Source organism: Myodes glareolus, chromosome 17 (assembly GCF_982192425.1).
Source record: "Myodes glareolus chromosome 17, mMyoGla1.1, whole genome shotgun sequence".
NCBI lineage: Eukaryota > Metazoa > Chordata > Mammalia > Rodentia > Cricetidae > Myodes > Myodes glareolus.
In genome coordinates this window covers 42,196,671-42,485,028 of record NC_142042.1, presented here as the reverse complement: position 1 = coordinate 42,485,028, position 288,358 = coordinate 42,196,671, and the positions used below count along the sequence as shown (strand labels likewise).

Genomic DNA, 288,358 nt, shown 5'->3' with positions numbered 1-288,358 from the left:
CTGCCCGGCAATTTTGTCAACTTCCAATATCCAGAAGGATAACTATGTGTTTTCTTTAGGTTCTCCTTCTTATTTAGCTTCTCTAGGATCACGAATTATAGGCTCAATGTCCTTTATTTATGGCTAGGAGAAAACAAGATATTCCAGAACAAAAACAAATTTAAACAATACTTTGTCACAAGCCCAACCTTACAGAAAATACTAGTAGGAAAATCACAAACCAAGGAAGCTAACAACACCCATAATAACACAAGCATCTGACAACCCTCCACCAGCACAGCTCAAAGAAGGGAAACACACAAACTCTACCACCAGAAAAATAACCGGAGTTAACAACTACTGGTCATTAATATCACTTAATATCAATAGACTCAATTCACCTATAAAAAAGCACAGATTAAGAGAATGAGTACGAAATCAGAATCCAACATTCTGCTGTCTACAAGAAACACACCGTAAACTCAAAGACAGACACTACCTCAGAGTAAAGGGTTGGGAAAAGGTTTGCCAATCAAATGGACCAAGGAAGTAAGCGGGTGTGGCTATACTAATATCTAACAAAATTGATTTCAAACTAAAATCAATCAGAAGAGATGGAGATGGCCACTTTATACTCAAAACAGGAACAATTCATCAGGAGGAAGTCTCTTTCCTGAATTTCTATGCCCCTAATATAAAAGTGCCCACTTATGTAAAAGAAACATTACTAGAACTCAAAGCATACATCAAACCACACACTCTAATAGTAGGAGATTTCAACACTCCACTCTCACCAATGGGTAGTTCAACCAGACAGAAACTTAACAGAGAAATAAGAGAATTATCTGATGTAATGAAGCAAATGAAACTAACAGACATCTATAGAACATTGCACACAAACAGAAAAGAATATACCTTCTTCTCAGCATCGCATGGAACTTTCTCAAAGATTGATCACATAATTGGTAACAAAGCAAACATCCATAGATACAAAAAAATTGTAGTAACCACCTGTGTCTTATCGGATCACCATGGAATAAAGCTAAAATTCAACAACAATTCTAACTAACCCCAGAAAGCCTACAAACTCATGGAAACTGAACAGTCAACTACTGAACCACCCCTGGGTCAAGGAAGAAATAAAGAAAGAAATTAAAGTCTTCCTTGAATTCAATGAAAACAAAAACACATCATACCCAAACCTATGGGACACTATAAAAGCAGTGATAAGAGGAAAGTTCGTAGCACTAAGTGCCCACATAAAGAAAACGGATTAAGCACACATTAGAGACTTAACAGCTCACCTGAAAGCTCTAGTAAAAAAGAAGCAGATTTACCCAGGAGGAGTAGAAGACTGGAAATAATCAAACTGATAGCTGAAATCAACAAAATAATTTTTTTTACAGTTTAAATTCACTTATTTTTTTACATTGCTTTTAATTAACATTGAAGATTCAAGTAAACCATTTAAAGAAGGATACATATGTTATAACACACACACACAATATTCAAAGACAAGATTTTGCAATGAGCATGCTTATTGTGAAGGGAAATCTTGGAACTTTCTACATGGTATGAGTCAATAATAAAAAAAACATTTAAGGTAGTAATATTATCAGAGAATAATAATTTCACTAAATTTGTTTGATGTAATTGCATGAATGCAGAAAGCACAGTTGTATCTTGAATAGGCTCCAAGTTTGAATTCAAGGTCAAACCGCTCATGGTTCTTTCTTGAACTTATGTAGAGCCTTTAAGGATATAGAGCCTGGGTGGCTCCAGTAGGGCAGGAGGAATGAGACTTTGAGAGTACAGTGCCCAGAGCTTCACTGTAACTGTCTCTGCTTGCTCTCTGCCGCCATGGGAAAAAATCCCTGCCATAAAATCCTGCCTTCAGGCCTTCTCTGCCATGGTGAAATGAATTAAGAGTTTAAATAGACACCCCCTCCTTTTACTGGTTTGTATGGTTTTTTGATGCATAACATTAATAAATTAACTAAAACAATGGTTGTAGTTGACAGAAGGACAAATGAAGAAAAACTTCATCTCAAATATATGTAGGAGATGACACCAAACGAGACAAGCATCTGAGACATAATCCATGCACAGAACCTATTATTGACACAAGGAACAAAGGGAGTTAAGAAATGGTCCATACAGGAAAAGTAAGTATGACTATACACAGATGTGTGCGTGGGCATGTTACACAAATTCTAAATAGAAGCGTGAAAACAATATTTGACTATTTCAAGAATATAATATATATTATATTTTAACACTTTTATTAAAAGTGTATAAACTTTTAACAAAAAAAGTTTGACAGCTTTTAGGGGAATCAATTTTTTTTAAGCTATTGATTTTACAAAAGATATTTTGAAAAGTAAAAGAGCCTTTGGAGATGGCAGCTAGATAAAACAGCAGGGTTTAGAATAAAGTACACAATTTCTCAGGGAATCTACAAACATCTATGGAGGAAATAAAATCAAAGGGGACTAACTGAATTTTTTTCCTAAGTGAAAAACTATGACTGACTTTTTAATCTTTAAATTTTGTTTTGGTTTTTATTTGTTTGCATTTTAGAGGGAGAAATGTCCTAGTTTTCTAGAGACTGAGGAGCTAAGGCTTGCAAATATGGATGCAAATAAGGAGCTAAGGGATGAAAATAGCACCCTCCCTCAAAAGGAAGTCCTCTGTTGAGTTCAAATGAAATGTGTAGAAATTATATCCTCTCTCTCATTCTTTTTTCCTGCTCTTCTTCCTAGTCCTACGCTTTTTATTCCTCTGTCTTCCCTCTCTTTTCTCTTCCCTGTGTTTCTCTTCTCTATCATTTTTCTGTTGGTGTGAATTCATGATGAGTGCTGTTGGGGTTATGTAAAGCCATTTTCAAAGAACAATATGAAATCAGTTCTTCATATTCCCCATCAACCCACTACACTTTCCCCCTTTCTTTAAATAGTTCCTTGTTTTATCTGGACAGTTTCTCTTCCCATTTTATAGGCAATGTAATTTCTGATTCCATTACATAAAATCCTACATAATTTTATATGTTTATATAAAATCCAGAAACCAAATATCCAACGAATTATTTAATACTGTCTTTCTAAAACTCACAATTTGCTTAATGATTATCTCACCTCTACTTCTTTGCAAACTACATAATTCTACTATTCTTTATGGCAGAGAAAAATCCATGGTGTACATATTGCACATATTTTTCATTAATTCCTCTATTCATGGATACCAAGATTGCTTCTATATCTTATCTATTCTGAACATTGTGATATAATAAAGATTTATGTGCCAGGGTCTCTGAAAAATGTTGACCTAGAGCTATTATATACATAATATATATATATATATATATATATATATGGGTGGTGTGTTCGAGGCATGTGGTAGATCTATTGTTTAGCTTTCAAATGAATTCCCTTGTTAATGTGGATGGCCTTGTTTACTTTCTATTTATGCTACATAAAGATTTCATTAGGATACATCCATGTTAATTGTCATTTTTTCTTTCTTCCTTCTTTTTGAATCCATAATTCTTACTATATACTCTTCTTATAAAAGACACCTAGAATGATTAACTATAAAATATTATATGGCATATTTAGCAATGACAAAAAGCACATTTTATTGGTATCCCTGGTTGCGATAAACTACTAAAATCTTTAGAAGCTTACTCAGCCTTTCCGCGCTCATTTATTTCTTAAACAAACAAACAAAAAGAAATGACAAGTCCTATATTTTTTTAATTATCAAAATAAGTAATCTAACAGTTATTGAACACCAAGAACTTTAAGGGAACATCTTTAAAATTAAACACATATGTGTATAAGCACACAATGTGATGTTGCCTGGAATTTCCAAATAAATAATAATCTTACAAGATCAGTTTTTTAGGTGCCTCATAACAACTCTCAAGAAGTGAAAATAAACACCAGAACGTCCAAAGCCAAGTGTCAGTACAGGACATCAACATGCGAAGTCATGAGACATTGGGACTCCAAGATGGAATTTACAAATCAATCTCTTTATATAGAAAGGAGTGTGTCCTGATAAGAGCAGAGCATCTCTCTCTCTCTCGTGAGACACATGAATCTCACTGTTGCTGTGGTTATACTTTTGTGGTCACACTTTCTGATAATTTAGAAATTCAAACTTATCTTCATAGTTTATAACTCGAGTAAAATTTGAAGACAGAGTTTACTTGCCTATAACAATCTTACTTTACTTTAAAGATACAGAAAATCTGCACATATGGAAGAAAAGCGATTCTCATAATAAAAACACCCCCAAAGTCCTATTCCACCTTCTGAATTGCCTTGCCCAGCCATGAGTTGAGGATTTGTGCCTAGTCTCATTGTGTTTTGTTATGCCAAATTTAATTGAGAACCCTGGGAAGTCTGCTCTTTTCTGAAGGGAACTGGAGAAGAAGTGGATCTGTGGGAAAGAGGAGTGTGGGGGTGTGTGTGAATGATTGCTTGGAGGAGTGAAGAAAGGAGAAACTGCAATCAGGATGTACTGAAAGCATAGATAGATAGATAGATAGATAGATAGATAGATAGATAGATAGATAGATAGATAAAAATTTAATTTTTTTTCCAAAAGTCAGCATTTCTATCCAGGTTCCTCATTGAGAATTTGTTGTATTATGTCGTTTTTTTGTGAATTTACAGGATTAACATCAATTATTTCTGGAAATACTATATTTGCACAAACTGCTTCCTTGATTGGTAAACACTGATAATTCATTACTTTCTGTAAAGAGGGATAAAGGAGTATGCCTTAAACTGAATATTTTGCTCTGTCATGATGTGGGTTCTCATAACACATAGTTCCTTTCAGCCTCGTGGTAAAACCTTACATCAGGCCTCCTGATAAGTCTTCTATTGATTCTCCAGGAAACCACAATCACAGGTAAACACCGGAAGGCACTGCTTTCATTTTCACACTACAGATAGAAACTCCATGATTGTGCAGTTCAACTCCAAATTGGAGAAGCTCTTCAAAAAATTCAGTCTGTTCTTTGACTCAATTTCTCTGTATCCATATGATTTGTTGAATGCACAACCTTAAGAAGTTCTCCAAGTAGCATTCTTTATAATCTGTTGTATAATAAGTTCAGTGATAGGTTTAAAAGTTCCTTCAAGTTTTACCCAATGTTCTCTTTCCTGCCACTCTTAAGCACAAACTAATTTAAGTTCTCCATAGTTGTTATTTTCATATCTTAGCTCTTTTATACCATCGAACTCAATTTCAAAGTCAGAGCCATCGCTGGATCCTTAAAACATTCTAAGATTTATGGAAGAGATGGTATATACAATTCATCAACTTGCTTCTCTAGATTCACAGACACCTTAATGTGCACCTGGGCCACTTTCAAGTTCAAAGACCCTAAGGAGAGTTCAACATTGTAGAGGTAAAGCCTAGGGGCCACACTAACCGGGCAGTGCTGTGAATACCATTGGTTAATAAAGGAACTGCTTTGGGCCCATAACAGAGCTATAAGGAAACAGAGCTAGGTGGGGAAAACTAAACTGAATGCTTGGAGATAGGAGGCAGAGGCAGAGTAAAGCCATGTACCTCCGCCAGAGCCAGACAGAATTTTAGCTGGTAAGCCACAGCAACGTGGCAATACACAGATTAATAGAAATGGGTTAAATTAATATGCAAGGGTTAATTAATAAAAATTTGGAGTTAATGGACCAAACAGTGTTTTATATAATATAGTTTCTGTATGATTATTAAACGGCTAAACAGCTGGGAACTAAATGGTGGCCTCAATACAACACTTGGATATGAAAACAAACAAACAAACAAACATTTTCTTTAAAAGACTTTCAGTGAGCAGGCTATCTACAGTGACATGCCATCTTTCTCTATTGCTCAGAACCATGTACTGCCATCTGTATCATGCTGCTTTTTTGTTTGAGTTCATTTTCCTTTTAGATTATTTTTCTTGTTTCTAGAATATGAACCTGAGAAAGCCAGTACTTTCCCAAATTTTGTTCAGTGTTTCAGCAGTAATTTCTAGCAGAATACCTTTCAAAAATTTTGTCTCATGTTGGAAGTGTTGCTCTCTGGTAGAAAACTTGAGTAGCATACATTGTACATTGTGTTCTAAATCATTAACAAGGTAGCTGAAATTATTATTTAATGTCTTGCAGAATATTTAAAGCCTTGCTTTTCCAAAGTATATTCTTAATAATTATCACCTTTGAGAATGCATCTTAGAGATCTAGATATTTCCTTCTACAAACAGATGTAGAATAATTTAAGCTTACTGAAAACTTTCTATAAGCATTATCGTAATTAATTTAACTATGAAAGAATTTATCACTAAATAAAATTTCACACGCATTTAAATTATGTATTTTATACAGAGATTAAATTTTAAGTAATATATGATACACACAAATTTATATGTGACTCATTTTTCTTCTATATTTAATCATTGCCTTTAATATTTATGTTATTACTGAATTTTACATTTTACTTATATATGATGTCTACTTTGAAAATGAACCTATATTAGCCATGTAGAAGGTAGTAGAAACGAGTTTACTTTATTTATGTGTTCTCCTCCATGGCTTATGACCTTTCATCCATGGGTTCTTCATCAGCTTTATAGCACCGGGCATGAGTTCCCTCCAATGCAGTGGGCTTTAGATCAAATTCGACAGTTGTTTGCCACAAGATACCAGGGCTACCACTGAACGTTGGAAAGATCTCGACACGCCTGTCATTGTTGTGGTTCTCATGATTTATAGCAGTGTAGGACGGCTGATATTTTCCTCCCATTTAGGCTTGCGCTATGAGAGCTAGTCCTTTGGCAGGAAACATCCAGGTCAATACAAACTTAATTTCTTCAAGTTCTGTGACCCACATATGTATTCTTTAAAAATAGAGTCTTATACAATGTCCTGTGAGGCAACCAAGAGCAGCAACAGTACTCTCTGGTGTTTATGTGGTCTTTCTGACTCTCTAACAACCTGAAGATTCCTCCCATCTTTATTCACTAGAAAAATTCAGCACTAACACCTTTCAAAAAAGCTTCATTTTATATACCAGTGGAAATGTTTACAGCTGCTCAGAATGAGGAGAATGAGTGGCAGTGCCTAGCCCCTAATAAGACAACACCTTATTGTAACACTGGAACACACACCTCATGGAATATCACAAAAGAAGTGAAGAAGACTGTAAGAGATCGAGGACCAGGGCAACTGCTACTTGATGGTTTCTTTTCTTTATTATTATTATTATTTTTTATTTGTTTGTTTATAAAAATTTCCACTTCCTCCCCTCCTCCCCATACCCTCCCATTCCCCCCACTCCCTCTCCTCCCCCACACTCCCTCTCCTCCTCACTCTCCAGTCCAAAGAGCAGTCAGGGTTTTCTGCCCTGTGGGAAGTTCAAGTTCCTCCCCCCCTCCCTCCAGGTCTAGGAAGGTGAGCATCCAAACAGACTAGGATCCTGAACAGCCAGTACATGCAGACTAAACAAGACCCAGTGCCATTGTCAATGGCTTCTCAGTCAGCCCCCATGTCAGCCACATTCAGAGACTCCGGTTTGATCACAAGCTCGTTCAGCCCCAGTCCAGCTGGCCTTGGTGAGCTCTCATTAGATCAGTCCCCTTGTATCAGTGGGTGATCGCACCCCTCGCGGTCCTGATTTCCTTTTTCATGTTCTCCCTTCTTCTGCTCCTCATTTGGACCTTGGGGGGCTCAGTCCGGTGCTCCAATGTGGGTCTCTGTCTGTATCGCCTTCCATACTTGATGGTTTCTTCTGGAAATTATAGGGATGTTTCTCCCATGATATCTCAACAGTTATGTCTACCTGGACAAGACCTAAAATGACCACAGAAGAAAAAAATATTTTTTTCTTGGTTTTTTGAGACAGGGTTTCTCTGTGTTGCTCTGGCTGTCTTGGAGCTTGTTTTGTAAACCAGGCTGGGCTTGAACTCACAGAGGTCTGCCTGCCTCTGCCTCCTGAGATTAAATGAATGTACTACAACTACCCAGCAAAAGCAAACTTTTAAGAGGTAATGAATTCAGCAGAAGATGGGAAAGGTACATGGAAGGAATTGAAGGGTAAATGGAAGGCAAATGATTCAAATAAAGTTTGCCAAACTATGAAATCTTCAAGTAAAAAATACCAAGGGCTAGAGCCTTCCCTCCTTTCTTATCTCTCTCCTTCTTTTCTTCCTTGCTTTCTTTCTCCTTTCCCTCCTTCTTTTCTCCCTCCCCTCATTCCTTCTTTCATTCCTCGTTTCCCTTCCTTCTTTCTCTCCTTCTATTCTCCCTTCCTTGCTTGCTTCCTTCTTTTTTCCTTCCTTTACTCCTTCGTTCTTCCTTCCTTTCCTTCCTGTCATTTCTTCTTTCAAATAAGACAGTTTCTTTCTGTGTAGCCTAAGCTGTTCTCAATATCACAGTGATCCTCTTATTTTAGCCTCTCAAGGGCTAGCATCACAAGTGTGAGCCACAAAGTCTGACTTAATGTTAACATTTGGTGGATGATTTTTTAGGTCTCTTTTTAGAGAGTACTAATCCTTTTGAGTTTATCCCTTTCTACTAGTTAGTTACTAATTTTCAGTATATTGATAAGGAAGTATTGTTGGCATATATTTATTAAATTGTTTGTCTATTAAGTCAGTTTGTTGTGAGACTGTGTCTCCTAAAAATGTCAGAAGATATACCCATGAGTTTTCATCAACAGGACTGCTTAAACATGAGATTATCAATGACTACAGCAACAGACGTGCAAAAATTCATGGGGAAAGGTGTTTGCTTCCTACAAAAGGAACTACAAGCAACTACAGTATTCTGAAAGTGGGAGAAACCTTTTTCCACAGGGAAGAACACATTAATTGGTTATCCAATACAAAATTGTCAGTACTGAAAAATGCATACAAGTGATATACATCTGAATATATCGGAATATATCTGAATATATCTGAATATAGACTGAAGCTTGTAGAAGCTCACATGCGCGCGTGCATACACACACACACACACACACACACACACACACACCAACACACACATTCACACACACACAAACAAATTTGAATCATTTAGAATGAAAAGAATGTAATTTTTAAATTAATAATTCTTTTAGCATTTTAAATGACTAGGAAAATAAGTATAGTGACCATATTTCTTACTCGATTTGCCTCTAATTGAATTATGTTTTTTAAAAAAGGAAAAATGCTTTCTGCATGGTAATGGTTCTGCTTTGTGCAAACTGAATTTTCATGAAATGGGCATGGGAAGCTCCAAATAACAGGGTTTCTATCACCTTTGGTTTGTTTGAAAGTAGTGTTAGGTAGAAATTTTCAGAACCGCTCTTTGGAATAATAGAGCAAACCAGTAAAAGAAACTTCTGTTTTCTTTTAACAATAGAAAAATGCCCATTTCAAAATTAATTCTGTGGCTTTTGTTCTTGTGAGCATTATTGGTCTATCACCCATTTGGACTGGTACTTTAAGTAGTGTTTTGCAATTCCAAATCATCTCTCTTTTAGAATACATCAGGCTTTCCTTTATTGTACTACACTGAAGTCAAGTAAGTGTGACAAAATGTTAGAAATCAGACAAAACCAATTGTGTATTTCCTTGCTTGACACAATGCCTTCCTGTGTTTTATCTGAAGCTTTCCTCAAGCACGTAATCATCACACTGAGACTGTAGACGAAGCCGCATTAGAGATGTCTGCCATGATGTCCCACTAATATTATAAGCTGATGCTATTGATTGAATTCTTCATGTGATATAATTTAAATTATGAATATTTGTCATTTTCATTCCTCAGTTAAACATTAAATATCCACCATGTTGTCTGAAATTTGCCTCCTAGCCCAATACTTTTAAAAACAACAAATGATTATTTTAAATTGTTTTTGAATCTAGAAATTCTTTGCCTGGCAGAATGTCCATTTAAAAATATCATTTTAATTTATTTTTTAATTTTGAGATTGCAATTGAAATACAAGATTTCTCCCTTCCCTTTTCTCCCTCAACTGTTCATATCACCATCCCCACTCTCCTTAAAATATATAGTCTTTTTCACTCATTGTTATTACATACACATATGCTCACTCTGGTTAGTGAAACATGGATGTGTGTTTCCAAGGCTGAAGGTTTGACACTGACAACAAACATATGTGTTCTAAGAATTCTTAAAATGTAAAGCTGCAAAGAATAATATGAGAAAAAAACAATTTATAGAATTTATTTTGAAAGTGCTAGTATCTGAAGATCCTGATGTTCTCACTTCTGTCTAATCGTTTACTTTACCTTTCCAAAGAGCAAACACGGAATCAAGTCTGTTTGAAAAACAACTGTATAGAAGGTTATATGTATAATTTTTATCTTGATAATCTGTATTTCACATTCTTACAAAGTCTTTTATGATTTTACCTTATTTTCCTTTGTTCTTACTTTCAGGATTAAATTCCTGCTTTATCATTCAAAATAATATGCATATTAAAATTTGGTATTGTGATTCAGTCAAATTAAATTCAAATAATGTATTCAGAACATTAAATAATCAGGTAACTAAGATATTCTAACAGGTTTAAATAATTTAAGAAGCCAGAATATTCATATGTAATAGAAAGAAATATGTTGTAATAAAATATCTGAGTTCTACATAAACATGGTGAATGCTCACAGGTTGTAAATATCTATGAAAATTATAATATATAAACATTAGAGAAACATGTGCATCTCTTCTGCTAGAAATGTAGAAGTTAGCAAATAACTCTACTGTTTACATATAGAGATTCTTCGATCAATAGTTTCTAAAGATGAATTTACTACCATATGACTCGAAATTATATATAGCTTTTGCTTTCATTCTATATTGTATGTCTACTTTCTTGTTTAGTTGTGTCTGGATAAGCCTAACGAAATTTTGTTCCAGCCCACAGAAAGGTCTCGACATTTGCAAACTGTATTTCTAATCTAAGACGTTAGTTCAAACTTTTTTCTTTTTATTAGTGCTGTCCTAGCTCAACAGAGCCAGTTTTGCAACTCTTTATAATTTCCTCTTCCCTTTACTTTGGGAAGCTATCATAATTTTTCTTTATTTCGTGAAAAGGAGATTCATGGTAATATGATTACCTAATTAGTAATAATTCAATGTGCTGGATTAACAGGGCAATGAAGGGAGACTGGATGAGTGGTTACCTGGCAATTGGTCAAAGTGTTTTATCTTTTAAGACAATGCTCACATAAAAATAGCTTATAAATCAGAAAGGTCGATTAGCAGTGGTGGGAAGATTTTTACAAAAGAAAATTGAATTAATGAGAAGGAGGTTTTTAATGACAGGGAGTCACGCCATTACTGATATTTTCCTCTTAGGACAGCTGCTATAATGTGTGTCACATGGGCATTTCAGTGAGTACCTTCAAAGAGAGTAATAATGACTCTCCCTGGAATATCTTTATAACATTTTATGAGTAAAGTACTCTAGTAGAGAGGCAAGAAATATACACCAAAATTAAATACTAAAGTATCTTCACGTATTTTGAAATAGTAAGATTTTAGTGTCTATATTTATACACCCATATATCCATATGCACACATTTATAAAAGCGTGTATACATTTAATTATATAAATTTAATGTATATTTAATATAAATAATTAAACATATACTTATATATAAGCATATATAATTCTAGGTAATAATATATAATATGATATAATATAATATAATGTAATGTAATATAATATAAATTAGTACCAAAACACACACACAGCACAGCTCTATATTGGCTACTTTTCGTCATTTGGACATAAATTAATTGATTTATCATTAATGCAGTGATTTCATTCTATGCTTTTCTATGACCTCTGTGACAGTAGGGAGATGCCCAATAACTAGATCTATGTTTAACATTTTTTTATAATAAAGGGTACTGTTAATGTAAAGTCATAAATGTAATATGCATATAAAATTTGACCTGTAAGAATGACCCTACAACTCTCCCATGTTCCAATCTCCTTTGATGTTTGGGAAATATCTTTCCTTTGAACTAAAAGGGAAGAAACACTGGGAATACTTTGCATGGAGAGAACAAGATAAAATCACCTTTTTAGTAGCAGGTGTTTAGAACCAACACTCTTGAAAAGGACACTTTAAGGACCATTAGTGGCCTTGATCAATAGACCTAGGTATTTTTATGGTACTGGCCTGAAAATAAGAAATAATAAATCATGTCTTTTTATACATAAATAACTTTTACCCAATAAAAATGATTTAGAGGCTTGATATTAGAAATGGAGACATTTCTTTCCATTTTTATATGGCTTAAATCTGTAATTATAGCATGAAGAAGCTGACACTGAATGTGATTTCAAAGACAGTTGTCCCAGCAATAGCCATGACTTATATCTCCAAAGTAAAGTTCTGCATCATTACAATATTGGGAACAGTGAGCATAAACTCATAAATCAAATCTAAAATTCAATGATTCTGAAATGTCTCTTCTTGACAGAGTAAGAAAGTATAATAGGTACTTTTTATGTAGATATATAGCAATTTTATATTGAATAATATCACTTTTGATGGAGTTGTCAATATTTCTTTACAAAATAACTTCTTGTAATAATGAATATAATTAATATCATTATCAGAATTCAAGACAGTACATAAAAAGAAAATGGGAATAAAACACAAATTATAAATTATAATTGTAGTCTCAGCAAACTTAATGTAGAACATTTACTTCTAAGGTTGGCCATTTTTAGAAAATTTCTAAAAGAAAAAATACTTTCATTAAGATCATTTTGTGTTTGTAGCAATCGAAATAATAAAACTGGAATGGAAAATTAATCTATAATGGTATGTATTTTAAAATAAATACCTTTATTAAGAGAGTATTCCATGCTTTGTATTCTGATCACATTTACCTCCAACTCATTTGGAAGAAAACTATTGAAATTTTCAACAAGGGAAGTATTTCCAAAATGTATTTAATAAACTATCTTTTTTGTACTTATCTTCACTTTTAATGTAGTTTAATCATCCAGGAAACTTAATGAATTAAAAGCAAAAACTTCTGGAGCAAAGAAAAGTCAGTCTCTATGTAGGCACTCTATGTAAGAAAGTCAAGCAAATCATAGTCTTTAAGTACAGGACATTTTTTTGAACTACCTGCTCCTTAGTTATTCTCTATTGTCTTATAATATACCAAGAGCAAACCGGGAAAAAGCACAGGGTTATTGTCAGAGCAATACAGTCAAGAGCTTTTAGCTTTTTGTTTAGAAGTATTACATTTTTTTGTTTCTCCTCTCTGTATACTAATTTCAGTTTTGATTGCCTAAAAGGTATCCTCCACAACCAATCTAGCTAATTGCATTTATAGAACATGCTTCTTTTAAAGTTATTTTTTGTGTATTTTACTTCTTTCAAAGAGAGTTACAAAATGGATAATGTTGGAATAGACACAGTTGCAGACCTTACTAGATACCAAGTTCAGTCTTGACAGTGGCAGAAATGAGCAAAAGGCTTTCTTTCTATTAAGCTGATAGTGTTTTGAGAGTAAAAGACGGATTAAATAAGACATGAATTGAAAATTTTATATGATTTAATTTTCTATTGATTTTTTTGAGCTCTGCTTTTTCTCTCCTCCCCTTCCTGCCTCTCCTCACCCCTTTCAACCCTCCACCAAAGTACTCATGCTCCCAATTTACTCAAGATATCTTGTCTTTTTCTACTTCCTATGTAGATTAGATCTTGGAAGAATTGCTATGGTTTTTAGGAAATTCCACATCAATGGGAAAATATAATAGCAGAGATTCCGTTATTTTGGTCTGTTATTTCTATACTGTTTCCAAATAGAACTTGTATTAGTCCAAACAATAGATTTGGACTGACATGAGCACTGCACAACCAACCTCCTAAGATCCTTCACCAAAATCAAAATATTAATTTGCCATCTTTTCTCAAATGTTAGTGAGGGTGAACCTCAGACACAAATGGATATGAGTCTCCAGGTGTTTATTTTATTTTTTGAAGAAAATTAGTAATGGACTCAGATGTGATTTTGTTGTATTGTACTCATAATTATTAAAATATAACTTATTTCTATGTAACAAAATGATTTTATGTAACAGAATGTTCTATACATTTATAGAGACTAATTTTAATTTTAAGCAGTTGGAGGAAATAAATACATAATCCTTCTTTTGAAACAAAGAAAAATATATTCCAAAAATCATTATTCCACTGGTTTCTTCCATCAGCTCTCTTGATGTAGATAAGAATATATGTCCTCATTGGGTTTACTTTAAACACCACATAAAATATTTAAAATGAAAAATGCCCCTCTAATTTTCCATAGTGCTTGAACATTTTCAGACCTATGTTTCATTTTGTATTGTAAAATGATCAATTTTCAGTGAAGTCAAAGCTTAAATTTATGGAGGTATAGAAAATAAAATTGATTGATATATTTATTTGTCAATGTTAGAATTAAGCTTAGGGTTTCACATGTTTCTAGGAGTAAGTTCTACCACGGAGCAACACTTGAGTCTGACATTTACTTCTACTGCTAAGACTGAAGGAAAACCATATTTAAAGGGAAAAAAAAATGGCACAGGACCCACATTGTTTCCCAGCTGAAAATAAGGACATATTAGGAAGAATTCAAGAGTGTGAGATGTGAACAGCAAGCTGATAGCAGCTCATAGGACTGAGATAAGTAGATGCTCACTACAATAATTAGCTTTTGCAATGCATTTTAGGTGATAGTTGATCAGACAGGAAATCTTGAAAAGAGACTGACATTTAATTAGTGAACTTTTGACAACACAGAAATTGTTTCCTGCAGTATAGATATTGCCATTTGGAATTTGCTTGTGCTAACCTGTGACTAAGATTTGTAATCATCAGAAAACACATTGGTGAACTGAGTTCCCACAGCCTTGAAGACACGTTTCTGAAATGCTCTGTGGCAAAGTTCATTGCTGTTCCCAGCAAGTGTCTGTATCTGTTCCCACTTGTTATGGCAGTAGAGAGCTTTCTCATGTTGGCTGGAGTCTGTGAATATTTATACTAAATATTGGATTCTTATTATGAAATAAAACAACAGAAAAATGCTAAATAATAATGAGGTAAAAAAGTAAAACTTCTTTAATGAATTTCATGATTGCTCATTTCTAAACTCTAGACAGACATTTACTGATTCTGGATGAAAAATAAAAGTGAGTCAATAAAGACATTTTAACCAGATGCCTTGTCTATCTATTCCATAGCATGTGTGTGTGTGTGTGTGTGTATGTGTGTGTGTGTGTGTGTGTGTGATTTTGAATATTACATAAAAAACAGTCACTAATATTGAAGGCATAGCATCAATGTGTCTTACTGCAGTTGATTGGAATAGTTAAAGAAAATGTCAACAAACCAGTAAATAGGTCTTTAGGCTACTACTCCATCAGAAGTAGAGCAGGCTGCAAAGCTGTAGAGGAAGAGTATCTTGGGGCAAGCTGTTGGTACATTGTATAGTTGTTACTTGTCTACAAATGGATCTTTTATGGCAATTTAATACCATTCTCTTTATAAAGTGAATAAATACTCATCTTTTACAATGTATGTATTATTGTAAAGTATTGCCCTTAATAAATATTCCCGGATTCCAGAATGCTGATAATTTTATTACACCATGAATGAGTGTGACAGAGGTTTAAAAAAATCAAGTTAATGCTGCAAGTTTCTCTTTTTCTGACATTATGATTCAAGTTCTACCAACACGATCTTTAAAGTTCTCACACATTCAGCCCATGGTCAATGTCTGCTTTAGCTGTAAATTCTATGAGCTTTCCTTTCCTGCTTCTCTCTCAAGAACGCTTTACTTGGCATTTCTTATAACCTTTAGATAAAATTTTAATATATCATTGACTTCACATTTGCCTATTTTAAGGTTCACCCAAATCTATTTCATTAGTGGATGTCCAGTTTAAGTAAGAAAAGAACCAATTACAACTCTCACTTACAATATGCTACATTTTAAAAAGTTATTTAATATCTATTATCATGTATAATATTAATTAAAAGGGATCTATTATCTCAAACATATCATAGGTTAAAAAGTTACTATAAAAACCATCAAAAAGCAAAGGACACCAGCATTCTAAAAAGGTAACAGGCTACAAAAGAGTAAAAGATTTTTGATAATTACACATCTAATCAAATATAATATCTAAAAAGTATGAAATACACATGCCAAAAGCAGACATCAAAAACAAACAATTCAATTAAAAATGTGGTGTGGGACATATTTAAGCAAAAAGTTCTTAAAAGATGAAATACAAGAGGCTAAATAGCACTTAAGGAAATGTTCAATTTTTTTGTCATCAGGAAAATGTGAATTAAAACTATTTTGAGAACTTTTTTTATACTAGTCACAATAGCCAAGTGTTGCAAGAGAATTATCTGTATTCTGTCAATCATATTTTAATAAAACGCTGATTGGCCAGGCAGGCAATATAGGCAGGAAAGCCAGACAGGAAGTAGAGGTGGAGCAAAGAGACTGGGAGTATTCTAGGAAGCTCCTTCTGCCACTCCTGCGCAGACAACCGAAGAGGCAGCATGTAACTTGCCCAACTGAGAAAGGTACAGAGTCGTGTGCTAACGTAGATAAGGATAATGGGGTAACATAAGTTATAAGAGTTAACAAGAGGGATGACCTAATGGGCCAATCAGTTTATAACCTTATGGAGTCCTGTGTGTGATTTCTCTTTGGGATTTGCTGGCTGTGGGGTACCGGGTAGGACAGAAACCCTTACAAGCTGGCCCCTCACTACATATGGCGCCCAGAAGTGTATATTGACTATATGTAAATAAAGAGCTAAAATGAAGAAAAATATCTGAGTGTGTCTCACTATCATAAAAGATATACAGTATGTTAGTGACAAAGATCTTAGACAACATTCATCTAATGGACATAATTGGTGTGTTTGAATATAGTCTTGATATAATTAGCTCACAAAATTAACATAAATTTCAAAATGATGTACATAAAGAAATAAATAATTTAAAGGAGAAAATTAACATGATTATTATTTTAAAACCATTCCTACAATAATATTGTTGTTGAAATATATATATATAATATTATTCACCACTCTCCAGTGAAGAAAATGAAGTTGAAACAAGTTAAGTGAAAAATTCAAGGCAAATCATGAGGGAAAGAACTGGTGTTTAAAAACACATGCCCAAGTCAGTTATTTTACTCTCTGAAATGATGACCCTATGATTTAAGAAAACAAGCTTGGGAAAGTGAGGTGAGTGTCAGTCCAAACCTCAGATTGAACCACAGCTTCTTGCATTATTTTCTATAGACACAGATTAATAAAAAATGGAACTGAGAAATATGGAGTTAGTGGCCTCTTTTATTTTGGATATAAAAGTCATTTACAATTATTTCCAAAGTGAGTCAATTTCAGTCACTAACAAATAAAAATTAGCATCTTCAAAAGGCACATTATCCTGATGAATGAATGGCCCAGGGATTGGAAAAAGCATGGGGGATTGGGATTGGGGCGGGGGGGGGGGGAGGAAGGATGGATATGGGAGCAGAGAAGTATATATCTCAACTAAGGGAGCCATTTTAGGGTTTACAAGAGACTTGATTCTAGAGGGGTTCCCAGGTCCAAGGAGAGATCCCCAGATTGTTCCCTGGACAGCAGAGGAGAGGGTGCCTGAACTGGCCTTGGCCCATAACCATACTGATGAATATTTTGCATATCACCATAGAACCTTCATCTGGCGATGGATGGAGATAGAGACAGAGACCCACATTGGAACATTGGACTTAACTCCCTAGGTCCAAATGAGAATCAGAAGGAGGGAGAACGTGAGCAAGGAAGGCAAGATCAGAGGAAACCTTCATCCGATGATGTATTGTGATTGAGACAGAGACCCACACTGGAGCAATGAACTGAGCGGCCAAGTTCCAAATGAGGAGCAGAAGGAGGGAGAACATGAACAAGGAAGGCAGGACCGTGAGGAGTGCGTTCACCCACTCCTCAAGGAGTGGGACAAGGGGACTGATCTAATGAGAGTTCACCAAGGCCAGCTGGACTGGGACTGAACGAGCACGTGATCAAACCGGATTCTCTGAATGTGGCCGGATTCTCTGAATGTGGCTGGCACAGGGACTATCTGAGAAGCCATTGATAATGGCACTGGGACTTGTTTCCTCTGCATGTACTGGATTTTTGGGATCCAGTCTGTTTGGATGCTCACCTTCCTAGACCTGGAGGGAGGGGGGAGGAACTTGAACTTCCCACAGGGCAGGAAACCCTGACTGCTCTTAGGGCTGGAGAGGGAGGAGGAGATGGAGGGTTTTGGGAGAAGGGGCGGAAATGGTAACTTTTATAAATTAAAAAAAAACCTCAGAAAGAGCACAAATAAATGATTTAATGATGAAAAAAAGAACTTTAGGCTTATCAGGTCTTCAGTCAGGTAACCACACTGATTCATCAACAGGAAAAAATAATGCTTCACACTTTCTAAATTAGTATATAGACTATACATTTTAATGAAAGACAATACCTTAATGAACTATGGATCATTTCATAAAGAGGAGAATCTCCATGGGATCTGCATCATCAAATTTATTGATATGAGGAGAATTGCAAGAACTCAATCCATTTGCTTGTAAGTAGGACGTTGGAGGTTTACAGTTTGCTTTCTTCTCTAAATTCATTTACATACTGGGTTCCCAATGATTTCTAAGGGAACACTACATAGATCAGAATAGAAATCCTAGAAAGGAAAACCAGTCTAGCTCTATCTGTAGAGATATATGACCACAAAAGTCTTCATTTTGGGGCTGATGATCTTGTGACTTTAGAGATTCCACAGAATAATTTTAGGGAAAGTTGAGATAAGAATTCACAGAAGAAAGCTGAATATGTAAATTACTATGAAATATGTTTGACAAGCATCTGTTCTGTCATAGAGAATATGGCATACATTAACAAACTATTGCATGACCAGGATGTGCACATGATATCTTTTCATTAATATGTGATATTTTAATGAATTCAAACATGACCACGAATAATGAAAACTTTTGAGTTAATTTCAATGTGCCATTAAAGAAATGTAGATAAAACAATAAAGGAATTTAGGAGTGGGTCTCTTTCCAACTGTTCAGAGAACAGGCTGCATTCCTCAAAGATAATGAGTTGATATCCGGTGACTGAAAGTGAATTTAGTAATTAAGTAAAATATAAAGTAAGATCTTGGCAGTGCAAAATCCTTCTTTAATGACTCACCCGAGACTCTGGTGGGGGGGGGGTAAAATCATGATAAAGCCCATTGTACATTTCCTTACTGAAAGGAAGTCTAAATGAACTTTTCTTAAAGTGAGTTCAGATAACACGAAATAGCTTTTATATTATGATTCAGTTTCTTCCCTAATTTGTCATTTATTCTTGTGTCTTCTAATGGAACATATATAATATTTAGTTTGAATAGGATCCACATGGAATTGACGTTTGTTCATTAACATAATAACTAATGCTGTTTTTTTAAAAAAAACTGTACGGTCATTTTTAGCACATATTTCTTGAAAGTATTAACAGAAATCTGTATAATGACATACATTCTTTAGGAATTTTAGAGTTATTTTACCATAATATGTGTCGGTTTCTCCATGCAAGTGCTTAATGTTACAAACAAGAGCTGAAGACAACCCTCTCCAAATAGTATTCTTTATTCAGAGTCCATCAAATTAACACAACATACCACAGAAAATAACTCCTTCTTGTCAGTCTGCACTTGTCATCATTGGTCACTTAAAACGTTCTTAGCCGTGAGAATGAAGAAGTGATTATCTTCATTTCTTTGAGAAATTTTAGTGAATTTTCTTAGGAGCAATATGATCCAAAATCTCAGTCCTATCATAAAGGAACATCTCTATAGATCTGATATTAGCTTTCTTAGTATGTTGTATACTGTGATAACAAAGTACACTAGACTGGCTAATTTATAAAACTCGTAACTGTGAAGGTTTTAGAGGTTGGCAATTCCAAGAGTAAAGTGTTGTTGAGTTGTCTTATGAGGGCTGGTTTGCTTTGACTCTGCATCTTCTAGAGCAGCGGTTCTTGGAGCCGGTTGGTTGTAACCACTTTGATAATCAAATATCCCTATCACAGGGTCTGTGTATCAAATATCCTACATTTCTGGTATTTACATTATGATTTCTCACAGTGTCAAAATTACATTTCTGAAGTAGTAACAAAATTATTTCATTGTGGGGGGGGGTCACCACACATGAAGAACCACATTAAACGATACAGTATTAGAGATGTGGAGACTCACTGCTGTAGAGAGAGAAATGTACATCCTCATGTGACGTAAGTGGAAGGACAAGACCACCTAATGCTGCCTGAACTCCAGAATATAACTGGTGGCCACTGATCCCATAAAGAGAACACACGATGCAAAGATGCAATAGCTGAGTCTCTTCTCAAGTGTCCCACTTCTGGATGTAATGGCAATTGGCAACACTGAAATTTCAGAGTAGGCATTCAACACAGAGCACTAGGAAATAATATTTAGGTTTTTTCATATTTTTACTCCTAAGTTTACAAATAAAATTGTGAAATGTGTAAGGTTTTCCTTCATGTACAGGTACAAACATTTATTTGTCCCTTCATGCACCAATACTTTTCAAAGATAAAGTCCCCTTATCAATTACATCTCATTTCTCTAAATATACTCAATAGTACCCCTAAAATGGACAAAATGTGATCATTAAATTTTTTATCCATTTTTATTAAGGATTAATCAAATGTATAGAATCCCTTTATACACTCATACACAACACACACACACACAATGCTGAGCAACTAGACCCTATAGCAATACTAAAATATTATATCATTGTCTCACTGCATTAAGGAGAAGCATCAGATTTAATATATCCTGTGTATTTTAGAAAGTGTTAGATGCTTCATTTCTCTCTCAAAATCTCCACCAGAATAATTGCTTATACCTAATCCTAAGAAACATCATGTGGCTAAAATGGTATAAGAAAACTTAAGACTATCTTCTTTATCTTAGCCTAACATTAGCCTGATAGACATAGAAAATTGCCACAAAAAGCATAGGGGAACTTAAGGCACAAGTTTAACTCTGATATTTAAAGCATTTTAAAAGCAAGATCTACTGCCCAACCAGGAGACAAATCCAAAAATAATCCCAGGCAGGTTTAAAATTGCCCAATCCAGTCTCTCAGTTCAAAAGTTAAAATTGTATGCCACCACAATCAGCAGTGTATACATACAAAGATGTAAAATTCTCTATGGCCTTATTAGCTATCGTTTTGGTATACCTATCAAATTATATTTTATACCAAGGGTTCATTTTTTCTGTAAATATTAAATGCCAAACAAATAATTGATTTGGAACCCTTTCTTTGGTCTTTTCCATTCATTCAAAACATTATTCATGCATCTTACCACTCTTAAACTATTCTTAATTCAAGGTACTATCAAATAGAGCAAAGGCACATGACAGCATTTTGTAGACCATAAGTCTTAAATCATACAATATTTTAACTTAAAATTATGCCCATTATTATTATGGCTATTATTATTATTTGCCTCTATTTTTTTTTTTGTTTTTAGATAGGCTCTCTGGCTGTCATGAAACCCTCTCTATAGACCAGAATGACCTTGTACTCAGAGATCAATCTTCCTCTGCCTCCGAAGTGCAGGAATTAAAGGCGTGCGCCACCACTGTCTGATTTTATACCATTTTCAAAGGAAGTTCTATGCAAGGAGATATTTGCTGATAATATTGTAGATTTGAAAATAAACTTGAAAGGATCTTGAATCACCCAGGCGACACACCCATTGGCATGTCTATGAGGATGGTTCTGAACTGGGAAAATTGAGGTGGCGAGACTCGCCTTAACTGCTGGGTCTGAGTGAGTACAAAGGAAGAAGAGCTGAACACCAACATCTAACTCTCTCCACTTCCTGACTGTGGGCACATTTCTACTGCTATGACTTCCCCACCTTGATAGACTGTGCCCTCAAACCATGAGCCAAAATAAGCCACTCGGTGGTGGTTTAAATAAAAAGAAATCAATTTCCTAACTTTCTGCATCTATGAAACCCAAATCATTCCTTCACTACTCAAATAAATGTCTTTATTCCTAGGAAAATATATAATTAAAGCTTTTGTTAGACTTTTGTCAGATTCAACCAAACTAGTGTCAACTATGAAAAGGGAAACCACTTTTGAGGAAATCACATCCAGCCATAAGTAAGCTTGTGGAGCATTTCTGATTAACGACAGATGTGGAAGGATCCAACCCACGATGGAAGGAGACATTCCTGAGCAAGTGGTCCTGAGATATGCAAGACTGTGGCTGGCCCGGGGTCTTTCTGAAAAGCCATTGACTATGACACTGGGACCTGTTTCCTCTGCATATGCTGGATTTTGGGGATCCAGTCTGTTTGGACGCTCGCCTTCCTGGACCTGGAGGGAGGGGGAGGGAGCTGGAGCTTCCCACAGGGCAGGAAACCCTGACTGCCCTGGGGGACGGAGGGGAAGGAGGGGGGGAGTGGGGGGAGTGGGAGGGTTTTGGGAGGGGGGGCGGAAATGGAAACTTTTATAATTTAATAAAATTTACTAAAAAAATAAAAAAATAAAAAAAATAAAACTTTGCCTCCCTAGGTGTCATTGGTCAGGATTTTATCACAGCCATGAAAAATCAAATTAGGATAATAAGCTACATCTCTAACTCCTAAAGGATTGTGAACATAGCTCAAATAATGCCTTGCAACTTTTTCATTTCTGTGCATGGGTTCTTTTTCCCAATACAAGTTCCTTGAAATCATCACTGGCCAGTTCTGCGTTCCGATTCCTCAACAGTCAGGACAATCCCTGACACCATGGAGGTCTCATTAGTAGCAATGTGACTTGGAACCACATTTGTGTCACTTTCAAAGTTGCAACCAAAGCAGAAGCAGTAAAATCATGGAATAGAAAAGTGTAAACAGGAGTGTTGGGAAGGAGAATGTTTACTACACTACTAAAGTCCTGTCCACAGGAGTATTGTGGAGTTTTGATGGCAGGTCCTTTATTTTGTGGAAGTGACAAACAAATCACAATTATTATCCTGGTGCACTTGTAAAACAGAGTGAAGCAGTTCACAAGAAAGCTTGTACTTTCTCATACAGACTTCAAACCAATTTACATCGGACGTTCCGAATGATTGATAGGATGGACAGTTCCATCCATAATTTTATAGCTAATGATGTAGTGAGTTATATATAGAGAAACAATTAAGGAGGATAAAACGTTCAGATAGAATTCGATGCCTTGAGTGATCTTCTGATTCAGAATGATTTTCTTACCTAGACACTTCAGAGTATTCAGGCAATTTCAGACATTGCCCTCCTGAGCACTGCCTGCTTTTGAGTTTAATATGTGAATTTAAAAAAAAAGAAAGATGTAGAACTACAGTCTTCTATGAAGGAGAAAAGAATGAACCTTGCTTAAGAACATGGTCCTTTCTTACCCTTCCCAAAGTAACAGTAACAAAAAACATGGACTTTATCCATCAGATGAATCTGATAATTATTTCTATGGGAGGCTTGAAAAAAAATGTAGAGAAAGCTGACTAAAATTGCTGCCTCAAATTTATTGCCTCAATGTTGGGCAGTGCTGGTGCATGCCTTTAATCCAGCAATCGAGGGACAGAGGCAGGTAGAATTCTTTAGATCTTTGAGGACAACCTGGTCTACAAAGAGAGTTCAAGGACAGCCAGAGAAACTGGTACACAGAGAAACTCTGTCTTGAGAAAACACAAACAAAAAGCAAAAATTATTGCTTCAGTGCTGAATGCCATGAAAAGGATTTTTGAACAATGTATGGGGACAGAAAAATAAGTGTCCACCAGCTTATGTAGCCTCTAGAAACAATTCTAAAACAATTCCAAAATTCTACAGTGCAGGGAGCCAAACGGATGGAAGAAAACCTGCATAGTAAACTCTTTGTGTGTAAGAAATGTTCTCTAAGTACCATCTGCCTTCAGATGGCATGTGGATATAAACTGTGGACAAGCCAGTTTCAGGCATGTTTTGTGAAAGCAAAGAAACCTAGGATTCCATGACAGTTCCCACTCCACACTTAACACTGAAGAACTCTGAAATGAACGACATGTGCATGACACTAGTAACTGATGGCTATGTCTTTTACTGTCTGTCTCTACACATACTCTTTTTTTTCCTGTTAGCACAACATTGACTCATGGTTTGCAGGAGTTTCTTTTAAATGGGGATGCTAATGGAGCCCGCACAATGGCTGAAACTGATCCGATGAATTTCGAGTGCTGCCAATGTCACTCTCCCCAAGCATTCTGGTCTGTGAATATAATGGATGGAGCTTTTCATACACCATTGCATGGCTTCATCGTTCCTTTTATGTGGCCACCAGATCCACTCCATGTAAAGAAACCTTTTCTCGTTAAACTCAAGTTTCTCTAGGGTGATTGATGCTCTATTCTTTAGAGGTTCCCTTGGGGTCTAAAATTCTTTCAAGATTAATTTTTGATAGCTGAGATTTAAATCTATATGATTCACATTACATTTGTGATAGTCAAATTTCACAGTAACTTTGTTAACCCACTTTTTTCTTAGGCTTCCCCTAACTATGTCCCTGTGTGAAATTCCTGCATCAATCTGGGTCACCTGGTATGTATTAAGAGGGTCTGGAGAACAGCCTTCCCAAGGGCCTTTTTAACCAGGTTTTCTCTCAGAGGTGTTTTTGCAACCCTTTCTGTCTGTGCAATTCAGATTAATGTTCTAAAATGAGGTCCCTGGGACATTCCATCTTGGAGGCTTCCATGATCAGAAACAGACTGCCTCTCCATTCTGACCCACAGTCAATGGCATGAGCCATAGAAATGGCCCTTCGAAATAGCATGAGATTAGAGACGCTTAGTCTCTATGTCAGAAAACTCTGATTAATTAATACTTTTCCCCTTAATGCCCAGTTCTATCTTGAGCTTCTAAAGACTTGTTATCTTTCTTTTTTAAAGATACAGTCACACTAAGTTGGCAAGACAGACCTTAAAAAATATGGTGATCCTCGTGACTCTGCTTGCTGTATTCTGAGACAAGACATTCTTCCATGTTAGAAAAATGGAAGATTTATTTCCTTTACCCACAAAAATTCAGATATTTACTGTAGCCCTACCTCAAAGAGATGAAAGAATAGATAGATAGATGGATAGATAGATAGATAGATAGATAGATAGATAGATAGATAGATAGATAGATAGATGATAGATAGACAGATATGTTTTGAACATAGAATCGGGTGTTAAGAGACATATAGAAACAGGACTATTCTACTCATTTTCAGACTTTTATTTTTCTGCATCTAGTAGTAGACATTTGTTTTGCCATTTTTACTTTGTTCATCTTTATGCTTGATTTGAAAATATTATAATTGCTGTATCAAAAATTTGCTTACTCTTCTGATGTATCTAATGTGTTTCAACCCCACCTGTAATAGTGTTTTATTTTTATTTTATAAATAAGCCTTGCCTGAAAACCAGAAGGTAACATTAAGCAACTAGAGCCAGGCAGTGGTGGTCCACATCTTTAATCCCAGGATTTGGGAGATAGAGGCAGATGGATCTCTGTAAGTTCAAGGCCACCCTGGACTACACAAGATCAATTCAGAAACAGATTCAGGGGGTGGTGACTCGTTACATACCTCGAATCCCAGTCCTAGAAAGGAATATAATGTGGGATGAGACAGGAACAAGTTTTCTTTCAGTCTGAGGATTTCTTAGAGGAAAGAGCTCTCTAGTGGCTTGGCTGTTTTGCCTTTCTGATCTTCAGGTTGAACCCCAATATCTGTCTCTGGGTTGTGGTTATCCCATCATATATTTTATTTCAAGTACTGTGTTTGTTCATCTCCCAAAACTCAATTTCCATCTTTATCTTTCTGAAATTTTCTCCTTTTATCCAGTTGTTTAATTTCTAAGCATATGAAATTCACGATATTTGTTCTACTTCTCCACTGCTATGAGTATAGTTTTCTTTCATCATACCCATTTCTGTATCTGTTTCTACTGATTGCAATTAATCCTACATGTGATTCTTCCCCTGTCGGGATTTGTCACAAGCTGTAAATTTAGCAATTCTTAATAGTTCATTTCTTTGAATATTTCTGGGTTTTCCAATATATCACAGATTGCTCATAATCAACTTGAGTCCATTTTAGGCTTTTGTTCCCCCCAACTTCAGCAGAGCAATTTCAGGCTTGCTCTGCATATAGGTCACGTGTATTGGTCTCTAAATTTGCAGATAATCTGAATGTGTAAGGAGCTGTATCATGAGGTGCTCATAGTGTAGCTATTAAGAAGAGCTCCACTGGTTTTATAAATATCTGAGAAATGTGTCGTACCAGACTCCTAGGAAACCCTGCTATAGACTGTGGAATACTTTCTTCTACAACTTCTTTCAGCTTGGAGCTCAGCTCAACAAATTTATCCCCTTCCATCCTGACACTGCCTGCTTCACTTGAGCCTTCAAGGCTTGCGTTCTCCATCCCTACAATGTTAAATACACACTGCTTCTAAGAAGGAAGTTTAACCTCTTATTTATTTGTCAATCTTTGATAGAACAGTCTAAGTTGACACATACTCAATGTCCAGGAAATAAAATTTCCGAAAACAGGTGTGTAGCATGGTTAATAAAACCCAGAGACAAATATTGGGGTTCTACCTGAAGATCAGAAAAGCAAAACAACCAGCCACTGACTCTAAGCCTGAAATGGAGATCCTGCCTCCAGGAATCTCAGAATGAGACTAAGAGCTGTCTCTTTCTGTTTTATAATCCTCTCTAGGGCTGAGATTAAAGGTGTACACCACTACTACCCAGTTTCTATGAAAACTAGAGCAGCTTCTGGGATTAAAGGTGTGTGTCACTACTGCCTGGTCTGTAAGGCTGGCCAGTGGGGCTCTTTCATGTTCTGATCTTTAGGAAAGAATTATTTATTAAAATACAAATAAAATATTACTACATGGGTGGGTCAATAGGCATTCATTTCTCAACATGACATAAAGCATGAATTCTGCTCATAGCCTTTTATGCAAAGCAATTCTGTGAAACACTAGTGATGTTACACTGGTTAAATTTTTGAAGAGTCTTTGTCTATATACTATGATTCTCTATGTTCTGGCTTAGATTTCTTGTGGGGAATTATTGTAAGAACACATGAAAGGAAATCTGGACGAGGAAACAGGCAGAGGGAGAGGAAAGAGGCGTATGAGTGTAGAAACAAACAGCCTGAAGATACCCATTAGCATTCATTTACCTGTTTTTAAAATGTCAACATGTTCTCCACATCTCACCACATGCTTAAGGAGAGAAGAAAAATGAACAGAAAGAAGAAGTCTGGCATAAAAGAGGTAAGAAAAAAGAACATTTAAAGTCAGTTTTCTTTCTTTTGTCAGAGAATAGTATTTAAAAAATGCATGTGTTATGTTTTGAGAATTTCAAACCTTAATATGCAAAAGGTTTTAGCCTGTCAAATGCGTGGTTTACAGAGTAAATCCAGTGGTGCTATTGACCATGCTCCCCTTCTAGTTTATAATTTATGAGCTATTCTTTCCTCGGGATGACAGTTTCTAACTTGTCAAGTCCTGATCACAACTCTATTTCGTCTCCAAACCTCAAACATCAAAGGCAGAAGTAAATCATAGTGAATAAAAGAGATTTAGAAATATATCCAGAATGCCACAAACTGCCATACTAAATTTACAAAATGACATGTATCTTTATTAAATATAGTTCCATTTTGAAATATATTAGAACAATAAGACAATGAGTTTACATGTTTTAAAACAGCTACACAATTAAAAGATTTTTGTATTTAGTAATTTTAATATTTATTCAATAATGATAATTATAAAAAATGATTAAAATATATCATACAAATTAACAGATCGTGCAGAAATAACTTAAAATATACACCTGTATATACAAATTGGTATATTAATTATTCTATCAGAATATTGAATTTATTACTTTATATAAATTTCAAGCAATTGCAGAACCTTTTATAAAGATGTACTAAATCACAGACAGCCAACATATTAGCCCAACTATCACAATTTATTGATCATTCAATATTCTTTCTTTAATAAGATGCATGGAGTAAGGAAAGAATGAAGTTGACATCTGCACAGAGAGACAATGTAAAGTATTTTGGTAAAAAGCTTTATGTTTACATGTCAAGTCTTTTCAGTCATTCATAAACTAAATTTCAAAAGAATTTTTTGAGTCTCTTCACAGTACTGTGTGTTGATTTTCAGGCTTACCAATAAATTTGCAGCTTTTATTTAAAGCATACTCCTTGAGGTATTCCTTTAAATCTATATGGGAAATAAAGAATTATGGGTACTACTTTGTCTACTGATTGCATTCAATTTAGTTCAATATAGATTTTAATTTAGTACTTACCAGCTGCTTTAATATATGTTCTTAGGAATACCATACCTAAAATTAAGAACTATAATTTAAAAATAAAGAAGGCACAACCACTTTGAAAATCAGTATGGTGATTTCCCAGAAATTTGAAACTACTAGAAACTAGAAATAAACCTACCTCAGGATCCAGCAATACCACTCTTGCACATATACCCAAAAGATGCTCAATTATACTACAAAGACATTTGTTCAACTATGTTCATAGCAGCATTATTTGTAAAAGTCAGAACCTGGAAACAACCCATAGGCCCCTCAATCAGAGAATGGATAAAGACAATGTGACAATTTAACATTAGAGTACTACTCAGTGGTTTAAAAAAATGACATCTTGAATTTTGCATGCAAATGGATGGAATTATAAAACACTATTCTGAGTGAGGTAACCCCAGACCCAAAAAGAAAATATGGTATGTACTTACTCATAATAAGTGGATACTAACTATAAACAAAGAATATTGAGCCTATCACAGTGCATGATCCTAGAGAAGGTACGTAATAAAATGAACCCTAAGAAATCATTTATAGATACAAGTGGAAACAGACAAGATCACCTGATAAAATTGGGAGCATAGGGGTGGGGGAAAAAGTGAGGGTGGAAGGGGAAGAGAAGATGAGAAGAGGGGAGATGAGGAGAACTTGAGGAAATGGGATAGTCGAGGAGAAAGAATGGAGATGAGAGCAAGAAAGAGATATCTTGATTGAGGGAGTCTTTATAGGGTTAGCAAGAAACCTGGCTCTAGAGAAATTCCCAGGAATCCACATGGGTGATTCCACCTAAGATCCTAAGCAATAGAGGAGAAGGGCCCCGATCTTTACTTGTTCTGTAGTAAGACTGATGTTCACCATAGAGCCTTCATGCAGCAACTGATGGAAACATAGGCAGAGTCCCACATTGGAGCACTAGGCTTAGCTTCCAAAGTACAGTTGGAGAGTGGGAGGAATAAAAATATGAGCAAAGAGTTCAAGACCATGATGGGTACACCCACTGAAATAGTCTACCTGAGCTAATGGGAGTTCACCAAATCCAGCCAGTCTGGGAAGGAACAAGCATAGGACCAAACTAGTCCCTCTGAATGTGGTTGACAGTTGCATGGCTGGGGCAGATTGAGGGGCCAATGGCAGTGGCACCAGAATTTATCTCTACTGCATGTTTTGACTTTTTGGGATCCTATTCTCTTTAGATGATACCTTGCTCAGCCTAGATTCAGTAGGGAAGGCTTTGAACCATCCCCAAAGCAACGTGCCTTACCCTCTCTGAGGATTGGATGTGGTTGGGGTGGGAAGGTAAGTGGAGGGAATAGGAGATAGGGAGGATGTGGGAACTTGGATTGGTGTGTGAAAAAAGATAGTTTGTTATTTTTTAAAAAAAATATAGAAAAAAGAAAAAGAAAAAACAAAAGCAAAAAGAAAGAAAGGAAGAAAGAAAGAAAGAGAAAGACTCTACTCTTCCCGAAGAAAAAAATGTTTTCTATGCATTATGGTAATGATCTGTCCAATATCCAAGTTTTATTGGGCCTCAATATCAATTAAAATTAATTACTCTTTGATTTTAATATATCAGCTAGTTTAAATAATACACATAGCTAAAACTATTCAAAATAATTGTTTCCTGCATAATCATGTGGATGTAACAATGAACCTAAATACTACTTAGAGAACTACTAACAGAGGCCATAAGGAAATTTAAAATGCTAACCTTCCATATTCACATATTTTTTACTTAATATATTCTGATATAAGATCTCCTGTAATTAATATTGCTCTTGAACTTAAGCAGTCCTCCTATCTCAGCCTCCCTGGTACTAGAAATCCACCCAGCTTTGGTTTTACAAAGACAAACTGCATAAACAGCAGGAACGACGGGGAAGGAAAAGCATGTATAATCTAGTAATGGTAACACAGACACAACAGTAGACAATACACTGGGAAAGAGCACAGTTCTCACTTGTATAAAGCAAATGATGAGCAAGTGAAAGTTTTCTCTAAATTGACAAAATATTTCCAAAACAAAGTTAGATGCATATACTTTAAGTTATAAAAATTTACATGTAAGAAATATATATATAAATGATTCCAAGAAAGGAGATATATGATAGAAAAGATTATTGGTTTTCTTTCTTTTTTAAGCATTTGTTAGTTTCATTATTGTATTTTTATGGTTATCTTCTGCTATCATTCAACCCACCATTTAACAGAAATTTGTCTTTGTAAAAATATTTTTACTTTGCAAACTCCTAACAATTAAATTTTGGGACTGGAGAGATGGTTAAATGATTAAGGGTGCTGTTTGTATTTCCAGAGGAGCTTGATTGATTCCTAGCACCAGCCTAGAAGCTAACAATCCTCTATAACTCAAGTTCCTGGTGATTCATACATATATATATATGGCACAAACAAGCAAACAAGATTAAATCTAGAAGGGAATTGTGTGTGTGTGTGTGTGTATGTGAGAGAGAGAGAGAGAGAGAGAGAGAGAGAGAGAGAGAGAGAGAGAGAGAGAGAGAGAGAGAGTTTATTTAAGGATTCCATTCCTGGTGTGGAAGGTATTTCCGTCTATGTGTTGCTTTTATTGGTTAATGGATAAAGAACTGCTTTGAGCCTATGGAAAAGGCAGAACAGAACTAGGCGGGAAAAGCTACGGTGAATGCTGTGAAAAAGAGACAGACATGCTGACGCTTTCGCCAGTAAGTCACAGCCTTGTGGTGATATACAGATTAATAGAAATGGATGAAATTAATATGTAAAAGTTAGCTAATCAAAAGCTAGCAATATGGACCAAGCAGAGATTTAATTAATACAGTTTCTATAGAGTTATTTTGATTCTGTGCTGCCAGGACAAATAAACAGCTCACCCCAAAACATTCCCACTGTGTATTGCTAGGTTTGGGCCTCTTTTCAGTAACTCTATGTCTTGATACTCTGTTTCTAGACGTTTGTTGTATCTAGAGTCCACCAGTGTTCCAATAAGAGTATCATTAGATGATAAACATGTTTTCTTCTTTTAATTTATTTATTCATTTATTAAAAATTTCCACCTCCTCCCCGCCTCCCTTTTCCCTCCCTCTTCCCACCTCAACCTTCCGTTTCTAGTACTAAGAGCAGTCAAGTTTTCATGTCTCGTGGGAAGTCCAAGGTCTTCCCCCGTCCATCCAGATCTATAAAGGTACGCATCTCAACAAACCAGGTTCCCACAAAGTCAATCCATGCAGTAGAATTGAAACCCAGTGCCATTGACCTTGGCTTCTCAGTCAGCCTTCATTGACAGCCACATTCAGAGTGTCCAGTTTGATCACATGCTCCATCACTCCCAGTCCAGCTGGCCTTAGTGAGCTCCCATTAGATCCATTCCAGGGTCTCAGTGGGTGGACAAACCACTCGTGGTCCTGACTTCCTTGCTCATGTTTTCCCTCCTTCTGCTCCTCATTTGGACCTTGGGATCTAAGTCCAGTGCTCCAATGTGGGTCTCTGTCTCTATCTCCATCCATCGCCAGATGAAGGTTCTGTGATGATATGCAAGATATTCATCAGTGTGGTTATGGGCCAAGGCCAGTTCAGGCACCCTCTCCTCTGCTGCCCAAGGAACAATCTGGGGACCTCTCCTTGGATCTGGGAACCCCTCTAGAATCAAGTCTCTTGTAAACCCTAAAATGGCTTTCTTAATTAAGATATTTACTTCCCTGCTCCAATATCCACCCATGATTTTCTTCAGGTTCACTTTCTTATTTAGCTTCTCTGGGATCATGAATTATAGGCTCGAAGTCTTTTAATTGTGGCTAGAATCCACTTATGAGTGAGTACATACCATTTTCCTCTTTTTGGGTCTGGGTTACCTCACTCAGTAAAGCGTTTTCTATTTCCATCTATTTGCATGCAAAATTCAAGATGTCATTGTTTTTTACCGCTGAGTAAAACTCTAATGTGTATATGTTCTACACCTTCTTTAACCATTCTTTCATTGAGGGACACCTAGGTTGTTTCCAGGTTCTGGCTATTACAAATAGTGCTGCTATGAAAATAGCTGAACAAATGCTTTTGCAGTATGATAGGGCATCTCTTGGGTATATTCCAGAGAGAGGAATTGCTGGGTCCTGAGGTAGGTTGACTCCCAGTTTCCTGAGAAACCACCACACTGATTTCCAAAGTGGCTGCACAAGTTTGCATTCCCACCAACAATGGATACAAGGGATACAAGGGTCATACCTAAATATAATAAAAGCTATTTACAGCAAGCCAGCAGCTAACATCAAATTAAATGGAGAGAAACTCAAAGCCATTCCACTAAAATCAGGAACACGACAAGGCTGTCTACTCTCTCCACACCTCTTCAATATAGTGCTTGAAGTTCTAGCAATAGCAATAAAACAACATAAGGGGATTAAGGGGGTTCGAATTGGAAAGGAAGAAGTTAAACTTTCGTTATTTGCAGATGATATGATAGTGTACATAAGCGACCCCAAAACTCTACCAAAAAACTCCTACAGCTGATAAACACCTTTAGTAATGTGGCAGGATACAAGATCAACTCCAAAAAATCATTTGCCCTCCTGTACACAAATTATAAAGAAGCAGAGAGGGAAATCAGAGAAGCATCACCTTTCACGATAGCCACAAATAGCATAAAATATCCTGGGGTAACTCTAACCAAGGAAGTGAAACATCTATTTGACAAGAACTTTAAGTCTTTGAAGAAAGAAATTGAAGAGGATACCAGAAAAATGGAAGGATCTCCCTTGCTCTTGGATTGGGAGGATCAACATAGTAAAAATGGTAATTCTACAAAAAGCAATCTATAGATTCAATACAATTCCCATCAAAATCCCACCAAAATTCTTCACAGACTTTGATAGAACAATAATCAACTTTATATGAAAAAACAAAAAAAAACCCAGGATAGCCAAAACAATCTTATACAATAAAGGAACTTCAGGAGGCATTACCATCCCTGACTTCAAACTCTATTACAGAGCTACAGTATTGAAAACAGCTTGGTACTGGCATAAGAACAGAGAAGTTGACCTATGGAATCGAATAGAAGACCCAGATATTAACCCACAAACCTATGAACACCTGATTTTCAACAAGGGAGCTAAAAATATATAATGAAAGAAAGAAAGCATCTTTAACAAATGGTGCTGGCGTAACTGGATGTCAACCTGTAGAAGAATGAAAGTAGATCCATATCTATCACTATGCACAAAACTCAAGTCCAAATGGATTAAAGACCTCAATATTAATCTGACCACATTGAACCTGATAGAAGAGAAAGTGGGAAGTAGTCTACAAGACATGGACACAGGAGACCACTTCCTAGTAGCACAGAAAATAAGAGAAACAATGAATAAATGGGATAAACATGTTTTCATGTGAGGTGGAATGACACCTGTGCCATTCTCAGCCAAAACCTCTAGCAGCTATTCCATGTTTGTTTAATTACAACAAACATCTCAAAATAGATCACAATGTATTCTTAATACAAGTTTGTATTTTTAAAACTCTCTTAATGTCTATATCGGGCTGAGAGTGTACCTCAATGGTAGGATGCAAGTGCAGAATATACATGGTCCTGAGTTTCATCTCTAGTACTGAACAATAGAAGAGTAAAAGTTAATCTTTTTCAACCTTAAATACTAAGTAAAAGATTTTATAATAAAAATATTTCTATATAAACTGAAATTTAATTTTTATAGCTATAAAGTGTGTGCTGAGTCTTTGTAGCATGTATCTGACTGAAACCATAGTGATTAAGGCAAACTGAGTTTTCATGACAAAATAGAATAGATTTTCTTTTCTGTAACTCTTCAATCACCTTAAGAGAGTAGGGATCAGGGTAAACAGTATTGGGGGAGACAAAGTTGTCAATTTGCTTTTAAATCTCATCATTCAAGGGCCACCAAATATTCAGGTTGGTTTGCTTCAGCTCAAGCAATTCTTCACTATTGATGAAACCTGAGTTACCATGGTGCTGTACCTGATTACGGCTTTACACCATCACTACTTTGAGAATAATCTGGTATATGTTTCCATAGTATGTCAGATGCAGTCAAACACAAAGACAATAACACTTCATTGGTGATTATTAGCCCTTGTTCATCTCACAGTGCACATCAAAAAGTAATGAGTATTTTGAGATCAGAAAGAATGAACATGACTCTGTATCTTCTACAAATCAGTTTATTTTTCCAAAAGACTTTATCATTTAGTTTATATTCATCACAGAGAAAATATTCCTCCCCAGTGCTTTGCTTGCCCTTTCTTTTCTAAAGGCAAATGAAAACTAATGACACAGGGGAAAAGGGCTTCTTGCTGCAGAGGACAAAATTCAGTACCACTGGCAAACAACATGTCTGAAGAACTTGAAAATATGTGAATAAATTTCAGTGCATCCAATCCACTTTTATTTATTCTAAAATATAATGCAAAATGCTAATATCCATTTTGACTAGTATTAGTTTGGCATATTATTTAAAATTGTAGCAAATGAAAAATGGCTTAATAGTGAATAATAAATGTGTGTCTAGGCAAAACATATTGTAAAGGCATTAGCACATTTCATGCAAAATATATAATGCATCACATTTTAGAATTTATTTGAATGGTAGATAATGGAATGTTATTTAGAAAGTATGTCACACTCTCTGGATCAGAACTTTAATCTCAATTATTAGTACTTAGCATGGTGATATTGAATGGATACATTGTTTAGTTTCCCTGTATCTTATATTTATTGTCTATAAAATAATGGGGAAAATCTAGTCTCCATTTCCACAGTGTGTCAGAAACACAGTCAACAATTAAATCTATGACTTTTCATTGGTCATTATTAGTCCTATTGCCTAACATACCATTTTCTTATGTTACCAAATGTGGAAAAATCTTGCGGGTGCCCTCCTATGTATTTCACCATTACTGAGTAGCATCCATGGTTCTGGAAGTTACCTAACATTACCAGAAGAAAATAGTCATTATTATTATCATCTAGCTACAAACTCTGCCACCTTCAGCAGTGACTTGTTTATAAGATACATTGGAAATAGCAGTAGCACACGTGTTTTTCAAGAAACCACCACGTGGTTGGATTCTAGGCCACTCCTTTAGGTAGAACCCATACCTAAAGTCCCATCCCTAACCAAGAAACTTGCTGCAATTGATACTTGCTGGGAAACGGAAAATCAGTTTTCTCCTAGTGAGTTTCACTAAGTATACCAACTATCTATTAAGGTAGATTCCATGTAGGAGTAGTTGACAAACACAAAATATACTTCTTGTTTTGTTTTCTTCTTTTGTGTGTGCATGTGTGTGTGAGTGTGTGTGTTCTTTCTGCTTGTTTGCTCCTTCTTGATTGCTTTGTTTTAAGAGAAAGAGAAGAGCATAAAATTGGAGAGAAGATTAAATATAATCAAATCATATTTTATGAAAAATTGAAAATTAAGACAAATTATACCTATGTCTCCATGAAAGATAAATACGCTAACTACAAATGGTACATTAGTATAGCTAAACTTCATAAATCGTAATCACTATGAGTAACAAATGTGTCAAATTATACAAACATTGAGAGATTCCTAATACATTGTTGTTACTTGAAAAATAGCAAAGTGCTTGAGAAAAATAAAACATGAACCCAAAATTTAGAATTCTGGTAATACTGAAATAGAGAAGAACAAGATGTAATAAAAGAAGCACTGACCACAGTGTTCTAACTTAATGTGTCTGTGGTGGGATTTTTTATTTTTATTTAAATATATATTATTTATTAGTTTGTGTTAAATATTCTATGACACTAAATACATTAAAAAACAAAAATAAGTAGGAAAAGCAAAATTCTGCTGCACAGGTAGCGAGAATTAGAGTGATAATATGAGAGGCTGAATTGCTGTGTGTGTGTGTGTGTGTTGACTCTGAAGCAATAGTATATATTAGGAGACTTTTAATTTTTCTACCAGCCCTCAGGTTAGCTTTTTTCTTTCTCCCAAGAAACTTCTTCTGTGTTTAGAAGAACACCCCTATTATACGTGTGTGGTTTTTTTATCCTGAGGGTAATTATCCAGCCCCTTTGCTCAGTCAGCAAGACTGTGTAAGAAGAATAGGAAGCAGGCTGTTCTACACAGATCATTAATTAATCCCCGTGTCTTCACCCACTACAGGATTAAGAAGAGGAAGAACTCCCTCAGCGAAAATGAGAAAATTTATGGTTTCCTCTTCCAGCCTGTGGACCATTCTCCATTCTCTCCACTCTTCATCCCTTTAAACATTTTTGCACCTCTTATCTTGCATTGTTCTACTGACTCCTTTTCTTTAGAACCTGTGTCCCTTACACTATTTTAAAAAGACCACCAAACTCTGTATACTTAAAGAAGCAATAGAGGGGCAAGCGGTAAATAAATATGTTCATTCTGCTATGTTGACCCAGGTGCCATAATCATTCTCTAGTGAAAAAAACAAATATACAAATAAAACTCTCTCTCTCTCTCTCTCTCACTCTCTCTCTCTCTCTCTCTCTCACACACACACACACACACACACACACACACACACAGAGAGAGAGAGAGAGAGAGAGAGAGAGAGAGAGAGAGAGAGAGAGAGAGAGAGAGGGAGATGGAAAGACATACTTTGCGGTAGAGACAGAGAGACACATAAAAACATACAAACATGCACACCTAAATACATACAGTCAGAAAGCAGACAGAGAAAGAGTCAAATCTGATTGAATTTGATTTTACTCTTTGTTAAACTGCTTTTTGTCTTGTTCGAGTGCTGGAGAATGGATCATGTACAATAGCAATTTGCTCATGATTAGAGAAAAATAATGCCATTTGGGGGATGACTTTGAGGTCAAGAGCATTCACTGATTTTTCAAAGGACACAAAATTTTTGGTTTTGTTTCTTTTCAATGCCTATTTCCTATAGTTGCAGCTTCAGGAATTCCCACTGCCTTTCCTGGTCTCCTGGTTTCCATGGCTGCTGCACTCACAGGCACAAACCCACACAGAGACAACAGGACCACCATTGGCATCATCAGCGCTGCCATCCTGGCCACTGCCACTGCATCAGCAACAATAATAAAAGAGTTAAAAGAAAGATAATGAGAAAAGTTTGTTCTCATTTCTTAAATCAGTCACTCAAACAGCATCTTTCTTGGTTTTATCTAAAGAGAATCACTATAAAGACAACATATAATGAATACCTGAGCATTCATAAATGCCAAAGAATGGGAAAAAGTTCAAACCAAGTTTACCCAGGACCTTAGATCACTGAATGATCAGAACTGGTTACAACTGAAAGGTTAAATCGGGATTAATTTTCAAGGAAGTAGTTCTATTTCAGAAGAATAACTTTGCATCGGAGCGTCGGGATATCTTACAGATAAACTACGCTAGGTAAGAATTGAATGAGATTCATGCCCTTAAAAACATAAAATATCAGACAGTGGAATGACATTAATATAGGATATGGTTATGCTTATCTTCTAAATTAATTGAAAACTCTTCTTTTGTAATTAATTCATCCTGATGACTGTTACCCCCATTCCCTCCATCCCATTGCCCCTCTGCTCCCCTCCCCCAATCCACTCTTCCTCATTTTCTGTTCAGAAAAAGGGAGGCTTTCCATGTGTATCAACAAAACATGGCATATCCAATGAGGTAGGAAAAAGCATCTCCCCTTGTATTAGGGCTGGGAAGGCCATCAACTATAAAGGCTAGGTTCTCAAAAGCCAGCCAGATATGGCCCTGCTCCCACTATTAGAAATCTCACAAAATAGACTAAGCTACAAATATTCAGAGGGCTTAGGTGAATCCCATGCATGCTGCCTGTTTGTTGGTCTCATGCATACTTCCTGGTTGTCAATTTAGACTCTGTGAGATCCTATAAGCCTATGTTAGTTGATTCTGTAAATTTTCTTCTTGTAATGTCCTTGACCTGTGTGACTCCTATAATCCTTCCTCCCTCTTCAGCAAGATTCTCTGAACTCCACCTAATGTTTGGCTGTAGATCTCTGAATCTGTTTCAGTCAATTACTGGATAAAGTCTCTCTGATGACAACTGGGGTAGGCACCAGTTTATGAGTATAGCAGAATACCATTAGATATCATTACACTGACTTTCTTTATCTCCAGTAATGTTTGGTTCTATCTTAGGTCTCTGAATCATCAAGTCTCCAAGTCCTGGTACTCCAGGCAGTGCCAGAGGTGGACCCAATCTCCTGGCATGGATCTAAGACTGGACCAGTCATTGGTGAACCACTTCCACAATATCTATGGCGCCCTTAGCTGGGATCATCCTTATAGATTCCTGGGAGTTTCCCTTGTACCAGTTTGATCCCTACTGATGCCAAAATGATCCACATTTCCAGTCATTTCTTTCAACACTCTCCCCTTCCTTCCACTCCTCAACCTGATCACAAATGTTTTCATTCTGACCCAACACTATCCACCTACAAAATCTATTCTATTTCACTTCCCAGAGGGAATCACACATCCTCCCTTGGAGCCTCCTTGTTTCCTGTAATCTCTGGGCCTTTGGATTTTTAGCATAGTTATTTACTTTACAGTTAATATACACTTATAAGTGAGTATATACTATGTTTGTCTTCAGAAATAGAGTTTTACTGTGTAGTTATAGTGTATAAGCAAGGAAATGTCAATAGACTGTGTGGGTTGGAAATCTCTGTGGCCTCAATGAACAGTAATTTAGAGAAGGCTATCCAATATATTATACTGGGAGTTGCATTTAGTAAATCATATCTTCTGAGCACAATGTTTTCCTACAAAGATCTAAATCACTTTCTTTTATAGCTGAGTTTTATTACATTCTGTATTTGAACTTTTTCTCATGCATGCACCTGTTGATGGACATCTGAGTTGATTTCTTTCTCACGCTAATGTGAATGTAGCAATGAATGTGGATACACAAGTTTTCTCTGTAGTAGAATAAAAAATCCTTATACACAGGAGAGGTATACTTGGATTATATGAAAATTCTATTCCTAGTTATTTAAGAAACCTTCATACTAATTTCTAAATTGGTTGAACGAATCTATACTCTCGCCAATAGTGTATCCAAGTTCTCTTTTACCACATTTACAAAAGAATTTGTTGCCATTTGCATTGATGATGAATATTCTGACCCAGGTGAGATGGAAACTTAAAATAGCTTTAATTTGCATTTCCCTGATGGTTAAAGATGCTGAACACTTTGCAAAGTGTTTCTTGGCCATCTACATTTCTTCATTTGGGGATTTTTTATTTGCTTCAATAACCCATTTTAAAAATTATATTGTTTAGTAATAAAAAAGCTGCTTTGGCCTATGGCAGGGCAGAATATACTAGGTGGAAAAACTAAACTGAATACAGGAATAAAGAAGGTAGAATCAGCCAGACACTATGTAGCTGCCAAAGGACATATATGCCAGAATATTACCAGTAAACCACAGCCTCATAATGATTCATAGATTAATAGAAATGGGATAATTTAAAGTGTAAGAGCTAACTAGAAACATACCTGAGCTATTGGCCAAACTATGTTGGAATTTATGCAGTTTCTGTGTGACTGTTCAAGTCTGGGTACCCAGGAAATGAAAGGACAGTCTCTGTTTACAGCCAAGCATTTATAATTTAATTAATTTGTCTATTCGCTCTTTTGAGTTAATTTATCTAAGGCTTTATCAATCTTACTTATCTTTACAAAGAACCAAATTATTTGTTTTATTTATTCTCATTTATTTATTGTTTTATTTTTATTGTGTTTCTTCCTTCCCATCTACTGATTATGGTTTGAATTTTTTTTCTGAAGTGTTTGAGTGTATCACTGTTACTTTGAGAACTCTCAAACTTTTTGAGGCAAAGTCTTAGTGACATAATTCTTCCTAATATGACATCCTTCAGAATGCTCCATAGATTTTATTAAGTATTATTTTCACTCTTACTCAGTTCTAGGAAGTTTTTATTTTCTTTTTGACTTCTTCAGTGACCCAGTTTTTATTCACTAGTGCATTGTTTATTCTCTAGGATATTATATACTTTCTGTAGTATTTTTTGGAGCTGATACCTAATTTTTTGACATAGAATGCATTTTCACAAGTATTGTGACTTGCTTTTTGTCATAATATGTGATCAGTTTTGGAAACTGTCTCATGTGTTGATGAAAAGAAAATTTATTTCTCAGTATCTGAGTGTAATATTCTGTAATATATCTTGTGGTCATTTGATTTTTTTAGTGTCATTTAACTTAGTGTTTCAAATACTAAAGTGTTTGTAGTATAAATATTTAAGTGTTCCTTATACTAAAGGAATGATAAATGGGGCTCCATTTGCGTTGCTACAGGGAGAACCATCCTGAAGTCTTTAAGGTTGCTTATGCGTTTACATTCCATACTTTCTAAAAGTCTAAATCACGTTATTGTTGGCCTCAGATTGCTGTCATTGTCATATTTAGAGAGTATATGCTTTCCATGCCCCACTTTAACTTCAATGTAAATAACAGTGGAATAAGTCTTTTTATACCTGGTCCCTCTAGCCTTGCTAAAGTCTCCCAAGATCTAGATAACCAGCAGAGGCCAAAATCCCCAGCAGTGATTGATAATTACAAGCAAATTCATGTGAAGCAAGTGTCTACATTTTTTAAAAAAGCATCTCAATTTCTTAACTGTCTGCACTAATAATTTTAGTTTGTCTGTTTATCGTTCATGTTTCAAAACTCCCCATTCACTCTTCTTGCATTAAAGTGTTTCTGACTTTACATTTTATTCATATAACTTTTTGGTCAGAAGTTGCTTTTATATCTACTCTAAAATGTTTAATTACTTGCAATTGTTGAAAAATATAGACTAGTCTTTCAAAGGTTATTTGGATCCTCTTACTATTTCTATAATTTGTGGGTAAAATTTCAGGGAATTAATAGGCAATGTCATAATAAGTTAATATAGTATTAACTCTGAGTTTTTTAACATATCATTCTCAATTTCCAATCTGTGATCTTGCTCTTTCCTGTCTCAATACTATGCTACTTTCACATCTCCCCCCTCTCTCTCTGAAAAGAAAGGTTGTTTGTTTATTGTATCAAACATACCTTTAAAAATGCTTGGTAGTTTTTCTACATATTTGGGTTTTATTTCTTACCTCATCACCATGAAATATATGTCTTCAATCTTTTTAACCAAACAATTATATAAAATTCCCATTTTCCATCAAGAACACAGGTTTTATCCCATTTGATTTGATAAAAAACATTTATGCTTATCACTCACTTGACAAATACATATTATGTTTCATTGTTTCATCTGAGTCTTTTACAAAAGCATCCTTTTAGCTTTTCATATGCAGTTGGATTTTCTACTCAAAAATAAAATTATTGTTGGCTTACATATTGAACAAAGCCATTATAATTTAATTGAAATTACAGTTATATTGAATTTTATCATACACTTCATATTGAATCAAATTGGAATAGGAAATGGATAATTCTCTATTGTTTTTTGATGTTTTAAAAAAATCATCAGTTTCCAGGGTAATTATGACAAAGGCACCCTAAGGTGATGATAATCAATTATTTATAATATTTGGATAAATGAATACATGGTATATTCTGGAACTTATTCATATAGCAACATGGTGAAAATTTAAAAACTCATCTGAGGGATAAAATGTATTTTATGCAATATACTGGAGATATTATAAAAACTTTTAAATTTACTAAGCATCAGAATAATGAAATAACTGAAGCATTTTTCACTTTGAAAAGGCTTTTTCCTCAACTATATTGATATGACATATATGTCTTCCTTATATGCTAATATCCTGTTTCTCCTAATGACACACTTAGTCATCCATCTCATATAAGAATAACACACATTGAAATATTATCCAGATGTTAAGAAAAATAGAAGTATGATTCTCACAATTAAATATTTCAACCTGGAAACAATAATTCTGAGTGAGGTAGCCCAAGCTCATGAAGACAAAGACCATGTTTTCTCTCGTGTGTGAATATTAGTATTGGGTCTTCAGTTAGATGCATACCATATGTAATACCCACCTAGGTGAGGAAATTCATAAGTGCTCATGAGTGAAGGATTTTAAGATAGTGAAAATTGAAAATAATCATAGACAGAGGTAAAGAAGAATAAAGGAAAAGAAAGGGTTAAAGGACAATGGATAAGATGGCAGAATAGAGAATACAGAGATGGATACCTAACACTAACGACATTTTGAAAAAGCCCTATAGAATTCTAATATAACAGAAGCTTCCCAAGCATACATATACACTTAAATTAAAAGAGTTTCAATAGAGTTAATCAACAAGGCTCCTATTAGACACCAGAGATCAATGAGTAGCAAGATGATTAATAGTAATGAGTTTTATTTTTTGGAGCGATTGGTCAGTAGGTCCTATAGACAGCCCTAAACATTACAGACTATTCCCAATGATCTTTGTTTCTATCAAGAACTTGACAATAAGACTCCATTGCTTAAGTCATCCCATACTTGAGTCAAAGAATATAGAGAAATAAAACTGGTAGGCACTTGGGACTGTAGTGCCTGATGGCAAGCTTTTGTAGTACTGGAAGGTGCTAAGCTACAAGAGGAGAAAAATAATCACCAATGTTACCCAGCGGTGAACCCTGCAAGTTACCACAACTATCTGCCTGACAAGATAGTCCCACTAGTGAAGTAGTGACACAAACATTCTGGGAGTAATCAACAGCTTTCATATTGAATTTAATTCCAGTTTCACTATTTGTAATTGTTATCTTACATCAATATGAGCCAGTTATATGTGGCTGCATGAGTCATAGACCTAGGAAAGAAAATATTATTTTTAGTCCGATAAATAAATTTGTCAATAAAATTCTGATTGTTAATCATTATTGATTATCTCTCAGTTATTTCAAGAGAAGCTCATATTTGGAAAATATGTTGATTAACATGGAGAACCACTAGTCAAACAGCAAGGAATATGGAACTTTAGAAAATCTATCCTTAAACAGGACATCTAATCATACTCTCCCTTATCAAGGCTCATTTGCAGATAGGGAGTAGGAATATTGTAAGAGTGCCAATTTTTAGATCGTTTAAAAGAAGTAGTATTTGCTAGACATGTCAGGGAAGTTGCACATATTACTTCACAGCAATTGACCTAGCAGCTGTAGAATTTCTAGGTAGATTATGTCCAAGCATGAAAAGGAGTGGTGGGTATGAAGTCCCATCACTAGCAGAGGAGCGACTGGCAATTGATAGCTGCTGAGATATGAAGCCTTACTTTGATTTAAATGTGTGGCCCCTGATGGGTTCACTATACTCCACAGTGGTTCTCAACTTTGGGTCATGACCCCTTTGGTACTCACATTTCAGATATCCTACAATTCAGACATTTACATTACAATTCATAATAGTAACAAAATTAAAGTTATGAAGTAGCAAAGAAATAATTTTATGGTTGGGGCTCACCAGAACATGAGCAATTGTATTAAAGTATCACAGATTTAGAAAGGTTGAAAACCACTGCTCCACTGGGTAGCTACAAGTATGGACAACATCAAATACACTTGACTGGTTTGGAAAGAAATTCACAAAGCAAGGGATAACCTGGGAGGAGATGGATAAGGAAATCAATATGACCAAAACACTGCATGAAATTCTAAAAGAAAAATTTAAAAATGGGAAAAAATTGACATAGAATATTCACACATATTACTAATAACTATTATTTTTAAACAATGTTTGCAAATCCATACCAGTTCCTTCTCCCTCCCCTCTCCCCCCACTTTCTCCCCATCTCACTCCCCATCCATTCCTCAGAGTGGGGGAGACCTCCCATATTCTAAATTTTATGGTTTTGCTTCATCTATCCAAGTACTTTTTGTCATTTAAACATATCTTTATGCAAAATATTTTAGTGTAATTACTCAGTAATACAAATGTGTCCTTTTTACAGCAATGAGTGATTCTGTTATGTGATAACATGGTGGGATAAGTCAGGACCCATAAGATGTTTAATGATGAGACAGACTAATGAAATCAAGAGAAAATGAGATGAATGAATTTTTATATGATAGTGTTTGAAGAGTTGGGGCATCCCTGAATTTATGAAGTCCTGAGTGTGTGTTGACACAAGACAGCCTATCAAGGATCAAAACCTTAGGAACATGAAAAATTGACAAAGTGCTCCCTCCCAAGGTGAGGCTCAGAGGAATGGTAAGATTTCCCTTTAGTCTGTGTGGGGATGGCCACAGTGTGTGCAGAAATTACCTTCTCTCGTTTTTTTACCCTGAATCTTTACAACTTAAGGACACTGCTTTCCTATGGTGACTGCTCCACCGATTTAACTAAACCTAACTCCTTTGCTCAGCTGTGTGCAATAACACCGTCTCCCTGTTCAACTGTATATAATAAACCTGATCTGCTGAGGGGCTGCAACTTCCCCATCGTAGAGCCCAACAGACAGATCTCAGCTCTCCTGTGTCCCTGTGTTTGTCTTTTTTCTCATTCTCTCACCAATCCTGTCTGGCCAATCCCTGGAGCCATACAAGGATCCAGCAGTAGAGAACATGGCCAGATTGCTACACTTGTTTACCTGAAATATGTGCATTTGTTTCCCCCAAATTAACCTGTTAGGCATCTCTATAATTCATGTGTAAAATTTAAAACGTGAGTAGCCAACAAAATGGAAAAGTTTCTGTACTCATAAGGTGTATCACAATCATTATTCAGCAAATAAATTGAAATTTTTAAAAGGTATGCATTGCATAGCTTAGCATTCCTAGAGCTACATGGAAACATTTTGATAAATGTTACTTTCCAACAAGGCTAATCAGTCATAAAAATCAACACTTTTAAAATCAAAGGAAATACTAAACTATCTACTTGATTGAAAATATTCAAAGAAATACAAGGAAATATTTATTACTGTCAAACTGATAATTCTATTAAAATATTGACACATTTTAGTAAATACAGTTAGCACTTGGTGGTTTTATATTCATATTTATTACATTTTATCAATTAGATATATGGTGAGTTTGCCAGAGGATAGCAGTTGACACCAATAATGTAGATGTACTATCATATGAGGGATTAATTAATGCATGAATATTAAACATTTCATTTTAAACTCCCTAACATACAAAATATTAAAACTAAATGTACTCTTAAAAATGCTCTGGTTTTATATGGGAAAATAAAATATCAAGAATATTTTAATTCTTCCAAAAATTTTAGGAACATTATTTGATAAATATATTTTTTAATTTTCCTTTTGCCATTCATTTTTATTCATGTAGCTTCCTGAATAAATTATTTACTTACTCAGAACTTTTACATAACCATAGTAATTATTTAAATCCTTTTACATATTCTCAGTTTGGCCAATAACACTGTATTGTTAGCCTCTAGTAACATTTAGAGACAGCATTATTACTTTTTTAAACTTTTCTGCTTTTTTTCTGAGGATATTCTGAACCCATTTTCTACCTTTTGAAAGACTTCTAGAATTCATAGTTATTCAACTGAACCTAAATTTGTAAAAGCATGTATATATGCACATAAATGTACGTATGTGTTATTATGACTATAATTTTGCATATCCAAATATATGTTTGTATATGATGGGTTAGTTATTTTTCAAAAAAATACATTTTTTGCATTGCTGTGCCTAATTTCAGTATGAGTAAAAGAACAGAGTCCTTATCAGTCAGAGGCTCCCTACAGAACTCTAAAGGATGATTAAATTACAAAAATAAGAATCCAAAATTTATCTGACTAAATATAATATAGATAAAAAATAGCAGGTTATTTGTAAGAAAGTTAAAAGTTAGAAGAATTAAAGTCTGAAAAGAGGACAGAAGACATGTAGAGAAGAAGACAGGAACCTAAACACAGGAAGCCTGACTGAGAGAGTGCAGTGCAGTGCCATGGCCAGACAGAGCCTGCATTCAGAATAGACTTTCCTTATTTTGAAAATACCATAAAGATCTGAGATTCCACTCAGGTGAAGATACATCTTGGGGGTAAGCAAGTACCCTGAAAATAAAAGAAGCTCTGCCATTTGGGAAAACTGATTATTTAGACAACGAAGTATTTGAACCTCCTTAGCAGATAGAAACTGGTATGCAAATTAATCAGTTCATTACCTGAAAAAAAGCACCAACCTTTCAAAAATCCATAAAGTGTACACTAAACATCACATTTAAAATGCTCACATCCCATGTATGTAAGGAGATAGGAAAATGTACCTTTTGCCTTGAGAAAACTCGCAAACGCAAACAGACTAATGTATGAATGGAATAGAGTTACCAGAGCTCTGTTCACATCGCTCAATAGGAAGGCTTGTAACCACATAAAACTTGATCTCTAGGTGATCAGACAAACTCTTCTGATCGCCACAGGCATCTACATGAACACTCATACACACACGTACACACACACCACATACACATAAAAATAAAAGCTTTTGAAGTAGCATAGATAAAATATTCACTTCAGATATATTTCCGTGTTTTTTTTCTTTCTTTCTTACCCATTTAGGACTCCACATACATCAGAAACATAAACACACTGTGTACTTGACGGTAACCCACACATCTTAGCAAAATCACCTGTTTTTAAATTTCATTCATTTATCTACATGCTGTACACATTTCCCCAATAGTTTACATGAAATAATCATCCTTCAGGTAATCTAAGTAGATAAATTACTGAACTGTTTGCATTTTAGTCGAGAGAATAAACTGAGTTGACTCTAGACTGCAGCTTCCCTACAAATAGCAACAGAACTGCTTTTTTTTCATCCTTTCTAGTCCCTTATCTTTTCAGTGGTAATCAGTAGGTATCTGAAACTCAATATATCATTGCCTCTTGAGTACCATTTGACTGTGTGGAAAAAAATAAATTCTTTCTGTGACCATTCAGTCTATCTGATTGTCCTGCGACATTATTGATAATCAGAATTTGTTCAGATACTTAACATGGGAAATCAACTGTTTTCTACTCTACTGAAATCCATTTTGTTATCCAACCTCTGCTGATTTCTTCTCTCTGCTAAAATTTTAGCCTAGCCCATTCCTGGCTCCCACAATGAGCGAACAGGTTCAAATAGAGTTGTATGCTACCTATGAGATTTTAAATTCCCTTATCAGGATTAAATAGTTATTTCTCCTCTTAGAAGAAACAGGTTCTTTGCTCATACAATATATCCTGATTACACTCTAATTCTCCCCAGATCCCATCTCATCCACCTCCACCACCTTTCTGTTTCTGCTTGGTAAAGAACAGGCTTCTAAGAAATTACAACAACGCATGATGAAATAAAGTACAACAAGCTAAAACAGGCACCATCACATCGAATTTGGACAAGGAAAATAAACCAAAGGAATAGAACCCGTACAGAAGGCATAGGAACCAGAGACCCCTATGTTTACACACTAAGGAGTCCCGTGAAAATAATAACTTGAAAGTTATAACATATATGCAGAAAACCTGGTACAGATCTGTGTCAGCCCTGGTTTGATGCTTCAGTCTCTGTGAGTCCACATGACAGTTGCTCAGTTCATTTACAAGGCCTTGTTCTCTTCTTGTCCTCCATTCCCTCTGGCTCTTACATACTTCCCACCTCTATTACTCAGAGGTCCCTGATATCTGAGAGTTGGAATTTAATGGAGACATCCCATTAAGATGTTCCAATGTTTCTCTATGTAATGTCTGGCTGGGGAAATCTCTGTATTTGTTGTAATATGCTTCAGGAAGAAACTTCTATGGCTGAATAAAGTATATACTAATTTAGGAGTAGAGAAGAATATCATTAGGAGTCAACCTACTCTTACTTTTTTTTTATAGCAGTGCTATTTGGTTTTATCTCTAGGCTATCTAGTCTCTGGTTCTTGGCCATGCAAGCATTGTTAGATATGAGCTCCATTACAGAGAATGGGTCTTAAGTTTAATCAGACATTCTGGTGGGTTACCCTCAAAAGCATTGAGTCACAATTGCCCATGCATATTTTGCTTACAGGAACAAAGACTTTTGTGACTGAGGTGATGTTTATGTTCCTCTGTTGGTAGCATGCACAGTACGTTCCCATACCAAAGGTGCAAGAATGTAGGGGTGCAGATTCTATGTAGGCACCAGCTTGACAACTCCATGTTCAATGAGTTATTCGGTTGTTTTCTTCCACAATTGGGCAGTACTGTAAGTGTGTGGAGAGCACCCTATTCTCTTGAAAACAGCATAGATTGTTTGGGGATTTTCTCAGGACCTCGGTTGCCAATAACTCAATTGTATGTTAGCCAGTTCCTGTACTGTACATTTCACCTGGTGAAAAAATATGGCAAACTGGGGCTCCATATCCCTCATTATTTGGAGAATTTGTTAGGATCAATTTCATATGTTTTAGTAAATTTCCACTACTCTATGTTTTTATACCACCCATCAAATGCCTTTCCTCTGTTTCTTCTGTCATTCCCCCCATCAACCTCGCCTCCTCTCTCTCTCTTTCCATGATCCTCCTGTTTCTGTTGCCCATTCTCCAACCCATGCATAAAATTAATACTATTCCCCCTTCAAGGGAGATCTATGTGTACTCCTCTAGTCCCTTCCTCTATACCTAAAATAATAGTCTGTCCTGTCCCTTTAAGAGACAAGCCCCACCCATTCCCCCTTTCAGCAGAGACTAGCAGATCTTCCTCAGCTTCTACCCTGCTATCTCTCTGCCTGCCTTTCTCTTCAGAAGAAGTGATTGTGGTCTCCTCTACTGTCCCCACATCTCTCTCCTTTTCTATCTGTTTCTCTCTCGTGCCCCCTCCCTCGTTTCTCTCTCTCTCTCTCTCTCTCTCTCTCTCTCTCTCTCTCTCTCTCTTTCTCCCTCCCTCTTTGCCCTTTCCCTTACTTCCATAACCCACTAAATAAATACTCAGTCTGCAGGGTGTGCCTGTCAGTCTCTGTCTCTCACCGGATATGGCTCTTCATGGGACTGATTGCCTCACCGACCCACTGAGGTCTCTCACCAGCCACCTCTCACCAGCCTGGGAGCCACAGAGACCTCAGGTAGTGGGTTCCACTGTCCCTCATGGCCAGCTGCCGCCCTTCTGGGAACTGAGCTGCAGTGTTTTATCTAAGCCATTTCTCCTACGCATTCTGGGTCTTCAAATTGTAGCTTTATTTCCATCTATTTAGAGGCATCATTAAATTTAGAGGCTCTATGTTATGGTCTAACTCTGTCTCTCATTAGCCATGCCTACCTAAATTGAGAGAGAGAGAGAGAGAGAGAGAGAGAGAGAGAGAGAGAGAGAGAGAGAGAGAGTTTTTAATCTTTCTTCAAATATATAAGATTTAAGTTCCCTTGTATCACAAATTGTTATGATATATAAATATAATTATCATTCAACCATTAATCTTTTAGTTAGTGACATCTTTGGGTAGCATGGTGATGGTTGTAAGAAGAGATGTAAAATATACATTTCTTAATATTCAAGTATTCCAGAGCTAGTGAGTAAAATGGGGATTAAGGGCCATGATTGCCATGAACAGTGGTAAATGCTGCAGGAAACGGAGGAATTATATGTCAGAGACAAGGCTGTGTTAAAAACCTGGAAAGAGATTGGGAGTGAATTGAAATGTGAAGTCATATAAAGACAATAAGAAAAGAAATTGAAAGAAGAAAGTGTTGTTTATAGAGATGCTGTGGAAAAGATACACGGTATTTGGGAAGAGTTACAAGTAAGTCAGTAGAGCTGGAATATTTTCATCTAACAATTAGTGAGCTGATTCCAGGGAGACCTGAGTCCACACACATAATCTGTGTTTTGTGCTAAGGGACGTACATTTTTGCCATTGAGTCAATGAGGAGCCACTAAAGGATTCAGAAGGATCAGATTTGCATTTTGAAAGAATCTCTGCATTCTTATTAAACACTCAGCTGTGATTATATAAATGATCATCTCTTTGCTGAACCTGAATTCATGGATTTGCAAAGATTAAAGTTAATTAGAAAAGACCCATAGCATAGTATCATTAGCTTAAAAACTTACCAGTCACATTTCTACCTTCTGACTAAATACTAAAGAACTGGACATTAAACTCTATGAACCATTAGAAGTCACTGCAATTTCCTGCTGTCACTCCGTCAGGCCCTGTGGTCTGCAGCAAAGTTCAGCACACTTCATCATTTGCTAGTGCAATGTCATGCTGTGAATTTCTCCAAAATAATCTTTATCAAGAGAATATTGTAGGGTGGAAAGGAACATGATTGCTGGGAAGATCAGAGTGATAGATAAAAAAGTAAGTTTGTAGTGGGGCCATAAATTCATTTTTGTTTGATCTTGTTTTACTAATTTGTTAAATAACTGGCATTGTTTTCATAGCCCAATTAAAAAATCATTGTCAAATTTCACTTGCTTTAATTAGTATGCCATCCTGATATAAAATAAAATAATATTAGGTTTACCGTGTCTGCTTTGCATTAATTTCCACTGATTGTTACCTAGTATCTACAGTCATAAAGTTTTGTCTAAGCTAACAGATGGTTTGTTCCAGTAGTGTTGAAAGAGCTCTGTTAAAAATGACAATTGTGTAACCCCAAATGTTTTATGAGCTCCTTTGAACAAACTATAAATCATCAACCTGCTTTGTCTTTTCCTTGTCTGGTAGTAATTCTAATAATTTCCAATGAGTACTTAAATGTAATTACAAAAGTATTTTGAAAGAGAAGGTATATATACTGCTTATGGGAATGTAACTTAATATAGATACTGTGAAAACAGAATGGAAGTTCTTCAAAACACTAAAAATAGTCCCTCCCTATGGCCCAGTTAAACCCCTGCCGAGCATTTACCCAAAGGGCACTAGGTCATTGTAGTCCAGAAATATTTGCGTAACAACATTTACTGCAACTGTTCAGAATAGCTGAGTCAGGACCCAAACTAGGTATCTATAAACAGAGAAATAAATAAAGACTTGACACATTTACACAATGGATTTTTTCATCCATGAACTGAATTAAATTATGTCATTTTGATGGAAAATGGTCATAGCTTGATATTATCATAAGAATCGAATAAAGTCAGCCCCAGAAATACAAATTTTGCATGTTTTCTCTTATTTGTTGATCTTTCATTTTGTACAGACACATAAAATCATGTAAAATATGACATGAAACTGTCAGAAACAAAAGAGATGAAAGGATGAGGAGAGTAAGAAAGAGTAAATCTGAAATTTTGGGGGCGTGTGTTCAAACCATATTTTCTAGCAACAACAGCATGCTTATGACTCTCTACCATATACTGTGGAAATAAGCCAATATCTTTGGAAAGGAATTTAATGACCTTAACATAAATGATTTAGGATTTCCATTAGTGAAAATGTTTGTGCTGTTTACAAGAGGACATTATGAAGAACAAATGCCTTGTGCCTGGTGAAATGACTCAGAGTGCAAAAGTTCTACTCATACAAACCTGAATACCCGAATTCAAGCAGAGGATCCCATATTAGAAGAGAAAATTTACCTCACAGAGTTGAGTTGTGCTCTGACCTCCACAAATACACCCAAACTTACACAAACACAATATAATCATCCCTACACACACACACACACACACACACACACACACACACACACACCATAATTAAAATAAAGTAAAAAGGAAAGAAAATCAATTCTTATAATAACAGACTGGCTGAAATTTGGATACTGAGACAAGTCTGATTTGGTTTCATTAATTGAGTATTTAAAGAGAAAACATTAATATCTTCGTTCTTGAATAATCATTTTTTTTTTACCTCTAATGGTGTTGAAAACCAATCCTAGGGCCTTGAATATGCTGAGGAGGCTATATCACTGGGCCATATGCCAAGCTTAGGACCTTGACTTCCTCTCTAACTGCTACCCTCTCCCTCAGGTTATCTTTTCCTTGTGTTTTAAAGGCACTATTTTAATTTTTCAACTTTTATAAAATATTTGCAAGACTAATTAATAGATTATATAAAAACAAGAATTCAACAACAAAATGATTAAATACATCATTTTCATTTGATGTTGCTAACTTGATATGTCATTTCTATCTTCTTTGACTTCCAGGCCTCTCTACAATAGGGAAAATCATGTCTGAAATTCATACACTAGAGATACAATGTTGGCTTGAAATACTGATTTTGAGGTGCCTAGAGAAAAGTAATCAGTGAAATCTAGCAAACATTTCATATATAAATACTGTATATTAAGTAATTGGAAAATTGTCTCATTCATTTATTTAATCTCCAAACATTGTTGATTAAGTGACAACCAAATGCAAGACATTCCTCCAGAAGCTTGAACTCAAAAGATTCTTCCCAGAATATAATTTAATAAATAAATAAGCCATATAACATATAGTAGATATAACAGCAATAAATTATTAGGTAATTATCAGATTCTTAATTTAGAACAGTTACAATCTGTGGAGGATTAGATAGAAATAGTTTAAAATAAACAATGAAAACATTTATCTAAAGGAGAGACTAGAAGAGCAGAAAGAGAAATAAGAAAAAATGTGGTAGAATATTAGGAATTAAGACAACAACAATTTTCATTCATATAATGAATGTAAAAGAGAAATGTTGATGGATTTATCCTACCTTTCAATAATTCTCATTTTTATTTAAGAATAATGAAGTCTCTTAATGTTAAGAAATAAATGAAACCAAAACAGTTTGGGATATTCTTTAGTACACTAAGACATATCTGAAATACTAAGAAACCATTAAAAAATATGAAAGAGATATACCATAGCCTCTCATTCAGACAATACTGAAATATTTAAAATGGTTATTTAATGAATTCCATAAATACTGACTTCCTTTATAATATCAAGTACACTTTCAATTATTCCTAGTATTACATATGCATACAACTTTATTTTTGAAACTAACACTTTTAGTGCTACTAAGTAAAGTTATGGTAATGCTGTATAAATCTCAAAATAAATTATGCCTATTTTCAGCATAACAGGTCAATATTCTGAGATATTTACTAGTATATAATACATTGGAGAAGGCTGTTGTTCATTTCCAGGCTTCCCAGACGCCCAAAATAATCACATAGAAACTATATTATATAAATCACTGCTTGGTCTATCACTTTAGAGTATTGCTAGCTAGATCTTATATCTTTTATTTATTTATTTATTTATTTACTTATTAAAAATTTCCACCTCTTCCCCGCCTCCATTTTCCCTCCCCCTCCCTACCTCCCCTCCCTCTTCCCTCAGAGTTTCCTGCTCTGTGGGAAGTCCAAGGTCCTCCCCCATCCATACAGGTCTTTAAAGGTGAGCATTCAAACAAACCAGGCTCCCACAAAGTTAGTCCATGCAGTCGAATTAAGTCCCAAGGCCATTATCCTTGGCTTCTCAGTCAGCCTTCATTGCCAGCCACGTTCAGAGTGTCCATTTTGATCACATGCTCCATCACTCCCAGTCCAGCTAGCCTTGGTGAGCTCCCTTTAGATCAGTTCTACTGTCTCAGTGGGTGGACACACCCCTCGTGATCCTGACTTCCTCGCTCACGTTCTCCCTCCTCTGCTCCTCATTTGGACCTAGGGAGCTCAGTCCAGTGCTCCAATGCGGAACTCTGTCTTTATCTCCATCCATCACCAGACGAAGGTTCTATGGTAATATGCAAAATATTCATCAGTATGACTATGGGACGAGGCCAGTTCATGCACCATCTCCTCTGCTGCTCAGGGAACAATCTGGGGATCTTTCTTTGGATCTGGGAACCCCTCTAAAATCAAGTCTCTTACAAACCCTAAAATGGCTCCCTTAGTGATGGAGAAGGGTTATCAGTCTATTGTGTTATTTTCATTGGTCAATAAAGAGACTGCCTTGGCCCCTTGATAGGACAGAAAATTAGGTAGGCGGAGTAAACAGAACAAAATGCTGGGAAGAGGGCTATGAGCCAGACGCCATGGAGCCAGCCACCAGGTCAGACATGCTGAATCTCTCCCGGTAAGCCACCACCTCGTGGTGATATACAGATTAATAGAAATGGGTTAACCAAGATGTGAGAGTTAGTCAGTAACTAACTCTCTAGAGATAATGGGCCAGGCAGTGCTTAAATGAATACAATTTGTGTGTTGTTATTTCTGGGACTAAGCTAGCCATGCAGGAGCCGGGCGGGATGAAAAGCCGGCCTGCCCGCAGCCCCTCACTACAGATGGCGCCAACGTGGATAACTGAATCCACAGAAAGCTTGAGAAAGTTTGGGAAAGAATAGAGTGAAGCATGTTTTCTTGGTGGCAGCAATTTCTCAGGTCTGCTCTGCTTGCTAGAGGCAAGCAATGCTCTCATTTAAGAGAGGCTTCCTGACTCAGCTTTAGCTGCAAAACTTTGTAGCTCTTTTAAGAGGTCCTGCCATGAAACACTTAAACGTTGATGAAAAGCTGAATGCACGCTTTTTGGTTTTCAGCCATAACAGGAAAAAAGCTGTGCTGTTTTAAAATGCCGGCTTTCTGGGCCGTCCTGCCAGGGCAAACTCTGACTCTTTCAGGCCGGCAGTCTGACTGAGAGTGGTCTGTGAGCAGAATGCTGCAGCTTGCTTGCTGACAAGGACCATAAAACGCCATAGAGTTGTGGCAGTGAACACAGCTCTGGCTGGTACCTCTACCATGAGTCTGGAAAGCTAAGAAATGGACTGGGTCTAGCCATCAAAGCCACGGTTTTAGACTCATGTGGTCAGAAAAAGAGATATACAGTAAAAAAAGAGTCAAAGAGGAAGGAAAACCTCTAAATGGTTTACTATGAGTTAAAAATATATGTAGGCTAAAGGTTAAAGTTCTTAGGGTAAAAAAGGAAGAAAGAGAGTAGTTGGGTGTGGTGGTATACACCTTTAATCCCAACACAAGGGAGGCAGAGGTAGACTGACCTCTGTGACCTCAAGGTGTGGTAGTACACACCTTTAATCCAGTGCCTGGGAGGCAGAGACAGACAGTCTCTGTGAGTTCAAGGTGTGGTAGCATACACCTTTGAGCCCAACACTTGGGAGGCAGAGACAAGTGGATCTCTGTGAGTTCAAGGACAGCCTGGTCTACAGAGTTATTCCAGGACAAAGATGTACAGAGAACCTGTGTCAAAAAGTAAAAGTAAAAATAAAAGAAATAGAGGTTAAAAATAAAGCTGCATAAAGATGGAAAATGCACAGAGAATCTTGATACTGTATGCTATTATGCTCTCTTTTAATTGTTTGAATGCTGAGGAAGGAGCAACAGTCGCCAAAAGACATTTGCTTATAAATGCTGCAGAATTAATCCAAGATAGATATTTTGAAAATACCTTGACTTCAGAATTTGGGTCTAAGAATATGATGCTTTGGAAAGGAGGTCCTTCTTTTGTTTTCACAGAGGATGAGACCCTGTGGATTGCTTCTATCCCAATATGGTATGATAGACCACGTCCTCCTGAAAGGTTGCTGTGAATACCCTCAAGAAATTACTTCACTCAACTGCCAACTGAGATGAACCTGGCAGACAGGTTTTACCATGAAAGACCTGATTAACAGCGCCCCTATACAGCAGGAAGAAGTTTGGAGAGAAATAACTACGTCCATATTCCCAGATATTGTTTATAAATGTTCTTTTACATTTAAAGGGGGATATGATATAGATATTAATAATTTCATTGGTATGGATTTTAAGGTCAATTTTGTTATATGTATATATATTTCTGATCTTGACTGATGTATTGTGATTGTATAGTTCATTTTAAAAATGTAATGTATAATTAGAAAATATAGGTTGTTAATGGATAATCATCGATAATAGTCAAGCTTGTAGTAATGTTAGTCTGATTTTCTAGAAGTGCACAGATATATTTCAGATAGACATTCATATCTTTCAAAGACTACAGAGCATGGCATTTAGTGTTTTAATTACTTAGGACTTTTCATGACAATGAGACACGTCTGCTCCTGGCAGCACCAATCTACTTCAAGAGGAAGATGGGCATCGAAGAGGCTCCTTATGGAGTTGGTTAGCCATTTGGGCAAGAAACTGCTCTTGCCTGGACTGTTGTATAAACTGGACACAAAGAACCCACAGAGAGAGGACTGCTGAACTTGCCTAAAGGTGAGATGATCTTTCGGGGTTCCTGATTCATGAAAGAGTCTGCGAGACATTCTGCAGGACACAGCAGATAGTGACTGAATTGCCTTTGAAATTTCCTGCTTCATGGAAATGTCTCTGGATATTATGGGCCTGAAGGCTGAAGATGGATGCCCCAACGATACAGAGGAACTTTGGGTGACTGTCCAGGCAGCGAGATTTCTCTGTCATTTCTAGAGTTTTGGAAGTTGCTTACTTCTTGTTTACTTAGGTAATATATCCTTCTGGAGTCTTTGATGGAGTTAAAGAATGAATAGTCGTAGTTATAGTTTTCCATTATTATGATAAAGATATAGTTATAAATATTGTGACTGTAATTCTTGCTTGATAACTGTTTTGTTATGTATAATTTTACTATGTTAAAATGAAAGACTTTCTTTTTTGTTTAAACAGAAAAAGGGGAAATGATGGAGGAGGGTTATCTGTCTATTGTGTTATTTTCATTGGTCAATAAAGAGACTGCCTTGGCCCCTTGATAGGACAGAAAATTAGGTAGGCGGAGTAAACAGAACAAAATGCTGGGAAGAGGGCTATGAGCCAGACGCCATGGAGCCAGCCACCAGGTCAGACATGCTGAATCTCTCCCGGTAAGCCACCACCTCGTGGTGATATACAGATTAATAGAAATGGGTTAACCAAGATGTGAGAGTTAGTCAGTAACTAACTCTCTAGAGATAATGGGCCAGGCAGTGCTTAAATGAATACAATTTGTGTGTTGTTATTTCTGGGACTAAGCTAGCCATGCAGGAGCCGGGCGGGATGAAAAGCCGGCCTGCCCGCAGCCCCTCACTACACCTTAGTTGAAATATTTACTTTCCTGCTCCCATATTCATCCTTCCTCCATCCCACCCATCCCATTCCCCCAAACTATCCCGAATCCTCCCCTTCTCCCTTCTCTCTACCCATCTCCCCTTACATCCACCTCCTCCCCCGCCCCCGTGCACCCAAGTTTGCCTGGCAATCTTGTCTACTTTCAATATCCAGGAGGATAACTATATGATTTTCTTCAGGTTCACCTTCTTATTCAGCTTCTCTAGGATCACGAATTATAGACTCGGACCTTTAACTATGGCTAGAAACCACTTATGAGTGAGTACATACCATATTCTCTTTTGGGTCCGTTTACCTCACTCAGTAAAGCGTTTCCTATTTTCATCCATTTGCATGCAAAATTCAAGATGTCATTGTTTTTTACTGCTGAGTAAAACTCTAATGCGTATATGTTCCACACCTTTTTTAACCATTCTTCTATTGAGGGTCACCTAGTTTGTTTCCAGGTTCTGGCTATTACAAATAATGCAGCTATGAACATAGTTGAACAAATACTTTTGTAGTATGATAGGGCATCTCTTGGGTATATTCCCAAGAGTGGATTGCTGTGTCCTGAGGGAGGTTGACTCCCAGTTTCCTGAGAAACCGCCACACTGATTTCCACAGTGGCTGCACAAGTTTGCATTCCCACCAACAATGGATGAGTGTTTCCCTCACTCCACATCTTCTCCAGCATAGGCTATCATTGGAGGGATGGCTCAGCCATTAAAGGCTAGGCTCACAACCAAAAATGATCTTATATCTTAAATTAACCCATTTTTTGTTATTTTCTACTTGCAAGTTTCCAGCTGGCAGCTCATGTCTTTCTTCTCTGGCTGCTCAATGGCTTCTCCCTGACTTCACCTACTCTCTCCCTAATATATATCTTCCAGCCTGGCTAATTTCTGTTAAGTCATTGGCTGAAGAAAGTAACTTCTTTATTAACCAATAAAAAGCAACATATATACAGAAGGACTTGCCACACCACTAATATTGTTATGCATCCACTTAAAATTTAAGTTTTATGAACATTAATATTTACACATTTTGTTAATATTTTGGAATATGCTTTAAGTTGACAATAGTTACCAATCTGTAACCACAAGACAAAATAAAGTAGACACTTCTTTCCTATAATTGAATGACCCTTTGAATGAACTAAGGTAAGAAAAAACACAAAGCACTTCATGGACATTTCCCCCTTACACAAGAAATACTCCTTGGATGGCTATGTACAGGTGCATTGCACAGTATGACCTCAATGTCATTAAACTAATTGTATAGAAATGTGATAGAGATTTGCCACAAAACAAATGACTAAGTCAAAGGCATAAAAGTCTACTTGGACAAATTAAACCATTGTGCTGTTTTATTTTAGCAGGGAGCCAGAGGGAGGTAGGGAGCTTGTGAATTTCTGCTGCTTTGTTCAGAGCTCTGTTGTACCGTGGCAGGTTTAGTACAGCTTTGATTTATTACTGAATTTGATTGTTCTCTACAAATGACTGAGTTTCTCTTGAAGAAGTGTGCCGTAAGGATGCTCTGATCATCTGTTTTCATTTGTAATATAATTACCACGCAATACTTAGTTTAGAGCCCAAGACATCATCATCCCTTCCTATCAGTTCTATCTGGCAAGCTTTCCTGCACTTCCTCTTATAAAGCCTGTGTTACAAATGCTACCCCAGTACTGAAAAATGAAAAAAAAAAATAGAGTTAAAGGGGCAAATATCCACACAGAACGCTTAACCTAATTACTAATATTGTGAACCTTAACTCAATGTATTTTATTTCTACAAAAATAAATGTTGCTACAAGAATACCTGTTGATCTTAAAATTTACAATGTATAATGATGTTTTCTATTTCTATTTTATGATATTTTAGGATGGGAAAATTTATCTTAATACAAGCAGTACAATTATTATTATCTAATCATTATTACATGTACTTACAGACTACATAAAAAACAATAAACATTCTGACAACCATCACATCTTGATAAGTTAAGTTTTGCATCTCCAGTCTCGCAGAGGAGTTCACATTGCTAAATTCTAACTCTTATGTATGAATTTCTAAAAAAGAACTTTTTATTATACCATGTTAATAATAGAATGAAAATAAGTTTTTTTAAAGATGTAAATTAAAAAATAGCTGTAAGGATGATCTAGAAAGTTATCCCAAAGTGTGTGGGCACAACTTCAGTTTCAAGATAAATACTTTCAATTTTTCATGCAAACATTAACAGTAAATTATAAATGTGACTTTGATTGTTGGGTTATAATTAATTAAGTAAGTAATTACTAAGTAATTTACCCTTTTTCTATCATTCTATGGTCACTTTAAATGCACAATTCATTCCTTCATAACGAAATTTTGAGATGTAGTTAGCTTTCTGTTATCTACATTCTGTAAAAAAAAAAGGAAAGAATAAAAATAGTTAATATACAAGTGCAGAATGAATAATATCTCGATGAAAGAGACAGTATGATAAGAAACTTTTATAATTATAGTTGTCTAAACATTTAAATCCTGTTATGTTTACATTGAAAATAATGGAGTTGTTTAAGTGAAAATTTGGAGGCAAATTTTGTACACAATATGTATCTGATGATAGCTCAACCAAGTTCTCTGCCTAATGTAAAAGTACACATAAGCAAAGGCATAGCTCTGGTTTGCATACCATACTTCTTAGGAAATATTACCTCTTATAAAAAAAAATAAAAGCCTCAATATGCTGATTTCATGAAAATGTTTTTTGTGGTGGATGTTAAATTCTTTCCACCTGTTTATCTCATTGAGGACATTTACTTTCTTTGAGTTTCAGACAAATAATGTCTGAGTGTGGTCATGTTTTAGTGTGAGAGAAGACTCTTTGCTCTTCCTTGCTGACTACCCACCCCCCACTCCCAACCCAGAACTCAGTTCTGGAAAACAAAAACCTTTGATTAGTTCATAACTTAAAATTCACTTATTCTGTTATCCCATTGTGTACCCTTAATGAAATTTTCTTCAGATACAAGCGCACATCAAGTAGACCAGGAGACTACATTTCAGGGTATTAATGGACATATAAGGAGAGATCATTTGAGGAAACTAATGGAGTCTATCTGTACAAAAAGAAACTCCAAAGGCACTTCATTTATTTCTGCAATGTATTTTCAGACTTACAGAATTCTCCCAAATAAGTGTACACCGCCTTACCCAAAACATTTTCCAATTAAGTGTCCATAAGTGTCCATGCATGTCTCTGAATAGCCAAGTGGGTCTATAAAACGTGTGCCTTGAATAGAAGAAAACGAAACAAAACAAAACCAAAAAGAACATCGTCAGTCTAGTTGCAAACTTCATCTAAAGCACCAATTTGAAATCGAGTCCTCTGTCAATGACAGAAGGTTCCAGCGTGGTGCCTGTTTCATAATACTGTGTACAGCTGACTCTCTGCAGCTGAAGTTGCCAGCAAGCCTGAACTGGAGCGTGAGAGTCCTTTGGTTAACAAATTCCCGCAAAATACTCCCCCACCTACAAAACCCCAGGAGCTGTAGTGATGTCATATCCGTTGCTCAGGTCTCCACACCTCTCAGCAGTTACTCCCTTTATCTTCTTGGGTCAAAACTTTTGAGGTGGGCTGGATAGCAAGCAGAAGGGGAGAGGGTAGACCGGGGCGCACCAGGTGGAGGCGCTTCAGCACCTCGGCCAGCGCCCGCTGCAGCGGGTCCCAGCCTTCTGAGCTCCCCGACTCCCGACTCCCCACTCTGAGATGCCTGCGGAATGATCGCCCCCCAGGGCGGCTGCTGCTGCTGCCTCTGCTGCTTCTGCCGTCCCCTTCTCTGCCTCTACTCTGCTCTGACTGGAAGGCAGAAAGTGCAACTGACGTGGGAAAGGTCTCCGCAGTGAGTGGAGTGGCTACATAAAACAGAGTAAAGAGAGGCAAAAACCCACATCAGAATGCAGGCGAGGTCCAGCCTTCTCAACCTCCTTCTTCTGTCTTTACTTGCCGGATTAGATCCTTCCAAGGTAGGGGCAATATTTGGACTCGTTTGAAATAAATGTGCAAAATGTAATGACTTGATGGAGATGGGGGTAAAATGTCCAAAACGGCATGGGGGACTGTTCTTTCGGCTACCCTGTGGTGCCTGGTGCATCCACAGTGCTCGGAAGATAACAAGGTGAACTACCAGAGGGCTAGCTAGCTTCTTAAGGTAGAGTCCTGCTGTGAGGGGGGGGGAGGGACCAGAGGAGATAATGTATATGTGTAACGGGCAATGCGGTTCTCCGGGGAATTTAGCTTATTCGCTGTCCAGCTGCTCAATGCTCTCTTCTGAAGTAGGACGGGCCATCCAAGGGAGTTTGCAGTAGAAACAATGCAGTTTATACGCCTATGTTAGATGGTGAGCGGTCTCTTTGTTGAAAGCAGGGAAGCGTTTCCAGCTGATGCTGGTCAGTAATACTCCCATCGCAGATGTGCTGCGGTTTGTGTCCAAAACATTGGGGAGGTTGCTTGTAACCCACGGCAGAGCAGCAAAGCTACACTATCTGCATGGCTAACAGACATTGCTGCGAGAGGGACTTTGTGTTCCCTTCCTTTTACTGAGGAAAACTGGGGAACCCCAAGGAAGTTCTGGTGATCTTTGTTGAGACAGGAAGTGAGAAGCCTCTTAAACTAAGGAGGGTAATAGAAAGGATGAGTTACGATATAGCTGTGGAACTCTGTAAATTATCCAGCAATGAAAGTGAACGCTCAGCTCATCTGGTACAAAGCGGAGACGGATGGAATTATATTTTCAGCGATGTTTGAGGAAAACCTTAAGGATAAAGGGTGGTCATTTCTGAGAGGGAAGCATTCTAAGAAATGCATAGTTCTCTAGAGTAAGAGAAAAGGCAGCTGATAAAGTAAGGGATGGAAAGCATTTTTCTTTCCATACTTAGCTGGTGGACAGCACTGTGACATGATTGGGAAAATTATGCCATATTATAAATGCATTCAGTGCTGTGTTTTGAGTCTTGTAAAGTTATTTTATTGGCTGGCATTGTCTGTTTAATTAAGGAAGACAATGGGCTATAACTAAGATATAACCAACTACAATCTATCACTGTGACCATGACATTTCAAAGCCTAACCTAGTATATGGTGTAAAATTATAGTGGTATAATAATACTGCAGGGTTTTCATAGTTAGAGAGATCTTGGGAAAATAAAACAATTTCATTCTCATCCTATAGTTTTCCTGATGCTGACATTCTGAAAGCTTCAAACAACATGTGAGAGCCATCTTAATAAGTCTAATGGCATATTGTGTTTACTAAGGTATAGCTGTAAAACATTTTACACCTGATAAAAAAACATCATCACCTTGTTTATGCATTTACTTTTTATTTTTCCCTTTATCTCCTGCACCTATAGTGACATATTCTATTCTGACTTTCAAGTTATACTGGCTAAAACTTGTGACTACATGTTCTCATCTATTTAATTTTCAATGCCTTGCAAAAGTATACTTTTAAAAACACAAATAATAAATTAGTACTGAATAAGTTCCTGAACATAACATAGGCTATGGCTTTCTTTGAGAATTTGGAAGGGCAAGTTCTTATTGACTGCTATCTGGTTGACTGGATATGTCTAGTATCTTTAATGTATGAACACCATCTTTGTCAGCAGTTAGTTCTTAATATTATACTAAATAAAGAGATTACTTCCACAAATAAACACCTGTTTTGTTAATTTGATCTTTGTTATTTTTATGAAATTTCTGATCATACAGGGTTTAAAACTTCTAATTAAGTCACTGGCCAACACTGAATGCCATAGAGTTGAGAAACTCATTCACTTTTCGAACTGTTCTCAGCATCCAGATGTTTCCAGACAGCATTCAAAGATGTCTTCATGATATTCTACTCTATATTTACATGAAATAACAGAGAATATTAAAAACTCTGTACTAAGTAATTTAATACATGAATGTTTTGGATTTGTAGACAAAATATTACTTTTATGGGAGTGAATAGAGCCTAATTTCATGTTTATAAAGTGTATTTGCTTACCAAGCTTTATCAAACAGAACATTTCAAGAAGTAGCAATGTGCCCTCAAAATAACTGTCAATCAGCCCATAGAGTAAACAGTTTCTCAATGGTAGTTCAGCTCTATTCACTTAAACTTAGAGTTTTCAAGATCAGAATTGTGAAAAGTTGTCTTTGATGTTTGGGAACACACAAGCATTTCTTAAGAAATATAATTGAAAGAGAAAATCTAATCAGCTTCTGTTCATATGACTGGAACACTAGAGCAACATAAATTTCAAGAATGAATTTTCTTTCTTTGATCATCAACCGTCTTATATTATGGTTTTATTGTAAATATAAATATAACCATGTATGGGTACAGAGAAATGCAAAGGAGACGATCTCTTAAAATTCGAAAGTACTTTAAGGTATATGATTCTATCAACATCAGATATCACCATTCTAAATCTCTGTCTGTTTTCTTATTGAATTATTAAGAAGACAAAACCTGCTATTGCTACTACCAAATTTCATCTTATGAAAGACTATATAATGTTTGCATCTATGGATTCCCCTTCCCCTGCTGCAATTGGGGTTTATCTGTCTTAATTATAGTCTATAAAGTGCCTAGATATTCCCATATTATAGTAAATTACTTGGAAACAAATTTTATTACAATTTAAAATGTTTAAACATCTATATTCACTCCACTTTCAGCATGTACTTCACTTTCAACATGTACTCAATTTCTTTCTTCTCATTTAATGCATTACAAAATTGGAAAGATTAGTAGTTCCTTGCCAAAGGAAGGCAATTCACCACTAATTAATTATTTGTATTATAATACAGAAATATTGATTTTTTTCTCAGAAAATTTACTTGAATTATGTGTTCTTAATTACAGTCTAATTAACAAGCTCCAAGATCTTTAGAAAAAAATGGAAACTAAAACCATATGACATTGTTTATTTTAAGAGATGTCAATCAATCTGTTGTGATGAAAAATCTGAATTATAGGCAATATGCCACACTGTCAAAAAATTAGTACAGTGTTAAAACTGAGCCATGTACAAATTGACTTAATTTTCAGTTTCTTCGAAACAGCAGCATATCTGGGTAGGAAATTCCTGACAGTGGCTGCTAGGTGGCATCTCTGTGCTTTTAAAATGAAGGCATCGAGTTCAGTAATGACCTTGATAGGAGAGTGGGCTTCTTTATTCTTTTACAAGAAAAAAAAATTCAACAGATCATCATTTGAACATTATAGTAAAACACAATCCCCATGAATCAGAGCGCAGGGTGATCTCCTCTGCAATGCTGAGCCATGAAGATAGGACAAAGTAAATATTTCAGGGTAGGTTTCAAACAGGGTGTTTATCCAAAAGTCCCACTTGAGGAACAGCTCAAGAAAGGTCAAATGGACATATCTACACAGTGCTGAGACTGCTCTATTTTAAGGGCATGATAGTTATAGTATAAATATTTTTGCAAAATGTCTTGTTAAGAGAACACTGCTTGAATTGAGGGAGTAATCTTCCCAACTTAAAAAAGTATGCTCTGAACTTAGCTCCGTAAAGCTAGTTCGCATCGCAGGCACAAACTATTAACTATGAGTCAGCACTAATCCCAGCACCAAACTGTTTTGTTCCAGTCAAGACAGCACAGACATAATTCCTGGCCTAAGTAAGAAAAGTGCAAGAAAGCAATGTGAGCGTAATGAAAATGAAGGGAATTTCAATAGTTATATTTCTAAATGTCTCAAAATGCCCATTCAAATGATCACCCTAAATAAGAACAGTACAAAGATCAAAGGTATTTGGCAAGACGATATAGATACACACCAGTACCCCTGTTATAATAAATACCTAGAGTTCAAGGTAACCCATCTGTATTTGAAAGAGAAAAAATAACTCTCCACTCTCACTTTGTCTAAATCGTCTGTAACCTAATTGAACTTTTACTTTGGAAAAGTAAATATTATTTCCCATTCTTCTTTCAGGAAAGTTGAAAAGGTTACAATGGCACTGATTTCCTTCATTTTCTCTAAAAAGTGTGTTGCCTGCATCTTTGCAACTGATTCTGGTGTGATTACTGTTCACTAACAGAAGAAAACTCTTGGGTTCATTATTTTCTGTTTCTGGATTTTCTCTTGATATGTATCGCTTCTCATGATATTGTGAGAAAGCATGCTATCAGGGCCCCTATTATGAAATCATTAGACAATCTTATGTGTGTGCATGTGTATGTTGCATGTGTATGTGTACATTCATGTTCATATAAATATGGACAGATACACATGATGTATGCAGACATATGTGTGATTGAGCCTGTGTGGAGATCTTAATGTAGAGTTTTTCCTCAACCTTGTTTCACTTTTTTTACTTAAAGGGGGGGTTTTCTTTCTGTAATCCAAGCTTGCTGATTTGACTTTTCTAGCTAGCCAGCGTTTCCAAAAGATTTCCTGTCTCTACATCCAGAATTTTCTGAGATTATTGGCACTCAGGGTGCCCAACACATAACGATCAGGACACTGAGTCTGACTCTTACAGGGTCAATTCTTTATGAACTTAGCCATCTTCCTACCTTCATAATCTCAAAACCTTTTTGTTACACTATACAATAACTCTCTCCTTCTCCAATATATTTGATACTTCACCAAAATTTGATCAGTTTCTTCATGGGTTATGCTTAGTGAGATCAAAACAATAGAAGACCTGAGGATAAACCTCTAAAATAATAGCATGCTGTTTCTACACTTGTAATTGGAATTCAGAAACTCCAATTGGTTGATCTTTACTTCACAGTCTGTACTCCTATCTCCTGATATGTGAAACATGGTTTATGACTTCTTTCTAGTCACCTATCCATCAAACCTGACAGGATCATTTACCTGTCTACTGATGCTGAAGGCCAACATTTCCTACTTCAAGAAAGAAATGTGTTATTTATTGAAACATTCTCTTTAAAAAACAAAGTGAAAACTTATTTCCTCTCTAAAAAGATTTCTTCTCACTGAAGAGAGGTGGGAGACATGTGAGAGGGCTCCACACCAAAGTGCATAGTCTGTAGCAGATTCTCCCAAGCTAGAACATGTCCAAAAATTTTCTAAAGTCTGGAAAATTTTAGAAAAACTCAATTTTTGTAATAAAAAAATTTGTCAGGAAACTGGATAAAATTGCACACGGTATAATAAGGCATTCCACCTGACTTACTTAAGTGTTAATTAACCAAAATTTTACCTAAAGGCAATCAAAACTTAATTGGTAGTAGTGAAGCTAAGAGAAGAGATTTGAAATCAAACTGCTGTCTTGATAGTTGAGGTAATGTCACATTGGGTCATTGAGATGCTCTGTTAATTTGCATATATGAATAATCATTTCCCGTTGGTCTTAAAGTGTTCCAGTAAGAGCAAAGGGTCTTTAAACACCACCCTTGTTTAAATTAAAAAGCATGGTTGAGATATGGTCCCTGAGCATTTTGTCAACTAGTGTATGACACTTCTCAGTCAAAACCTTAGAGATTGTTTTTAGATACAAAGTTAACACTATGGTTGTAATATTTATTTAAAATTTTATTTGCTGCTTGCAGTACAGTACATGGAAGTTAAAACATTTATAAAATAACTTTAAAATGCAATTTTTAGGAACTGGAGAGGTGACTCGGTGACGAAGAACACTTACTGTGCTAATGTGAGGACCTGATTTGAAACGTCAGAACCCATATCAAATCCAACATAGCTGAACATGCCTGGACCCTCAGCTCTAGATCGAGACAGTCAGAGCCAATGTGGCCATGCCAACTCGAGCAGCATATCCAAGAAAAGGCAAACTTTGGGTTCATTGTGATGACCTGTCTCAAAGTAATTAATCAGAAAGCATTAGCCTGGATTCTACATGGGCACATGTGGCCAAAGATACACACACACACACACACACACACACAGAGAGAGAGAGAGAGAGAGAGAGAGAGAGAGAGAGAGAGAGAGAGAGAGAGACTTACTGCATAGACACATAATATGTAGTTTTAATATAAATTTATCTAGCATGAAATCAGAGAAATAACGTGAAATCATAAGAATTGTTATTTAATTCTTTAGCACTAAACTTGCCCATGATCAATTAACTGGGCTATAGCTTATTCCTATAACTAATACCATGGCAATGGAACTTCCAGAATAAATAATAACATTAAAATATATGAAGATATCTTTAAACTGTAATATTACATGCAAATATTATAATTCTGCCAATGGTCCTTTAATTCAACCTAAAACTCTTTTGCCTCATACATTAACGACTTGGAATCATACAGAGTACCTTCCATGCCCCTCTTCCCTTGCTGTTACCCTTTCTCAACTATCAGGAATGTTAAATTTGCAAATTGTTCCTCAAAACCAGCCTACACTTTTTGTGAAAATTCCCATTAAAACCCATCGTACAGATTTACATTATTCTTATTCCCAACAGGTTTTTAGAAGAAAAGCAAAATACAAATGGTTCCTTAATTTCAAAACTAATTCAAAGTATTTAGGCTAATTGTGGACAAATCACAGATGAACTGGATATACTAACTCAACTCTAACCTATAGGTGACATTGCTTTGTGCCCAGTGTACAAATTATAGGTTTGTGTGACTATACACACAGCATGATACCAATAAAGTAATTAAAATTCTGTGACAGTCCAATGCAACATTTAAAAAAGGAGATGAGGAAAGGAATTTTTCTTATTTACTGTATCTTAAAATGTTCAAAGCAAGAAGGAAATGGAGAAAGGATCACATTTACATGGAGAATTGCTTTGTAGACTTTTTTACTCTTTCTCTTCCTTCAATTGTATTTTTATTTGTGGATTCTTTTATAAGATTTCTACAAAGTTCTTGGCATCATCTTGCCTCTTGGTTTTTGTAATAGCATGTATGTGGGTATTGTTCATGAAACAATAAATTCATCAGAGGAATTTATGACTCTATTTCTTCTAACCCAACTTACATAAATTATATGAAGAACAACAAATACATGAAAGCAATTAAGTAATATTGCTGATAGAATTTGCTCATTGGTGTAGGAGATCCTTCTGTTTATGTGTTGATTTCATTGGTTAATGAATAAAGAAACTGCCATGCCCTGTTGATAAGGCAGAACTTAGGTAGGTGGGGAAAACTAAATGGCATGCTGGGAGAAAGGAGGCAGAGTTAGAGAGATGTCATGGATCTTCCTGAGACAGACGTTGGGAATTTTACCCAGTAAGCCGCTGTGACGTGGCAATACATAGACTAATGGAAATGGGTTAAATTAAGATGTAAGAATTAGTCAATAAGAAACTAGAGTTAATGGGCCAAGCAGTGATTTAACTAATACAGCTTCTGTGTCATTATATCAGGGCTAAATATCAGGGCGGTTGGGGCAAAGAAGCAGCTCTCTCTTTGTAACAGTTCATGAACAAGGAGTATTAAAAAGAAAATATTAGTTTAAATTGTTTGCACATTGTGCAATAATGATGTTTACATGACCTCAACTACTTGTGATAGAATGTGACAGGCATAAAACTAGGATAAATTGAGCTCTCTATAAAGCATCATGCAATTTTCATGTCTTTAACAATGGCTTCCAAACACTGTTGTTGAAATATTTTTAAGAAATTTTGCTGTCAAGCATGGTGGAACATGTATGTAAATCCCAACACTCAGGGTGATGGAAAGCAAGCATCTTGAATTGTACACTAGCCTGTTATTGTGTAGCCAGGTCCTGTCTCAAACAACCTCAACTCACTTGGCACAACAATAAAATTAAAATGTTTCCTAAGTACATTTATCTCTTTTTTTTTTCTTCCAAAACAAGGTGCTGCGGTGTGTTCAAGCCAGACCTTCTGTCACTATCAAACCAAAACCTCCAGGAGAATAAAAATAAGTTTAGTAAGGAAATTGCAAATGCTGTAAGACTCATGGTTTTCCCCTCCTCAGAAGAACTTTCCTTTTTGCCCTTATGTCAAGATTTTACATAAGTTTAATAAGCAGCTCAAATATCACATTTTCCATAAAGTCTTGTGTGGTATTTCTTCCACTTAAAAACGTACTAGTCCCAATAAAGTAACATTAAAAAGAGTGCTTTATCGCTCTCTGTGTCTATAGCCATGGACACTATGTCTATAATAAAATAGAGATAGGAGAATAAGAATTAGAATAGACCTCTTTCCTCTCCCAAAATTTACATAACAATTTCCAATGAGTCTTTAAAAATATTTATGCAGGATTTATTGCCATTTTCTCTTACAATAGTATCTCTTTTGTTATGTAATAAGATGTTTATTATATTATGTATCTTTAACCGTGTGTGTGTGTGTGTGTGTGTGTGTGTGTGTGTGTGGTATGGGCATGGTGTGTATGTAAAGAGGTGATATGTGTGTGGTGTGGTATGTGTGGATGTGTGTGGTGTGTGGGGTGTGATGTGTATATGGAGGGTGATGTGTGTGTTTGGTGTGGTGTGTATGTGAAGGGTGGTGTGTGTGTGTGTGTGTGCGCGCGCACGCTTGCGCGCATGTTTGCGCACAAACCAGAGACCTTGGTGTATTCTTTTTTTTATTTATTTTTTTATTAATTAATTTATTTGTTTATAAAAATTTCCACTTCCTCCCCTCCTCCCCATACCCTCCCATTCTCCCCACTCCCTCTCCTCCTCCCACCCACTCCCACCCCTCCTTCCTCTCCAGACCTAAGAGCAGTCAGGGGTTCCTGCCCTGTGGGAAGTTCAAGTTCCTCCCCTCTCCCTCCAGGTCTAGGAAGGTGAGCATCCAAACAGACTAGGATCCCAGAAAGCTAGTGCATGCAGACAAAACAAGACCCAGTGCCATTGACAATGGCTTCTCAGTCAGCCCCCATGTCAGTCACATTTAGAGACTCCGGTTTGATCACATGCTCATTCAGTCCCAGTCCAGCTGGCCTTGGTGAGCACTCATTCGATCAGTCCCCTTGTATCTGAGGGTGAACGCAACCCACACGGTTCTGATTTCCTTTTTCATGATCTCTCTCCTTCTGCTCCTCATTTGGAACTTGGGGGTATGTACTCACTCATAAGTGGATTCTAGCCATAGTTAAAGGTCTTTGAGCCTTTAATTCGTGATCCTAGAGAAGCTAAATAAGAAGGTGAACATGAAGAAAATCTTATAGTTATCCTCTTGGATATTGGAAGTAGAAATGATTGCCAGACAAGATTGCCAGGCAAACTTGGGTGCAGGGGGCGGTGGGGTGGGAGAGTGGAAGTAAGGGGAGATGGTTAGAGAGAAGGGAGAGGGGGAGGATTGGGGATGGCTTGGGGGAATGGGAGGGGGGAGGAAGGATGGATATGGGACTAGGGAAGTATATATCTCAACTAAGGGAGCCATTTTAGTGTTTGCAAGAGTCTTGATTCTGGAGGGGTTCCCAGGTCCAAGGAGAGGTCCCCAGATTGTTCCCTGGGCAGCAGAGAAGAGTGTACCTGAACTGACCTTGGTGTATTCTTCAATCACTATCCACCTTATTTTTATTGAGACAGATGTCTCATAGTAACTGTATCTCACTCATTTGACTTGACTAGATCAGTTGACAGACATACTCGAGGGAACCTCCTGGTTCTGTCTCCTGTGAACTTTCATTCCCTGCATTTTAGTGTGAGTTCTGGTGATGTAACTCAGATCCTTCAACTTCCATGGCAAACCCATCATGGACTAAACAAAAACCATCGTCTGAATTTTTCCCATCCAAATCCTAAAGGCAGCTTCTGTGCTCTATGTGTTCACCACTCTTTTGTCTTTTACTACCTAATAACTATCTCAGCCCATTATCCATATATTAAGTACTTATTTAATGAATAAATAAATACATAAAATGATAAACTCAGTACATGATCCAAGAATGGAGTAATGTGAGGAGAATTCTTAGTGCTTATGAGAAAATGGTAAGAAAAGAGGACAAGCGTCTTTTAACCTCAGTTTCTCAAAAAAAACCAAAAAACAAAAAACAAAAAATGGAATTGTTCTCAGAATGTGTTTTTGTGCCACTGCCTGGTGTAGTAGAAAGACGTGAGTATACTTCAGTTGTTCATTACCGCTGGCTATTGTTATATTTTTATATGCCTTTATAGAAAAGCATGGTTTCGTCATGTGCAGTTTACCCTTGTGAGAGTACACTCTACTCATGTGACTCCTCTTAGCCCTCAGAGTTTAAATTGTCTGATTCTCTGAATAAAGTTGGCTATTAAATGATACTTTAATCCTCCTCATTTATGGGATCTATTCTTCCAGGTCCCACCACCTCTCGAGTAGCAAGCAAGGGAATAGCTAAATTCTTTAAAATTCTGTTTGAAATGTAGCTATTTTAATAAATTCTCCCACTAGATAAGATACTAAGGATGGAGTAAGACTGACTTTAGAACTTTTATTTTAAAGTCTTTAAAGTTTTGTATAAGCTTATTTTGACTAATGCTGAAAAACATCTCTGTAATTTTTTTTTTTATTAATCTTCACTCTTAGCTCAACATCTTAGTACAGGCTCTCTGGGATGAGGCATACTGTGTGTTCTCATGACTTGGTGCTCTCTGTTTCATGTGCCTTAATGTCAAGGTTCACATATCTACTTATTCCTTGTTTGGTTTTCTTGTTTCAAAATGTCCATTTTTTTACCTATGTTTATAAATTGAAATATTTTATATCTAAACAAATGTGTGTGCATCCACATGTGTGTGTGTGTGTGTGTGTGTGTATGTGTGTGGTGTGTTTCTCAGAGGTATTCTTTGGTTATATAATATCTTAGCTTTGTTTGATAATCCAGCACATTTCTTATTGTTTCAAAAGTCTAGTCTTTAGAAATGCTTCTCAAGATCTATGATCGTAAGGACGTACATGGCATTAGTTAATGTAAGACAAGGCTTCTCTAATATTACTATTTGAGGTTAGCACTACTATAAGGCATAATAGCTAATTATTAAAGAAATAGGTATAGTAATGTGTATCTGTATTATAACGCACTAATATCAGATAAAGCAAGTTTTCTCATTAATTCTGTAGGTTAAAATGCCCTGAAAAGATATGCCAGTAATAAAGCTGTTTAAACATCACAAAAAAGCCAGTTATCTAGATAACCCCAAGGGGGGCATGAATTGAACAGGCAACCCTTTTAATTTTTCCAACTAAGTTGAAGATGACTAAGAAACATTGTCCCAGGATGATTTAAATAGTAATACTAGAGGGAGTAATTCCAGATGTCAGGAATTCTTCAAATAGAGAGTCCGCATTCAAAGTGTTGATGCACTGATAACAAAATGCCACTGGTGAAATATTACCTCACAGAACATGCCATCACTTCTGGGAATGATCTACCTCTACTGATATGTAGGGAATTGGATATCTGAAACTAGCAGCAGAGGTTAATATTTTCACACCTAATGTGTTCCGAGACATAGTCTAGATCTTAGTAATATGACTGTCATTCAAAACAAACTGAAACTTTATCTGGCTTAAAACTCACTAAAGTTTAATTATAATACAGGCAGTGTTGCAGACATATTCTACTCTTTAGAATTGAATGATAGACAAGGGTAGAATAAAGTGACTCCTGTTTGGTTATCAAATATACTATAGCATTCAATGATAAGTATGAAGAAATATACATAGTTGCAAAGCTCGTCCCAAATATAGGGTTCTTAATATACTGAGACAAAACTGGAGAGAAGATAGCTAAAGAAAAAGAACTGAGTCAATAAAAGGAGACAGTTATTTATTCATAGTGTCTTCTTTTAGTGAAAACCCATCACAAATTTCTTGTCAGTCAAAGCAAGAAAAGATCATAGGTCTAAGTATCTGATCTAAAGTGAAAACAAAAACTTTAAGAAATAATGTAATTATAAATCAGTATGGCAAAGAAATAAAAATAATCAGGATTAAATACAAATGAAATAGGAGGTGCCTGTGGTAATATTTGAAGCCCATAATCCCAGCACTGGGAGCATTGCAACAGGATGACTGAGAAGAGATTAAGGCCTGCCTGGGTTACCAAGTGACTTCCACCCAGGTCAACAGTGGAGATAGGTTAAAAGAAGTTAAAAAGAAGAGGGAAAGATGATTTTAGGGAAAGTGTTTGTTTATACTTAGTGATGGCTTGAAGCTTGAAACCCTTAGAAGTGTACATAGGTACAAACTCCTCAATGATATCTACTTCCTTTACCAACACTGTGCATTCACATATTATAGCCATTAATCTGAGACATGACTGTTTCTCACTTCCTGTCAATATTCACCTTTGTAGTAAAGTTTTCATAGTTCAACTAACCCATAATATTTCCTAGTAAGAAGAATAGAAGACAGAAGAATTATTCATTACTCATTATTAAGGACATTTACTCTTCCTTATTTGCATGTTGATTTGCCAAGAATGAAGTTCTAACCACTGAATTACATCCTGTCCATTTGTACATAATCTTATTGATAAAGACACATTTTTCCTCTCTCAAGAGGTTCAACCAAATTATTATTAATTTAGCATATAAAGTGGAGATAATGGAAGAGAGCAACCATATTATAGCAGAGAATTGCATATATTGACAGAAAACAGGAAAGTTTATGTGGAATGAAACAATGTAAAATTAGTAGTATGGAAAGCTGGGGCCTGAAACTACCTCTGGAACACTCTAAGAATCTTGTTTGAGAAATCTCTGAAAGGTTTACTGGTTCAGTTTCCTAGACTACTAAATGTGGACATTGAATAGCAAAATACCATTCTTAATAAACTAAAAAGCATTACTTCTCAGTATTCAGTTCATTATTCTATTTTCCTTTTGCTTCAGTCTTACAAATTATTTTAATAAAAACTAAAAATAAAGACTTTCTTATATTTGCAAAAACATAATCTATTACAAAATCTTTATAGATTTACTATATATGAATAATTATAAACACATAAATATTAACAAATGAGACATCAAGCTATGTTGTCTGTTTGACTTTTAATTCTATGTCTTTCTCTTTCATCACCCCTTGAAAATTCAGTTGGAAGATGAATGAATAAGTGTCATAATGTTTCTACTGTCTTCATATACAAAAGTCAAAACAAAATGATTCATCGATGAGGAAACAGGGAGAGCCCATATACTTCAGTTCAGTATTCAAAAAGGGCTCTGATAAAGGATTTTGACACATATTTCTCAATACCTGAGTTTGAAACCCAAGTACTCAAAGTAGAAGAGAAGAATCAACTCCTGAAAGCTTTCCACTGATTGCCACATGTGTGTGCACTCTTTCACACAGGCAGAGGCTCACAAAAAATAAACAATAATATAAATACCAGAATCCTCTCATGTCAAATATTCACCCTCTTTCTGTCTATGTTTCACATATAAGGAAATGAGACATTATCCTAGATACCAAATTTGCTTCTAGTCAGATATAATTAGAAAATCCTTATTATTTGTGCTACTGATATTAGCATAATTATAGGGTCATCCACTGGAACACGATCAATCTACCAAGAAACACATCTTCAAAGAAAACTAACTCTTCCTCCCCAAAAGTCATCAACTATCAATCACTCCTCTGCCATGGGTGGGAAGTTTAAGGAGATCCTCTCTCCCCTCCCATAGTATAATGTTGACTGGCTTGATCTGCCTTGGGCAGACAATCACAAATTTTATGTATTCACCAAGGCAGCAGCTCTATCAAGTCCTTAGCACATTTTGACCTGATACTTCCTAATTTGTGGCTCTTACAATCTTTGATGTTCCAGTAAATTTGTAGTAATTTGTTAGACCCTCATGGCAAAAAAAACACAAGAATGCTTGCATGTTCGTAATAATTAGTGACAATATTAGCAATGAGTTCAGTCAGATTTTTGTTATGGTTTGAAATTATTCCCAAGATAATAAATTGGTGCAGAGGTATGATTTGTATGGAGTCACAGTCTTGACAACTGCCATCTGTGCTTCTTCCCACTGCTCTTGGACTTGCGTCAAGTCAGAATATCATGGCAAAGGGCCTCTGGTAGGCCAAAGGTGCTCACCTGATTCATGAGGCATGACAAAGAAATAGGAATCACACAACTTCTTTTGCAAACATCCTATAGCCTAAAGTCTTTCACCAGGTTTCATTTCTTTAAGGTTCTACCACCTCCTCATAGTATTACACTACAAAAAAAGTCTTGAATACCTATACATTTATAGACTTTCCCTATGCAAATACAGAAAAAAAGTAAATCATAAAAAATCATAACAGCAAAGTAACTCTATGGGCTGGATTTAATATCAAAATTTGAGAAACCATAGAAGCTACAATAGCCTAAAACTTTTAAGTCAGATAAATAATACAGATATGAAACAAATGCTTCTTAACAAACCCATTAATAATAATACACATAAAACTAATTAGATTTTATTATGAGTTATTTTTAACTGATATTTTTGACCTACTAAGTGTGCATTTTTGCTGTTATATCTGTCTAAGGTGTTTCTGAGTAATTATCAGCCAAAAAGATGTCCCAAATGATAAACATCTTTGACATCAAGCCTGTCAACCTGAGTTGTTGCTCAGGTGCTAAGACAGGGCACGAAATGACTGACCTAAATACCGACCTCTGGCTTACACATACTCATGACATGGTATGTGTTTCCGTAAACACACACACACACACACACACACACACACACACACACACACACACATACACACAACCTACCTCAGGACTCAGCAATAACACTCCTGGGCATATACCCAAAGGATGTTCAATCATACAATAAGGACATTTGTTCATCTATGTTCATGGCAGCATTATTTGTAAAAGCCAGAAATGGGAAACAACCTAGATGCCCCTCATCCGAAGAATGGATAAAGTGGTACATTTACACAATAGAGTACTACTCAGCAGTTAAAAACAATGAATCTTAAAACTTGTATGCAAATGAATGGAACTGGAAAAAAACATCCTGAGTGAGGTAACCCAGACCCAGAAAGATGAACATGGTTTGCACTCACTCATAAGTGGATACTAGCAGTAAGGCAAAGGATAATGAGCCTTTAGTTCATGACCCTAAAGAAGCTAAGTAAAAAGGTGAACTCTAAGAAAAATATATATAGATCCACCTGGAATGGGGAGATAGACAGGATCGCCTGACAAATTGGGAGCATGGGAATAGGACTAGAAGAGGGGGGCGGAAGGGGAAGAGGAAGGAAAAGGAGAGGAAGGAAAAAAACTTGAGGGAACAGGATAGTCAAGAGGGAGGAAGGACAGAGATGAGAGCAAAGAAAGAGATATTTTGGTTGAGGGAGCCATTATGGGGCTAACAAGAAATATGACACTAGAGAAAGTCTCAGGAATTCACTGAATGACCCAAGTTAAGACCCTAAGCAACAGGGTTTCCCAAACTGGACTTGCTCGGTAGTCAAATTGATGAATATCTTAAATGTCACCATAGAAACTTCATCCAGCAACCTGAAAAAACAGTGGCAGAAACTCACAGTGGAGCACCGGGCTGAGCTCCCAAAGTTCAGTTGAAGAGTGAGAATATGAGCAAAGAGGTCAAGACCATGATGGGTACACCCTCTGAAACAGTCTACCTGAGCTAATGAGAATTCAGCAATTCTTGCCGGACAGGGAAGGAATCAGCATAGGACAAAACTTGATGCTCAAAATGTGGGTGACAGTTGTATGGCTGGGGCAGACTGCAGGGTCACTGGCAGTGGCACCAGGATTTATCTCTACTGCTTGTACTGACTTTTTGGGAACCCTTTCTCTTTGGATGGATATCTTGCTCAGCCTAGATATAGTAGGGAAGGCCTTGGACCTTCCCCAAAATAATGTGCCTTATCCTTTCAGAGGAGTGGATGAGGGATTGAATGGGGAGAAAAGTGGAGAAAATGGGAGGAAGGGAGGGAGTGGGAACTGAGATTGGTATGTAAAGTAAAAAATACAGTTTCTTTTCTTTCTTAAAAAATCAAATTAAAAAGATAAAAAGCAAACAAAAAATAAATATAATTTTAAAAAAGAACTGAGTGATTTACATTTAATTTTTTGTTGATAAAGAACTTTTCAAAGCATTTGATGATAAGCACTGTATTTCAGATTTCTCACCTATTTTTAAAAGATGTGAAAGAGAAGAGGCCACTTATGACTCAGTACTAGAATGACTATGACTTCTTCATCTTCCACATATGAGTCAAAATATGATGAACAAAAGCAATGGTAGGCCTTGAAAGTCATTTGTTTGGGGGGGAAAAGTATGTTTTAGATAGACCAGACACAAGCAGTTTTGGGGAACTTAGTCACATTCCAGAAGTGTGAACAGGCTTCTCTCTTTATTATCATCAAAGAAAACATTTTTTTGGCTTAGTTTATTTAATCTTAAATCTTTTGTTTTAATTTAACTTTAAAAGTATTTTAGTTGCTGCTAGAGATGACTAAGATGTAAAGAGGACTTGCCTCTTCTTCAGAGGACTTTCATGGTGACTGTCAAACATTTTATACTATAACTCCACTTCCACAGGACTCTTATGACTTCCATGGGATTGTATGCATGTTATGTATGTACATACATGGAGGCAAAACATGCATGCATATAAAATTAAAATAAATACATCTTTAAAAATGTAAAGCAAAGAAAGCCATCACTCTATAATCAGTGATGCAAAATGATTTCACTTAAAACAAGGTATAGAAAATTTTCACCCTGAAATAATTTTTAAACAAACACTCATGAAGACCTCTGTTTTAGGAATTAGAAAAGTGTTTCAAAGGTTTTATAATTATTAACTCTTACATCCCATCTCATTTTCTACTGTAGGACTATCATAAGTTTCTGTGTACTTGAACTGGATAATGCATTTTATGACAGAGTATTGTATAGAACACAAGGAGAGTACAGGATCATGGATGATTTCCTATGGGAAGAGATACCTAAAGAACAAAACATAGACAATGAAGATAGGAAAATCTAATGCATCAAAAGGAAACTGCATGTAGAAAGTCATAGCAGACTAAAATTCCATATGAAGGAATGAAGGCCTTTTCTATGTGAATAGAGTTCTGCTATTCTTATGTCAGATACAGACGTTGATGCAGATGGAAAGGAAGAGAACTCGTAGAGGCAATAAATGGCAGAGAAGTGATTATCTAAAGTATTCATGACAAGATCTACATCGTATAAAAACATCTTTGGGAAGTTTAATTATCTTAACTTCAAACAAAATTGGAAATCAAATAAACGGGACACAATTTAGTTATGTTATTTGGAGTACTCAGAAAAAAACAAAACTAAAGTATAAATGACATACATATGCATGGAAGAGACAGAGAGACAGAGAAAATGTAAGACAGAAGATACAATGACAGAGGCAGATTTACTCTAAGGAATTTGCTTATTGGATTATGGAGGCCCAACATTCCCTGTTGGCAAAAATGAAGACACTGGCAAGGTACCAGTGTAGTCCTCAGCCAAAACGTTAGATTCCAGATATGGGGAGAGACGGAGTTTCAGTTTTATTTGAAGGTAGAAAGAGCTGAAGATCAGCTCAAAGTAGTCTAGAAGTTACAATTATCACTTGGCACAATTGTTCTAATATACCTTCAACACATCAAGTGTGATCAATCCACATTTAGGAGGACAAGGTTTAAGATCAGATCTATTACTCAAAATGATACTCTTACCTAGAAGCAGCCACACAGACTCGTTTAAGATAATGTCTCACAAAATATCTGCAATCTACTGCTAAGTATAGTATATAAAGTAACTATGAGACTAATATGTGAAACTTTATCCCTACACTTATATAACCAAGTGTGCCTATAATAGCTACTTCCTGCATTCCTAATGAGCTAGTTTTGCAATCTACCTCTTTTGACCTTCAAAAATTTGTTTCTCTTACCTTAGTACATCTGTTAGCATTTTGAGATTGTTACTGTCTGCCCTATCCAAATCCTGCAAGTTGGGTTTTCATGACATTCCTAGCTGGAGTGTAGGACTGTATTCTGCGTCTTTACAACAAAATGTAACACAGTTGTTTGAAGTGTTACTCAGAGCAGAATAAATTGTTCAATGATTAAAATCACATACTGTTTTTGGAAAGGACCACAGTTTTCCTCACAGTGATGTACACATATAAATATAATTCATATATAGACAGACAGTCAGATAGATAAATCTGTATATGTAAAATATTATCAAATTCTTAAAGGTATCATATATCCCATTGTGACAAATAAAGAATTTACTCTACTTCTATCAAGTTACAAAATAACTCTATTAAATCAGTCTTAAGTTTGTTTTCACCTAAAGTTTGGATCTGGTGGCAGGTTGATTTTATATTACTGGTTTATCTTTAACTAAAAAAATTATTTATTTTGACTTTTGCTCAATTCTCATACGCATTAACTTTAAAAGTTCTTCTATATCTTAAAAATGACAAAATATTCTATTGTAACATCAAAATTAATTTTCAGTACTTCAAGCCACACAAAATAAACCGGTGTGTTATAGGAGAAAATAACAATGAGGGGAGCAAGCTTGCTATAAAATTTTGTCACCTATCTCCAGTTTCACAACTGTTCAACCAGGTCCCAGAAATCAATGGTTTGGTGTTATTTTAGGTTGCCTGGTATATGTCTGGTATCACTAATATCTAAGAACATAGCATTAATCAACAAAACACAAATGTTGTCTCTGTCAAAACGATTGAAGTAGTTAAAAATCAATCTGAGAGAGCATATGTATATGAGATATTAGTGCCTTGTGTGGTGGACAAACAAAAGTATAAAAAGCAAAGACATTTTACAGTAGGAACAAATGATCAGAATGGACTTCATAGTGAATTTGATACTTTAGCAGAGGAAGAGAAAGATTTACAAAGATGAGTATGAAACAAATTTTCAGGACAGAAAAAATATTTAAGTACAAATTCAGTGAAGCACAAGTGCCTGTGGCATCTTTAAGGAGAGACAAGAAATCTTGAAAACATCAACTGAATGTGCAAAGAGGGCTTTCAAGAATAGAGAAGAAAGATTCAACTGCTCAACAAGGTGGATGCCTGAAGGTGTCTTTAAGGATTTTGAACTAAATTGGAGGATATCCAGAGGGGTTTAAGCTTGAATGTTGCATGGTATAATGAACATGTCAAAAGAAGCTTCTTACTCGCTGTGAATATGATTTAATTTGCATAACGAGGAAGGAGGGAGAAATACAATGACTACATAAATATGGAAACTAGCAACGAAATCTGTCAATCAACTCTGACTTTTATGACTTGGATAATAAGAAAGAAATATGTTTCTTGAGTTTGGAAATGTTGGTAGGGGAGCTAATTGTTCCAGTTGTAGACATGTAGGTCTGAAAAAGACTTTAAAACTCAATAGAAGCCCTTATCTCAATAATTGATACTTAACATATTTCTCCTGAGGACAGGAACAATTGGAAAAATAGACATAAAAATATAAACCATCCTGATAGGTCTTCTGTGCAGAGAAAAAGAAATAGAGTATATCTAAAGACTATTCTAGCAATAAGATTGTTGATTTTGTTTGAATTCTTAAAAGTAAAAAAATAATATCATGCTAAAAGGATGGCTGAAATGAGTGTTTATTTTTCTCTGGGAACATAGAGGCTTCCTTCATGGGAACAGGTAGGGAAAGCATGAAATATAAATTAGGCTGAAAGCTTAGTAGAGGGCATGTGAACACAAATAAATGATCCTGTAACTCTTCATTTTCTCAGAGAAATAAGCAGCTCATTCAGTAGCCATAGATATGAATGAGTTATCATTATGGAAAAGAAAGAATGACCTGAAAACTGAAATTCACTTCGAGAACAGCTTTTCCTCTACAAGCTCGGAATGGGGCAAAGAGGCCTTTAGGAAAGATGTGTGCTCAGGGGGAGGATCTGGTATCATTGAGTGTCCAGAGGTGAACTTATTTCAGAGAAACTGTAGAACATTAGAGAATGCCACTGCTAACGGCTTATGAGTTTCTCACATGCTTCTACCTGCACAAAATCAACACTGAAGCATCCAAGTGTATGGAAAGACAAGCTTGAATTTTCTCCCCTATCTAGCTGGTTTTCTCACTATCATCATGCAGAGGAGCTTGTAGCCAAGTTCTCTCTTGATGTGGAAAATGAACAGAACCACTAACTGGACAAAATTCAGCACCATTTTTAAAAAATGGAAGGTGAATCATTCTTCTGTCCTTTGCTTTGAGCCAAATATATCCTAGATGGCCAGGGACATTACACTGAAAGAATGGCCCCTCTGTGAGGTCTTGGAAGTAGACAATAGTATAGAAGAAAGGCATTGTTGACAATGAGTAGGCTATGTGTTTTAAACATATTGTCAAAATATTAGGCAAAAAAAATATTTTATGAGGGACATTTTTAAGCCAATAGAAGAAAACTGCATTGTCAACTGTTGTGGCCTGCAACAATCTAACAGCCAAGATAACTCTCTACCTCCAAGCCTGCACAAGAGTTCACTTTTTCTTCTTTCATAAATCTCATGGCAAAAATTAAAATCTAATTTTACCTTATTATATTAATGGAAATAAATTTGAGGTTCGTTATAATTAATGATTTATCTCTGATCTAGCATATGCCTAAGGAAACGTGACTTACATATGGCTCTGAATCTATTATATGATGTCTTTCTAATTAGATACCAAATACAAAGGAAGAAAAATGTTAAGCTTAGTTTTAAAGGACTATAGCTCACTGGGAGATGGCTTTGTAAAGGAATAAGAGGAATATATAAGATAATAAAATTAGTCAAGAATCAAAAACAGAAAAATTAAATTTTTTATCTCTCAGTAGCACAAATAAATATTTAGTGTTAAAGAACAAAAGACTATGGAATGCTTGGCCCTAAATAGGACATCTACATCATGCAACTTCTCAAGAAATGTGAAGAGGGGGTAAGAATACTGTTGTAAGAACGGAGGCAGAGGATGATTACATGAAAGCAGTGCTTTCCAGACACAGTACAATAGTTGCACATGTGAACTCATGGAGGTGATTAAAGTATGCACAAGACTCAGGCAGGCTCAATCAGGACAAAATGCCAGCAAAGGAAGGGATGATAGGCAAAAAGATTCAACTTTCGCTTAAGAGTTACTTAAGAGTTAAAAGATAGGCATATCGAGAGAGTCAGTTTTCTTCAATGGAATGGTCCCTGGGAGGGAAATCACAATGCTATGGAAGGCCTAAATCTAAGAGTATATGGGCCAAGCAAATTAGAGTTGGTGGGTTATAAACAAAAGGATACAGGTTGCATGGGTAGGGAAATTAAACATTGGGTGAGTTAAAGTAGGTGGGTGAACATGCACCAAATATATTTAACTAACAAAATTTATAAATAAGTAAAAAAGTTAGTATTTGAAGTTAATAACAAGTAAAAAAAACTTTCAGCAGCCAAAATGACATTGAGTAAAGTTAATAAAGAGTATGAATTGCAGAAATATATAGACACAGCTTGGTTATCTCCTATTACGCTAATTCCAAAAATCTTATTATATAATAAAACACAAAAATTTATTAGAATTAATACATATCTTTAGAATATTTTATAAAGTATATGTAATTACCAAATCATCAAACTAATGAAGTAAGCATGGATAATTTAAAATACTTTTCCCAAGTGATTTAACTTCCTGTGGCAATCTTGTTAACATCAGTGAAGTCCACACCCTTCTTTTCTTGTTTCCTTTTTCTGTTTTATGACAAGAAAATATAATTTTTAACCTCTGTCACAGATATTATATGGCCCACAAGATAGGAAATTGTGATAAATAAAATTGCTTGTTTGAAGCCTCAATAAATTACATGTCTCATTTGAAGTCTCCTACTTTTCTCAAAATAACACATTTTAACTGAAAAAGAATGCAGCCTTCATGGGGTCACGAGGTAGTTAACTGATGTTTTATTTATTTATTTTTATTTTTTTAACCAATCTTTTTTTTTTATTTGACATATCAATTCCAGATGCCTGTCCCTCCCCTCGTCCAGCTCTCCCCACCTTCCCCCGACCCTACCACCACTACTCCTCAAATAGGCAGAGGCTGGGATCAAGGAACTCAGCTCAGAGATTAGCTATAGATCTCAGCATCTGACTCCATCAGTTACTGGATGAAGATTCTATGATGACAATTAAGGTATTCGTCTATCTGATTAGAAGAAAAGGGCAATTAAGGCACCCTCTCCACTGGTGCTTAGATTCTTAGCTGGGGTCATCCTTGTGGATTCCTGGAAATGTCCCTAGTGAGGCTTCTCACCAACCCCATAATGACTCCCTCTACCAAGATATCTCTTTCCTTGCTCTCCCTCTCTGACCTTTCTCCAGCTTGATTTTCCTGCTCCTTCATGTTCTCTGTCCTCCTCCCCTGCTTCTCTCCCCACTCCCCTTTTACTCTCAGCCCTTACTCCAAGCTCCCAGTTTACTCCAGAAATCTTCTTTATTTCCCCTTTCCAGAGAGAATCCATGTATGTCTCTCTTAGGGTCCTCCTTGTTTCCTGGTTTCTCTGAGGTGGTGGGCTGGTTATACTTTTCTTTATGTATAATATCCACTTACAAGCTGGCGGGAGTGCAAACTTGTACAGGCACTTTGGAAACCAGTACGGCAATTTCTCAGAAAATTGGGAATCAACCTATTTCAAGACCCAGCAATACCACTCTGGAGCTTATACCAAAAGTATGCACATTCATACAAGGAGGACATTTGCTCAACTATGTTCATAATAGCAGTATTCATAATAGCCAAAACTGAAAACAACCTAAATGCCCCTCAACTGAAGAATGGCTAAAAAATAATGTAGTATATTTAGACAATGGAGTAAAACTCAGCAGTAAAAAACAATGGCATCTTGAAATTTGCAGGCAAATAGATGCAGCTAGAAAAAAAGTTTCCATCCACCTGTGCAAGCAACCACTTGCTTTTTCAGTAAATTAACATTATACATGTGGCTTATATAGTATATTCTACTCTTTAATTGACACTCTAAGTTTATAACTGATAATTTTTCAAGTAATATTTAATCGAATTTTTGAGATCGTCTTGTATGAGTACTGCAGTTAGATCATTCTCTCCTTATCTATTCCTTGATTTTCCTATGTTATCCCTCCCACTCCTCATATTTATGACTTTTAATTTTTTGATATCAGAAATTCCATAAATAATTTTACTTAAAAACATTATAGATCTAAAAATCATGTATTAAACACCAATGTCTTCCAATGACCTATCTGGTAGATGTTCTTTATAATTTATAATAAGTAAGCAGGGTTTGAGAAATGGGGAAAAAATAACACACAGATTAGAATCTTTCACATATTTTTGTTTGAATCAAAATCAGCATCAGTGAGTTAACAAAGAATTGGTACTTTTTTAAAGTCTCAGTGGAGCAAACAGCACCAGGCATACACTCCCATTTTATAAACTACTAATAGTGATCAAAGACAAGCAAGTAATTTTGAGAAGTTGACATTAAGCAGGTAAAGACTGTATTTTCCCATGCAGGCAAGTCTCAGAGGTGGATCTAACCCTTGTCCATGACTCTGACAAAGGACCATTTCCTGACAGTAGGGAGAGCAAGACAAGTCAGTTCTGGGAGTAAGATTGTGGAGATAATAGCTCAGGCAACTGCAGCTGCTGTGGAGGGCATTCTGGGCCTCTGAGCAATGGTGGGCTCAGAGTCACATAGGAGAGACAAGCCTGTGGCTGAGCGATGAGCTCTGTGTCGGCAAGCTCATAACAATCTGAAAGCAACAGAAGCTAGCAACTTGAGGGCACTGAGCTCAAATTAGAAAAGCCAGAGAGGTGTTAAGTGAGCTAGGCAAAAACCTACTGGGAAAGTCTTTGCTCCTGACCTGCCAAACTGAACCCATATTAACATTTCCCCAAATCGCTAACACCTGCTCTACTAGGAACCCTGACTCAGAGGAACCTCTACACCTGATACTCCATGCAAACTCTAAAACTAAACTGTGCAAAATCCACAAGAAAGATGAGTTGGTGGGCTGAGTCACATCTCGGACCTATGAAACAATGAAATGAACCCTATACAAGCTCTCGTTGGAAGCTGAACTGCCTACTAAATCAAGATCCTACACAGAATCCATAGTATGCAAGATACATACTATTCAGCACAGCAACCCTCAAAAGACAGATAGAATTGTTTAAGAATAAACAGGAATTCAAAATGAAAATGACAAAAGCCATCAATAATATAGAACTGAGAATTCCATGTTGACCTTTGTAGAACTGGATATTAAAACATTTCATAAACTTTGTGGTCTCCAGATAGTACATTTATATAACTTGTGGGGCTGGGGCTGTTATATGGGGCTTAATATGATTTTATTGCTGTTAATATCTCTTTCTATCTACATGAATTATTTAATATTTATCCTATACATCATTTTGTGAATCCTCTAATTACATTTACTGAAAAGAGTCATCATTTCACCAAAACTTCTGAGGATATTTTCTCTAGTAGTGGCATTTTTTTTCTTGTAGCTCTTTGAAGAAATTATCACACAGTTCTTAATTCTTCATTGCTTCTGACAAGAAAAAACAGTGAATCATTTTAAGCTTTTCTTCTATATTCACCATTTTTCTAATATTGAACAAATTATATTAATCCATATTCACGTTCAATAAGCTACTTTGCTATACATGACATTCTCAGTTCATAAAGAAAATTTTCTTAAATTTGTGCTTTTTTTGTAACTTCCACTTAGTTATTTTCATTAGAGTCATCTTTTTTCTCATGATGTTTTATATTTATACACCATGGAAGCCATAACTTTTTCCTTTTTGTAACTGTTATATATCTTTATGTGTGTATATATTCACATTTATAAGCAAAACCTGTTGAGATCATTTATTGTTTCTTATTTATATTTAGGGCTGACCTTTTAGGATTGACTAGCCTATCAGGGGCCACAACCCCGAGGAAGACTAATTCTTCTTCACTGAATAACTGTTAATTGCCTCCAATTTTCCTCAAGGAGTAGAGTCTTGAGAAAATCCCCTGTCTACATTAGCATGTCAACCAGTGCTATCAGTTTTAGGTCTTGTATAGGCAATGATGCTGTTTCCATTTCCCGGATGTAGTTTCCCTATCATACATAGAAGACTGTCTGACAGGAAATGTCTCATACTGGTCCTCTTGGTCTTACATTCTTTTTAGCCTCCTCTTCTGCAATATCCTCTAAGTCTTAGTATAAGGATTGTGTTGTAGAGATAGCAGTGGTCTGAGTATTCCACAGTGAGTTGTTCTCCACAATTTGAACAGTTGTGGCTTTTTGTGATGATTTCTGTCTGCTGAAGAAAAGAAGTTTCTTTGGTGCGGGGTGAGAGATGCTCTTATCTGTAAGTATGGATACGTATTAAGAATGGAGCTAGAACTTACACTGGTTTAGTTAAGTAGCAGTAATAGTTTTTCTACTAGGGCCTATGACCTCACCATAGGTGTGAGCTCGGTTTTCAGTATCAGGCATTAATTCCCTCCTACTACGCAGGATTTATTCAGCTAATCTTATGCATCATTCATTACCTAAGTCCCAGCTGTGTTGAGAGAAAGGACAATTTCCTTTTGTACCTTTTCTCTGCATCTAGCCCCTCCTCATAATGTTTAATGTACCTAGCCTATCTTTTAAAATGGGGTTGTTCAAAGTGGTTCCTGGTGTGGACAAAAAGAGAAAACACAAAGATAGCTTTAAGCAGGATATAGGGTTTACTTCACAATATAATAACTAAAAAGACAACAAGATAACTTGTGGTTTTCCTTAAGTGTTGACAAACGAATAGTGAAAGGAGACCATTATAAATCTTGTCTTTACTCATGGATTATCTCCTATCTCTTGAACATCACTTCCGGTTTATATAAAGTAGAGAAAAGGTGGGTAGCAAGTGATCTCTGAAGTCTCCCAGTACAAAGTGTATCTAGGTTCACCATCATCTTTGCTGAGGGTACATTGAGCTCAGTTCTCTTACATAGTGTGATTTTGATTTGTTTAGATCCGCTGTATTGTTCCTGAGCTAATGGCCCTTTTGTATTTAATCAGATTCATAGTCACATTCAGGGAAAACACGCTTTCAGACAGATCTAAATTTCAGTTCCTTTTGGTCAAAGAACGCAGAGGTTAATTTTAAGTGATTGGAATAATGTGATCAGTTAGTTACTATGTCTGAGAATTTCTCTGTTACATTTATGTCTTTAGCCTCAGCAAATGGTTTGATTGTGTCTCACAAGTGAATCTTTTTGATGAGAATTTTTTTAATTCTGCCATTTTAATAGAGAATGTTTATTTTACCTCTAGTACATTGCTAAAACACATAGTTACAAACTACAGTTCAAATTCTCAGAGGGTGTAATATCAGTTTTGTTATTTGCTATATTTACTGAAAGCATTCCTAGTAGTGAATTACTCAGTACATGTTACTGTTTGTTTTGTGTTTGATGTTAGCATTTACTTTTTATAATTATTTTTATAAATTTAATTATAATGTAATTATCTCACTGACTCTTCTTCTTTCCTTTCTCCATTCCTTTCCATATTCCTTCTCTCCAACTTCTTCCAAGCCTCCTTTTCAGAGAAAGTTTAAAAAGTGTATGTCAAAAAGGATTGCACAAGAACTTGGGGATCTAAATTACAATGTTCTATCTTCCATCTTCTATATTCTTAATACATTATTCTTTTGTCAATAAGTTACTTAATATATTTTCTTTAAAATATACATTTTTGTTCTTTACATTTTAAAAATTAAAACATAATTATGTCTCCCCAAATCTTCACCTTCCAAACCTTCCATGATACCCTCTTTCTTCCTTTCAAATTCATGGCCCTATTCTTCTATTAAAGAAACAGTGTTATGATTACATAACATGCATAAAAATAAATATATAAACACAACCTGATGCATTTTTTAGTATTCCTTATTTATTTTTTACTCTCATAACAAATCTATCAGTGAAATTTACGTGTCTCAGGAAGTAATTAAAAGTAAAAGAGCTTTTCTTTTCTGGAATAGGACACATGGTGAAGGTCACAGTTTTCAAATTTAGAGTCTATAGAATATGTAAAATATAACCCACATTTAAAAATCTATCATATGAAGCTTTAATTTTTTTTAGTTAGCTTTAGAATCTTCAGAAGTTACTAACCCTTTGAGCCTTTGATAGTTATATACAAATCAGAGAAGCAGAAAACCTGTGGAAGGTATATGGGACAGAATTTTCTGGCAGCTGCTGGAACACTGCATGACAAAGATAACCAAAAGGACTAATAGCAATGTTAGCTGGTGTGGCAATTCTAAATTTGGCATTAGGGTTTGTACCTGAGTCTAGCCATTCAATTCTAGGTTGTCATTTCCATAAGCCCTCTCCACTGGGTAGTAAAGCGTGGGTGCAGCTAAATATCAGTAACGTCTGTCTTGTCCTGGGCTTCTATCCAGTGGCCAGATGGTCACTGCAGTCCACCTGCTTACATGGGGTGCTTTGGCAGACAGAGTCCGATCAGGGTTCCTTAAGTGGACTTTAGACACAAAAGAGAACCATTTATAATTATCTAATTATGTCTTAGGTAAATTTATCTTAAAATATCAATGAGACTGTAACCAAACACAAATAACTGTTATTTATTAATACTAATTGAATACTGTATTTTAACACTGGGAGCTTTTTTCATTCATTTGCTTGTTTGGTTTGGTTTAGTTTTGTTTTGTTTTTGGGATCTTAAGTTTGTTTTCCAACCCCTTTTAATCATTTTCAAAGCACTTGAAAGTTTCCATTGGGGTTTAATAATGACTACGTAACTGCAGCTGTTCTTTTGTTGACTTACAGCAGACTTTTTAAATCTTCCCTTTCCATCCTTTCCCTTTGCTTCTTTGCTTTTACGCTTTAAAAAAAAAATCTTTCTGTGCCTGTGTACTGCAGGTGCCTTCTCCTTGCCTTTCTTATGTATTCTTCCAGATATATTATCCTCGTTCATAGAGCTAAACTGCTGGACCAAGTTCTTCCATCTCCTTCAGGTAGCTAAGACCCGTACGGCAATCCCAATTCCTTTGGAAATCTCCAATTATCTTATTGTGTTGCAGGCAACACCCATGAAATGTTCACATCTCCTAATGGCAGTGGTCACTCGCATTTCTAAGTGGCATTTTCTTTGCGAAAATTAGACTAATTTTATCCTTAGTAAACCATTGATATTTTGAGTCGAACACAAGGCTGCCTTTGAGTCAGAAAGTCACTGAAAAACCTGCTCACTAGCCACAAAGTAAATCATTTCATACATCCTGAAAACTCCTTTACCAACAACAGTGAGGGGGAAAAAGAGCATATATATTTTATATTCTTGAACTTTTTATTTTGTTTTTTAACATTTGTACATAATTTTTCATGTCTGGAAGTTATATTTCTATAATGTTGAACAATTGCATCCAATTGTATTTTGAAACCCAAAGTCATGTTTGTTGTTAGCTCGATAATTATGTACCATTCACATGACTATGTAGGACTATCACTCTGTCACTTCCAATATTAACCTAAATATTATCTGACAATCTCCGCATCACGGTGTCCAAACAGCAACTGCCTGCACAGGAGAAACCTGGATAGGGAGTTAATTTCAGTTAATGAAATGCTTTGTTTCCCATTGAGCAGGGGGAATTACTTGACTGGTTTCTATCTGTAAAGCAAGTCCTTTCACAGAGTAGGTGTTGATGGCCCCATATTGGCTTCCTGTTGGATGAGTCAAAGTCATAATCAACAAGAAAACAAGGGCCCTGATGTTGCCATTGAGAAACTACCTTCCTGACGTTGTCCACAGGGAAATCAGTACCATAAATAGTAACAAAAGATACTGAAAAGCAGAAGGTGTTTTCAGGCTCATTTTTTTAAATTTAATTTTCTCTTCTTATAGAGAATTTGGTTCAATATTACAGAATGAGCAGGTCTGTCTCAAGAGAATTCAAATATACTTCTGACATCAGAACAAATTAAAGATAGATGATAGATAGATAGATAGATAGATAATAGGTGAAATCTATTAATGTGAAAGACAGACATGGATAGACAGCAAAACAGCATAACATTTGCAAATTATCAAGAGACTTCAGAGCATATGATGGATTAAATTGTGCAACATTATATACAGTAAACCATAAGAATTGGGTTAAAGCAGAGGTTCTCAACCTATGGATCATGATCTCCTTTCACGGGGGTCACCTTAAACCACTGAAAAACACATATGTTTACATTATGATCCCTAACAATATCAAAATTACAGTTATGAAGAAACAACAAAAATCGTTATATGGTTGGGGGTCAGCACAACTTGAGTAACTGAATTAAATGTTCACAGCATTAGGAAGTCTGAGAACCACTGAACTGAAGGAATGCCTTTTATGAAGAAACCTAATGAAAGCAGAATATATTAATAGGACATAATTAGTGTCTTTTATACTTAAAAAGCTTTGGTAACAGCTCACAGTGGTACATAATTATTAAAGTGAAACAATATTCCAACATCCTTTAATAAGAAGTGAAAGTATGATGGTGTGATTGTGTTAGTAACCAAAGCTCTATCAAGCTGGGGGAGGATGCCAAAATATTTACAGTCTAGTTATCACTTTTGCAAATAATTATCTCTTAGCAGGTTGACTCTAGACAATATACTATGTACAAAACAATCAAAACTGTAGCAAATCTTTCCACCCACTTATTAATCAGTGCACTTGGGAGCTACCTACACATGTGGAAATGCAAATAGTAGGCAAATAAACATGAAATAGAATCTTAGCAGTGGGTTAAAATGTTTGACAATTATGGAATATTTTGACAAATCGTTCTGTGTTTCTATCCTGTGTTAGTCACTAAATTAAAAAGATACCTTTGAGATTAGCAATGAGAAAAACCAACTATTAAAGAGTCAAAAATATCAAATATATTACTTGAAACTGATTGGAACAGAATTAAGCAATAATCAAAGAAAACCTGTGATCTTGTAAAAGTAGATAGAGACTGATTTCAAAATCCCTGAGAAAATAAAAGGTAAATTAAGACTGTTTCCCATCTGCTCATGATTTATACCCTTGTGTAATAAAATTATTTTCAGAATATGTCCAGAAATTCATTTGATCCTTTACAATACAATTCTCTCATCATAGAATTGCTTTATAGTTCTTGTAGTGATAGCAAAAGATATGCTAGTGCCAAACATTCTGTTACTTTTTGAACAATGCCTTTTAAACTTCTGAGGCTCCTGTGAGGAGTAGCTTCCCGTGTCAATCTCACTAAGCTAAAGGGATGCCCAGGTTGCTGGTGAAGCATTTCTGGGTGTGTCTGTGAGGGTGCTTCCAGAAGTTATTGACATTTGTGTTGTATACTGAGACAAGAAGATCTAGTCTTACCAGTGCGTGTTGACTTCAAACTCATTCAACCTGAGTAGAAGGAAACAATAAAGAAAATATATCTTCTCTCTCCCTCTCAATTGCCCCAAGTGCTCTCTAAGTTGCTGCTCCATCTTCTCAGTTCCCAAGTGTTAGATCCAAAGATCTGGAAGAAATCAACCACTTGGTTCTTAACCCTTCAACATCAGAGTAAATTAATCCAACAGTTTCCATGTGGTTCCATTTTGAAGATGGCATAGAAATATCGTCTGGACCTCTATAATCATATCAGACAATGCATGATAAATTCTCTCTGTGTGTGTCTCTCTCTGTTTCTCTCTTTCTGTGTGTGTCTCTCTCTGCCTCTCTCTCTCTCTCTGTATCTCTGTCTCTGTCTCTCTCACACACACGTATGCACACACACACACACTAGTGATTCTGTATTCTTATTTCTCTGGAGAATCATGACTAATACAGATCCACACATTTTTTTATTTTTAAAAGAAAAACATTTTGCTAGAATGTGACCCAGCTATTCCATTTCTGGGTATATACCCAGGGGAACTACATAACCAACCATACAGATATTTGTGCATCTATGTTTATGTTTATTGTTTTTCTATATACTAAAGCAAGAAATTGGAAACAACATATGAGTAGGTAATAATATATATATAGCACATTTATTAAATAGAATATTATTCAGCTTTAAAAATGAAATCACAGTTTTTAAAGAAAATTCATAGATAAAGAATGTATAATAGTAAGCAACACCATCCAAACACACATACAAGAAAAGAAAGAAAATACAATGCATGTTCTCTCTACAACTCAGATTACACACACACACACACACAAAACAATAAGAGGAAAAGTGGTTATGGATTAGAGAGGCAGAGAGAGAAAGAGATTACATGAGGGGTTTAAAGAGAAAGAGGGAAATAATGTAATTATAACTTAATATTATAAAAGAGTAATAAGATAGTTACTATATAAAACCCTTAGTGAACTTCCTGGCTTCAGAATGACCTTTCTAACTTCGTAGAAATTCATAGGAATGTAGAAGGTTTGGAACTAAACAAGTGTTTGAATGCTTGCCTTGATCTAGTTGTGTGATATTTACATGAGTTCAGTTTTATTTTTGCTCAAATATTTAAACAGCATTACTTTCAGTTATATCTACATGTATGTGATTCACTTGCAAAACTCTCAAAACCAGAAATTGTATCCTGTTTGTTTGTTTTCATCTTCCTTACAAGAAGCATTTGGTATTTCTGAAGTGGTTGTTGAATGATTTGAGATCTATAGATTTAGAAACTCTCGTTTTAGACAAACCTGTCTAAAGGCAATATAGCATGTAACTTCCTACACAAATGAAAAGGTATAAGCTTTTAAACACAGAGATATATGGCTTCAGAAAATAGGCTTAGCTGATACAATGTATATATTACAATAAAAATTAAATACAGCATGATTTTTATAATTATAAATTTTCACTATTAAGATCCAAACTTGGGAATATCCCAGAAAGGGCTCCAGAATGCTGGAATTCTAGCCATGACCCATCACATTACTTAACACAGTAATCCTTTCTGCATTATGTGGATTTCATCTGAAGATTAAGGAGCTGGACTCACGGTTCCAAAAACATTTACACAGTAGTGCCCTAATGTCTAATCTGAAGAATTACCAGAGGGAGATGGCAGGCATTTCACCCACACAAAATAATCTGCTAGAGAATGCTATTGATCACACAGCAGGATAGGAGCATCTTTGACTGAGTAATCAATGCACTTAAGATTTTTCCTCTGAAATCTATGAAGCTAGCAGCATTATCATCAGGACATTTCGTCTTCAAATGGCATAGGATTCAACATGAGGTCACCCTTTAATACCCTTCTAGAAATAACAAAAGGCAGTTTTCCATTGGAAGGAAACAACTGCCCAAAAAACAGCAGGTACCACGTTGTCATTATATTCTCAACAGTGTAAGAAAATTGTAAAATTAAATGTTGGTGATTTGAAACAAATTTCACATCGAATGTTAAAAAGTACTTGTTATGGGCCTGTGGGAAAAAAGTGAAATGCTGTGGTTAGGTTTTACAATGTGAGTTTAATCCCCGCCACCACATGGTAGAAGGAAAGAATCCTTAGTTTGCCCTCTGATGTCCGGAAGCATACAATTCTACATGCATTACATTCACACACACACACACACACACACACACACACACACACACACACACACAAAGTAAAAAATAAAAGAAATATTTGTTGAAAGTATTAGGATACAGGTGTAGATCTGAAAAGGAAAGACTAAACTTAAATAAGCACTCACAAAGACTGGAGACTGATGAGAGAGCTGAGTAGTTATGAACTATTATTGTTAGTTGTAGATTATCTGATTTAGGTCCCAGCTCCTTGAAGAAGAGAGGCAGCTAACAGTCACCTCTAACTCTAGCACAGGGTGTCTCTCCTCCATTTCTTGTCAGTTCAGACACTGCACTCACGTGTGCCAACATACACACAGACTCACACAGATGCACATAGTTACAAGTACAAACTTATCACTATAGACTTCAATGTTAATGCTTAAAAGAGTACTTCAGAGTTAATTTTATATTTATATTTTTGCATGAATATATTAATTAAGCAAAGTGTGTTTGTGTGTAAACCAAATGTGTAAGTTTTAAAATGCTTAAAGCAGAAGTATATTAAATAATGATTCTGTTGGCAAATCAAGTATTTAAAAATAAGATATCTATGAATTTATATTTAGAATCCTCCACTCATGCACAACAAGTTGTCGGAGAGTTGCAATAAATATTAAAATAGTTAAATGTAGTATGAGCAAATAGATTTTTCTGTCTGCTGTAGTTCCTTAAACACTTTCATGTCTTGCTAAAATTTTATCTGATCAGACTTCCAAAGAGCTTTAGTACTGAGAAAACTATATACATTCCAGTTGAATCACTTAACATTTCATTTTGGGTTTTCTGAACATCGCTTGGTTATTAAAAATGTAGTCTAGTTATAAAGTGTATGTGAATAATAATGCTTCTCTCTCTTTTGAAGATAAGATTTTTTTGCCAGACATTTGTACATTAAGATCTAACATTCTAAAATCTTTACAAATATTCACTTTCACATTAGGTTAAAAAAAAGCCAAAATGAAATGTAGTGATATTTGGTAAGTATTTTAATAAATAAAACTTGCCTGAAGATCAGAGGGTGAAATAGCCAAGTTACTATAAGAGTCTTATCTCTGCCAAGGCTTGGCAACTGCAGATTGGGCTCTTAGCCTCATTTTCCTCCTGTCCTATATTCCTCTCTAGTGCTGGGATTAAAAGTGTGCACTACCTCCCTGCCTCTGTGCCTAACTTCTGTGACTACTAGGATTAAAGGTGTGTGCCACAACTGCATGACCTGTGTGGGTGACCAATGTGACTGTTTTCCTCTCTGATCTTCAGGCAAACTTTAATTATTAAAATACAAATGAGAAATCAATACAATGAAACCCTTATGGCCATCTTAAATCTTCATGCAAAAGATATCTTAAATTCTTCCCTTATCTTAAAAACCACATCCAAGTAATCACTAGTTTACCCATTTGCACTGTTAATATGAAATAATCCTGTCTCTCCCATGAAATCTTGTTTTACTGCTTTGGCTCAGAACCCCATGTGCACAGCCCAGAACAATTGATGCCTCCTGTCTCCTCTGCTGTATTTTCAGAGCACCATGAGGTTCTGATTTACAGTAGTTCACCTCAAGATCCTTAGACTTTATGATGGTGCAAAAGCATTATGCATTCTGCGAAAACCCTGCTGGGAATTAGAATTTAGTCTTATCCCAGAAGTAACAAAATGGTACTTTCTGACAAAGATGGGCTGTGAAGCAATAGTTCTCAGCTAGCAATGTGACCACAGTTCATACATCTTGTGCAGAAGACACTTTGACTAAGCCCTGGTGTGGGGCAGGTTGGGTGCCCTCAATGTACTATTTATGATATTTACAAGATACAATTGGTTGACACAATGTGAGTAACATCCTCACTAAGTCAAGTAGCCCCTACATTGTCATCACTGCTGTCAGCATAATCCTCCTAACCATTGCTGAAAACGCAATTATCTCAGAATCAAAGGCTCCAGAATATTTCGCTGCCTCACGAGACTGAAACTTCTACATAGAGTGTATAAAGCCTTTTATAAACTGTTTGTGCTTTCCTCACTATGCATCACGCTGCTGCCTCATGACTTAAACCCAGCAGCGCAGTGATTTAAAGTTCAGAATGTGATCCTTCCATCCTGCCACTTTATATTCCTTGCATTGCTCTTCTTGATAATGGGACTACACCTCCGCTCTGTATTTCTTCCCTGAACACCCCCACTGTGTTTCAGCTCTATCTGTTCATTTTGCATGAAATTTAATCCAGTAGTAAATGGAGCAGGGGGATCTTTTCTTTGGGAAAGGAAATCACTGTAATGTTATTTTTAAAATTATTTTTTTACTTATGCTTATAATTCTTTTGCAATTAGAATGTGTCTATCTTTAAGATATGAAACAGACCTCTGACTTCATTATTTTGCTCTCCAGAATCTGGCAGAAATCCCAAAAGGAAGCAAGCACTTAGTAAGGATTCATTATGTGTCAGAAAAGGAAGAATAGAAGGAACAGAGACAAAGAAGAAGTAGAAGAGAGGGAATAATAAAAAAAATGATTCTATTGGAGTAGTGTTAGGTAAGCCATTTGTCTTAATTTTCTCCCTCCTCTAATCCTAACCCTAATATTTCTCAAAGCTATCTTCAAAACACCAAGTACAGTCTTGAAATTGATAAGAAAAGGAATCTCCCCATAAAATGACAATATATTGTTTTAGAGTGTAAGAGAAGATAGAGAGGGAAGCGACTTCTTGTTGGAATAATAAGTCCTTGTTCACATTTAAATACTGCTATGATGTGGAATTTCTTTTTCTGAACCTTCTGCCCTGAAAGTGTCTTTCATTCTGACTATCATACTCCCTTTAGTGTCCCTTTTCCCAATGAACACACAGACATTTCTTAGATATGGTACCAAGGGGAAAGAGGAAACCAACCAACCAAAACACAAAGGCATATGCGGAAAAGATCAGTCATAAAAACATCTTGCAGATTGATATCCATATATATAAAGAAGTAGAAAACTCAATCTATCATGTTAGAACTAGATACTTATTATTTGACTCCGAACAAGAAAGGAAAGAGATGGCTGACTTAAATGAAATATAAAGCAGTGAGAAAATTGTTATCCTTAAAAAACTAAGTTAGTCTTTGACAGTATCAAGAAACTTTTGTTTTTTTTTCTTTCTTTTTCTTTTTCTTTTTTTTTTTTGGTTCACACAAAGGTGGAGTTTATTCAATCACGTGACATCTTTCTTACTAGGAAATTTAAATTACTTCTCAATGAAATCACTTAGTCTGAAATCATTTCTTGGATTCACAGTTAACTTTGGTGTTAAAAGGAAGGATCTCACAAGGGAATGGAAGAGTGTAAGACGTGGGCAGGCATGACTTTTACTTTTTTAATTTTGGCTTTTCCTCTCAGCAATCTTAAACTAGGAGGAGTTGGAAGTGCTTTAGATGATGATATGGGAGTTTCTGCCTGCTAGCTTTCTGTCAAGTTGGCATCAGCCAGAGTCATTTGAAGAGAGGGAACCTCTATTGAAAAAAAGAATGCCTCTACCAGATTGGACTATAGGCAAGTCAGTATAGCATTTTCTTGATGGATTGATCAGGAAGGGCCCAATTCACCTTGGGCAGTGCCATCCCTGGGGAGGTGGTTCTGGCTTCCGTAAGAAAGCGAGTGAGCAAGGCATGAAAAGCAATCCTGAAAGCAGGGTTTGGCTTTAATTTCTGCCTCCAGGTTCCTGCTCTAACTTTTTTCAGTGATGGATTGTCACTTAGAAGTGTAAGATAAAAAAAATCCTTTCTTCCTCAAGTTGTTACTGGTTTACCGCATCAATAAAGAAGTAAAGTAATATCAAGTTCTAAAATAATTTCTTTTTTGTTTTCTTCAATAAAAAGAAAGGAAATCCCTTTTCTCCAGTAATAGTGGCTTTATTCGGTGACATCCTATTTCTGAGATCCACAGTTAAAATTATACCTACACATTAGGTCTGCTATTGATTGACTATAATTCTCTGGATTAATTACATTATTTCTATGAAATTATGTTCTTTGAGTTCCAAGCAACTGTTGGGGAAATGTCCTAAAACATAATTCTTTATGATATGAAGTTTTTCCCAGTATGATTAAAGTAATTGAAAGAAAGGAGGGAAGATCATTTAAAGCTTTGCCAAATGTATAGTGGAACTATGAGCTCATAGTAATAAAGGCTTCAAGATTGCTTGAAATTGTTATATTCTGTCACTTCCAATATCAGGGCCCATGATAACTAAAACAGATACCATGTTGTTTTTTCTTTGCCTTACTGAAACCAAGATATCATGGAACAACTGCTAAATGAACAAATTGGGGAATAAGAATTTAGCTCAACAGAAGAACAGATTCTTATCACGAGGGAAGTAATTTTTGAATTCATTCACCCATTACCAACAACTACAAAAAGAAACAAACAAACAAACAAAATAATGAGGTGCTTTTTTGGTTTCCACATACTTGAGGCACATAAAAAGAAAGATAAGGAGCACTCAATATGCTCCATCCAAATCAGCAGCAGCCAATCTTTAAAGCAAAGAATTTCTTGTTTAAAGTGGGGAAGAACAATGTTCTTGAGACTTTTTTTTCTTTTACCTGCTCTTGAGACTTTTTTTCCTATATTATCTAGCATCAATTTCACTTTTGTCTTGTTGTATCGTGTTTTGTCCTGTCTCACTCTCATTTCTTGGAGGTCTGTTGTTTTCTGAAGAGAAAATGGAGCTAAAGAGGATCTCGGGGAGAGGAGATGCGCAGTAAGAGCTGGGAGGAGTGGAAGGGGCAAACTGTGGTTGGTATGTGTGATATGAGAGAAGGATATATTTTCAAAAGGAAAGAATGAGAGCAGCTGCACCAAGCTAAAGAATACTGCTCCAAAGAATGACGCATGGACTATCCTCCCAGATTCTTTGAGGGGAAGGTAATCAGACCTACTGAGTCCTATATCTTCAAAGATGCCAGAATGAAGAAACATTACACTGGCTGGGAAGGCGCGTGACCCAATATGAGTCTCACAATTACAAACCAGTTCCCAGTCTACTTGCTTCCTGTCGACACGTTATCTCATTTCCATGGCGTGTCCTTGAGATGGGTATGCATACTTCTCACTTCCATTTATTCCCTGTCCAGAACAGAAGTGTTAAAACACTGTGTTGGGAGCCAGTGGGTCCAAAGGCGGAAACTGTATGTGACGAAAAGAGACAGACCTCTCTGTCAGAAGCTGTGGATGACTGATTTTTTTTCTTTGCTATTACATAATGGAAAAATAAACTCTACCTTCCTTAAACCATTATCATTCTCTTACTTATTTATTCTCTTTTTTTATTCAACAGCTCAAATTGCAATCTATTAAAAGAGAATAGGTAAAAAATATGATCAGTTTATGGAAGCCATCGTTTGAGGGGATTGTCAAAATTAAAAGTAATATTGCCAGAATATTAAATAGATAATCTCTTATCACATATGCTTCATAATAAGCGGATCATATACGTTTTAGTTAGAGCAAACCTAGTAATCACTATCTTGGAAAAACAAAAATACAAAAATTCAAAGACATTTAATGGACAAAGTATTTACTCAAATATGAAACTGTCATGAAAGAGCATCAAGAAAGGGAATAATTGTTTGTGGCATAAGGAAGCAGCTAAACTCCAAGGTTGCAGAAAGGAATTAACACTACCTACCTAGAAAGAGAGGTCCCACTGAGATATGCTCATCACTGAGACTTTTGGTAAAGACCAAAAGTGAAATATGTAATACACATACTTTGCTGCTCTTTAGTCATACCCTGTCCTACCACTACCTCTCAGTGGGCAAATCCAATGCAAAGTTGATGGCCGGCCTCATTCCTCTCAATGACATTGCATGGGATGAAGACTTGATCATAGTGGAGTGAATGTTATCAATAAAAATATGTCATTTGAACTAATGATAATATAAATTAAATTGATCCAATGGACAATGTTGTAACTTCTCTCCAGAATTAGATGTCTGTGGTGCTCGGTTTGATACCCAATGACTCTAAACTCCACATAAAGACTCAGGACATCTGGGCTTCCACATGTGTGCCAGATGGTGTGGGATGCTCAAAGATCTGGATAGCTAATTTTATAGAGTAGCTACATCTAATAGGAGTTTTATATTGAAATCTTTGACATTCTGTGCAAAGCAGTTGTATTGGTAATTCTGCTTATAATAAATGCATGATTTAATAGCTAATTCTCCAGAAATTTATGTTTTGAATATCTTCCTTCAAAATACTTGCTTTATTCTGCAGCTCATAATTGTTCAGCCTTCACTCCTTTAAAACATAGCTCTCCCTTAGAAGTAATTCGGATTACTCTAGGTACTTAAATACCATAGTGTTCATTCAAGGCATTTGAAGATTTTTTCCCCAAAAAACACTCTTTGCCAAATTGCAAGGACATTCTCTTTGCTGTTCTAGCCCAGAGACCACCCCTTAGTCTTTTGGAAGTTTGCCTCCCCAATCAGTTTTCTCTGCTTTTAAACTACATCATGATTCATCGAGGTATTTCAGTATTTTCCCCCCTTTAGTCAGATACAGATATGAGTTTCTTTTACTAATTTGTTGTCGTTGAAACGTTTATTTGTACTTTACCCACGTTAGCAACAACCTCATGCAAAAAAAAAAAAATGGGTTCTGAAATTCTGCCTCTTGTCAGGTTTGCCTTTCATCTGATTCAGTTTCTACTTTCTGCCCTTGGTTGCTTCTGACTTCTGTAAAACTGAGATGCATTTTATCTCAGTATGCTGGCACACTGATGCTTCTGTACTGCCTTTTACTTGATTTCATACAGAGTTAAACCAGCACCTAAGGAAAAAAGATTCACCTCCAGTGGAGGGCAAATATAAATGGAGGTGGAGCTTTGTGTCCAGACCACACGATCTCAAATAATCACACAGAATCTTAATATTAATTACAAATTGTTTGACCTATTTCTCAAGCTTATTGCTAACTAGCTCCTACTTTTAAATTAACCCATTTCTATTAATCCATGTATTGCCACATGATTCATGGTCTAGTACATCTTGCTTCCTGTCAGGTACCAGGCATCTCCTTGTATCCACTCCTCTTCCTCTGAGTCCTCAGTTTGATTGGTCCTCCTAATAGTATCCTGCCTTGTCATTGGCCAAAAGAGCTTTATTATCAACCAAGGGAGAAACACAGATTCACAGGGGAGAGAAGGACTTTTCCACAACAGACAAAGATTCCAGGTTCCTCCCTTCCTCAGACAGAGGAACAACATCTTAGTTAGAAGCAAGCTTAAGCAACCATTTCAATTTTTTTTCAATATTGGTGAATGTACATTCAATAGTTAATATATCTTACCAGTGAAATGTGAGGATTTCCCGATGAATATTTAAAAACATATTGCATTTACAATGAGTGAATTTTCTCTTTTGTTTTCACTTATAAATTCATGAAAAATGTACCCTATTCTCAACCTGTTTTCTACTTAGAAGTCATCAAACAAGTATTAAGCTAACCATCAATTACAGATTCTCAATGTAGCATACAAACATTTTATGATAATGTTTTGATTCTTGCCTTTCCCATGCACCATAAACCACCGAAACTCTCAAGGTTTTTTTTTTTGTTGTTGTTGTTGTTTTTTTTAAACATTCCATTCCTTGCATCTTCATGTTTTGGTAATAGCTGTCTCCTGGAAATTCTTGCCACAAAATTTCCTCATGAACATTTATAACCATTATAAATATCTTTGATCTGCTTCAAGAATCAGGTAGACTCTTTCCTAAATACTTGGCAACTGCCAGCTAGATGGAAAATAAAAATGAATCAAAGACCAGACTTTAGGTTGTGAAAGTTAAAAATCAACCATGGACCTAATTTGATAATCTGTCTTGACTGTTATTGAACAACCAGTTGTTACTGCATCCTCATATTCTGGTCACTGTCCTACTAACTGGCAAGGTAAGATAAACAGGACAGTTCTGTGGTTTCTAGAACACAGCATCCTGGGTGGAATGGACACATTTCCACATCAATTTACAATAAGTTTAGTAGCTGTACAATGGTAGTTATTTGAGTTTTAATAATATTTAGGAAATATTATTCATAAAAGTGAACAGGAAAGTTGATGGGAAAAATTGTAGCCATTCTAGGTTTGGGTTTTTTTTTTTTGCTTGTTTGTTTGTTTTGTTTTAAAACAAAACAAAACAAAAACTATAAAGGGTATCCCAGTGGTTAGATGTGCTTCCTGCTATTGTAAAGGATCTGTGTTTGGGTCCCAGCACCCAGTCAGGCAGTTCACAGCAACTTGTAACTCCAGGGGATCCAATGCCCTTATCCCTATCTGACTTCCCCAGGTAACTGAGTCTTATGGCACACCAACACATAGATATACACTCACATATGTGAATGCCAAATTTAAATATTTTTTAAAAGAAAAAAAATTAAATAAGGCTATACAGACAAGAAACTGACCTCAGCATTTCAAATCTAACACCTCTGAAATTGTACACTCTATCTTTTGTTATGTTTTGGTTTTTGTGTTTTATTTTTTGTGGTTAGGTTATATATTATTTTACTTTTTAAAAATATCTCTTAATATTGACTTTCTGGTGAACTTCATGCCCAGTATCTTAGATCATTTCCTAAGTTATAGATTTTAGTCATAGAAATAGCTTGGTTATTTTGAAGCCTATCAAGAGAGTATACTTTTTTGATGACTTTATAAAACATGATGGGAGAGAAGGGAAAGGGAATTTGAATTTTTGGGAAGTCCTGCTTTCAGGGAATCTAGTTTATCTAATTTAGATTTAAATCTCAAAATTGTTGTATACTTAGGAGGTGGAGGGTAGGGAGGAGAAACTGTGGTTGGAAAGTAAGATTAGTAAAAAATTTAAAAAACTCATTCTCTGGTATTATTGAAGAGGAAATCAGAAAATCAGCATTAGCTGTGAAATTATATGTACTGTAGCCTTTGATGCTACCATTAGAGAATTCAGAGCACCTCTGAAAATTGCATTTCAATAGCAAATCTAAGAACAAAGAAGTGGAGAAATGGAGAACCATGGCTCCAAATACAAGATTTACGGAGTAGCACAGTGTACAATATATATTTTCTTGAATGTATAGTGTGAGTCTTATGATCAATGTAGTTGACATACCCATCATCCTACATTCACATTTGTTCCCTAGTGGCTATATTTGAAATGTACAGTCATACCTTTCTGAAGTATATTATTTTTTAAAAAATATTTTTCAATTGAAATAGAATTACATCACTTCCTCAGCTTAGCCTCAACTATACAGTGTAGTGTTCTAGAACGTACGAAACAGCAAAGACTTTGTAATAACTGTGTGAATAGGGCAAAGCATCAGACATTGTTGACTTGTTTCTCAAGTGAAACAAGACCAATGACATCAGCTGTCTCTACCACTTTACTGTGACAGAAATAACCACAAACATACTTGAAAAAAACAGGTGTATTACACTTCAAAAATTCTCCATATCACTGTAATGTAGTAGGGGGTCACTTAGTCCCAAAATAATCACACAGAAACTGTATTAATTAAATCACTGTTTGTCCCATTAGCTCTAACTTCTTATTGGCTAACTCTTATATCTTAATTTAACCCATCTCTAATAATCTATGCATTATCATGAGGTCAGGGCCTATCAGCCAAGATTTACTGCATCTGTCTCCAGGAAGGGCTCCATGCCTTCCCTCTGATTCTGCTTCCTTTCTCCCAGCATGCAATTTAGTTTTCCCCACCTACCTAAGTTCTGCCCTGCTACAGGTCCAAAGCAGTTTCATTATTTATTAATGGTAATCACAGCACACAGAGAGAAATCCCACATCACTGTGAAGTGTCAATTATTTTCTAAATCAAATTAAAATTCCCATACTAAAAACATTGCATACATAATCAACATGTAGTGAGATCAATCTTTACGAAGTAAAGTAAATCGGTTTTGTTTTAAATATTCCAGCAAACTTTTAGAAGAGTTCCTGAAAATAGGGTGACATACTACCATCTCAAAATTAGAGGAAGAAATCAACTTCTAAAATTCTCACCAGTGCCTTTCTCTGAATGTGACTCCAAGGGTTCATTCATTTAGACATATAAATCATCACACACTCCATAGTCACTGCTTCCCTTCCTGCTGTGGGCTGGCATTTTCCTCTGGTTGTCATTTAAATGCATGCATTATGCTGCCACCTACTCTTTCTCCTGGGGGTATTTCCTGAATTAAATACACTGAGGGAGTAAGGAATGTCTATGGTTTCTCTAATTCCCATTCTCGCTTCCTTAACATTCCCTTATATATGATACTCAGAGATGGTTATTTATCAATTTTAATAGTCTCTAACCTTCTAAGAGCCACAGTGCAATACCATCACTCCCTCATTATTCAGTTTCGTCCCACGGAGGCCAATTCATGTAACATTTCATCTTTTTAATTCTCTTAACTTTCAAGGAAGAAAGGGAGCGTACGTGTGACTCATTAGCTTATCTTTGATTTCAGTGGCTGTTGCTTGGAACCTTAACTAACTGCATGTATTATAATTTTAAGCATAATAACAATATAATTATTAAAAACTAGATTTAGAACTGGGTTACTATTATTATCAGATGACGTAGCTGATTGTTGTGCTCAGACAGCAATTAGTACTAGGGCCGTCCTTTAAATGCCTGCATGTATAAATATATAATCAGTAATTCAGAGATTGCCTACTGAGAATAATGAACCATTCTAAGAAGATCCCCAAAATGCTAGATTGAAATGTTTATAAGATGCACTTGGGCATCCAAAGCCACAGAATATTTTCACAGACTGTGTCAATAATAGATCACATAATTGAGTCTAGCTGTTTGTTAACATAGTTTTGTTATCATCAGAGAGTAGGTCAACTCATGACCTGTAGGATTATCAGAAACTGAAGGAAGGGGTAGAATTTTCTTCTCAGATCTGAGAAACACAGGGAAACTTTACTCTCCTGGCTTTATTCCTCTTATAAGCGACCATTGGCTAAACTCAAGTGCTCTGTGAAGTTTAATACCTCTGATTATTTACATATGCTGTTCAATTAGGAACAATATTGCTCAATATACTTGAAAGAAGAAGCTACAGTCTTATGATATCTGTTACATTTTTCTATTCATGAACTTTAGAATCACCCATTCAGTGAACTGCTTTCTTCCACATAGTCTCATGGCATTTTTTTCAGACTTCCACTCTGTCTGTCTGTCTGGATAACTATTAACTCTTGGAAAGGTGGTCATTTTAGCCATCTTTGTTGCTAGCTCTAACCCCAGTAAGTATTATCAAATGACAACAGTAATCATTAACAAATATTTAATCCAAATATAGTAATGTTCTTTTTAAGTAGCTAACTAGCTGATTAATTAATTAGATGTGTTTATTGGTCTTAATCTGAGCTATAAGCCAACATTCATAAAAGCTACTTTGCATATCCCCTGAATAACTTAAATTTAATATGCTCAAATAAAATTTCATGGATATCTAGTTTGTACTATTAACATAAACTTTTGATATTTTATGTTCTAGTGAATATTTGCATTCTTTCAGTTGTTCAAAACAGAAACATTAAAATCAGCTGACTTCAGGTCATTTACTGTCTCTCATAAAATTTTATTTAAGTATTTTATTTTACTTCCTGAATGTTCTTAATATTTTCATTACCCCCTTTGCCTCACCATCTTAGTATAAAATACCAGAATCATTGGTGAGTTTACAAATACAAGTTAAAGAAGTAAAGTAGAAAGCAAGGGAAAAATGAATGGGATTATAAGATTTTAATTAATAAGGTATAACGAAATAGGGCAAGATGTTAAAAAGTCACAGGATCTCCACTCAATTAGGACAAGATGTGAAATTTTGAGAGTTGATTGGACATTGTGGTACATGCCTAGACTTGCATGTACTCAAGAGTCCAGTCAAGAAGGAAGGATCTAGGCCAGCCTAGGAAATATAGTAAGATCCTATGTCAAGATATTAAACAAAGTAAAAGGTTTGGGTACTCTCAGTGACTATATGCTTGTATAAAATATGTTTCTAGTCTCAGTTCCTCATGCACAGATGAAAGAGGAGGAAGTAGAATGAGAAATAAACTTGGAATCTAAAATTACATCCATCATAGACACCCCAAATACAGCATTAAATTGAAAACTGGAAGTGCTTTAAGTTGTTCCGTCTGTCTGTGAACTCTGAGCACCATTGTGAGACAAACTGCTGTTGGAAGACAAAGAGAGACTCTTGTGTGTTGTGACAGAGCAAAAAAACCACTGCTGGGTACTTTCTCAGTTGAGTTTTCCTGTAAGGATTTGCCTTCAATATTGACAAGCCCTGTCATCAGCAATGTGAAAGAAAGATTTCTCTTTGCCCGTTAGCGGTCTAAACATAGATAATCTCCAATGAGGATCATCTTTTCCAATGGGGAAGAGAGAGAGAGGTAAAGCATGAAATACTTTACTGTCTGTAAGGATCAGATACATGAGCACAACATTGTGATAGCCAAAGAGATGAGGAAAATGTTCTCTCTCCTTCTGGTATTAGTTCCTGTAGGTTAGGTCTGGGGAAATATTTCCAAGAGCAATTGCATTATTACCTTTGCTAAATGATCAAAATAGACATTTGAAGAACCGTGAAGGTCCATGTGAAGCACCTGAACTCCATATTGACATTAGTTAAGCTTCGTGCCTAAAGACTCCAATATTTCAAAGGCAGTTTTGTGTGTGTGTGTTTGTGTGTGTGTGTGTGTGTGTGTGTGTGTGTGTGTGTGTGTGTGTACTAACACAGGGAATATAGTTTCCTGGAAAAAGTACTGAGAAAAAAACACAATAATTACATATTAAAAGGAAAATATACATTCCATAAGAAAAAAATTTGAGATTAGTATTTCAAGCCCCAAAATAGAATGTGAAATAGTTAATGTTTTGAAGGTCAAGAGAAAAAAGTAATATAGTTGACACCAAAAAGCTGATGCAACCAAGCATTAGAATGAATGTGAGTTAGGAAACTGACCAGCATAGAATGCAGATGCAAATGCAAAAAGACTGGATATGGTACATTCGAATTTAAATTCCATTTTTAGAGCTAATGAAAAGTTTAAATATATTTCATTTTAAGTAAGATCACTATGGCAACACCATGAAGTATAAGACTAGTAACAGAAAAGAAAAAAATATAAAAAATGGTAATTTTTAACAAGTGGAATTATGATGAAAAGAGAGATGACAGAAAGTAAAAAGAATCAAAAAGCAAAATTACCAGTTTGTTGACTAGTAATGTGTGAACTTAAAACATAGGACAAGTATCTTTGCAATAAAGAATAAAAGAAAAAGAATAGATTAGAAGTGTGCTGGTAAAGATACAACATAAGGTTTAATTTGGTACCTACATTTATGTGAGCCACCTGATGTATGTGCTGTGAACTGTACTCCAGGACTCTGTAGGAGCAGTACATGATTTTAACTGTTGAGCCACCTAAGTGTTTTAAGAACCTGGAGCATGTTCAAGAAACAGTTAAATGTATTATACTGAGTTTGAAACTTAAAATGATGACCTGACAGATATCAACATATTGAAGGTGGTTGAAAACGTTTAATAAATGAGGAAATATAAATACATATATGTAGAAATTAAAAAATAAAAATAAAATCCCAACCCTGTTACTACTGATGAACAGATGAGTAGAAGATTTCAGCAAATGTAACTGAGCACCAGGAATCACAAAGATAAAGGTCAGTCAGAATACACTCTTAAACAGTATTAGTAAAGAAAAACAACAAGAAGGTTCAGAGCCTTAGCAATGGTCTCATGACTACAGTCAGGTAGTGTTTGAAAAGCAAAACCAGCTATTAAACACTGTGATCAAAGTTATTAGAAACTTTAGTGTTCCCATTGTACAGCAATGACAAGTTAAAAAAAAAAAGCATAAGTGTCTTCTAGAACATTGAAATCTTTCTTGTTTTTTTTTGGGGGGGGGTTGTTGTTTGTTTGTTTTTTGGTTTTTTTTGTTTTTTGTTTTTTCTAGACATGGTTTCTCTGTAACTTTGGAACCTGTCCTGGAATTTAGCTCTTGTAGACCAGGCTGGCCGCAGACTCATAGACATCTGCTTGCTAAAGTCTCCTGAGAGCTGGGATTAAAGACGTGGGCCACCAACACCTGGCAAAATCTTGCTTATACAAAGAACTATAAATACATTATTATTATTATTTGAGTTACAAATGACCAGATTAATAGTACTTTCTATAAGAGACATTACATGTTCTGAATAGGTTAATCTTATCTTTTTATTTATTGTTCAACAACAAGAGATCTCTGACTCCTATTGCAATTTAACCATTATTTTTCTCTTTTGTGAACTCAGTAGAAATTAGGTGTCATCACAGAAAAACAATCTGATATTTTTATTTTGCAACCTGAGGTTTAAGCATAAATGTTTGCAGGTCAAAATAAATCGGGTAGATTTTATAAAGTCCCAATCTTTCGAAATGGTCTCTAAAATACATAGAACTGGTTCGATCTCAGTCATCTCCAGCATTAAAATATAGGTTTATATTTTAAAAAAGAACACCATATTACCCAGATCACAGTATTCTGACCCCAAGCATGTTGTTAGAAAGGAAATTCCCATAAGGGGTCAGTTTTCATTATAGACATATGCAGCTTCCTGAAAGTGCTCCAAACTCTACCCATTAACTCACAGCCGATAAAACGCTTTCAGTTTGTAATGACCTCCACCATCATTCCTCCATGTCTAAAACAAAACGGGAAGATAAATGTGCTCACTGTGAAAAGGAACACAGAATCAGTCTTTGGAGACAATCCCGCTTGTCTTTTCTTTTAGGCAATCCTCACATATGTGGTATTCATGAAGTTTAAAGTACAGTTGCTTTTATTCAGAGCTATTATCGATAGTTAGGGTGAGATCTTTTAGGGAAATCTACAAAATTCTCAAGAAATACTATAAATCTAAATTAAAGAATTATGGTACATGTTTATCGCAAATAAGAAACAATATGTCCTATAACTAAAATGAAACAAAATTAGCTGATCAACAAAATACTAATTATTTTGAAATTATTTATACATACATTTATTTTCTGTACTATGAAATTTTACACTTTTTATTTCTATTTTTTCCTAAAGTAAATATTTCTTATAATACAAATTATACCTCGCTTTACTAAATTTGAAGAAAATCTTACAATAAAAATTGACAGTGTAATACATTTAATTCCATAACACTTACTAATAAAGGAGCCATCTTTTGATAATAATTCTATTTAAATGAATGAACAATTCAGTCAGTTATTAATTATAAAAGAAATAGTCATGTGTTTAAAACAAATTATAATTGGAAAACCTAATGATCACCTAAAATTTATATTGAAATACATGTTTTAATACTAGCAATCAAATATTAACATGTATCCTAGGAATAAATTCTGAATTGGAAGTATATTATTAACACTGTAATTCATGCAAATCAAAGCAGAAAAAAATCCAGAAAACTAAACCATTCCATTTCTTTCTTGTCTAAGAAGCTCTCCTTCTTCTCCCTCAAGGCTTTCTCTAAAGCCTCTCTCTGTAACTCAGCATCTGAGTAGGTTGTTCTGTCACATATTTGTGACACTTTCATTTATTTTTTATATTTATGTTAAATCTTCTTTATGTGATACTAAACTGTAAACGTCATATATACTGACAAGTTATCATGCATAATGGACTATGACCATCATATAACTTTCAAATCAGGTTAAACATATCTATGTCCTCAATGATTATCAAGTATTTATGGTGAAAATAATTACACCCCTGCTTCCACTTTTAAAACACAAAGAACATTATTGTACTCTTCAGTCACTCTATGGTGAAATATAGTACATAAGCATTTATAACCCTCATCTGACTGTAGCTTATTATTCACTGAACAATCTTTCTTCTCCAGAAATCTCTGACTTATGTTTGGTTCCATGGAACTGAAATGGGGCTACATGTGTGGTTCCTATAACATTCTGGACCACTCCGATGGCTCACAAAATGGAGAGGAATAAAATCCTAGGTCAGTATCTATTGCTCAGGAGTATCTATTGGGCTTAACTGAGGATCTTCTCTATAAATCAGATCAAATGGCCTGCCACCCCCCCACACAAAAAAGTTCTGAAAGTAGGATGAATCATGTTTGTTGGATAAATGCAAAGATCTATTTTCTTCTAAACTTTAACAAATTCATTGTAAATTAGTAGTGCAGATGTCCAAAGAAAGCCAAAATATTATAGAAGTCTAGAGTAGCAGACTGCAGACTTTCTGCTAAGGACCACATAGATACTGAAGGTCTTAGGATTTGTAACTATAGACCATCGCTCACTATTTCTGATTTCCACTGCTGGAGCAGAAGAGCAGAACAAACACACAGGTAACAGCTAAGCACGACTTTGTTCTAACATATTTCATTTCAAAACCTGGAAGATGGCTGAGTCTGAGCCACAAACCACAGTCGGTCAATTTCTGTCCCAGAAAATTAATGTCCAATATTTATAAAGCAAAAGAATCCAATGTGATATACCATTTTCGAACAGCACATTACAAACTTCAAATAAACATTTTTAGCACTGTGTTGCGTTATGCTGCTGGACAATGGCTTTACCCTGTAAAGATTTGTTTCTTATACTTGTTAAATAAAATGCTGATTGGTCAGTAGCCAGGCAGGAATTATAGGCTGGATGACCAAGGAGGAAGTAGAAGTGGGGCAACGAGAACAGGAGAATTCTGGGAGAGGAAGGAGACAGCCTACAGTTGTCATCCAGACACAGAAGAAGCAAGGTATGACTGCCCCACCTAAAAAGGTACCAAGTCACATGGCTAAACAGACAAGAATAATGTATTAATGTAAGAGGTAAGAATTAGTTAATAAGAAACCTGACCTAAGAGACCAATCAGTTTATAATTAATGTAGACCTCTGTGTGTTTCTTTGGGGACTGAACAGCTGCAGGACTGGGTGGGACAAAAATCTCCATCAATAGTGTTATCTCACTGTGCCCTGCAGGCCATCATCTCGGTGTGCTACTTATGAAAACATTATTGCAATGCACAACACTTGCTTTAAAAACTGAAATTTAACATAAATGTCCTTGATATTTGCTAATGCCTAAAGTCATGTTGGTGTCCATAGCTCAGGCTATGCAGGAGACCATATTGGTGTTCTTGTCCTATCTTGCCACTGATGGTTATGATGGTGTCCAAGGCACTTACTGTGACAGTGGGTTACGTTGTTGTCTGTGGTTTGTACTGCTAGGGAGACCATGCTAAGGTCCACTTGGATTTTGACCATACTCCAGAGGGGTGTCATGAGGGTAGGGGGCAGACATGAGAGGACTGGGAAGTGAATGTGTTTGCGGTTTATAATGTGAAATTATCAAATAATCAATAAAATATTATGTAATAAAAAGAAAAAAAAGAAGGCTAAAGAGGTGACTCAGTGGTTAAAAACCATTACTGCTCTTCCAAGGGGCACAGGAATGATATCCAGTATCTACACGGCTGCTCATAATCTTCTGAAGTTCCAGTTCCATGGAATCTGAACACTCTCTGACCTTTGAGGGCACCAGCCATGCACATGGTATACAGTCATACATGCAGACAAAACACTTATGCACACTAAGTAAACAAACAAATAAACAAACAAATAACTGTCTTAAGGAATTGTTCATATTTAACATTTATAGTACCCTTCAGTTATGAATATACATTAGCCAGGAGCTAACATTCCACTATTGACTGGAGACTATCACATTGAATTCTGAAGCTAGATTATGAAATAGATTATGAGAGTAGCCAATTTCTTATGTCCCTAGGGCCTAGAGTTTTTTTTTTTCAGTTCCATAATTTTCCAAAAGACATCCTCAAATATAATGCTGACAGCCCCTTCTCGCAGAAAGTTTTAACCAAATCTGTGAGGTAATAAATCAATGTGTGACTAGAGATGAATGCTAACTGGTAATTGGATAGATCATCCCTCACTGTCTATTTTATTCAGGTTCATGTTTTTGTTATTTTCTACAAAGATTTGAAAGAAAAAATGATTGGTTGTATATGTTCATCATTCTACAGTTCTCCTGCATACCTTTTCTTATTATTCCCACACACTTACTCAAAAAATATTATTGATCAGCCCTCAATGTAAATATAGTCGTTATGTTTACCATCTATTCATGAAAATGTTTGAGTTCCTTTTAAATAAATCTTCAAAATGTGAAAGTCAGTATATTATCATCTATTCACAAACTGTCTCGGGTGGCTCTAATATAAATTTTTGACTCTAACACAGAACTTTCAAATATCAGGAAACTTAAAACTTGAAATGATTGTGTAAATTAGTCAAGAAAAATGACACACAAATAAGTTAGTCATGAAAAAGAGGAGGAAGCCACTCCTCTTGCTGTCTTTGGAGAAGCTGTCTTTCTGAATCCTAGTCCCCAAAACTGCTGTTTCTGGGAAAATTAAGGGAACTGTTTGGATAGGAACTACTAATCAAAGTGTTAGTAGAAAATTAAACAGATCAAGTAAAAAAGGGAAAACACAAAGAGAAGGGAAAAACACATCTAGGAATGAGAATTTTATTTAAAATATTTTTATTTTTCAGATTCCTTGAAAAACTTTAAATATTTGAACATTTTAGTTTTGCTTAAAAATTGTTACCCTAGTCTACTATCCTTTTCTTCAGTTTACAAACTGCCTCTTCCTTAAGGACAGAATAAGAAACTATCGTCCCGACCAAACTTCTATAGTGTCAGTCAAGGCTGTCTTGACTGTATGGGGAAACTAAAACTGAATTTTGATAATTTTGCTGACTCAGTTTCTGACTGTGTCCTTGTTTTAAAAGTAGAAGATGATGTAATTTATGATTTGGAAAGAAACCTTTTTATTGATGCAGAATATTTCAAGATTTATCAAGAATAGAGTGTGTTTGCAGAGGAAATGACACCTTTGAAATCTTGAATATGGCTGACCTTTCAGATTTTTTTTGACGTCTTTGAGATAAATGGCTACAGAGTGACTAAGTGTTGAAGAGGGGGGAAAACTGAATCGAAGTTGTTAGAATTCTGAAGCACTTACAGACAGTAGATCATCCTATTTTACTTTTGGAACCCTTGGCAATGTCAGATCAATATGATGATTACTTTAAACTAATCATGAATGATTCAATAAGTCAGTCTAGTATCTTATGAGATCTAAATGGCATACAGCCAGAGTATCAAAAGTAGAAACATACATTGTATTTCTTTATGTATATTTGCTGAAGTGTAGGTTAAAACCTCCCTTTCCCTTATAGAATACTATTGCATTAAAAGCTTATAAAAAGCCATAAATACATAGCATCCAAACTTACTCTTTTAGAATTTATTCTTTTTCTCAACTGATGCACTGTAGTGACAATTATCCATGTAGCATGTTCCACTGTCTCATTTTAAGTAGATGCTGCAAGGTAGATTTCCTTTTGTAATTTGAATACAGAGAGTTTAAATAACTTGTTCAAGTGTGCGCTAAGTTGAAGACCTAGAATTCAATTCTTTCTCAATCAATAAACACTTATTGGCTTCATTTCCTGACCTTTCCACTTTTCTAAGCAGTCAACAAAATGGGCAATGTTCATATTCCTCTGGGAGATTCAAGTAGGCAGTTAAAAAAATATATTTATTCCTAGCAAAATGGATATGGGGCGGACAAGTCATCTTTAAAGGTGAAAATTGTAGTTAGTGTGTGATTTTATTCCCTAAGGTTGTGACTGGTTTCTGTGAAAATGACATTTGAGTGGAAATGTGAAGGAATCAAGACATGTGTTCTAAGGGGAAGAAAAGCAAAAATTTTAGATGAATTTGTTTTCGTGTTTTGAGAACAAGAAAAGACAGCAAGCTTGAAGGAGCTATGAGGATGTTCTGGGCTAGGAGGTTCTCTAGGGCAGAACTCCAGACAACCTTGAAAGCTGTAAGACTTAAGATTAAATCAGTGTAAATCGCAAGCATCCAGTTTTTGTGACAGAGAAGTGATGTTAGTAATCCAAATTTCAGTTATACAAATATTACCCCCATTTCCTTGTAAGCCATAAAAAGTAGATAAAACATGGGGTAGGGGCAAAAAAGTCAGAAGCAAGGACTGAAGAAATGGCTCAGCGTTTGCTATTCCTGCAGAGGAACTGAGTTCCGTTCCCAGAATCTACGTGGTAGTTAAGAACCAACTGTAATTCTAGTTGCAAGAAATTAGACACCATCTTTTGTCTTTTATAAGATAAAAGGTAAACAAGTAGAGTACAGATATATATGCAGGCAAACATACATATGTAATAAATAAATATTTTTTTTAAAGTAAAGATATATATTGATGCAGGAATTTCTGGTCCGGCATTAGTCACTGTGTGTAAGAGTTTGTAATTTGCTCTCATTCGATCAGTCCCCTTGTATCAGTGGGTGAACGCACCCCTCGCGGTCCTGATTTCCTTTTTCATGTTCTCCCTCCTTCTGCTCCTCATTTGGACCTTGGGGAGCTCAGTCCGGTGCTCCAATGTGGGTCTCCGTCTGTATCGCCATCCATCGTCGGATGAAGGTTCCCTCTGGTCCTGCCTATCTTGCTCACGTTTTCCCTCCTTCTGCTTCTCATTTGGATCTAGGGAGTTAAGTCCAGTGTTCCAGTGTGTGTCTCTGTCTTCATCTCCATCCATCGCCAGATAAAGTTCTATGGTGATATGCAAAATATTCATCAGTATGGTTATGGGCCAAGGCCAGTTCAGGCACCCTCTCCTCTGCTGCCCAGGGAAGAATCTGGGGACCTCTCCTTGGGCCTGGGAACCCCTCCAGAAACAAGTCTCTAGCAAACCCTAAAATGGCTCCCTTAGTTGAGGTATATACTTGCCTGCTCCCATATCCATCCTTCCTCCCCCATCTCATTCTCCCACACCATATCCATCATTCCTCCCCCATCTCATTCTCCCACACCATCCCCAATCCTCCCCCTCTCCCTTCTCTCTAACCATCTCTCCTTACTTCCATCCCCCACCCCACCCACCATGCACCCAAGTTTGCCTTGCAATGAGAGCTCACCAAGGCCAGCTGGACTGGGACTGAACTCGCATGTGATCAAACCAGAATCTCTGAATGTGGCTGACATATCTTTGCAAAGATATTTATTTAACACAAACTAAGAATTCATAAAGCAAAATCTCCAAATCTGTTATAACTCAAGTCCTAATGATGGGGATGAAAATTAAAAGAACGAACATTCAAGAATGTTCCTATAGTCTCTTGAAATATTTTTAAAATATTTATTTATTTTACATGTATGAGAGTTTTATCTGCTCCATGTGAATGCCTGGTGCCAATAGATTTCAGAAGAGGGTTAGATAGAGGTGAGCCATTATGTGGGTGCTGGGAATCCAATGTGGTTCCTAACAAGTGCTCTTAACCTCTGATTCATCTCTCCAGTACCCTAACTCAAGTATAAAGAAGAATAAAAGAAAACAGACCTATTGTATTAGCTAGTCTTTAATTTCTTTAGAAAGAAAAGAATAAATAGATAACAAAGTGAATTTATTTAAAAAAATCATATATTATGTCCATCTGACCAACACTATGTAGTATTGAAGGTAAATAAAATAAAATAATTCTAAAAGAATTTTAAACTAAGTATCTTCCGTTACATGAGAAATGAGACAATGAGAAACAGAAATGATAAGTTCTATCTATGTTGGATTCTATGTTCTTAGTCTTTGTTGCAATTTGTGTGTCTCTGTTGAAAGTTTCAATACTTTAAAATTTTGCATGCTCCATATTTTAGTACTCTTGTTTGTCATTTTCAAACATCCATTATTATTTGGTTTTCATATGACTCTGTAGATCTGTTGCAAAAATTCCACAAGGATCCAGATAAACATGCACAATACCTACAGAAAAAAAATGGAATTATTTAAATCATCAACTTTAATTTCTCCTGATGACATTCATATCATATAATACAAAAATATTTTAAGCAGATAGAACTTTCTAGTCATTAAAATGAATGATTCAAGCATTCTTAAGGTGATTCATAAGACGTAAAAGTCTCCATCTTTGAGAATATACTTAAAAATAAGACTTTAATATCTTAAGAAAGTCTACCAAAATATTAGTATGTTGACAACAAATGAGACCATGGGAATGTGTGGTTCTGAGATATATACTAAGCTGAGAATTCTGCATATAAAAGTAAGATCTCTTGTATAATTAAGGTAGAACAAATACATTTTAATTAATATATCAGAACAGCTAGATTTTAAATATAACTATAGCCAATACACCTGTTTTGTATAATCATCATAAATATACTTTCTGCTTTATCATTATTTTTAGTTGTACAAAATAATAGGCGTCATCATAACATTTCAGACCTGTATATATTAAACATTGATCATCTTCAATCATCTAATATCATATCCTGAACCCTCTGTCACTGTTGGTTAGCCTATCTCTACTTTCATGCAATGTTACTCTTGTATTAAATTCTATCTTACTATTCCAAAATTCAGTACATGATGTGTTTGGATCATGTTAAAGCATGTAGGGATTTGTCCTTCATCTCTGCAATATGAGGTTTTAATAACAATACTGAAAGTATGCATTACTAAATATTAAATACAGTAATAAATAAATATTCAAATGACTGAATACCTAGAAATGTATTGATTGACTAAAAGAACACCACTTTTTAATTTTTGTAACTTTTCCACTCAAATTTTGTCAACTCTTGAAAACACATTGCCAAATAAATCTCTCTCTTAAAAAAGGCTTTTAGAAAACTTATTAACTTTTAATTTAGTTTATTTAAAGATATAAGACCAATAAGCTTCTTTTATTATCAGTTTTCTTAACAAGTTGTTTTATAAGAACTACATTCTTTTGTCACTGGAGTTTTCAAAAGAACAACCATAATGGTTCACCTACACATTTTAAAGCTTACTAAGTATCATCTATGCAATGAATATAATTTTCATGCAATGATAAGATCTATAATGGTAGTAGTCAGGGATAATTTAAAATTATTATATATGACTTTTTAAAGTTATTATATACTTACATTTTTTAACTTACATTATTGAGGCAGGGCAATAGGGAAAGCACAAGCAAGGGCATGCAAACTCCCAATAATAAGCCAATTGGCTAAAACAACCTGTCAGTCAACGAAAAGCACAGTAACTAATTATGTGCCCTTCTAGCCAATCACAACATGCCAACAGTGACTGCCAGTTTCAAAAGGACCAACCAGAAACATTTCTCCAACAGCTTAATTTCCCTAAGCCCATAAAAACCCACAACCTGATTTCAATAAAGAGATTCTGTAACAGAATCTCCCTAAGTCTATGTCATTGCTTCTGCGTCTTCTCACTCCTTGCCCCATGGGAAATGGCTACCGCACAATAGACAGCAGCAACAAGCTCACAAAACTACATAATATATTTAAATTTATTGCACATTATATATGAAAAATATAACTGTTTTCTTATTAATATGAACAAGATCTTTTAAATAATGTTGTTTTATAATTACTTTCCCATGCATTATTAAGAGATGATGAAAGAAACAATGACTTTTATCTCAGTCTGAAACTAATAGTATAAGATAAATGCATTATATATATATGTGAAGTTTCATTAAAGTTAACCAGATAGTATATTATTAAATGTACTACTACTAATAATAATAGTAGTAGTAATTCTCTTTTTCATACTCTAGTACAAATATATTTTGAAGGTTCTTAGACGAAGATAAAAATTTAAAATAAGTGCAGTTCGTAGGGATGCATACAAAGATACGTACATGTATACATTCTTGTTTCAGTTAATAAAATGTTACAGGTACACGGGATAAATATCACATTTGCATGTTACAATAATAGACAACAATACATCTAGAATAACATCTTTTTAGCTCAGAACAGTTTAATATTTTAGAATCATAACAATACTTTCTTACTCAGGAACAATCCTTATGATGTAATGTTCTCTGAGGAATAAAATGTTACACAAGAACTTATTTCTCTGCTTCAATTGTTATTTACTTGTTTTCTTGCATCAGGAAGTGTTAATTACAGACAATAAGAGGCCTATCAGACTTCTTTAAAAGAACTGTTTTGAAGCAAACAATCAGGAGGGAAGAGACTGAAACCCAGGAAAGGAGAAAGATGATAGATGCAGGAGAGTCTCAGCCAATTAATATGAACTTATCAAAATTATTGAATAATTTGTCTTACTTACACCAAGTGATTATGAAGTTTTATCAAATCTTCAAACTATCATCCCAGCACCTAAATCTACAATTGAGTGAATCCATGTTTGTTTGACCGGTAGTGCATTTCAGTGCCACAGTGTACAGTTAAGGTGTATGCCACTAGAACACAGAAGGGACTTAACAGCTTTGTATGTTGCTAAGCTCCGGCATTTACAGATCATTTCACTATAAAGTCCTATACAAACAGTGAGAGTGGTAAATAATTGTCCACAGTAGTTACTGTTTTTAACCAAAGAGGAGGCTGTAATCTAATTGCTGAAAGGCTGAAAGGTCATTCTTGATTTTCTCTTTGTTCTTACAAGAACAAAGCAAGGATAGCAGTATAGCTTCTGCTATTGCAATCCTATTATGCAAAGATCACTCTCCAGTAATTTATTCATTAACTCTGGGAGAAAAATAATTTGAATGTCCTCATACTGTATAGCATGCATCAAAGAACAGTTCAGCCTAGAACTACCAATCACGACAGCCAATTGTCTAGTTATAATTGAAAATATACTAAAAAGTTCATAAAATAATAGAACTGTAAAACACTGTTTTAAATAGCAGTGAGATAGATACATCAGTAAGACTAGAAAAACAGGAATTGTATTTTAGTGGCAAATACAAAAAAATACAAAATACAAAAAGGAAGCAATTGTATAGAAAACACTGCTCTACAGTAAAATGAAATATTTTTTACTAACAGCAAAGAATTCTAGATGTGATAGCATAATCAAAAATTAAAAATCTTAAGATGTTTCATTTGAACATAAATGTACAGTTAATAAGCATAATTGTTGTATTCCCTCAGTATGCTACTCACCGACTGTGAGACTTGAGACATACAGAATATACCTGAATATTCTAGATATGTTTCTAAATGAATAATGCATTTGTATATTTGTGCTTATTTATATTGTCTTCTAAAGAACGATTAACACTTGCTTTAGATTCTCTAATATACACCACCCAAACATCATTAAGATAAAGTAAATTATCCAGTCATAACTAAGTAGAACCCAAATATTTGACTAATAGTCCCTGTAATCTCATTTCTTTCAACTCTCTAAACTCTAAAACTCTTCTAAACCAAATTAGAATACAAATCTTACACACATTTAATCACTGCTCTCAGGAGACAGGGACAGGTAGATCTCTGAGTTTAAGGCCAGGCTGGTCTAAAGAGTGAGTTCCAGGACAGCCAGGACTACACAGAGAAGCCCTGTATGTAAAACCAAAAAAGAACAAGCAAATAGAAATTAGTAGTAAATTAGATAATGACTATGAATATGGTCTATAGATTAGAAATATCTGGCCAATGTTAATTTTATCTCTATATTCTTCAGAGTGAAGTAGAATATCGTTGGTCTATCCTTTGAGAAATGTCTCCATGAGTTCAGAAATCTGGGGTAGCTGATGTCAGAGCCTTAAGACTTCTTCTTAACAACGGTTGCATAATATTCCAGTGTAGGAGACCCTTAACTTCATGTTACATGTTCTGAAAAGGGAAGAAATTTTACCACATTTTTGTTTTTTCACCATTTCTGAACTTTCATCTTTTTAATACTTCATGAGTAGGTTCTTGTATAAATCAGTCTAATAACAGATTGCTTAGAATTGATCTTCTATGTTTCTTTCATAAACATCAGTGAGGCCTGCATGAAGTTGCTAATGTCAAAAAAGCAATTATCTCCCAGTTCTAACATACATTCTTTTTCTTGTAGCAAATAAAAGGAGACACCAGTGAGATGCTAACACTTACTAATATCACCTGGAAAAATAACATGTCTACTATGCCTTCGATGAACTGGATGAACACATCCAGACTACTTTACAACTCTCCTCCCTCCTCTACTCACCCCTGCTTTTTCCTCCTCTGTAACATGAGCTTGTTTGGGTTTTCTGTCCTGCCCGGTTCCCACAGCTATTTAGTCCCAAAGAAAATTACACAGAGGTCTCTATAAGTTATAAAACTGATTGACCCATTAGCTCAGACTTCTTATTAACTCTTATGACTTATATTAACCCATTATTCTGATCTAGTTTTGCCATTGGCTCAGTACCTTTTTCAGCTGGCAGATCATATCCTGCTTCCTCAGTGATCTGTGCGGTACTGGGAGGAATCAACTTCCTCCTCCCCAGAAGTCTACTGTTCTCATTGCATCATTTCTACTTCTTGCCTGGTTTTCCTGCCTACACTTTCTGCCTGGCTAATCAGCATTTACGTAAAACATGATTGGCAGAATACAGACAATTCTCCCGCACCACTCTTCCACTTCAGTTCTTTTCTGAAGAAAAGAACCTCTCCTCTGCTTTTCTCTTCTTTTTCTTCTCTTTCTCTGTCTCTCTGTCTGTCCCTGCCTCTGTCTCTCTGTCTCTATCTCTCTCCCTTTTCTTTTTCTCTCTCTCTGCTTCACATTCAGTTCCTTCTCACATTTATTTAGTGGTATAAAAACCTTTCTGAGTCATGATTTTTAAATAATTGTAACTGTATACAAATATCAGTTTATTTCTTCTTTTAATTTCCTTCTATGTATCTTCCTGTTCATCCATCTAACTACATGTCTATCATCTGTCTATTTATGTGCAGCAGCAACTCACAAGGGAGAGTACAGAAAAGGAATGAAGAAAAGAGGAGAGGAAAGGAAAGGGGAAAAGAGAGATTTCTGCTATAAAACTAATCCATATACCACTAGCCCAATACTAGTATGGCTCTATAAAGTTCTGAAAAATAAGTAACAGACTAAAAATGAAAGTTCTGTTTTTTATATGTCGTAAACTCACTTATTGCTAAGTCTCATGATTTCTGTCTAGATAGAAATGACTTTGTACAAGTTATTTCAAAACTTCAGGGAGTAACATCATACACATACATTCACTCTTTCTGACTTTATTCCTTTGGACCAGTAAATTCCTGACCCATGAATAGAAGCTTTGAGAGTTAATCAAATTTTTACTTTGTCCATTATTTGATTCATAGTGTGTTAGGAATTTATTTTTGTGACTGCTTATAAGCTAAATAAAAATTATATTTTAGAAATAATGCAGGATGTATAAAAAGGAGAAATGAAATACTATGTTAACATAAAACAACTTAGCACCAATACATAACAAAACAGTGCCTTCAAGATTTCTGTCTCAATTTGCCTGAAGACCTACCTCTGGGAGCTCTCTACTGCTTAAGGAAATTCATTTTTCATCAGTCTACTGTTGTGGAATATTCCTTTACACTGTGTGAGAATGTGTTACTGTGATTGGTTCAACAAAAAACTAACCAGCCAATAGCTAGGCAGGAGGTATAGGTGGGACTTCTGAACAGAGAGAACTCCAGGAAGAAGAAAAGCAGAGTCTCCAAATGAACACAGAGGGAGAAAGATATACAGGAGGAGAAGTAAAATCCATGAGCACCATGGCAACATGTCGATGAATAGAAATGGGTTAACAAATTATTAGAGCTAAAGGGACAAACCTAAGCTATAGGTCAGGTATTTATACTTAATAAGTCTCTTTGTTGTTTTTTGTGAGTTGGCAGCCCAAAGAAAAATCCATCTACAGTCTATTTGATGGTTCTTCTGTTTGATAGTCTCAGGGTTGCTTCTCTCTGAGTTTCCCTTCTGAAATAACAGGTACTGAGCCTCCTGTCATGTTATGCGGCAGCCTTTCACCATGACAACAGATTCTCTGTGACTACTGAATTTTCCATCTATTTGTCATCCTATTTATTCATAAAGGACATTCAGGTATGTTAAGAAGTTTTCCAAAATATATAATTTGGATTTAAAAAGTGCAATATATTTTATCACATTTTTTTTGAAGAACACTTGAATGGATAAGCATTTTCAACCTCTGAAAAAACTATGCATGTTATTTGCTTCCCTGTATGCAGTTTTCATTTGTAGTGAATGACAAAAAAATAAATAAATAATAAGCAACATGAAATTAACTTCTTTGTCACAAAACTCACCAAAGATTTAATATCTAAATTAAAGAAGTTCTCTTTACCAGGATAGAGTTATAAATGCTATTAGAAATACCTTGTTTTCTAAAGAATTTTTTAAGCATTGCTAGGATTTTACAAAATGAGGCCAACTTTGGCATTAGAAGAGGCAGTGAAATTAGGACTGCGGAACAAAAGAGAACCACCCCCACCACCCCTCTCTCCACAAAAACTCCAGGTGGGCAGGAAATTCATCCCAGATAGAGAAATGAGCCATCTGGGGTTTTTCCTAGTCCATGTGTGGATTCTCAGCATGGGAGCATGCTTTGGGTGAATACTTGATAGAGATACTCCAATTCCTTTGAGTCTCAGGGGAACTTGTTACCCATGCCTCAACAAAGCAACATCAAAATCTAACAGGGTGGGACTAGTAAGAGGGACTAGCAATTATGCACTGGGGAGAAACTTCCAAAGCAGAGGGGAAGAACAACAAGAATGCCAAGAATCCCAGTAATCTTTAGCCTTAGATGGCCAGAGCTCCATTCTTTAACACAAACAGCAAGTCTGGTTGCACAACATAAAGAACACTTGTGTTGAGGATAATTTTGGAAACAAGAACAGGCAAGTCATCATCTAGTGTCCGAAAAAAAAGTCTGAGTGACAAGCAAGACCTTCAGAAGACATATTGAAGGCAAGTAAAAGCAGTTCAAGGGAAGGAATATCAGTGGTCACTCAAGGATTCACTTGCTTCCGGGAAATATGAGAGCTAATGGGTTCCCAGTGATAACTTACTTAGAAATAGAGACATGAAGAAGTTTTAAAAGGCTGTGAGGTGACTTGATAGTCAAAGGCACTTGCAGCCAAGTCTGAGCATCAAGATTCAATCCCTGGAATCTGCCTGTAAGGTGACCTCCAAACTCCATGGATGCACTGTGTATGCATACATATACAAATACATACAATGAATACATACAAATGTAAATAAATTTAAAGCGTTCTTTTGCTTTTTTGGCTACATTTAAATATAGATTTTGCCAGAAATATCTTACTAGCAAGGTTTATGTAAATAGCAATCAATGTAATGGATTCAGTGAAATTAAAAACCAAATACCATTTTTTATTGAGAATTATAGCAATGATAAAGAAGACTGTAAATATTAGGATGCACAATACACTGAGGAGTGTTGGATTGATTTGTTAAAATAGTAATGAAAGAAAACTTGCATTTATTACTTCATCTCATGAGGGAAATCAAAGAAAATATTTATATTTATTTGTGAAATATTTAGTTAGTAATTACTAAGAGAGATCAAGAAGGTCAGGGACCATCAAGAAATAGGTCTCCCCCTTCAAGACTTACCATAATAGTAGGGAGAAACAGACAACAAAGAAGTAAGCAAGCAAAGTGTATGATATGTACTATGAGTACCACTTTGCAGAAAGATAATATAATGAAGAAAGACCAGATATTGTTTAGCTGTTGAGAATTCAAGATATACCCATAATAAGAAAATATTTAAAATGTTAATAAGAAAATGTGAAGTCTTCATTTATCTGAGATGTAGCCTTCCTAGTAGATCCTAGGGAAGAAAAAGTCACCACAAGTGGTGTTCTTTCTGTTTTAGGAACAGTGAAATCATGTTAACTATAATGGCTAGGTTAGGGATACAGAGGTAAGAAATGATTCCTGGAAATCCGTGGGTGGATGAAAGTATGTAGTCCCTGTAGGACCTGAACAGTGATTTGAGGTTACTCTGGGAGGGACGTTTCCACTGAAAACAAACAAACACTTAAATTCCATGATAGAGGTGTGACCAGGGAGGAGGAACAGAGACAAAGATTAAGTATTTTTTCTTAAATGACCAATCTCTCCGCCGATGCAATAATCAGACCAAATTAGACCGAATTAGAAAATGCTCATGTTTAATGGCTGCCAGCACTCCCAGGTGGCCCCTCAGAAAACATGGAGAGGAAGACAGAGAACCAAAAGACTACAGGAAACCGGGAGACCTTGTGTTCATTCTCGAGGGGGGGGGGGGACAGTTTAAATAGCCTATGGGAGTGGCCTTGCCCTTCCCTTTGGAAGGGTTACCATTTGACAGGCTTTCTTAAAGGTAGAGTTTGAACTGAGGCGACTCCCAGGGGAGGGAGCTTGGAATGGAGTTTTCCCCCAACATTCCAAAACTGGATGCCAGTGGCTGAGGTGAAGCTCTCTAACTAAATAACAAGTACTTCTTATAGATGAAAATATAGGAAATATTTGAAAGTATTTAAAACTATAAATATGGTTTGGTGAAAAGTGTTGTGAAATGTTTGTAAAGTCCAGGAAAAAATGATAACATTGGTAACTTTGAAATTATAAAATAAGCTATATATACAATTTCTTAAAAACATCTTTTGAATGTATGAGTGTCTTACCTGCATGTATATATGTATATTACATATTTGGTGCTTACAGAGGCTAGACTATTTCAAACTGAAGGGAAATTGAGTTCCAGATAATTGTGGCATGACATGTGGGTACTGGGAACTGAACCAAGATTCTACAAGCGCAGCAGGTGCTCTTGACCACTGGGCCATCTCTCCAAACTCAACATGTATTTGTTATTAAAATTGTTCTGTTAAAAAGAGTCTTGAAATAAAATATAAGAAGACAGTTATGTTTAGTACAACAAGAATAAAGCAAATTTTGGTAATAATTTACAAATATTATGATTTACTAGTTAAGAATAAAAGAAAATATACAGAGTTCCAGCAGAAAGGAGTACCATAAGTTAACATGAAATAGTAATAAGAATTGAGTTAAAAACACATTAGGAATCTTCTTGTGTTTTCTAGGGATTAGAAATAAAAGGACAAAGAAAGATCTTGTTCTGAAAAGGTCACTGCATCATGACCTTGATATTTCAGTTCAGAAGATGTTTTCATTATATCAACTGCATACCATGCATTATATTAGATGATAAGGGCACATCTAAGTGAAAAAGGGAAGTCATGTGCAAACTACTAATTGTCAATGATATATATTGTGTTTCTTTAATTAAGCTTTTCAAATGTCCTTTATCACACAACAGTTTAACATTTAATAAATAGTTATGCCGACTTTTATACTGAAAAAGCATGGGACGTATTTGTGAATAAAGGTTTAAAACATATATATGAAATTATAAATATTCCATTCTCAGGAAAGCTCATTTAATAGCTTATGCTACTTACTAGCTAATGCTGAATAAAAGTTGCCTCTTTGTGCTTTATGTGTTCCGTGTTCCTATGATTAATGTAGAATAATAACAGCATCTAGTATTTTACTAATAGTGATATATAATTCCATACATAGAATTTGTATTGAGTGGACATTTCACAAACACTACTCAATATCAACGTCATTATCATAATACAATTTTAAACCACCCAAATCTTTTCATGACCAATAAGCTGAATAAAAATTCTAAAGCAATTTACTAATATTATATGCAACATAAAGAGTCCTCTTATCCATTTTTCATCTACTCATTCAGCTTTGTATTTGAATAGTTATTATATTCCCATCACTGTGAATATATCCTGTTTCCTTCAGATCTAAGAAATAAGATTTTTTTCCTCTTCAACCCTCACATTCTTCTAGAACAGCACATCATTTTATATATAATTAAAGGTTAAAATAAATACAGAATCTTTAGCATAAAAGATATGGAAAATTGTATATTGTCTTCTGACTCCTGGCGTCAGGAGAAAGAAGGGTTTGAGAAAATACAGCGTGCACGAGCAGGATAAAGTGGCCTAAAAAGTGACATCAAAATGAAACAAAAATAGCACAAAAACAACAGATTCTCCAAAGGAAGAAAACTGGGAAGAAATTAAATTTTGGATGATAAAACTGATTACACAATATTATTTCATTTCTTTTATTATGCTATACACAAACATGTTCCATAACATTTCTTCACATGAATCAACCCTTACTTCCCAGTGTGATTTAAAGAAAGTCAATAATAATAATAATAATAATAGAATCTTAGCTCCAATGTGCTCAATTATGAAGGAAAAAAGAAAAATTCCAGGAAATGTACTCAAATAACTGATGACATATAGAATACTTTTGTAATATAAATAGAAATAAAAACTCAAACAAACAAACAAACAAGAATAAACAAAACAAAACAGAAAAGATGATAAACTTACAGTTAGGAATAAAGTGAACAAAGACTCAGAAATTTGTTAACAGTAAAAAAGATTTAATATAAGCAGCCAATTGTCATTGTACAAATCATACTTGTTTGAAAATTATAGTACAAGTTTAAAATTGAAATTTTTTTAAAAAAATTATAAAGCCTCATATTTTCTGGAGATATGAGCTTTTTTATAAAATACAATTAAATATAGGATTTATATATATATATACTATATTTTATATATACAATTGTATATACATATACACACACAATATATCTCCTATATTATGTTCTTGATAAATTGAAACACTTTACGTAGTTTCTGTTTTATTATACTCAATGGCTTCCATTAAGAAATAGCTTTAAAATATGAAATCCCTACTCCTGCACTTAACTAATAATCACATTTTTTTAGATTTGAGTGTAAAGCAATTATAAAGCAGCTCACTTATATCTTAGTAATATAAAATATAGATTTCATAAGGAAAGATTTTTAGGTAATTTCTGGTTCTTCATCATGAAATAAAAACAAAAGAAAACTTCAGTTAATAGCAAAGTAAATGCCAGGTGGTGGTGGTGCAAGCCTTCAATCCCAGCACTTGGGGGGCAGATGCAAGTGGATCTCTGATTTCTTTTGAGGCCAGCCTGGTCTACAGAGCGAGCACCAGGACAGGCTCCAAAGGTACACAGCGAACCTGTCTCAGGGGAAAAATAAAAAAAGAAAGGAAGGAAGGAAGGAAGGAAGGAAGAAAGGAAGAAAGGAAGGGAAGGGAAGGAAAAGAAAAAACAAAAATGAACAAGAACAAAGTAAAGGATAAAGAGCAATTGCTAGTCAGCTAGTCACCTTCATCACTCTAAATACCTCCACTCACTGACTGCTCATCACTGAGGACTTCTATTTTCATTTGCTTATGAAACAGAACTCTAAGGTCAAAGCACAAATCTTTTGATTTATAATTGTTTAATTTGCTCAGTAAATATTTATTAAGTGTTGTTTTTTCCTCATGCACAGTGCAAAGCAATAGAGATATCAGATTTATCAAACTTCTTCAGATTTACTGTTGAAGCTCCCTGATGAAAAGGCTACCTGGTAGGGTGCCTATGGTTTGACTCCGGTGTAATGTCAAAAGCTAATAAAGTTAATCTTCAGCTAAAAGTCAGGGTAAATCCTGTGCTGTAAGGGCATGAGCAATATGGTGAGTGAGTCAAGCTTAAGAGGGATTTCATGAGAAACAACAGCTGATTCTTTTTGTTTTTGTTTGTGGTATGTGAACTCAGAGTGGTTGATTGTGACTGCATCCTTGTTGTGATATCTGGTGGGGGAGGGGTTGGGAGGGCTTGTATCTTAATAGGACAGAACACCATTACAATCAATCTAACCCAGAATAACAAATTATAATAAGACTAGATCCCTCCCCTTATATCAAGGCTGGAAGAGGCAACAAGTGGAAAGAAAAGGGTCTGAAGAGCAGGCAAAAGAGTCAGAGATTCTCCTTCTCCCACTGTTACGGTTACCGCAAGAACACCAACCTACAGAACCATAATATATATGCAGAGAACCTAGCTCAGATTTACACAGGCTCTGTGATTGTCATGTCAGTCTCCGTGAGCCCCTACAAGCACTTCTTAGTTGATTTTGTAAGCTGTGTTCTCCAGGTCTTCTTTACCAATCTGGCTCTTACTATGCTTCCTCCCTCTCTTTGACAGGATTCTCTAAGCCCTACCTAATGGTTGACTGTGGATCTCTGCATCTGCTCCCAATAGTTTCCGGATGAAGTTTCTCTAATAATGACTGTTGGGCTAAGCTCCAGTCTATGAGTATAGTAGAATATCAATAGAAATCATTTCATTGAGTTTTTTTGTTTTGGGCCAGTTATGTTTGTTTCTATCCTGAATCTCTGGGTTATCCAGCCCCTGGTTATTGGGCATCCAGGCAGTATCAGTCATGAACTATTTCTTGAGACATGGGTCTCAAGTTGGATCAGTCATTGATTGGTCTCTCCCAAAATTTCTATTCCACCGTTATCCCAGCTTATCTTTCAGGGAGGACAAATTGTAGGCTGAAGGTTTTCTGACTGGATTTATGTTCCAGTTCTACCACAAGAATCTTCCCAACCAATATAAACCCAGGGTCAGATGGTTTTAGTGCAGAGTTCTACCAGACTTTCAAAGAAGAGCTAACATATTATTCTTCAAATTATTCTACAAAATAGAAACAAAAGGAACATTGCCAAATTCATTTTATGAGGCCATAGTCACCCTGTTGTACAAACCACACAAATATCCAATAAAGAAAGAGAATTATAGATCAATTTCCTTCATGAAAATTGATGCAAAAATATTCAATAAAATACTTTCTAACTAAATCCAAGAACATATCAAAAAGACAATCCACCATAATCAAGTAGGCTTCATTCCAGAAGCGCAGAGATAGTTCAACATATAAAAATTTTTAATGTAATCCACCATATAACAAATTGAAAGAAAAACCCCACATAATCATCTCATTAAATGATGAAAAAGTTTCTGTCAAAATCCAACACCCCTTCATGATAAAATGTTTTGGAGAAATCAGGGATACAAAGAACATACTTAAATATAATAAAGGCAATTTACAGAAAGCTTATAGTCAAATTAAATGGAGAGAAATTTAAAGTAATTCCACTAAAATCAGGAAAAAGACAAGACTGTGCATTTTCTCCATATCTATTCAATATGAATAGTTCTTGAAGTTCTAGCTAGAAGGAGATCAACAGGATACAAATTGAAAAGTAAGAAATAAAAGTATCGCTATTCACAAAAGATATGGTATTGGTATAATATATGCTATATGGTATCATACTGCTTATGTTACAATACACAATCCTAAAAACTCTACCAGGGAACTCTTACAGCCGATAAACACCTTCAGTGAAATCGGTGGATGAAAGATTAACGTAAAAAAAAAATCAGTATCCCTCCTATATACAAATGACAAATGGGCTGAGAAAGGATAGTCACAATAATACAACATATCTGAGGGTAACTTTAGCCAAGCAAATGATAGTAAATGTTTTAAAAGATTTATCAAATGCAAAATAAAAATTCCAGTCTTAGAGACTGATTAACTGGTTTTGGATCACAATTTACTAAGTATAATATTTTCAAAGAAGTAATAACAACCTGATATGGTTGTTCCATCACCTGTATAATGGAATAGCAGTAGTACAAAAATCAGGGAGTAGTTATAAAAAAGATAAAGAATATTTATGCAAAGCTCTTAAGCACACAGCATGCCCAGCAAATGCTTACCATCTCATTTGATGTTCTCTGAAATGGTTAGCAATCTGAGAGTCAAACTTAAAATTTTTGTCTCAAGATCGTGTTTAAAATGTATACGACTGGAAAAACTGGTTTTGCACTTTTGAAGTCCTTGACTAGAAAAGCAAAACAAAAGTTTATTACAGGAAAACATCTGATACTTTTGAGTTTGACAGTGAAAACTACCTGAGGGCAGTGAAGGCAGCTCCCCTGATCTCCAAATTAGGGAGGATTCCAGGAGAAATCACAAGAACTGAACACTAGAAAAAAAAATATAATGTACACAAAGGAAAAATTTAGCATCAGTTTTTAATTATGGAAGCTTTTAAGTCAATAAAAACAAACATCAGCAAAAAAAATTCATTCTTCTTTCACATATATCACATACAAAATAATTTGAACCACACATATTTTCTGTTCTCCACAGAAGAGGGTAATCTTATTGGGCCATGTGAGAAAAAACAATGAACTTGTTTCCAATTGATAACTTATACTTTTAAGAAGGAGAAATTTCTGTATTCTGGTTCTATTTATTTTACTATCCATTAAGCTTTTAAAAAGATTCTTGAGCCTATTTCCTAGACACTCTGAGCAGATTGGAAATTTTCATTAGAAGGTCTTGCAGAGTCTTTTTTATACAAGGTCTACTGGGACACAAATCAAACCTAGGTGGATTTTGCAAAACAGGCACAATCTTCCATGTTTTCCCATTTTTCACTAAAATCTGGGAATGTGCTCAATGTGGCTCTCAGTGCCTTTTCCTCATTTTCTCTGTGAAGTCTCACTGTGTCTATCATGTGTATTCTGTCTGTAGGTGATAATGCAGAAATGAATGAACTGTTATTACATTCGTGATGGAGACAAAGGAAAAGGGAGAGAAGCACTAGATCCTACTTAATGAAGACAAACCTTCCCAGTAGCTCTGCCATAGTCTAGGAGAAAGAGCTAGGTTCCTATGAGCTGGAGTTATAGGTGGTTATGAGCTATCAAATATAGGGGCCATGTACTGAATGGAAGTGCCACACAAGAGCAGTACATACTATTAATCCACAAAGCTAAACTTTCAGCCTATAACATTCTAAAAATGAAATAGAAATAGAATATTTTATTTTCATTGAGGTAATTTGATGACATAAATTCATGAAAGTGGTCTGGAATCAAATGAATTCTTAATGCAACTCCTTATAAAAAATATACTTTGCATTGCAGCTTTTTGAGTTTGTATATATCACAATTAATACAAAGTATAATTACAAAACAAACACCACTGTGTATGCAAACCCATGAGATGCTGCAATATGCATCTTCCCACTGGTGTAAATGATTCCTTTAGGTCCTATTATTGTGATAATTCCTTTCAAAGCTAACACAGAATTGATGGCCTCATATAAAAATGCTGGAACCTGGCACAACCACTTTCATCATTGGGACAATTATTCAAATGCTACTAAGTTTTTTCATTTTCTCAACTGTAAAGTAAGAAGTGCAGTGACAACCTCCTCCAAGAGAATCATCTAGAGCCTCATTAAGATGTATTGATTCCTATTTAAGGCTCAGGTCTAACCTACAAGCTCTTTCAATCTTTATACATGCCATGCTTCCTGCTCCCTCCCTACTCCTCATGCTGCATAAATGAACAGATGGGTAAACATCGAACAGTAAACATCTACCAGATCAGAACTGGTGAGCTTCTCTGTGAAGAACTCATGCACAAAACAACACAGCAGCAGATTCTCTTACCATTGCTCTGTAGATGCGAAGGCTTAAACACCAAAAGGTCAAATACTAGAAAGTGGCTGGCCAGGATTAAAAACCTCAGCTGTATATGCTCAGTCATGCAGACTTCCTCTTGATGTCAGTTCCCTTTAGAAAACTCTTGGAACATTTTATACATTGCCTGTGGCCAGGATGGTAGTTCCTCCTTTTAGTGTGAGATGTCAGTAATTGCCTTATTCATGGACTCTGATGAAGATTCACTGACGACAAACTCACACACTACTGACCTTTGTGTGTGAATGCATACTGTCTAGTTGAATAAACATATGTAAAAGTGAGAATTGTATCTTTCTAAGGATGTGGCAATTGTCCAAGAGTTAGTTTAAATGTAGCTCCATTTCTGACAAAGAACAAAATTAAATGGTCCAAGCATGAAGACTATGTATGTCCCTTCAATAGAAAATTCAGTGTTACTTCATTCACTTATTTTTAAATAGCCTCTGTACAAATGTCATTTTTCTTTCTTGTATACAAGTTTCCACAAAATTATTGTAAATTATAGAACAACTTCAAAAACTTTATCATACAAAAATATATCCTTTACATATTTTTGTGGTTTAAAAATACATTTAATATAAGACCTTAAAACCTTTGGAATAAACTAAGCAAGGAAATATTATAAGAACAATTATGTAAAATATAACGTGGAGAATTCTACTTCCTCTTACTTTCTGATAATTTGGGGTGTTTCAAACAAATTTCATTTATTTTATCTGACAGAATGTTTAAAATGAACCATTCTGACCTCCGCACATAGTGTTTCCAATTTGATTTTATAGAGCCCTAAATGGTTTCCTAAGTTATTTTTAATTCATGTGAATTACCTGAATTGGAGGTCCATTAACTTTCATTACACTGTCTAGGGAGCCTGCTAGGTGGCAGGTTTCCAAACTCCTGGAGCCTGAGGGGTTCAGACAGATGAGGGACTGTCAGTGACTGGAGAGAAAAGAGAAAAGCATTCCTCCACCACTCTCTACATTCAGATGAACCCAGCCGCAGGTCCCTAACCCTTTAACACTGGAGAATCAGAATTAAGAAAAACAAGTAACACAAAAGGAGATTTTTTTGGTTGTATGTATGTATGTTTATTTGCTTGCTTGCTTTGCAAAACGTCTCTGTCTAGAGTGCGTCATTTGGTGGGGTTTGCCATTGCTTTAATGCCTCCTGATTTCCCCTGTCCAAATGTAGCAAAGTAATGAAAAGATAGTTACGCTGGGAGTGCTCATGACATTTTACAGTGCCACAATGATTGAATACCTGCTTAGTTAAGAAGTTTTGCCTGCTCGGTTGCTACTACTAGGAATCCATCACTAATGAGTTCAGGCCCATATATCATAGCAAGAGAGCATGCGACAGTTTGAGTACAACCTGAGGCCTAGCATTTCAGTATTTTATTCTAATTTCCATAGAATTTCCCAGGGTGTGAAGCCTCTTGTATAGAAGGAAATACCAGCAAGTGAAGCCACTGAAACAATGGGTAGTGTGTAATAAGTTTATAAAATAAAACATCCCCAATAGAAATGTGCTTGGATCTGAACCAACCAGAATCTGAATCTTAGGCCAGTCATTTCCATCGTAAGCTTATAACAGACACTATAAAATCTCTGAATCTCAATAAAAAAGAAGTTACCCTGTGTCTTGCCCTGCGTAGTTGCCCTTTAGATGAATTAAATTTTTAAATGTATATAGTAGAGCTAATCATTTGGTATTAGATAATCAATTGTGCTCCTCGCTGGGGAAGATTATTTCTCACAATCTCCTTGATTACATTTATATACAATTAACATAAAGAACAAGCATGTTGTATTTATTATATGAACACATACCCATGTATGGACATATGAGATAATTCAAGGAGGCTGTGAATTTCATCGAGAGCAAGGGGATACATGAGAGGAATTTGAGGGACCAAAGGGAAGAGGAGAAATGAAGCCATTTTATTGTAATCCCAATAAAGTAGAAACTATTATTTCAAAAATTGTACATATGGGCTAGAAAATGAGATCATGAAGACTAGAGTTAGGGTCCCAGTACCCATGCAATAAACCAAGCACCGCATGCATGCCTGTAATCCTATCTCCAGGTGTAGCATGCAAATGAAGGTTGCTGTAACTTGCTGTCTTCCAGGCTACTAGAGAAAATATGAGCACCACTTTCAGGGAGAGATCCTGCCTCAGAGGAATAGATGGAGTATGATAGAGAATTACACACAATACCCTCTTCTTCCCTTGCTTTACATGAACAGAGCAATGAGTACTCACGCGTGTATATTCATACATATAGACAAAACCACATAAATAAAATTTAAAATATATATAAGTGCCAGCCACATAGCTTATCTCCATAACGTAATAGTTGTTAGTGACTTTAAAACACATCGTTCTCTTAGAATTCTTCTGCCTGTAGACACCAAAACTGATGACCCTAAAATTCTAGGTATCAGTGGCTTTCACAAGATCCTCTGTGCTGTGGAGGGAAAAGTGATTATGAATTTAAGCAAAAGAAAATATATCTTCGGGAGCATTCCTGAATAGATTTCCCAGTACAACTTGCTTCCAATGGAAGGCAAGTGATCGGATGAGTGAGTCTCTTTTCCTCTTACTCTGAAGATGCAGATAAAATATGTTCTCATGAACAGCAAATGCCTAGAATCCTGCAAAAAGAACTAGGCTAGCAAACTCAATAAACATGCTTCTTTTCATGGTATCCCACAGATCCCCAAAGGAGTACACTTGTTGGTGATAGTATACATGCCTTTTCTTCTGTGACAATGGCCAAAAAGGCTAGCAATGCAGATATTCCCACACTGAGTGAAGACCTTACATACCCTCTAAAAATAGTCTTTAAATTTGTTGTCACTGACTCCTTACTATTTTTATTTAATCCTAAAAGTTATCAAATATTTTCTCTGATGGAAGCTTTGGGAGACATGACTACAAACAATGTAGAAACAGAGCCTGTGTTAGTAGAGTTTCTACTTCATTACCCTAGTCTATGTTGACATACTACTAATACTTAGCTTAATTTTTGCATTTTTATTGTGTGTAGATCATGAAGCATACATAGAAAACAGGACATTTTGCAGAACTTGTCTCTCTTTCTCCTTCTACTATGTGTGTCTCAGGGTTCAACTCAGGTCTTCAAACTTGGTGTCAAGCTATCTCACTCATTATTACCCCTAATTTTAAATGGCTTCTCTAAAGATGTTTACGGTTTTATATAAAACGCAAAAATATAAAATAGAAAGAACATAATCTCATGATATTTTCTGCAATTTACCACCATAAATTAGCCATTTTTACAAATAAATCAATAATTTTTCAATATGTATCTATAAATAAATATATGTGTGTGTTCTCTTGAAAAACATAATTGTTCTAGTGTTTAGCATAATGATTAATAGTAATATAGGTCCTGAACTAAGTAGAATTTAAAATGAAGGTTACTCATCATGTACCAAGTTATAGTCAGGAAAGAGTAGTAAATTTGCTTGGTAGAGTGATAATACTGAGCAATAACACACTGCATACTTCACACGTGCTAAAAGAACGTTTTAAGTGATTTTTTTTCTCCAAAAGAATAAAAATATTTAAGAATATATATGCTTATCTTAATTTTAGCATTATGCAATGTATACATCTACAAAATTGCAAATTGCATTCTATAACTACGTATAAGTTTTATGTGTCAGTTGAAAGGAGGAAATTAAAAATAAAATGAAGGGGATTAAGTGCAAATTTAAGGCTTTAGAAAAGCCAAGTAGCCAGCCCTCAGAGACTCATGAAAGAGAAATTTTCACAGCACTGCCAGCTTTAACCTGATTATCCTCTTACCAAATACCCGCTATTCTTCACATCTTAAAAGGTGGGCTGACTTCATCAGTCATGGCTTCATAGGGAAACTTTTGAGTGGCATGAAAAGTCTTCCTCCATACTGGAAGATGGCTTTGGCTGGATTATTTTTGAAAGAAGGATCAAGAAATGTTATAGATTAATGGGAAGGTGCTTCTTTTTTATCTCATTCAAAAATATGAAAGACAAGTGAAAATCATTTCAGGGGAAAATGCTGCTTTATATCAATCCATTCCAGGCAGCCATTACTTCTTGTCTCACAATCCCTTTCTAGGTCGTCAGCATTGGGTATAGAACTTTGCCATTCACAATCCCTTCTACTTCCATAGGATGGGAAAGTGGCTATCTGGAAAAAATAATTTCCATTCTTTCTTAGAAATAAAAATAATTTCCAAAAAAGAAAGAAGAATCTCAAGCTACATTTCTCTGTGGTGCTCTTCGAGCCTAAGCAATACTGAGTCTTTCCTTTCAGCAGGCAAAAGTGGTTGGATTTTTCCCCGGATCCTTTATTACTGGCACAATTTTTAGCAATTTGATACTATTATCAAAGAACTTCCTTCCAGAAATAATTCTGAAATCTTAGAAATAGTCATTCCATTCTTGTATTTTTAATGTTCTGTATTTGTATTATTTGAGACATAATTGTCTCCCATACATGAAGCAAACAACTGTTTATAATCTACCATTTTAACATTGTGTACTTATGAATACATCAGTAAAAAGTCATCACAACTCAGCCTTCTGCTTTAATAAGTAATGAAACTCAAAAACTGATTAGAAAGAAACTCAAGCCAGTTACCTGTGAAGGTGTTTAGTATACTCCTGTTGCGGGAGAATTGTCTGTATTCTGTCAAGCATGTTTTAAATAAACGCTGATTGACCAGGCAGGAGGTGTAGGTGGGAAACCCAGACAGGAAGTGGAAATGATGCAAGGAGAGCAGGAGGAATTCTAGGGAGGAGGAAGCTGATTCCTCCACTCCTGCCCAGATCACCAAAGCAGCAGGATGTGAGCTGTCCCACTGAAAAAGGTACCGAGCCACATGGCTAACATAGATCAGAAAAATGGGTTAATCAAGATGTGAGAGTTAGCCAGTAAGAAGCCTGACCTAACGGGCCAATCAGCTTTATAACTTATAGAGATCTCATGTGTGATTTTTCTCTAGGGCTAAACAGCTGGGGGGCCCGGCAGGACAGAAAACACAAACAAGTGGCCTGGCCCTCTCATGTTACATACTCCATTCAGATCCACTGATCAAATTGAAATCTTTAGCATTAATTCAGAGCTACAATAATTTTTTTTCCAAATTCACAAGGCAGATTAATTTTTACATCTGCAGAAGAGTTTTATGTTAATGAAGGGATCTTCTTACTACACCAATCACACCTGTGGGTGTGAATGTGTCAAGAACTTCAATAGATACAGTGATAACTGAAATAAATAGAAATGGCTTAGGTTAATGAACTATATTGTAAAAGCTAAGAACTTTAAGATATAATCAGTATGGTAACATCATTGAGATAGACTACCGTATCAGATACACGTTAAATAATAGATACAGATCGTCACTGAATCAGTCCCATCTGTGTTGCTACAGAAAGAGAATGAATGGGCAAGTAGCTCAGAGGCATTAAAGTGTCATAAGGCTTTCATCAATAAGCTACTCCTTAATAGCACACTACAATATATTCATGAAATTCTTCAAACATCCCCTAGATACCACTCCATTCCCTGCTATTTTCTATGATAAGTCTCTGACTCATACCTCTGAAAACACTGGGATGTAATTAGTATAATCATGAATGGTTTCCCAAGCATCTTCCATAGTGTGGGTCACAGCTAGGAACTAATGCAGACCAAAGAATTATTATTGTTTATTATGATATTCTTTACTATTACCATTGTGTTACTACATATTGCTCTGTAATATGACAGGATGGGAAAAGGTACCTGCTGAGATAAAAACATGATGAGACTTTCTAAAGGAAGCTACATATAGCTCTCAACACATTGGTTTAATATAGATTAATTTCCTTATAATTTGTAGTATGAGGGCTGGCTTGTTGGGGTTTCTGTCCCTCCCAGTACCCCAACAAGCCGGCAAGTCCCAAAGAGAAATCACACACAGGACTCCATAAGATTATAAACTGATTGGCTCATTAGGTCAGGCTACTTATTAGCTCTTATGACACATATTACCCCATTATCCTTATCTACTTTAGCACATGGCTCCGTACCTTTCTCAGCTGGGCAAGTTACATGCTGCCTCTTCAGTGATCTGCGCAGGAGTGGCTGAGAGAGCTTCTGCTTCCAGAATACTCCCAGTCTCTTTGCTCCACCCCTACTTCCTGTCTGGCTTTCCCGCCTATACTGCCTGCCTGGCCAATCAGCGTTTTATTAAAATATGATTGACAGAATACAGATAATTCTCCCGCACCAATAATTTTATATGATAAATGTGTGTTTCTATGTATTTGTGTGTGATAAGAATAAGTATCCCACAGTATAACTGCATTCACCAACCTATTTTTACAGTATTTGTTTGTTTTATTAGATTATAATTACATAATTTCTTCCTTTCCTCCTTCCAAATTTTCTGGTATAACCCTCCTTGTTCTCATTCAGATTTGGAGTGTCTTTTCATTAATTGTTGTTATATACATATATTCATATAAGCATATATTTCTAAATACAGCCTACTTAGTCTGTAAAATGCAACTTGTATGTACATGGTTACATGACTGAGCACTTTTGTCTCTTAGGGATGTCCGAAGCTACACCAATAAAGTTTCACCAATATGACTGCCTTAGCATGAGATAAGCAAATATGATACCATTGGACATACTAATGCAGATAGAGGAAAGCTCATGAGGTCTCAATCCTATACAAAAAAAAAATGGAAACCAAGGGATGCTATGTTATACTGTTTGACCAATGACTCTGGTGTATTCTTTGCTAGCTCTTACATCTTAAATTAACCCATTTCTATTAATCTGTATATCATCACAAAGCCGTGACTTACTAGTAATGTTCTGCATCATTTTCCTTCGGCAGTTACATGCTCTCTGCCTGACTCGACCTTCTTTCTCTCTGCATTCAGTTTAGCTTTCACATTTACCTATATTCTGACCTGCCATAGGTCAGTTTCTTTATTAACCAATGGTAATCAAACATATTCACAGCATGCAGAGGAGAATCCAACATGAAAGAGTGGGAGAAATAGTCTTCCCCAGGGAAGACCTTGTCAATTAGGTTATCCAATATTGATCTACTTTTATCTACCACCACTTGCGTCCTATGCCACACACCCACAGGATTATTCTGTCCTTTCGCCAAACAGTTCATTCTTTATGATAACCCATAATGCAGCCTTATTTCCTGCATCCCCCATTCTTCATCCAAAACAAGTACTCATCGACTGCAGCACAGATTGATCATCATGACCTACTTTGTGTCCCTCAAACTTTCACAGTCGTAAGATATTTTATCCATTTTCCTATGGTCTACACCATTCCACACACATCCATATCATGCTTTTCCTTTTATTGTCATATGTAAATTGACTTCTGAGTTCTTGGGTATCTTATATTCCCTTATCACTTTATTTGATCCACATCAGAATAGATAAATACCTCTTGAATTTAGAGGAAGTCTTATTTGTTTTGAACTTTGATGTGATTGAAAATGTTACATTTTAGAAATACAGTGTTGAATAAAACAGACAGGAATTTAAAAATAACCCACCATGTAAATTTACTTTACAGGCCTAAGAAGTAAACTTTTGAATGTAGATGGAAAAGTATAACTACATCTCTGAATTTACTTTGAAAAACGTATTGCCTGAACTTAAAAGAAAGCAAATGAAAACTGTTAATAAACCCAACTCTATCCCACAAAGATATATAACGTTGATCACACAAATGGAGATCTGATAAAATGCAGTTAATTATACTAAATGAAAACTTCAGTAATGGTATTTTGAGTATTGTTACACAATGCAGCTACATATTAGCCTCTAAGACACTCTTGTCTTGATATTTCTTTGCTAATATTATTTTAATAATGAAAAGAAATGATCTGCTTGTTCTCAAATGACAAAAAGTAGAAAAATAAAAACTTTAGGAATTGCTGATTCCTCTCTGTGTTGCATATGGTATTATGCAAAGGCTTCAAAAAACCATTTTAACAATTGCTTCAAAATTAATAATAATCAAGTACTTTTCAGTTTAAGTACAGCAAGATTTATTAGCTTTCTAAGTTCAAGATAATTAACAATTATGTATCAAATATCCTGGATAGGAGGTATATGATTTCTCTATTGTAGGTAATAGAAATAGTTTTTGCTTCTATACAACTGTTTACTATACTTTGGTTCTGTGTAGGCCTTATGGGTAGTGTGAACATTACAAAAACCATGTGGGAAGCTGTGATCCTTAGCAATTATTACTCAGTCACTATCTTTTCAGTCATTACTTTTCAATGTTTGTATTATTGCATTTGCATTTTTGAGTGAATTAAAGGAAAGGATAGCTTTAAATATGTATAAATATGTTGAACTAAAATATTTCAGAATAAAGCCACCAGGATAACACAATTGCAGGCCACATGTGAAAGAGTGCAGAGACAAGTATGTGATAGGATTTGGACAGAGGATAGAGAAGGGCAAAATGTTATAATCAAAACACCATTCACAAAATAAAATAAATAATGGAATCACGTAGGAGACACAATCTCAAAGCAAACTCATTGAGTATCTGCTTTTACACACTTTCCACTACCTCTCCCTGATTTGTTCTCTGAGCTTTAGCTGCAGGAGATGCTTTGATGATGTATTTGTTGGGACTGGGCTCTACAACTCAGAATTTTGATGGAGTTTACTGTGAGACTGTCTATTCAAGCAATGTCAGCAGCTAATATTAAGTCTCCCCAATATGACTACCTAAATATGAGCTGAACAAAGACAACAATAGACATGATAAATAGGCTTGGCAAAGACCACCAAGCCACAATGTTATGCAAAGAACCACAGGCAACTAAAAAATTTTGAGGGTGGGAGAAATAACCTTTCCCAGAGAAATGGCAATATCAAATGACCAGACCAGGTTATATTTAGGAATGCATTCATGCATGTGTGTTTGTGTTGTGTGTGTGTATACATATATATTCCTGTAACAATAATTAATTTAAAAACAGGGCATGTACTTGAAAGAGACCAATGAGAGGTATTGAGGGCTTAGAATGAAGAAAAGGAAAGGAGAAATGCAATTATATCTCAAAAGATAAAAGAAATAATAAAATAAACCTGTAACTGTATCTGCTTAAATGCGGTATGTCTGTTTGTAAATTCCATTAGGAAATCACAGAAACTAAATGTGTTCAAGCTGATGTAATCCAGATCAGTAAAATGTTTCAGAGATTTTGATCTTTTGGACAATTGACTCAATTTTTCTCTTTATTTTTGTGCATATGTAAGAATATATCTCATTTTTGAGATTTACATAGACCATTTTCCTTGGCTTACTAATTACATGAACCTTTAAACAGATTTTATTCACTTTAATTACCCCACTAGTAAAGTAAGGCTAAGAATACACTTGTGACATCATTGTTTCCAGCATGCACAGAATTTAGCAAAGCAAAAGTGTTTTCAAATCCCCATTGTACAAAAATTCAAGGTAAAAATAAGTAACTGGTTTGAGATTATAAATACACAGGTTTAAAAAGATGTGACATTGGAGAATCTTAAAATATTTATATATTCTACCAGATCTTCACATATGATATTCAGGAGCAAATATTCCAAAGCAAAAGAGTACTCTCACTGGAAGTAGATTCTTCGGTAAATTTTAAAATTACCATTCTTTGGGGCAATCAGGTTCAAGTCAGTCATCTTAAAGAAACAAGCCTATGAAATAAAAAGCATTACTAGCTATTTCCTCTTCTCCAGAATATGCTTATACAGAATCCACTAGGCTTCCTGCCTAAACCACAAGGCATTTAGTCAGATGACATAGATATTAACTAAATTTGGGCTACATGAACTCTACTAATTTAGCTACTTTCTATCCGTGACATCTGTTTAAGGCAGCTTCTCTTATATTACTCTCTAAATATAGTAACTATAGTTCTTATTTAGTTTTACAGCATTGATTAAGAGCACTTGTATTAGATCCATGATTATGTGTGATATAGCACTGTAAAGAATATTCCAGCAAATAATACATTGTCAGGGGGTGATGAGGTACTATAGGCATTTTAATAACTCTTATTCCATGGAAGGTTCTTTTTTAAAATAAGAAAACACTGAATGGAATTCAGAAGAATAGTTGATTATAAGTAGATTCTTACAAAGAAAGAACACAAAAATGAATTTGTCAAGACAATGAAGGATAATTATAATGGGGGACAAACATGACCCGCCTGCTTCAATCTCAGCCAGCTTTGATAGGCAGAGTCATGAGAGAATGTTCCTGATTGTCAGTCTTATGACACAGTTGTTTTATACTGACAGTGAAATCAGCTGATGACTGAACACATGCTCTGAAAAGACTGGCTTTTGATGAGTATATATATATATATATATATATATATATATATATATATATATATATATAAAATCCATATGTTTTACTTATTAAGCACAGCAAAAACCAAGCAGTTTCCCTGGACCAATTCACTTTATAGTGAAGGACTGAGGCAAAGCATCATTGCATGTTTTATAAGGAGCACAAATGACAGTAAATGGATTCTGTGTTCCCCTCCAGGAACTCTTACTTTAAGATCATGTCCTTCCCTTGTATTAGGAATTTAGTGAATTCTCCATAATTCGGAATTTTCATTTGATTTGCAATTCTCATAGAATTTTGTAGAGATGAAATCCAATAACTTCTTTAATGTATTTACTGTGGTCAACAAGTACTATCTGAAATGCTTCTCAATCAAGAATTCATTTAACTGTGGCTGATAGATTTTTAAAGAGTGTTTGTTGCATCACAGATCTCAAATGGAAATGCATATTGCTATTGCCTGCCCTCCGAGCATCTCTGAGAGCTCCAAAACTGTCCTACTCAAAGCAAGCTAGAGTAAGGTTCCTTCAAAGATGTCACGATTTATTGAAAATAGACTCCTCTCTCCCATCCCAAACACAGTTTCTCCTCCCTCCACTCTAAACCCAGCCTGCTTCCCTCAAGATCCACTAATCTCTGTTTCCCTTCAGAAAAGAAAAGGCATCAAAGAATCATCAACAAAATGAGATACAATAAGAAAAGGAAAAAGCTCTCATATCAGGGCTGGACAAGGCAACTCAATAGGAGGAACCGAGTCCCAAAAGCAGGTCAAAAAGTCAGAGAAATAACCACTCCCACTGTTAGTAGTCCAGCAAAACACCTAGCTAGCAGGTATAACATATGAAGAAGGCATAGTGCAGTTGCATTCAGGACCCATGATTGCCTTTTCATTAATAGGTTGGAGAGATGACTCAGCCATTGAAGGCTAGGTTTACAACCAAAACTATAAAAGATGCTACTTTTAACTACACTTTCTTCCTATGATATCTCTATCCATTGCCCAGTAAAAATTCATATATGAAGGAGAGGCAAATACTTGCAGGATCCTCTGATCTTCCAATTAATTCCCTTGGTATATGACCATTGATTTTATTTGTCCAAATCAAATATTTTACCTTTACATTTTCTTAAATCTAAAAATCTTTCTATATATAAAAGAATTATGGCTACCCATCTTAAAAGAGGCTAATGGCATTTAAGTTATATAAAAATATGTGTATATATATGTATGTATGTACATATTAATAAAGATAAAATTGAACTTGCTAAATCATGTTACTAATAATGTATGACTTATTCACATAATATAAAATATATGCAGACATTTAATTATTATATATTTCATTCTACTTGAAGCATCTTTGATCACAAAAAGAAAGGCAGTAAGGATATTTGCATATGGATAATGCACATGTGGAAAATTCCGATGAACAAAAGAGAAGGTGAGTTGTTGAACAACTAATTTTCACAGAGTACTATGCAATAGATATACTACAGATACAAGAAAGTAAACTTTTGAGAAAAACAAAGAAATTGAATGATTGAGTATGTTTAGGAATTTAAATGACCTTATAAAACCAATAGGTTGGTATCAAATAGAATCCACCTATTAGATGTTGGCAGAAGTTGGACTGTCAACAAGGAATGGTCTAGTAAATGGTCCCTGATGTTTACAGAAACACAGGAGCAACTTGGTTTTGGCTGTTGGAAAAGTTCATTCATGGATAGAAATGTACCTGAGGTTAGCTGCTAAATGAACAGAAATGCACCTGATTTCATATCTCTAACACACATCATAATAATCGCTACTGGAAAACGATTATTATCCATTAGGCCACTAGCTACCTGCTATTAACAAAGTCTGTAAATCTCCATGGACCCTGTTGATGATCAAGAACAGAAAAATAAACTGACTCTTTGTTTTCACTATATTTTCTAAGACGAAGAGTGAGTTATGGCTATAATTTACTTCATAGTAAGTTCCAGGTTAGATAAGCTCAACCATTGCATAAACCCTGAGAAGCATATGGGAAGCCAAATGATTGTTACAGAACAACTTAAAGTTTATTGAACGATGTAATGGTTGAAATTTCTTTAAAATTTATTATCTCATTGCTGTAACATCTAGTTACAGTTCTATCATACTTGACTTGGCCTCCTGAAAGCAGGACTTTTCAAATAAAACAAAAGTAAATTTAAATAATTGGCATATGTCAATAATCTGAAAATATGCATGTGCTTCAGTTAACATGCTCAGTCCATTATCAATGAATTTGTTTCCTTGTTTTGAAACTTAACATGGAAATAATCTTCTTGCTTGTATTACTTAATATGTTAAGCTTTGAACTTCATAATTTTCCAGAAAATATTTAAACTATTTTTAATATGAATAGATTAAGAAGAGAGCTGTAGAGATGACTCAGTGGTTACATGTTACCCTTTTGGCCTCCATAGACATATCAGACACACATGAAGTGCACATAAATACATGCAGGCAAACACTCATGCATATAAAATAAAAACAAATAAATATAGAAAGTAGAAATTAGGATACAAATATCTTTCAAAATAGTAGTGATTAAAGCCAGGAGGCAGTCTCACACACCTTTAATTCCAGCTCTCAGGAGGCAGGGGCAGGTGGATCTCTGTGAGTTTAAGGCCAGGCTGGACTAAAGAGTGAGTTCCAGGAAAGCCAGGACTACACAGAGAAGCCCTATATATAAAACCAAAAACAAACAAATAGAAATTAGTAGTAAATTAGATGGTGACTCTGAATCTGGTCTGTAGATTAGAAATATCTGGCCAATGTTAATTTTATCTCCATATTCCTCACAGTGAAGTAGAATTTTATTGCTTTGTTCATTTAACAGAATCATAGTAACAGACTTTCCTCTGTGCCTGTGACTTAGAACCTCAGGTTCTTAGCCAATTTATCACTGTCATGTGTGGGTTCCACATCATGGAGTGAGCCTGAAAGAAAAAGGAAAAAGGTGGGCTTGGTTATTGAAACTGCAGTTCTTTTCAGCCTTGTCTCTCTATTTCTTGCAGATTCCCAGAGTAACCATATCAGTGGTAGTTGCTCAATGAGCAATTGTTGAATTTCTTTGGAAAAATAATTAATATTTAAACAGAGTGCCAAAACCAGAATACTAATTATTTTAGAAGTCTGTGCAGAAGGAATCCTTAAAAAGAAGAACAGTGAAATGTGATATTTTCCATCAGCATTCTTCCCAGAATAAATGAGTTTATGAGCATAAACAAAATCATTGTGGGTAATTATAAATTATGCCATCATTCTTACCCAAAACAATATTCTTTATACTGTCTCAACATCAGAAGAATTTTATTATTTGATTTCTGCAAGTTTTATGCATGTGCTATAAAATTGTATACTTTCAATAATGAGAGCAGTAATTCAGTAATTTATTGTTTCCTTAAAATTTCATAAATGGTGGCTACTATTTGTAAACAATAGTATTGTTTATTATTTTATTTTTTGGATGAAATATCAAAGAGAAAGGGGAAATGATAGTTTATTAAAATACATTTATATGCTGAAATAGCTTCCCTTATCATATTCCACATTTGTGGCTTGCTGTTATTTCAGCTTTTTAGTGCAATATGGGCGCTACAGTAGATAAACTTGCAATTAGGGATTCAATTTTAAAAATCATTGAGTTCTTATCATTTGAACTCTGATATTCTCATTAAACACACTCTTGGTACATAACAGGAAATAATAACCTATAAGTGAAATCATAATTGTCATAAATAGCTTAACAGAAAAATATCCAACTTTTGTTTTGTTTTGTTTTTGAGATAGGAACTCACTTTGTAGCTCTGGTTGTTTTGGAACTCGCTCTGTAGACTGGACTTGTCTCAACTTTACAGAAATCCACCTGCCTCTGCCTCCAGAGTGCTGGGATTAAATATATGCATCACTACCCCTGACCCCATTTTTTGAATTTCACAAGGAATATGAATCTTTTTGTTGAGCTTAGCAAACCAGTGAGTTATTGGGGTTAATTATAGGAGAATGGGGAGGAGCTACTTACGGGGGCAGAAATGACTCAACTTCAACTTTATCATGAAATGCAGACCCAGCATTGATGACAACCCAGGGTGCACTGCACACTCTGCAGGCAGGTAAACAGGTTGGCGAGTATCCATTCCAGGTAGCTCAGTTGTTGAGATTCTTACCGGTAGCTTGACTTCTCTGATTCTTCCAGGAAGCTTGGCTGGTCTACCTTTTTTCGGTAGTGCAGCTGATCGCAGAGTGTTCTAGGTATTTCTGCTTGTCTAAGAGTGTCTCTCAGCAGTTCTTACTGCTCACACATGCTTTCGGAGGAACTGTCTAGTGAATATTATGAGTTTCAGGGACTTCTTGAAGCCTTGAGTTGTTTATTTTCTAAGCTTCAATGTGAATTTTTCAAATGATGTTCTGGTTTGTGGTTTCTGCAGCCCTAAACTTCAATATAAATTTGTTTTTACTTCAGTGGGGATTTCTGTCATAGCAATATTAAAAATGAATGGCCTCCCTTGATGATTTACAGAATAGCTTAATGGATCCATGATTATAACAATATAATTTATGAACTGTTTTACCTTAAGCCTTTCTCCTTTACATAAGTAAGCTCAATATGTTGCTTAGTAACTGGCTTAGAATAAGAACATAATAATAGGCCAATTACTCAGAATCTCAAATAATTATATAAGTTATTCAATATTAAGTGTTTGGTTATAAAAAGATATTTGTTTAGTTATGACAGTCAATTAATAAAAAAACAAGCCTTTTTCTTTTCCATATAGCCCCCCAATATCCCATAAAATAAAAACAGAATAATGGTACTTTGAAATTGAAAGAACTTTCAGTCAAGCCTCCAATTGTATTTCATCCACTCATTCTTCTAAGATAGAAAGTTTACTTGTGTTTTTGAAAAGTACTGTTAATGGCAACAAAATTAAATGTTCATCTAACCAGAATGCTAAGCATGCAGCCCATCTCTCTTGGCAATATTACTTTTCTGAGGTTGTATTCAAAGCTATAAAAATGAGTAGAATTTTACTTACTTTGTGGAGAAGGTATAAAGATTAAATGAAGTGGTGTTTAAAGGGAAGAGTTTGGTCTTGGGAACAAAACAGATATAAGGTAAAAGTGAATTTCTTCACTGTTGCGGACTTTGTGTCTTCACCTGAAAAAGGTAGAGGACAAAAAGAAGTCTTTTTTTTTTTAATTTACTTATTTATTTATTTATAAAAATTTCCACTTCCTCCCCTCCTCCCAATACCCTCCCACTCCCCCCACTCTCTCTCCTCCTCCCTCTCCAGTCCTAAGAGCAGTCAGGGTTTCCTGCCCTGTGGGAAGTTCAAGTTCCTCCTCACTCCCTCCAGGTCTAGAAAGGTGAGCATCCAGACAGACTAGGATCCCAAAAAGCCAGTACATGCAGACGAAACAAGGCCCAGTGCCATTGTCAATGGCTTCTCAGTCAGCCCCCATGTCAACCACATTCAGAGAATCTGGTTGGATCACGTTCTCGTTCAGTCCCAGTCCAGCTGGCCTTGGTGAGCTCTCATTCTATCAGTTCCTTTGTATCAGTGGGTGAACGCACCCCTCGCGGTCCTGACTTCCTTGTTCATGTTCTCCCTCCTTCTGCTCCTCATTTGGACCTTGGGGGCTCAGTCCAGTGCTCCAATCTGGGTCTCTGTCTCTATCTCCATTCATCATGCACTCTTTCTCTTATCTTCTGTACAATCCACCATATCACCCACTCACAAATTTTGGACTCCTTAGAGGTAAGCAAGACAAATTAAATAACACAATACACATGCAGAGAGCTCAGAAATGTACTAGGAATGGGAATTACAAATGTCAGCAATCTGAAAGAAATGTTTTGTATCTGCTTTAGTACCTTTTGAATTGGAAACATTCAGGCTGTGAAAACTCCAGTCCTCAGTTGTTTTACTGACTCAGTCACTTCTGTCTATATGAGTCAGTTTCTCCGCAGACATAAAGACGATAGTGCAAGTCTGTCTCTGAGTTGCTGAAAGAATTAAATGAGACAATACAAACGCAAGCTCTTTGAAAGCTACAAAGTGGGTTATTAATAGCTGTGCTAACACTCTTAATAATTTTTAAAACTAAAAATAAATCTGGCATTAATTCAGTAGTGACTCTTCCTACTGAGGACATTATAATGATCTATTTTGGGGGATAGAAAGTTCCCAATGATTTGGCAAATGGCTCGATATGAACTTCTGAAAGGATGCCAAGACTGGAATGTCCTTAGCATGGTGTGGTTTCCAGCTCTGTTCTACCTTGTGAGGAGAATCATTTCTTTATTTTAACATTCATCCATTTCTCGATGTTTTGAACATTTGCCAGTTTATTTCTTCGACGGGATTTTAACTCCCTTAGATCCAACAGGGGGGTTATTTATTGTGCTCTCGCTCCATTAAATAATTATCATTGTCTTGAAGCTGGCAAGTACCGGTTTTTAAAATAATTATGAATTTTGGGATAATGTTCTTCATTATTTCATTTACTCCTCTTTACTTTGAAATAACAGAACTGTCATGTGGTTTCTACTGTTTGTTTTTTAAAAAATTACAGATCAATTGCTAAGTACATTGCAAAGTAGAAATGACCCACAATAGTTTTAAAAACTAAGCATTTCATATTATTTTTTATGTAATAACACAAGCTTAAATGAAGAACATATGAAAAAAATCAAATGATTTTCATCTTGAGAGCATAATGCTGCTAATGCACATAAAATATTGATATTTTCTTAGATACATTGACACATCAGATTGACCTTCTTGTATGCAACATTGCTTTCTAACAGATGGTATGATATCATTCCCAATACATATGAGGAACAATTAATACACATGGGGGTGTATATCACGAGCTCAGTTCTTTTTGGCATATCTTATTGTAGATCTTTGAATTGTTAATTGTGTAACTTTTCTTGAAATATAGTAACCCGAGTGTGGTGTGAAATTGAGATGAAATAGAAATACACTCAAAATCCCAAGTGATTAATAATGCAAACATCAGCTAAGATGTCACAGATTTGCTGCTATTATAAAATGAAACTCTCACACACTCAAAGAACACTGCAGAAGAAGGGACACAAGATTTTAAGAGCCAGAGAATTAGGAAGTTTTATGTTTGTTTATATTTCCTAGTAATATTAAAAGCTATCGGTGAGACCCATAAAGTCATGACCACATGACTGCTTAACCCTGAACTGAACAAGGACAGTAAAAATAGACATGCCTAAGGAGATGACAAAAGCCATGAGGTCTCATCCTTACCCAAGAACAACAGGGTATAAGACATTCTGAGAGTGCAAAAAATAGTGTTCTCCTGGGAACAACACACCAATTGTCTGTTAGAAACAAATGATCTGCTCTGGAAACATACCTACAAGAAACATTTTAAACATTGAGTAAATTATAGTTAGAAATGAATATGTATAAGCATACACATATATGCATGTCACAGTAATTGATGAAAATAGTCAATCAATTTTGTACATAGCAAGGAGGAGCATATGAAAAAATTTGGAGGAAGAAAAGGGAAGCATATATAGTGTAATTGTATTATAGTCTCAAAAATAAAGAAAAATAATTAAAAATCTCTTGTTTCTGTCACATATGTTTTTAATAGCTGAGATCTATGTATAAGTGTGTATGTAACTTGAATAAAGACTAGAGTGGAGTTAACCCAAATTAAGGATGTATGAATAAATTTTACAAAACTCTCTATTTCATAATCTAATTAAAGAACATTTTTAAAAAGCAGTTTAAATAGAGGAAACCCTTATGAGAGAACTATACTGCTCCCAGGAAGCATGTGTTATGAAATGAAAAATCTTATGGTGAGGCACAAGTACAAGTTGGTGATTAAGGAGGCCCCAGGTGAGCCTAAAACATGTTACTGTTGTTGTTCTCCTTGGACCCCAGATGCTAGGACCCTAGTGCTGAAGACACCAAATACTTTAGCCCATAGCACCTAGAAAAAATCAGCCTGAGATTGACCAATAAACTCTTTCTTTTGGCTAGTTATCATGTTTTCAGAGTGCTTTCTGTATATTTGTGTTCATATCCATGGACGAGCTCCTGTCAGTCTTAGTCAGGAAAGCCCCTTATTGCAGTGTAGTGGTTGCTACAGAGACTTGATCCTGTTCACAAGGCTGAGAATAAGTGGCTGTGAGTGCCCAGGTGCTGTAGACAAAGCACCTCCCCACCTGTAAAAAAAAGAACGACTTGGGATTTGACATGGCGGTCACACAAAGCAGCTATTGGCAACTAATGTCATCAGCACAAAACTTCCACCTGGTCAAGAATATAAAATTCCAGCATGAAAGAGGAAAAAGGTTTCAGATGCTTAAACACTAGCTGAAGAGCTAAGGACATTTGTGTCTACAGAGACAGGAGAAGTATCTTTTTCTTAAGACTCAGAAACTGTTGGTGCTCATGCCATGGTAGATGATTCCATATCAGTTTCTATAGGGAAAGCATTTATTGGACTTAATAGAAAATAAAAACATAAAATAGTGAGAGAGGTAAGATATGTTAGTAGAGTGTGGTGTGGCCAATGACGGATGGAGAGGATGAAGATACCCTATATACATGCATTAAATTAAAGAAATTATTATTTTTAATGTTAAAACTGATTAAAGGGCTGAAGGAGTCTCAAGCAGGCTTTTCACCTTTTACTTATAAAATCTATAACAGTAAAGCCTTCCAAGTGATCCATAGTTCTTATTTTCCCTCTGAACAATTTCTGACATCATAGTGGTAGGAGAAAGGAGAGCCATACGGGCATAAATCACTGATATACTCAACTATCATTGCTCAGCAATGAGATAACATAATTCTGACCATAAGCTATTAAAACTGAGTAATTGGAGCTGGAGATGGCTCAGGAGTTAAAAGGCTGACTTAGAGGAGCAGAGCTGGGTTCTCAGCACCTTTGTCAGACAGTTACAGCTGCCTCTAACTCAACCTTCAGGGTTCTGATCCTTTCTTGTGGCCTCTGTAGGTAACTTTACTGATACACACACACACACACACACACACACACAGAGAGAGAGAGACAGAGACAGAGACAGAGAGACACAGAGAGAGACAGTGAGAGACAGAGACAGAATGAGACAGAGAGAATGGGAGATAAAATCTTAGTAAACAACAGCTGACTAATCAAAGGCAGAGAATATGTCCCATTAAATTCTGAATTTGTGGCTGAATCACACCGCTGGGCTTAACCATGTTAGATGACAGTCATTACTATCTGTGACGTCAGTGTGCTACCAAGCTGTATACAAAAAGGTCAGTTATATTCTGGTTCTATTTTAAAAGACTAGTGTTTATTTTATTTCTTTTTTATTTTTCAAACATAACAAATAATGCAATGAGTTACATTATAGAATTTTTAGTCATTTTTTTCTTCTTATTGATTCTTCTTCTTGCAGCTCCCCTTCATCTCCTTTTTAGCCCAGTTCTCCTTTCATGTCACAGGTTTACTATTATTCATTTATTGTTACTCCTATAATATCTCTTCCTTCACTACCATCATATGTATTCTAGGTTCAACACATGCACCCACATGTGCACACATGTACATGCGTGCACGTGCACACACACATGCACACAAACATGTTCCACTTTTTAGCTAATGTGAAATGTCAGCTTCCACACAGATGTTCAAGTATCTCTACGGTAGGATACAACTACTTCTATATATATTCTCGATTGTTACAGCTGGGTCATGTGATAGTTCTGTTTGACTTTTTATTTTTTAGAAATATCCAACATTTTATTTTAGCTGTTGCAGTTTACACCCCAAATAGCTGCATTCTTCTTTCTCATATCACTGCATGTATGTATTGGTTGTTTCTCTTGATGGTAGTCACTCCTGTTGGGATGGGATGTAGCCTGAAACTATTTAATACACATTTCTGAGATGGATATAGAATTAAATATTTTTAAAATACTTATAGAAAATTTCTGTTTCTTCGTTTGAGAAGAGAATACTCAGTTTTTTGATCCGCTTATTTATTAGATAATTTGGTTATTTGGTATTTAGTTGATACAGTTCTTTATACTCTCTATATATTAATCTCCATCATAGTTGGAAAGGATTCTTTCTGGTTTTGCGGGATGCTTCATTATTCCGTGATTGCTTCCTTTGCTTTGGAAAACTCTTCTCATTTAACTTGGTCCTAGTTGTCGATTTTAGAGCTATTGAGTCCTTCTCGGAAAGCCCAAGCCTATGTCTCAGTCTTGAAAATTTTGCCTTGTTTTTTCTTTCACTTCTCATATTAAGATCTCTGTTCTATTTTGAACTGATTTTTCCCACAGGATGGAAGATATGGGTTTAATTTCTTTCTCACGTATGTGGATATGCCTTTTTCCCAGAACCATTTGTTGAAGAGGCTGCTTTTTTTTTCTCTAATTATACTTTGTCAGAATTAGATGACTGTAACTATGCAAGTTTTTTTCAGAGTCCTGTGCTCTACGCCTTTGATTTCCTTGTCTTTCAATGTGCCAGTACCATGTTGTCTCTCTCCTTGTGATTCTATCATATTATTTGTGGTCAAGTATTGTGATAACTCCAACATTGTTATTTCTTGTTTGTATTATTTTTGCTATTCACTGCTTACTTATGATTCCATGTGAATTTTTAGCTTTGTTTCTATGTCTGGAAACAATGTCATTAGAATTTTTATGGGTATTGTGCTGAGACTGTAGACTTCATTCAACAATATAGCTATTCTAACAGTATAGTTTTTCCAAACAATGAATATGCAGGTCTTTCTATCTTCTGTTACCTTCTTCAATTTCTTTTCTCAGGTTTTTACAATTTTCATTTTTAGTGCATTTTCTCTCCTTGGTTAAACATATTCATAGGACCTATTTTTGATTTATTGTTGTTACTGCTGTATTTGCTGAATCTACAGTAAATTGGAAATTTTTCCATAGCTTTTTGAGTTTCTTAGCAAGTTTTAATATAAAATGCCAATAATGTTTATATGTTTATACATATTCTCATAATTTGCTGAAAGACTTAAGTGTGTTCTTGTGATAAGCATGACCATTGATTACAAATGCAAATAGCAATAATTTGAATTTCCTATTTATATAACTTTTATTTCTTCATCTTGCTTTATTCTTCTATATAATACTTTAAACATGATATTGAATGAGAGTCAAGACAGTGGACACTCCCTGTATTATGCATATATGTATTAATAAAGTGCTCCTTTCTCTCACATATAAAAATTTTTCCAATGCATTAGTCATATGATGTGGGATTCCCTTCGGTACGCTGTGAATACCATTGGTTAATAAAGAAACTTCTTTGAGCCTATAGCAGAGCTATTGGGAAACAGAGTTAGGTGGGGAAAACTAAACAATGCTGGAAGGAGGAAAAGCAGAGTCAGGAGAAGCCACAGAACTGCTTCTGGAGACATATATGCTAAAACTCTGCTGGTAGGCCATGACTTCATGGTGATGCACAGGTTGATGGAAATGACTCAAGTAAAGATATAAGAGTTAACCAATAAGAAGCTAGAGCTAATGGGCCAAGCAGTGATTTAAATAATACAGTTTCTGTGTGTGGTTATTTCTGTTCTGGGTAGCCACGATGAACAAGCAGTCTCTCCCTTTCAACAGTCATATATAGTACTTAAGTTTAGCTATATTCTTCTACCATATTTCATATAAAAAATTAAGAAGGATGTTGAACTTTATCAAAGGCTTCCCCCTTTTTTTTACAATAGTCACATTTTTGTCTCTAAAACTACTTGTAAACTATAATAAGACGATTCATTTGCTTACATTAAACCAACTGTGCATTCCTGGGATAAACTCAACTGGGTTATCACATACAATCTTAATGAAAAATACCTGTAGAAAAGGATTGTACATAAATTGCCTTTTCTTCATCTTGTTCTTCAAGAATATAAGCAATACTTACTTGGTAGATTGAGATTAGCTCTTCCCTAAAAGATCTGCCTTAGCTTCATCTCAGAAGCTCTGGTGATTAGCTCTGTCACTTGAACTTCATTCTAGAATGTGGACTTTTTAGTTTCCTTCTTAATTTCTTCAATCTCCCATAGTTCATTGAAAACTTAATGTTCTATCTCTAAGAATTCATATTGTTTCCTTTTCTGTTGAGTTCTAGTTTTATTACATTGTGATTCGATACAATATAAGAAAGAGCCAATTCCAATATGTTTATAGCCATTAATTATTTCTTTGAGCATAGTATATGTTCAGATTCAGAAGGTGCTTCAGAAAACTCTGAGAAGAGTGCCCCGGGTATTTTGGGTAGAGTGTTTCACAAATACCTGTTCTCATGCGCTGACTTAGTTTCTGCTTATCTTCACAAGCTCTTGTTTTCCATATATTTTAAAAGACAGCATTGTGTTTGTGTGTGTGTGTAAAAATACATGTATATATTTCAGAATATTTATAAGAAAAATGATTAAAAATACTGCATTTGCTTTTGTGCAGGGTGGTTAGTATTTTTCCATACCAGCTTTTAACAAGTGTTATTATGTTTAGAATTATTTTTATTATCCTTATTATGTGCTATGAGGGGAGGTTCTTGTTAGGTCAAATCTATTTGGGATCTGGGATGCCTCTTGTGTTTGGGTATACATTTCCTTCTCTAGTTGAAACATATTTTTTGCTCTAATTGGGCACATGATCTATAACTGTAGACTTTGTCTTCCTCTTGATCTTGTTTTGCTTTGTTTGATTAACTGAAAAGTTTTTTGCTTTATTTATTTTTTGGTAGCCTCACTTTTATTGTTTTTTCTGTCTTTTTCCTTTTAAATAAATTTTCTCTGTAAAATCATGGAACATTTAATCTAGTTGACTAACTTCTTTTTTAGACCTTTAATCAGTTCTCTTGTTTCTGTCGTCTGCTTATTTGAGCTTCCCATACAGTCACTGGTCCTATTTAGATGTAACTCTTTGAAATCTTCCTTTAGCATGGTGGTATCACTTTTTCCCTGGTTTCTAGTATTAAAGAACCATAAGCTTATGGATATGGTGTGATGACTTATCTCCTATTTCCCTAATTTTTGGTAGCGTCTTATGTGACTATTAAGATGAATTTATCTTCTGGTTTTATTTCCCAATTTCCCCATTGTTTTGTGGTTTGTTTTATTTTATACAGTCTTCTTGATGACTTATCTTCCTAGGGAGGTTTCTTCATTTGGGTTCATATCCCCCATTATGAGTCAATGAGGATGCTGACTGAGGAGTAGATGTTAGGATTTAACAACTCTCTTGATGCAAGCATACATTTTAAGACTCTTGTATTTCCCATTTGTATCACCCAATAAGGTCAAATCCAGTGGCACCAGGATACACATTGGGAAAAATGCAGTATATAGATAGTTTTAGAGCTAAGGTTATTTATAATAATAGGCAGTAAAATGTAAGGAAATAGAAAAAGGGAAAAGAGAGGGTAAGGACTGAATAGGAAGGAAAGCATATGAGTGAGAGGTATGAGAAATAGTAAAAAATCATTGGAAAGTCAGTGTGAAGATTGAAAGAACTGTGAACAAGATCTTTAACTTTCAAAACACGACACAGTATCCTAAGACACCATATGTGTACCATATGCTTTAGACAAGCTATCACAAAACCTTCTTAATGTTTCAGCCCTGCAGATTTTCAGGTGAACTAAGAATTGTTGGTTGTGTTGCGTGGTTATATCCATTGAATCGAAGCACTGTCTATCCTGGAGGTAAGAGAGAAGCTTATAGACTCATGAAATTAATCTGATTGGAAAGGCCCAAGAAACTCTGCAAATTTATAAAACTCCCCATTTCAATAAATTGCTAGAAAAAAGGAGACACTGATTGAAATGCCTACATTTGGACAGAAATCTCCATAGATGCAAATAGATGGGGTATCACTTACACTGCAGTTGAAGGTTTTAACAAAATACCTAATTATGGGTCATTCGTGATCTGGAAACTTTCACCAGTATTCCCAGAGGCAACTTTAATAAGCCCACTGAATAACCAGGCTAGACTTAGGGGAAATCATTTATCTGGTCTGGTCTATCATCAATACCTCATCTGGGGTAAATATATGATTGCCTATGTTTTCCTAAGAAAAATCACATAAGAGATGTTGGTTCACTGTGATATATAATTGACAATTTGAGGTTTATTTAATTAATTATTCATGTCACAGTTTCCTTATGATAAGGAAAAATGAAGGTAATATACAACCTACTTGGGAAATATTGACAAAATTACTTAGGATGCTGTGAGAGGTTCACAGCAAATATTTAGTTTTAAATGTTTAATTTTGTATTGTAGATCAAGTATAGCAGTAAATTACTCAATATATTGAGGACGTGCATGGAGTTTCACATTAAGCTCTTGAGAAAGGTCTAGACATTATAATATTTGACCTTTCCTAGTCCTGCCATTTTATATGTATTTGTGCAATTTGTTTATTCCCCTGAGCACATTTATTCTAGTGCTAATTTTTAGATAATTTTTAACCCTAATGGTGATGAGAATTATTTGCTTCTGTTGCCATTTATCTGCCTTTGGAATAACAATAATTGATAACAGCTGAATAGTGAGTATTGTTCTTTGTTCTGTAGTAGTTTTAGGACTGAGGATTGAAACATTCCCTCTGGATGCCAACAGTTACTAATGACCATCTTGATATCAAATTTAATCTTAATATCTCCAAAGTCAAGGTCAATTAAATAATATCAGCTATGAAGTGGCAGTCAGATCTTGTGTGTTATATAACAGAAACAAATAATGATTAAACAATCTTATTTTTTTAATTGATTTTATTGAGCTGTACATTTTTCTCTGCTCCCCTCCCTTTTCTGCTCCCCTTCAGTCCACTCCCATGGTACCCATGCTCCCAGTTAACTCAGGATATCTTGTCTTTTTATAATTGCCATGTAGATTGGGTACATGTATGTCTCTATTAGAGTCCTTATTGTTGTCTAGGTTCTCTAGGATTGTGATTTGTAGGCTGATTTTCTTCGTTTTATGTTTAAAGACCACTTATGATATGTGTCTTTCTGGGTCTTGGTTACCTCACTCAATATGATGTTTCCTAGCTCCATCCATTTGCCTGCAAATTTCAATATGTCATTTTTTCTGCTGTGTAGTATTCCATTATGTAAATTTAACACATTTACAAATGGATATTCTTTGGTCGAGGAAAATGGAAATCTTACCAAAAGTAATCTACAGATTCAATGCAATACCCAGCAAAATCCCAGCAAATTCTTCACAGATCTAAAAAGAATGGTACTCAACTTTATATGGAAAAGCAAAAAACCCAGGATAGCCAAAACAATCCTGTACAATAAAAGAATTTCTGGAGTCATCATAATCCCTGACTTCAAACTCTACTACAGAGCTACAGTACTGAAAACAGCCTGGTATTGGCATAAAATCAGACAGGAAGACCAATAAAACAGAATCAAAGACCCAAATGTTAATACACACGCCTTTGAATACCTGATTTTTGACTAAGAAGCAAAAATTATAAAATGGAAAAAAAATGTTTATTTAACAAATGGTGCTGGCATAACTGGATATCAACAAGTAGAAGAATGAAAATAGACCCATATTTATCACCATGCACAAAACTCAAGTCCAGTAAGATAAAAGACCTCAATATAAAGCCAGCCACACTGAACCTTATAGAAGAGAAAATGGAAAGTACATTTGAACTCATTGGCACAGGAGACCACTCCCTAAATATAACCCCAGGAACACAAACACTGAGAAAAACAATTAATAAATGGGACCTCCTGAAACTGAAAAGCTCTGTAAAGCAAAGGGCATGGTCAACAAGACAAAACGACTGTATAGAGAATGGAAAAAGATCTTTACTAACCCCACATCAGACAGAGGTCTGATCTCCAATATATACAAAGAACTCAAGAACTCAAGAAATTACTCATCAAAAGAACAAATAATCCAATAAAAAAATAATGGAGTTCAGACCTAAACAAACAACTCTGAACAGAGGACTCTAAAATGGCTGAAAGACACATAAGGAAATACCCAACAACCTTAACTAACAGAGAAATGCAAATCAAAACAACTCTGAGATTTCATCTTACACCTGTGAGAATGGTCAATATCAAAAACACTGATGACAACTTATGCTGGAGAGATTGTGGGGTAAAGGGAACACTCCTTTATTACTCATCAGAGTGCAAGCTGGTACAGCTCCTTTGAATACCAGTACGGTGATTTCTCAGATTAATAGAAATCGGTTAAATTAATGTAAGAGTTAGCCAATAAGAAGCTAGAGCTAATGGGCCAAGCAGTGTTTTGATTAATATAGTTTCTGTATGACTATTTCAGGGCTAAGCTAGCTGGGCAGCTGGGAACTAGGCAGCAGGAAGCAACAGCAGCTCTCTCCTCCAACACTCAGGCACCAAACAAGCAGCCCTCCCTGCAACATGACTATGAAAAACAATGCTGCTATGAACATAGTTGAGCACAAGTCCTTGTGGTACAATTGAGCATCCTTTGGGTATATACCCAAAAGTGGTATTGCTGGGTCTTGAGGAAGGTTGTTTCCTAATTTTCTGAGAAATCACCATACTGGCAGTGTCTTACCAGCAAAGATTCGGCATGTCTGACTCTGGCAGCTCCATAGTGTCTCTCTGACTCTGCCTTCTTCCTCCCAGTATTCAGTCCAGTCCTCCCCACCTACCTAAGTTCTGCCCTATTAACAGGTCAAAGCAGTTTCTTTATTTATTAATGGTAATCACAGCACACAGAGGGGACTCCCACATCATAGCCAGAGCCTGGAAACAGTCTTATTCATAAGCTGAGAATTTGAGGAGTTCAGATCATTTATTTTGGTACATGTTTTAAATTTATATCCTTGATTCAAGGAAGCAGTGTTCCATTTCCAAGAAGTGAAATATTTCTTATAAAAATTCTTAGCCTTTTGTCTACTGTGATATTTTATGGCTCAAATTATTTAATATAGAATTAGTAACCTTAAACTGTGCTGATGTAGCTTACTCTTAACCTTTCAATTAAAATGTCTGATGCAGAAAATCAATAAGTGTAGTTATACAATCTGTAGCCTTTCATAAAAAAGAAGAGGGTGCAATTATGACTAAGCCAGATATGTAATTATTTCTTTATATCCTGACTAAAGTTAGAAAGCTAAACTTAGAGTGCTGCTGTAGAAGTTGTTTTCTTCTTAAATACTCTCAAGGCTATTCACATGAGAAGGCTTTCCTGTTAATTAAAGTTATTTCCTTGAAATTTCACACCATTTATAGTTACCAGTAGGGACAACTTTAAAAAAAATAGTTGAAAGTGAAATTTACCATTGTAGCTCATTTATCTCTTTTGGTTGAGTTTCCTTTCTGTGTGTTTTTATTTATTTATTTATTTATTTATTTATTTATTTATTTATCTGTGTGTGTGTGTGTGTGTGTGTGTGTGTGTGTTTATATACTTAGTTTTGTTATTTAAAACTATTTCTCTCACATGGTGGACAACTTGCACACGTTTTATAGATTAACATAATTTCCAAATTTATATTGGAAGGATCATGAAGATCTCATAAAAATACCTAATTGTAAACAAAGAGTTATTGTAGACTGTCAGAAAGTCTGGGTAGAAGGTACCACCTAGATGTTCTTCAAATAACTCTAAGTTAGAAGATTCCACATGCTACATACTTCATGTATGTAATGTGATCCATTGTATACACTTGTATATGTCTTCTCAACCTCTGCTATCTTCCTCCAGCCAATACATGAAGCCCTGCTGCATTCTGCTGTGTATGAAATACATACTCTAAATTTCTGATTAAGAGGTGTTCAGCATCTTGCTTTCCATCATTAAATATTTGTCTCATCACATTTAAAGTAGAAATAAATTCAATTCATCACACGAGACTGTTGTAAAGATTCAGTGAGTGGCACAAAAGAATTCATATTCCATCAATCTTCTGACAAGTCATGTTTTGACTCATGTTTCCCATTGATTAATATTTGTAAACTCCTTCCAGGTAAACATGTATGAGGCCTAATAGCCTTGCAGATTCCCAGAGACAAAAGATAACTCCTAAAGGTCAGGTGGTGTAGTCAAGAAAATAATATACATGCATAACAATATAGATCAACTCCAAAACAATAACTAGAATAAATATGATAGACAAAGACTGTTAGCCATAACCAAGAATGTTCAGAAAACAAGATTTCCTGACTGAGGATCTACCATGCTTATTGCACAGACCTCAGTACCTGTGGCACCTTTAAGATTAACAACTTACATACTTAATGTGAAAAATACAATTTGGACATTAAGTCCAGCACAGCATTTTCTTATTATCCAGCGAAGTGATGTCAAAGATTGAAGATATAAGGCATCTCAAGGGAGTAATTTAAGTGTTATAATATGCATGTGGCTACTCCAAAGAAGTGCCCTGACTCACATAAATATATCTCCTCTTCATGACAAAAAAATGTGTTCTTGTGCCAACTTCTGGCTCAAATAGCAGTTGTTGTTCTAAAAACCACAAATCTGGTTAAAACAGGGTAACACTTGAAAGTATAAACACAGAGCTTTCTAACTTTACTTCTCTTCTTCCAGGTGTTAATGGTACAGAGGGGCACACACCATCAGCATTCCTAAAGTAAAACCTTTTTCCATGACCAACAACAGGTCTAAAATCCTAATGTTCCACACGATTCTTTCACCACCAACCAATATTTTCCCATAGATTCTCAACTCTGTCTAGACTTGAATGACGTTTTTCTGGATGAATTTTCTTTCAAAAATACTATGATCATTCTCTATCTGAATAAATATTTCATTCTAACTTTCTACCACTTATACCTCCTATCTTTTATTGTTATCTATCCAAATATATTTCTTTTAAGATGCTGGAGATCATGACTTTACTGTTGAGATATTTGCTGCAGTTTTATTCAAAGGATACCCATTATGGCCCCCAGTAAATCACTGGCATGTTTTATATTATCTCTATTCACAAAGAAGCTATGCATGAAAAAATAATGAAGTTCATAAAATATTACCGTTGCGAATGGCTGTGCCATTGTTCTGTTTTCCTTTCAAACACTTTAACACTATAATGCCAATAGCTCTGCAAAATCAACACGCATTTTTGATGGTGAAAAATACTCACTAGAGTTGTAAACTCCCCAAAGGCCTTTCTGAATCTTAGTTTTTACTAATTGTCCCATTTTGGAATGTTTAAACATAGCCTTTATGTAATTTAGAAATGTGGTGATTTTTATCAGGGATTTTGGCATAAATACATTCACTCTTCAAAAAGAATTTTAGAGTACTAATTCTGCAATTGTGCTATATTAAGGTCTGTACAAAGAGAATTATTTAAACATCATCCTAATCCCTAAGGACTTCATCATCAAAGAAAACACTAGCAAGCAAAATTGCATAAAAAGACTTTTAAAATACTAACCAGAGTAAAAGGCAGGGAAAATGACACAGCCAAGCATGGTTTTAAGTTTAGTTTTTTATATTTTGTTGTTCATGTCATTTGAGGACATAAAGTTGCATTTATCCCAATTATAATATCCCTTCAGAATGTCATTTTCATTTTTTATATTGGCTTTTTTTCTTTCTTTTCCTTCTTCCTTCCTTCCTTCCTGATTCCCCTCTTTCTTTCTCTCTTTCTTTCTTTCTTTCTTTCTTTCTTTCTTTCTTTCTTTCTTTCTTTCTTTCTTCCTTTCTTTCCCATTTTGATCATCTTGGGCTAGCCCAGAACATTCTAACTTTCTCTGTAGCTAAGAATTATCTTGCTCTACAGATGGCTTATTTTGCCTACTATATATTCCAGAAACTTTCAATGAAAATAAAGTGGATTGTTTTCATTTTGAATTGGTGATCTTTTGACATCAGGAAGGAGGAAAATTTAAAAACACAGTGAAGAAGGACAGTTAAAGAGCTTCACTTACACATCAGTATCAGATGTAGTTTGTCAGTGGTTATAAGATATGGAAAACATTATTGGATGTCTCTACAGCTCATCTGGATATCAAGTCTGCAACTAAAGACAGATTTCAATACAAGTCGGTATTCATGGTTACATTACAATGACCCCTACTACACACTAATGCTTTGAACAAACTCACTCACCAGTTTGCACACAATATAACCACCCAACATCAGAACTTTAAAACTCAACATAACTCAACCTGGCTGTAAAGTAATAAAATCTATATTGCAAAGATGTGAAACAGGAATATGTTTCAAAACTAGAAAGATATAATTAAGTATTCAGGATTTGTACCTACATAAGAATGATCATACATACAAGTAATATGCGTTTGGGGATTATTCTTCACCCATTGTTGACAACAAATTAAAATCCATTAGTTAGCTGTCAATTTCAAAAATCATTAACTACTCTTTATAAAGTGCAGAATTAGACAAGATACAATCTTCCATCAATGTATCTGTTGATTTTATTTCTGTAAAATTGAGTGTACATTAAAAAATGGCAAATGTTTAATTTATACAAAAAGTGTTAGATGTAATATATTATACTGACCAAGTTTTGTCCTACTTGGCTGCCTATGATGCATTAGGATGCATTGTACATTCCAGGAGATATTTAAAATTATTAATGTCTTGGATTTTCCTTAGATTTGACCTACTTGTGGCCTCTCTGCTGGTTAGCCAATCAGAGCCTTCTAGATGCATAGGTGGTTGCCCACTGCTGCAGCAGGGAAACCTTGGGAAGAATGGGAAGGCATGAGATGGATTATAGTGCTGATGGCCACAGTGGATCCACAGCAGGGTCTCAAGATCCAGAAAAGGGAAAAAAGAAGACATGAAATTATCTAGTGGACCTAAAGAAGCTTCTTGTGGTTGTTATAACAGATTGCCACAAACTTAGTCCTTAAAAGTTGTAGTATTTATCCTCTGACAGTTCAGAGGATTCAATGTTAGCCATCTAGGTATCTGCTGTGTTTCAGAAGCCTCTAGGGCCATGTCTCATTCTTAATTCTTCCTGCTTCCAGTAACTTGAAGCAGTAATTCTAGTGCTTCATGTTTTCTGTGGCATTGCCTTCTCTACTGTGTGTCTGTCACCTTCTGAATCTCTTAGAAGAATTGTCCTGTTTTCTTTTTTTGTTGTTTTTATTGAGCTATATATTTTTCTCTGATCCTCTCCCTTCCTCCCCACCTCATCTTCTCCCCTCTCCCATGATCCCCATACTTCCAATTTACTCAGGAGATCTTATCTTTTTCTACTTCCCATGTACATTACATTCATGTAAGTCTCTCTTAGGAATCATTTTTGTTGTTTAGGTTCTCTGTTATTGTGAATTGTAGACTGGTTTTTGTTTTGTTCTGCTTTATGTCTAAAAGCTACTTATGAGTGAGTACATGTAATATTTGTCTTTCAGTGTCTGGGTTATCTTACTCAATATGATGTTTTCTAGATTCATCAATTTGCCACAAGTTTCAAGATATCATTTTTTTCTGCTGTGTAGTACACCACTGTATAAATGTACATCTTTATCCATTCTTCCATTGAGGTGCATCTAGGTTGTTTCTAGGTTCTGGCTACAACAACACTACTATAAACATAGTTGAGCACATGTCCTTGTGGTATGATTGAACATCCTTTGGTATAGATGATCTGACTTGGGAAAAGTGGTATTTCTGGGACTTGAGGTATACTGATTTCCAAAGCAGTTGTACCAGTTTGTATAACCACCAGCAATGGAGGAGTGTTCCCTTTACCCCACATCTTCTCCAGCATAAGTTGCCATCAGTGTTTTTGATTTTGGTCATTCAGACAGGTGAAAAATGGTATCTCAGAGATGAAATTTAGGTCACATCTGGATACTATGGGGTCAACTCAGTCAAAGATCTTTAACTTTTATTTGCAAAAGTCCTTTTTTCCAAATCAGAAATTATAATTTCTGATATAATTATATCAGAATATAATTATAATTTCAAATATAATATAATTATGATATAATTATAATTTCAAAGGTTTAGAAGATGGCCATATTTTTTGGAAGCCACCATTAAGTTCAAACAACCACTGCTATTCTAGGCTCTGATCTTTTATGTCTCAATTTAACAAAAAAAAAGAAAAGGAAAAACCTCCAAAAATATTCAGAACTCTTTCAGATGAGCCCTATTTCCTCAGTGAAAACCCCATAGTCTATAGATTGCTTATCTATACTCTCCTCTTACAATGAAAATTACTAAATGATTTATGGTCTTTTAACAAACCCTTCATATGTCCCACTATTGTTTATTTTGAGTTTATTCTTTCTCAGAATTCTTTATCTTCAGTACTTTAAGCTGTAGATACTTTTTATGATATTGATATACAGAAAAGAATCCAGAACAATGAGGATATTGTGATAGTATAAAATTCTATCATTTTCCAAATCAGATCATCTATACTTTTTCTATTTTATTTCCATAGCTATAAAATTAAAATAGAAATTTGTGAAACAAGACCTGAGTTTGAACCTAGAACATGCAAGGAGAAAGGAGAGAGAATCAGTAGCAATTAAGGGGCCAAATCTCTTTATGAGTAGAACACAACTGTATTAGAGTGTTACATTTTTAATCATTTCTCTTTGTTGAGGAAAACAATTCTATGTGAATTAATGTTATAAATATCAAATCTCATCATCCCACAAAACACTTTCAACTAGTATATTTGGGCTGGTGAATAAAAGAGAACTGAAAAGTGTGTAGGATATTTCTAAATACTCAACTGCCTTCTTCCTTTTGCTAAAAGAGTCATTTGAATTCATAAAACTTGACCAGAAAACTATCTAGGATGACCAGACACTTTGCCTCTTAACCATAGAAATTAGTGTTATAACAAACAGTAGCTAAAACAGCTTCCATACTGTAGTAATGTCAATGATGTGTGATCCAGAATAGAAACTTCCAATGTTGTGTTTACAAGTTTGAAGCAGGAGGTTTGCTGTTATTTTGAGGTTGATCTGAGCTACATAGTGAGTTCTAGAATTCTAGATCAGCTTTTCTAGAGAACAAGACCCTGCATGCGGATTAAAGAGAAAAACAGAGACAGAGGAAGAGATATAAAGATGGACACACAGAGAAAGACACAGACACAGAGACAAACAGACACAAATAGAGAGACAGAGGAGAAGGAGGAGGAAAGCACAGACAAGGAGAAGAAACGAGAAAGAAAGGGAGATATAAAGCAAGGAAGAGAATAGCAGAGGTGGAGGGTGTAAAGGAATTCAGAGAAGGGAAAGAAAGGAAAAAAGAAGGAACAAAAGTAAGAGGGGGAGGCAGAGAAAGAAGGAAAAGAGATATCTTAAAAGGAATGATTAGAAAGATACAATTTGTCTCTGATAAACACATGTGCCCACCTGGTACCGTCGGTTGCTTCTACAATTCTACTTGTTAATTCATAGCAATAAATATAAAGACCAAAATTATCTGAATTACTCTTCCCATAGTCTGTGCAGGCAACATCAAGTAAGGACAAGCAGTTAACAGAATGATGTGTAGTTTGAAACCAAGTGTCCCATAGTCAGTCTTTAGTATGATCTAATGCAATTTAATATCTTAAATACAGCATTGATATTGAGATTATTTCTCACTTTGGCATATATAAAGAGTCCTAACAATAAGTGTTGATGGAGTGTGTGTGTGTTTTAAATATATTCAGTGTAGACGTGAAAAACTGAAAATCCCTTTGTAATTAATTTCCTTCCTTCCTCACATTAAGTGACTATGTAACTATCTCAATCAGCTTATTATTTTAAAAATGACATCATTTCATTTATATATCTATCTATCATTAATTTATTCTGTGTATGAATGGGTGTTAGAGCACATGTGGTGATCACAGAGAAACTTGTAAGAGTGGGCTTTCTCCCTCCACCATGTAGGACTAGGTTTTAACTCAGGTCACCACACTTGGTTGAAAACACACTTATCACTGAACAATCTTACAAGCCTCAGTTTTTGATAGAAACTCAATATAAAATTAAAACCAAAAGAGGTTCTCAAATTTTCAATTTCTACAGCAAGATCTTGTGCCAAATAGCTAAAACTGTTTTTAGCTCAATTTGTACAATTTACTTTGTTAAAGAAAACTGAGCATCTTTTCCTTCAAAATTATGAGTTTAAAATATAAAAAATAGGAAATGTGAAGATGAAAATAATTACAATCTTTGCTTTACAGAAGAATCTCAGTTTCAGGAGGTCCCATTTATTCATTGATTCTCTTATTGTCTGTGTTCCTGGGGTTCCACCTAGGAAGTGGTCCCCTGTGCCTATGTCTTGTAGACTACTTCCCACTTTCTCTTCTTTCTCTTTCCAGGTTCAAAGTGGACAGATTAATGTTGAGGTCTTTAATCCATTTGGACTTGATTTTTGTGCTTGGTGACAGATATGGATCTACTTTCATTTTTTTACAGGTTGACATCCAGTTATGCCAGCACCATTTGTTAAAGATGCTTTCCTTCTTCCATTGCATACCTTTAGCCCCCTTGTCGAAAATCAAGTGTTCATAGGTTTGTGGGTTAATATCTGGCTCTTCTATTCGATTCCATAGGTCGACTTCTCTGGTCTTATGCCAGTACCAAGCTGTTTTCAATACTGTAGCTGTGTAATAGAGTTTGAAGTCAGGGATGGTTATACCTCCAGAAGTTCCTTTATTATATAAGATTGTTTTGGCTATCCTAGGTTTTTTGTTTTTCCATATAAAATTAATTATTATTCTCTCAAGGTCTCTGAAGAAGTTTGATGGCATTTTGATGGGGATTGCATTGAATCTATAGATTGCTCTTGGTAGAATTGCCATTTTTACTATGTTAATCCTCCCAATCCAAGAGCAAGGGAGATCTTTCCATTTTCTGGTATCCTCCTCAATTTCTTTCTTCAAAGACTTAAAGTTCTTGTCAAATAGGTCTTTCACTTCCTTGGTCAGAGTTATCCCAAGATATTTTATGCTATTTGTGGCTATCGTGAAAGTTGAAGTTTCTCTGATTTCCCTCCCTGCTTCTTTTCCTTTGTGTATAGGAGGGCAACTGATTTTTTGGAGTTGATCTTGTATCCTGACACATTACTAAAGGTGTTTATCAGCTGTTGGAGTTCTTTGTTAGAGTTTTTGGGGTCGCTCATGTATACTATCATATCGTCTGCAAATAACAAGAGTTTAACTTCTTCCTTTCCAATTCGAATCCCCTTGATCCCCGTATGTTGTCGTATTGCTATTGCTAGAACTTCAAGCACTATATTGAAGAGGTATGGGGAGAGTGGACAGCCTTGTCTTGTTCCTGATTTCAATGGAATGCCTTTGTTGAGAGTTCACCAAGGCCAGTTGGACTGGGACTGAATGAGCACGTGATCCAACCAGATTCTCTGAATGTGGTTGGATTCTCTGAATGTGGCTGGCCCGGAGTCTTTCTGAAAAGCCATTGACAATGACACTGGGACTTGTTTCCTCTGCATATACTGGATTTTTGGGATCCAGTCTGTCTGAATACTCACCTTCCTGGACCTGGAGGGAGCGGGGGGGAACTTGAACTTCCCACAGGGCAGAAAACCCTGACTGCTCTTAGGGATGGAGAGGGAGGAGGAGAGGGAGTGGGGGGAGTGGGAGCGTTTTGGGAGGTGGGGCAGAAATGGAAACTTTTATAATTTAATAAACTTTGGAAAAAAAGAAAATATTACAATCTTACTTTAATTGTAAACACCATATGCATAAGCATATGTGTTTATGTATTTGCATATATATGGATGGTGATTATCAGATATAAATGATTGCATATGGTCATATGTTGAATAAGGATAGAAAAATGATCTAAGTATGCTGGATTAATGTCTTACTGTGACAACATCATACAGTATACCTACACAAACCTAGTTAAGAGCCTACTATAAATCTCAATTATATGAGATAAAGCTGTCTATCTATATTTATACCTGACCCATTGATTTTAAGGCCATGGTCAACAAAATCATATGAGATAAAATTAAGCGGAAGTAAAAAGAACACCACCAAAGATACAGAAACATGAACTTATGAGTAAGCTGCCAATATAACACAGCATATTGTTATATAGTAAAGATATTTTGCATATATATTTATATATTCTTGTGAATATGAGAATGTATGTATGTGGTTATGCATGGAGGCCAGAGTCCAACGTTGGGTAACTTTACTCCAACTTATTTTTAATTACAGGTTCTCTCACTGAACCTAAAACTTGTCAATTCATCCAGATTGGCTAAATACAATGCCTCGGGGGTCATGTTTCAACTTCTCCAGTTCTAGAATTGCAAAGGCATGTCTCTATAGGTAGCAATTTAAATGAATGCTGGAGAATTAAACTAAAATCCCAAAGTTTGCATTCAAGCTCTCAGTCAAATGAGCCATGCCCCCAATTCCAACCCCTCCTTTTAATATCTTTTTAAAAATATATTTTAATTGAAATAGAATTGCTTTCCCTTTCCCCTCTTTTCCTTCATCCACTTTTTCAGGTACCTTCCCTATAATCCCTTACATGCTTCCTCTCTACTTTCAAATTCAAAGCCTATATTTTTTTTTATTTTTGGTGTAACAGAGTTATATGAAACATGCACAAATATATAAATGAAAGATAAGTCTATTTTCTTTGAAAACCCTGAAATCATTGAAAAATAAGATGTTCATTTTAAAATAATGAAAAGTATACTATATTTCAGGCCTTCTTAAACTTCTTCCAATAGTTATTTGTAGTAAAGCAGGCCGGCTTGTTGGGGTTTCCGTCCTGCCCAGTACCCCACAGCTGGCAAATCCCAAAGAGAAATCACACACAGGACTCCATAAGGTTATAAACTGATTGGCCCATTAGGCCAGGCTTCTTGTTAACTCTTATAACTTATGTTACCCCATTCCCCTTATCTACATTAGCCACATGGCTCCGTACCTTTCTCAGCTGGGCAAGTTACATGCTGTCTCTTCGGTGGTCTGCGCAGGAGTGGAGAGAGAGCTTCCTGTGTCCCAGATACTCCCAATCTCTTTGCTCCACGCCTACTTCTTGTCTGGTTTTCCCGCCTATACTGCCTGCCTAGCCAATCAGCGTTTTATTAAAATATGATTGACAGAATACAGACAATTCTCCCACACCAGTTACTCCATATGTGTTACAAGAAGGGTCCGTTTGTTCCTCCTGGCTGCCCAGCTAGCTTAGCCCTGAAATAACCACACCAAAATTGATTAATTAAATCACTTCTTGGTCCATTAGCTCTAGCTTCTTATTGGCTAATTCTCACATCTTGATTTAACCCATTTCTATTAATCTGTATATTGCCATGTGGCAGTGGCTTACTGGGAAAGATTCAGCATGTCTGACTCTGTTAGCACCATGGTGTCTCTCTCCTCTGCCTTTGTTCATTCCAGCATTCAGTTCTGTCTTCCCCACATACCTAAGTTCTGCCCTATCAAAAGACCAAAGCAGTTTCTTTATTCATTAACCAATGAAAACAACACACAAACAGAAGGACCTCCTACACCACATATGCCAAAAGAAAAGAAATATTTTAAAGCAATTATTTTACTTGGCTAATCAGGTAAAGGTACTTAATCCCATCTGGCAGCCTAAACTTGATCCCCATATTTGAGAGTCACATGGAAAAACTAATCAACGAACTTCTTCAAGTTGCCTTTGATCTCCACACATGCCATGTAGCACTTGTGTGGCCATACACATGTATATGTATATGCACACAAAATAAACAAATAAATCTAATGACAATTTAAAAATATATTCTCTACACAGAATTTTACCATTTATTAAAGGCAAAGGCAAATCTGCACACTCATAAGAGGGGCATGTTTGTTTATTTTCATGTAAAGAATTAAGTCTTGATTCAATATTTGATATGTGAGAAGTAAAACCTCTTCAACATTTTCAGAGTTGATTGATATTTTGGTTTTGTAATTTTTGATGCTGAAATGCAGCTTCACATAAATAGCACAAAACAGCAGAAGTACATTCAAAGCTATTTCAGAAATTGTTGGAAATCCTTTCCTAATGCCAAGCCAAAATTTATTTAAGACGGTTTTAATGAAAAATCTCAAGTCTGAAACTTAAAGAGCAGTTTTTATTGAACAAACATTGCAAGACAATACAGATATGTTCATTTCCTGTATGTTAAGTAACTCTGGTAGGAAAATATTAAAGTCTATATTTCATGAGTAAACCATTATATTCCTATAAAAGCAAGAAGCTGTGAGTGTCCAGCAAACTATTGCAATTCCTGACACATAGTAATCTCTAATCTAAGTCAGAATGCTTCCTGTGGCATTCAGCATCTGTGTAACATAACAGCATGCCCAGTGCAAAGTGTCCATGCCATGTGCTCAGAACCAAGGCTACAGTCAGGTCACAAAAACAGAGTGAGCATGTCCTGAAACAGTTCAGGTTCATTATGAATTAATATTTAAAATTGAGTTTTTGAGTTATTTTCTGGTCATTGTCTGTTTCTACACAGTTTACTGTTGCCACAGTTTGACCAGCCCCTTCATTTAGTTATGCAACCCCACATAGGGTCACAGGCCAAAGTTTAGGAAGCTATAGTAATACCTCCATAAAGTAAAAGAAATAGTCACTCACATAATAATCAGGTATTATGTAGCATGTATAACTGTACATGCTATATTTTCATATGACTGGAAAAGCAGTAAGCTTTTTACCCCAACACTGCCTCAGGCAGGTAATGCATTCACTCTGATCTTACGGCAGCTGTGCTATACCATTAGGCCAAGGGAATTTCCAGTTATACTCTAAAATTAGGTTATTATTATGTGTGTGGATAATTGTTGACAAAATATTATTTTAATATAAAAATATGTCATATTTGAATATATTAAAATCTGGTAACCAGGAAGAATGAAGACATCTAAAAGCCAAGTGACTGTATCTATCAGTCACATATACCAATGATTGTGGCAATTTTCCACCTTATCTACCAAAATCTTAGCTTCTATCAAGAGGACTATGCCATATCCCTCTGCAATCCATTATTTCCTGCTTCAGGGGGTTCATTTTACTCTAGCATCCTGGGCACTCAAAGACCTGACATTCATCTACAGTGTCTTTGTTTGGTTTTAAAACATTGCAGGGCTACCTTTAAAAGAGAAAGTATTATTATGCTACAATTAAAGGATGCTAATTGAGACCCAGCTTTCGGTTTGTTGTCTTTCCTGGATATGTGAGTAATCACGTGTACTTCGGGTTTCTTACACATCTACAAAGGCAGTAAAGATAAATTGCCTCTAGGATCTCCATTTTAACATAAAGCTTCCCATGCAGGTACAGTTGGAAATACTATGACATGTCATTTGTCTTCAAATATTTGAAATGTTTCACTATATCTTGGATTAAACAAAGGTTCCTATTATTTGTAAATATGTGGATATTTCAACTCGGGAGTTCAGCAAGTATATAGAAGTCATGTGTGTTGTAACAACAGAGAATTAAAATGAAAAACCAGGGCTCTAAATTCCTTTCTATAAGAGTCTGAATGCTGTCCTATAACATGATCTGTGTGTTTACTTCTACCTTCTAGGCCAAAGGGTAGCTTTTTTCTTACCTGGTTCCTCAACAAAGGAAAGACTGCATACAGTATGCTTTCTGATCTTCTCACTAAATAGAGACACAATTGGGTGAGTTTCTACTGTCCTTCACTGCTGTTAGTCATTGACCAGGTCGTTAAAAAAAATGAAACTCTTGAAGAGTTAGCTTGAGGAGAAAAGAAGCGTCCTTGTCACACCAGAAGCCTCTGTTTCAAATCAGGTGCAAATTATTTTCAGATCGGAATTACTCATCAAACCTAAACATAACTTTGGACCACCTGTTAAGTTTTGCATAGATACTCGCTATGGACTTTAAGTGCCTTGAAAGTATCTACTGCACTATTCTAGCATCAACTGACAATCACCATTCTGAAAGCCACCATGGTCATAGTTTTAATAGTGCTCCCTCATTTGGAATGTAGAAAGGGCAGGTTTAGATTCTGTTTGCATCCTGAAAACCAGCTGGCCGCTTGATGATAGTGCCACACTGAGAAATTCACTTATAATTGTTCTTAAATCTACAGGGGAACCCTTACAGAGAAAACAGCAGGGTCCTTTCATATAGTAAATAGATGTAAAAAAGAAAACTCTTTGAGCAATATAGCATAGGCATGCGTGAGTTAACAGTTTCCCTCAGCCAGTCTGGATGCAGAGTATTAAATCACAGTTGGCCCACATCCATAACTGAGAGAATCTTAAGTTACATTCTTACTCAGTGGCCGATTTTAATGAGATTTTGATGTTCCGGGAAGTTTAGTTGAGTCAATTGCAATCCAATGAAAGCTTCGTTGTCTACAGATTACTCAGTGCTCCAACAGAAGGGAGGTGTTCTCTTCCACTGTTGTGTTCATTTTGCACTGTGGAAGGATACATGGAAATGTAAAATTCAAGAATGAGGCAAGGATTGGGCACTTACTTGTGGCAAACAAGATGGTACTACTGATGAGTGCATGACAATCGAATTTCTTGTCACAAATTTTAGATAGCTTTTGTCTTCCCCAAGAGGAAGATAAATTGACAAGCATTTCCTTAGGCTTTCCTATATTCTACCTTCTCTTCTGTTCAAACTCTAAGTTTCATTTGTGTCCGACGATGTGCTGAAAAGAGCCTATTTGAGACATTGTCTAAGCACTGGTGCTGGCCCTGGGGAAACAAACAAGGAACAAGAGAAGTTGTTATAGCAACTTCATGGTTTCTGGGTCACTGATTTCCAAAAATGTGATGATCATTTATAATGGAAAGTAGATAAGTAGCCTGCCTTGGTTTTATTGCCATTAATTTTCACTTTCTAAGAAGTAATTCCCATAAGAAAACAAGATGTGTTGCAATCATTGAATTATGTTGCTGGACATTCGGCTTTGCATTTCTGGCCACATTTTGGTGTGCTGCAGATTTTATGTATTTATCTACTATTAATCCAAATGTCAAAATATTTTAACTTTCTTTTTCTCATAAAAAAAATCAGTCAAAATATTTTAACTTTCTTCTTCTCATAAAAAAATCAGCACATTCTGAATGACTTAAAAATTAGCAAACTCATTGTCGCCCATTCTTCCCAAACCATTGTAGACCATCTCCAACCAAAGACAGCAGCTGTATCTTCAGAAATAACAAATCCGTTTCCCTCTGTTCTGACACACAGATAAACGTTACACATTACTTCTTGCTATTTCCTAAAATAAAGTCAAGATTTTTGTTTCCTTCCTGTCTGACATGATTAGTTTTGAAGTTCTGTTCCAATCTGCTCTAATCACAACTTCTCCCATCTTCAACCACTCAAGAAAATTTCCTTCTAGCTTCTTTCATTTAATTTTGATCATCTTAAAATGTTTCTTTAAGTTAGTGTGTGAAGGTAGATTTACTATATAAAGAACTATGACTGAACAAACAAGTAAAAAATACAACTTCCCACATTTTCTAGTAAATAATAATCGTTTATCACTTGAGGATGGATGATGACCACTGCAATCTGATAACACCTGAAGTAAAGAATAGTTTGGAAAAATTAAGATTTGGAGACTGGTGAAATGGTCCAGCAAGTAATAGCATTTACTAACAAGATTTATAATCTGAGTTTAATCACCAGGACCACATTATGGGTTGATCATAGCTGGCTACTACACACTGGCCTCTGGCTTCCACACTTGTGCACCTGCATCCACAACAGTACACACATATATAATCATCTTTTAAATATTCCAAAAAACATTAAGCTTTGCTGAATGAGGACATATCCTGTTCCTATACCCACACTGTTCTCAAAACCAATGCAATCCTAGTTTCGAAAAGGAATATGAAACACTAGCATATGAAACACTATTATTAATTGTAATTAGATCTTTATTTCTAGATGGTAACTATGTTCCTATTGCATTTTATTTCTAATGAAAACAATTTATACAAGCATAAGTATTACTACTGTGAAATAATATGCCTAAAATATATTATGTTTGAGACTCTTTGGGAATCGAATTTCCTTAAGAAACACACACACACATACATGTTCACAGAGTGGTTTTAAAATGTATTCTTCCTTAATGATGCCAAAAGACAGAGATTCTAAAATAGAATTAAAAACATTCAGTGATTAGGCATCACGAATAACAAACAAGATTATGAAGTAGCAAGATCAAACAACTTCATTGCATAAAATTTGAAGTCAACCTCATCTGTTTATCAACTCGGGAGTCAACTTGCTACTCTGGCTGACACCTTTGTCTCTTTGGCCTCATGTTCCTTAGTTTCCTGACGGCAGTGACCCCACCTCAATTATATCATAGTCACATTCAATCTTTTATGTCAGGATGTACCAGGATTAATTAACCTTTGGATGTGCTATGCTTACCCGAGTGACACCTGCTTTTGAAGCCATGAAAACGTCACAGTGTATTTCCCTATATTCCCATACATAATAACTTTCTTTGTGTTAGTGGGTCTGTGGATTTACCTGTCCTCTAGACATCCAGTTAGTCAATCTCTACAAGCATCCCTTCTTTTCCTTTCTAGATTGAACTCTATTGTCAGTCATTTCAAATTAATATCTACTTTCACATTAGATTTTTCTCCATTTTGTTCTTCAGAAACATTGGCCTTATAACTTCTAGAATTCTCTAGAACCTTCTTGATTGAATTCTGTTGGAAGTTACAAGACCTTACTAAATGCAATGCCTTCCCAAGTAAAATTTCAAATGACTCATTGCTGCTTCTAGGAGACTCGCTTTACCTCCTAGATGTGATAAGTCCTCAATCCCAACATGGTCACATGGTGATCTCATACACTGACCATGGTAACCTACAGCATGAGCCATGGAGCCAGAAATAGGTTGCATTTTGAAAACTGTCTCTCACTGGAAACTTGAACAGTTCAATTCCCTAAAAATTCAATTTCTTACATTGAATTTTTAAATTAGGATCTTTTACTATGCTCACTCCATAGAGCTCTTCAAAAGTTTTAACGAGTTAGTACATGTAAATCGCTAAGCTGAGTCCTGGCAAGTAATCGCCATTAAACAGACACTAGACTTTTTTTTTTTTCATTGATTACTACAATTAAAATCAACCAACTGGTGTTTCTTTAACACACTGCTTATTCCTGGAACTTCCATTTCTCTTGTTGTATGTAAGATGACGGATGATTTCTTGCAAACATTTCTCTTTTAATAGTGGTTTTGGCCTTGCTTATCCTAAATTTTCATATTCTTCTTAGTTTCATTTATGTTCAGCACCAACACCCCTCTCTCTCATAGTCCCTTTACTTTGGGGTGAAAAATTCCCAATTTATTCATTTCCTCTCTTTGCATCTACTATTTCAAGCTTCCACACCATCTGTCCCCTACTTTGCTGCCAACGTTATAGAAATAGATCATCTTATGATGCCTCCACTTTCTCAGAATTTCTTACTTCTCAAATTTAAACCTTACCGTCAAAGCTCAGTCTGGGCATATTATATAAAATGGGTGTGTTGGTTATTGTATTGAAAACAGTCTCCAATATTATCTTGAAGCTTTTGTCTCAAAACTGCTGCTGAAATCCTAGTTAATAGGCAACATCCTCCACACAATCTCTCCCCTTCCTTCCATAGGACCCAATTCATTCACCACTCTTTTTTATAAATATGTTTTGACCATTTACAGTACTGGATTCTCTTTCTCTGCCAGTCTTTCAATAGAAATATTTCTTGTCAAAATGGTTTGTAATTTTACTTTATCTCCCCTCTAATAGCTGATTATTTTATTCATTCTGAAGATTTTGATTCTTCTTTTATGAATCTCAAGCAATAATTAATATCTCACTCTAGAAATTTAAGTTTAAAATCAAATAAGGTATGGTACCTTCCTTCTTTATCTTTAATATTGTCAAATATATAAGAAACCAGAAAATTTAACGTGCATAGTACTTTCCAATTGACTTTCCATATTTGTTAGATGTCACTCTCCTCACATCTAAGATGTGCAACTCAGCTTTAATATCTCTCTGTTCATGTGCCCCACAACTGTATGCATATCATGGCTTCTGATCATAACGTTCTTTACACATCCAAATCCTGTCACCCACTCTTGCGTCATTATAACTCAGGCTAGAAATGTTATAATATCCCTTAGTTCGGTTTCTTCCTTCTAAATCTGCTCAGTTGTTGGCCTTCGATGTTGTTGATCATGTTCTTGGCTGTCTTTAAGATGTCGGTAGGCTCACTACATCCACATTTTTATTACTGCACACTCATTCCTACTTCTTCATTTGGGAACATCAGCACATATTTTATATCAGCTTCCCAAGCTCCATTCAGACTGCTCTTTCTTTCCCAAATATTTGTCACATTTTCTACAAGCTTTTTGTTGATGCTTTTTCTCTTTTTGTTTTCCTGTTATATTTACTAGCTTGTCTTACAATAAAACTTTGTGCATTATTCAAGAGCCCACTCAAATACAAATTTCCAAAGAGTTCTCCAAGTTTCTACAGTTGCTACAACAACTATTTAATTAGCCTGTTCTAAACAATGCAAGCCTCTAATAGCAATACTTGTCTTGCCCAATATTCATCTAAACACTTGTATGAAGTGAAGATATTTCAACTTGTTTTTCTTTGTATTTTTTACACTATTTAATAAGATTTAGTAAAAACAACAAATTGAGTTGTGGAAATGAACTTATACATAATAATGTAATCAAATTTAAATAGAATTAAGGTCTTAGAAGCACCAATAAGTGTCATAACCAACCTTTGTATTTCAATTCATTTTTAAAATATGATTAACCAATTATTTAAACTTAGTCATCAGCTTATGTAGCAAATTTCTGACATTAACTGACTCTATTTAGTTCACATTCTAGAATGACTTTCAAATAGATTTCTTTCAACTTTCTTCTCCAAAAAAAATTTTGCCTCTAATACTGATGGTCAATGTTACCTTTATCATACCATTAACCAGAATATTTGAAAGTGACATAATTAAAAACTGAATACAGAGTCTTTTTTCTCTTCCTTCCCTTTTACCTACTCTTACTACCCTTCTAATTTAAGGAGTGATTCTACCTAGCATGGTGTAAGTTGTGCTAGGAAACATCTACTCAGTGGAGGACTAAGCTTACTTTGTCCAATTATTAGCTGAGAAACAGTACCTTCAGTCTAACAACTGCAGAGGCTCTGGATACTGCCCAAGATGGTCTTTCCTCAGGTGTGCATTATGTGATCAAAACCCCATTCCTAAGCATAGATTTTGAGAAACATTGATACAGAGACATTCACCTGAACTTAGCCCAAATTCTTTGATGCAGAAACTGATACAAGAAATATTTGTTTTTGAAACCAAAATGTTCTTTGATACAGGCATGATAACCTATATTTTGAGCACTGAAGACATTGTTCTCTTACGAACTGAAGTTTTGTGGCAATCATGCATAGAGACAACTCATAGGTGTCCATTTCCAATTAGTATGTACTCTCTCTCTCTACATGTCTCTTACTTACATTGAAATTATAATAATGATCAGGAATAATTTGATGTTTTATAATTGGGGGAGTCAGTTTCATGAACTGTGACTGTGTAGCAGAAACCATAATAAATGTTGGCTACATTCTGACCGGTTGAAGATGACAGGGGAGACTGTCTTGTCTAGAGTATCTGTTCACTGACTATCTGCTCACTTTTCCTTTCCTTTGCCTTCAACTTTCCTATTCCCAAGCACATCAGTGTTGAAACTGGGATGGTCACTCCTCAGCACTCTCTAAGTATACACGAGTGAAGGAAGAGTCTTATGTCTTCCATTTTATTTAATGCAAAACTAAATTGAGAATGGTGAAAAATAAAGGCAAAACAATCTGCAAACTAAAGGCCTTTTATAGCAAACGGTCAAGATCTGAATGCTTGTTAGCATTTAATCTGAATGCAAATGAAAAGCTCTTGAAGGAAACTAAATCTTTGACTGCAGTGAATGCAGTGATTAAGAAAGAAAGAAAGAAAGAAAAAGAGAAAGAAAGAAAGAAAGAAAGAAAGAAAGAAAGAAAGAAAGAAAGAAAGAAAGAAAGAAACCAGTCTTTTCAGTTCTGTGAAGATTGGGACAAGTGGAAAGCTTCAGGCAGAGTGTTGAGTCTAATGAAGGTTGACTTCCGACACGTACAGTGGGGAAAATTGTCTTTAAAATGTAAAAAATCTAGAGTGAGGTAACAAGCGTTGATTTCAAAGCTACAAAGTGTCATCCAGAATACCCAGTAAGTGTGATTGAGGTAAATGGCTACACAAAGGAGCAGATTTTTAATGAGGTCAATAGACCCTTATAGTAGAAGATTCCGTGTAAGACTGTCATGTCTAGAAGGATACAGTGACTGATTTAAACTTCAAAGGACAGTCAGCGCACACTGTGGCAGTTGAATGCAGTTGCTAATTTTAGGTTGGAGTGACAGTCGCTGTCATTCATTCTAGGAATCAGGAAATCCTTCAGAATTATACCAAATATAAATATAAATATAAATGTGGCTTACTGAACATTTTAAGCCTGCTTTGAGACTTAAAAATCAGAACTAAGTAAAGCCAAAACATATCTTTCAAAATAATACTACTTATTGACAATGCAAGTAGTTATCAGCTTGTCTGATGAAGATAGATGATACAATTGTATTGTTATTTTTCCTGTTACCATGACAAATTATCCAACAAAAGCAGAGAAATGTGTGCTTCAGCTAAAAGTTAAGTGTTCAGTCTACCTGAGAGATTAGCCATCATAGATGTTGATATTATTTTTATGCTTATTAAATCAACACCCATGTTCAGGACAAGAATCCTAATGTAATTTAGACCTTCAGATCTTACTATGTAAATAACATATTCATAAGGGTATCAGTGTCATAAGTTAACAACATTCACTGGCCTAAATGCTAAGAATATTCATGATTTCATAGAGGGAGTCAGAATATCAGCACTAATAGGAATGAAAGAAACCAGTTCTCACTCTTACATGTGACTTTGAGACATTTAGAATTCAGGACAAGCAGTGACTGCAAATGTGGCAGAGAGAGAACTAGAATTAAACATGTAGCCTAAATATGTGATAAACTTAAGTCAACGTCATGATAAAATTTTATGGAATGAAGAATATGACAAATTATTTTGACTGTCAGCTTGTTGGCATTGACACTCACTATGGAAAGAAACATTTAAGCATACTTATAGGAGAGTTTTTAGATTAGGTTGGTTGAGGTTATAAGATGCTTCCTATGTGGGCAGCACTTTTCCATAGGTTGGTGTATGAGAACGAATGAAAAAGAGAAAAAATGGCAAGCACAGTATCCTATGCGAGCACAATGCAACCAACTCCTTTATGGTCCTGACACCATGCTCTCTCTGATGTGATGAACTGGAGCCACAAATGTCAGCTGAAATTAAACCTTCCTTCTTTCCGGTTTTTCTTTTGTCAATGATTTTGTAAGAGTGATAATAAAATTGAACACAAGGAGTTATACCTTGTGGATGTACATAAATATATGAATAAATAGTTCCTTGAGATAGAGTCTATTCCTAGGGAAAGTTCTCTACACAACATTGAAATAAGAAAACAGGAATCAGAATGTTAGGTAAAGTAAGTTATTGAGGCAACAACATAGTCTGGGAGACCAGACTCTTACTTAGAAAGATATTCTATAGTGTGTAATACTCAATCACATGGAATTATATGTTACAGAGATATAAAGAAGAAGTCTTTATATGCCTTTTATATAAAGAAGAAGCTGTCAATGATTCAGATATTGTTGCTTTTGTTTTTCTTATTTTAAGAAATCACATAGACATTTTCATTTTTCTGTGATTACCACCCTAATCAGACAGCAGATTCTAGGACCAAGGCAAGATCCTCTCATAGCAGAGATGGCAGCTCACTGAAGACTCATTGATCATTAGTAGCTTTGGCAATAGAATATTTTCAGTGAATTATATGATAGGCTTTAGTGCATGATGTAATACCATACTTAACACACTACAGTGAAATGGAAACCATTTAATGAATATGGTGAAATGAAAAATGTCAGGAGAATTCCTTTATTGCAATAGTCTCTTTGTTTGCTGTGGTCAGAAAGGGAGGTCATAGTAGCTCAAAGTTAGGTCCCTTTTCTCTTCTCATATTTTATGGAACCTGTGTAAATCCTTGCTGCCATCTAACTTCGTCCTTTCTGAGATGCAAATACTGACTGATAAAACCTTCCTCAAATAAGCTGGTAAATGCCAGCGCTCGGGAGGCAGAGGCAGGCACATCTCTGTGAGTTCAAGTCCAGCCTAGTCCAACCTAGTATACAAGAGCTCGTTCCAGGACAGGCTCCAAAATAATTTGTCAAATTAGTGAGAATATTCATCTAACCAGTGAAAAATGAAGTCAGTCTGCTATTTAGAATCATAGTCCCTCACAGTAACCAGAAAAAATTTTGAATGATTTCACAAACAAAACTGCGATTTGCTGTGTGTATTATGAACCAGCCCAAAATCAAATCCTGCATCTGCCAATTAGTAGAATATGACCTTGTGTGAGTTCTTAACCTTATAAATCTCGGTTTCCTAATCAACTGGAATGAATTTATATTACCCACCTCAAGAGGCTTTTTAAAGATTAAGTGCATTAATATTTCAAAGCAACTGGCAAAATATTCTACCAATAGTTAGCAAAAGGCAGCTGTCTTGATTAAGGCTCCTAGAAGACATTCTGAAAAAGAAGGTTTTTATTCATAAACCTTGAAGATCAGATGTAATGTTCCGCTTTACCTGTGCTTTGCAGGCTAGTTGACACAAGTCATAGCGACTTCCTTAATACAATTATATAGGACCCTGACCTTTATAAATTAGGAAGAAATATAAAGTTTTGAATCGTCACAAAACATTTGAAACGATTCATTTTTTTGAGGTTTTGTTTACTCATTAGAGGTTTGTCAAGTTGTAGGAAAAACTCACAAGATTTTCTCTAGAATACAGAGAAGCCAATGGACATAAAATTGCCACAATTTTTTTTTTAGATTTAAATTACGTAATCCACTATTTTCCTGAAATAATCATTTAAAACTTATATTATATTGGGAAAACTTCAAACAACTATTTTTTTTATTATCCACCATCTGTTTCTGCTTTTTTCTCTTCATATGAGGTTCTTTATAAACTATAAACAGAAGGTGGAACGTCCAATTTGTGAGGATACTGTTCTCCAAGTAGAATCACACCAAGGAACTAGTGCAATGTTTCTCAACTTTAAAGCTCCTTCCAGTGAAGGAAGTGAGACATCACATTGAATTCTATATTATATATAATGCTTGATTCCTATATTTGCTGTTTAAGAAAAAAACTTCTAAAACTGAAAGTATGAGCTAACATCTCCAACTCTATTCTATTTTTTTTTTTTTGGTTTTTTTTTTTCAGACAGTGTATCTCTGTAGCTTTGGAGTCTGTCCTAGAACTAGCTCTATAGACCAGCCTGGCCTCGAACTCTCAGAGATCCACCTGTGTCTGCCTCCTGAGTGCTGGTTTTAAAGGTATGTGCCACCACCTCCCGGCTAACATCTCTAGTCTTTTTAATCTAAGGACGTTATTACTACAGATAAATGTTAGTGGTGAATGAGTAATTCTTTAGGATTATTTTTTTCATGTAAAACTAATAAACAAATAAATGCTTAGAAGAAAGGAGAATTTTTTGGGTCAGACACATGACTGCACAGACTAGCCAGAGAATAACAATTCACAGCCTTTCTCCCTATATCCTATCTCTTACACTCTTTCTGCCCACTTTTCTGCAATGACCCTGGGTCTTTTTTTTTCTTTTCTTTCTTTCTTTATTTATTTATTAAAACTTTCCACCTCTTTCCCTCCTCCCACTTCCCTCCCACTCCCCCCACTCCCCCTCCTTCTACCTCTCTAGTCTTAAGAGCAATCAGGGTTCCCTGCCCCATGGGAAGTCCGTGGTCCTCCCCACTCCATACAGGTCTATAAAGGTGAGCATCCTAACAAACCAGGATCCCACAAAGTCAGTCCATGCAGTAGAATAAAAGAGGTATCTAATAATATTTTGTTTAGGGCTGAGCACTCTCTTGTTACTCATTCTTGCCACCTTGAGCAGCTAGGGATCACTACAGCTACCAATTTTTTCTATTTTGCAGTTGTTAGTGTATTTTATGATTATGCATTTTGTTGACTAGAGGGCCAGCCCCATCAGCACAGGACTCAAAGGAAATCGATGGAGTAAGCATGTCCTAAGATTTTTCTATCTGAGGGGGTAAAGGGAAAAGACACTCACACACTCTCTTGATAGCTTTCTTTCATGTTCTCTTTCATATTCTATATTCTTCATTTTCCTGGTGATTTCCTTCTCTCATTCCATTCTTGTTGCTCTCCTCCTATCATTATTCTTTATGTTTCCCTTCTAATTCTGTCTTTATTCTTTTTTATTATCACATTTTCACATTTCCCATCTAACTCTACTGTTCTTGATGTTTCCCTTCTAGTTCCTTCTAATGCTCTCATTCCTGGTATTTTCCTTCTAACTCATTTTATCTCTCTTTCTATTCTTTCCCTTACAGCCTATATACCCTAGCAAAATCTTTCAGGCAATATAAAAATTACAATGTGGTTACACTCTGTTTTTCAAGTGAATGATTACAATGAATACAAGTGGAAAAGAGTGTGCTTTCTGCATTCCTTACATGATTAAACATTTTGCATATTACAGGTGAAAAGCAAATTATCCCAATAACACACATACATTCATACCTAAGCAACTTCGTTACAGAGTAACAGTGTATGCAAACAAGGTATTCTTTTCAGTCAAGTCTTTTACTGGCAGGTTAGGTTTTGCAGTAACAAAGAAATAGTCTATTATGTTATTACTAATCTTGAAAGGTAATCATATAAGGAATCACAAGCCTAAACTCTTATGTATGAAAAAGAAACAGTCAGCTATACACTAAATCTTTAGAGTACATACCCACCCTTCAATAGTTTCTTCTTTGTTTTTTTTTTTTTTAAACATCTGGAGACTGAGGGCAGAAATGGGTATAAGAAATTAATCATCACCTTTGGTCATCAACCAATCCAAGGAAGAAAAGTGTGTTAGCTAGTAATAATCGGGTTGTTTTGTTCTCATTCCCTGACCTTAAAGAGTTCCTCCCAAAACTTTGTGCCCTTTTAAAACTTTATCTTGTCTTCTTGGGTTTTTCACCTTAAAACTATTGGATGAAAAAATCTTAGACTAACTTTTAGTTATTTTTAAAACTTTGTTTTAGCTATAATTGCACTCTGCAACCTGTGAACACATCCCCCAACATTAAAAATTAGAATTTAAACTAGCTGGGTTATTGGGACTCAATTGTTTTTCTTAATCATTAAACTAAACCACAGCAAATGTGGCTCCTCCATAGAAACTCATGTGTTCTATCTGCATGGCACTTCCTTGTTTAATTTTATCATTAAAACTTTATTTAAATTAGCATTATTTTTATCAAGCAGACAGTAAAGCTTAGGAAGAAATCATCTTCATAATAATTCACAGGCAAAAAGCCCAGTAGAATGGGATATTTCCAGGAGATAAACACATTACATTACAGGCAGTGGGGATCTCCCCACACACATTCATATTAATCCAGATACCAGAGAAAGATAGGAGGAGCAAACCTGTAAAGACACAGCAGAAGCAAAAGACATTCTGGGGTTGGTGGTCTCGGGGTCTACCGTGTCCTAGACTCATCCATCAGAGATTTGTTTCCTGATGGGCTGACACCCCAAAGTCAATTGCCAGCTGCTGCTCCTCTGACATGACCACTGATATACGATATATATACATAACATATATATTACATATACATATTATATATACATATGTATGCATGTATATAATGTGCACATGTATATGCTTACATATACATGTATAATATGCATGCATATATGTGTGTGCATATATTTGCATATATATTAATTATCTTATATATTATTTTGTATTTTATTCCACTCCAATACCTGCAGCGTCTCACAGCCTATTAAGTTCATTTAATAACCTCACAGTACTGAAGTGACAGAATTTGTAAAACCGAGTTCTGGGACTACCTTGGGAAGTGTCTTGACAATAATCAAAACTCTAACTCGGTTCTGATGGAGATAGTTTACAATAAAATATAGAATCATTTTTAAAGCTATTGTTAATGTATTAAATCTATGTAGAATTCTTTAAAATGATGAATGAAAAGCTTATTTTAATGGAAGCCAATATGGAATAACACATTAGTTATATATATATATATATATATATATATATATATATATATTAAATAGAAATTTCAAGAGTGGGTTGCTATGCAAATTGTCTCCCCAACTAAAACGGAAGTTCAGGTTTCTAGTAGAATCCAGTAAAAACAAGACAATAGATTTCCAACACAGATAGAAAAATTATTTAAGTACAGGGATAAAATGGAGCATGTAATAAATCCATTAATTGAGGATATAAATAACTGCTATATAACCTGTACACACATATGATAATTCTCAGAAAGGAACCCAAATGAATATGAGTACATTGTCTCCTTTAATCACTTTGCCCCGGCTGAGCTGGTAAGAAAGAACTCTCCAATAACTTCCATGCTTGGCTGTTCTCTTTGTGGAAGAGGGACAGTTGTGTGCTGTAGTTTTGTCCTCTACACCCTCAATTTTGAACCAAGGGCCTGCTTTGAGTGTTTGTACATCATGTATAATATTCTCATATTCATTTAAGGCAAGCTTTTTCAAGGATGCTAAAGACACTTTTAGATATGTTGGCTATGCCCCATATTATTAATATTAGTATTACTATGGAATGTTAATTACCAAATATATAAAGTGATCAAATTACAGTTAGGTAGATACATAATTTTTGTGCTTGGAAATGTTTACTGTCATTGTAAAAGGAATCATTAGTACAATTTTTGTATTCTGTATGTCACAGAACATGTTGATAAACTATAGTATCATATTTCTAATACTGGCACTGGTTTATGGCCATACAAAAGTAATAATTGATCAAAGCAACAGTTTTATAAAAAGTCTTTTAGGTTTCAAAAAATATAACATTTCTTTGACTATGTTGCTATATATACAGTGTGTGCCTTCATATATCCACCCCAATCACCCTCTAACCCTCCCCCATGACCCCTCAGACACATGTCACTCACAACGTCATATTCTCTTTTGTTTTGTTTTATGCTTATAAATTTTAAGTTCACCGAGTCTGCACTCAAGGCTATACAAAATTTCATTGGGGCGTGAGGAGCCTATTAGTTACCACACCACCAAAGAAAAGTGACTCCCACAGCATCCATCAACTTCCAATAACTCCTCATCTGGAGGTGGGGCATCAGGAGTCCCTTCTCCTCCATGCTGAAATTTTTTAACTAGCTTCTTCGTGTGCAGGTCATATGTAAGTAGCATTGCTACTGCAAATTCATGTGAGCAGCAGGCCATGTTGTGAACAGCAGCCATGTTATGAGCAGCAGCCATGCCATATGAAGAGGACTGTCCTTCAGAGTTCTCTTTCTCATCCCCAGGCTCCTATATTCCTTCCTACACTTGGATCAGTGTGAAAGACCACTGAATTTACATGATTGTGGACAAAATCATTCAAGTTTTGAAACAGTGTTTCAATTTGTAGTAATTATATTTACTGGACTTGGAAAAAATTGTTTAGATGAATATGAAAGAAGATTGACAAATATAAACACATTGCTTATGCTATAAAATTTTCTCTTTGAAATTATAAAATTTTAAATTACATAATAGTCTGAAAACCATAATAGAATAGAATTGACATAGCATAAAATAAATTGGAAAAAATAATTCTGATGGTTTATATTATGTTGATTAAACAGAACATTAAACCAATATCATAGGAAGCATAAATGCTAATTGTGTGCTTCTTAAAATATATTTTAAACATCTCAAAAGGGATATTTTTTTTCCAATTTATAATGATAGTTGGGAATAAATTTTCTCCCATTCTATTTAGTTTATGATCACAGTTTTTGCAGTTTATCATCATTGACACATTCTCAAGATACAATTTAAGTCTCTTTCATGACAAGTCTGGTGACCACATTTATCTAATCCTGTGCTTAACAGCTTCCATGAAACATATAACGTGGATTACACAGACCTTTGAAGATAACTGAGTTCAGAAGAGATTAAATTCTGATAAATTGAGATTAAGTATCAGAGTGAATCAATGAATAAAAATAAATATAATCCTATCATGAAATTGTAGTAATTAGCAAAATTCAAACCTAGGCTTAGACAAATAGCTCAATTCATAAAGAGTATGTCACACAAGCTTGAAAATACTGAGATAAATCCCTAAGACACAAATAGAATAGTCAAGCATAGTGGTATTAGCTTATAATACCAGTGCTGGAGGGGGGGTGTAGACAAATAGCGATGTGGGGTTTGCTGGCCATACGGTATGATGTAATCAGCAAACTCCAACTCCGAGTGAGAAGCCCTGTTCTAAACTATAGCACAGATGGCTCAATGTACATGAAGACAAACAAACAACAGACTCGAGTACTTTTGTTACCTTTGATAAAATTACTGAGTGAAATAATATTAAGGTATTAAGAGGATTAATTACCTTTAATTTATCAAATCATTAAAGGTCAAATAGTCCTCTAATAGATTATTTAATGGATTATTTTGTGATGTTTGCCATGTCTGTTGTTTCTTAGCTAAAGCAATAATAATACTCAAAATAATTTAAGGGTGTAGTAAGGGAAATTTTGAATATCAGTCAAAATAGTGACTGCATTTTGGATTTAATCTAAATTTTTAACTATTTCAAAAGTTATGAGTAGAAATTTTTTAAGTTTCTTTACTATAGTCTTGGAAAGTAAATAAAGTGACAAGAGAAGGAAAAAGTCAACTCAAAAATAAAGCTTGACCACTATTTTTTACAAATTGTCCTGGAATAAGGAAAATTAGAAAGTGTTGACTCTTAGTTAAATGTATGACTTTAGACTTTCATCACAGATCGGGATATGATGTCTATAAGCTTCTGAAGACTGAGTCTTTGAAAGGAAACATACATTGGACCTGTTTTTCTACTGTGTTTTCTTTTTACGTTCATCTTCCTGTTAGATCTGTGGGGAGCACATATTGTTATTACCTTCCCAAGTTATTCCAAACTTCTTGATACTCAGTCTCTTTCAGTGATTTTTCAAAAAAACAAAACAAAAAAAAAATAGCAGCTAAGGCTACAGAGATGCATCAGCAGTTAAGAACCTCTTGCTTATATGTTATGATTTCTAATTTTGTGTTTTTATGAGATTTCTGAGGGTACATATATGTATATATATTTATATATGAGTTCTCCTTGCTCTCGTGAAAGACCTGAGTTCAATTTCCAGCACCCACACTTGGGAACCTGTGCTCACACACTACTCAAAGCTCCCTGCTGACAGATCTCCATGAGGAGTCACTCACACATGCATATACAAACAGTAGCAACAGAATAGAAGAGACTTATTGAAGAGAAGGTCCCATTTTTAGCAGAGTCATAGAAAATATGAAACATGAGTGTTTGTGGAATTGAAAGTATAAATAATATTAAAATGCCTTATTGTATTTATTAAGTCATTATTTAAAAATTAAAAATCCATGCCTAATTTTACATTCCATAATACAAATAAAGAAAAATTTGAGATTCAGGAAGAAATAAGTATTCTTTTAATCCATACTAATTTGGTCATATTCAGCATTTATATCTTTTTTAAAGATTTTTTTATTTATTATGTATACAGTGTACTGTCTGTCTGTATGATTGCTGGCCAGATGAGGGCACCAAATCTTATCACAGATGGCTGTGAGCCACCATGTGGTCTCTGGGAATTGAACTCAGGACCTCTGGAAAAGCAGTCAGTGCTCTTAACCTCTGAGCCATTTCTCCAGACCCCAGCATTTATATCTTTAAAAGTAGATAATTTCATTTAGTCTGAACACAGTAAAATAAAACTGCATTTTATAACTTTTATGAAATTAATTTTCCTAACACATCTGAAATTTTAAATACTGGTAAGGAATATTAAATGTAGGTAGCTCTGCATATCCTCTTCAGAGTCATTCACCACCATTTGTAGTAAAGAATTATTTTAGGCTGAGTTATAGTATAGTCAGTAACATGCTTGTTGTACAAGCATGAGGACCTGAGTTCAAGGTACAGAATCCATGCTTAAAGGTAGATTCAATGGTATGCTCTAGCACAGTTGGTACTGTGGAGCTGAAAACTTGAACATTCCTAGAATTTGTTGAGCAGGAACCAAACCTACTTGTTGATCTCCAAATCAGAAAAAGACTCCATTGCAAAACCAAAATGTATAGACACCTAAGTGGTAGTACCCAAAGTTGATTTCTGTCCTTTAAAGGCATATGTATAAATATGTGCACACAGTCACATGTATGTGTATCACACATATAAACATGTAAGAACATATACACCCACACAAATAAATATCATCCTTGTTCTGATAAAAAAAACTGAAACTAACATAGATTATCTCATGTATATAAATATTGGTTTCTATGATTTATCACATCATAAGATAAATGGAGTGGATTTGTGAATCTAGGTGGAAAAAATACAAATTCACCTAAAATATATATTTACTATAAATACATATTTAAAATATACACTTGTTATAAGAAACAATGGTTAGTAGTTCATGAATATTTGTGTTCTTTTATTTTTAAATTACTATTCATCAAGAAGTAACTATCATGTTATTTATATATTATCTTTTTTCTGTTTGCAGGAACAATCGGTAAAGTACATTATTATTTCTTATAAAACTATTGACCACTTTGAAAATTTCCCCTTTGAATTTCTGCGAAGGATTTAAATTGATTTTCTTAACCCAACCAAGTAGACACTGTAAATTTTGCATGCTAAATTAATTATTCATGAAGTGGATTAACTAATACACATTTAAAGTCTCTAGAGAAATCCCCCTAACCCCTGAAGGGTAGCTGAAAGGAATGCTCTTTCATACTGTGCAGGGTGCTGACATTAGCTCAGCCAGAGGAATTATGAGGATAAATTAGTTAAATTACTCTGAAAATAATGTGTAAGTAATAGTTTATTTGAACAAAGGTCATTCTTATTAAATCTGATTCACAGATTATCCAAATATTTAGTAAGCCTAAAATTATTTTACTTTATATAAAGATGGAAAGATTAAAGCTACCAAGTAGAAAGTGGAAATTTTTGTTTTGAAGATTAATTAGTTCTACCTCGGTTGATATGTAGTGTTATCTTGTTTATTTAATCAGCCTTTATTTTCTTGAGTAAGGAAAATCAGGATCTCCAACTTTTTGAAATGTGCTTTTACAGCGATTTACGTAGTGAATCAAATAGGTTTTTTATTTTCCACAATTCAAAAATTTCTGTACTTTGTCACAACCAAAACAAGACTGGTGGAATATTAAGTTGTTTAAATTCAATTAAATAGGTTTATAGGATAAATGTGTGAAATAGGTAAGATTCCTAAAGAATGACCACAAAATACTGCATTTTTACTGGATTAAAAGTCAACATCTAAACAATGCACATACTTCTCCATTCATTATGGTATTTTCTTTGGGCTTTCATATATTCTTTAGAAGATACATAAATCAAAGGAATATTAATATTTAAAAAGGTGGATGCTATAGAAAAGTTTATAAAAAAAACCTCAATACTAACAAAATTTGATCATGATACTTCCTGCAAAATGCTTCCTTCCATGTATGGACGAGTGTGAGAATGTGTGTTGAGCTTAGCTCTACATGGCTGACTGGAGTCTTAAGCCTTATTGGAAGCTGACTGAGTCTTTAAGCCTTATTGGAAGCAGTGACTAACCTTGCCTTACTTAATTACTTCACTACCACTTTTCAATAATTTTTTTTTTAGTTTCCACATGTATAATCTTTAGGACTGTAAAAATAACTTACCTGGAAAATTCTCTTTGATATTTAAACGTCTGATTCAGTTGTTGTGTGTCATGGGTTTGAATGTTTACAAGTCAGCTTTTCAAACTATCATAATATGATTTCTGAAACATGGAGTTAAACCTTCAATCTTGTAAAAACATAAGTTATTTGAGATTACAAATCTAGTTATTTAAATACTAGATACAGATAGACAAAACCATTTCCTTTTGTCTAACCTGTGACTCTCAAGATAAAAATATAAAAGTATTTCAAATTTACTTTCACTGAGTGGCTTTACACTAGTGGGAATAGACATTAAATTTCCACATGTTTTGTTTACTATTCCACTAGATTGTTCAAGATTTTAATATAAAAATCCAAAGTTTTTAAATATGAAGAACGTAAAATATTTTTCTTTGTCATAGATGGACACAATTTTTCCCCAATGTATCTTTTGCTATTTTCCTCTATTGCATTTTGTTGTAGTAGTAAAATTTTAATGGTACTTGAATCACTACTTTTTCACTCCATATTTTTTATCTTATTACATCACCTAGTAGGTCATAAAAATATTCAATCCAATGCATTATAATTTATTTTATATAACTCAAGAAATTCTGTAGGAGGTTAACAATAGATATAAATTAATCTATTGCACTACATTAACTTTGCTAAGAACAAATCATAAAATATTTATTCCATACCCCTCTGCAAGAAATTTTGCAATTGAGAGTAAAATTATATATACAATTGAGAGATCTACCAAAAGAGAAAATATACATATGATATTTACTTAGATACTTAGAGGCTGCTCTGGCATTTAATACAATTTTGTTGAATCAATTGAAACTGATTAAAAAATGCAGTCACTTTATTAACTGGTAAAGAAATTTGCCCTCAGTCTTTTTTATTACATTATAACAAGCAAACCACACCCAAATTTTGTGCTTTCATAAATTATTTATTTTATCTCCTAGGTCTAAGTGTTAATGGGCTTCATGTGAATGTATACACGCAAACTTTAATTAGGTACACTCAGAGGGTGCCTGGTATCAGCCTATTCCCTAAGTATCTGAATCCTAGCTGGAGTACTTGCAAGCCTCAGCAACTGGTTTCCCCAAGCCAAATGTCTGTGTCCTTGTGCTCACTTATGTCTTCAATCTAATTGAATTTATTTCTAGTTCTGGGATTCAACCAGGTATGAAATGCCAAGTCTTTATTTGATATATGGACCCTCCTCACCATCTACCTGTATGCGAGCTTCCTCTCTTTCCAAGACTTCTATGGATCATCACATATTTAAGATAAAAGCACTTTGGTCGTATAAAACAAGCAACTTAAAACTGAAAACTCAAATCCTTAAGTTTTTCTGCTTCACTTTCATATTTTTGTCACAGGTTTTTTTTATTTTTCCTCTCCATCGCCTCTCTTTAAGTTCAATTCCAAACATCAGCTCAGAAAGAATTCTTCTTATTTTTAATACACTTGGAAAGGAAAACTAACACATCCTACTTAGTCCTGTTGAGGATTCATTTGCTCATTTCTCAAGTTTAGCTTCAGATTAAATGTTATCAAATCAACTGAAGTGCTTTGATTATTACTTTTTGCAAGACTCTAGTTTTTAAATAGCCTTTCCTTTTATCTTTGGTCTCTGTATATAAATCGAGGGGAAATGGTGTGATCATTCTAATTACCCAAGAACCAAAAAGCAGAAACTATCCTATTAAGGTACAAGTAGTGAAACATGGAAACTGGGAACATAAAAAAGGAAATTGTGAAAGGAACAAGGTAAGAAATTAAAACATGGAGAAATTTAGGCTCCAGAAAAAAATGTGGCTAGACATAGGAAAGTGATGCTGTAAACAAAGTATCAATAAATGTACGCTACCTATTTGTTATAATAATTCTGGTGATAATTAGATATCCCAACAATTGAAAGAGACAATATAATGAAGAGAAAAGAGGAAAAATAGTATAATAGGCATTTTTACTGCCCTTTGAAAGGTTAAACGTCCTTTCCCTTATTCCTAGTCCCTTGCCATATATATATGCTGTGGGATAAATATTTTTGCACACTGTAAAGATTTGTCACTCATATAGTTTATTAAAATTTTGATTGGTCAGCAAGAAGTATAGGCAGGGCAACCTTACTAAGAGAATTATGGGAAGATGAAAGACAGAGTCCATCAACAGTTATACACAGAGGAAGCAAGATGAGAATGCCTTACTGAGGAACGGTACCAAACCACGTGGCTAATCATAGATAAGAATTATGGGTTAATTTAAGTTTAAGAGGTAGTTAGTAATAAGCCTGAACAGTAAGCCAAATAGTTTATAATTAATATAAGCCTCTGTGTATTTCTTTGGGACTGAACTGCTATGGGACTGGATGGGACAGAAACTTCTGTCTACATATATATGAGAAAGATATTTATGACATATGGATAAATATAAATATATAAAAAATATATACTTAATTTCTTAATGTACTTATGAATATTTTTGCTCTTTCTGCATGCAACCTATAACTCTAAAATATAGAGACTTGAGATGCAAAAATAATTGCATAATTACATCTCTTCTCTTACTAATTTGCTGCTCTATCCAATATAAAGTGATAACAGATAGCTAAAATAAAGTTTCACTTAACACAGATGTAAATATGGATGTCTTTGTAAGTCAACAGCCTCAAATTTGTAATTGAGCATTGTTAAGATGATTAGAAGCATTTATCTGACACGTGTTAAAGAAGATAGGTTTCTGAATACATAATAGAGTATACTCTTCTGACCACATAGAAGTCAGGTAGCTCATAGTACAGTGATGAATGCCTAGACTTATTTTTGTAATAACATTAATGTAGTTTTTATTAAAAGTCAAAGCAAAAAAATCTACTCTTACCTTTGCAATAAATAAAGTTAGTAAACGTTGTCAACATTCAGTGTTCATTCCAGATAGGTTCTCTGTAATCAAGGCACAAACAATAACCACAGCTTTATTTTTTAATTGCAAAATATTTCATGCATTCTCTGTCCAAGTACCATGATAACAGTCTCCAAGGCTGGCTTTGGAGTAGAGCATGCAATAGCAGTCTCCTTTGTCTTCCACTGCTTCTGTCTTTGGTAACTTCCTTCAAGACCCCAGATAAAGAAACGATTCCTAAATCCAGACCCAAGAAGCCTATCCAGAAATGTTCTAGACATTTTCTTTGAAGAGATCTGCACTAAAAACATGATATTAAAATGCAGAAACATGACAACAGAAGCTTCATTTTTCTCATCTGCAAATACAGTTTGAGATTCTGAACCATCAGTGATGGTTAGTGTGTCTCATAAAGAGCAAGGCATAGGTTAGTGTCAGGGAAATATTATCTGTGATAATGGGTTCCTTCACCTTTCTACTTTGTCCTGAGTAACTAGTGTCTATGTTTGTATACTGTATCTTGTTGTCTTAGATAAACAAAACAAAAAACAATAACAACAAAGAAACCATATATTAGGTGAATTTTAAGTTCTTCAACAACTTATAAATGATTAGTAGGTAATTTTGGCCCTGTGATAGTTTCTATAGAAACATACTTCAGACAATTAATATTTTGTGAAGACTGTTGTGTTAGTCTAAAACCAGTGCCCACCCCACCCCCTTCCATTATATTTCTTATTTCTTAAAGGACCAGAACAGATGTGAGCACTGTTTAGACATTAACAGAAAGATATATGGTCTTCTGTTTCATTTGTGAAGAGCTGTTGCTCACTCTAGTTGCTGTAGAAGCAGTGAATCATCAGAGGCACTTCGCAGCTTCACCATCACTGGCAGAGATCCCTGCTTTGTTGCCCTTGTCAGCCATTAATAGTGCTGTCTCCTGGCAACTGTGGTCAGTGTCATCCAGCTCTGTCTAGGGGTTTGGATGCTATCTTCTGCTGAAAACATGAAGTACATGGCAAACACATAGCCAACCCTCTCACTGTGTTTTTACAAGCCCTACCAGCCGTATTCAACTTGTGACAAAGCAGATAGGATAGCCTTCTAGTTTTCATGAGGTCTCTCAGAGGCAAGCAATGCTATCCCTTAGAAAGAGGCAGCTGCAGGATCAGGCTATTGTACTGATTGCATTTGCACTGACATACAACTTTCTTCTTGGCATCTTCAGTCAATGCAGTCTAAAATGCATTTTTATATATGTATGTATATGGAAAACAAAATATTTATAACTATAATATATGCATTGATATATATACGCATACATGCATATGTAACAACATATATGTGTAAGTGTAACAACAATAAAGTTTAAAACAATATAATGCTATTTTGCTGATATTAACAAGCATAATTTAGATACGATATTTCTGAAAATTAGATTATTAGCAACAAATATATATATATATATATATATATATATTTATATTACAGTGGCCTCCCTAAAAGCACTTAATCTTAATATTGCACTTTCTACAAATATTTTTGTATACATGTGCATAAACAGTTAATGCTCTCACATATATATATACATATATGATTCACATATTATACATATTCATATGTCATATATCACTTAACTATCTTTCATGCTTAGCATATGAAACTAATGAAATTGTTTTGTCTAGTATGAATTGTCCTAATATTTAAGGAAACTTGCAATCAATCAGAACACATTTAGTAGGTTTTTCACATAAGCAACAGAATGTGAATATAACCTTTAGATGAAATTCATAAACACAGAGGAGATTTTTGACAGCGGATGGTCTGAAGGCTTATTGTATCAGCTGCTCTTTGTAAAGTGCCATAATTTAGGAGATGGCAGAAAGAATTTTGTCAGATTTTCAAAAAAAAGTCTACAATAACATATATTTCTTTTTGATAAAAAACAATTTAGTGGAAACTTGGGTTTTAGGGCTTTTAAAAGCTCGTTACAGATGCATGAAGTGCCTTCTTAGGCTGGAAATATTTAGAAAACTTATCAAATACATTTACCAAGTAATCTTTTCTCAGCTTTCTGAAAAGGTTCCCAAATACACCATAAAAAATGGCTATTCAGAAGGTTTTCTATTGAAAAAGCGTTCTATCAGTCCATAGTTAAATCCAGACTTGTACACAAACACACTTTTGTTATGCAAGTTAGCATTGCTGCAGCCATGATTAAAAAATTAATGAAAAAGATTTGGGACCAAGATTCAATATACTATATCAAAAGGCAAAATAACTCATTAAATACAAGTTGGACTTATAAAATAGCTTCATATCAAAAGTCATAGTATTTCACAAGAGAAGATAAAATAGTAAGAGCATAACCTCGTATAATTTAGCATACATCAAAGCACCTAAATCTGAAGCTGAACTATGGTGGTTTTAAAGAATAGGTCCCAATTTGTGTGAAGTGCAGATGTGATCAAAGACAGGAAGAACTATGGATTAAATAGGAAATCCATCATTCAAATTATGCTGTGAGTCAGGAGCATGCACAGGATACGCTGCAAAACTGCTGCTGACAGGAAGCTAACGTGATTAATTCATAAGCACCAAGTCACATTGTTCTGGCTTTTACACAAAACAAGTTTCTCATTAGTCTTTGACAAAAGAATCCAGTGTGATTTGATGCTACTCTCTGGAGAAATGTCACAGTTCTCTGTGACTACATTAGAATTTCAATGCTAAACATATATATTTTATACAATACTCACCCGTGTCCCGTTTGATCTTATTGGTAGATTCTTTATTACACTAACAACCATTGATGATCAATATTTCAACACAGATATTTCAGGCAGATATTTTTCATTTTATTTGGCTCCTCTGAGAAGAAACAGTTACTGATTAGTTAAAGTTGTGAGAAGACATACCCAAAAATTATTTCTATAACTGAGGTATGTTAATTGAACTACAGCTGATCATCCTAAAGCATACAGATTTATATTAAAGCAAATTCTGCATGGCCTTTTCAGGACAGTGGTGGTTGTGTGTTCTAAGGGTACATTGTGACATTTTAACCAAAACATTGACCCAGAGCATGCATTGTTGCCATAAGGCAAACTTACAAACAATGGCCACCAGCACCTGTACAGGTTGATTCTTGCCTTCCTTATATCGACCCTCATAATGCCAAAAGTCACCGATCTGGAAGAAGCATTTTTACCTTAGTGTTGCATGTGACACTATTGCTCTTTATTGAAGTAAACATAGGATACACGTTTATGAGCTATTGGGATACGGTTTCACATTGAAGAGGTGGTTTAGTATTTTGACTGAACATACATAAATATCCATGTACTTTTGCTCCCAGCATGAAAAATTAGTGTTGTCTTCCAATGGCATTGAAGAAACTCCATAGACAATACCCTGCTAAAGGTAACAGAAGTGTACCAGCCACAGCATCAATGTATAACATCTAATTCTGCAAAATGTAGCCCATGCCTATTTACATAATAACGTGGTATATGAAAACCTCTACGCTGTCTCTTTTTTTCAGAAACATTACCAAGATTTCTCTCATGGTGCCTCATCTAAGGCATAAAATCTAAGTTTGAGTCTTTCCAAAGACTCCTACATTTCTCCCTATCTCCTGTAAACTGCACTAGAATGAAAACCATGGTGTCCCTCATGAATTAACCTAAGGCTTGCACGAAGGAGGGCACATAATTCAGTCCCACTATGCCCATGAAGTCCTCTGCACTCTATTTGGATAGAACTATATCAAAATCAAGACTACCTTCTATGACTATTTTATCCCGTCATTATCAAATTGCAGACCCTTATCCAGCATACTCTGAGGAATTCTGAAAACAATACTAAATTTTTATTACAATGATTTTAAACATCAACTTACCTTAATGAAAAATGTATAAATAAAATTGGAAAAATATTTCACTAAAGTTCAATGCTAAATGTCATGTAGTCAACTAATTTACATTGAAATGCTAAACAAAATGACATGCTAGCAGGCTTTTATATATAAAATTTATCATTATCACTTAATAAAAATAATATATTTTGAATAAAACAGATTTTGACTATTTATTCATTCTGAATATTAAAACTGTTTAGAAATAATTTTCTCACAGTCATTAAAATACACAAAAGTCATCATTATGCTGCTACTGTGTCCTATATAATGTTTTGATATACAATTCCTCGAAAAATTATTTTCTGATACATAATTCAAATAAAACCAGATAGTCTTTGATCAGAACAAAATGTATCTTCTGTACTTTCATCTTTTGGTCTCAGACTTGGAAATTAAAGTTGCTTGGGTTAAACTGGGCAAAGATGGCACACACCTTTAATTTCAGCACTCAGGAGGCAGAGCCAGGTAGATTTCTATGAGTTCGAAGCCAGCATGGGCTTCAGAGCTAGCTCCAGGACAGATAAAGCTACACAGAGAAATCCTGTCTTGAAAAAAAAATAGAAACAACCAAAAATAAATGAATTCTAACCAGATTTAAGTGTTCTTTGGGGAGTGGGAAGAAAGTAGATGGAGAGACATCTGGTTTTCTACACAACACAAAACACTGATGGTATCAGTCTTGGACAACTATTTAAAATTAATGACAAGCTAGAGACTATAATGTTTTGCCTCAGCGCCAGTAGGTTTCGGATCATCAACAAATAAAAAAAATCAAGGTGTTGTAATATTACTTTCAATTTTGTAACCACCTATGTATGGAATAATTAATTTTATGTATGTTACTGCTTTCTTCACAAAATTTTCTTATGTAAACTCATAAAATTTTTTCATGTAAACTTCCTTTTCATTCAAATTAATTCTATGAAGAATTCACTCACCAACAAGTATATTACAAATATTGTGTAAGAAAGTTGTGTTCTCTTTTTTTAGTTGATAATCCTAAAATTTTACACAAGTTAACACATCTAAGAAATAGGTGGAGTTCCATAAGAACCTAGAAAATTATACATCTGGCATTCATCTCACAAAAAAACCCAATACCACTACAGTGCAATATGAAGGCAGGTACATAATTCAGTATTCCTTATAGCTGAAACTAAAATCCAGGATAAATGGTTCTGTAGTAAGCGACTGCTTGTTTGTTACTGGCCACTCACTAGCTTACACCCAAAATAATCCCACAGAATTTGTATTAATTAAATCACTGCTTGGCCCATTAACTCTAGACTCTTATTAGCTAACTCTCACATCTTGATTAAACCCATTTCTATTAATCTGTATATCGCCACATGGCAGTGGCTTACCAGGAACGATTCTAACCATCATCTGTCTCAGGCAGAGTATCTATGGTGTCCCTCCTATTCTGTCTTTCTTGCTCCCAGCATTCAGTTCTGTCTTTCCGCCTACCTAGGTCTTACCCTGTCAAAAGGCCAAGGCAGATTCTTTATTCACTAAGCAATGAAAGCAACACATCAGCAGAAGAACCTTCTACACCATGGTTCTCTACTATTTTAGTCCTACAAATTTCAAGTAAGGTGACAAGATAATCTGAGCACAGGAAATATGAAAAAGTACAACATGCTAAGTGAATAATAATCTAACTTAAAGTTCAATTGCAAAAATTACTTCTAACTTTAGTCAAATGTAAACTCACTTCTGTCTAAAACCAAAGATATACAGGGTTGAGAACAGAGCTAAATCTGTTTAACAGACACAGAAAATGTCTGTGTGTAACAATTATGACATGAGTCTTTCTTCAGACTTAGAGATAAAGACAACTTTAAAAGTATTTGGGAGCGTGAGGGCTGTGGAGTGGCCAGAAATCATCATTTCCAAGAGAGCACTCTTTGCCTGATGCTTTGAAACTTACATTATGGAAGAGGGAGCTTGAAAGCCAACCATCCCTTGGCTTCACTGTCTTCTGCCATTTGCCAACTCCCTCTACTTCCCTAGGCATCCAAGGTGGCCCTGAGCAGGTGGTTCCCGTTGTAAGGAGACAGTTGCAAAAAAATGACCATGAAATAAATATTTATGAATGGTCCCAATGTTCATTTTAGGTATAAGAGGAAATTAAATTTGAAAGAGCAAACCTTAGGAATTGCTGATCTGAGGCATCATCTCTTAACTATTTACTACAGTGCTGTGTGACTTCTCAAATCCTTTTAATCTGAAGTACGGCAAATAAATTAAGAGAGCAACCCTGAATCTGCCAAAGAATTCTAATAAATTCTCTCTTAGTGGAACAAACCAGTCAGCTATGAAAGCAGCTCTCCCACCTTTTACCATATCTCCTTCTAACAAAGCTAAATTGTGTTATTATTTAACTGAAACCTAGTTCGTGATTACTGATTTGCATGAAAGTATTGAAACATTTCCTGGAAATTGTTTCATATTTGCCACAGCCATTCTAAATAGATGCCTGAGACATAAGCGTGAAAAATTATGACATTTTCAATTTTGTTTTTATACATACATTTATGGGGCTTTTTCTCTGGCTTTAACATGGGAAGGTTACTCTGTTGACAAACAAAAGCTATTTAAAGTAATTTGTTAACAATATGGAGTGTTAACTCTTGTATACACTTTATATTCATTCATTTAACCCATTGTGTGTCTTAAATATGTTTTCGTAATAAAAAAAAATCATGGTAAGAGTAGCATTCAGCACTCTGAAAATGTGAGTGTTCTTATTTACTCCTAGCTTACATGTATTTGTCCTACTATTCTTGTTAAAATTGTATATTGATGTGGTACATTTTTTGCAACTAATGAACAAATACTGATGTAGTATTAACTAAAACCTACAGTTGACAATGTAGTTCACTATCAGTGTGGTATATTCCATCCAGTCTGAATAAAATATAGTGTGTATAAACACCATTACAGCATCATAGAGAATAGTTTGAGAGCCTTAATAGAGATGTATTTAATTGCTTTTTTAGATAATTTATAATCATCTAAGCCTCCTGCCTGCTAGGCTAGGAGAGATTGCTTAAAAATTTTGGTGTACACAGAGGCAACCCATTTTTCTTCATTCACTGTGAAGTTAATGAATTTCATAAACTAATTTCTTTAAATGGATTTTACTCAGAACTACGGGGTCAGAAATAATTTAGCTAAATGAAATTGTTAGTCATGAAGGTATTCCTAGTCATTCTAAGTCAGAAGGTCTATTTTGTAAATAAGAAGAACTGGAATTGACAATTCTAAAATGACTGTGAGTATATTTTTTATCTTTATTTATGTCACTATGGAAAGTTTCGAACAGGAAAATTGGCTGTAGTGAGGAGGCCGCTTGTTCGTTTCCTGGCTATCTAGACTCCCAAAATAATCAAACAGAAGCTATATTATTTAAATCCCTACTTAACCCTTTAGATCTAGCTTCTTATTGACTAAACTTTATCTCTTAATTTAACCCATTTCTATTATTCTGTGTATCGCCACATAACTATGGCTTACTGGATAATGTTCCCTCTGGCGTCTGTCTCTGGAGGGGCTATATGACTTCTTCCTGACTCTGCCTCCTTTCTCCCAGCATATTGTTTAGTTTTCCCTACCTACCTAAATTCTGCCATATCAACAGGCCAACGCAGTTTCTTTATTCACCAGTCGTATTCACAGCATACAGAGGGGAATCCCACATCAATTTCTAGCTACATAGGAAGAGAACATAAGATCTGAATTTTTGTTTATTAAAGTTAGACTGTTCTCCTTTTCAATCAATACCTCACATGCTATCAAAACATGGAAGAATACTTATATTTGTAGCATATACTGTGGTCTTCTGGATGAGGTAGTTCATATGACTGAACTCATTTGAACATATTAAAGAATTATTTGTCTCGCTTAAATTCCACAATGGTCAAATTATTTTTATTTAGCATATCTCAAAATCGTCAACATTGCTTCTCTTACTGGACTTTGGGAGCTCAGCCCAGTGCTCCACTGCGGGTCTCTGTCTCTGTTTCCATCAGTTGCTAGATGAGGTTCTATGGTGACAGTTAAGATAGTCATCACTCTGACTACATGGCAAGGCCAGTTCAGTCATCCTCTCCTCTATTGCTTAGGGTCTTAGCTGGGGTCATCTTTGTAGATTCCTGGGAATTTCTCTAGTATCAAGTTACTTCTAGCCCCATAATGGTTCTCTCGATCAAAATTTCTCTTTTCTTGCTCTCATCTCTGTCCTTTTTCCATCTCTACTATCCTGTTTCCGCAAGTTCTCCTCCCTCTTCCCCTTTTCCCCTCCTTTTTCTCTCCATCCCCATGCTCCCAAGCTCCCAATCTTGTCAGATGATCTTTTCTATTTCCCTGCTCCAGGTTGATCTATGTATGTTTTTCTTAGCGTTCACCTTGTTATTTAGCTTCAGTAGGATCATGGACTATAGGCTCATTATCCTTTGCTTTACAGCTAGTATGAGTGAGTACATACTATGTTTATCTTTCTGGCTCTGGGTTAGCTCACTCAGGATTGTTTTTCAAGTTCTATCCACTTGCATGCAAATTATAAGATGTCAATTTTTTTACTGCTGAGTAGTACTCCATTGTGTAAATGTACCACATTGTCTCTGTCTATTCTTCAATCGAGAGGCATCTATAGGTTGTTTCCGTGTTCTGGAGATTACAAATAATTCTGCTATGAGCATAGTTGAACAAATGTCCTTATAGTATGACTGAGCATCCTTTGGGTATATGCCCAAGAGTGATATTGCTGGGTCATGAGGTAGGTTGATTCCCAACTTTCTGAGAAACTTCCATACTGATTTCCAAAGTGGTTGTATAAGTTTGTGTTCTCACCAGCAATGGAGGTGTATTCCCCTTACTCCACAACCTCTCAAGCATAAGCAATCATTGGTGGCTTTAATCTTAGCCATGCCTACATGTCATAATTATGAAGAAATGAACAAACAAATAGCCAAGCTGTTGCATTTGATCGTTAACACATATTCTGATTGACCTTTCTGAGAGTCGAACATGACATTGAATAAATTACGTGCAAGTTCTTCGTGATCATAGCTGTTAATATTTATAAATATTGATCAATTATATATAAATAATTGATCTTGAAACTTTCAAATGTTGAGCAAATTGCATCATGGAGCTTGCACTGTAGCTTTCTAATTACCATTATTTTCTTATTTCTGTATTATAGAGAATAGAAAAAAAGCATATTAATGCCTAAGCAAATGGTGAGAGCATGGTTTAAACACACAATATATAGAGATGAGCATCATTGAGTGTTTAGAGAATTTAGATGATACAATTCAGATTTTCACCATCAAACAGAACTGTTAAAACTGTATTTGTCTGTTCAATGTATCGCCATAAAGGACAACCACTTTAGTATAAATGAATGCCATGTTTCATTCATTTATACTAAAGTGGTTGTCCTTTATGACGATACATCTCTTAATCTCAAAATGTTTAAGCAACATGTCTCCCCAAAGCACCTATCACCTTGTGGAAAATAAAGTTTCTCTTTTTAAAAGATTCTGAAAATCAATACTTTTTTTCTTTCATATTTTCCTAGGACTTGTTTTGCATCATATTTATTATCCCAAAATATAATAGAAAACTGAAAGATAATAGAGTGGCTTCTCTAGTAAAAATGATAGAGACAGGATTTGGAATTTGTATAAATATCAGAATGTTCATTTTAAGCATTAAGATATAGTAATATGATTTAAAAAATCATACTCTTCTTCTTCTGATTTGTTTATACTAAGTTAAAGTTTCTTAACAAAGTAATTATTCACCATTTATCTTGGAAAAATCTCACCTCCCAAGAAATGAGAACAGTTGAGATCTTGAGGAGAGATAAACAAGTACATGCTATAGACATTATTTTTAAAAAGTGAAAAGTAAACTGTTATTACCAACAAATTTCCTCTAAGTAAAAGTACTTAACACCTAACTTCTGGCAGACATACTTAAGCTGACATACATCAGCAAAATAGTGAAATTTGTTGGAAAACTTCTAACAGCGAAAATAACCCAAAGACTGATAAAATTGACAAAAGCCTGTCTCACATATACTTGAATTCATATGAGTTTGACCATGGTCCCTTGCAGAAATAAAATTTAACAATGCCATCACCTTAGGATGCATCCATGAGCTACTAAATCCCTATAACTGGGGATCCTCTTCTAGCCTCCTCTGTCTGTACCTGTGTGTGCTTCTGCTTCTGTGACCTCAAATTCACACCATCTCTCAAGTTCTATCTGTGACAACCCCTGTTTTCCTTCTTTAGTTCTTTCTTAGGTGTGTGTGCACTTTCTCGTGAGTGATAGTGTTTAAATCTGCACCTCCCACTCCACTTTCAAGTCTCTAGCCCACAGTTCGCAGAGGAAACAGTTACACTTGGCTACTGATTTCTTCACGTCCTTTACAATAATTTTCTTGCTTTTGAAAATACTTCTGCTGAATCATTGACATGTACATAATACTGATTACAAATCCACTCTTAACTACTGAATTCGTGAGCAAAATAAACAAAGAAATGAATACGATTATGCCACTATCATAAAAATCTTTGAGGCACACTTAATGTCAGTCACTTCAATTTGCGTATACTCGAGATTCTTTACATATCATTTCAGATCTCTCCCTTCCTTGCAATGAATCTGAATATCTCACTTATTAACACTCCAAGGACACTGAGCGTGTCGCTTTCTGTCTCTGTGCTCTCTAAGCTGGTGGTTCCATCCCTAGAACCAGCTCGTCAGTTTCAGGTATCAAAAATGGGAGGTGAAATTTCATTTCTCTCATACATTTTATAACTACTCTGCATAAAGCAAGTTCTTCCTTTTGAGAATCCTGAAGAAGAATTTCTTCTTCTGAGCATAAAAACTTTCCTTACTATGAAAGCAAAGTACATGAAAAATCCCAGTGTTCAGTGCGCTGCTCAAGCTTCTCAAAACTGGCTGAAATATTCTGGTTTTTCTTTTCTTTTTTCATTGCTCCTAGGGATCACAGCATGCTCTACTGAGCTATAACTAGAGCTATAAAATGATTGTAATGTAGATTTTTTTTTTTTACATCTGCTTAGTACTCAGCAATGCATGTGCACCTTTGCTCTTTATGCATTGTTTTCAATGTTTCTCTAGGCTTTGGTGGGATGCTTAAGCCACGCTGCAGCTATGGACATCGCAAGACAACTTGAAGGAGTTTATTCTTTCCTTCCACCACACAGCTTCTGGAGATTTGTACTCTTTTCCTGTTGGCAGAAAAACACCCTTCTCTCCAGAGCCATCTTCCTGCCCCTTTTTGAGGATTTTTGAGGGAAAGTCACATTCTGCACTCCAACATGGCCAAGAATTTGCTATGTAGCCGAAGATCCACAAAGTGCACTGTAATCTTCCTGTCTTTAAATACTGAGTGTGGGAACTAGGGCTGTCAGCTACATGCCAAGCTTATTCCTGTGATCCTTAAAAATAAGATGCCATTTAGATGCAACTTCCTTAGTATGATACAGGCTTTATGTGTTTTGTTTTGCTCTGTTGTTTGTGAGTGACATATCTATGGAGATGTTTAGCTATTTTAGGATCTGAGTCTATTTTAGTGTTTTTGTCAACTGATAGGCTGTCAACTCTTAGGACGATGGCAAATCCTTCTTCAGAAGATGTCAACCAAACCCACACATTTTAAACTCATGTTACTGTGAGAACAAAAGAAAAAAAAACCTTATTACCTTTCATTTTGTATATATTTCCTTACACCGTGAAAATGACCAATAATCAGGGGCTTTGTTATGAAGCAAAATATTTGAATTTTATTCTTTATGGTTGTTTCTTCTGACTGAACAACAATGGCAAAATAATGCATGCATTTTATTTTTCCATCTGAGATTTATAGCTAAGCTGCAATAAATTTTAAGGAACATTATTTATTCATTCATAAAGCATATTCATTCATTTGTGAATTCACATAAAAACACTGATTTCCATTAGGTGTTTGGTTCTGTAATTTTATTTTTATTAAAAGAACACAAATCCCAGTCCTCAAGGATGTATAGCAGTTGACAAACACAAAAATAATTACAAAGTAATGTGACTTACATTAACCAAGAAGATATAAGAAATACAAGATCAAGATCAGTATTTCTTTATAGAATCATAAGAAAAAGAAATACTGGGTGTGCCATTAAAGTAACATGGGAAAATTTTTGTATTTATATATATTTTAACTCAGCACATGTGGCTCAAACTACTTCGAATGAATACAATCATTTTTAACTTAAATCTCCAAATGAGCTCAAATGAAAGAAAGAAAAGACTCCCTTACTCTTCCCTCAATAGGAATAAGGCTAAAAGTTGTGGAAATTTTCAGGGAATATATAAACCCAAAGTTAAATTTTCTTGCGGAAGCAGTCTAGCAGAATTCTGTGAGAAAGAAGTAATTTTTAAGGGCATAGAGACATCAGATGTATATGATCTGTGAATGAGTTAAGTTTAGCAAGGAAGAAATGTATAAGAAGCTGAGCACCAGGTAAAGAGTACAAATGTTTAGTGAATCACCGAAAAGCTCTCATCCTGGTATCATGAGGCAAATATGTTTTGTGTAGCTAATCTGAAACTGGGTAATTTCACACATACACTCTCGTTGATGCCAACAGGGGAACATGACACCAGCAATCATTTCCTAGCACTCTAACTGTGAACTTGTTTGGGGATAATCTTAAGAGACAAGCATGAATAAGATGTTGATGAAATATAGAACACTGTACAGATAATAACCAACATCCTTGGGGCTACTGGTGTCTCCAAGGCTTTGCAAATTTCCAGGTGCACTGAAATAATATCTACATGGTGAGGCAATTGTTTTATAATTAACAAAAAATATTTTCATAATTATTATTGAACTACACTTTACTTATTCAGAACATTTACTCCCAAAATGAGGTGGGAATGTTAAAATAAACAGCAGGTCATAGTTTTAAATGTTAGTCCATTTCAGACACTGCACTAAATATTTCATCTGCCTGGTTACCGCTTAGTAATCACAGAGTAACTATGAGGCATGTTCTTCATTCCTCCAGGAAACATAAAGTAGTTGGGATATTTGCAAACTCTTCAGCCATGAATCACCTTGTTATTTAGGAATTCATAACCATGGCCTTCATGTGTTTCTGTCCACAGAGCACAGCAGAGCATGAAAGCATCACAGTTAAGAATCATGTTCTAGTGTGGATTTACTCTAGCTACATGCAGTATCTGTTAAGGAAGGCAACAATCCTTCAGGAATGTTCTCCGTAGAAGAATAACTGTGGCAGTAAGAGAATGGCACACTTGGAATGTTCTAGTGGCTGTCGAATTTAGGGTAGTCATGAGATTTTAATATTGGAAAGCTTTCAGTTCTAATTTAATATGACTAAGTAGAATAAACCTCTCTATTGAGAGAGTCAACATGTTTATATTTTGTTTGACTGTGGTCCATATTTTCTTAAATTTAATCAGCGCTAGCTATTCATCATTAAGATGGGTTTCATGATATGAATTGATCATAAACGTCTGTTTGTTGTACCTCAATGCATTTCGCCTTGATTTTCTGCTGGCACAATGTTTAATAAAAAACCAAACACATATATTTTCAAGCACATGCAAAAAGCTTAAAGTTAATTAAGCCAAATTTCTTTAGCAAGCCTTGGCAATAATAATAGGAAAAATAATTTTATTTATTTCGATAAATGAGTGATCATTACATGTTGCATTTCAGTTATCATAAAACTTGCAGAAATTATCCCAAATGCTTGGATTAAAACAATATGAAAATATGGATGCTTATTTGTATAATTAGATAAATTTATTAAGTACTATTAAATATCCTTTAATTTCCCATCTTCATTTATAACTACTTTTAATTAGCACTAGTCAGCTCTTACATTGCAAATTACATTCTCAATATGCTCTACAAATTAACAAACTACTTATCATTTTATGAAAGTAAGTATTTAAATTAAGATATTAGTAACTATAAACTAAAATATATGCATAATGTATTTTACACTTTTTAGTACCTATTTATTTAGCATAATTATAATATTTAAATAATGATATTGAGAATAACTTATTTTGGTAAAATACAGAATGGATACATTTAAAGAAATTTCATTCAATTCCAAAACATCATAAAGTTTTATTTATTGTAAAATTATTCAATTGACTGAGATAGAGTCATAATCTTAGTGCTGAAGAGTTGGCATAGAAACTAAGAGCACCTGATGCTTTGGAAGAAGACCTGGGTTTGGTTTCCAGTAACCTTATGAAAGCTGACGACTGTTTGTAATTCCATTTCCAAGGGACCCAATACCAGTGCCCTCCCCTTTTCTCCATAGGCACAAGACAAGCACATGGCGTACATAGGTATATGGAGTCAAAAATACAAAAAGAATTTTTCAAATTTAATGATTTAATTGCAAGAGATCTGTAACATTTTGGAGGTATAAATAAATATGAAGTATTCACTTATATTAACCAAAAATCATGTTTCCACAAATACATTTAGTTGTAGAAACAACTTTCCAGATATCAAAGACATTTAATTTTATCTGTATTTTAATATACAAAACGAATGATCCTTAGAACTGTGCATCCTGATAAAATCTCTCCATCAATGAAACATAAGTTTTTCACTTCCCTGTGTTTTGGAAGGCAAGCAACTTTATTGCATTGGCTGTCTTACCAAATCTATTAGACTAAGTTATTTGAGAAATTAAGCATTTGACCAAATAGAAATGTGACATTCATCTTAAATGTATTAATGAAAATGTCTTTCTTTTCCTTTTAAATTAAATCAAGTACTGATAAAGAGTATCAATCTCAGGTTGCATCATTCCTGCCCACCATCCTTGGAGCATCCTATTCACAGACAAAAAGTCAGAAACCTACAGTTCAGATAAAGCAAACTCATGGGACAATGCCAAATGGGATGTGTTAGAGCTCAGACATCTGGGAACAGAAATGAAGGGCATAGGAAGAATTATTTTTATTACTCATCTTCTGAAGTTTGTGAGCTTTAAGAATCCAGGAATGTGAGACAAGGATGCCATCATATCAGTCACAAAATTGTCATCTTTAATCAGGCATATTGACATCTCTAACAAAGATGGCCCCAAATCTTGACGTAAAGCTAGCAGGTTCAGAGAACCTCATCTTTGCTAAACTCCCTCTACTATAGCAAATGCATAACCATAAGAGCACCTTGTGCTTTCCTAAACCAGGGATCAAAGTCAAAAAATGCCATATGAGGCGTGGATATAATCTAATTATATTAATTATATCCACCCAAGGATATAATCTAATCAACACGATGCAATGCCACAATTAAATCACTCACAGATCACAAGTAAAGAATTTTAGTATATAATTCTAAATATGAAGAAAAGTTGAGGCTTGCTAGGTGGAATCTCATATGGAGATAGTTGGGCTTTAGAAAGAAGAACGGAGGAAGTGAGGGGACTGTGTTACATAAGCAAACCAGCTATGTGCTTGAGTGCATTGAGCCCAAAATAAGGTCAGATGCATTAACAGTGTGCAAGAGCCAGGCTGGCTACCATAAGCTCTCGTAGTACACCCTGCTTCTGTTGACATAAGTATAAAATATTAATGATTTGGAAACTATGCATTGAACAACATACATGTATGCACACGAGCATGACTTTCCAGTCAGTCAATTGTGTATGAATTAGCTGAGCATACTTGACACTGTTGGCAGAGCAGGCCAAAGAAAGAGAGGGCTGAATCTGAAACTGAATCCACAGCCTGAGAGCACAAAACACACAATGCTGGTGAGCTCTTAAATGTGCTTTTCAGTCTGAGTCACTTCTTAAACAATTGCTCAGACATCCGTTCTCTGAGACAGTGACCTTTGCAAGCATCAACAGCTGTTTGGGGAATCCTGGTGGAGTGAATATTTAATGAGATGTAAAACTATCAAGAATCTTCAGTCATTGTGCATGGTGGCAAGACTATTTTAATCGACTAAAGCATGAAATATATATCACCATAAGGAAAAGCGGCTGGACTTTTCATTAATAGACAGCCTTTGTCCTGAAAGAAGAGGCATGTTTCCTCGGTGGCAATTAAAACTGTAATTACCTAGGGTGAGAGTGGTGTATTGGAATTGTAGTGATTGCTATTAACCCTACAGAAGTGAATGCGCATTGTCATGTTAATGAACTTGTATACTTACCTGAATCAGACTGGTCAGACGAATCTCTGGTGTGTGGAGGAAAGCATTCTGTTCTGAGCATTGCAATCATGACCAATGGTAATGGGTATGACGAGAATAACCAGGATGTATAAAACTTTAAAGTATCTCATCAGAAAAATAGTCCGAATCATGACATGCACAGAAACAGATACTTTGAAATGTCTTGACACCTAAAGGATGATTATAGGAGGGAGAGAAATGTAACTCCTGGGTGATACACCGGAAAGAATGGTTGGGGCAAAGAGTGGCAGATGAATGCAATAAAGGCCATGCTGATGAGTGGAAATGTCCAACAGCCAAGCTTTAAATTGCATAGTATTGAGCTTTGTTAACATGGAAAGTATTCAAGTCGAAAATTAAAGTATCAGAGATGTCACAAAGAGCATTCACTATAAAATGAAATCTTTACTGGACAGCCAGCCTTTAAGCCACAATCCGATAGAAATTTCTCCTCATCTTTTGGGAACAGCAGCTGGATCCTATCATGTTTTCCCATACCCCTTTGGGTACGGGATTGTCCTTAAATTCAGTTGCAGGTGAAAACCAGGAGCTCATGAAAGGCATAATAATATGTCGCACTCCAAGCCTACTAACTAGATAACAGTTCTGGTGAAATGTGGTCAGGGAATCTTTATTAGCAAAGGCAAAAGTGACTGAACTTCAGCTAAACCACCGTGCAAAGCATGGGGTTTGTAAGGTCCAACCCTTTACAGCTGGTTAGGTATTAGAAATTGTGCTTTGAACTATGCAACAATTGAGCAGTGCCCCCTATAAAACAATTTTCTTTTGGGCTTTTATTTAAGTTAAAGGACAGCTAGATAATAAGAACAATAACAACACTTGCCGTTGAGATAGGTACAGAGCCCAGCACATCGTATGCCTCACCCCATCTCGTTTGTACAAGCAGCCTATGAGGTTAACCTCTACATACTGCTTTTGTGACTTTATCAGAGGATGGAGAACCAAGGTACTTTGTTCTCTAAAATCACAGACTATTAGAAACTTTGCCTTTTGAAACTGGATCAGTAAAAATGGAACAGCCCACTTTTGCCTGGAGGATTTGAGTCACTTTGACACCAAGAAACAGCCTCAATTTTCAACCCAGGTGCAGAGCTTCAGATAAGGGTTTTTCAGACACAATATTCAACATTTATCTTAACTTTGTAGTTGCCAAGGAAACAGAAACCTGACGTTAAATGCCTCGCATAGAGCATTGCTCATTTTGAGCACTATCAAGAGTCTGCTTTAACCACTGTCAAGACATAGCTTCCCCACAGCCATGTTTTCAGCTTTGTTTCTTCTTTAGTTTGGAAGCAGACTTTCTGGTACCTCTGCAGTGCTGTATTTTCTGATGCAATAAGTTCATAACACTCAACTTAGATCATGTCTTACACCTCATCTGTTTTTCTCTTGATTCCTACCCAAGCAGTGACACAGCTACCCAAGTGCTCTCTTGACTGTCACTCTCCCACTTTGGTTATCCATCTATATTTACTTTGTTGCTTCTAACTGATTTCTGTCTAGCAAATCTATCTGGTATCATTCCTTGAATCAGTTGGTTTTGTGTTGTAGTGATATATACAAGGAAATTACTTACAATTCATATTTCCAGGGAATCCAGCCCAGGAACAATGTGTGCACAGCCTTGGACCTCTAGTAATGGTGCAAGACAACATTGACAGGAAGGTCTCGATGAAATAGATTCTTTCTCATGATGATTCAGGAAGCATTAAAGAGACAGGATGGACCAGGTCCTCACAGGGTCCTCTTCCAGGATGCACTATGCAAACCTTTAGAGTTTGCATCTCCAGAATTCATCTAAAGGGTGGCAGCGGTAACAGTGTATCTCGGCAATTGCAGCATTGTTGCAATAACACAAAAAGAAAAAGAGAATCCTGGAAGATCATAGGTTAGCTAACTCTAGATGTAGGCAGTGACAAACAAGATGCATTGTCTCAACAAGATGTCAGGGGAAGACAGATAACTGAACTTGTTTTCTGATCCATCCACTACTGCTTTAGTACATGCCTTCTCATATGCACACACATACACACAAAGACAAAACAAAAAATAAATATTTTTAATATTATGGTTTTCAGCATAGTAAGTTGATGATCCAAAATAAGGCTTAACATGTTTAACTCATTGGTGCCCTTAAAAGAAACTGAAACATAGTTCTGCAAATGGTTTTCTGGCAAGAGGAAGCAATGCACAGTTAAGCTGTAGAACTTGAAGATTAAAAAGTAGTAAGAATAAAACATAAAAAAATTAAAACAACTTTTATAAAGAGGCAACCATTGTCAAAATGTTTTCCCCTTATTAGTTATTTATTGGTCAATTGACTTCTCTATGTCACCATCATGCTGTGAGATGAGTATTCACAAAAGGGACTTGTTTTGAGTCAGGTTACTTTGAAATCCAAAGAAAGAGAAACTCCAAGGTAAGCTCACCCAGTTGCATCTGCATGGCGTTGTGGTAGGTGCCAGGTCTTAACAAGTTTGATGAACTTTTGCAAAACTGTACAAGTCCCATGATACTTTCAATGATGATATGTCTGACTCCCTCCAAGTTCAGATTTGTAGAAAGTCTTAACTGTGTTTACCTACCCAGAGCTTTCAAATCACAAAGCCACCTTGACTACACATATTGATGAAGGGACAATAATGGCAGGCACTATAGCTGGAGCCAAGACACGAAACAAGCTCAGCAGAGTTCCTGCTATTTATGCGAATTTGATAAATGCAGTTACAAATGTAATTCCCTTTTTCATTTTGATGTTCGGGGTTGTTTACTAGCATCCACTTTTGGTTCCTACTAAACACACATTTCAAATCTCCATGAGGGAGATAAGCTTTATGGAACAACTTGTAACAACTTTGCAGAAAATTGCACACTCAGAAGATCCAATTTTGTTCTCTTACGCTTGCCCTGAAACGGTCCCCTTTCTGATCACCAGGCAATTTCTCACGCTCTTTGAGATTTCTCTTCCTAAACAATCTTTTTTTTCGGATATGCTTTTGGCAATAGTTTAACACTGGAGTCTGCCCTAGTGAGTTAGATGAATTAGAAAAATTTGAAATTAGAGCTCAATGAAAATGTGGCAGAGATTAAATCTTTACCTGAGAGCCAGTGTCTCCCAGATGAGAGCTTTGTTCTGTCCTGTTATTCAAAGATAAATCCACTCAGAGAAGAGCTGCTGCTTTTAATATCTTCTGTGTTTACCTGAGAGAATGGTGGTAGTTGAACTGCAGTGCTTTCCCAAATAATTCTAATTATTTTCAAAACAAAAAATGTAAATCTAGCATGAGATATAATATTGTTATTAAACTTTGGTCGTGCCAAAAAGATACATTTCTTTGAACATATTCTCAGCTTAGAATTACACTACTACTTGGCATGCAACCACACATTCTAATTCTGTCTTTTCATTTCTTTGCTTTGTGAACTTACTTAAGGTGACTGATTGTCCCTTGGTACTTTGTTACTTATTGATCTTTTAGTTACATTAGTAGTCACATTCCATAGGGGTTGCATGTGCAGATTTCATAGAACAATGCCCAGCAGGATTAAATTGGAAGGCTTTAACGGAAAGCTTTTTCAATGAGCTTGTTTCCTGTAGCTTCTAGAATAATATCCTTAGATACAGAGCATCCTAAAAAGATGAATATTTGGCATGTCCAAAGTTACAATTTCAAACACTTTAAGAAGATAAATCTTTTTGTTTGGTTGGTGTTTTAGTTGTGTTTGTTTGTTTGTTTGTTTGTTTCTTCAAGACAGGGGTACTCTGTAGCTTTGTAGCCTGTCCTAGAACTAGCTTTTATAGACCAGGCTGGGCTCCTACACAGCGAGATCTGCCTGCCTTTGTCTCCCAAGTGCTGGAATCAAAGGCACTGCCCACCTAGAAGATAAATCTTTATATTGACCATTTTCTTTAAATTTTGTGACCCTTGATACTTTATCTCACATAAATAAAATTAAATTAAATTAAAAAGATACCTATGTCCTTTCTTTATCCAGGTTGTACTAAAGAAACAACTTAAAGTTTTCCTTGGCATGCCTATATAAAAAAATAAAACTTGATTTATAGCTTATCACCCTATGGTAAGTGTGTTAATGCAACAGAATATTTTACTCTCACCAGTTCCAAAGGGTTGGAGGCTCCCTGACAGCTCAAGCTACTCATGAGGAAACTGTGCCTGGAGAGGTTTAGCAGTGGGAGCACAGAATATCAATGGTTTTGAGTGTGCCACTTTGTTAAGGAAGGGACTTAATTCAGATAAATGTCCTCATCTCCCAGATGAAGAACCTAAGACCCAGAGCAAGAGAATGGCAACCAAGGATCTCTTTGTTACACCATTCTGCCTTCTATTTCTTCTACCTTAATTTGGATTTATATTTTCCTCACTCTTTCAATTCTGTATACAAAGTCATAATAATATTTTAAGAGCACAGAATATGTTTCTCCCTCACACACCCATGTTATTGTCCTTTGAAGTAGCAACAGAAGCTGCCAGAGGAGGATTCCCTGGGCTTATAGAGCAGCAGACAAAGGCAAAGAAGCAAAGACAGAAATCCCCTCCCTAAAGATCCACACTAATGTTTTCCATCTAAATTCATTCTTTCCTTACTAAGTGATTTTGAAACAATACTGAAATTTTAAGACAGGAAGAGCAATGGGTGACCTTCTAGATGCAAAATATTTCCTTTTACTGGTATCAGGGCATGGCTTTCCAAGAGCAAAGTGTGGCCTCTGGTTTTCAAAAGCAAATATGAATAAGACTGAGATAATTAAACACAGTTCTATTTCCAACTCATTTTTCTATTTCTCTTCACTATTATAGCTTGTACATTTAAGATATACATGATATTGTGGGAGATATATAGATTATAACATGTTTTTGTTTGTTTGCTTGCTTGTTTTTAAATAATTGACCATTTCAATGACCCACAGTTTCTTCCATTTTCACTATGGTAGAGGAAACTTGAAAGGTCAAAGGCCTTAGAGTAGATTGTTGTTACGCTTAGTTATGTCTTTGGTTTCAGAGTACAGCCTCAACAAGTTCATAAGTTCTAGGGTAGGGGTATGAGGATTAGAAATGTTCAACAGTTTACTGCCATACCACCCTGAAAGCTCCCTGTCTCGTCTGATCTCAAAGCAAAGCGGGATCAAGCCTGGTTAGTACTTGGATGGGAGAAATGTTCAGCAGAATAGACAGAGTTACAAAAGAAATAAAGAGGCATAGGTTAGTATCAGGAAAGAAACTCAGTGAGAACTGAATATTGAATCTACCCACGTTTATTTTTCGTACACTTTTATACCCCAATACAAAAGGGGTGGAAGAAAACAAAAAACTGCTTTAACACGACACAAAGAACAACCAGAGCAGTTCCTTACTTGAGACATCAAGCCATTATTTTCTGAGTAAAATATTTTGATATTTTGGTTAGGATATGGAGCAAATATAACCTTCCCAAGTATCCTGTAAGCAGTCACTTCCTATGTCAAACCTCCTATTTTAAAATGAAGGAGCAGGAATAGGCTTGAATGTTCTGACCTTTGATCAGGATAGAGTGGCTCCACCTCTATGGTCCCTCTTAATGTCCAAGACACCAAGTAACCACATCCTAGGTCAAGATTTAGTCTCAACTATTGTGAACAACCTTGAAAGAGTGAAAATAAGTTCAAACTCTCTCATCTTTAGTCAAGGTGGAAAAAGGCTAACACCTGCGTGCCTCCAAACTATGAAAAACTTGAGGTTTATCAGCAGAAAATAGAACAAGAGTTGGGACTAGTACTTTTTGAATTGAAACATAATTGCTTGCCTTCTAAATCTCTAACCTGGAAGAAAAAAAATAGCGTTTGCAACTAATGTTTGATTCTTTAACCATCATAAACACACAAAACACACATCATTTATTACAAAACACATGCAAAGTACAATATTTAAATATTTTCTATTGGTTTGGTTTTGTAAAAATAGGCTTTACTGTCAATTTATTCTAAAATGATCTCATTTTAAAACAAAATGCTAAGGTACTAAACTATTTTTACAGTTAGTAATATTTTATTCAGATTGAACTATATGCCTGACACTTTCCTGTACACTGGGGATTCCCCAAGAATATGGAGAATGTGATGGTATCTCTGCCCTCAAGGAGCCTGATTTATAGAGGAGAAAACAGAAAATAATTAATCAGAAGAAATACATAGTACTTAACTAGTGTCTACAGAGAGAGAAAAATATAGGAAAAGATTGAAACAAGCAAGCGAACAGGAGGAATAAGAGGATAGTATGGCCATAAAGAGTTGATTTTTGTACAGAAAACAAAAAGCAAGTGAGACAGGAATAGGAAGAATGCGTCCCAGCAGAGAAAAAGAAAGGAAAAGACCACGAGGTAGAAGATGACCTTGCAAGAAACGAAATGTCAGCAAACAGATGTAAGAGATATTTTATACACAACTTTCCAGTTCAAACCATTTACTGTAACTCCAACAGAAATCTATTGGGATTTTAGCAGATAATACCATCCAAATTACAAGTTAACAGGACTATTTTGATTAATAAATTATAAGTGAATGGAGTGGCTTTAGATCAAGGTTGATCTTGTAATAACCCCAATGAAAGACCATGTGATTTTAAGGAAAGTGGTAGCTGTGTAAAAGGTCCAGCTCTAGATATGCTTGGAAGATAGAAACTAGGTTGTCAATAAAACTGTCAAGAAATATATGGGGAAATAGTTACAGTTGAAAATGGAAAAAAATTAATTGAAGTCTTCTTCAGCAATCTCTTGCACACTTCTAGCATATTCTGGTCACTCTCCTGTCCTCATCCTCTCTTTTCAACATTCCACATTCGCCGACCACCTATTCTCCCCCATCAAGTCTTCATTTTCCTTGGTGTATGCTACTGCTTTGATACTCACTATGTTTAACCAGGAGTGTGCGCAGGTACAAGAGTGGGGAACTATCTACTGAAGGATGAATAATTCCTCGCTTGTTACACAACTGTGGAAGATGAGTTCACAGACATGCCAGCTACCTGAAAAGGGAAAGGTTACAGAAATGGATGCATAAGTATAGCATTGTTGTTTATTTGGGAAAGTATTTTTGTTGTTATTCTTGTTCTTTTAGTTTTGATTGCTCAGGTTTGGGGAGCCATATGAAGGGCTTGTTTATAACGTGCTCAATTAAAGATGCCTATTAAACACTGAAAGTGGAGATGTCAAGTAGATAATTGGAAATGCAAGTTTGAATTGATAGGAGAGGTCTTTGAGGAAGAAATGAATTTGGGAGTCATTAGCATATAGATGAGGAAGAATCAACAAAGGCAATAAAAAGAGAGGTCAGGAAGTTGGAGGAAAACTAGGTGAATTGTATTCTGTAAGTCAAGTGAAGAAATCATTCCAAGGAGAGGAAGGTAATATTGATGAAAGTCAAGGAAGTTGAAGTCTGAGAATTGACTGCTAGACTTAGCAATGTGGGATCAGAGCCTTGAAATGGGTAGTATTCATGCTATATTGTATTGGTGCAATAAGAGGAAAATGTAAACAATATATCTGGCTAGGAAGACAGAAATTGAAGATGATGAATGGAATTAATTACCTTCAGAAGATTCACTAATAAAGATAAGAGAGAAAAAAATTACTGGAGAAAAACTAGGTTCAAGAATTTGTTAAAATGTTCATGAAGTAGCACAGTGGTAGAGCACTTGTCTAGTTTAAATAGGCTGTCAGTTTGTTTACCCTGCAGTGGAGAAGTTCATATATAAATTAAGTGTTGCAAAATGATCCTTGTCTGTATCTAGGAATGAGCCATTAAGAAAGAAAAAGTTACTAATATTGGAGAAAGAGGAAAGAATTAAAATAGTTTCCTTTGAGATCTTGGTCCAAACACTGGACCAAGACTGGACTATCAACACTGTCCAGAAACTTGTGAGAAATAAAAATTATTTTGCTCCTGCTACAGCTGGTGCGGGAGAATTATCTGTATTCTGTCAATCATATTTTAATAAAACGCTGATTGGCCAGGCAGGCAGTATAGGCGGGAAAGCCAGACAGGAAGTAAGGGTGGAGCAAAGAGACTGGAAGTATTCTGGAAACAGAAGCTTCCTCAGCCACTCCTGCGCAGATCACCGAAGAGGCAACATGTTACTTGCCCAGCTGAGAAAGGTACGGAGCCATGTGCTAACATAGATAATGATAATGGATTAATGTAAGTTACAAGGACTAATAAGGAACCTGACCTGATGAACCAATCAGTTTATAACCTTATGGAGTCCTGTGTGTGATTTTCTTTGGGCTTGCCGGTTGTGGGGTACCGGGACGGAAACCCCAACAAGCCAGCCCGTCATGTTACAGATGGCGCCCAACGTTATGGAGTCCTGTGTGTGATTTTCTTTGGGCTTGCCGGCTGTGGGGTACCCGGCAGGACGGAAACCTCAACAAGCCGGTCCTCATACTACATACAGCTATGTCAGAATCTGCTCTTGGTAGCAAGGAATCTGGACCTTAGCAAGTGGCTGAGAAATTATGACCATAAACTGAAAGGTATTGAATGACTTCATGAAATTGGGAAGGTCAGTTTAATGTAGGGGCACAGGAATGTGTCTTTGACACAGGAGAATTTGTAGACTAAGAAGTGGAGAAAGATGCTGCCAATGAGCAGTGATGGTCATGCAACTCTACAGAATTATTTTGTAACTGGTACAGATTTTCAGCATTGGAAGAATCACATTCAGTCCTTCTCTTCTACATGGTGCTCAGATATTAGGAACTTGATGGCGCTCAGGAAAGTTGTATTGTTTTCTTCACCAACAGTGACTGAAATGTATGGCTGCGTGTCCGAAAAGCTCAACTCAGGTAGTCTGCGAAGTTGTATAACCGTGATTCTTTAAACAGCATTGTCCGTTCAGCTGCTCTCAGCCAGTCCCAATGTTATCATTCCACACAAAGCTCAAGCGTATGTATTGCATGCATAACATGTTACAAACACTGCCGAATGTCTTCTTTATTCTAGTCTTTTGAATTGCCATTCCACACAGCCCTTCTCCATTTTACAGAGCAGAATATGTAGATTCAGAGGATTAATGTCACCTCACCAGCAAGTGCCTTTTAGTACTGCAGTAAAGAAAGGGATGCTTCTAGGCTTGATGCCTATAGCCCTTTGCATCTTCAGTCTTCTATTTGATGCTTCTTCTTTTCATATTCCAATTTAACTTGCTTATTCCTTATCATTTCTCGAGTCCATTCTAGTTTGGTTCTTATTTTTTAGCCAACCAACATGTACTTTTAGCATCTGCTTAGGCTATATTTCCCAGAAACACACACATAGACTCATGCAAGCATGCATGCACGCATGCACGTGCATATACATACACATGTGCATACACACACACGCACACAATGGTCCCCAAATTAGGGAATATATTCTGAGAATTAAAGCAACACTAAACTTTTACACTACAAATCAAAGGGAAAACTTCCAGTGATAAAGCATGCCAGTGTTATATGATATTGGCTATAAATCTTTCCCTTAAAATAGATTTACTTATTAATTATTTATTATATAGTTCTTTCATCAAACATTCTCTGAAATAATAAGACAGGCTACCATTTGGAAAACTAATGAATAAACATAATAGTCAATAGATTTCAGCATTCCATGCACCATAATTTTTGGTTCTAGATTTAATGTTATTGATTTGCTATGAGATGATAAAGAGAAAATAAATTTGTAGTTAGGTTGTATTTTCTGTGAGGTGGTTGCGCTGGAAATTATACTTCCTATTTATCCAAAATAGAAGATATTGTGTTTGCTAACTTTTAATGGCGTGCATAGGTAATAAATTTAATGGTTATCTTTAATTAAAGTCAAAATAAAACCCCAAGTAGTTTTAAGACTGTGATTCACCAACTATTACATGTTTTAAGTCTGCAATCTTCACACAATATACAGGTTTATGACCTTAATAATTAACTCTTTCCTGAAATTCAGATGTGGACTCATTGCCGTCCTGTAACTGTCTGTAGCACAGGAGACTCACATTGGGTGTGGGACAAGGAATTCTATCTGGTGCCAAAAGCCTATTTTGATCCTATTTGATCCTGTCTCTATTTCTCATCCTGACGAATCATGACCATCTTCCCACTCAAACCTAGGATTGCTGGTGGACAATTTTCCTTCACACCTCTCATCTGTTGCATTACTAAGGGCTGCCACACCTCCAGTAAAATCCTTATCGCTGCCACTGAGAGTTTCTTCTTCGGGTATCTCACCATCTCTTTCCTAAGTGGTGGGACTATCACTCTAAGGGACTTTTCCTTGTCTCCAGTTCTGACTGTTCTCTGTGCAGCTCCTGCATGTCCACCCTGAATCCTAAACATGCCAGTTGTATTTCACCGAATGAAACTAATGGCATCACAGTGTTGTCTGAAACCATAGCATTGCACACCAGATAAAATTTAAACATATTTGGGTGATCCTGAAGTCTTGGATCTGACCACAGTTCCTGTTTCTTGATGCAGTTCTGCCTGTATATTCATTATCACTCACACTGTGCTGTGAAAATTCTAAAACCAGGGGATTTCTTCTCTTAAACACAAGTTGCTAACTTCTACACAGAAAAAACCTCCCCAAAACCCTAGCCTCCATTTGGAAACTAGAACTAACTTTTAAAATGGAAATAACTTTAATAGGTAATAAGAGTACTGCGAACTATTTAGGTCTTTTTAAATTGAAGCTATTTTAATTTCTTACAATTAATAACCATTATAATTTGAGCTTCTCTACTTCACTGTGGCAATTAAACCTCTTGTAATAACAACATAGTTCAGCTTTTATGCTGTTCATAAACATGACTGAATCATACACTTGGACTATTGTTGTTTCTCAGTATGCAGGTTCACTTATTTGCATTTCTGGGAAATTGAAAGGAGCATTCCATTTGTGTTCCTTTTGTTATTTTTCCCTTTCTTTGTAATGCACAAATAAGAGCCCATTCTTCTGCGATATTCAATCCTATATTCTTCTAAAGATGTTATTATTTTGTTGACTGATAGTTCATTAATGAGTACAATTACCATCTGCCACATTACTTCTTAAATTATCCCATAATTGCTTGTGTATTAATTTTCAATTGTGGATATTAAGCTTTGCTAAAATTACCCTCTCCTTTATTAAAACTGGTTGAGTTCCAGGTGTATTTTCAAAACATTTAGATTTCTAGAGCTACTTTGTATTCTTACATTGTAAGACAGTAGCACTAATGTAAAATGTCACACTGCTTCCCTTGACTGCTATTTCTTGCTACTTTGTACATAGACTGATGTGCTTAATCCTTATTGATCTCTCAGATGGCATGGTTTTTGAAGGACAAAAAGAAAGAGTGTTTGATTTTCTGGGTATGATTTTTAAAACATAAAGACAAAAAGAAATCATTTGGATATATTTTAAAGAGAAAGGAATATTAACTAGACTCCAACCTAATAGATTCAAGGAACATTTCAGGGCTCTTAGCATCCACCCCACTTTAAAGTTCCTTGAGGGTAAAGCAGACACAGGCTTTAAATAAGTATTTATTTCAACTTTATTAAACATTGTGTTTGTCCTGATAATACTGTTGAAATACATATACACACACAGAGAGAGACACAGACACAGACACACACACACACACACACACACACACACACAAACACACATTTGGCTAAAAATCTTATATACAACAAAGAGAATTAGCCTAAGGAATAACAATGACGTTTTTCTTTTCTCTGACTCAATTCTTTCCATTTTATTTTAATTCCTCCATATTTTCTCTAATGTACTTTTTCATTTTTATTTTAAAATGCACAAATAGATTAAACAGTATGCAGTGGTCTCTAATTAGTTCCACCCAGAGATTGAGACGTAACCTGTTTATCATATCTACAGAAAGAATAGAACAAAATTCCATATACTATTTGAATTTCAGAGCTGGAGAGGGCCTCAGCCTGAAAAGATGCATTTTATAGGAAAACACTAAAATGAAGGAAGTTTATATCACCAGTCTAACTCGCTGCCGACAAGGAGGGACAACAACCAGATGCTCACAATTCCTGCACCCATTTTTAATAGATCACACATTCTTGCCGGTCACGGTTTTTAGAACTGTTCCGTGCTACTTCACCAAGTGAAAATAGAGCTAATGAGGTCTGAAGTAGGACTGAGAAGCTCCAAAAGAGAATGGAAAGCATGTGCTCTCGAAGGCATGCTTCTTTCCCTTGAAGACCGGCTCTTCTGTCTGTTGGGGTGTGAGGGTATAAATTGCCTAGAGGCGACATTCACACTGGCAGTAGCTGCTAATCTTTGACTGTGGTTTTAAAGTGAGGCCACTCATTTTGGGTTGCTGTTTGAACAAGTGATCTCCTGTTCGCTCTGCATGATCATCTTGGAAATTACTCAGACTGTTTTCATGCCCCTAGGAAGGCACTCTGGTCTTGCCCAGAGAAATCTGTATAAATTAAGTTTGTCGTTTGAAATGTGCACTTTGACAGAACCCCATTTGGAGGCTTTCAACTTTGCTATGAATGATAAAGAAAAACTGATTATACACAAAACCCAGAGGAGACAACTCTGTTCACAGAAACAGTGCAGTGGGACTGGAAAAGCTCTCCTTCTCCTGGCCTCCAACCTCTCTCTGCTCTGAGCATTAGGAAGCAAACCCTAGCAAGAATATTTTATCTTGCAAAGTGTCCTAGAAAGGTGGAAAAGGAAGGCAAAGCACTTGCCATGAGGGTGGGGGAAGGAGATTTCCAGATCTGCCTGGTGATTAGAGCTGGGCTGTTGATCTCTTTTCATGCTGTAGATGTGGCTGGCTGCAGTCACGCCTCCCGCTGCCAGCCGGGCTCCGGGCTCCTAATCAGTCACTATGAAAACTCATTAGCTCCACAGCAATGAGTGCTCCACTGCTGAAGCTTGGCGCTGTGCTCAGCACCATGGCAATGATCTCAAACTGGATGTCCCAAACTCTCCCATCCCTGGTAGGACTGAACACCACGAAGCTGTCGGCTCCAGAGACCTTAGTAAGTCACTCTCTTGGGTTTGTCCGTCTTGGGACGTGGGGTGTATTAAAATAGTGGGCGTTGTAAATTTCAAAGACTGGGAGTCTGCTGCTCTCTTTATTGGTGGACTTCAAAGGTAGAATATCTGTGTGATAACTTTACTCATGGATATTTATGAAGACTTAAAAGCTACACCAAGAAACGAGGGAAAGGGGCTTGCTAGGGAATTAGCTATAAAAAAAGAAGGCTGGTCTTATTAAATTCTTAAGAATTTTATGTTTTAACCAAATTAACGAGATCTGAAAGGATTCCTTAACATGCTTTGTTTCTCACTATTTTATTTCGCGTGCTGTTTGAAACCTTTATGATTTTTCCTACAGAATAAACTATAGAGAATATTCTTCTTAATCTGTTTTTACCACAACAGACTCTTCTTTTGGAATGCAATACCTATGGCAAGTTGTAATTAATTCAGGCCGAGAAATCAACACCTTTTAAGCATAAATGAATTATAAATCGTCCTCAGCAATTTAACGCTGGCCAAAAACATATTTAAAACAACTAAAGACTGTGAACCACAGAAAACAAACCCAATAAAAACTTCTTCCTCCTGTGTTATTTAGTATTCTATACAGAATTTTCCTGGCATAAATCCATCTTATATAGTCTTCATCTATATAAAATTAATAAGTCTTAATCCTTACCATATTTTAGTAAAGCCTTCTCTGGTATTTTGAAATTAGGTGTGTTTAACCACAGCCTTAAATATGTTAAGACAAATATAAATTAGTAGTTTTACAAATGAAAATGTAAATTTTTCAATAAAAGACATATTCTAAAAATTGTCCTGCTATCAAAAAAAGTATTCAGAGAAATGTAATATTTGAAGTATCTATCTTGTACATCATTGTAGTGGAACATGCCAAAGAGAGAAGCCCTCCACAATAAGTGTTGTTTGTAGCTTCTAATAATAACTTATCAATCAATGAACAATTAACTGTGTACTCTGACTGAATTACATAATTTGCCAGTTTCTCCCAGTATGGAAAACACCAGCAAAGTCCATGGGATTCAGATATGACCTGCCTTCCCCATCTTACTTCTCCAGAGTCCTTCACGGCACCTCAGCTCCTATGTGTGGAGTCTCTCCATAACCTGCATTGCAAGGCCTAGCAGCAGAGTTGTCAAGATTTACAGCCACACAGACAACATATGTAGTTAATGCAATTTATACAACAAAATTTTTAGTTATTTAATAATTACTGAGCCAACTGTTTCCAAGGTCCAAGATTTTCTATTTTAATAGACACAGTTGTCTAATTAGCACCCTTAGAAAGATGATTCTAAACAAACAGTGAGTTATATATGAAATTTGGCATATTAACTATGGGGTATATACTCTTTTGCATATATAGGCACCATATGTTTTCTACTGTTATTAAATGAAGAGAACCAAATTTCCAAGAGTTGTATTTTTCTCCTTAAGAATTTTAAATATGCTCTTAAGTTTAAAGTGAATGATGACTGGTTGAGAATTTGTCAATCAAATATGAAGTATTGTTGTAAATGTGGATACATCCCAGTATATCAGTTCTTTGGTTGTTCCTCCGTGACAAACAAAAGCAAATAGGAAAGGGTACAGAATTCTAAATGTTTCATATGGCTCATCTTCACATATCAGTAAATGGTATTCTAGCATTTTCTGAAATAAAAAAATATTAGATTATAAAAACTATTTCATCTTCTTTGATTCTTTAGTGAAAGCTGGTGTCTATTATTTAATTCTTCAAGCTGATTGTTCATACCTTAGAATCTCCAAGGTAGAGAGTGAGGGAATCAGTTCATCTTTAGAGAAATAAAAAATGTTGATGCAGGGAGGTTATAGGAGACCTTTGCAACTGCCTGGCTGGGCTGTGTTCACGATATCATTTATTTATTTATTCACTCATTTATTTACATTGCAAATTAAATCTTAGACAATATGTGAAGAATATTTTTTTTTCAACTAAAACTGGAAAGGAAATGAAATGTGTGAAAGAGGTTGTAGTTCAAATCTCTGGCAGGAGGAAACACTTGCTGGGCTTCTACCATCTGCTTGCTTCCCACACAATCAAACCTTTGCCCCAGTGAAGACCCTCCACAGAAATCTAGAGCTCTGGGTTTTAATCTGAGTTCTGAATGAGATAATCAAACATCTACACTCTACAATGGGACAGCTGACTCAAAATATGTACAAAACCAATTGGATTTCTATAGTAACCATATAGAACCAAACCATAAGACCACACTTCTGCCCAGTGTAACGTGTCTCCAGGATCTCACCTGCTAGTCCTTAGCCTTCGTGGCTTCAAGTGTCTATAGAGTTCACACTGCCTTGCTCAAACTGTTTCTCATATTCCCGGACTTTTCTCTATCTCCTTCCTACACACCTACATCCTCGCAATTTAAAATATGTTTACTCATCTCCTTGACCTCATAGAGTAAGAAAAAAAGCTAAGTAAACCAATTTTATATCTATCATTCTTAAAGTTGTTGCAATAAAGAAGAAAGGAAACTCCTAAATGCCATTATAGGCATTGAGGAAGAGGTCAAGGGATTTTCTAACTAAGAGGTTCCCCACCCCAATCCCTTTCAAATAATTCCATAAGAGATAACTACTTCTGTTTTCACACAGCTTCCTCTCAAGACGATTCAATAGATGAAGAAGATACATTTCTTCAGTACAGTACAGACAGCTAAATGTTGTGGGTCAGCTGCCTTCATCAGTTTTACTCTTCTATGTTCTACCTCTATGTTAATCAATATGAATGAGATGAACCTGCAACTTTGTAGAAATTACACACATACACATGCACACACACACATACATAAGCCTTAACTATGTTTCGTGTTTGCAAGTCATTGTAACAGGAGAAACAAAACAAAATGCAGAGTTATGCAAATATTATCACAGTTTCTCTTTAAAAAAAAGACAATGGTTTCAAATGACTGGAAAATGAAGCAAGGAAGTAGTAGTTTGAAATGTTAGGAGACAATTATATGGGCTTAAGCAGGTGCCTACAGAGTAGGAAGTGTGTGATTGTTTTAAGAGTTAAGGGAGGTTTCAAGTTCACAGGACGCTGTCTACCAGGACTAATTAAATATAACCAATTAAATACAGCTCTTTAAGTCATGAAGTCCCTCTTATTTTTCTTTAAATAGTGCTAGCACTCTTAATTTTCTTGCTTGAGTTTTTTTTTTCTTCACACTGGAGTGGATCCTTGGCCTTTGGAGAAGCTGGGTAAGTCTGCCTCAGGTCTCTGAAGGTTCAGGCCCCCTCTGGCACTTCTCTCTGATGGAAAGTCACTTCCCCTGGCGGCTGAGCTTCTGAAATAAAAATCCCTCTCCTTGTGGAAACTTTACCAAGAATAACCTGGAAAAGAGCAATTTAAAAAAGCAGAGAGTGCCTAGCAGATACTGTTCTCAAACGGCCAGCCCTACTGCTGTGGTAGGAAGAGGCCTTGAAGGGACCTATGGGCATAAGCCGTTTGTTATGCTACATTCTCAGACATATATTTGGCCTCACCTCGTAGGCAACTACTCTGATACATTGTCAATTTAAAGTTCTGGAATACTATGGAACACAGTGCCGGTAATCCTCCAAGAACCTTACCCTAAAATAACAAATGTGGTTTTATATTTGGAATGATAAGGTCTAGTTTTATCAGCTATTGTTGATTAGGGGGTGTTTGGGGTTTGTTCATTTTGTGGTGGTAAGGAAGGAGCCCAGAGCCATGTACATGTTACTATCCCTATCCGTCACACTACCTTTTTTATCTGACTTTTCAAGCTCCCAAAATCTTACATCTGTTCTGTGATAGGACAAATAAAAAAAATTAATGGGAGATGATTGAAAGCTCAAAATAGCAGATCTTGAGAATAACATAAAATATGATAATTGTCTTTTCATAGAAGCATCATCCAAAGGATGGGAGTGGATTTATTCTTATTTGAGTATCAGAAGCAAGTAAGACAAATGGGAACATTTCCAGAGAGAAAAAATTTCAAGTCCTAAGCTCCAGTTTCCCACAGTGGGAGGAGGGCTGCACATCAAACCCTGAGTCCTTATCATGCAGAGGACAAACAGAAGCACAAAGATATCCGCATGAAATTTCACTGAATAAAAAGGAAGTGATGAAATAAAACTTCTAAGGACCTTTCCAACTCTCAACAAATCAGGATTTACAAGCAACATAGACAGAGTCGACAGTTGACCACCCTAAAACGGTTATTTTTGCTGTTTCTATCACTGGTTTTATTTTCATGGATAAAGGTTTTTTTTCCCACCTTAAAGCCTGGAGGTTTCCTTGAATGAAGAATATTTACTTATTTCAGTCCCAAAGATTCTTGTAATACCAAGAAATCTGCCACTGAGTGACATCTTTATTAGCACCAATCACAGCATAGCTTCAAGCGTGATCTCTCAACCTCTCTTTAATTCTTACCCTCACATTTTCCCTTTCTTTTCAACCAAAACCATTAATATGTTCCTCCCCACTTTACTATCTGGAACCAGAAGCATCCCTAGATAGGACTTTTGTGGGGGTTTCGTCACTCGAATAGAATCATTTTGAAATCTCGGTTTTGATGAAGGGATGTTTTTCTACTTTACATCTTTATAGGAGCTGACTCCTACTACGTAGCTAGGGTTCCTGAATAGGGGATCCTCGAGGTCAAAGATAAGTCAGAAGAAACAGAAAACAGAATAGAATCAGGAGGTCTGTCTGGTCATGCAGAAGCAGCCAAACAGCCCCGAGCTTACTTTAGAGTTTGCTTATATATAAAAGCAGAACAAAGCACAGCACAGACGATCAGTCAGTATCTAACCTCAAGACCATTCCTGTTCTTGACTGAGCAGCCTCCTCTCCAACATGTACTTGCTGCCCAGAAGCAGCCTAGCTTTCTGCCCTGATGTTTCTGAGGTTTGTCGTCAGCAGTGTGCTGTCTGCTAAATAGAGTGTTCTTTTCTCACGGGCTAAATCAGAAGTTTCTCACAGCCCTCAAGGTTATAAAAAAAAAAGCAGAGCAGGCATGATTGAACTCAAATAGCATCTTTAAGTCAGAAATTACTCCAGATGGAAACTGAGTCACACGTGGGCTCCACACATCTCCCATGTCAGATTCCCCTTTTTATATTTTGATCCTTCATTTCTTTCTTCATTGGTCTAAAGAAATTTTTGTGAAATACCTACAAACTGAACATGAGTAGCAAAATCTAATAATATTCAACCTGCCAATTACTTCTATTCAAAGGTGTAGAATCCTTTCCTTGGCCTTCTATGTTGCCTGGGCCCTGGAAATGACTGCAGTCCCTTTTGTGGGAGTAGTGTATTTGCCCTTACCTTACTGCTTCTCTGGGGTCACGGTGGTCACATCTCCATAAGAAGTAATGCCCCAGCCTGCTGAGAATCAGCTGCTGGGGGATATGTTTCCTCTACAGTCCTGCATTTGACTGTCAGTTCAGGAGCATAGATGGTCTCTCTGTAGAGTAAGAACGTAGAGAACTCTGGCTTGAAAGTTGCAGAAAATGTACACATTCATACTAAATGGTGACTTGGAAAAAAATGCTCTACGTTCTTTACTTTGTGGCTTCCATATAATCTAAAACACTGGCTGTTTCTAGGAGCAATTGATTTCAAAGAAATGAATGCAATTACAAGAGAAGGTATTCTATAAGGAAACCCTACTGAAATGCAATGTATTTTGATCTTCTTTTCCTGCTTCTCAGGATACATCTTTCCTGACACAAATCTCCATGGTTCAGGACAATTCTCAGGTGGTATCTTTATGTTTATAAAGCATAGATCTGCAATAAAACTACAATCAAAGAACTCAGACCACATACAACTGTTAAATGATTGTTTTAATTCTCTTATTTAGTGCATCCTTAAATATTCATGAGTGTTGTAATATTAAAAACTGCTAAATAGTTCATTTAGTTCTTCTAATTAACACAAAGAGTTCAAAGAGAGCTATATCAGTAAGGCTGCTCTGTGTGGGTGCTGTGGGCCATTCATGATCAACTGTATTCACTTTCTGGGTCCAACCACTGTGCTCCACCATAGTACAAATAGATGCTGCCTTGAGGTAGCAGCATCTTGTATTAAGGGAAACTGAAATAATTGAGAGTTCAATATGGTGCTTAAGCTTCATGCTCTGTGATCAGATAGTACAAGCTCATGCCCTAATTTTAATGATTATTCCCAGTGTGTCTATGGAAAAGCTCCTTTTGGTTCTGAGGTTGCTCAGAGTGGTATCACCTAGACTTCAAAAATATCAAGATATTAAGGGACAATAAATTATGCAGTTCTCTCCCAGAGAAGCTAGAGATCCACAAATGCTTGATCTTCCTGGTACATGAGTTTTTACTGACATTTGAATAATTGTTATTATAAGTCAGAATTGGAGCAGACCTTTTGTTCTGGGTATCCAAAAATATCTAAATATTTCCTTCCACCTGAGATCACAGTTGGTTTTATTTTGGTTGTCTATTCAATGCTTGTTGGGAACCCTAAAAGAGAGTGAGTGTTAGAAATACTTACAAAGTGTTTCTCTTTGTCACTGTCCCAAATACAGGGGTTTGCATCAAAATCTATAAAAGTCCTAGGCACTTTGGTTTTCTTAACACAAAGGTGAAATTTTTATACTTTAGATCATTCAAAGTACGGCAGTCCAGAAGGGCATGGCTCTTCAGTAATTCTTAGAAAAAGACAATTGAAGGTATAAATATGACTTGTGTCTTTATTGTTGTTAAGCAGGAAGAAGTTCCAAGAAACACTAAATGAAAATCAAACTCTGCTCACCCTTCCCATTTATGTCAACACAGAGAATGACCACCACACGACCCTGTGTGACAAGCTGCACTGTAGATAAAGATGCAGCCAATGCCATCAGTATAAATGCTGACAGCCTTAATAATCACTGTTTGCACTGCTGTTAAAATATTTTAATATGATAATTGGATGGCCCTGCTCCTTTGTCCAGAAGCTGAGCTTATTCTAGAGCCATGCTTTAATTTTCTGGCATATTTCAGAATTGTGCTCAATGTTACAAGAAGCTCAAAGGGCCTATGTCCAGAGAAATTAACCCCAAGCCATTGTTCAGCTTAAGTCTTCAATTAAATGATAAAACTACTTCACTAAGTCATTTCTATTTTCATCCTATGGACAATTTTTTAATTTTTCTTTTACAACTAAAACTGATAACCTACTTCTGGTTAATATCTTACTTAATTTAAGCAATATATTTTTCTAAGAGCATCTTTTTTTCTTTGACTGGATTTCAGGAAGAAGAACTAGAAAAGATTAGTAGTATATAAAAAGAGAGGTCGTATTAAGAAGTCAGTCTTCTCAGGAATAAAAAACAGTGTAGGAATTATCTTTTTAAAAAATCAGTTAACTATGAAGAGACTAAAGGACAGGTCTGTTGGCATATTCTTTTCATTAAAACGTAAGGACAAGGCTTATGATATCTTTATGGGCTTTCTGAGTTTATAGTTTATGCTTCTCCCAATATAGGTTCACAAGGCACCCTGTGTATTGGCTTTTTGTATGAGATGACATGGTCTATGGCAGGAATTGTTAGGACATTAGACTTGGAATCTACGCCCCATTCTGTGAAAAGAATAACGTGGAAGCACTTCCTGCTCCTTTGTTGATTCTTTTATGGTTGTGTCATTAAGTCAGTGGAGGTGAACTGCTGGAATCCACGAAGGCATCATCGTTCTTCAGATAAGAAAATAAATACTCAAAGAAAAGCTCAATGAAAAAAGAAACATAAATGCTCTGAGCAACAGGACAATGAATGTCTGGAAATTGCACCGAGCCATTCTAAAAGCTTCTCTTCTACAACAGAATAAAATTACGGTAGAAAATTGAAACATCCAATATTGTTAACAGAGACATCTCCAGGTTATGCAGCTTCAAGTGTAGTCATGGAAAGAGTCTTCCACTAGCATAGAATGAAGAGATGTATCTTCTGTGTATATTATTTGAAAATCGACTGATGTTTGTCTGGAAAAAAAAGACAATAGTGAGGAAAAACTAAGGATGTCATTATTTGCACTTGATTGTGTGTGTGTGTGTGTGTGTGTGTGTGTGTGTGTGTGCGAAAGATAGGAAAATTTCAAATTTTTATACAGAATAAGCCAACTGTTGTGTGAATGGCAATACTTTATGATGCAGTTCAATGTCTGATGAATATATGAACATATCAGGCAAACAGAAACCAACTTTGCTATAGTTTGGAGAGTTCAGGAGGTAAATTGCCAATGAAAACAGGAAGCAGATTGTAACAGAACTGGGATGCTGCTTTTTAAGCCAGGAGTCCAGTGATTAAGAATGTAAAATGTAGGGTTTTTAGAAGATAATTTGGGGCTTTATTTCCAAATATCAGACATCAGATAATTATCAGGAAAGTATTACTATCAATTACATCCTTCTTGTGAAGAAAAAGTAGCATGCCTAATGTAGAAAGACCCGTCAGGTGTGAGGAAGTGGAAGGCAGCAGTGCCTAAACATGGGAGTTCAAACCAGAAACTACACAAAGTATGAAAAGTGATATGAGATCTACAGACAGTAAATAGTGAAGAATTTGAGGCCACAAAAGTCGTTAGTGACACTTGTAAGAAGGTGAATGAAGTTGCTACCAATATAAATCGCTTATCTTCTTTTCTCTTCCAACTTCAAAGAAACAAAGGTTAGGGAAGTAGCTGAGTAGGCAAATCAATTGCTATACGGTCATGATGACCTGAATTTGATCTTCAGCACTAACATAGAAAACAACTACTAGAGAAGCTGAGATTAACAGATCACTGAGGTGGGCTGGCCAGCCAGCTTTGAGGCATTCCAGACTGGTGAAAGAACCTGTCTCAAACACAAGGTGTAGAGATCTTGAGGATGCCAGAGGCTGTTAGAACTACATACACACATACACATACACTCATAAAACAGCAGCCGCAGCAACAACAAAATTGAACCAGAAAGAAAATCTCTTTTAAAAATAATAATAAAAGTTTTCCTTATGATACTTCAAGTCTGTCTTCGCCTTACCTATAGTGAAAGTCTGTTTTGTGTTTGCTATTGGTTTTCCCTAGACTCAGATTAGCCCCAAAGAAGGGTGGCAAGTGTACAGCTCAGCGCAGGACCCTGATGGGCGATGCATTTGTACAGTGGTGGCTCCAGAACAAAATCTCTGTTCCCGAGATGCCAAAAGCAGGCAGCTCCGCCAGCTGCTGGAAAAGGTACGTGACTTGTGTCCCCTGCGTATATTTTCATTAAAATCTTTCATTCTTAAGAAGGAACTCTGGTTGATGAGTATCATGTAGTTGCACTGGTTTTAGCTCTCTTTTAACACGGATCTTTCTTGTTCTTTCAAAGGGGTGTCTCAAGTTTCTGGCTGAATCTTTCCATATCTGTGGTTTCCTTACCTTTCATAATCGTTATTTTCTTAAGACAGATTCTCTACAAGACATCTTAATATCCAGTCAGCTTCTTTGTTCCAGGGTACAGGAAACAGGGAGTGTTCTTCCGACGCTCACAATTCATCCTCGGCTCTAAGACCCATACAAATCTCTTTGAGCTCATACATTAGACTGTTATTAACCATCTTGCTAGGAAGTTAAAATAATGGCATGAAAAATGCAAGCTATCTGGACAGATAATGAATAATTCCAAGTGTTTATCTTCATTTTCTAAACCATTCCTTTGAACATTAAGCTCTTCAGTTCCACTCAATGGCATTCTCTCCATAATTTACTTAAACTGGATCCATAACAATCAAATGCAGAATGCCCTTGATTTGTTTCCTTTTACAGACGAGAGTCAGCTCATGAAAGGTTGTTTATGTGTACGTAGGAGGGGGAAAGCCAATGAATGCTTCTTTCAACCATCTCCATTCAGACTTGCACCGTGCAGGGTTCTTGAATACAGGAGGACAGCTGGGGTGGTCAGAGCGAGGCAAGGATGACAACATGTTTGAATTTTAAGTATCACGGAAAGAAAGAGATGGATTAAAAAGTGCGTGCTATAGAGGACACCTTGTTCTCCACTTCACTCTGTGTCGTATCATTTTCGTGATTACACACACACCCCAGACACTAAATAAGAAGTACTCACATGAGATTGAGATAGCTGGAAAAAATGTAAGCACTTAGCTTGACAATATAAACAAACATTCACGATCTCAAGACAAGCTACCCTAGCTTCCTTCTATCTGTCATAAAGTTTCCTCTGGGAGCATCATTTATAAATTCTTTGATAAACAAGATTTTAAAAAGATGGCTTTCCTGCTTTTATATAAAACTTAGTCTGTTTCTCTTTTCCCTCTTCTTGGAGCTATCATTATCATGTCTCTTTTGTCAAGCCTCCTTTTATGGTAAGATTCCATTCTCCCTGCCCCCAACAAGAGTAGGTGCCATTTTCATTAAAATCTCTGACTGTTAGAAATTATTATAGGCATATTATGATTACTTTAGTGGTATTGATTTCTAGTATTGATTATCTTTTTTAAGAATCCAAATATACAGTATAGTTACCAGGGAAATTAATTTTGGTAGACGATGGTTTAATATTTTAAATAATTTTTTTCCTCTTTCATAAAATTGTATTTCTACTCAGATTACCAACATTCTGCCCAGTTATTTTACTTCTACATAAAATGCACAAGATTTTGTTAGATAGTATAACTTCATATTGTGTTAGTATCAATCAGTACAGCATTACATAAGCAAAACCACACACATTATTTCTTCAAGAGCCACTTAAAAATTCAATAAAATGTGAACGCTGGGAAGTAGATCATTCTATATCTTGGAACACAAATGCCTGTAAGAGATGGAATGGAATTATTGTTTCCATTTTTAATGTTTTTGCTTTATGATTATTTTTTATTAGTTAAATGTACACATTTATTTTACATTCCAACAGGAGTTTTCCTTCCCCCTTTCCTTCCATTCTCTTGCCTAACGTATGCCCCATCCACTCCTCCTCTGTTTATGTTCAGAAAAGGGAGGGCCTCCCATTGGTGTCAACAAAACATTACAAATCAAGTTGCAGTAGGAATAAGCTCCTCCTCTTTTGATAAGGCAGAAAAAGGCAACCGAGTATGAGGGAAAGGATCCCAAAAGCCAGCCAAAGCATTGGGGATAGCCCCTAACTCCCACTACTAGGTGTCCCACAAGTAAACCAAGCTACACAACTGTCACACATATGTAGGGGAGCTAAGTTATTCCCACTCAGGCTCCCTGGCTGTGAATTCAGTCTCTGTAAGCTCCCACTGGTTGTTTCTGTGTGTTCCCTTGTAATGTCCTTGACCCACAACGTTGTTCAATCCTACTCCCTCCCTTCAGCAATATTACCCAAGCTAAGCCAATGCTTAGCTGTGGAGCTCTGCATCTGTTTCCATCAGAAGGTCTCTCATGACAAATGGGTTTTTCACCACTCTGTGAGTATAGCAGAAAAATCATCAGGCATCAATATGTTGACTTTTTTCTCCAATAGCATTTGGCTCTGTCCTTAGGTCTCTGGGACATCCAGCCTCTGGGTCCTTGCCCTCAAGCAGTGTCAAGAGAGGGCTTGTCTTAGATGGTGTGGGTCTGAGGCTGGACTTGTCTTTGACCACTCCCACAATCTCCACCCATAGGCAGGACAGACAGAAGGTCAAAGGTTGTAAGGCTGGCTCAGCCTCCCAATTCCTCCACTAAAAGTCCAGGAAGGTCAAAGGAGATGACCATTTCAGAATACGCATCCACTATTGTTAGAAGTCTTAGCTGTGATGATTCTTGTAGCTTCTGGGAAGTTTCCTTTGTGAAGAAGAATTCTTAAAAGAAATCCCACACTAGCTCAGAACTGAGAAACAGAGTTATTTTTAGGGGTAGACTCACAAATCAGAATTCTCTGCTTGAATGGAGATCAGAAACCCAGAAACTGAACCCTGCAGCCGGAAAAGAGACCTGGTGTATGCTCTACATCTGCATAAGAGGCCACGCCCCAGTGGGCAGATAAATACTAACTGTAGGACTTCCTATAGCACCTTTGCACCAGATTTTTACCTGAATCCCTAATGGCCCTCCTTTCCAGTCATCTCTTTCAGTAGATTCTCCCATTATCCACCCCAACCCAATTCCTCAAGCTTTCATTTCCACCTTATCCTAGTCTACCCATGAAATCTTTTTTTTTTATTTCTCCATCCCCAAGAGATCCACCTTGTGCCTTCCTTGTTACTTAGCTTCTCTGGGTCTGCGAGCATGGTGTGAGTAAATACCATGTTTCTCTTTCTGAGTCTGTGTTAATTCACTCAGGAAGATTTTTTTTCTTCTTCTCTCCATTTACCTGCAAATTTCATGATGTCATTATTTTTAACAGCTGAATAGTAATCTATTGTGCAAATGTACCACATTTTCTTTAGCCACTCTTCAGTTGAGAGGCATCTAGGCTGTTTCCAGGTTCTGGCTATTGCGAATAATGCTTCTGTGAACATAGTTGAGCAAGTGTCCTTGTGAAATGATTGAGCATCATTTGGGGACATGCTCAACCGTGGTATAGCTGGGTCTTGAGGTAGATCAATTCCCGATTTTCTGTGAAACAACCAGATTGATTTTCAGAGTGGCTATACTATACAAGCTTCACTCCCACTAGCAGTAGGGGAGTGCTCCTTTTACTCCATGTTCTTAATAGCATACACTATCATTTGTGTTTTTGATCTTAGCTATTCTGACATGTATAAGATGGAATCTCAGAGTTGTTTAGACTTGCAGTTCCCTGACGGCTAAGGAAGTTGAACATTTCTTTAAGTGTATCTTGGGCATTTGGTATTCTTCTGTTTAGAATTCTCTGTTCAAATATTTGTCCCATTTTAAATTAGATTATTTGGATTTTTTTGATTTTTGTTTAGATGTATAGTTTCTTAAGTTCTTTATATCCATTCAATCCTTACAAAAGACATGGTTTATTTCTTAAACTAATATAAAAATAAGCTTTTCCTCTCTGACTCTTTCAATGTGCCTTACCCAATAACCAGTAGAAATGTATCAGTTTGCTTCCACATGGTTTTTATGTCGTCCAGCACATCACTAGTAGTCTCAGCACTTATTAAAAGATGCTATCACTGTCTGATACATAAACAAATAAACGTCACTGAATATTTGAAAAATACAGCAAATTTAATAGCCTGGGACCGAATGTACCAGAAACAAATTTGTTGGCCTAAAAAAATCTCAGTGTTAGTTACACAGTTTTAGGGTATTACTACAGGTGTTCTGCATTGCCAAGGTCAATATCTCCTAGAACATGATTTCATACTGGGATGTGGACAATATTCTCACCAATTAAAGCAATTCAAGGACACTATACATAGTACTTCACCTTGAAGATTTCAAAAGCAGTATAACCCCATACTTCCTGTAAAGTCCCACAGTGAGGAAACTGCCGTTCTTTTTGTTAGACCAAAGCTAGACAAACATATTGAGTCATGAGATTTGTTTGTTTGTTTGTTTACAAAGCCATCAGAGTAACTTGGAGTAAAATTCATTTATTTATGTTCATTCATAAAGATCTCATACATTTTATTCACAAAAAACAATCAGTTCAAAATCCTTTTAAAAAGGATTATCAGAGATGGGAAACAATGACTTTGCCAAACACTTTAGAAGTATGTTAGGTAGAAATTCATAGTTGTTGCAAATATCTAGAAAAAAAACTTATAAGAGAAAGAAATTATTTTGACTCATGGTTTTAGGGGGTTATTTCACTGTTGCTTAGGTCTGTTGTTCCCTAGCTGTGATAAGGCAAAACGTCATGAACAGAGCAATGCAGTGGAGTGAATTAGCAGATAGAAATCAGGGAGAGAAGACATTGAAACATTATAGACATGATACAGCTCTTGATGATATACATCTAGAAACATATCATCCTCCAGCTAGGCCCTACCTCTTATGTTTCCAGACTATATCAAAATAATGCTATCATCTAAAAATCAAACCTTTTTAGATGCCATCTGGTGTTCAAAACATATCTGAATTCCAAGCAAATATAAAATGTTGAACTACAGAATGGCTTCAGAGAGAAGCAGAGTATAAAAAGATATACATTTGACAGGTCTACTTTCTATGAGTCACTTAATGGAGAGTCCATGTTCTGTTTCATCAGGAGGCTTGCTGAAATGATGCTCTATCAATACGAGGAAGTTCTTCCTAGGAAACACTAAAGGCAACACAGAATCAAATACTGTCCATTTAGACACCTGTAATGCTACACCATACACCAGATATAGTCCCACAATTATTCAAGTTTGTACAATATAGATGATCCCAACCAAGTTTCAACAGAAATTTCCTCATTTCATTTTCCCATAACACAAATTAAGTTGAAAATTTAAATGTGAAGTTTGAGTAAAATGTAAAATAAGGGGTACTATTCTAATTATATTCAGAATATTTCCTCTTGCACATAATCTCCTAACTGTGGAATATGGTCAGGTGTAGAAAACCCTTAGGAGAATATCAGCCATGCTAACGACGGGTACCTTCACAGACTGTTACATATTTAAATAAGTATCCAGTTTCTTTAATGCAAATGCTTTTCTTTATTCATGCTGAACTCTAAATGAGGTTAGAAAATTACTTTGAAAGCAATGCATTTATCCATGATGAAGTTTCCATGAGTTCAATGTCATCTCTAATTTTGTACTGCACTAAAAAGTTTTATATGAAGCTTTCTGAATATAATAATAATTTGAAATTAAGAAATATCTGTAGCAGTATACTGCTGTGTCTGGCAGTTATAGGGAGAGAAAAACTCTCCCCGAATTAGTAAGATCCTAAATACCATTATACTATTAGAAACCCAAGATATTTTTATTCAGGAAATACTTATTGAGCATTTCTTCTGTGTCTGGTTCTGTGTAACATCTTGAAAGTAAAAGATGTAAGACAGCCTCTGATGAGGACCGCAGACCAAGGGCCCTTTGCTGACATTGTCCAAGCACACATTGCAAAATGATATTTAATGTAAGCCAGACGGTGACATGCCTAAAGCAGACAGGATGTACATAGGGGAGAACTAAGGATCAAGACAAAAGAGGAGAAGGAGGAAAGAAAATTGACTTGTCTGACAAGAGGTAAGACCTGAGGCAAGTCAGGGCAGCGGAGCCCATTGGCGTTTTTAGGATGACAGTTGTGAGGCATGTATCAGCTAGGGTCTCTTTTCAGCTAACTGGTATGTGCAATAAGTTTTGTAATTTTACCTGATGGAAAAGTCTACCTCTGAACAAATCACCCATTTGTAATTCACTATTTTTTCAATGAAACTAGCTTTTTGTTCATTTCTAACTAATACATATTTACTTAAAAAATAAATGAAAACACATTCACATTTTAAAACAAAGCAATAACTGCAATTCTATCACCTTTTTGTGCTCATTCTTTGATGCAATAACTTATGAAAACAAAAATACCATTTAATCAAAATAGATTTATATATACATCATATACATACATGTTTGCCCAGAGGTCTTTCCTCTTTCAGAAATTTAATATGAACACCTAATTATTTTCTAATTTCTCCATTACATTTCTTTGTGATTTTTTCTTAATATATTATATCATCTTTGCATGTGTGACTGTATTTGATTTATGACAAAGGATTGAATTCTGTACCCATATTGCATTTATCTCTTAGGAAAACCCTGCCTAGGTGACCAGTGCATCTCACGATTTAAAAGTCAGCTGTAGAAATCACTAGGGAATCTTGATAAATACTTGATAAATGCTAACTGAGAGTCTTTTGGGTAGTTCTGGAGTGCTGATTTCTGACAAGCTCCTCGGTGAGGCAAAGCTGTGCTCTGAAGACAGTTCTGAAGTACCAGACGAATAGAGATCCATCTTAATCTTTAGAATAATTTATACTTAGATGATTCTTCATTTGAATGCTTCCCTCTATTAGAGGCTTCCCCTTTGTTTTCAGGTTTTTGCTACGACAAAAATTAAAGCAGCTTTTCTTTCATTTCCGCACTCTTTCTAGGTCACCTATTTCCTACTTCTAGATAGCCTGGGGCTCAATGAACCTGGGCCAGTGCCACCAGCTTAACATGTGTTTCTGCCTATCTGTGAGGCACTTTGTGTTGTTGCCTTTTCCCAAGTCCCTCAAACATAAGCTATGCAACTTAGAAGGTGTTCCAACACCGCCAGCACTGTCCTGGCCAGCTCAGTGTCACGATCAGAGTACTTTAAAACTTCCATAACAATGTTACTGCACTGAAATCAGCATGAGATGTTATCGGGTTCAATGAGCTAATCTGGAGGGAATCCAGACTCCTGTGTTTAAGAATAAAGAACTGAGAAGAGACCCAGAGATACAGCAGTGGCAGAGCATAGTTTGTTAGGAAGAGAAATGTTTTCAAGAAAGGAAGTGACTTGGGTTAGCATGAAGAGGGGGAATTCAGTAGCTATGTGTCTCACCGAACAAAGGATACCGGCTTTTATGCTACACACCCTGGGCTTTGTGGAGTCATTTGCATTTTGGGCTCATTTGCACCTGTATAGGATTTCTTACACATATTCTGTGATGCTTAGTTCTACAAAATAGTTCATGCATTGTGTGTGTGTCCTTTGCATTTTAAAGCTCCACCCTGGAATATATGCTAGTATTCTAACACACAATAGACCTGCTTTAGACAGTTTGAGGATGTTCTGCACCTGCTGGGTTGGTAGAATGGAGTGGTGGAGAATGAGTGTACCCAGTCTTTCTCTCTGCCAAGTGATTTCTTCTATAAATTTTGTTCATTTTTTATATGAAGTCTTCTTTTAATCTCCACCTTGTTCTTTTGCCTAAAAATGATTGAACTCTAACTCTGTTGGACTTGTTACTACCGTACACTGTTGCTAATTACTCCTGACATTTCAGAGGTAAGAAACAGCATTTACAGACACATTTTATCTCAACATGGATCACCTTGGGGTATTATAACCTTCTGAAGCCTTGGAATAGAACCAATTTTAATTTTTTTTTCTAAATCTACTATCTTCTTGCTTTTTTGGTAATTTCTAAAGATACATGTCCATTTTTTATAAAATGTATAAGTGTAATTTTCTTTGGCTGAATTATTTGAATGTAAGTAATCTTGAAAATGTGACGGGCAGACATGCATTTATAGATTTGGCACTTCTTTTCCTCATGTTAATAACATTTTGATACATTAGTAGAGATTGCATGTATCCAGAGACAGAGACTAATATAAAACCAATGACTTCATTTGACAGGTGCAGAATATGTCCCAATCTATAGAAGTCTTAAACTTGAGAACCCAGAGAGATTTTCAGTATGTCTTAAAAATGGAAACTCAAATGAAAGGGCTGAAGGCCAAGTTTCGGCAAATTGAAGATGATCGCAAGACACTAATGACCAAGCACTTTCAGGTAGGTGTGAGTCCTGAGATCTTGTCAATTCAGTGCAAGAGACAGTTGGCATGCCACTCAGCTGAAAATAACTATGTCTTGGCCCATGTGTACAAAGTTAAGGTCTCACTGGGGAGTAAACTGTCTTGTCAGTAAAAAGTGGCCATTAGTAATCAGAAACACATAGAAAACTGCTATTTTTTTTTTAAAAAAGTGCCCCCACCCTGAGGTATGTGGAGTTTCTGGGTGTATTTACATGTGCTTTACAATCTAGGACAAAGGGATATCTTCAGGAAAATCAATAATTAAATCACCAAAACTCTTTCAAATGAGTCTATGATCTATTGAAATGAAAACTATGAAGGATGTAAATTATTAAAGGAAGCAATAATAAAAGGATTTTTTTTTAAAAAATACATTTATTTATTATGTATAGTGTTCTGCCTGCATGTAGACGTGCACACCAGAAGAGGGCACCAGATCTCATTATAGATGATTGTGAGCCACCATGTGGTTGCTAAGAATTGAATGCAGGACCTCTGGAAGAGCAGCCAGTGCTTCTAACCTCTGAGGCATCTCTCCAGCCCGATAAAAGATTTTTTTTAAAAAAAGATTTATTTATTTATTTGTTTGTTTGTTTGTTTGTGTTTGTTTGCTTATTATGTATACAGTGTTTTGCCTGCACCTAGGTAGAGGAGGACACCAGATCTCATTACAGACGGTGTGAGACATCATGTGGTTGCTGGAAATTGAACACAGGACCTCCAGAAGAGCAGCTAGTGTTCTTAATCTCTGAGCCATCTCTCCAGTCCCCGACAGATCTTAAAAAGAATAGTTTTTTAAGTTTATATAAACAAGGTCCTTTTTCGAGATTGCAAGTGGTTTAATGCAAATTGTCTGGAAACTAGAAATGGGAAAAAATGTGTTGAGCATGCTGTGAAGTCTTTATTAAAGATACACAACAAAGTCACTTATTTAAAAAGTTTCTTGGTCTGATAATGACACTTGAGCCTCTATTAAAATAATTTATCTGTCTTAAAAAACCATTAAGATTCTTCATATGTAGCATCTTTTCACCCGCTGTCAATTAGACAGTAAAGTTCAATCCTAGTGTAAAAGGAATGACTTGAATTTAAGCTAGTGGTCAAGGGTTTTGAGCATTTTGGAGACACAGTTAGTCACAAGCAGGATCCTTACCAGGAACATTTTAATGTGATAGAAATCAGCATGCTTTGGAACTTTCTTTGTAGCCTCTGGAAACTAAGAACAGAGGTACAGATGACAGACAACAAAACATAATCAGTTTCAGAAGAAGAAAATGAGGATACAAAAGTTGAGGAAATTGACAAGAGCTAAAGTTAACATGGTTGATTTATGGAATTTGAACTAAAGAGAGACTTAAATCCGGAAGTAGGAGTAACAAGTTAGAGCAAGTCCTAGGAGACACAATGCACTTGAAGATTATAGGAAATAAAACGTTGAGTTGGATGAACAGAAAACTATGGGGAAATGATAAACAGAGGGAAAAAAGGATTGAGAGTAAAAAATCCATGTCAACCAGAATTCATTGAGCACATATACTCTTTGAGGCAGGGCCAGGCCCTTCTTGGAGGAATGAAACTCAGGCTGTTACCTTGAAAGACAAATAAGAGGAAACAGACTTTACTCAAACAAGGCATCAGCACCATTTAAGAGTACAAAGAGAAGAGCTATTCTTTGGTCCACAAGGATCTGCTGAAGAATTAGGAAATTTAACAGTGTTCTGTAGTAGTACTGCATTTGTAATTTTAACAAATAATGTTTGCCTGAGGATCAAAAAGTAAAACAGTCACACTGGCCAGCCTTACAGACCAAACAGCAATGACAAACACCTTGAATCCTAGTAGACACAATGACAGACACCTTTACTTCCATGAGTCAAAGTAGTTTACCATAGTAGCCAGGCTGTAGTGGTGCATGTCCTTAATCCCTGAACTATAAAATTATAAAACAGGAGGAGACAGCTCTCAGTCTCATTCTGAGATTCCTAGAGGCAGGATCGTCATTTCAGCCTGAGGTAGATGTAACAGCCAATGACCGGCTCTTTTACTTTTCTGATCCTCAGGCAAGCTTTGTTTATTAAAATACAAATGAAATGTCACTGCAGTGTTTAAGAAAACATGCTGCTATGACTTCCTCTCTGAGAGATTAAATTCCAGAGAGGATCTAGAAATACACAGAGTTTCAGTGTCCACTTTCAAGGCTCAGAATTGGAGGATAGATGATCATGCAACAATGTGAACTGCGAGCTGTGTTGTCATCAAAGTAGAAGGTGGTAAATACTAAGTGGAAGAGAGAAATCATTCCAGACAGGACAGCAACAAGAAGACATGCTGCATTTCAGGATACAAAGAACGAAAGACATGGCGAACCAAGGAACCATACGAACATCTCTTGGTCAGCAGAACTGGGGATGGAGATGCAGAAAACAAAGAAATAAAGTTAAGAGAACACCCCCTGAACAAAAAAAAAATCGTCCTAGTGTATAGATTTTTATTTTGCTTAACAAAAGCTATAATGTCAATAAGAAAACTGAATTTTCAGAAAGTACCACCTAATTGTGTTTTTTGATTTTTCACAGTTTACGTAATCAAAGAATGTGTTGGAAATGTCAGAATCTCAATACCAGTAATCATATCAAAAATCATTTTGTCTGAACATATATATTCAAAGCAAAGTTTGGAGCACTTTAATATATTTATTGCTTTAATCATCACACCAGTCCTGTGAGACAAGCATTGTTTTGCTGTTTTATCCCTAGCAGATGAAGTAATATGCAAACTATGAACAGATTTTCTAGCATCTCACTGAAGATTCATATCAATAAACCTTAGTTAGTTTCTTGAACTGATGAACTAATTCTCCAAATTAAAATTAGAGTATGGGGGACGGCAGAGTTGGAGTAGTTAGTTGATTACTTACAGTACGAGAATAGGACTTGATTTCACATCCCTGGCATCCATGAAAAGGTTGGGGAATGCACACCTGTATCCTCAGCATTGGGAAGCAACAGCAGACATATCTTGAAGCTTGTGTGCTGGTTTAACGTAGTAGGTGAGCTCCCGGGTCCACAGAGAGGAAATAAAAACATAAGCATGGGATGATTGAGGAAGACATTTGACATCAATGTCTATCAGGCCCTCACAAAGATACACACACATACACACACACAGAGAGAGAGAGAGAGTCACAGTCACAAACATGCACACCCAAACATATCCACATACTTACACACACATACACATAGAAACATATAATATGCCAAAATGCACACCAATACACATGCCCACAGTCCCAACCTCATGAGTTCATCTCCCCGCCCCGCCCCGCACCCAAATCAGAGTAATAATCAGAGTTTCAACACATGCTTGTGGAAGTCATTCCTTCATGGAGTGACATCATACATCACATTTCCCTCTAGGTACCGAGAAAACATATACTAGTAGTAGAACACTCTCAAAACAAGTTGAAGTTGAAAATTACTCTATAAAAAAACTCTCTTCTGCCACAAATTTTTCATCTGATGATAAACACTGTCAACTTTTCCTTATATGGTCTTTCAGGAGGAAAGCTATGTTAACCATCATAGTGAGGCAAACTGTTTTTGGCAAGATATTCTGGTTATTACCAGATCTACATATTTGAAAGTAAACTAGAATGTGATAGTATATTTTTACATATTTATCAGGGCCTTCTAATAAAAGTCCGAAGTTTCAAAATTGAATTTTGAAAAGGTTGAAAAAAATTTGTAATTCATCAAAGAAAAGAAACTTTCAAAACTTTGACATCAGATTGTTTCTCTGAATACACCCACTGGTAGAATGAAAACCTTTCATTGTGACTGTTATTATAATTTGCAGCAAATGGTATGAGCAAAACGGTTATCATTAAAATTCTAATGAAACAATTGTGTCTCCCTTTAGGGATACTGAAAGATGCTTAAACTAATAGGCTTCTTTCAAGATGAGCCCTGAAATGAGCAACAATCTGCAGTTCTGCCTTTTGACTGCAATAGTTATGAGTCTTTCTCATTACTAAGATTCTTTACTTCCCATTCAATGTGTACATGTAGACAGACTCAAAGATTTCAAGATTTATAGAATATATAAAAATCCCTCTACAAGAAAAACAAACCCATTAATTAGAGCAACAACAGGAGTTTCTGCTACTCGAATGTATTTATAGTAATAACATTTTCTAAATGTAATTTAAAAATGTGATTTTTAGCTCCTTAAATAATTACACAGTATGGCTTCTGACAGCACCTATGGGTTATTCTCAAATGGTCCTAAATTTGGAACTCCTTCAGTAGATTATATATATCATCTGCAGGAAATTCACGGTTGAGTCAAACTCCTGCAATACCTTTGTTGTCCACAACTCCCAAGTAAAGGGAAAGAAGTATGGGTGACAAGGGCAGAAGTTGCCCATGATGATGCAGTTGTGGCCCAGTCCTGTGACGACTAGGAATGGAGAACATTGACTGATAACATATACTGCTTCTTTGCTTGACAAAAATCAGTGTTTAAGTATTGAACAGTTCTCTGTAGCTGCTCCAAGACACGCACCTTGTTCCCTTAAGGAGTTAATTCACTGCCTGGGTGGGTAAGCAATTCTGCCTTCTGTAATGTCACCTAAATTAACTATGCTATGAAACAAATGGAGACAGAGTGTGGCTAATAATTCAAAATGGAAACAGCAGCATATATCTCCTCAATCGTTCTGAAGTTTTATATGATTTATCATGTAGTTGAGCTTATTGTCTAATGAAGTTGTCTTAGGATAGATATTTCAAAGGATGCAGAACACCTGAGCACAAATAAAAGGCAAAGGAGTACAAGGCCATGGCCAGAAACAGTCTTAAGCTCAAAAAGAAAGCTGATCTAGAATTGAAAATTGTCCTTTATGTAGTTCTATGGCATGGATAGTCAGTAGTTGAATAATTCATTTTCACTATCTTCCCATAGGATGTTTGCTCTCTTTCCATTACCACCATTCAATACATCATTGGAGAAAAGAAAGGATTATGTCTCTGTTTCCTAACTAGTTGATACATTGTTTACTTTATAAAAACAAACAGAAAGTAAGACAATACAAAGACCCGGATTGCTATGATAAGAAGGTTTTCCTAACTATGATAAGAATCAGTTTATTTCATATAGAAGCATGTAACTTCTTAAAAAGAGGTTGCTGTGTTAACAAGCTGAGCTAGGCAAATTTCTTACCAAGGATCACATGGCCACTTGCATTATCAAAACCTACCTGACATCAACCAAAAAAAAAAAATCAACAACAACAACAAAAAAATGAAGAACTCTGAAGGTCTTTCAGTGAGCTCAATTACATGTCATATGCAACAAACAGATGTTTTTTTTTTTCTGTTATAAATGCCTCTTGAAAACATTCTACTGCTTTCCACAGGAGCTGAAAGAGAAAATGGACGAGCTACTGCCCCTGATCCCTGTGTTGGAGCAGTACAAAACAGATGCAAAGCTCATCACGCAGTTTAAAGAGGAAATTCGGAATCTTTCCTCAGTCCTCACTGGGATTCAGGAGGAAATCGGTGCCTATGACTATGAAGAACTGCACCAACGGGTCCTCAGTTTGGAAACCAGGCTGCGTGACTGCATGAAAAAGCTAAGTGAGTGGAGTTTGTTCAATTGCTCAAGCCATGAGCTTCCATTTCCTTAAAGACTGTGCCCTAACATTGAAAGAATTCAGAGTGAAGGGCCTAGTTATAGGGACTCAGGCCAGAATTACAGGATCAAGTGTCCCTTGGTCATTTAAGCATGGCTAAGAACTGTTGTTTAAGTTTCTGCGATGTTCAGATAACTAGTCTGCTGAAAATAAGCACCTGTCTTAGCTTCAAATATTTCTTTTGTTTGTGTTCATTTATTTAGTTTCCAGTCCTGGGAATCAAACCCAGAACCATTTATGTGTTGAATTTAACTACTCTTATACATGCACTCTAACAGTCGATAGACTAAAAGTATCATACAGTAACATCTGTATTCATCTCTCTTACTTAATAAGGTATTTGATTTAACTAAGATGTATCTTTAAAACACTAAAATCACCGCAGTGCCTTAGTAGTTATGAGGAACTGGTTCAGAGTCCTCCCTCACAAATACCCAATTTACAGTAGTTAAATCCCTTTGTATAAAGCAGTATGGTATTAAACTATAGTTTATAAATGCCATTGCATATCTTTTATGTAATTCCATTATTCCTTAAAAAAAACCCAATGCAGTCCAAATGTAATGTAGATATGATTTAGGTGAAAATGACAAAAAAATGTGTTTGCACATATTTACTACATACCAAATTATTTTCCAGATGCTTTTTATTCCTGGTTGGTTGAACATGAAAATATGAAACCCATGAAAATAAAGAGTAGGCTGTAGTTCTACTATTTCATGAACTCTTTCCAGTTGTCAGGAGTCATTGTCTCCTTGTCACTTAGCATAATGACCAGTGTCCAAACTGATGGAGTTTGTCTCAAAAACAATGGGATTTTTTGTTCTTCCCACTATTTGGAACAATTATCCATTTAGCATCTCGAAACAGAGAAGTTTTAAACAAAGAATCTAAATGGTAGATGGAAGGCAGAGAGATACACAATAGATGATAAATGTATAGATAGATAGATAGATAGATAGATAGATAGATAGATAGATAGATAGATAGACAGAAGATAGATACATAGATACATAGAAGCAGGCAGACAAGCAGAGAAATAGAGATATAGATATATGGTAGAAGCATACATGGGTAGATGATAGATAGATAGATAGATAGATAGATAGATAGATAGATAGATAGATAGATATCATAGTGTGTGTGTGTGTGTGTGTGTGTGTGTGTGTGTGTGTGTACAGAGAAACAGGAACTAAAGCAAAAATTTCAAGGTGTCACTGGGCTAGGGTTTAGCTAAAATAAGTTTGACTTTAGTATCTATATTTCTTGTTATTGGTACAAGTTGGTTGAATTCATATCTGAGAATCATTTAATTCCATAGCCATCATTTTCTTCCAAACCAGGCTATCAAAGCATCAGACCAAAACTCTTTGGAGTGATGCAAAGCAGAATTAATTAACAACAGGACCATTTGCACAAAGGATAGAGGGGGACATTTCATGGGTTCAACATTTCAAAGAATCTAAAATCAACTTAATATAACTCTCAGAAAGACACACACACACACACACACACACACACACACAGAGAGAGAGAGAGAGAGAGAGAGAGAGAGAGAGAGAGAGAGAGAGAGAGAGAGAGAGAAACACAAAGACAGAGAGGATGCCAGTCTAGTATAACGAGCTAGAAGACTCATTCATCACTAGCATCTTCACTCTCACAGAAGCCTCTCAATACACAGCTGATTAGCAGAGGTTAGAAATGAACTGGGGACTGAGAATCAAATTTCAACAATTGTGAATGCATTTCCCTCAATTTTCTTTCCCAGTGGAGTTAGTTTTAAGTAAAATGTCACAGGGCACAGCACATAAATCTGAAGATTGAAAATTAAACCAGCTTCCCTGCCTTCAAGAACCTTTCCAAACAGTAAACAAGACCCCCAGGGAATCACAAGTCCTTCAGACTATAAAGAAAATATTCAGTTTATTTCTGTGGAAGAATTAAAGGTTTGCAGAGAGTAGAAACTAGACAAAGCTTCCACAGCAATGCACCCTTGTGGCCTGACTGAAATACAATGATGTCTTTTCAAAGTATTTCACTTTCTCCTCTGCGAGACTGAATAGAATAAAGTCCCCTGCGCTTAATTAAATCGTATCAGATTTCACGACATGCAGAACATAATTATATGCTTGTGAAAATTTGCTTGATAAAGCGTGGCTAAAACTCTTACACACCCCCTGAGATCACCAGCAGATATTTGATAGAGATTATAACCAGGCTTACCCCCTTCCCTACACCTACCCCACCCCATTCCCTCTTTCTGCATCTATTTTAGGGCAATGATTTGGTGCCCTCTAGTGAAACAAGGGATACATCTTTTTACTAAATCAACCATTTGAGGTCAAGGTGATGAGACCTGTGTGACTGACTATATGCTATGACAAATTTCTTTCTTACAATGGAAATCAAACTTTCTATGTGTCAGTAGACAAATTTGAATACCCTACAAATATTTTTGACTCCATAATATATGCTGGCCCTTTGTTGGATATTTGGAGAGACAAGAAGTGCAAAAGAACATCTCTCTGAGGAAAACAAGTCCATCTTTAAACAAGACTCGCAAGCACATAAATAGGTAATTGCAGCAAAACTGGGTGCCCACTGCTTGAAAGGCGGTATACCAGATCTTTCACATATTTGTTTTAATCCGTCAAAGAACTCTGTGCTAGACATTAGCACTGGGAATTTAAGAAACACACAAAAACCATTAAACTTCCATAGATTTTAAAGGTTATAACAACTTTAAGCCCAAGTCGTTCTTAAATTAAAAAAATTTCTTTCCTACATATGATTTCTTTCCTACATATGATATCTTCTTTGCCCTAAAACAACTTTACTATTTATGTTAAGCATAAACAAACTACAGGAGAAATTACACATTCAAGGAAGCAATGGCATTTTCCACAGACCATGTAATGAAACATTCACTGAGAGTATAAGTTTGTCAACTGTGTGTATGTATTTAAATGTATGCCCAAGGCAGGTATTTATTTATACTTACTCCTTTTGTAAAATTACTTTTAACAGCAGATTAATTGTTTAGGAAGCTCAGGAAATATAATTTGTTGACTAAAATTAACATGCATCCATCCATCCATCCGTCCATCCATTTATCCAACCTTCCATCAATTGTGGCCCAGAAGAAAATGTGAAAGACAGTCATTTCTTCATTATCCTCTGAAGCTCACGTCTCCCACACAATCACCACATTATCTTACTCCTCCTTTACACGGTTCTCCAAACTGCCTCTTTCTGCATCCTATTTCCACCAGCCTAATATAGAGCATCCTCCATCATGTTTCAGTTGGAATGTGCAATGGGTACACCCCAACCCCTTACTACTTGTTTTAACTGAACACAGACCTTCTCCATGGCTTTCAGTATTCATTCTAATTGTTTCCAAGCACAAATTGGGGCATCTTTCAGTTATGTTTCAAGTATTTACCTTTAAAACTAAATCCAAACACTTCTGCATGATGTAAGCTGGTGATATGTGCACTACATCATTTCCCTCTCCTTCATAGTCCTCAGCAAGCACCACCTTCTGCCCCAGTGTCTGACCATTCTATCTTTCATTTCTCATTTTGCCTATTTCAACCCTCTATGACACATAATTTCTTTACTTCCCTGAATCACTCTTCCCACTTAACTGCTGAAACCCCAACACTTTCCCTGAGCACACAAGAGACCATCTCTTTTGAGTACCTGATTGGCCCTGCAAGGATTTGCATTCTTTTTGTATTGTTCTACCAACTCTTTCTTCACTCCCTGCAACACTTCGTTTATTCCTACATTTTACAGGGAAAATGCATTGATTTTGTGGTGTATGTGTGTTTGTACATTATAAGGGTGCTGTTCCTGCACTGACAGGACTTTCCTTGCCTTACTTTAGTTAAGACTTGGAGACATGCATGACAAATCTGAAACACAGTACAAAAAAAAACCAATTCCTAAATGTTTGAAGGATTTTATTTTTTAAATAATTTTCTTTTAACACATATAATAAATAAGGTGTGTGTGTGTTTGTGAGTGTGTGTGTATTGTGTATACATGAGTGTATATGTCATGTGTATAAAGTGTGTGTACGTGAGTATACATGTCATGTATGTGTTTAGTGTGTGTACTTGAGTGTATGTGTTGTGTATGTGAGTACATGTGTCTGGTTTGTGTGTGAATGTGTGTGGTATACATCTGTTTTTCAGAAAACTTTTGAGGAAAAGCAGATTACAAAAGCACAGCATGGGTTTTTGTATTGTGTTGCTACTGACTTTTGTTCTTTCTACAATATCAGTTTCAATACTTCATTGGAAAATATGGAATAGTTTATTCTATAGACACCAAACATTTCAGAGGTTGTAAGAATTAAAGAAAAGTTCAAATCTGGCTCCCTGGTGTGGAAAAGTAAGATTTAATCAGAAATCCATGGACAATTTTTGAGGCTATATCTCCAGATTAAATGGAAATAATCCCTAATAGGTTACCTGAAGTCATTTGCTAGACTATGTCACACACACACACACCCCCAAAATTTTAAGCTGTATCATAAAATGGCACTGATTTCCAATTCATGCACTTGATGCTATTTCTTTTATAACTTTTAGACTGAAATTTTTGCCACAGTTTTCAGTAATTAATCACCTTTACTATAAATATAGTAAATGAGCAAGAAGGCTCATTCATCCTTAAGCGTCTTCGGTCTTCATAGAAGCCTCTCAACACACAGCTGATTAGCAGAAGCTAGAAATGAACTGGGGACTGAGAATTAAATTTCAACAACTCTGAGTGCATTTCCCTCAATTTTCCTCCCCCGCGGAGTTAGATTTAAGTAAAATATCATAGAGCACAGCACATAAATCTGGAGATTGAAAGCTAAACCATTATCATTAATCTTCTGTGTATTTATATGCTCTTTAAATTGTAACTAAATTTAAATCTCTTAAGGACACAACTATATTCCCAGAAGAAAGCACAAATTTCTAAGTTATCAGGGATTATATTACATTAGTGTCCATTTAGTTTTAAGTTTAAACAGACTTCTCCTTTACGATATATTCCTAATTCAAGTTTTTATTAGGAAAGGTAAATGAAAGAATCAAAGTAATTTCTTTATTGACTAAGAAAGTAAAAATGTGTTTTTTAAGAAAATATGAGTTATTAGACATACATGTAATTGCTATTATCCCACCAGAAGCACACTGTTACTATCCCAAACTTGCCCAAAGCAGCACAAATGATAAGACTTGATGGAAAGATAAAATTTAAATAATTTAAGTTGACTTTACAGGACTCCCAAAGAGTGGGAGAGATAAACTTTTTATAGGAGTTTTAATAGACTGTACAATCAAATCATACGTATTTCTTATTACGTGCATTCTCTATTGGTCTTAAGAAGAAAGACATAATTTTATATCCATAGGCGTATTCCCTGCTCTATCTAAATTATATGAATTGGTTTGGCCTAAGGATCCAAAGCCAGAAGCTCTTAAACTAAGGTATAATAAAGCACTTTCATATGCTAAGGAAATACGAAAAGAAGACAGATATGTTTTATGTGTCAATAATTCACACAACTTCCTCAAGCTGCATCCTAAATTCTATCCTTTCCTCAACTAGTGGTTGATAATGATGGGCGGTAACTGACATTAGGAAAGGAATGCATAAACGTCATCAGAGAAATAAAATGGCCACTTTCCTCTATAATTCAGTATATTTTTCTGAATATGTAGATGTTATCAATGCTGATACTTGCATGGGTCTGAAGACAGAGGAAAGAGGCAGGCAACATCAATGATGCAAGACCCACCCCCTTTTGTTGTCATGCATGTTTGTGGGAATATTTGTCTCACAGGGACTTGGAGAAATTATCTTTACTGAGTAACTTTCTTTGTCCTCTAGAAAGTGAGATTAAAATGAGAAAGACGATGATTCATTTCGACAAAATCTAGTTTGGGGAAGGCATGAAACAAAAAATGAGTGTTACTGTTTGTTTGTTTTCTCAATGCTTTTGTTTCTTTAGAATTTGGAGATGCCTGTGTTTTCTTGACACCAAAGCTCACAAAATTGTAACTGGGAAAGCAGCCAGTTTCATAAATATGTGCCGATTAAATTCCACTGATTTCATTTCACAAGATAAACTTCAGCTTAGGAAATCAATGACCAATTTAAAGGAAATTCCTTCTGGAAAGTAATCAACACCAAGCGTTCTTTCATTGCTGTTTGCTGCTTGGGATGTCTATCCAATGCTAACAGCATGGTGGTGACCATCACATGGGCACAGTGGTGACTTGAAATTTACTTATTTTTTGTTTGATGGACCATGACCACAGATGTCACTTTTTCCTCATCAATATCAAAGCTTCTTGGTCTTTGATAAATTCAAAGCCCCCCGACCCCTAAAATAAAACAGTGAGACATTAGAACTTGGATTTTATAAATCAAGAAAGTTCACTTCAGCAAGTAAGTGCGTTATCTGTCATTACACAATGATTTAAGCATGTGACCTGTATGAGAGACAAGACTTGATACTGTCTGCCTTTGTGTTCTAAGTATATATGGAGGGTCTTTATATGCTTTTATTTAATGCACATATACATAAAATGGTAAATAAAAGCATGTTTACTCATAGATATGAAACGAATGATTATTATCTACTTGTGGACTTCATTTATTTCATAATCATGTTTTATAACATTCATTACTATCTGTCTACCAGATGGTCCCTATATATACATCTGACTTTACTAAATGAGAGCAGAAATATAATTCTTGTGAACTCAAGTTTCCCTTCCTCTCCTTCCCTCCCTATTTTACCTTAGAAGGAGCATCTGTTGCTGTCATTTGTTTTATAGTGATTCTCAAATTATCTCCAATCCAAGTTATGGTCCATCACTTTCTACATAAGCTTTGGGATCATTAATGATTTCTTTCCACTAAATACTATAGATACTTCTCTGAAAATGTCTGTTAGCTATAAAGATGGTGTTCTCCATAGGACAGGACCAGTATTCTGAAGAACTCTTTGCTTGGTCTAGTGGTGTCTTGTTAAAGAAAATGACTCATTCTCTTGGAATAATTTAGACCAACAGTGAACCCAAATTTGAATTCTCAACGTATTTCCATTTGTCTTCCTTCTGTCCCTAGCAAGGGGCTTTGCCCTATACTGATTTAACAGCAGAGAAAGTATGATGTAAGAATGGAATGAGAAATCTCTTGTTTATATTTTTAAAGAAGTATATAGGGAAAACCTTTACTGACCTAAAAAAAAACACTCAAAAATGCAAGTAAGTGTTACTAAACCATTGTCACATATTTTTTCAACATTTAAAGTTGGTAATTTTGTCTAGGTTGCTTTCAATTTTATGGCTGCTTTTAGCAAATAAATAGCACAACACCCCCCCACACACACACACACACAATTCTGAGCCAGGGGCATGGAGGAGTATAGGAATACTTAATAGAAGACTGAAACTATACATTTAGCTTAGCTTCTTTACATGGATTTATTAAACACAATTTTTAAGCAGGCTGAATAAGTACTAGGAAAACAGATTTTGTACAAGTTTTAAAGGTCTCAAAGCATATTCGTAACTCAAATGCAAGACTGGGCCAAAGTTGAGCTTCTGAAGGTAAGAATTATTTTCAGAAAAAAAAAACACTCCCATAACTGGGAGTTCATAATACTATTTATTTTTCCACAATATTGATAGCATTTCCAGAACTCCACTGCATGGTCCTCTAGATGCTTATTTGTAGAGTTCTGCTGAGCACGCTTTCCTTTGTGTGTGCCCCCCAAGAAGCTAATACATCCTTGGCTGCTCAGTATTATTACCATACTCACAAAGGTCAAAACTGTTTCTCACTGGGACATCTGCTCTCTTCATGTATGTGCTTTCTCCCCAGATACTATGTCAGACCATGCACAGCTTAAAATCGCCCTCGCTGGAATCCTGATGTTCTTTCCCTCTTCTTCCTCTTCCTCCCTTGTCTCTTTATCTGAGTAGATGACCCTAAAGTCTGCCCGAGCGAAAAGCCATATATTTTCATGCTGCACTAGATCATTCTTTTTTAAAATTTACTTATTTATTAAAAATTTCCACCTTCTCTCCACCTCCCCTTTTATTCCCTCCTCCCCCTCCCTCTTCAGTTCTAAGAGCAGTCAGGGTTCCCTGCCCTGTGGGAAGTCCAAGGTCCTCCCCCCTCCATCCAGGTCTATGAAGGTGAGCATCCAAATAAACCAGGCTCCCACAAACCAGTCCATGCAGTAGCATCAAAACCCAGTGCCATTGTCCTTGGCTTCTCAGTCAGCCTTCATTTCCAGCCACATTCAGAGTGTCCATTTTGATCACATGCTCCATCACTCCCAGTCCAGCTGACCTTGGTGAGCTCCCATTAGATCAGTCCCACCATCTCAGTGGGTGGACGCACCCCTCGCGGTCCTGACTTCCTTGTTCATGTTTTCCCTCCTTCTGTTCCTCATTTGGACCTTGGGAGCTCAGTCCAGTGCTTCATTGTGGGTCTGTGTCTCTATCTCCATCCATCACCAGATGAAGGTTCTATGGTGATATGCAAGATATTCATTAGTTTGGCTATGGGACAAGGCCAGTTCAGGCACCCTCTCCTCTGCTGCCCAAGGAACAAGCTGGGGACATCTTCTTGGACCTGGGAACCCCTCTAGAGTCAAGATGCTGAACATGCAGGTTGATGATGGAGAAACCATAACCCAGAGAGGAACTGGAAGGCCAAGGACAAGCTTCATCAATGTTAATGGGATCTTCCATGGTCAAAGAATAGATCTGAAGTATCTTTCTTTGAAGGCACAGCTCACATATTATCATCTATGCATATTGAAAAATAATTTGAATATAACTGGAATGTCTAAGAAAACTTACATTTTTAAAATTTTCAAAATTAATTTGATTTTCTTATGTAATGGCAAATGAATTTTCCTCAGACAATTTGTTAAAATGATAAGAGCAGATTATACACTTGCTTTTAGCTAAAGGCCAAGAAGTGATCAAACAGACATTATAATTTCTCTTAAAAGATATGGGCAGGAATAGAATGAGAACTCATGAGAAATACATTTCTAAGAGCCATATGCAGGAATACAGTGTGATAACTCATTATAAATACAACTCCAATCAACTTATCTTCTTTATGATTTTAAAATGTTAATTAAAATATGACTAGATCCTTGTTACCTTTCCCTTTCCCCCCTCTAAACCTTCTAACATCTCATCCCACTCATCCCTCTCATGTTAACCTTGCTTACTATACTGACGCATATGTTTACATATGTATTCCTAAATATATATGCAACCAATTGAGTCCATTTAGTGTTGTTTGTATGTGTGTGATTTCAGGACTGACCATTTGACAATGCATATCCAATCAGGCACTCATCCTGAGGAAGACTAATTCCCCCTCTCTCAGTAGCCATTAGTTGTCTGTAGTTATTTATGGAGTCTGACGAGATTTCCCCTTCTATGTTTGTTGGTGTTTTTCTAGTTTTGGTCTTGCTTACGCAATCTTGTTGATGATGCCAACATGGGTGTAGTTTCCTTATCTTTACTCTTTCTAGGAAACACAATGTTACAGAAAAATTCCTCATTCTCTGGCTCTTATCTTTCCATATCTGTCTCATGATGTTCTCTGAACCCTAAGTATAGGAATTTTTTAATAGATATATTGGGACTGGGGACTGGGGACTGCACAGTCTGTTGTTCTTTGCATTTTAATCATTGATAGTTTTTCTTGGTTTTCTTTTTATGTTGCCACATGATGCTGCCTTGCTGAGTGGTGACGGGGCGTTTATCTACCAGTATACAGAAACGTGTTTTGAAAGCAACTAGTAATTAAGCTGGTCTTGTCAATTGGCAGTAGTAAGTTCTACTCTAAAATCTATAAACCTTATTACCCCAGAGATTGACTAGGTTTCTAGGATCAGGCATGATTTCCTTCCTGTTGAGGCCTTGAGAAAATGATAGAGCTGTTGGGCACCGACAAGATAGGCACATTTAGGAACATCTTACCCTGCTGGTCATCGTGGTGATTCCTGGGTATCAGCGAGGTAGGACAATTGACAGCTTCTCTCCATTAGCATTTTGCGTAGCACTTCTGATCCAATGAAAAGTAGCCCTAGGAAAAGAGGTTTTTGGCTCACATTCAGTCAAAATATTTCTAATCCTATGGTCAAACTACATGGTATCTTCAGCAACAAGAACTTATCTTCTACATCTAAGAGGTACCATGTAACATAGCAATATACTGCATTGTGTTTAGAAGCTCTTGGACACCTCTGACCAACATTTCACACTGTGAGTTCTCACACGTGCTGCTGGATTTTTGTTAGACGTGGCATAGCTTCATTTAAGCTATTTGTCTGGGTATATAATACACTTATGTATGTTATATGTAAATTTAGTTAATATAAAATAATACTAACCCTTAAGGCTTTTGAAACAATCTCAGTGTTATTTAGCTTCTCCTGTTCCTTCGGTATATCCTCCATCCTTTTCTGTGACTCTGTCTCTCCTTCTGTATAGTCTCTCTCCCCATTTTTCATCTTTTAAAAATTATTATATTTGCTGTTATAGAAAATATATGAATAAATGTTATAATTCATAGTATTCCCGTCTTTTGAAGTTTAAAGATGTAAAGAAAGAGAACTTGCTAAGTCATCTGTAAAATTGAACGGAAAGTTAAGAATATTCAGTTTTGGGCTAAGCCTCACACTCAAAATATTAAAGTGCAGGCTTCTCACGAGTTTCATTTCTTCAATCTGTGACCCTTTCTTGTTTCTATCCATTTCCTAGCTATGTATAGGACATAAAACCTGGAAATGGTCTTTCAACAGGCAATGTATAAATGCAGTTTTTTAACTTTTCCAATCTGGTGACTATGAGGTTTTAATAACCACTATAACAATATAAATTACAATTTAAATATTACACACATATGGCAAAAATAGTATGCTTAAAATTTTTTTAAAGAGTTAGAATGGTTCTAACTCAACGTTCTCTTTTGGTTCCTTTCCCCAGAGTTTAACCCATTTATCAGTTTAATTTTAGGGCATAGTATTGGTTACAACAGCATTTTGAATAATAAATTTATTTTCTACTTTTAGTTCAACCACAGATATTATTTGATGACATCCGATTTTGTTAGCTGAAAACTGAGATAACATCTGTCTCTTGGGTTTATTTTCTTCATATCTCTACCTAGTATGTTTTTATGACAACTCATGAATATTGACCAAAATCAGACTACTTGTGGCTTCAAGACAGAGATTTTTAATCTTCAATAGAGAAATATTTTGTTATTATAGGTGTTTTGAAAATGGAGACAGTCATTCTCTTATAGCATCTATTCTCATAGTTGTATTTCTTAACGATATGAACTTAATCTCTTTTTGCTATCACTAGGCAGATTTTGCCTCTTCTAAAATCAGAACAAAGCTAAGTGATAGACTTAAACATAAGTTCTTTCTCTATAAATCTAATACTGTAATATCTGGGACATTAAATAATATCTACTTCAATATATATCCATAAGTCAGCTGGAATAGTGCATACCTTTATTCCCAGCATTGGGGGGAAAAAGTCATGGGGATCTCTGTGTGTTCAAGGCCAGCCTGATCTACATAGTGAATTCCAGGCCAGACTGAGCTAAATAGTAAGACACAGTCTCACAAAGTTAAAAATTAAGTCATTATCTTCACCTATTCATATTTTTTTCGAAAGTTGCAATCTTATGCTGGAAAGATCCCTCAGCAGTTAAACATACCTGTTACTCTTACAAAGGACACAGGTTCAGTTCTCAACACTCAATGCTGGCTCACAAGCATCTGTAGCTCCAGTTCCTGGGGATCCCATGTCCTGTTCTGACTTCTGGGAATGCTCCACCTTTGGTGCACACATATATGCCAATAAACACCCAAGCACTTAAAGTAAATATATCTTTCTTTATAATCCAAGTCCATCTAAAAATCAAATTCACTCACCTTTTTTTTTAACAAAAATGTTAACTGATACTATAATCTTCAAATTGATCATAGTGGTAATAATATGATGTCTACACACACATATGCATATATATGCATATTGTGGTGTTTAAATCATATTAAACATACCTGTATCTGTAAAAATCTGTATAATTTTCAGGATGGCTGCATTAATTGACATTTCCACAAACATAATATGAGTCCTTCTCTTCGAGTTGTCTGTTCTGGAAGATTTCTCAAAGTCTCCTGTGCAGTTTTCATCATACAAGAACTCATTGTTTTCCTTGTCTTGCTTCCTTCTCTGCTCAGTTAATAACGTGTTCACTGGAATATATCTTCAAATAATTTCTTAAGAAACTGTACGGAAAATAGAGTTCTGAAATGGTGCACAGCAGAAAAGATTGTACATTGTTTTACTTGGTTTTTCTTCTTCAGTACAAAGGCCTGGGTCCTTATTGCATTCCAGGACTCAGTATGGTGTTGAAAAGCTCAGTTGCAATCTAATTCCTACTTGTTTACATGTAATCATCTTGAATGTCTTTTTCTTAACTATCTTGCTTTTCACAGTAATTTTATTACAGGTACTTCAGCAAATTTGTTTAATTTCCCCTACTCTTTCTGTGTCTCTTCCTAGTCTATAATTTTTACTTAGACATTTGAACCAATACTCGGTCTCATTTCTCCTCCCCCTTTTTCAGTGTTAACATTTTTCAGTGTGGGGAAAATAGTTTTACTCTTACACCTGATTTTGTAAAATGGAATCATAGTTTTCATTTAGTAATAGATTTCTTAAGTCTTTTTCTCATTGCCTAAATGTTAAGTACAGAAGTGTCTAAAGGGGGAACGGTCTCATGTACTCTCTGCATTGTCTTTTATCAGAATAATGTCTTTTAATATCTTATTGTTTTATCACAATTTTCAAGCTATTTGTGTTATCTATTAACTTTACAATTTTGAGCAATAATCCCCCCGGTCACTTTAAGTATTTACATAAAGCTTGACACTTTTTCCTTGGGCCTCCCAAATTTACATTATCCACTTTAAATCTAACACACAGTTTTGCAGGTGCGTTGACTTGGTTTGGAGCCCTACATTTAGGGAATAAAATGGAATCAATTCTTCTTAACGTTCTTTCAGTAGTGTCGACGCTTTCAGTTTGCTAGAACACTCCAAATGTTCTCTCCATACTTTTCTGAGTCCATATTTCACTTTTCAAGGTAATGTTAATGCATCTCCTTCAACCATAATATCCTCTGCACGAGCTGACACATCTCGTTCCAAATCTTGCATGACTGCTCTCTGTCATGTGTGCCTTTGAGGGATTTGTTGAAAGTTGTCTACAAATAGCTCTTTGTGCTTTTTCCCCTGTCTTTGGGATTAAAAAAGTTCAGTGCTATACTCCACTGTAGTTTTATTGAAATCAGAAAATAGAAGAGCTAAAAGCAGATATAAGTCCATCATTTCAAGCCAGAATTATCTTCCATCTTTCAGGGAAAAAAAAACACACCTATATAGTTCTGTGGTTTAATTGGAGCAAGGGATATATTTTTATCTCAATCTATGTACACTAAAAATTTCCATTTTTTTCATATGTTCATTTATAAATGTTTATGTGTGACATCATTAAACATCACTTTGACAAACTATATATTCATATCATCTACTCAACTGGGTCTATTCAAAATACATTATCATTTCTGTACTTCAGATGGATACTACTTTGCTCATATGTTTTTATGTGTTGAAAACCATTTGAACTGCCATATTCCAAGTAGTCTTAACCCAAGCTATATAGATAGGTAGATAGATAGATAGATAGGTAGATAGATAGATAGATAGATAGATAGATAGATAGATGATAGATAGATAGATAGATAGATAGATAGATAGATAGATAGATAGATAGATAGATAGGGATATATAGAAATATGGTATTCAATCTCATGAATCACTAGTACTCTCTTGATAAACTGAGCCTTAGAAATCTTAAAAATGATAAACTTAACAGAGGTGAGATCACATATAATTCCTTTCAAAAAAATTGGAACAGGATTCCAATTCAGGTATCCTAAAAATGTTAGGGATTACAGAATGTGTAGTTACTGAAGCAATAACAAAACAAAACACATTCACATGCTTCATCTTTCCAACTAGGCATCTTGGTACCCTACCAGTTACAAATTATTCTTATGAGGAACATACAGAGAAAAACATGAGTCAAAATAAGCTCCAAGCTAGATTGCTTTTGTCCATGATTTGCCTTGAGCATTTCTTCTTTTCATCCAAAGACATAGGTGCTAAAGGCAATAAACTAGACATTTATCAATTTTTACATTAGCCAGAGGATGATAGAAAAATATTAAATAAATGACAAAAATAGAAAAAAAATAATAAATAGATAGGAAGGCTATTTCTTTGTTTAGATCAAAGTTAAATATTTATAGGCAAATGGTTTTTGAAAATGTGTATGATAAATTACTTCTAAACTCTATTTAAAAATTCATAAAAAATGTTTGCCCTTTCGTTCTGGCATTTATGAAACCTCAGCTACTTAAGACATATCCATAGCCAACATGACTACATATATAAATATTAGTATATATATTTAATATATATATATACACATATATTTTTCATGAAATTAATGTTGTTCATTATACTTTGGGTTCCTGACACTTTCATTATATCTTCTCTGTCTGTCTGAAAACCTGAGATAATAAGGTTTTGTTCTTTGCATGTCCGTGCCTGCTCTATGAAGTCCTTTTATCTGTATAATGGAAACCTCAAAATTCTACAACTTTCAGGGAGTCTATGATTGAATTGTCACTGTTGTGTTATAAAAGTCAACATTTCAATAGAAAAATTAATGTGTATGATAAATTACTTCTAAATTCTTCTATTTAAAAATCCATAAAAGTGTTTGCCCTTTGGTTCTGGTTCTGGTTCTGGCATTTATGAAACCTCAGCTGCTTAAGATATATCCACAGCCAATATGACTACATATATACATATAAATATTAGTATAGGTATTAAATATATATATATACATATATTTTTCATGAAATTAATATTGTTCATTATATATTAAAAATCGCCTTCAGAGTTCTATCTAAGTTTTATACTTTCAATGACCATAAAACATAAGAGAGGGTAAGAGAATTAGGTGGCTGATAAACAAACAAACATGACTGGTACCAGTAGGAGCAAGTACGTGTTTGAAGCTTTTGCCTATACTTGGGACTCTTTTCCTCCTATTAGGTTGCCTTGTCCAACTTCCCTAAGAGGACTTTCAGTTTGTCTTATTGTATCTTGTTTTGTCCGGTTCAGCTTGGAGGCCTATTGTTTTCTGAAAGCGAGAGAGGATGCTTCTGGGAAAGATGAGAGCTGGAGGGAACTGGGAAGGGTGGAGGGCGGGAATTGTGATAGGAATGTAATGTGTGAGAGAAGAACCAATTTCCAATTAAAAAGGAGTATATTTCAATGAAAATAAAGTCTTAAAATGAAAAACAAAAAGAAAGTAACCAACGTTTACAACAGTTTTACTTAGAATAAACAAGGACTAATATAACGATAATGACTTTTCTCCTTTATTTCTTTTCAGGTCATATGAACCATTCTTTCCTATAGTATTATACTTTACATAAAAAGCATTGAAATAACAAGTCATGGCTCCTTTGAGCGATTAAATACATTATAGTCAACATGATGCTCATTCAATCAGAACATGTGACATTCATTTCACAGATTTACTATGCCTTATATTCCCCGCCACTTTGCTTTCTTCTAAGTTTGTATAAAACTCAATGACTGTGTTCAACCAACATGTTTATGTTCCTCTAATTTCAGCATGTGGAAAATTGATGAAAATCACAGGCCCCATCACAGTCAAGACATCTGGAACACGATTTGGTGCTTGGATGACAGACCCCTTAGCATCTGAAAAACATAACAGAGTATGTTGCTTCTATCAGGGCTTTTGCTTATAATTATGTTTCTCCTATACTATTTCTTCCAGGCCATTCTTTTTATTCATGATATTGGTTATGATGTAAAGAGCTTTATTTCTTGATATTTTTCAGTTAAAACTGTTGATATATCTAACTTGTGGAACAAACCTATTTTAGTAATTTGTTCTTACAATTTTCAGTGTAGTGTAGGCTAATTGTTATTGAATTTAGTCTTCATTTATGTTTGAAATGTATGAATCATGGTCATATACAATTTCCTGAATATTCCGTAAGAAATATGATCTTTATATTAAAAACCCTGAGCACTAAGTAATGAACCAGTTTATTATGTAAATCATTATATTACTGGAGATAATTACAAAAGAAATACAATGGAAATGAGTGAGGGTGTTTTTATCGGTGTACAATATCTGGATTATGCAATTAAATATAGTAATAACTTATTATAATCCTACTAGGTAATGAATTAATTATGAATTAAGGTTCTTAATAGTCATATCCAAATGAGAGTTTTTATTAAATTAATGCAATGGTTTCACTAAAATCTACAAGAAAATCCAATAAATAATGGTCACTAGAAGATTCTGTGGTAACCACAAGTTAACCATAGGTTTGGCTAGTAAAATAAAATAGATATTTTTAGAGTAAGTGCCGGACAAAGATAAAACCTTACAGTTGTTACATTAGGAGACATTCTTTGGAATAACATGTGATGGGTTTGGCCAGGAATAGGCACTAAATAGCCAGAAATAAGATAAAAAGAAAACAAGTTAATTGAAAGGTAGCAAAATCAGCTTTTTTATATACAAATATTCTTTTCTAAAAAATTGATGTATCTATGTGTGTTTCCATGTCGCATATATAGAAAAGTCAGAGGAACACCGTGATTCTTGATTTCTACCATTTGAATTTGGGGGATGGAATTCAGCTTGTTAGTCTTGACAGCATCTTTACTTACTGAGTCGTTTTGCTGACCCTCCATACAATATCTTTACAAGGGCTGGCAATGTTACCACATTTGAACCGGTTATAAGTAAGAGCATTTGGCATCCAAAATTTGAAACTTTGTAACTACCTTTATTTTAAAATTTTGTAAAAGTCCACAATTTAATCACTCCATTTGATTCTCTTGTTTTCTCCCCCTTATTTTCAGGTCTGGTATATGGACAGTTACACCAACAATAAAATAGTCCGTGAATACAAGTCCATTGCAGACTTCGTCAGTGGAGCTGAATCAAGGACATACAACCTTCCTTTCAAGTGGGCAGGAACTAACCATGTTGTCTACAACGGCTCACTCTATTTTAACAAGTATCAGAGTAATATCATCATCAAATACAGCTTTGATTTAGGGAGAGTGTTAGCCCAGCGAAGCCTGGAGTATGCTGGCTTTCACAACGTATACCCCTACACGTGGGGTGGATTCTCCGACATTGACCTCATGGCTGATGAAATTGGACTGTGGGCCGTGTATGCAACAAACCAAAATGCAGGCAATATTGTCATCAGCCAGCTTAACCAAGACACGCTGGAGGTGACGAAGAGCTGGAGCACTGGCTATCCCAAGAGAAGTGCAGGGGAGTCCTTCATGATCTGTGGGACGCTGTATGTCACAAATTCTCACTTAACTGGAGCCAAAGTGTATTATTCCTACTCCACAAAAACTTCCACATATGAGTACACAGACATCCCCTTCCATAACCAATACTTTCACATATCCATGCTTGACTACAATGCTAGAGATAGAGCTCTTTACGCCTGGAACAATGGCCACCAGGTCCTGTTCAATGTGACCCTGTTCCACATCATTAAAACTGAAGATGACACATAAGCACATGTCATTTAGTTTTATCTACCTACACTGTCATTCATGATAAACTCTATAGAAACCTTTCTGTGTTTGTTTTTTTTTTCTCCTTGAATGACGTGTCATCGTTTCTCCAAAGCAAAGTATTTTATTGTATATTTGGAGTTTCAAAAAGTGTTTGTCTAAGCTAACGTGTTAGAAACACATCTTAACTCCTAAACTTACAGGGCCTATCATGCCCTTGTCATGCAAAGCACTAACCAGAGTTTAAGTGGCTAGAGTCATAGTTTTGCAAAAGATTAATGGTCTGCCTTGTATTAGAATCAGACTAATGGTGGCTTAAATGCATGAATGTCTTCTTTTCTGAACTGTAATTTTTTTACTGTCTCTTGCTCTATCTATGTCCAGAAATATTTTCATAGGAATTAAGGTAAAAGAAAAGCACCTCCCCTGCATTTATTTCTACAAAAAGATTTAAAGAGTTTATTTATATGGAAAATACTATCAATCATGTTGCTGTTACCACATTCTCTGATGCGGTGCTGTGCAACCATTTATAAATCCCTTGCTGACATTTTTTGGCAGTATGTATTTCTATCAATGTAACCACCATCGTACAATTGTATTTCTTCATTTCTATGAAAGTAACATTTTTTTATAAAGTGCACTAAAATTTAGTCTCAGTAATTATTCAAGTCAGTTTTCAAGTGTGGTCAAGAAAAATCATCTTGACTTACGCCTTCACACAAGTACTATAAATTTAAAACTATTAAACCAGGTATCCTATATAGACTCTTTGTTTGGTACCAAGTTTATTCTACTATTGGCTGTTAAAGTGAACACCAATTCATTGTAGTGATACTCTTTTTCCTGGAAGTATCCCACATAATCCTTTGAAAAGTATGCAGCTGTGTTATAAAGACTGCATTTGATTTTATTTATTTATCATATTAGTGTTATTATAATACATATATATTAGTATTTTAACATATTTTGCATACAACTTTCAATAATGCCATTTCTTATATTAAGCACATGAAGATTATTACAGAAAGAAAATTTGCATATTTTTTCTATATTAAAATTATGAACCATGGAGAGTTAATGGCAAGCTTGTACAAAAGAAAATGATAAAAATAATTGGGAGTTTTCTTTGGTTTCAAATGTATAATCAAATCAGAAAACTAAATAAAATGCAATCCCAAAATACCTTGCCTCACAATATGTTCAAAATTAAAGAATCTAAAAAGCAAAACTTTGATAACTTTTATGTTACTAATTCCACAGAACATAAAATCAATAAATATGGAACATGCCAATCAATTTAGACGTACTTTCCCTACATTCAAAAGAATTCCTCTAAGGCACTTCTATGAAAACTAATAAGGATGTATTTTAATTTCTTAAAAACATATACTAAAATAAATATTATATAGTCTAATATATAATTTTGTCATATATAATATCACATTTTAAAAATAAGCATATGATAATTCAGACAAAGCATGCCATATACAGATAATGATGTTCAGAGTAATTCTTTTTAAATTCTGCAATTGAAGAGTTGCTCTCAAATATCCCATCAAAATTGGAGAATATAATTACTTAATCTTGAAATTCAAGATTGAAGGAGTAGCTACCTTTTGTTCACAAAACATAAGCATGATCTCATGGGCACCCTATGTTTGTTAATGATGGTGACTTCTCTTCTTAAACATTTACATGGGTTCCCATCCACAAATAAGAGTTGGAAAATTTAGGAGATTCATTTGTCATACTACACATATCATAGTGTAAGCAGTTCATACTTCATATAGCAATTTGTATAAGATAAAACCTCATGTCAGTTTTAGAAATGAATCAATTTTTAGGCAGACAATCTCTAATAGGAACCATTCTTATTATGTGGTATCACATACATTTAAAATATGGATGATCATGGCTTATTTGTGAGGTGTGCATGGGCACACCTTGTACAGGTGTCTTGTACAGGGCCCTGTTGTTTTCTATGTAAGGTTTCATCACCTATCCAATACTTAGTGTATGTGCTGCTAGAGCAAGCTAAGATTTTATTGTCACTAGAAGTGGGGTAACATGCGCTTAAAATATGACTTGCATTAAACATTTGCAGTTAATGAGCATTTCCTTAATAAATTATGTTCAGTTTTGTGCCTGAAATAAATAAGAACTTAATCACTGTTTCCTTTTTAATCTTCAGCAAATAAAGTAATTTTATGAAAGAAATAATGGGTATTTTAAAATCATCTTTAGACTAAAGCAGTGCAGAGATCTACACTCAGAAATTCTATGTCTGAAGTGAACTATGTAACTGGTATTTTTTAAATTAATCTGATCATTAAAGTACTCCCTGTCATTCAAACAATATATCCGTGGTCAGGTTGTGGTGGTGTGTTATTTTTATTTGTGGACCTTGAATCACAAGGCTTGTTACTTGCATCTAAATTTATCTCTAGGAGTTTGGTGAATGTCCATTGTGTTAAGAATGTGTAGGAATAAAGGAGAAAGAAATAACAAATACAATCTATGCAGCGAAAATGAGTAATTAGTCATACTTTATCACAAATCCAGTAGCTCCAGTTGTTATCACTACTGTTGTTTCATTTCTTTATAATGGGAAACACTCCTGGTGATGGAAACTTAAGAAAATATTAACTTCATATTGATGTTTATTTTTAATTAAAGAAAAAAAAAAAACAGAACCATGTCTTTGAGTTTGAAAGCCACAGCCAAATTTCTGAGTAGAACTTTTTTACAATCAGAAGGATGATTCCTGAAATATGACCCTATAAAACTGTGAATGTCTTAACAACAAAACAAAACAAAAATAAATCCCCTAGTAAGAAGAGTTTTAAAACTACTAGTTCTGAAGTTTGAATCTCTTAAAAGAAAAACATTTGGATTTAAAGCAGCACTGCCTCTAGCTTTCAGATCACCGATTGTTTGTTTTGGAAATGTTATATAAGAATACATTTGGGAGAAAAATGAAAAGATACCTTCAAGTTAGTTCAGTTACCAAAAATGTAGCCATTGTAGTGTTTCAAAAAGCCGAACCTTACAGAAAAAGGTTAGTTTAAAGAACACAATCAAAAATTGCATCTTGCTGACTTAAGTATAATTGCAAATTCTTTATTACACACACAAATCTTCTGTGACATTATCAAACAACACTCAATGTTAAGGTCAACTTCTCCATCACTTCATACATGGACCATAAGTGAAGGCTGTAAAGCAAATCAGTCTACCTAGTATGGGAAGTGAGTCACTTGGTTAAGCAAAGATGCTACGAAATCTTACTGACCTCTTACAGCTAGAAACGGTAAGTTCTAAAACACCGAATTTCATCCATTGTCCTACAGTTCAATAAACTGTGCCTTTACTAAAATCAAGATCCTGGAATGTTTCCATTTTTTAAAATTAACTTAATGTATTATAAACGTTAATAATGTCTCATTAACATGGTCTATAGAGACTATTTGGGGTTAAATAAAATCTGACCTTTTCAATGGTTATACTAGAAAATATACTAGAAAAGTAGAATGAATATATAGATGTCTAGAGGCTGGAAAGCAGCTCAACAGTTGAGAGTACTTACTTCACTTCCGTAATACCTAGTTCTGTTCATGAGTGCTGAAGTTTACTAGCACACAATCTTCTAGAACTCAGTCTTTAAGGAATCTATTACCTTTAGTCTCCATGGGTACCTGCCTTCATGCACATACCCACACACAGACATACACATCAACTTTTAAAATCAATTTCTAGAAGAAAAAAATTATTTCATTACAAACTTTACATTATTTTTCTAAGGAATTGTAAATTTCATTCATGAAAATCTCTTAAATGATGAATAGAATATTATTGGTTATTCAATTTAGCCAACTAAGAGAATTCTCTTCCAAAGTTATCTTACCCAGGTGATTTACCTATCATCTATGCCGAATTTATGCTCCATAGTTTGATTTGATCTGGGCATCAAACTTAGAGACATTTTCATTCAACTTAGATTCAGCCCTTCCTCCAAAATTATCAACTAGATTACATAAAGCTTGTTCTTTTTGGAGATCTACTCATTAATTCTAGGTAAGTATCATATATATATATATATATATAATATAATATAATTATAATTATATAATTATATAATATATAATATATATAGTTATTAAGCATTGTCTTCAAATGATATAAAAACATAGGATTGTACTTCACCAAGAATACATGTCAACCATGATAGCCAGCTTATAACACTGTTCCCAATTAAAGACATGAAGCAATACATTTCTTATGGAAGAGTTTTCAGTACTATGAATAGTTCACTGTTAAACCAAGAATACACATACAGATACATGTAGTTCACCATTAAATACCACTCCTTACCAGTGCCCAAACATACCAAGAAGAGCTGACATCTATTTTTTAAAATGACTAAAACATTATCACAATATATCATTCTCTATTATAATTCTGATGTATAAATGCTGTGTGGTTTCAGAACTTTACAGAAAATACATAATAAATTCATAAAGTTCGGGGAAAAAAACTAGATGAAATGCTAGCCACTTTAGATTGTTATAGAAGTCCTCTATAATGCAGTAATACACAGCCATTCAAGTTTTTGTTGAGCAATCCTTGATTTTCTAAAGAACTCTGAATTCATAATGTATCACACAAATATATGAAATGAATGAGTAGTTGACATGCATTAAAATTACTAAATGAATTACTTATTTAGAAGCTAATAATAGATACTCTGGAACTAAGGCTCATGGCTGTTACCAACAGAGACATAGGTCTTCATGTGTTTAAATTCTGGTAGGAACAGCCTGCAAAAAAAATAAGAAAGCTATGTTTTCATTGGGTCACCTACTATGAAAATATTCCAAATCTTGATGATAGAGATGGCCTGGAGTCTTCTAGCAATAGACTCCAATAATGTTTAGAGAGATATGCTTTCCATTGTAAAGTCATTCAAAGAATGGGATGTCACCATGAGATATGAGCAAATACATGACTTCTGCCTTTCTGTCTCTAAAGCTCTACCAAACAATATTTGCAATGTTTCTTCTAGTTTGGAAGTATCCAACTTGGAGTTAAAGATGTCACATCAGAGATACCAGGATCCCCTGACAAATATGTACCAAACTTTTGTGGCTGCATAGTCCTTCTGCTAGGCTTGAATTTTCATTTGATTCTCAGGGGAAACCTTGGTCAGAAAGGCTACCCCTGTGCTAGTCCAATCTGCTTCAGTCCCAAATTCATCAAGTATCTACATATTAACCACTGACTAAGTGCTCATCACTAAGCTATCTGTGATAATTCTTTCAGCCTGTAAAAATTTCAATCAGCTTTCTCTTAAAAACAAAGTAACATTGTAATATTGTCATTGGGTTTTTTGTTGTTGTTGTTGTTGTTTAGAGTAGGAGAACTGCTAACTGTATTTGAATTACAGAGTAAGAACACGAACAGGTTAACCCCCATTTGCTATGAAACAGTACTCTGCTCCAACAGTTCACAGGGCTTCCCATTATGTCTTCTGCTACCCACCAGCACATACCCTGTACCATATGCTCATTATATTCCTTTTGCCAAGGTAATTTTTTAATATTTTAAATTTTAATATGTTGATACATGTTATTTTAAAATATTTTGACATATTTTATAGTGTGCCTTGACAATTTTTTAAATTTTTTTGTTAATTTATAAAAATTTCCACTTCCGCCCCTCCTCCCAATACCCTCCCACTCCCCCCACTCCCTCTCCCCCTCCCTCTCCAGTCCTAAGAGCAGTCAGGGTTTCCTGCCCTGTGGGAAGTTCAAGTTCCTCCCGCCTCCCTCTAGGTCTAGGAAGGTGAGCATCCAAACAGACTAAAATCCCAAAAAGCCAGCACATGCAGACGAAAGAAGTCCCAGTGCCATTATCAATGGCTTCTCAGACAGTCCCCTTGTCAGCCACATTCAGAGAATCCGGTTTGATCACATGCTCGTTCAGTCCTAGTCCAGCTGGCTTTGGTGAGCTCTCATTAGATCAGTCCCCTTGTATCAGTGAGTGAACGCACCCCTCGCGGTCCTGACTTCCTTGTTCATGTTCTCCCTCCTTCTGCTCCTCATTTGGACCTTGTGGGCTCAGTTCAGTGCTTCAATGTGGGCCTCTGTCACTATCTCCATCCATCGTCAGATGAAGGTTCCCTCTGATTCTGCCTTCCTTGCTCACGTTCTCCCTCCTTCTGCTTCTCATTTGGACCTAGGGAGTTAAGTCCAGTGTTCCAGTGTGGGTCTCTATCCCTATCTCCATCGCCAGATGAAGGTTCTATGATGATATGCAAAATGTTCATCAGTATGGTTATGGGCCAAGGCCAGTTCAGGCACCCTCCCCTCTGCTGTCCAGGGAAACCGTAAATGATACCCTGGGAAACCAAGAAAAAACAATCAAACGGGTAATGGAAACAGTTCAAGAATTGAAAACTTAAATGGAGGCAATGAAGAAAACACAAACCAAGGGCTGGCTGGATATGGAAAATCTAGGTAAACGAACAGGGACTACAGAATCAAGCATAACCAATAGAATACAAGATATAAAAGAACAAATCTCAGATTCTGAAGACACCATAGAGAAAATAAACGCTCTGACCTAAGAAAACAGCAAATCCAACATATTCTCATCACAAAGCATTCAAGAAATTTGGGACATAATAAAAAAAAAAACCTAAGAATAATAGGGATAGAAGAAGGAGAATTGCAAGTCAAAGGCCCAGAAAATATATTCAACAAAATTATAGAAGAAAACTTTCCCAACCTAAAGAACGATATTTCTATGAAGGTTCAAGAAGCATACAGAACACCGAATAGACTGGATCAAAAAAATCATCCCCTCACCATATAATAATCAAAACACAAAACATACAGATTAAAGAAAGAATATTAAGAGCTGCAAAGGAAAAAGGTCAAGTAACTTATAAAGGTAAACCTATCACACTTACACCAGACTTCTCTATGGAAACCATGAAAGCCAGAAGGTCCTGGATAGAGGTACTGCAGAAACTAAGAGACCATGGATGCAAGCCCAGATTACTATACCCAGCCAAGCAATCATTCACTATCAATGGAGAAAACAAAATATTCCAGGATAAAAATAAATTTAAACAATTCGTAGCCACAAATTCAGCCTTACAGAAAGTAATAGAAGGAAAACCGCAACCGAAGGAATCTAACATTGCCAACACTGCCTACAATAACTCAGACATCTAGTGACCCTTCACAAGCACAACAAGTTTCAAAGAAGGGAAACACACAAACTCTACTACACAAAATTAAAAATAAAAAAATAACTGGAGTCAACAACCACTGGTCATTAATATCACTTAATATTAATGAACTCAACTCACCTATAAAAAGGCACAGACTAAGAGATTGGATACAAAAACAGGATCCAACATTCTGCTGTTTACAAGAAACACACCTCAACCACAAAGACAGACATCTACTCAGAGTAAAGGGTTGGGAAAAGGTTTTTCAAGCAAATGGACCTAAGAAACAAGTGGGTGTGGCCATTCTAATTTCCAACAAAATTGACTTCAAACTAAAATCAATCAGAAGAGTTGGAGATGGACATTTTGTACTCATAACAGGAACAATTCATCAGGGTTTTTTTTTTTAAAAAAAATACTCGATATAAAACTAGACAGCAATTTTATTGGATTTAGGTTAAATCCAACTATGTTTCTGTAATCCAGTCTTTGGGACAGATTCTTGTCAAATTTGGTGACCCAAGAATTTGTATGATTAAGTCTGTCCTACATCTATTTGACAATATGTATTATAATTCCTATATAGTCTTTTGGCAGCCGGGTTCAACTCTGACTGGCATTGAAAGAGACGCAGTAAGCACAGTCAGATTTAAATATAAAGTCTTTTTCTCAATTAGCTACTGAAGCAATAGAAACAGCAAGAGGAAAGGTTTAAACATTCACTTTAGATTAGAAACTATTTTCCCAAGGTCCCCATGCTCCTAATTTACTCAAGAGATCTTGTCTTTTTCTATTACCCATGTAGATTAGATCTATGTAAGTCTCTCTTAGTGTCCTCATTGTCGTCTAAGTTCTCTGGGATTGTGGTTTGTAGTCGGGTTTTCTTTGCTTTATGTTTAAAAACTACCTATGAGTGAGTACATGTGATAATTGTTGTTCTGTGTCTGGGTTACCTCACTCAAAATGATGTTTTCTAGATCCATCCATTTTCCTGCAAAATTCAAGATGTCATTGTTTTGCCAGAGAATTTTCAGAAAACTTCAAAAAGAAATAACATGCTTGAAGATCACCACATTTCCATAAAAATTTAAAAATAAAATAAAGAAATTAAAAGTCTACAATACAAACAAAGCAGAGCCCTGAAGCTTGTTATATTTGCTTTGTGTTTTCTCCCTCAAAGGACTTGAGAATGTATACCCATCAGCTTTTATTTCAGTATAAATAAAATATAAGTATTTCTTTTCTTTCTTTACTTTCGCTTTTATTAAATTTGGAGATAGCCACCAAATAACTCAAGGTGACTTATAACTCTGAGTACTACAGAAAAATAATATTCTTATATTTTCTTTCTCTTTCTCTATATCCACTAACTATCCTAGAAGCTATTTTTAGTATATGAATTTTATATTGAAATTTAAATTTTTATAGAAATATAAAATGTAATCATGTCAATCAATGCTGTTCCTAGATATTTAATCTGAACAATTGCCTTTCAGGTTTTTATTTGTTTGTTTATCTACTTCTTCCAAACCTCACTGAGTCTACCTTAGATCTATGTATCTACACTGAGTTGCCCTTTGAGGAATATGTCTTTTGTCTGTTGACCTTCATTCTTTCCCTCTATTATCAGCTGTACACATCTGTTTGACTAAAAATCAGTTTCATCTACAATGACTTTATGGATTGTTGCCAGACCAAACAAGCCGTTATCTGCCAAACCATATGAAAGAATCGGACACACACATCTCTGCATAAATTATGATCAAGATTGACCTTTTATCCTCTGACTCAGCTCCTGTTCATATTTTAGCACCCATTCAAACTGTTGTATTATTTCTGAGAGATGTACAAAGGTCATTTCTTGTTCCTATAACACTGACATTTGAAATCCTTCTAACCAATTCCTCTATGACACCCATGCCATACCCCTCCCAACTTCATAGCTTTTTTTCTGCTTTTATTATAACCCACTGAAACAGATTAGAGCCACCATTATGCACATGAGTGTAGGGCTCTATCCAAGAAGCATGGAAAACTGACTTTGGGTCACACAACTAAAGAAAACTAAATCTCCAAGATCCATAGCATTGATTTTTATATTACCAAGATTATCATGTCACTGGGACTGGAGAGAGAGAGACAGCTCAGGAAGCAAAATGACTGTCATACAAGTCTGAGGAATGACACCCACGATTGACTTCTAGCTTCCAGATGCATATGCACAGTTACCACATTGCACACATACAAACAAACATACACACTGCACATAGAAATGATTACTCCATATAATACTGCAAAGCTATATTCCCTTTACATTAATGTAGCCACCATATACCAGTTCCATACATAGTGAGTGAGAGTCTAGAGTTTAATAACCAAGAGGTACAAAATAAAAAGTTCATCTGAACACTGATTTTTTTAATTCAGGGAATAATATGAGAAATTAAAACAAAATTATTGTAATGAATATAAATTTTCATTTTATTATTAATGTACAATTCTACATGTAAAAAGTGTCAACAAGGCTTAATTCTCTCTTTGAAGTTAGTCAACTCTGTTTTGGTATGGTGAATTTCATTCCAGGACCAAAACTTGGGGCAAGGGGGTTAAAGGGAGTCCCATTAATACCCATTTTTATTAAGTTTTTAATACCATTTATTCTGATATTTCCTTTTCTCAGCTCCCCTCAGATCCTCCCTACTTTCCCACCCACCCAACTCCACGCCCTTTCTCTATTTCTCTTTTGAAAGCAAACAAATAAATAAAACAGACAATAGTATAATAAAAAAGAAAAAAACACAAACATAGACAGATGCAGACATATACATACAAACCCACAAGAACACAGAATCAGAAGTAATAAAAATAGCCACTTTTAAAGTAAATATCATTGCAACTTGCTCTACATGCAGCCTTTACTTCCCTGTTTTACATTTTTCCTCTGTAAGGAAACTCCTCTTAGAAACACACTGTTTTCTGCAGAACAGACTGAACCTTAACAAAGGGCCTGTACTACCCGGCCAAAAGAAGGTGAAAAAGCCACATTGGTAAGTCACATTTTATGGCCTGCTTCTTAGTTATTTTTTCAAAGGCTGCTGCTTAAGAAACCCAATGGTCACTAGTCAGTCAATCAATCTAAAATGGAGCATCTGCCAATGTCTTGTAAATGACATCACTGAAGGACAAGACATCCCTTTATAAAGCACAAGAAAGTATTGCAAAAGTTAGAAGACTTATTCAAAGATTATGCCCGTTGGCATGCCTTTGATAGCATTTCTACTTTCTGTAAATAAAAGTTTCTAATGTTACCAGTAGTCTTTCAAGGCTGTCCTTTCAAGCTTGAGTTTGTAAGTGATTCCTAGGGAATCTAGCATGAAAGCACAGGTGAACTTAATTTGACAGAGATAACAAATCACACTCTTCCCAACTCTAAGGAAAGCAACCTCATTCTTAAATACCTTTTAACAGTTTTTATTTTACGCTATTATTCTCAAGAAGCACTTTGTTGTTTAAAACAAAGTATGGAAACTACTTAAATATATGGTCCCCAAGGTTTCTTTCAGCTCTAACTTCCAAGTGTTGTGTTTTTCTAAAAGATCAATAAAGGCTGTGCATGAACAGGGATTCAGATGCTTGTATAGCTCAGCCTGAAGGGAAAACACCAGAGGGAAGGGAGAAATGAAAGACAAAGTTTGCTTACACAGTTTCCAAAAGTTTCCAATCAATTGCTAAGTAGTAACCTGTATTATGTTAAAATAAGGGCCAACATTTCAAATTATTGTACTATTTACCTAAAATCTAACTGTGGCTCTTCTTCCCCTAACACGGAAAGTTAAGGTTTCTTTTGAGGAGCCATGGTTAAGAATACTTGATATTCTCCAGAGCACCAAGGTTTGATTCCCAGTACCCGCAAGACTGTTAACACATGGCTCTAATTATAGTTCAGGGGATCAAAGAGCTCTGATCTCCAGCAGAACCAGGCACATACATGATACATATACTCAGATAGTGGCAAAATATCAATTAACCTACAAAAAAAGTAATAATTTCTACCCAACATTACATTTACGAATTCAGTTTCTCTTATACTGAATGTCGAAGAAATTCGTTTACATCTCCAGCTTTAGAACTACTGTCTTTCTAAGTGACACCTTATACAAATGCTCAGATAAATTCAAGGCAGCACACCTATAGATGAATTCATGTCTTTTCTAACAGATTCGCTAGCGGATAAAACTCTAATATCTTGGGAGCTTATGCAGCTCTCCGACATCGTCAGCACATATACAATCAGGTTTCATTGTCCCGCAATGATCCTTTTCACCTGTGGCATACCGTTCTTTTTTTTATTATTTATTTTATTTTTCTATTCAAAAATTTACACTTCCTGCCCTCCTCCCATTCCCCTGCCACTCCCCCACTCACACTCCTCCCTCCTCCTCCTGCTTGAGAGAGCAGAGGGAACCCTGACCTGACGGAAGTCCGAGGCCCTTGCCCTCTACATTCAGGCCTAGAAAGCTGTGCATCCAAATAGACTAGGGTCCCAAAAAGCCAGTACATGCAGTAAAAACAAGTCCCAGTGCCTTTATCTAAGGCTTCTCAGTCAGCCCCCATTGTCAGCCACAATCAGAGAGTCGGGTTTGATCACATGCTCGTTCAGACCCAGTCCAGCTGGATTTGGCAAGCTCCCTTTAGAACAGGCACACTGCCTCAGAGGGTGAAACAACCCATCCTGGTACTGACTTCCTTGCTCATCTTCTCCCTCCTTCTGCCCTACAACTGGACCTTGGGAGCTCAGTCTGTTGCTCTGATGAGGGTCTCTGTCTCTATCTCCATCCGTCGCTGGACAAAGATTCTATGGTGATATTCGAGATAATCATCAGTGTGATAGGGGGGCAAGGCTAGTTCAGGCACCCTCTCCTCTGCTGCCCAAGGACCTAGCTGGAGACATCCCTGTGGACACCTGGGATTCCCTCTAGAGCCAAGTCTCTTGTCAACCCTAAAATGGATTCCTTAAAATAGATATCTTCTTCCCTGCTCCCATATCTGCCCTTTCTCCATCTCCACCCACCCATTCCCACAAGCTCTCCCAAGTCTTTCCCTTCTCCCTTCACTCTCCCCCTCTCCCCTACCCTCAACCCCACCTCCACCCCTACTCCTACCCTCATGCTCCCAACTTTTGCCCAACAATCTCGTTTGCTTCTAATTTCCAGGAGGATCTATATATGCTTTTCTTTGGATTCACCTTGTTATTTGGCTTCTCTAGGCTTGTGAACTAGACCTCAATATAAATCCAACCACACTGAACCTGATAGAAGAGAAAGTGGGAAGTAGACTGCAACACATGGGCACAGGAGACCACTTCCTACATATAACCCCAGTAGCACAGACAATAAGATCAACATTGAACAAATGGGACGTCCTGAAACGAAGAAGCTTCTGTAAAGCAAAGGACACTGTCATTAAGACAAAAAGGTATCTTACTGAATGGGAGAAGATCTTCACTAACCCTGCATCAGACAAAGGTCTGATCTTCAAAATATATAAAGAACTCAAGAAACTAGGCATTAAAATTCTAATTAACCCAATGAAAAAATGGGGTGCCGATCTAAACAGAGAATTCTCAACAGAAGTTCAAATGGCCAAAAGACACTTAAGGTCATGTTCAACCTCCTTAGCTATCAGGGAAATACAATTCAAAACAACTTTGAGATACCATCTTACACCTGACAGATGGCTAAAATCAGAAACACCGATGATAGCCTATGTTGGAGAGGATGTGGATCAAGAACACTCATCCATTGCTGGTGGATGCAAACTTGTGCAACCACTTTGGAAATCAGTGTGGCGGTTTCCCAGGAAATTGGGAATCAGTCTTCCTCAGGATCCAGCAGTACCACTCTTGGGAATATACCCAAGAGATGCCCTATCATACTAGAAAAGCATTTGTTCAACTATGTTCATAGCAGCATTATTTGTAATAGCCAGAACCTGGAAACAACCTAGACACCCCTCAATGGAAGAATGGATAAAGAAAGTGTGGAATATATACACATTAGAGTACTACTAAGCGGTAAAAAACAATGACATCTTGAATTTTGCATGCAAATAGATGGAAATAGAAAACACTATCCTGAGTGAGATAACCCAGACCCAAAAAGATGAATATGCTATATACTCACTCATAAGTAGACTCTAACCATAAACAAAGGACATTAAGCCTATAGTTCATACCGTTTTTTTACACATTTTGTCATCCTGTGCTTGGGCCCTAAAGGGAAGCTTTGGTTTCGTTCTTTGTAGGGAGCTTTCCTTACTGTCCCCTTAGCTATGCAATTTGCTCCCTCTTTGTGATGGTGCTGTCATATTACCACGTAACTTGGTTCTTTCACAGCATTTTTACAATTACTGTTGGTTTACTTATCTTTCTCCTACCCTACACTGAGTTTCCTATTGTCAAAAGTAATGCCCACATTAACATATTATCCCTGGTAAAGTAAAGACTCTATATGTTGCTCCCTTGATCAGACAAATCATATTTTACCAAAAAGATCATCATTCAAAAATAAGCAACAGCAGACGTCAGACAAACATACAAGAATATAATGCGTTTTGTCTTTGCAGGAGTCTATAGTGATTTTGGTGAAACGACTGAAGGAAAGGAAGGACTCACAAGATGATAAAAACAAACAGACACAAAACCCTTGCCCCTTCCCTGCATGGTTCAAATTATTATCGCTCTAAATATCAGTGAGCTGTTTTGTTAGACGAAAGTCTGTCAGAGGTGTCTAATGATGCTATAAAATCTTATGACACAAACTGTGTGTTTGAACTGATATTTCAGGATAGCGGTTCACACGCGGTATGTTGATATTAAGGAATAATACAGTTTCCTTGGATCTTAAAAAACAACAAGCAAGTCTTCTTTACCAAATCCCCAAATGGTAGCTGAGTTTTTGTTACCATATCAATAAGTTTGATGCTAATATTTCTGCTTGGAGTTTTTAACTTTTCTGCTGCTTTCTTGAGCTCGAATTTGAAATATATCTAGAAAAAACATCTTGAAACCTTAATAATATAGTGTCACCAAAACAAGGGGGATTATGCAAAATTAGCTAGATTAGAACGATTAAATAGGAAGTTAAGAAACCTAGAATTAAAAGCTTTCAAATAAGGATTTAAAAGTGCAAAGTCCAGATTATTATATACAGTCAGTGGCTAGCTGAGAGGATCCATTCCTTTGAACAGAATATATTTCTGGGTGTAATCAGGAAATGTCAATAATTGCCTAATATTTGAGCTTTTAGTTTATTATGAAAAACGAGACACAATGAAATTCTGTATATAAATAAAAGCATGAGATAATCTACTGCTAATGAAAACTAATTATCCCAAAGTGAGAACTTAATGCCCAATGTTTATTTTCCCCTTGAAATTTGATATGCCTTTGGATAGTCTAGATTTATGCCCATAATATGTTTGAATATTTATTGAAACAGGGTAATCTTATAGCATAGTAAAGAAATGACAAATTTTACGTCTCCAATGACATAGTGAAATGGCTGAGTTCTTTTTCCTGGGAAAGGATGACAATGGGACATTATGCTCATTGTAAAGTTTCCCACAAATACTGCCACCACTTGGCTATTATTGATTGCAATAGCAGCAAAACTAAGCTAATGACAGGAGGAAAGCACATAATGTCTTCTTTCACGTCTGTTGTCATCATAATTATTTCCTTTACTCAGATAGCAGAGATTAGTGTTTTCAAATATCTGGCTGAACTTTTCTTCCCTTCCCATAATTGTGTCTGTGGAACCATAACAGGAGAATAAACCACTGAGAGACAAATTTGTCTCCCCTCTAATCAGAACTAACACCAATATTTCCTGCCGTTTCTTTTGTCCCGCTTGTCAGGATTTTAGTACTCTACTTTTATCACCAGGCTGTTTAGCCCTTCTGTTCTGATGGCTAGCAGGCAAGGGGAAATTCCTTATTTTTCCCTGAGAGAGATAAAGATTCACAATATAGAGTCAGCATTTCCCTAAAAATCATGCACATCTGTTGCAGTAATAAGTAACTCTCCTTTAAAGCACCCCCCAGGCAGTCTGCAGAGCAGCGCCAACCCCCAACGTTTTAGCCAGGAAAATAAAACAAATGCCTTGCAGGAGAGATGGAATGGTGTAAAGTAACAGTAGAGTTGGAGAGAAAGTGCATAAAGTCTTCAGTGCTGTAAACAACATTGGCACTGAGTCTGATTAAGTGAGATGTATTGGGCCATTTGCCCACAGTCCTTTTCCATTTCAGGACTGTTTTCCCTAAACGCCACAGAAGTGCCATAGCTTTCAAAGAGCATAGGAAAAGTGAGGTCCTGCAGGTTATCTTCAATCCTAAATACTGTGTTCCCTTCCTAAATTCCTAAGACATATCAAGGCTTCAATACATGTTGACATTATAAAGTGAGTATTTTTCCCTACTATTTGAATCTCAGAACCACAGAAGTTGTAAAATCTCATTTTACCCACCACTTAGAGACAGTCAAGTGGCCAGACCACAAAATGGAACCCTTGGGAAAGCCTTGGTAAGTTGAAATCTATAGCACGGAGAAAGTGATGATTCTCCCTTTCTGGTCCTTCACAGCAGACCGTGTTGAGATGTTTTCACTCTTAAAGACTATAATTTATAAACTGACTGACACCAAGTCCCTCAGTTGTCAAAATCTGAGTCCACCTGAATGAGATTCGAGTTTTTATAAGCACAAGAAATCACAACATCAACAAAACCGAATTCCCAGGTCTTTACCAGGTGTGTTAACAATGCTACTCCCTAACTGAGAGAGTCAAGATGAGGTCCTGGTTTGCGAAAAATATTTTTCTCTCCTCTTCTCTGTTTCTCTTGTTAAGAGGTGGCAAGAAAACTCTACATGTTCCTGGCAGAGATGTTTGTTTGGCTCTTCCTGCACGGCTTGTCCAGGCTGACATCATTAGGTCTAACTTAAAGCACTCTACTACCCTAAAAAGTTAGAATTTCTCTTCCAGACTTCTGATCATAGAAAAAAATTATCTGGTGGAGAAAACTGATCTTCAAAATGCCCTATCCTCCTAAAAAGATACTCAAGGTTTCTCACTACTTACCCTGACTGAAACCTCAGTATAGTATTAGATCTAAAACGTAACTTACTAGAGAGCTCTTTGGCAGACATTTGCCCGCTGTTTTAGCAAAAAGAAAAAAAGAGGATGGCTGACACAAAATAAACAAGTTCCTCTAAATCAGTATAAGAAAGCTCATATGAACTCACAGAGTGTGAAGCAGCACGCACAGGGCTAGGTCGTAAGTGCGCGTTATGACTTCTAGTCTAGTGTTTTTATGGAATTTGTGAGTGTGCAAATGAATGGGTCCCTAATTCTTTTGCTTCTGTTGAGTTTTTTCCCTCTGTCTATTTGTCTTCTGCAAATCTAATGAGATAGTTTTGTTTTGTCTCATTAGGCTTTACTTATTGTATGATATGATTATCCCATAGAAGCCTGTTTGTTTCCCAATGAGAGACAGAAAAGGATTGGATCCAGATGGGAGAGAAGGTAGGAAAGAACCAAGAGGAGTAGGGGGAGAGAAAAACAGTTATTTTGATATAATATGTGAGGGCAAAAACTATTTTCAGTAAAACTATTTCAATAAAAGAAATGTGCTATTATTTGAATGCTTTTGAGTTGACTGGTAAAAATTAAGCAAAATGTACAGAGACTTTCTGTACCTCTCCTCTGTTAACCAAATGTACTAAACATCTGAGATAGCACTATTACAAAGACAAAATGTTAGTTTTGTCTCACAATTCTGAAAGTTTCTGTCGGTGGTTGATCAACCCAATAGCTTTTGAACCCATGGTGAGGCAGCTCATTGTGATGGGCAAACATACTATAAAACTGTTCATCTAATGACTGGACACAGAAGAGAAAAAACAGAAGAGGCTGGGTTCCCCATGATCTCAGACCTCCCCATAGATCACACTTCTAATGTTCCTGCTGCCTGGCCATACACCCATGCTAGGGGATAACTTATCAACACATAGGTCACTGAAAACACTTCAGATAGAAACTCTATGGCCTGTTTTCTCCCCATATGTACAGCAAGCTCCTCCCCTTTATCAATATCTGCATTAGGCTGATCTATGCTTTGTGACTGAGAAATTAACATTTGACACATCACTATCTCCCAACATTAGGTTAACAGCGGTGTCACTCTTGGTATTAAACACTCTACAAAGGTGGACAAGCATGCAGTGGCATGCATCCATGGTTATACTACTTTACAGAGAAATGTTACCGCCCTGTAAATGCCCTTGCTCCTTTCCCATTCCCAACCCTGGCTTTCACGGTGGCTATAGGTTTGCATTTTCTATGTCATAGAGTTGGGATAGAGTAGTATATAACCTTTCAGTTTGACTCCCTTTACTTAGCAATATGCATTTAAATTCACTGCACTTTGTCTTATGGCTTATTTAATAGTTCATTTTGTTCCAGTGATGACGGACAATCCATTGTCTAAATCAAACTGTCTTTTATCTGTTTATCTGTCCTCTCACTCACTAAAGTATGCTGCATTCACTATCCAGTTTTCCTGTTATAGACAAAGTTCTGTAAACCTGTGTGCGGATGTTTTTGTGTGCAGGCATGTATTTTCTGTTCTTTCAAATAAGCAGCAAGGGGTAAAAGTGCTGAACTGCTTGATGAGAATGTTGAGATTTGTGAGAAACAGATCTGGAAAATTCTGAATTCCTACCAGCACTGGATTAGAGTTCTGATGTTCCTAATCCTCACTAGCATGGCTTTAGTCAGTGTTGTGAATTTTGGTCGCTGTATTAATTTGATAATAACTCATTGTTGTTTCTGATTTTCAGTTTGATTTTGAAGATACTATATAGCCCTAGCTGCCATCAGATACATATAGATGAATCGGGCCTCAGATTTGGAGTATTCATAGATCTCTGCCTTTTAGTCTCCACTGCTGTTTCAACTTGATTTCTCTAGCAATGATATGGACCATATTTATATACTTTCTTAACATTCACACCTTCTTCATTAATGTCTTTTAACAATCTCTGATACAATTTTAGTTTAGTTACTAGTGTTCTTAATGGTAATTTTTAACATTTCTTTCTATATTTGCATTAAGTTCTTTATCTGATATTTCCTACACAAATATTTATTCTCAGACGTTAAAGTGATTTTTCAATGCATTTTTTTACTATCTTGACAATGCTTTACACACTATAGAGCTTTTTAATTGTTGAACTCTACCTTACTAATGATTTCCTTGTTGACTTGTGCCTTTACTGTTAAAGCCAAACATATTTGCCAATCCCAAAGTCATACTGATTTCCTCCTAGATTCTCTTCTGGAAGTTTTGTAGTTCTGCATTTCACATTTGGATCTATCATCCACTGAGGGTCTAGGTGGGTGAAACAAGAAAGCCTATGGCTACATTAATTTCCCCATGTGTTGTCCAGTTGTCTCAGTCCTAACTCGTTGAAAGCCCCTACTATTTCATAGCACTGCCTTACTCCTTGCCACAAAGTAGTTAATTATATTTCACTACATGTTTCACTTGTTTCATTCATTCTGTTCTCAAGAACCCCTCACTGTGGATACTGATGTTTTTGCTCCTTTCTGAAGCCTACAGCAGCATTGGTTTTATCGTTTCTGAAAAGACTGTAGAAAGTAATTGGAGCTTAAAACCTGAATCCAAGGTAAACTCGGATCTCCCTGAATGGTGCAATGGCCCTTTCAGAAAGCAACTACATTCTCTCCAGATTTCCCTATAACACCTGCGTCTAAAAATGTGCTTAAGTCCCTTCTGTTGATTCACAACTCCCAATGTCTATTGACTGAAAATCAGCACCAATTCATTCATTCCCACCATTAGACACCACTATTCATCCCACTTCTACAGAGAATTCTTGGTATACCTATCTCTATCCCTGTTTCACAAACAGAAATGTACAATCTATGTCATCACCTCTCTTCCCAACACTATTGTAAATAATAATCCATTACTAGGCTTATTGGTTTCTTTATCTAGTGTTTCTCAGTAGCCCTCCTGGCTTCTTTGCAGTAAGAATCTAAGGCTGCAACGTTTTATCTCATAGGGACATTCTTTTGATTAATTTTTTCCCATTATTTATGCTATTTTTAATTATGTATCTTTGTGCTTGAGTGTGTGTGTGTGTCTAGGACAGAGAAAGAAGACGAGGAGAAAGAGAGAACACATGACTATAGAAATATAGAGAACTTAGGGACCTGAAGAAGGTGCCAGGTCTGCTGGAATTGCCTGACATGGGAGCTAAGAATTGAGTTAGTTGAACTGGGATCCTCTGCAAGAGTAACATATGCTCTTAACTGTGAGCCATCTCTTCATCCCACAGTAGGAACTAGAACTTTTCCTTCCCAGGGACATTAACCTCCTTGTTTGCTAATGGAAACTTTCCCCAGAGAACCCATAACTTCCTTACCAATGACACTAGGAAGTTTTGTTGTTATGGTTATTTATTTCTTTTGTTTGTGTTTTAATGAAAAACAAACTAAGCCCTTCACCAGGAAAGCAATCATAGAATTAAAACAGTTATATGGTAATGATATAAGAATTCGGGGGCTGGAGAGATGGCTCAGAGGTTAGAGCACTGACTGCTCTTCCAGAGGTCCTGAGTTCAATTCCTAGCAACCACATGGTGGCTCACAGCCATCTGTGGTGAGATCTGGCACCCTCTTCTCGTATGCAGACATACATGGAAGGAGTATTGTATACATGGTAGATGGATAAATCTTTAAAAAAAGAAAAGAAGTCTCATTTCTGATACAGATACAGATTATAAGATAAATCCCATTTCTTTTATCTTTACATATTACAATTTTTATATCTAAATGATCTGAAGCAACCAAATCTTTTTTCACAGGTTAAATTATTTGTCGTTACCAAATAATTAAAGTTTTCCCCAATTAATTGTAAAGAGCTTTGACCTGTTGCCCTGCATATCACACAACAGAAGGAAGGATTTCTTAGGTAATTAGTCACTTTTCCAATTAACATAAATGTGTTTCAATCATCATATTGCATACAGGATAAGGAGAAATGACTTCAGTAATTGTCCTTTGCATTTCTATAGCAACTTTCATTTGAGAACTTCAAAGCACTAATTTAATTAAACCGCTGAATGTTTCTTCATGAAGTAGGTGTTAATATTTCCATTTGACAAAGACATAAATGAAGTCACAGAAAGATTAACTCATTTGCCTTGAGCCACAGAGTACGTTAGTAGGGCAGGTCAGAATGAGCTCCAAAGTCTCAAAGAGGCACGCTCTACACTTTAGAACAAAAGCCTCTTCTGTCTGCTCTCTCTTGATGTCCCATGAACTAGACTGTGACCTGAATTCGGAACAATGGAGATTTAATTCTATATAAACTGGAACAGTTTGAAGTGTACATTTTTCAAGGGCACTTTCTATATTTTACTCTCTTGTCTCATTTTCTGGTATGGTGTTCATTTGGGGCAATTTCTTGGTGATATTTTCTACCATTTTTATTTAAACACTTTTTATCAATATATATTCTCATTTTTGTAGAATTGGATTGCCTAATCCCAGGAAGCAAGGCTGTTTGCTTTTAATTAAGGGAAGAATTGTACATCAAAGTTTCATGGGAAATTTTCAGAATCTCTACCTAATCTTTTCTTAATGAAATGGATATGCTGGTTGTGCTGTTTGCCTTATTCACAGTACATGTTGTACATGCACTTGAGGAGTGTACTGAGCAAACAAAGTTAAAATATATACCAACAACTGTTCCTTAGCCATGGTATGAATATATACAGATTTTTCAAAGGCAAAACATCAATTACTATATTAATTTATTATGTAAAATCATGTATATTTACAGCAATTTCTTACTGTTGCTTCTTAGTCTTGCTACCAAAGAATCTTTGAAATCTTTTTAAATACTCAGAAATAGTCATCAAGTCTCAACCAGTTAAGTAATATTCTGTTGATACTGAGACCAACAAGGACAGTGAGACCAACAGAAATAACGGACACACTTACAATGCACTACTTCTTATCATTAGACAGTTCATCAGCAAACTTGGATTGCTATATGATGATACACTCGGCTATGCAGCTTTGAGAACAGATATTAATCTTCTCACAGTTCTGGACACAGGAAGTCCAAAATCAAGGTACTAGAGTGTTTATGGCTTCAAGATATGGAGCATGATTAATAAAAACCCAGAGACAGAAATTGGGGTTCAAACTGAAGGTCAGAAAAGCAAAATACCCAGCCACTGGCTCTTACCTCTACCTCAATCCAAAATAACAATTCTGCCTCCAGGAATCTCAGAATAAGTCTGTGCCTGTGAGCTGTCTCCTCCTGGTTTATATTCAACTCTAGGGCTGGGATTAAAGGCATACACCACTGGAATTAAAGGCATGCATCACCCGATTTGTACGGCAAACTAGTGTGGCTACTGGGGTTAAAGGTGTGTGTCACTACTGCCTGGTCTGTAAGGCTGACCAGAGGGGCTATTTTACTCTCTGATCTTCAAGAAAGCTTTATTTATTAAAATACAAATGAAATGCCACTACAAGGGTGACTCTCCTCTCAGGAGCATTATATAGCAAAAAGGAAGGAGGGAGGGTAGGTTGCTGGAATGTCATTGATCTAACTGGAATATCAGGTCTGGAGACATTCCTAGTTGATAGCAAGAAATAAGGAAATGCTAAGGGTCTGTAAATGTTTACAGGGGGACATGCTAATCACTTCTGGTACCTGGGATCCACAGGTCTCAGGCAATCTTAACTCACAGGGAGATAAGGGTTATCCTAGGCCCTGAACTTGCCCTACAGAGGCTTCTGAATAGCTTACTTAATTTGTGACTAAGATGGCTATAATCAAATACAGGTCTTTGTATTACAGTCCTGGGCTTGTAATCTTTCCCTTGAAATCTGTATCTCTGAGCACTACCATAGTTGAGTTAGGGCTTCAATATATGAGTTTGGGGGAAGAAGTTTCAGGTTTATAACGAACAATTTCTACCTTAATCAATGAAACAAAATAAAAGGTCCATTGCTGTTTCCAGGACCCTTATAATACAGGATCTGCTGAGGAAGCACATAAATTACTCCTCCAAAGAAAGCATATTTTTAACTTAAAAAGGAAAAAAAACTTATTTCTTTAGAAGAAGGATAATTTCTATGATTTCTTGCCAATGTCAATTCAAGTTACTATTTCAATCTACTATACCACATCTCACTTGCCAATATGATTTACACTCTTGGCCAAAGAAACTTCTCATTTGAAACCCACTCATCTTTGAATACAGTCCAAACACGGGAACATTTCAGCTTTTAAAGGGAAGTAATATAATGTTGCAAAGACTTTACTGATACTATAAACCTAAAATAATCTAAAATTTAGTCCTTCCTCTGACATTCAGTGAGACTGGAACCTTTAGAAACACATGAAATCACTTTCCTTCCAACTTCTATCATACATCCAGTCAAGAATGCCCATAATTAGAAGATTTTTGACACTCAGTGCTTATGTTGAGGAACAGTGGTGAATTATTCCAAGTAACTTTGCGTTTTTAGTGAATGGCCATGCATTTCAAATACCTTAAGCTACTTTGAACACTTACACTGGTGAAAGCATTACAGAAAAGGATTTAGTAATTTATGGAGGAGGAACCTTATTTTGGCTGGATTAATGTTGAAAACAAGACTTACTAAAAAAATTATTTACAGGTTCATGCTTTTATAGTTTAATCACACTAAGGTTAATAGTTATCTTGTATTTGAACAATTATTTTAAATGGCTATTTTCATCACTCATTAGATGTTTCATTCCATAAAAAGTTACCCATTTGTACTATATTTTCTATTCCCTTTTATCCATCCTCATTCCACTTCATACCCTTATTATAGATAATTTTATATTGTATGTTAATTTATAAGCTCTCATTATTAGATATCGCAAGCTTCTTTAAAATTAGGAACAGGAGCTGAATATGGTATTCAAGGGCTTTACTCTCAGCACTGGAGAACTTGAGGCATGAAGAATACAAGTATGAGAGGAGCTGAGTTCTATAGAAAGACCAAGTTTTTAAAAATATGATTAATTCATTTAGATGTGCTTTATCTTCACAGTTTAGATATTGCACAGTATACAGGATAACTAAAAGTATTATTTGAATATGGATGAAATTTTTCCCAAATTGCACTAAAAATGTTTGATTTGGATACCTGAAATTTCTTTGTGAAATTGAGAAAACAAGTATTCAAATAGTCACAGATTTTAATATTGTTGTCCTTTAGACTTTCTTATAATTTGAGATCGTCAAAAATGCTAATAGTTTTTCTTCTTGCTGTAACAGAACACCAGAGCGGGCAGCTAGACAGAGATTTTGACATATAGCTTCAGAGGATTTCAGGTTTTTATGGCAGGCATTCTGGTTAGCTTTAACTGTCAACTTGATGCACCTAGAATTATTGGGAGAAAAGACTCTCAATTTTGAAACTACCTAGATAAGATTGTCTAGTGAGCATGTCTGTGGAGTACTGTATTGATTATTAATTGGTCCCAGAGGGCTCATTGAGAATGGCACGATTCCCAAGGCAGATAGTTCTAAAATAGTTATACTAAATATTTTCAGATGTGCAATGCTATGCACAATAGCCAGAAGGCCTGATTTCTGGTTCTCGTATTGAGTTCTTGACTTGACTACCCTCAGTGAGGGACTGTGTGACCTAGATCAGATAAACCATTTTCTCTCTTGAGCAGCTTTTGGTCAGGGTATTTAATCACAACAACAGACATGAAACTAGACCAGTGTCGTACACGTGACAGTAGTGTCAGCCCATCTTCATAGGAGCTTGAGTTGACTCATCACATGATGGTGGCCAACTGGAACCAGAAACTTCACCTAGAAGTGAAGGTCAGTATAATTCCAGACAGGACCCTGATGGCCTGTGTCTACCTACTGGTTTGCTTATCTGAAAGATTCTGCTGTCTCTCAAGAAAATGCCAGAAACTCTGGACAAAGTTTTCAAACACGTGAGTATGTAGGGAACATTCCACACTCAAACCATAACACTTACTATCTAAATTAATCTCTCTTCGTAAACTACGGTGTTTTTATTTTTCTAAATTACTTTCTGAGGATAAAAACCTGACATATCCTTAATAGTTAATATTCTGAAAATGTGAGAAATGGTTTATCAGTGATCTCTGAGAGTGTAATTTCTAGATTTGCCAAGAAGCAAATTTTTTCATTCTTTCTTGCTAAAAAATATAATAATCAGAGAACAAAGGAAAACATAACCAGAGAGAGTCCATTCAAATAGCATAGAATCTCTGTCACACATAATCACATATGTAAACACATGCTCACAAATGCACAGACTCACATACGCTTTCACACTCCCACTCACACAATTTTTTTTTGAGAAAGTAATTTTATTAAATTATAAAAGTTTCTATTTCCGTCCCTCCTCCCAAAACCCTCCCACTCCCCCCACTCCCTCTCCTCCTCCCTCTCCATTCCTAAGAGCAGTCAGGGTTTCCTGCCCTGTAGGAAGTTCAAGTTCCTCCCTCTCCCTCCAGGTCCAGGAAGGTAAGTATCCAAACAGACTGGATCCCCAAAATCCAGTATATGCAGAGGAAACAAGTCCCAGTGTCATTGTCAATGGCTTTTCAGAAAGACTCCGGGCCAGCTACATTCAGAGAATCTGGTTGGATCATGTCCTCGTTCAGTCTCAGTCCAACTGGCCTTGGTGAACTCTCATTAGATCAGTCCCCTTGTATCAGTGGGTGATCGCACCCCTTGCAGCCCTGACTTCCTTTTTCATTTTCTTCCTCCTTCTGCTCCTCATTTGGACCTTGAGGGGCTCAGTCCGGTGCTCCAATGTGGGTCTCCGTCTGTATGGCCATCCATCGTCAGATAAAGGTTCCCTCTGATCCTGCCTTCCTTGCTCACATT

The 288,358-nt window shown here is 35.7% G+C and overlaps 1 protein-coding gene across 3 annotated transcripts; it reads left to right on the top strand.

The window, feature by feature from the left end:
* The first annotated feature begins 61,007 nt into the window (after nt 1-61,007).
* Olfm3 (olfactomedin 3) lies at nt 61,008-265,460 on the top strand. 3 transcript variants are annotated; one of them, XM_048456967.3, is made up of 6 exons: nt 61,011-61,455; nt 231,269-231,415; nt 239,429-239,584; nt 245,024-245,243; nt 261,147-261,253; nt 262,422-265,460. In XM_048456967.3, exons 1-6 carry the CDS (start codon nt 61,387-61,389, stop codon nt 263,097-263,099), a joined length of 1,377 nt encoding a protein of 458 aa, XP_048312924.1. In that variant the 5' UTR covers nt 61,011-61,386; the 3' UTR covers nt 263,100-265,460. The 3 variants fall into 3 exon arrangements, with proteins under 3 accessions (XP_085533919.1, XP_048312924.1, XP_048312925.1); XM_048456968.3 differs by lacking the exon at nt 61,011-61,455 and adding an exon at nt 222,003-222,156; XM_085677793.2 differs by lacking the exon at nt 231,269-231,415 and having other exon boundaries at nt 61,008-61,455.
* The last annotated feature ends 22,898 nt before the right edge of the window (nt 265,461-288,358 follow it).

What these genes read in the sequence shown, in the direction of transcription:
- Olfm3 (XM_048456968.3), top strand. Translation starts at nt 222,028, where the DNA reads ATGAGTGCTCCACTGCTGAAGCTTGGCGCTGTGCTCAGCACCATGGCA. An exon ending in TAATGACCAAGCACTTTCAG is followed by an intron (nt 239,585 to 245,023) that starts GTAGGTGTGAGT and finishes TGCTTTCCACAG; the next exon opens with GAGCTGAAAGAGAAAATGGA. An exon ending in CATCTGAAAAACATAACAGA is followed by an intron (nt 261,254 to 262,421) that starts GTATGTTGCTTC and finishes CCTTATTTTCAG; the next exon opens with GTCTGGTATATGGACAGTTA.